At 59.2% G+C, this 264,691-nt stretch overlaps 10 protein-coding genes, 3 long non-coding RNA genes and 1 other non-coding gene across 32 annotated transcripts; 6 read left to right on the top strand and 8 right to left on the bottom strand.

The window, feature by feature from the left end:
* Nucleotides 1-5,987: 5,987 nt before the first annotated feature.
* On the bottom strand, nucleotides 5,988-25,619 carry MORF4L1 (mortality factor 4 like 1). Of its 3 annotated transcripts, none has more exons than XM_047735909.1 (13): nucleotides 25,402-25,619; nucleotides 21,198-21,244; nucleotides 19,532-19,599; nucleotides 16,132-16,248; nucleotides 14,583-14,669; nucleotides 14,081-14,161; nucleotides 12,495-12,520; nucleotides 11,929-12,017; nucleotides 11,144-11,245; nucleotides 9,919-10,007; nucleotides 8,846-9,018; nucleotides 8,260-8,344; nucleotides 5,988-6,728 (listed from the first exon to the last, which is right to left on the bottom strand). In XM_047735909.1, the coding sequence occupies exons 1-13, from the start codon at nucleotides 25,439-25,441 to the stop codon at nucleotides 6,644-6,646; spliced, it is 1,089 nt and encodes a 362-aa protein (XP_047591865.1). In that variant the 5' UTR covers nucleotides 25,442-25,619; the 3' UTR covers nucleotides 5,988-6,643. The 3 variants fall into 3 exon arrangements, with proteins under 3 accessions (XP_047591865.1, XP_047591866.1, XP_047591867.1); XM_047735910.1 differs by having other exon boundaries at nucleotides 16,132-16,245; XM_047735911.1 differs by lacking the exon at nucleotides 16,132-16,248 and having other exon boundaries at nucleotides 25,402-25,614.
* Nucleotides 25,620-31,301: 5,682 nt separating this feature from the next.
* Nucleotides 31,302-31,374, bottom strand: TRNAK-CUU (transfer RNA lysine (anticodon CUU)). The gene has a single exon. It is a non-coding gene; the product is annotated as a tRNA-Lys (tRNA).
* Nucleotides 31,375-36,235: 4,861 nt separating this feature from the next.
* LOC125105643 (uncharacterized) lies at nucleotides 36,236-37,046 on the bottom strand. The gene is made up of 2 exons (XR_007128972.1): nucleotides 36,999-37,046; nucleotides 36,236-36,319 (listed from the first exon to the last, which is right to left on the bottom strand). It is a non-coding gene; the product is annotated as an uncharacterized LOC125105643 (long non-coding RNA).
* Nucleotides 37,047-48,519: 11,473 nt separating this feature from the next.
* LOC125104775 (uncharacterized) lies at nucleotides 48,520-50,914 on the top strand. 2 transcript variants are annotated; one of them, XR_007128733.1, is made up of 3 exons: nucleotides 48,520-48,622; nucleotides 49,179-49,299; nucleotides 49,816-50,914. It is a non-coding gene; the product is annotated as an uncharacterized LOC125104775 (long non-coding RNA). The 2 variants fall into 2 exon arrangements; XR_007128732.1 differs by having other exon boundaries at nucleotides 48,520-48,749.
* Nucleotides 50,915-58,199: 7,285 nt separating this feature from the next.
* ADAMTS7 (ADAM metallopeptidase with thrombospondin type 1 motif 7) lies at nucleotides 58,200-101,144 on the top strand. Of its 3 annotated transcripts, XM_047735693.1 has the most exons (25): nucleotides 58,200-58,550; nucleotides 65,270-65,625; nucleotides 67,121-67,286; nucleotides 68,244-68,443; nucleotides 72,360-72,443; nucleotides 72,737-72,861; nucleotides 73,544-73,693; nucleotides 74,879-75,022; nucleotides 86,957-87,101; nucleotides 87,890-87,982; nucleotides 88,189-88,334; nucleotides 89,468-89,637; nucleotides 89,819-89,952; nucleotides 90,822-90,942; nucleotides 91,941-92,185; nucleotides 92,384-92,525; nucleotides 94,116-94,242; nucleotides 94,504-94,717; nucleotides 95,041-95,872; nucleotides 95,999-96,402; nucleotides 97,261-97,413; nucleotides 97,715-97,888; nucleotides 97,979-98,125; nucleotides 98,619-98,781; nucleotides 100,786-101,144. In XM_047735693.1, the coding sequence occupies exons 1-25, from the start codon at nucleotides 58,415-58,417 to the stop codon at nucleotides 100,941-100,943; spliced, it is 4,929 nt and encodes a 1,642-aa protein (XP_047591649.1). In that variant the 5' UTR covers nucleotides 58,200-58,414; the 3' UTR covers nucleotides 100,944-101,144. The 3 variants fall into 3 exon arrangements, with proteins under 3 accessions (XP_047591649.1, XP_047591648.1, XP_047591650.1); XM_047735692.1 differs by having other exon boundaries at nucleotides 95,041-96,402; XM_047735694.1 differs by lacking the exon at nucleotides 97,261-97,413 and having other exon boundaries at nucleotides 95,041-96,402.
* LOC125103744 (P2R1A-PPP2R2A-interacting phosphatase regulator 1-like) lies at nucleotides 77,114-78,416 on the bottom strand. Its single transcript, XM_047735583.1, has one exon. The coding sequence runs from the start codon at nucleotides 78,414-78,416 to the stop codon at nucleotides 77,514-77,516; it is 903 nt and encodes a 300-aa protein (XP_047591539.1). The 3' UTR covers nucleotides 77,114-77,513.
* Nucleotides 95,266-162,265, bottom strand: TBC1D2B (TBC1 domain family member 2B). Of its 6 annotated transcripts, none has more exons than XR_007128505.1 (14): nucleotides 161,921-162,265; nucleotides 147,875-148,028; nucleotides 141,435-141,600; nucleotides 126,249-126,412; nucleotides 123,527-123,756; nucleotides 122,646-123,035; nucleotides 119,023-119,133; nucleotides 117,972-118,165; nucleotides 115,308-115,802; nucleotides 114,669-114,786; nucleotides 108,998-109,183; nucleotides 108,696-108,817; nucleotides 103,077-105,415; nucleotides 95,266-95,276 (listed from the first exon to the last, which is right to left on the bottom strand). XR_007128505.1 is itself a non-coding variant. In XM_047735700.1 (14 exons), exons 1-14 carry the CDS (start codon nucleotides 162,242-162,244, stop codon nucleotides 105,220-105,222), a joined length of 2,769 nt encoding a protein of 922 aa, XP_047591656.1. In that variant the 5' UTR covers nucleotides 162,245-162,265; the 3' UTR covers nucleotides 102,978-105,219. The 6 variants fall into 6 exon arrangements, 5 of the variants coding, with proteins under 5 accessions (XP_047591656.1, XP_047591651.1, XP_047591655.1 ...); XM_047735700.1 differs by lacking the exon at nucleotides 95,266-95,276 and having other exon boundaries at nucleotides 102,978-105,415; nucleotides 123,527-123,578; nucleotides 123,609-123,705; XM_047735695.1 differs by lacking the exon at nucleotides 95,266-95,276 and having other exon boundaries at nucleotides 102,978-105,415.
* LOC125103817 (uncharacterized) lies at nucleotides 150,147-151,573 on the top strand. The gene is made up of 2 exons (XM_047735702.1): nucleotides 150,147-151,312; nucleotides 151,517-151,573. Exon 1 carries the CDS (start codon nucleotides 150,167-150,169, stop codon nucleotides 151,196-151,198), a length of 1,032 nt encoding a protein of 343 aa, XP_047591658.1. The 5' UTR covers nucleotides 150,147-150,166; the 3' UTR covers nucleotides 151,199-151,312; nucleotides 151,517-151,573.
* A 461-nt stretch (nucleotides 162,266-162,726) lies between the features above and the next one.
* Nucleotides 162,727-167,982, top strand: LOC125103818 (uncharacterized). Its single transcript, XR_007128506.1, has 3 exons — nucleotides 162,727-162,791; nucleotides 162,897-166,554; nucleotides 166,643-167,982. It is a non-coding gene; the product is annotated as an uncharacterized LOC125103818 (long non-coding RNA).
* A 2,978-nt stretch (nucleotides 167,983-170,960) lies between these two features.
* On the top strand, nucleotides 170,961-178,541 carry SH2D7 (SH2 domain containing 7). Its single transcript, XM_047735628.1, has 6 exons — nucleotides 170,961-171,136; nucleotides 172,329-172,418; nucleotides 174,946-175,111; nucleotides 175,324-175,533; nucleotides 176,651-177,319; nucleotides 178,359-178,541. The coding sequence occupies exons 1-6, from the start codon at nucleotides 170,961-170,963 to the stop codon at nucleotides 178,407-178,409; spliced, it is 1,362 nt and encodes a 453-aa protein (XP_047591584.1). The 3' UTR covers nucleotides 178,410-178,541.
* A 1,075-nt stretch (nucleotides 178,542-179,616) lies between these two features.
* CIB2 (calcium and integrin binding family member 2) lies at nucleotides 179,617-194,763 on the bottom strand. Of its 3 annotated transcripts, XM_047737801.1 has the most exons (6): nucleotides 194,482-194,762; nucleotides 190,084-190,118; nucleotides 184,078-184,189; nucleotides 182,487-182,634; nucleotides 180,392-180,587; nucleotides 179,617-180,229 (listed from the first exon to the last, which is right to left on the bottom strand). In XM_047737801.1, the coding sequence occupies exons 1-6, from the start codon at nucleotides 194,530-194,532 to the stop codon at nucleotides 180,208-180,210; spliced, it is 564 nt and encodes a 187-aa protein (XP_047593757.1). In that variant the 5' UTR covers nucleotides 194,533-194,762; the 3' UTR covers nucleotides 179,617-180,207. The 3 variants fall into 3 exon arrangements, with proteins under 3 accessions (XP_047593757.1, XP_047593758.1, XP_047593759.1); XM_047737802.1 differs by lacking the exon at nucleotides 190,084-190,118 and having other exon boundaries at nucleotides 194,482-194,760; XM_047737803.1 differs by lacking the exons at nucleotides 184,078-184,189; nucleotides 190,084-190,118 and having other exon boundaries at nucleotides 194,482-194,763.
* LOC125104897 (uncharacterized) lies at nucleotides 181,143-182,387 on the bottom strand. The gene is made up of 2 exons (XM_047737800.1): nucleotides 182,254-182,387; nucleotides 181,143-182,183 (listed from the first exon to the last, which is right to left on the bottom strand). The coding sequence occupies exons 1-2, from the start codon at nucleotides 182,385-182,387 to the stop codon at nucleotides 181,490-181,492; spliced, it is 828 nt and encodes a 275-aa protein (XP_047593756.1). The 3' UTR covers nucleotides 181,143-181,489.
* A 9,044-nt stretch (nucleotides 194,764-203,807) lies between the features above and the next one.
* Nucleotides 203,808-217,956, top strand: IDH3A (isocitrate dehydrogenase (NAD(+)) 3 catalytic subunit alpha). Of its 2 annotated transcripts, XM_047735874.1 has the most exons (11): nucleotides 203,808-203,903; nucleotides 207,677-207,742; nucleotides 209,745-209,828; nucleotides 211,252-211,366; nucleotides 212,511-212,698; nucleotides 213,044-213,177; nucleotides 213,847-213,949; nucleotides 214,044-214,108; nucleotides 215,368-215,452; nucleotides 215,867-216,019; nucleotides 217,307-217,956. In XM_047735874.1, exons 1-11 carry the CDS (start codon nucleotides 203,877-203,879, stop codon nucleotides 217,388-217,390), a joined length of 1,104 nt encoding a protein of 367 aa, XP_047591830.1. In that variant the 5' UTR covers nucleotides 203,808-203,876; the 3' UTR covers nucleotides 217,391-217,956. The 2 variants fall into 2 exon arrangements, with proteins under 2 accessions (XP_047591830.1, XP_047591831.1); XM_047735875.1 differs by lacking the exon at nucleotides 203,808-203,903 and having other exon boundaries at nucleotides 209,770-209,828.
* Nucleotides 217,957-218,783: 827 nt separating this feature from the next.
* ACSBG1 (acyl-CoA synthetase bubblegum family member 1) lies at nucleotides 218,784-262,605 on the bottom strand. 6 transcript variants are annotated; one of them, XM_047735869.1, is made up of 16 exons: nucleotides 249,615-249,730; nucleotides 248,787-248,937; nucleotides 246,258-246,356; nucleotides 245,198-245,295; nucleotides 235,248-235,468; nucleotides 234,787-234,875; nucleotides 234,401-234,521; nucleotides 227,991-228,071; nucleotides 227,756-227,905; nucleotides 227,269-227,445; nucleotides 226,441-226,622; nucleotides 225,432-225,662; nucleotides 224,668-224,885; nucleotides 221,265-221,404; nucleotides 220,549-220,859; nucleotides 219,452-220,507 (listed from the first exon to the last, which is right to left on the bottom strand). In XM_047735869.1, exons 2-16 carry the CDS (start codon nucleotides 248,825-248,827, stop codon nucleotides 220,351-220,353), a joined length of 2,316 nt encoding a protein of 771 aa, XP_047591825.1. In that variant the 5' UTR covers nucleotides 248,828-248,937; nucleotides 249,615-249,730; the 3' UTR covers nucleotides 219,452-220,350. The 6 variants fall into 6 exon arrangements, with proteins under 6 accessions (XP_047591829.1, XP_047591825.1, XP_047591824.1 ...); XM_047735868.1 differs by having other exon boundaries at nucleotides 249,515-249,702; XM_047735873.1 differs by lacking the exons at nucleotides 219,452-220,507; nucleotides 248,787-248,937; nucleotides 249,615-249,730 and adding exons at nucleotides 218,784-219,403; nucleotides 262,442-262,591 and having other exon boundaries at nucleotides 220,613-220,859.
* Nucleotides 262,606-264,691: the final 2,086 nt, after the last annotated feature.

Genomic DNA, 264,691 nt, shown 5'->3' with positions numbered 1-264,691 from the left:
CCAACAAGGCAGGAAAGGACATGCACCGGGGAAAAGACCGTCTCTTCGACAGATGGGGCTGGGAAAACGGGACAGCCGCGTGCACAGCCACGAAACTGGGTTTCTTACACAGAAATAGATTCAAAATGGGTTAAAGACCTACGTGTGAGGCCTGAAACCACGAAGTCCTAGAAGAGAACACGGGCAGCAACCTCTCAGACACTGGCCTTAGCAACATATTTATAAACAGGTCTCCTCAGGTAAGAGGAACACATGCGAAACAAAGTACTGGGACTGCACCAGACTACCAAGCTTTTGCACAGTGAAGGGAGCCGCTAACAAAATGATCAGGTGACCTACACGCGGAAGGTACTTAGCAGTGACGCACCAGGAGTTAACACCCGGAACTATCCAGAACGAGACAACTCAACACCAAAACCGTCATCTCTTTAAAAAACAGACATAGGACCTGAAGAGACCCTTCTCGAAAGCAGACATCCAGACGGCCAAACGACCTGTGAAAAGATGCTCGACATCGCTCCTAGGGAAACGCCCACCAAACCCAGGAGCAGCTGTCAGGATGGCTACGGTCAGAAGTCGAGGGCCGACCGGCGCGTTCAGGATGCAGAGAAAGGGCAGCCTCGTGCACCGCTGGCAGGCACGCAAGCGGGGGCAGACGCTCTGGAGCGCAGTCTGGGGAGTCCTCTGGAGCTTGAAAATAGAGCTGCCCTATCCAGCAACTGCACTACGGGGTATTTACCCCCAATAATGAGAACACTAATTAAAAAAAAAGATACATGCCCCCGGTGTTTGCAGCAGCAACGTCCACAACAGCCAAACTATGCAGAGCCCAGAGGCCCACGGACAGACGACTGGATGGAGAGTCCGTGGGGGCCCCGCATACGTACTACTACTCAGCCGTAAAAAAGAATGGATCTTGCCATTTGTGATGTGGACGGAGCTGGAGGCCGTTATGCTGAGTGAGGTAAGGCAGGGAAAGACAAATACCGCAGGACCCCACTCACGTGTGCAGCCTGAAACACAGGAGCCACGAGCACAGACCCGCATCAACAGAAAAGGGCCCGGAGCCGGCCAAGGAGGGCGCGGCGGGGGGGTGCGGGCGGGGACAGACAAAATAGGGGGAGGGGACTAAGACGTTACAAAATATGAGCGTCCCGGGATGAACAGTACAGCCCAGGGAACAGTCAACCCCACTGCAGGGACGTGCTCTGGTGGCAGATGCAGCATCACGTCTGCAACGGTCCCTTCGCTCCGCATGGGCCTAAAGCTACCACATGACACGTTAGCCACGCTTCAATAATAAAGTTCTTTCAAGAAAAAAATTCAAGTGGCCAATTAAGAACCAAACCAAACGACACATGCAGCTGTGGTGCAGACTCCAAGGATGTCCTCCGCCGCCAGAGATGAGAATCAACACGACCGCCCCCCCCCCACCTGCGCGAGACGATGTCCTCACACGCCTCGGCCCAACCGAGGGACCACAGCCGGCTGTGTGCGGGACAACAGGGGCAGCTGGTGTTTACAATCTGCAGGACGAGGCCGATTGTCCTCACCGAGTTTCCTTTGGGGAATGATCATTTTAATTACGCTGCTGACAGTGACGTCTTTTCGTGAACACTTCTACAAGTTCTCGGTTCGATTTCGAAGTCAGTAACACCCGCGCAGAGTCCAGGCCCGCGAGCTTGCAGCGATCCTCCACGGCAGCCTGCCACCCCCGGCTTCTGGGTTCGCGAGTACAGGCGTCCGAGCCGGTCGGGGCCTCACTCGGTGCGGGCAGCCCCCCCCACCCCCCACCTCCCCACCTCCCCACCCCCATGCCGGGCTTCCTGCTCCAGATGCTCCACGTGGGCCTTCATCAGGACGGCGACATCGGGACACCCCACCGAGGCGGCACCTCCCATCTGGCTCGCGACCCCGGCAGGGCCGGCGGCACCATCCAGCTGAGCCCCGCGAGCCCCCCAAGCACGAGAGAAAAGCCTTCTGGCTTGGGCAGAGGCAGCGCTGACTCGGGCTCCCACCACCCCGCCCGTCGCCGTCAGCCTGGACGTCCGCGGCGTCTCTCGTAGCAGCGAACGTCGGCTTTTAGCGCATGTGGTACGATCACCAGTGCGAGTGGTTCTGGGCAGACCACCTATCTCCTCTTACTCCACCTTCCCTCTTGTGCCCTGATCAATCCGCTTTCCTGGCACCCTGGATCCCACGACCTGCCCTCCTGACCCCCGCCCTCTCAGAACCTCCAGGGGGCGGTCGTCGTGGGGCTGGACAGGCGGTGATGGTGCAGCTCCGCTCGGCGGAGTGACCGTGCCTGCCCCTCGCCACTTCACGCCACGTCCAACTTCCGCTACTGGAAGACGCTGGGGTTCTCCCGACCCTATTTGGGTGCTGCGGGTTTTCCAGCACGGTCTTCTGGCTTCGTCTGAAAGCTTCTGCTTAAGGACGTTGCCGGGTCGAGGCCTTCTGCCGTCACCGGGAGCACCCCACGGTCTCCTGGCTTCCGCTGCCTGCGCCCATCAGCGGTCATCGAGACGCTCTCCACGTCGACTATAGGTGTTAAGGACAGAGGTTCAAACGGGTTTTCTTCATTGTGCTTGAGGCTCAGAGGGCTGCTTCAACCTTCAGACGCTCCTCCTTCAGCAGCCCCGTGCCACCACGCCCACCATCACGCGGTGTACCCAGCGGCACCCCCCAGCACCCCGGCCCTCACTCATTGCCCGGCTCTCCCAGTGCACATTGTCTCCCATCTCCCCACCCACTCCCGTCATCACTGGTGTCCGATCTGCTACGCCCGCTCACTGAGTTCCTGCCGTAGCTCCTGGCAGTCCTGGTTCCAGACCTGGTTCCCGCTGGAATTCTCCACAGCTCTTCTCTCTCCGGAAGAGCAAACTGTCGTGGAAGTGTCTCAGTCCCTCCCACTTCCCCACGACTCTTCTCGGGCGGCTCAGGATGCTCGATCTGTGGGGGAAAGAAGTAAACCGAATCCCACAGCCTCTGCCCCGAGGCTGCTTCTCACGTCCTCTTGATGTTTTCCTCGTGGTCTCACGACGAGGTGCGGGACGCTTTATTTACAACACGTACTGCAGAAACAGTGACGTGTCCTGCACTCGCGACCTCAAGTGAAGGGGGGTCCTAAGTTCTCCGCAGCCCCAGACTTGAAGTCACATCCCCCTGCCCAACTGGAGATCACCAAAAGCACAGCCCCTTGTGCCCTGACTGGGCAAACACGGGGCAGGACCCAAGCAGCACTGCATACGGGCTCGCGCACCCCAGGCCTGTCCTCCCGCAGCCCCGGGCCCCCCAGGACCTCCTGGCAGAGGCTCGCGTGCCCGCTCGTGCTCTCAGCAGCCCAGCGGGAGGCTGGCTCAGTCACCAGGCTCCTTCTCTCCTGCGTACAAATCTTCTTCTCTCTGGCGGTCACTGAGGGTGTCCTCCACGTCCGGGGGTCAACGACACCCTGGGAAGACACCCTGACACACAGCGCGGCGGGGCAGGGGCTGTCGCTTCCAGAGCCGGGTCTGAACCGCCAAGTGCAGTCAGGCTGGGTTACAAACTCGCTCAAACAGGAAACCCTTCCCTTGAAGCAGGGAAGCAGCAGGACCGTCTTAAATACTGGCGGCGGGGGGACAAGGAACCCATGAGGGGGCAGGCTCGCCAGCAGCTGAGGGCAGGGACGCTCCCCGGCCAACCCCCGAGAGGCTGGTAACCGCCAACAGTCACGGAGCGGGGTCAGTGTGGCCAAGGGCGGCACAGGGCCGGGGCTGTGCCATGCAGAGCTGAACTGCACACCCAGGGACAGACACTACAGACACCAGGCGCTACTGTGAACCAGTGCGCGTGGACGGGGGCGACAGAGCTGCATGAGCAGTGCGCTCGGGGCCGGCGACCAGCAGCAGGGCCGGGGGGCTGAGGAGGAGCCGGCCATCCCCAAACTGGAGAAGCAGCTCGACGGATGGAGCAGGAGCACCATGGACACGAGGCGCCGGCACACGGGTGCACTGGGGGCTGGGGACACGGGCACGGCGCCCCGGTGCAAGCCCATCACCCCGCCAGCTGGGTCTCCACGGGCATCGCCGGCAGCTCTGGAGACCACGCTACAGGAGGACGCACACCGTGCCACTCACCAATGGTCCGCAAACGGAGCACTTCGCGAAGGGATGCGCTACCTTTCACCAGTCCTGCGGTAACGCAACAGCTACCCGAACGGTGGCAGGAAGCAGGGAGGGAGGTGGGTGGGGTGCGCCAGGCAGGGCACCCCTGGAAGGAACAGAGCTCCTTCCTGCCCTTCCAGCCCTGCCTTTCAGGTGCTTCAATTGCTGGTTCAAGGAATAAACTTAAGACTAAAAATTCTAGATCGCACGCCTGTGGCCCGCGACAGGACCTCCTCGGGTCTGCAATATCACCACCTGCAGGTATCTGGAAACAAAGACCCAGATTAAAACAACGCATCACTGGGCCACCTGGGGGCTCAGTCCGTTAAGTGTCCAACCCTTGGTTTCAGCTCAGGCCCTGATCTCGGAGTCGTGAGAGCAAGCCCGGCATCAGGCTCCCCGCACAGCAGGGAGTTCGCTTGGGGTCCTCCCTCCACTTCCCTCTCTGCTCCTCACACAGCTCACACTCCCTGAAAGATCTTCAAAAACAAATACCAAAACAAAATGTTGTTAAAAGTTGACATGGGGCGCCTGGGTGGCTCAGTGGGTTAAGCCTCTGTCTTCGGCTCAGGTCATGATCCCGGGGTCCTGGGGTCGAGCCCCGCATCGGGCTCTCTGCTCAGCGGGGGGCCTGCTTTCCCCTCTCTCTCCGTCTGCCTCTCTGCCTACTTGAGATCTCGGTCAAGTAAATGAATAAAATCTTAAAAAAAAAATTCTTTTTTTTTTTTTTAAAGATTTTATTTATTTATTTGACAGAGAGAAATCACAAGTAAGCAGAGAGGCAGGCAGAGAGAGAGGAGGAAGCAGGCTCCCCGCTGAGCAGAGAGCCCGATGCGGGGCTCGAACCCAGGACCCCGGGATCATGACCTGAGCCGAAGACAGAGGCTTAACCCACTGAGCCACCCAGGCGCCCCTAAAAGAAAATTCTAAATAAATAAAATCTTTAAAAAAAAAAAGAAGTCGATATAACCTCCCATCATGATGGATGGTCATTGTGTAATAAACACAAATACAGAATCATTATGTTGCACGTGTAAAACTAATGTTTTATGCCAATTATACTTCGAATAAAGACTTTAACATTAATCCAATTTCATTTTTTGGTAAACATCAGTGCAGTAGAAGCGTCCGCTCAGGACCACCCCGACTACGTCCTACTCCAGCTCCCCTCACTCCTGCGCGTCCCGCTCCAGAGCCGCACCAAGAACACTACTGGACGCAAACCTACTCACGGACACTGAATACACCTACCATCCAGAAAAGATTACTGCCTCAGTATCATCGAGCAAACCTGTCAATGCTCTCTTACACACGGGAGGGGACAGGTTAATGAATAGTTAAGAAAACCCTGGGGGCGCCTGGGTGGCTCGGTGGGTTAAGCCTCTGCCTTCGGCTCAGGTCATGATCTCAGGGTCCTGGGATCGAGCCCCACATCGGGCTCTCTGCTCAGCAGGGAGCCTGCTTCCTCCTCTCTCTCTGCCTCTCTGCCTACTTGTGATCTCTGTCAGATAAATAAATAAAATCTTTAAAAAAAGGAAAAAGAAAAGGAAAACCCTGGATTTCAGGCACTGTGTTGATGTAAACATGTTAAAATAATGAGACAACCAGGGGTCACAGCAGTATAGGAACCGTCTGGGAAAAGTAGAGAAACAGTCCTGTGGGTCTCTGAGTACTCGGCCACGACTCGGGAGCCAGCTGCCAAGGATGAGAGGATGAGGGGCTGATGCTGAAGACACCCACCTCCTTCCATAAAGGCCAAACCAGAAGATGACACATCTACCTGAAAAATCATTGTCTAGACACGAAAAGGTTTCAAAATGCATCCACACAAGCACATTGCTCTTTGAAATTTAAAGAAAAAATTTATTGAGGATCTGAAAAACAATTCCTAAAAGATTGACTTTTCCAGAAAACTGTAGCTACACAATGCATTGCGTCTATTATGTTAAAACGTGCATCAGACACAAATACAAAAACCATGAAACAAGCCACCATTCTTCAACAATCTGAGCGAAGATAAAATGCCTAAGAACAACATGGATGGCCTGCGAAGGACGGGCTCTTTACTTGAAGCACCATAAAAAAAAAGCACAAACGGACGAGCGCGTTCAGTTATATACACTGAAGTGAACCTTTGGCACTAGGAATCGGAGCATCTGTCATAGAGCATCAACACATATTACAAAAGTGCGTAGTGTCAAAGGAAGAGAACCACCAGCATTCGAAGCAGCTTTGTCGACTAGGCAATAGAACAGGCTACAGTATGTCTCTCCGTTGTCCGTCACTGAATACACTGGTAGCAACTTTGAAATGAAAAAAAAAAAAAAGAAAAGAAAAAAGGAGCTATAACCCCTTTTATTTTTCTCTGTTTAAGGTCAAACAGAAAACAAACATCAACTCTGTTGTACACTAACATTTTCAAAGTACATCATTTGTACAAGAGAAGGACTAAACAAACTGTGTTTACAGAGATCCAGACGAAGCGCGGGCCGCCGGCCTCACACGGCCTTCCGGTGGTACTCGGGGGGCGCCACTTCGTAATCGCTGGCACTAAACAAGGCGGCCGAATTCTTTGCCAGGTATCTAAAAACAAAACAGGAGTCATTACAGAAACGAAGGAGAAGCCTACCTCGATCTAAATCACGGCACAGACGCGGCACCGAACCGTTTCTCTGAAGAGACTAAAATAAAGGCAGCCTGGCGGTAAAGCAGCGGTCACCCCAACTCAGACACACGGGGTCACACCCACCGGACAGTGGGGAGTGAGGACGAGAAGCCCAGTCACTGCCCTTCGGGACAGTCAAGAGCAGCTGTCTTCACAAGACGCCCTGAGAGCTGGGGCTGTGTCCAGGGCGCAGACGCTGCACCCTGAAGGAACCGGCAGTGTTTTCTTTAGCTCTTTCAAACTCATTGTATGAAATACAGATTCAGAAACTGCAACCGCCACAAAAACCGAAACGGGCCCTGCGCTGAGGGTCGGTGGCGTGACACTGTAGGAGCTCACAGCCAGTCCGGGCAGCGGGGACCCTCCTCATCAGAAGGGTGAGGACTCGAACGCCACATCCCTCTCCAGGCACGTGCCGCAGTCTTGAGATCAGAAAACACGGGGTTATCACTCTAAGAAAATTCAAATACGGAAACAAAAGCAGAAACCGACCACTGCAACCTTTCCTCCCAGAATGGTGCCCAGGAACAAATCCAACATTTGGTAGGATCCACACTTTTCTAGATCTTTTCCAAAGAGTACAAATGCTTCTCCGCAAAGAGGGGACTCACACCCCCACTGTTCCCGCAGCGTGGCTGTTTTCAGCTGCCACAGCGTGGACAGCGTCCCCACTGGGACACTTAGAGCTGCAGCCTTTAGCAGCGGCCTGGCTGTGGAGAACACACTGCTGTACACGTGTGTCTCACAGCTGCATGCGTCGGGAAATCTGTCTGCTTTCACGTACCTACGGCGTCAGCTCTGGCCCGAGGGAGGCACGTGAGAACTTTTAACAGGCACTGCTGAGACGCCCTCCAGAAAGCCGCTGGGAGCAGAACTGCCCTCTTGCCCAGCTCTGCGGTCCGGTTCATGTCAGCCAGCACGACAGAGACCCCGACCGTGGAGCCTGCACACACTTTCGGGAGGCCACCAAGCGGCCACTGCTTTGGGAGCCCACTGTACCGGCTGTCCCTGCTTTACTCACTGTCATCACAACTCTTCCGTGTTACTACTTCTTTCTGTATCACTACTTTTAATCACAGTCAAAATGTTTATTCCCTCTATTGTTTATTTAGAAAGCACTTTCTCACTCTAAAAATAATGAAAATATTATCATTTTTCCCATCATTATCTTAATAGTTTCCATTTTAGATTTATGCTTCCGACTCATCTAGAATTCTGGTCTGTGACTTAAGTGTGCATCCCATTTTGTCTCCTTCCAGAAGCCTCCTAGCGAGCCGTTCCCGTCAGACGCCACTGCAGCACCCGCGGCGGTCCGCAGCGGCACTCTCCTCCCGCTCCCGCGCTGCACACGCGGTCCTCGCTCGTCCCATCTACAGTGCCGACAGACCAGTGATCTCCGGTGCGCTGCGCTAACTCTGTTTTTAATTTCAAGCATGTCCTCACACTTACTTTAGGAAATCATGAAGATAATTTAGCAACAATGCAAGGCTCTTCTCATCCAGAGGAGTATAGGCCAACATCGCTCCGATCCGTACTGGGTAAACAAGATAACGTAGTCAAGGTTACACAAGAGACAGCACTAGCAGCACCGTTTTTATGATGTGGGCAACAACTGCCATCACTGATTCCTTTAAAATACGTGATTTTAGAAACTCTTCACTTTTAAACAAATTAGGTAACGTTTTAGATAAAAAGTTCGACTGAAATGGAATGTTCTATGTTATTTTCTGTTACCCCTTGATGTCAATTACAAAAGACAAAAATATTAAAAACCCCAAGGACAGGGGCGCCTGGGTGGCTCATTGGGTTAAAGCCTCTGCCTTCAGCTCAGGTCTCGATCCCAGGGTCCTGGGATCGAGCCCCGCATCGGGCTCTCTGCTTGGCAGGGAGTCTGCTTCTCTCTTGTGCTCTCTTCCTTCCTTCTGCCCCTCCCCACCACTTGTTACTCTCAAATAAAAACTTTAGAAAAAAAAGATAAAAAAATAAAAAACCAAAGTATAAAAAGTAAATTTTTTTTTCCTCAACAGGACCTTACCAAATAATCTCAGTAGATGCGGTGCCCCATACACCTGGGACATGGGCGCGTCCGGGTGGTCGGCAAGGATCTCGGCGTACTGTGGTCTCTCAAATTTGTACAGGAGCTGAGTGCCCAGCATCACGTTGAAATATTCCTTTATCCCGGCCACAACCTCATTAACCGCATACTCCCTGACACAGGATAAAAATGTTTACTTTCAAAGTAGGTCATTGTGGGGCGTCTGGGTGGCGCCTGAGCCTCTGCCTTCGCCTCAGGTCATGATTTCGGAGTCCTGGGATCGAGGCCCGCGTCAGGCTCTCTGCTCAGCGGGGAGCCTGCTTCCTGCCCGCGCCACCCCCCCTCGGGCCTACTTGTGATCTCTGTCAAATAAATAGATAAAATCTTTAAAAAAGTCACTGAAAAGAATTGAAAAATGGGGATTAATTCAACCAGTGTTAAGAGCAAGGGACTAGAACTGAAGGTTGAACTAACGACAATGAACTTTTTTTTTTTTTAAAGATTTTATGTATTTATTTGACAGAGAGATCACAAGCAGGCAGAGAGGCAGGCAGAGACAGAGGAAGGGAAGCAGGCTCCCCGCTGAGCAGAGAGCCCGATGCGGGGCTCGATCCCAGGACTCTGAGATCATGACCTGAGCCAAAGGCAGCGGCTTAACCCACTAAGCCACCCAGGCGCCCCGGCAATGAACTTTTAACTAACAAAATTTTTTAAAGGGATTTAAACAAAAGAACAAGAAAAATCAATTCCCAAAATAAACCAGTGGTAAGCAAACTACAGCCCTCGAGTAAAGAACGGTTTTTAAAAAACATTCTCAAGCAACTGTATTTTACATGGTTATGTATGTGCTCATACATAACGGCTTCAATTTTACCTGAAACATTTACTGTCTGGCCCATACAGAAAGTATTTGCCAACCAAACTCCACATCAAAGCAATGAAATGCTACTTTGCTGGTTTCTGATGGCACTGTTTCTAAGAATAAGTGGCCATTTCAGAGGATTTATTTGGAAATAAAAATACTTAAAAGGAAAATATCTCTGTGTATACTTAAAAAATTTATGTATTCTTACTTATTATCTGTGTTTCCTCGAGATTTCTTGTAATTTGCATAATCCTCTAGAATAGAATCCACATTCTTCTTGGCGGGAAGATAAAAGAGCTACGAAAACAAAACAACACTTGAATAACACAGTGGCTTTTTTTTTTTTTTTTTTAAAGAAAAATTACACTGAAAAGCTTTGATGCAACAAAAGACCACCTAACAGTTATGAAATAGGAAATGGCACTGTTCGGCACTTACAACATGGGCTAATGTGGCTGAGGAACTAATAAAAATCTTGTTTTAGTCCTTTCAAGTACGTAGCCAAGTGGGACCAGCGGCTGCCGTACGAGCTATCATGGCTCTAAAGGCCGGTCATCTGCTGGACACACTTTCCTGCCATTCAGTCCATGGAATGTGCCACAGAGAAATGCAGAAACGCACCTCCCTGACACTGACATGATTTACTCTGTGGGTGACGCACCAGACCCCGCTGGAAGCACACGCGAAATCGCTTTTCATCCTCATCACGTCAGTCGTGGGAGGTGGAGCACAGAGCACAGAAGGGCTGAGGAACCCGTCCGAGCTAGGTAACTGGTGAGGCCAAGGTTTGAATCTAACGGTTCAGCTCAAGAACCAAACCAAGTCCATCCGTTGTCGTCTAACCTGAGCCCCAAGCAGTCACACTTCTCGCCCCATCCCTGCCCACGCCATCTGTTCTAAGAACATGGCTCCTCGTTCTGGATTTGATGGTTACAGCAGCTGTCTAGGTCACACCCGTACACCCTAATGCCCCTATTTCCTTCACACTAGTCCTCAGACCTGGAGCTGGAGGAGAGTCGGGTTCCTTGAACTGAAGGGAGCCATGAACACCTCGCAGGAGGCATTACGCGCTTCCTGGTACGTGCCGCTAGGAGCAACACCATGCGACGGAATCCCATCTTCAATGACAGAACAGGAAACATGGGCTTCTTCTTTATCAATTTTCAGAATGATTTCCGACCCCAGCAACCACCAAAATGGAGCTCTGGCCGCCCTTTCTCATTGCACACTCATGGGACTTCTACGCATGTACTCGGTTTTACTCCTTTGCAAGTGATGGCTTCTGGTCATCACACCGTTCAGTCTCGGAATTACGGTAATGCTCATCGGACACATCCCCTCAACAGTCAAGTCTGTACAATTTTTTTCTCAAAACTGTTTTCCACACTGTCAAGGACATCTACAGATGACAATCTGAGTCGCTTTCAAGGTACCTGTTTTTGTCGGGTAATTAAGTCCCAGTCATCGACAAGCCACGGTTTGAGCTCCTCGGGAATCTTCACTTTCACTTCGACTCTGTTCATGAAGGTTTCCTCCTGGACAGAAAAGGGAACGGCATTATATATTTACTTTTTCCCATGAACACAAACTACAATTCAGGGCTTTTTTCCACCTTTAGAGGCCCCACTAAGGTACCCAGACGGACTGCGGAGCTGCCGTTCAGAAATTCATAAATGAAAAGCCCGACCGCTAAGCCGCTGGGAGGAAAGCATCTCGCCCTCACAGGTAAATGGGTCTACTCGGTGCCTCTTCGTGCGAAGGCACCACTTCGTCAGAGCACTTTCTCTTCTGCAAGTGCGCGCTCGCACTTGGCGCACTCTCGCATGGTACTTTCGTATTTGTGTTCCAAGCCATATATACATTCACAAGTATTTCCCATCTATTGTCGATATCCAAGGACTGCTCCAAATATGACCACCTTCAACTTCATACATAAAATTAAACGTACTGACTCCTAATGATGTCTTTAATAACCGCCATGAAGGTGTCTATTCTGAGAACGCGCCACTCTAAGTACATCCGTTTCCTAACCTCGACGTCAGAAATGTAAAACTGTTACATTAAAATTAAAGCCCTACTTCCAAATTCATAACTTTGGAAATCAGGAATGATTTTATCACTCACAGGAATTCTAAACTCATGAAAACTCAAGCTCTGCTCGTTTACTGCACAAAGTACTACACTAACACGCGACTTACGAAGGTAAGGCACTACTCACGCTCTCCACAGTGGGGTCCACGCGGGCCCTCTTCTTGCGAGGTGGCGGCGGGGTCTCACTGGTGCTGCCGCCATCCCCATTTCCAGGTGCTGCACAGGTTTGGGAGAAGGGGGGAGATTTTTAGCTTAATAGAGGAGAAACTCGTAAGGAAAACAGTCTGAACCCCCAGGGTTCCCTCCTGCCCATTACACAGGAGTTACTCAGATCTGCCGCAGAGAACTACAGTCCCACCACAAACAGCTCACAAACAGTTCTACCAAACATCTAGCGTAAGGCCACTTGTCACAATATCTTACATTTATTAAAAAAAAATTATCTTCTCAATCAAGACTAAACATGCCACAGGTTCCTCCATGGTAAAAACAGTATCAGAGCTGGGTCTCTAGTCCCTTAGGACCACACTACGATGTACGGACTCGAGAATGCTGCTGTGACTCAGCTTTGACATGACCAACAAACACACGCTTACTCTGAAAACTCTGTAAACTTTAACATTTAACACTAATTTCAAACTGCAAATGTTATAAAGATAAAATAATGAATTTTAACAAATTTAATATTCTTACCTTTCTGTTTGTTCTTTTTGGTTTTCCTAAAAGGAGAATGGGAGAAAAGAGAAAGAAAAAAAAAGTGATTACTGCTAGTAGAAGTTCCCTTTGACCAGGTTTAAGTTCACAGAGAAATACCACCTTGGAGGGTGAGACCAGGCTGTGAACCGCTCCCTGCTCAGACGACAACTTTCACGGAGGGCTGGCTACATGCACACCTCCCTCCACAGAGTACAAAAATAAACCAAACCATGCTGGCAGACTCCAAGGATAGTATTAATTTACAAATCCACTGCATATGTTATGTAGTTTATAAGAACAAGTTCTACCCACAGTTCCGCAAGTTCAAGTATCCCCGTGAGCTCTGTGACACACGTGTGCGTCCCGGCCTCACCAGCCCGTCGCCCTGTCCTCCTCTCAACCGGATATTCCCTCCTCCGCTCTTCCCCTGCACAGAATGAAGCTTCTCTCCTTCCTCTTGGTCATCATCTCAAATTGCAACTTAACTCCTACCCATTTACAAACTAGCAAACAGCAAATTACTCATTTTAATTTCATACATGACTATTTATAATAGAGTATAAGGAAACCAGGAACCAAACCAGAACACTACAGGATGCTGACTCTTCCGCTTTAAAAAACATTTATAAATGTTACTAACTGTACTGATCTAATTTAGAGCATGGGGTTCACTTAACAACTCAAATTCACTTTATGTTCACGTGTAAGCACAAAAGTCTGGCCATCCAAAAGTACAGGGTTTTTTTTCCTGTTTCCCCAAGTTTAATTTCTGGAACACAAGTACTTGTTGGGACAGTATTTCTGGGTCAGATTAAACCATGAACTTTTACGGATATGTGTCAAGAACATGGAGGGACCAAAAGAAACCTAGAGCTCTGACAGGTTCATTCCTTACCCACTCGTTCTATACCACAAAATTAAAGAAAAAACACTGACAACTAACCCTAACTCTGAAATCTATAAACTACACTTCAGTGAATCACAGCAATAAAGACTCAGAGACATTCTTGCTTCAACCTTCTTGCTTACGTTAATTAAACAAGCCAGTTTCTCCAACTATGGAACCCATTTCCTACAGCAAACTGCTGGTGTTGTTTGTGGTCCTTTCTCTAACCCATGACTATGTACTATAGAGTCAAAATACTAGCTGTTAGATTCAATTTAAAGAGTAACTGGGGGGGCGTCTGGGTGGCTCAGTGGTTAAAGAGTAACTGGGGGCGCCTGGGTGGCTCAGTGGGTTGGGCATCTGCCTTCAGCTCGGGTCATGATCCCGGCGTCCTGGGATCGAGCCCCGCATTGGGCTCTCTGCTCAGCAGGGAGCCTGCTTCCTCCTCTCTCTCTGCCTGCCTCCCTGCCTGCTTGTGATCTCTGTCAAATAAATAAATAAAATCTTTAAAAAAAAATAAAAAGGTAACTTCCTATCTTCTATGTCTAAAATGAGGTTCATCCAGCATATCCTGGCGTTTTCAAGTTAAAATGTTCCAGTTTCCACGTTCAATAAACCCTAACACATGGTAAGTACCGAGTCTGAATTTCACTTGTAGAATTATACGCAAAATTGAAACAAAGACAGAGCTTCTTACACTTCAACATTCTTCTGTTGCAGACCAGATGTCTTCTTTCCCGGGGCAGCCCCTCTCATCTTCCCCTCTGCATACTGCTCCCTTCAAAAATAATTTCAACGGTTGTCATTAAGTGAGAACTTATGTGGAAAATAAATTGTCCCAGCTTGATTCCATTTGAAATTTATATGCAAACTGAGGTCCCACGCCCCCTTCCCAAGTGTAACTCCCACATAGCCCAAGAGCTAAGATCACGTGAGTTTGCAACCACAGGAATTCCCAACAACATCCTGCTGTTTTCTATCGACCACTATGGACAGACTCAAGAAATGACGGGTATCGACTTCCTTTCTCTAGGAAAGGCTTCTGATCGCTTGAAGTTTAAAGCCCCAACACAGCAGCTGACAGGTACCAACAATCATTTTGTAGGCAAGAGGCCAACATAATTTCTACTGTTCATTCCATTTTCCAAAATTAACTTATAGACATTTCTCCTCATTCTCATGCTACAAAACAAACTTACTGGTTGGCTTTTTGGAGTTCCCGCTGTTTCTGCAGGTTGGTATCCACATACTTGAGCACTCTGCTTTCTGGAACCCATTCATCCCAACTGAAATAGACAAAAGTGAGGTTACCATTCCCAGTTATTTTTACCGCTATTCAGACTTTGTCCTCCAATTGCTTTTTAGAGATCCAAGGGGTAAGACTTTGGATTTCTCTGATGACATTTAATTTACTAAGACTACAAATCCATTCTCAAATGAGTATCTGTTCTGTAAAGGAAGGAAACATTTCATACCCTCAAAGCCGCATTCCAAACCGTAGCTGCCAGATGAATTACAAAAACACATTATTCAAACCCTTCTTCAAATGACTTAGGAGCATGGAACTTAACAGGAGAGTCCCTAAGCAACTACCTGTACAGAGTAAAGAGATCCTGAAGAATTTTAACTCCCAAAAAAGAGAAAGAGTCTGTCAAAAGCTAGTAATATGGAACATAACAGCAAAGTTACAAAACTAGCTATGCATTCCTTTCATCACCTGTAAAATGGGTGTAACTGTACCGACCTTTATGGAACGGTTATAAAAATTAAACAGGACATGTAACACGGGAGTCTGACATGTGAGACACACTCAAGGCTGGTCAGGAACATGATCAGGTCTAGCGCACTCAAACACCATCCGGACCAGCTCCGCCAAGTCCGAAGATTAAACCATTACCCAACAGTTTATCAGACTACACCATCCTCAACCTTCACTCACAAATGCAGGCACTAACTTCCAAGACCTAACCAGAAAGATAGCTTCCAACATCAAAAGGGAGAACCAACCACTCTTTAAAAGTATCTAGTTGTGGGCATCTGGGTGATTCAGTCAGTGAAGCATCTACCTTCGGCTCAGGTCATGATCCCAGGGACCTGGGATTGAGTCCCGCATCGGTGTTCAGTGGGGGTCTGCTTCTCCATCTCCCTCTGCCTGCCGCTCCCCCTGCTTGTGATCCCTCTCAAATAAATAAAATCTTAAAAAAAAAAAAAAAAATCTAGGGGCGCCTGGGTGGCTCAATGGGTTAAGCCTCTGCCTTCTGCTCAGATTCCCCGGGGTCCTGAGATCAAGCCCCGCACCTGGCTCTCTGCTCAGCAGGGAGCCTGCCTGCCTCCCTCCCGCATCCCCTACCCCATCCCACCCACCTCCCTGCCTGCCTCTCTGCCTACTTGTGATATTTTTCTGTCAAATAAATAAATAAAATCCTTCAAAGAAAAAAAAAATCTAGTTGCTTCAGCATTCTGGCACTTAGAAAAACTCCTTCAAGATTTCTGATGCAGTTTTCCTCCAAGGGGGAAATCAGAAACAAGGCATTTCGTAGGGAACGCTGAACTAGTCATGCAAAGTGATTCTTTCCTCCTGCCGAGGGAGCTCCTTTAGTGACACAATCAGATGTATTTCAAAGCAGAATCTTGTACTGAATCATTTCCCCCCCTGACCTCTTACATAAGATAGCCAAAGGAGAATAAGTAATTAAAGTGCAATCCTCAACATGATTTCCTAGAGAAAACTTTAAAACATGCATTTACCTAGAGGTCAGGAGGGGGTGGTGTACTGAGGGAGCTCCTTCAGGAACAGGAAAAAGGGCTACAATATCCTCACGTGTCTTCAAAGCTTTCTCAGAGCGCCTGGGCCTCACAGCACTTCTGATACAGACAGCACAGTACAAAGTAATCTCAGTAACTAGGTGCAGAATTTAGCTTAAGCTTTATTAAGATTTATTTACAAATGGAATATTTAAATGTCTGTGTCAACAAGTTCCAATAAGGTCTTTGAAAATTTAGAAATATATTATTTCTGTAATATATTGTGCTTCTGAAAATATGTATATAGTTACTAAAGTTTAAAAAACTCCAATCTGGAGACTGGGTTTCTGCTGCATGACTTTCTGAAGTAAGGTATTTGACAAACCATTTTCAAAATGAGAATCTTACTTTTACTTACACATCTACTTTTCTCCATTTCCACTCTCTCTAAATTAAGGGGAGCTGTCAATCTTTATTTACCACAAAGTTCCATTTTAGACCACTGAAAATCCCTTCCCACTGTAATACAAAATAGATCTAAATAAACACTTGGATCTAAAAACCAAATCAAGGAGGGCCTGGCTGGCTCAGTCAGCAGAGCATGCAACTCTTGATCTCCAGGTCCTGAGTTCAAGCCCCATACTGGGCACAGTATTTACTTAAAAAAAAAAAAAGTTTAAAAATTAAAAAATAACAAAAAACAAATCAATTCCTGAGTTTCCTTTATGTGTCAGAAGCTGAAAACCCTTGCTGAACCACAGGAAGATGAAATCCCTTTTGCTCTGAGGAACATCACTACTAGGGCAGTAACTGAAGGCCAGACGTTCAAAATTTTCCTAAGTCACAAGCCTAAGTTCAGAATTTTCTAAAGGTAGCTTGTCACTAATTCCCACAATTCCAGTGATCTGGGGCATTACTCACACAGTACTAAATAGAAACCTAACACACTTGTTGGGCATTTGCGTAACTCTTCCCCATTTCAGAATGGGCTTATTTAAAGGCTTCTCTAAATACTGAGATCAGATTTCCACAATTATGCACACTGACCTATATTCCAAATCACCTACAAAAAAATACACCTTTGTTCATTAATATCCTCAATACACCTAAGAGATACTAGAGATCTCCGATGTTTAGTGCCATTTTTAAGTTCTTCTTCCAAGGAATCAGCATACAAAATTAGCTGAAAACAAATCTACACGGCCTATCATTTACTTGTGTTACTGAATTCTAACAAAGGAAAAAACATTATCTTGAAACTGCAGAATCAGGAAATACAAGCACTGGGCACTTTCAAAATTTCTTATAAACTACAAATGCCACTCAAAACACCAGTCTTTAAGCTATACAAATCTACCTGTAATTTTTACACAAAATATTGTACATAAAAGAGTTAAGCACAAGGGCGCCTGGGTGGCTCAGTGGGTTGGGGCCTCTGCCTTCGGCTCGGGTCATGATCCCAGGGTCTTGGGATCGAGCCCCACATCGGGCTCTCTGCTCAGCGGGAAGCCTGCTTCCTCCTCTCTCTCCGCCTGCCTCTCTGCCTGCTTGTGATCTCTGTCGGTCAAATAAATAAATAAAATCTTTAAAAAAAAAAAAAAAAAAGAGTTAAGCACAAAACCTGTGTGTTCACAGCTATTCAGGTGAAATCTTAAAACAATTATTTACAAGTGTAAATAGATAGGGAGCAAATCTGTGCCATGAATTTGCGGTTTTTCTTTGATTTTCTGGATAGACTTTAATTTTCCCACATGACAGGCAGGAATGAGATATTCTACTGTGTGGAGAGGACGGAGAGTCTTTCTGTACTGTAACGCTCTCAGCTGTACCCGACACTGACAGAGCGCCCGCCTGTATAATGAATCTAATACAAGACTGAAGCACAGTTTAAATATTTTCTCAATACGGAAAGCTACAATACGCACCAGGAGCCATACGATGAACTTCCTGCATATTAGAAATAATTCAGATATTAGGAATCACACTTAAAATCATAGTTTACGGGGCGCCTGGGTGGCTCAGTCCTTAAGGGTCTGTCTTCGGCTCAGGTCATGATCCCAGAGTCCTGGGATCGAGTCCCGCACTGGGCTCCCTGCTCAGCGGGAAGCCTGCTTCTCCCTCTCCCTACCGCTTATCTTCCCTCTCTTGCTGTGTCTGTCAGTTAAAATCTCTTAAAAAATTAAAAAATAAAAAAAAATTTTTTTGATAAAACCAGTTTACTTCTACAAAACAGAAGGGTAATTTTTTCCATGGTTTTCCCAATTTATTATTTAAAATCCTATCTGTCATTATTAGAAATAGCTTGATTTCTAAGTGGGGGGAAAAATCACAAGGAATGGGCTTTCACACATTTTAGATTTCTACGTTTCTACAACTGTACTAATGGAAGAAAAGTGAAGGGTCTGGTATTTCTTCTTGGCTAAAAGCATTCTGTGAAAAATTTTCCTAAGAAATAAAAACTGGGCTGGGTCACCTAAACAAGACCAAAGTCACAGGGCCGGTGAGAGTCAGAGAGAAGCTCTGTCCACAGCAGCAAGCGCTCACGGCGTCCGACAGCTCAGGCAGGGGACCAGGCGCCAGGACGCGGCTACGCGATACAGAACCTTCAGAGCTGCTGGGAAACAACCCCCAGGAGAACTACTTTCTGGCAATCTTTGAAGGACAAAACACCACCAATAAAAGTAATTTAAAACCTCTCATAGTAAAAATTACAGACTTCAATGTCGAAAACCAAAAATGAGTAAATTATTAGATGTGAGACTTGTGGGTCCCCAGGAGAAAGAGTCATCGCTGAAAAAGAGAGCACCGCTGGCTAGACATTCTAGAACACGTTCAGTCTACTTTCCGCTCCTGGTAGCGAATCCATATGCCACTCCTTAAAAAAAAAGAAAGTCTCACTCTTCAAGGTGAAAAATTAGGTTCTGTAATTAAATTTCTGTATCTTTATTAAACCATATTCTAGAAAGTAAACACATGAAATCCTTCTCTGCCAACATTTATGTTGTCAAAGTTCAGAACATAGATTGGTCATTACTTCCTCATCAATCAACCTTATCCTTTTTCCTTTTTTAAGCAAAAAAATCCAACTAGGTCGGAGTTAACGGTCTGCAATTAGTAAATGAGTTTATGTGAAGGCAAAAAACACAAACTGTCCTAAAATGTACCAAAACCAGGGAAAAAAGTAGTTGGTTGACTATTACTAGACATTATACTACAGCACGAGACATAATCCGAAGAACTTAAAATGGCTCTGCAGCCTAAAATCCATTACTGTCTTCATCCTCACACACGGGTCACGCTAAAACCATACGAGAATTGAGGGCTTGGGTTCGTGGCGCACACGACACAAGCTACCTTGTTAGGAGGAAAACATTGCTTTTAAAGGTCTAATGCTAATACTCACTTTTTATTCCAACCACTGTAATGTATAAAGTATTTCACTTGTTTGTCCTTTATGGCAACCTTTACACACTGAAATAAAAAAGAAAGAATTCACTCAGAAATAGGTTTTGAAGAAGATGACGACCATCTGGTGCGCTTTTCGGGTTATGTAATCTTTCAGACACGCCACTCAAGCTCCGTGGCCAAGAACGAGGACACGATGTGCCGGTCACGACCAGTGTTGGAGCGTCTCATGCACAGACGAGTCATACAACCGCCTCACAGCCACCAGCTGCCGGAGCCGGTCCAGCAGCGCAGAGAACCCGTCAGAAGGGGCCACCCTGACCCTCACATCAGTGGCTCGATTCGCTCTCCCAGAACAGCTCACGGAAGCCGTGTCTGCACTTTCTCCACGGACACCAGTCAGAAGCGTCCCGCGTGTCAAAAACAAATCCAGCTCAAGCACGTCAGGCACCCCGTACTGTTAAAGGTGTCATTAACTTACGAGACAACGAACTGTTTCACGGCAGGGTATGAGCAACCAGCGAGGTGACAGATGAAAACCATTTCATGTTCTTAAAAGCACCAAGCCACCAGCATGCACGAGAGCGAAGTTATTAACCCGGACGAGCAATCCCTACCCGCTCGGGACGGAGTCTCTATCTTGGGCAAACCAAGAGAACGGGGACAGCTAAGCTAGTCCTACAGCCATTTAGACATTGTTCACTGGAGTTTCTGCTGCCAGAGGGAAAAACTGGCCGGGTCAGTGGAGCTAACACAACAAAAGTGATACTCAGGGACAGAAATGACCAACAGAGCTCACAACGTACTTACAAACGGTCAGTGTGACATCACTGAGATGCTCACGCACATAAAGTTACCAGATTCTCCATGAATCCAAATTCCGCCATTTCAGAACTTTAAAAACACACATCTCATCTACATATTCGAAACGGAGGAAAAACAGTGCAAGTGGTTATCATCCGGTCCCAAGGGCCCTTCGAGACTGTTAGGGCCACTTTCACGCCCACATGCTCAGCACGGATGCTGGGAAACCGCGCTGAACTCAATGCTGCGCATCCTGTACACCGTTCTTAAAAACAAGCGTTACCAACCGTCACACCCCACGTATAAGTTACCGGAATAGAACACTAGCAACGCTTTTCACTGGGGAAGGTCTCATCTCGTTGACCTCCGGGGGAACGTAAAACCGGTTTCGACAAGAGGAGCGCACCACTGGCACAGAGGAAAGGAAACCCCTGGGATTCACACTCTGACAGACACCCCAACCAGGAAGTCAGGCGTTCTCACACGCGGAACGTCTACACTGATCCTGGCATGGGCAACCAGCTCAGGCTCACTCTGTGTTCCACACCTCCACCCTATGCCAACCGCGCAGCACTTTCTCACGAGTCACTACCTACACGGTGCAACCCGCTCCCACAAAAAACCAGTCTTTTACCTTTTCCCTCAAATGCTCCTGCAGCTGCTGGGCCTTCAGCGGGCCGCAAGACGGCAGTGCCGCGTCTGACCCACTCAGCGAGCGAGAGAAGATGCCAGACTCTAGGAACTACTCATCTGTGAAAACGGCCACTACCTGTCTTCCCACGGAACCCTGCAATCTGAGGCTCGAGAGTCAGGTCATCAGTCAGCTCAGCCAACTTCTCAAAGGAAAACAGGCGTCATACCTTCGCTTCATAAAGAAGAGGCCCATGAAAGCACAGCACTCGCTCACCTGGAAAAGTGAAGAAAAAAATGCTGAGTTAATTGTAATTTCTCTTCGTAGCTAAGGGTCACGCATGAGAGCCATCACACCCGTACTCGCACATACTGCTCACAAAACCGGGAGCACGGCCACGTACAGACGAACACTTCAGCTCCGACCTCAGCCGTGCCCCACGAAACAAGCACCTTAGCACGCACTGTAAAGAGCAAAAAACGACCGGAATGTCAATCGTCTTAGATCATCAAATCATCTATCTCCCGGCTAAGCCAATAAAATTCTATAATATCTACCTTTCGGCAGGGTTTGAGTTTGGTTTTTTGTTTTGTTTTTAAAGATTATATTTATTTATTTGACAGACAGAAACCACAAGTAGGCAGAGGCAGGCGGAGAGAGAGGAGAAAGCAGATGCCCCGCTGAGCAGAGAGCCTGATGCGGGCTCGATCCCAGGACCCTAAGATCATGACCTGAGCTGAAGGCAGAGGCTTTAACCCACTGAGCCACCCAGGCGCCCCCCCCACTTTTTTTTAAAAGATTTTGTTTTTATTTAAGAGAACAAGCAGGAGTGAGAGGGAAGGGCAGAGGGAGAGGAAGAAGCAGACTCCCTGCTGAATGATGAGTGAGGAGCCTGACAGGGGCTGATCCCAGAAACCTGACATCATGACCTGAGCCAAAATCAGATGCTTAGCCCACTGAAGCCACCCAGGTGCTCCTAGCTCAACTCTTAAGAAATCACAGGGCAATAAAGTTTTCACCATTTTAAAAGATTACTGCTACTTTTTAAAAAGACTGACAACTGGGGCACCTGGGTGGCTCAAGTCATGATCCCGGGGTCCTAGGATCCAGCCCTACATGAGGCTCCCTGCTCAGCAGGAGGCCTGCTTCTCCCTCTCCCACTCCCCCTGAGTGTAGTTCTCTCTCTCACTCTGCCAAAAAAATTTTTTAAATCTTAAAAAAAATCTCTAGGGGTGCCTGGGTGGCTCAGTGGTTAAGCCACTGCCTTCAGCTCAGGTCATGATCTCAGGGTCCTGGGATCGAGCCCCACATCGGGCTCTCTGCTCAGCGGGGAGCCTGCTTCTCCCTCTCTGCCTCTGTCTGCACCTCTGCCGGCTTGTGTGTGCGCATGCTCTCTCTCGACAAATAATAAATCAAATCTTTTTAAAAAAAGAATTTAAAAAAACCTTTTTATATAAATAAACTGGCAACTTACAAACCTCCAACCTAAGTTCTCCTAAAGCAAATCGGTATGTTCACTTTGGACATACGGCGCGCGGTCTCTCACATTCCTACCGAGGCACTGCTGGAACAGGGTCTGTAAGTGGAGAGCAACGGTCTGCACGCTCTGCGCCATTTCCTTTCACCCTCACAGGCAACAGGAGCTAGAGAGGAGCTGCCACAGAAACAGCTGATGCAAAAGCAGAGACGGGACAAGGCAACACCCCACTGGGGCACAGAGCGCACGCAGAAGAGTAGAAATCAGATCGCCGAGCGCCTTACGCGCCGCCGCGTCATGAAATCGGGACTTGATCCTGTCAGAAGGATTCCCCAATCTGCCCAACACTCTCTTGGGATTTTTAAAGCTGCAGATGCTCCAGCTTTCCCAGAGGCCTATCACCGGAGCCAGCACCCAGGAAGGCTCATCAAAGCTCCCCACGTCACTCTTGCGCAGTGATCCCCTTGAAGACCCCGCCAGAGGCTGCTGGGCCTATGCAGAGCCTCCCGTGGAGACCCCAGGCAGGGAGACCCGTCAAGGACCCCTCCCCAGACTCCGTGGTGAGAGAGATGGTCTGAACCAAAAGCAGTGAGGAGTGAGGACAAGCAAGCAAACGCAACAGGTTCCAACTGGCATCCAGGCGGCTGGGGGCACTAACCTGAACAGGAAATGAAGGTAGGCGGCTTACACCCGTTTCGGTTTCGGACTCCGTGACGACGGCTGCAGCCGTCCAAAACGGAGCCCTCCAGTAAGCAGCTGGGGACCAAGTCCAGAGCTCAGGAGAGTGTCCGGCTGGAGCCATCCCTGGACACTTCCGGCTGCTGCCGGGAGTGAGACCCTGGGATATAGACAAGGTGCAGCGCCAACGGCAGCACCAGAGAGCAGGACTCCGTCCCCTAACCTCCCCGCCCCGCTGCAGTTCAGACACTGGTGAAGGGCACCGGGGTGCCGGCTGGTCAAGCACCCAGCTCTTGATCTCAGCTCAGCTCATGACTTCAGCGCCGCGGGATCGAGGCCCACCGTGGGCTCCACGCTGGACATGGAGCCTGCTTAAAAACAAATACTAGAGACCCCTGAAAACTGCCTTCTGCCAAAGACAACTGCACGGAGGCCAAGGCCCTTCCGACCTCCATTCTAGCTACCAGACCCGCTCCTCCTGACCCACGCGCAGCGATCAGGAGGCCGGTGAGCCAGGAGAACAGACGCCCACAGCCCGCGCTCGGTAAAGGGGACAGAACTGCAGCGGGGCAGAAAAGTGGACCATGGGGTCAGATGCGGCCTGGAAAGCCCTGCTCCGCTCCCAAGACCAAGGTCCTCTGTCCAGGCTCCCCCCCGGCAGGGCCGACGAGGTTCCCATGCCCCCTTGCTCCCACTGGTCTGGGCTACCACCAGCAGGCCAGCCCGCCGGTCACTCCCCGCCGTCACAGAACTCCCAGGCGAGGATGCGGCCCGGTGCACACCGGCGGCCCTCGGGGCCTGCTCACAGCGGAGCCGTCACCGCAGGAGGAAAACGTCCAAGTGCCCCGGCCGGGAAAGAGCGTCCGACCACGCTGCCACCATCACAGAAGCGCAGGCGTTGCGCAGCGTCCAAGGCCCTCCTGCCCGCGTCCCTGCAGGCACCCGCGCTCCGAGCCCGGCCGCGGACACACGGCAGGAGCGGCCGAGCGCCAACGCCAGCGGCTTCCGGCCCGCGCAGTCCCGGCTCCCGCAGCACTCGGGCCCTGCGCCGTCGCCCCCTACTACGTCCCCACCACCCCTCTCGTTGACGACTAAAGCGCTTCCTCCAGAAAGCCCTCTGGGACTGCTCCGGACCCGGCCACCCGCTTCGAGCGCCCCCTTCCGCGCCGTGGCCCCCGACGGGCTGGCGAGCCCGGAGCACACGGGTCAGCGAGGGAGCAGACGCCGAGACCGCGGTGCGGACACGCGGGCGATGACGTCATGCCCCGGGGGTGGGGGCTCCGCACCTGCCGTTCCACCCGAGCCAATCCCACTGCCGCCGCGACGCCGAGGTCACCGGGAGCGGGACCCACACCGCGGCGCGGGGCTACGAGAGCGCGCGCGGGGCTTGCGGGGATCGTACCCGAAATACTCAGTTTCGTCTGTTCTCAGAAAACCTCCCTTCCGAGCCTCCCGACCCGAACCGTGCGCACCGCCCGCGCCGTCCGGCTGACAGGGCAGGCGGACCCACGGGGGCGGCGGCGGGCCTTCCAGGTGGGAGCGAGGGCACCGCGCCCCCCGGGCCCCCGGCGCCGCCGCTCGCTCTACGGAAAGCCGGACACACGGCGAGGGGAGGACCGCTCGGCTACACACTCTCGGTCCCTGCCCGCCCGCGACACCTCCGAGGCCGCGCCGCCCGGGCGCGTGCCCGCGCCGAGGACGCCCGCCGATGCCCGCCGCACAAAGCCCCCGCGCGGCCGCCGGGAGGGGGCGCTGCGCGCGCGAACGCCGGGCGCCGGCGGCCATGATGGCGCGACATCCTCGCAGCGGCCATTTCGCAGCAGCGCGCTCCTCCCGCGCGGGGGCCCCGCCAGGCGCCCCCACCCCGGCCAGGCCGCCGCCCCCCAATCCCGGGCGCCCCCAGTCCCCTCAGGCCGAGGCGGGCGGGGGCGCCGGCCGGGGGGCCGTCCCGGGCCTGGCGGGTACCCCACCCGCCGCGCGCGGCCGCCCCTCCCCCACGCCACATCAGCTCCCCGCCGCCGCCATGGCGCGACCGCCGCCTCCCCACAATGGGCGGCCCCCGCGCCCGCTTTCCCCGAGGCGCCCGGCGCTCCCCGGCCTCCCCGCCCGCGCCGCGCCCGCGCCCTCGCCCGCCGCAGCCGCAATGCGCCTTCCGCACAAAGCCCCTGCCCGCGCCCCCCGGCCGCGGCCCGCGTGGCTCCCCGGCCCCACCGCCCCCCGGCCGCCCCCTGCCCGCTCCCGCGCCGCCCGCCGCCTCTCCCCGACCGCCCGGACTCACCCTCCTGGAATTTGGGCTTCGGGTCCTGCTTCGGCGCCATTTATAAGTGATTCGCCGCCGCCTCCTCCTTCTCCCACCACCCCCGACTACCGCCCCCTACTCTCTACCCCACCCAGCGCCGCGTCAGACGCGCCGTCAGGCTCCGCCAGCTCTACATCCTGGGCCCGATTTGCCAGCGCCCGCAGACCTCACCGCGCCGCGACCGCGCAGCCGCCGCCCCAGCCAACGGCCGCCCGCCGCGCACGCGCCGCTGCGCCGCGCCGCCCCGGGGCACGCCGGGACCAGTAGTTCGGCCGAGCGCGGGACGGGGCGGGGGAGCTGGGGGGCAGCAGAGGGGCGGGGGGCGCCGAGAGCGCGGGGGCCCGGCCCGGCCCCCACCCCTGCAGCACCCCGCTCCTCGGGGCCGCCCGCGTCCGGGTCACCCGGGGGTGGGTGTGCAGCCGTCGGCGGTGGGCGCCCCGCTCCCGCCGCAGCCCCTCAGCCGCCCCCACGACCCCGGGGGCCGCGGACCCAGCCGTGCCCGCGCCCCGCGCTGCCCGCCCCCGGCACCCCGCCCCTGCCTTCCGTGCTCGCGGGGAACTCGGGGTGGGGATTCTGCAGCCCCCTCGCTCGTTCCTGAGGCCGCCGCGCAGCAGCGTCAAACGCTGGGCGCAAGTGTGGGGGGGGACCCCGTCCTGTCCCTCGTGTCCCTCGTGCCCCTCCCCGGCCTGCTCCTGCCGTGACACAGCGGAGCCGATGCCGTGTGTCTTCTGCCCACACCGGCAGTCACGTCTGCGTCCGCCTCCCGCGTCCGGGGGCTCACCGCCTCCCCCACGATTCGCCGATTAACCGAGAGGACCTGGGGTCTCCTGCAGGGCCCTGGGGCTGCTTCCAGGGCCCCACTGTCGGGAACCCACCGCTTCAACCTAAACCACTGTGCACGTGGTGGTGTTATTTTGGGGCCCCGTATGGGGCATTACTGAGTCAGAGGCTGTGGGCCTGTTCGACGGCCTCCACCCGACAGTCTCCAAGAGCCTGTGTTCCCCGTCGGTGCCCACCGTGCTGTCCGGTCCCTACACCCTGTTGTCAGAGGAAGGCGAGCTGCGGCCCGGGAAACCGGACCTGGAGCGGAACCTCCTCCAGAAATGGGGGGAGGGCGAACCTGAGGTGGGAGGGGGGCCTGGCTGGGGGTGGGGGGCGACGTGTGCTCTGTCCTTCTCTGCTGTGGTTCCGTGGTGCCTGCATATGTAGAAATTCATCAAACCCTATGGTTGTGAGTAATGCACTCGTAAAAATTCATCACAGTACACAGTTTTGAGTAGTGCACATTAACAAAAATCTCTCTTAAAACTCACTTTATTTGGGGATGCCTGGGTGGGGCAGTCAAGCATCTGGCTCTTGATTTTTGGCTGAAGTCATAATCTCAGGGTCCTGGGGTGGACGCCCCAATCCTGCTGTGGGTGCTGGTGTGGAGCCTTAGGATTCTTGACATTCTCTCCCTCTATCTCCACGCTGCCCCCCCCCCCGCCTCTTTCTCTCTCTCTCTCTCTCTAAAAAACAAACAAACCAAACCAAAACCGTACAGAAAATTAGAAAGAAAAATACATTCCAGATCATGCCTGATTTCCTCGGTATGGCCCACCAACACAGAAAGTCATTCTCTTACAGACCACAATACCATTATCACGCACAATTACCTGTGAGTCCCTAAAATCATATCATTCCCTTTCCAGATTTCCTCACTGGCCCCCAAAATATTTTTATTTTTGTTGCTTTTTTTTTTCCAAAACTGAATCCATTAAATGACATTTTTTTAAAAGATTTTATTCATTTATTTGACAGACAGAGATCACAAGTAGGCAGAGAGGCAGGCAGAGGGGTGGGGGGAAGCAGGCTACCTGCTGAGCAGAGAGCCGGATGAGGGGCTCAATCCCATGACCCTGAGACCACCACCCGAGTTGAAGGCAGAGGCCTAACCCACTGAGCCACCCAGGCGCCCCCATTAAATGACATTTTGCTTTTGGTCATTAAATCTCTTAAACCTATTTTAAATCTATATCAGAAGCACTTACGGTAGGAATCCATGGATGCAATTCCAAGGGTCCATGAACCCTTTGGTTCATAGATAGGTAGAAAATTACATCTTTATTATCACCACATTCAAAGTGAAATCTAGCATTTTCCTTCATCAGAAATGAAGGAAACGAGCTACAGCAACCCCTTGGCTTTGCCATACTGCAAATGAGGTGCTTTCATGTCGCGTTACAGTTCTCGTGTGTATCTCAAGGCTGTCATTTACATTTCATCATGATCTTGAAATCACTGTACTTCTTAGACCTGCTGCTAGATCTTGTTATTTAATGCATTAGAAATGGGGCATGTACATCGCCATATTTTAAGATATTTTGATAACTCTATTTCAATAGAACTGTTTTCCTTTATCAACCTGTGTGTTTGTTTCGCACATTTGAAATCATTCTGAAAAGAGCTAATGACAGGGCATGGGTGGCTCAGTCATTGAGCATCTGCCTTTGGCTCCAGTCGTGATCCCAGAAGGCTGATTCTCCCTCTCCTACTGCCCCTGCTTGTGTGCCCTCACTGTCTCTCTGTCAAATAAATAAAATTAAAAAAAAAAAAAAGAGCTAATAACTTCACCAGCCTGCTGCAGGGTGGGGGTGGGCTCTGGGCAGAAAACGGTCCATCCACGCACACACTTCATTTCTACTAGTATTAGTGTGTGCTCATGACCATGACCCTTGCTTTCTGAAGAACTGAGCCTCAACTTTTTTTTTTTAATATTTTATTTATTTATTTGACAGAGAGATCACAGGCAGGCAAAGAGGCGGGGGTCGGGGTGGGGGGGAGGAAGCAGGCTCCCTGCTCGATCCCAGGACCTTGAGACCATGAGCTGAGCCGAAGGCAGAGGCTTAACCCACTGAGTCCCCCAGGTGCCCACTGAGCCTCAATTTTTGAATGTCTGGCATTCTAGATTTGTCTGATGGCTTGCTCATGGTGTTAATTCCCTTCTCTTCTCCTTGTACTTTCCAGAAGCTTAAAGTTAGGTCTAAAGCCTTGATGAGATCTAAGTTGAGTATTTTGGACAAGAATTATCTTAAGCGATGCTATGCACTTCTCAACAGGGACCCATGAAGACCCTGAAGTCTGGCTGTCTTGTCAGTGACGCTAGATCTGTTCACTGGGCTGGGGAGGTTAAGGCCATTTTGTTTTTCATAATCAAATAGTATTTAAATTTATGGAGATTTAAGCACATATACAAAAGTAGAGGGGATGGTATGATCACGTATGCATCACTCAGACTCTATGATCATTAACGCATTAACGTGTTAATAACCCCCCCCCCCGCCTACCGACCATTCCTCTTAGCCAAAATCCCTAACACGAATCCCGAACGTCATATCTATTTCCGTCATAAACAATTCAGTACAAATCTCTTTTTCATTTTTTTCTCTTTCTCCAAATTTTTTTTAAAGATTTTATTTATTTATTTGACAGACAGAGATCACAAGTAGGCAGAGAGGCAGGCAGAGAGAGGGGGTAGCAGGCTCCCTGCTGAGCAGAGAGCCCAATGCGGGGCTCGATCCCAGGACCCCGGGACCACGACCTGAGCCGAAGGCAGAGGCTTTAATCCACTGAGCCACCCAGGCGCCCCTTTCTCCAAATTTTTAACGCCACTTAGTTGACACACAGTGTAATATTAGTTTCCGGAATAGAATTCAGTAATTCATCACTTACAACACCTGGTGCTCATCCCAGGTGAAGGGCTCTTTTTTAAATACAGTACTGTTATTACACTTAAAAATAAATAACTTCTTAGTATCTTCAAGTATCCAGTCAGCAAATAGATTCCCCAGATTGTGTCATACATGTGTTTTTATGAGTGGTTGGTTCAAATCAGGATCCAAACACAGTTCACACATTTCTTTGCATTTCATTTGTAAGATATCTCCCTTTTTCTTGCCCTCTGCTTGTCAGAGACACTGAATCACAGAGAACTAGCGCGCTTTCATAAAATAAATCCTTTACAGAACAACTGAATGTCAAGTGTGCTAATATGAGTTTCAGGGGACAGTCAGGTGTGTTTGATTTGGCATATCTTTGAATACATTCTTTTAGCAAAAATAGTAATCAGTCATCAGTCGGTATATTAAATCACCAGCCAGCAATAAGAAAAAAATTTTTTTTTCTTTGAGACCATGCTCCTTTTTAAATGTTACTTCTGACGGAACTGTGACCCTGACTCCCTCCCTGGAGCTCAACGTTTGCCTCCAATCAAGCCCTCGCTTTTCCTAACGCTTTTAAAATGAAATAAAATGAGATGAATGGTACTTACTGAATATAGAGCATTAAAAAATAAATTTAAATCAAAAACCCCTCCTACCAGAACACTGATTAAATTAGTGTCCTGGGGCTACCACCACAAGATGCCACAAGTGGGTGCCTTAACATCAGACGTTTGCTGTCTGCGGGTTCTGGAAGCCAGAAGTTGGACATCAGGGCGTGGGCCTGACTGCGCCCCCAGGCTGGGAGGAGAGCCTGCCCTGTGACTCTCCTGGAGCTCTAGTGGTGATGCTTGGCCGCCCAGCTTGGGGGAACTCTCTGGCCTCTGCCTGCCCCCTCACGTGGCCTTCTGCCTTGTGTCCAAATGTGCACTTCTGGGTGTGTGCCTGTGTCCAAATTCCCTCTTTTTATAAAGACACCCGTCGTACTGGGTTAAGAGCCCTTTTGACTCCAGTGTGAACTCATTTTGACTAATGACATCAACAAAAACTCTATTTCCAAATAAGGCAGCCTTCTGGGAGACTAGGGGTTAGGGCCTCAACAGATGCATCCTATGGGAGCTCAATTCGACCCCTACGTAGCCCGTGTTCGATTTCCAATGGATGCAGGACGAAGGCTTCTGGGAGAGAGAGTGTGCTTAGGGCGGTGAGCACTGGGTGGTGTCCAGCAGAGCTGACTGGACGCCTGGAACTCATGTGACACTGTACGTTCATTGCACTGGAATTAAAAATCAGTAAATCAATACATGGGTGATACCCTCATTGACTTCCTGTCCATCTACCAGTTTGCCTCTTCTCCGATGGGGTTTTTGCCTTTGACAAATCCTGCATCCCCCGCACCCCCTCAATAGAGATTGTTTAACTAGTGTCATACCGAGGCATTTAGGGGTCTTCATTTCCGAAGCGGAGATTTTCCGCGTGTCTTCGGAGCCCGACACCGCGTCCCGCCCAGGCGCCAGCAGCCTCCCGGGGCTGCGGGGGTGCTGGGGGCCGCGAGGGAGGGCGGGGAGTGTCCAGGACGAGGGGCCCTGTCGCGGCTGCCAGCAGAAACGCCAAGCTTTGGCGCTACGACACCGGATTTGGGGAAACCTCGGCAGCAGAAGGTCTTCGGAGACCCCCGGAGGGCCGGCGGGAGACCCTCCGTTTGGGCCGCTGACTTCGGGGGAAAAGGTTGGAGTAGTCCGGCCGGCCCGTTGCCTGAAGCGGTCCCGGGGGCTCCCAGCAGCCCCGGGCACCGCAAGCCCTTCCCGGGCAGAAGGCCAGTGCGTCTGAGGGCGGGAGACCGCGAGCACCGGACGCCCCGGGCGCCCCTGAGCTGCGGGCTCGTCGGCGCCGCCGAGCGCCCGGACATCAGCCGAATGACCACGGTTACGTGTGAGTCAAAAACACACAGTTCGGCATCTGGGGAAACCCCTCGGCCTCATTCCTGTAGAGCCCTCGAGCCCAGACGTCGTGCCCGGCCCCGGCCCAGGGCGCGCGGCCGCCGGCGTCCCCCTGCCCACGGCGGCCCCGGCCGCAGGGACCGCGCCCCTGCCCTGTCGCCGCGGGCCCCGCGAAGGCCGATACGCCGGCGCCCCGCGGCTGGACCGGCCCGCGGCGAGCCCGAAAGGAAAAAAGACGCGCCGCCCAACGTGGGGCTCGAACCCACGACCCTGGGATTAAGAGTCCCATGCTCTACCGACTGAGCTAGCCGGGCAGGCGGACGCTGGTTGCTTCCCGGAGCTTTTCAGCGGAACCCGACTCCTCCGACCTGCAGCGGGACTTGGGCTTCTCGTTGGTTTCATTTCTCCGATTTCGGGAACGAAGTTGTTCTCTCGGCACCGCAGCCCGTTTCTGAGTCTGCGCGCGCCTGCGGCCCCACAGGCTGCGCGCGCGGCCCACGGCGGCCGGGGGAGGCGGGCGCGCGGGCGGGGTGTGGGGGGCGCGGGGGTGCGCGGGCGGCCACGGCGGCCGGAGACGCGAGCGGGAGCGGGGCCGGGGGCGCGGGCCACCTGCTGGCATCCATCGGAGACCCCGGGGCGGGCGCTCGCCCCCCTTGAACAGGGGCCTAGGGAGGGTCCGACACCTGCTCCAGTCCATCCTAGAGCCCGCCCCCTCCGGGCAGGTGTTCGGCCAGATGCAAGGGGCGGGGGGGGGGGGGTGCCGGATACCTGCGGGACGCGGACCCTGCAGAAAACCTCAGAGCTCAAGGCACCATAGTAGAGCTCTCTGGCCTCCGCGGGCCCGTGTGCGCTTGAGTTTTCTGGAATTTTTCTGACGTTTTAGGGGATTTTGCAACCAAAGCACGGCATATTCTTCACACAGTAGGCGGTATGGAAAAACGAAGCAGTCTCAGAAATTAACTGAAAATACCCTATAGTGTTGCCTCTCCCACAGATCTAAAGGGGTGAGGACCTTTATCTCCTAGACTCAGTGTGGGAAGGAACACTACTTCAAGGCTCTCCTCCTGAAACTGAAAAAGTAAAGACTTGTTTTGCTTTTCTAGCAGGAACTGTAATTATCACCCCTAGTTCCCCTTGATGAAGGAGTCCTCTGCTTCATGGGAAGGAAAAATCCCACAAACGTGTCGGATCAGAAAAAGCAAAATTTCGCAAACCCTTAGAAACAAGGGTTATCAAACTGTAATTAAACCATTCGGTTAATAGTTGGTGGGGAACTGGACACCCACACGGATCAGAGTGACCGGCCCCATGTGCCTCACACGCAGGAGGGGCGGTGGGATGGGAGAACGCACAGACGGGTGGTCACCACCCTGGAAAAGTCATCTGAGTTTCGCTAGTGGCTTCACTAATTAATCCTCAACAGGGGAGTGTGTTTTTAGCAGTGATGTGGTGTGAAGGTCGCCGGACCAGTGGCCTTTATTTATTCTACCCAAAAGTGTTCTGTGTGTATCTGCCAGCCCTGAGTAACTCCCGCTCACAGGAAGTGGAGAGGCCTGAGCAACCAGCCAGATGACACCACTCGGAAGCAGTAACACAAAATCGGAAGGTGGAAATGCTTTTGTGTTTTTTTAAGGTTTTATTTAAAGATTTCTTTAAAATTTACTTGTCAGAATGAGAGAGAGAGAGCACAAGCAGAGTGAGCCGCAGGCAGAGGGGGAAGCGGGCTCTCCCAATAGGGGAATCGTTCCCAGGACAGCAGGATCATGACCTGAGCAGAAGGTGGGTCCTTAACCAACTGAGCCACCCAGGCATCCCTGGGGGGGGGGGGTGAGGAATCTGCAGGACAACTGGCCCAGCGTCTTCAATGAGAACTGTGTTTCCAGAAAGGACTTCTGCTCGATGAAGAGGCCCAGGCAGATGGGATGGGCAATCCTGGATTGGACACTGTTCTGGGTAAGCCAGCTGTCCAACAGATTTGGGGATCAATGGGGGGAAAATGAATATAGTTGGACTATCAGGTGAGCTGAAAATTCCCTATAGGAGAAAAATGGAGGGGGCTGATTGGAAGAAGGGGACTGCAAGCAAAATGTAATCTCTCCTCTTAGGAAAAAGAAGGCCACGTAGTAAATTATTAATGGTGACACTTGGGGCCAGGAATCCCAAGTTTTGCTTTTCGAATTTTTGTTTGCCTTTATTCCCTAGCTTCCTAAAATGCATATAAACCCTTCCAAAACCGTTTTTTTAAAAAGGTTATTTAAAAAAAATAGATGAGGGATGCCTGGGTCGCTCAGTCAACTGGGCGTCTGCAGTCTGTTCGTGTCTTGATCCTAGCGTCTTGGTATTGGGTCCCGCGTTGGGCTCCTTGTTCAGCGGGGAGCCTCCATCTCCCTCTGCCTGCTGTTCCTCTGCTTGTGCGCTCTCTGACAAGTAAATAAAATCTTTAAAAATTTTAAAAAATAAAAAATAAATTTTAAAAAATAGATAAGAAAAAAGAAAGTAAAACAAAGGTAGGACTGGAGAATGAGACCATGACCCATTTTCCATGTTCATAGGTTGCCTTAAATTAGGCTGACAGAGATGAGAACCCAGAAGTCCCAAGTTCCTCTCCTGTGTAGGAGGATTGCCAATCTGGTCCACACCTTTCTAGCTGTCCAGGCGAAGGAGGAAAGCTGATCATCGTGGGGCTCATGGTACCTCCGATTTTAAGCCATTTAAACCAAACTAATTCCTGGGGTACCAGGACCAAAATGATACAGCTCCACAGAGCCTGTCACTCAGAAAGAATGGCTGCGGACCAAAGATATTTGGGTCCTTGCTCCTTTAGAAGTGTGTGTGCACGCGCGTGCGTGTGCGCGTGCGCGTGTGTGTTTCTCTTTTTCAAAATGGTGGTGGAATAACTCATGATGTAAAATTCCCTTTTTCAACCATTTTGAACCCTGTGGCTCTGGGGTATTAAGTGCCTTCATGTTGTCGTGTAATCATCATCCGTCTCCCGAACTCTTTCATTGTCCCAAACTGACGCTCTGGCCCCATTAGACTCTAGTTCCCCGTGCACCTCCCGCGGCCCCTGGGACTCATGATTTGACCCCTCCCGGAGCCTCACACTGGTAGAATTATCCAGTCCTTGTCTCTTTGTGATGGCGTGTTTCACCAAGCCTATTATCTTCAAGGTTCATCCTTCATCCACGTTCTAGCAGGTGTCGGAAAGGCCTTCCCTTTCAAGGCTGAGCCGTATTCTGGTGCCTCCTCGTGTTTATCTCTTTGTCTGTCAAAGGACATCTGCCTTCCTTCACCTTCTCCCTGAATGGTGGTGTGCAAATATCTGTTTGAACCCCTGCCTTCCTCCTTTGGGCATACATCCCAAAATAGAATTTCTGTGTCCTTGGGTAATTCTAAGTTTAATTTTTTGAGGCTGTTCTGCAATTTTTAGCCTTTGTGCAGACCGTTTTCCTAATGTGGGCCTCTATTTCTTCAGATGCAAAATATGAGGGTGGGGGAGTGAGGGTGGGCTTCAGGAGGCCCTAAGGAGCTCATGACCAAGTGCCCGCCCAGGCCCCTGGATGAAAGCCCTGGTCTCCATAGAATCTCCCCGAGGACAAGGAGGAGGAAAGCTCTTCTTCCCAAGACACATGACCTGACTGCCATTAGGTGTCTGTCCTGGGAGGCCTGCAGGAGAGGGTGGATGGATGGAGGATGCGGGGCTAAGGTTGCACAGGCTGGCAGCGTGGCAGGGCCCCTCTGTCTCACACCACCTGACCCGCACGTCTCCTGCCGCTCCTGCTCTCCATTCACTTTCTCTGTTCCGAGGCCAGGGGGCAAAGCCAGGGGCCTGAGACACAAAGACACTTGAAATGTCTTGTAGGGATTTTTCATTCCAAGGACCTGTAGCATCTTCCAGAGTCACCATGGAGATGGCTGAGCTGAGAACCAGTCCCCTTCCCTCTGCCCTCTGGGTACCAGACTCCTCAATGATCTGGGGAGACCTCTGAAACCAGCGCCATCTCTCAGATATTTCCCCTAAAACTCTCTAGGCTTGTCCACTGCCGGGATGAAGTCCGAGGTCGGACCCGTCATCAGACCTGCCTGGCGTTGAGGAGTCTTGCTTCACCTCTGGGCCTTGATTCCCGACTCCCCCCACCCAGTCCCATCCCTGCTGCTCCAGCCACACTGAGCTGGGAAGAGAAGAACCTTGCATCCGCAAGCCTCCAGGAGGCCAGTGTCCTTCTCCTGGGCCCTGTGTCTCGCTCCTCACTCTCCTTTCCCAGCTCCATCCCAGAAGAGCCCCATCAGGAGACCCCTTCCCCAGGAAGGCCTTGCTGCTTCCCAGATGGTGAGCACGCTCTTCTTTGCACACACATGGTCAAGTACACTCCCTTCTGCCTCAGCGCTGTTTCTCGGCCAAGTGTGCAGGAAGTAAGGTCTGAGACCAGCTGGGTCCGGATGCCCACTGGGAACCCATATAGCCTTGCTGTTCGCAAACTGCCTCCCGGACCCCGGAGAAGCCAGTATGCATGGCTTCTGTCTGGCACGCAGAGCACTGGACTTCCTCACTAGCCTGTGGGTCTGGCAGGAGGAGGGCCTGGTTTAAGTGAGGAGAATCCTGCCATGTGCTCTCTGCCGGGGATCTCGTTCATATCCAGGACACAGGCTTGATGTAGGGAAGGAGTAGCCCCGGCCAGCGCTGGGCATCGTGGGGATGGGGTGAGGCAGCCTGGCGGTTCAGCAGAGGCCACACCCCGCTGCCAAGTTCACCCAAGGCTGTCAGGAAGCCGACAGGTGACAAGAGCACAGGTGAGAAAGAAGAGGAACCACAACCCTCCTGTGCTCTCGGCAGGCATGGAACACAGCCCAGCCTCGAAAAGGGCAGGCGGGTCCTCCGAAGCTCTCGCCCAGAGCTACCCTCCAGCCCGGCAGGGCCACCACCTAGCACAGACCCATGAGAAATGAGAAGTGGAAACACGGCCCCACAAGACCCATAGCCAGCGCTCGCAGCAGCGCCGTCCCCGACAGCCACAACGTGGAAACCGCCACACATCTGCCATCCGCTGAGCCAGTAATCTCACGATCTACCCGGATCCCGACACAGCCTTCAGCCAGAAGTGCAGGACGGCTCAGACGGCAGCGGAGATGTTCCTGAGGACATTATGCTCAGGGATAGAAGCGAACCGAAAAGACCAGGTATTATAGGATTCCATTCATGAGAATTGTCCAGAAGAGGCAGATCCGAGGAGATGAGACCCAGCGGAGGCAGGTTAATGGCTGGGGGGGGGGGAGGGTGTGGACGACAAAATGTTCTAAATTGCATGGTCATAATTCTCCATCCATACATGGAAAACTCTCTGACGGTGCGGTTTAAAAGCTGATCTTAGAGCTCCAGGGTGGCTCAGCCCGTGGGGCATCTGACTCGATTTCAGCCCAGATCAGGGTCTCAGGGTGGCGAGATGGAGCCTGGGGTCTGCTCTGCGCTGGGTCTGGGGCCGCTGGGGGTTTTCTCTCCCTCTTTCCCTTTGACCCTCCCCTCTCTCTGTCCCTCTAAGGAAAAAAAACCATGAATTTTATAGTATGTAAATTATATCTCAATAAGCTATTGTTTTAAAAAGAAGGGGGGGGGGATGCCAAAACAGGATAGGAGTTTAGATATATTCTAAATACTTAAGTTGCAAGATTAATGTTTACTTTTTTGTATCTCGTCAGTGCGGTTAGTGACAACACACAACCTCATTCTGACAAAAGGTCAAATGTCTAAAATCTGAGTCTCTAAAGCCCGGGGGAGGTAGGGCCTGGAGCCAGGGGCCTCCCGCTTCCCAAACCACCCCCCAGTTTGGTCTGTGACGTCAGGAAGTGTCTCTCCCACCCCGGGCGCCAGATTCTTCATCTCCACCCGGGGGAGAACCGCCCCCCCACGTCAGGGTCCTGATGGCGGTGCCTCCCCTCTGACCTTCTGGGGAGAGCTGGCAGAGCTCCGGGAGGGCTCCCACGTCCTCCCCCCCTCCCCGGCCCCTCCGGGCGCCGGCGCAGGTTGAGGACAGAAGGGGAACTGGGAGCCCCGAGGGCTCACAATGGTGCCATTGTGAGCCCGGCACAGCCTCTTTGTTCTCTTCCGCGCCATCCCCCGGCCGTCGCCCAGCCCCGGAGCTGCGCGCGCCCGCCGGCTCTGCAACCGGCGGGCCGCAGGGCTGGGGAGCGGTCGGCGGGACGGCGCGGGGTGTCCGGCCGCCAGGTGTCCCCGGGGCCGGAAGCTCGGTCATTCTGCCGGGATGCGGGCCTGGCCGCGGCCGCCGGCTCACAGCGGCGGGGTTGGGCCTCCGCGCACCGGTGCTGGCTCCGCGCCGTCGCGACCCCGGGACGCCGCCCTCGGCCCTTGCTCTCGCGCCCCTCCTCCGTGCCCACGACCCGGCGCTGGCCAGCGCGCTGTGTGGGTGCGCGAACCCCCGAGGCCGCGCGGGCGTCGGGAAGGACGACGTTGTGCCTGCAGGGGCCTGGGGCGCAGAGTGGCCGAGGCGCCGCTCACGGGCACTGATGGACGACGGCGCTCGGCCCGAACCTCCCCTCCGCAGGCGCGCCCCGGCTCGCGAGTCCCTCGCCGGGACCAAGCCCCTCCCCGAGCCCGGGCCGCGTTTTCGGGGGAGTCGAACCGGGTCGGCGCGGCGGATGCACGAGGCGGGGCACGGACGCGGGGAGGCCGGATCCAAGGACCCGCCGGCCAGCCCCAGCGGCTCTTCCGACGGTGTTTAGAAAGGAATCAGAAATCTGGTTTTAACTAAAAACTCCTGATTTTTAAATGTTGGCAACTAAGTTGTTGTTCTTTTTTAAAAAAGATTTATTTTAGCAAGGGAGCGCCCGAGCGCATGTGCAAGGGGGAGGGGCAGTGGGAGGCGGAGGCCCTCGGACTCCCATCTGCTCACCCAGCGGGACCCCAGGACCGGGATGTGGACCTGAACAGAAATCAAGAATCCAGCCCTCAACCCGCCGAGCCCCCCAGGCTCCCGGGAGCGCCAAGTGTTTTTAATGCCAACACCAAGCCCGCTGAACAAACCTGGCCCCTGGGCCTGGGGATTTGCCCGATTGTGGGGTAGCTCTAGTTTTCAGTTTTCAAGGAACCTTCCTCCAGTGACTGCGCCACTTTGCATTCCCAGTACCAATGCACTGGGGTTCCCTCTTCTCCCCAAGGAGCCAAAGCAATCTTGGAAAAGAAACACAAATATTTAACAGCAGAGCTGAGCTGTGGGCTGCTGGGGCCCAGGAAGCAGAAATCTCAAGTTTCCTTCCCTGGGGAGTCCCTGTGTCTGCACTAAACCATGGCTGACTTCCCCAAACCCTGGAGGAAAGCGTTGCCTGGCCTCTGAGCCGTCAGGGGTCAGAGATAAGAGCGGGGACCTCCGCGGGGACCTCCAGCTGAGGGCCTTCTGTGTGCAGGGCGGGTGTCTCTCCCTTACTTCACAGAGCAGCTCAGTGTGGTAGAGGTGAGCGTCTCCGTCTCCCCGTTGCACTCAGGGAGCTCAAGGCTCAGCGAGGTGCGGGCCTGGTGAGCGCGGAGTCACACTTGGACGTGTCGGGTCACTGTATGGCCCTTGTGAAGTGAACACAACACTGTACAGGAACTCCACAGCACTTAACATTTTTAAAATAACTTTTTTTAAAAAGGTGTGCAGATTTGCTCGAGGTGACACGGAGAGTCAGGGACAGAGCTGTGTGGGTCTCCCTAAATTGCAGAGTAATAGAAAGACAAGCCACCCCGTGGCTAAACTGTCCCCAAACACCCACCTTGTGGATCCCGGCATTTATCAGAAGAGATGTTGATGGAGACTGAGGTTCAGCCGTTCCGAGAGCGCTTTTAAATTGTCTTTCGTACAAGAGAGCAAGTCAGTGGGAGACCAGCGGCGCAAGAGATCCAGGGCTCGTGCGCCCCACAGGGCAGGGCCTGGGCAACGTCAGAGCCCTGAGCAGCTCCGTCCCCCCCATCCCCCGCCTGCCGGAGGGGACAGTCTGGGCCTCAGCTATGTCTGCCTGTTTCATTGCCCCTCTAGAACTTGCCTGGGAGACCTTAGAGACAGGGAAGAGAGAGAAACCGTGACCCGGGGGGGGGGGGGCAGGGTGACCCCCACCTGGGTTGGCACACGTGTAGCACGGCGGGTCCCAGGTGCCAGAAAACCAGCCCAGGCAAACCGAGGTCCTCCTGGGACCTCGTCAGACTGAGGGAGAGAGGCCGTGCTGTGGGTTTCCGTCCTGGGAAAGGTCCTGTGGGACCAGTCTCCCCATCTCTAAGGCAGCGGCTTGGCTAGAACCTGGGAGGCTGCCTCTCCCCCGTTCCTTGAGTTATGAACCTGGGTCTTGCTGACTGAACTACTGCCCTGTCTTGGTTTCCAGCTGGCTGTCTCCCTGGGGTGTCTGGGAGCAACCGCTGGAATTACCCACGGAGGCAGCTGGACCCCCGCAGGGGCAGCACCCCCTCCCCCACATCTGCCCAGCGTGGCGGCTGGGGATTATTCATTCTCGGCACAACGCAGCAACGGAGCCCATCCACTCCCAGGCTGCTGAAAGTGGCTTCACAGATCCCTGTTTACTTGGCATTTTAACCAGTGACTTGAGAGCCGAGAAGCATCTGGTGGAAAGGTCAGGGCCCGGGCCTTGCTCATGTGCTGTTCAGCCAGAGTCTCCACACCCCTCCAGGCACGACAAGCAGATCAGGGAGGCCTGTCCCCGCTGCTGCGGGAGGAGGCTCCTGCTCAGCCCAAGGAGGGGTTCAGGCCAGAAGGGACCAAACTATGGGCACCCTGTGGCAGGTGCCCTGCACACCCCCAGGAAGTGGGGGAAGCCAAAACAAGGGGTGGCTGGAGTGCGTGACTTATCAGTGCACAAAGCGGGGACGTGCGTGCCATTTGTCAGGCCCAGCCCACTGCCCGTGGTCCCTGACGATGCGCTGACAGGTGGGGGGCAGCAAGGGAAAGGGGGTTCAGACCAGGAGGCTGAGAGTCCAGGGGCCGGAGAGCCAGGACGACGAGCGCCACGGCCCAGAACAAGCAAGGGCTGTGGGCGCACAGACAGACCCCATCTTGCGGGGCCGGCCCCCCAGGCAGAGGGAACAGCAGGAGCGGGTCAGTGCGAGGTCCGGGTCCAGAGGAGGCTGGCCGGGGAGCCTGCGCGAGTGCCCGCTTCGCCGCTGTGCTGCACGGAGGCTGCTCGGAGCATTTCTAAGTCTGCCACGTGAGGATTTTTATAAAATCAACATGGAGCCAACTGCAAACTGGATGAATTTTGAAGATAAAACTCAAGGCTGTAGGGAAGTTTCACTTCCAGCTGAATGCAGAGCCCTTCAGGGCCAGGCACAGGGACCCAGAGGGACAGCAAGATCAGCTCTGCAGTTCATGGCCCCCGGGCACCCCACGTGGGTGGAAGGGCTCCAGAAAGGGCCCTTTGAGTTGGGCCTTGATGTGGGCTGGGGTTTCAGCAGGGAAGGCTGGGGCTGGGAAGGGGGTCAGGAGGCCCCGAGGGAGCGAGGGAGGAGAGGTGGAAAAGGCCAGGCAGGGCCTAGTGTGCGGCAGGACATCCAGACCAAGGTCCGACTCAGAAGCTTCAGGGGAGGGTGGGGTGAGGCCCCTGAGTCGGAATGAGGTGCCTGACGGGGCACCTGCCACCTGCTCGCCCGTCCCACGTGAAGGACCGGCCACGAGCCACTTCCTTCCAAGAGTTGAAGCTGAGAGCACGTCAGCTGCTCCTGTGGGTTTGGACACGTAGCTCTAAACTCGACCTCCAGGCTGGCTCTGGTTCCCGCCTCTGCCCTTCCGCCGCCCTGGAACCGTGCGGTTTTGTCAGCCACGCCGTGCCTTGTTTTCCTCCCCTGGGAAACGGGATGCGGAGGTAGGAAGCGTCTGGAGCAGGTCTGACTCCCTGCGCACACGGAGGACCTGTTCCCGGTCAGCGCTCTCACTATTCGGTTTTGAATGTGTCCTAATTTCCACTGTGCTTTATTTTTTGCGTCATTTATAAGCTTTTTCTGCAGCATGCAGGATTTTGTTTTGTTGTTACCGGATTGTGACCAGAGGCTGGTGGTCTGCCCGGCAGGACTGCATGCCGCCTGCCATAGATGGTTCCGCAGCCGCTCACGGTCCATCTTTACGAAGTCACTTCCCCGAACATGAATGTACTTTCTCTGTCAGCTGCGGGGCTTTGAACTTACCCCGTTGATGGGGCTTGTTAATGGCATCGTTGAGGTTTTCTGTCCCTGACCTTTCATCCGCTGAGCTCCCGCTTCCCGAGAGCCGTGTCAAGCACCTGCCACCGCCGTCACGGGTTTGCCCCGGTGACTCTGTTGGCTTTTGCAGTAGGTAATTTGAGGCTCTTCCATTTTGTGAATAGAAGCTGAACGTTTCCAAGCATCTTGCTGGAGAATTGTTACTTCGTATTGTCATACCGTGAGCTGCTGTCGCCCTCACGATGCCTTCCTGCCCCTGGACACCTTCCTCTGCCGTTAGCAGCGCCCAGCATCCCTGTCCGCTCCCCCCCGCCAGCTCAGATCTCCCAGTCCCCACCCTCTCAGCTTGCGGGCTGTCTGCACCCTTGTGTTTAGGTGAGTCCGTGCAAACAGAATAGAGGGAGACTGTGAGGTGGTTTTCAAAGCCTGTCTGACAACCGCTGGGCATAAACAGCACGTGCGTGTGCGTACATGTGTGCATGTGTGTGCGTGCATGTGTATGGTCCATATGTGCATGTGTGTGTATGTGCGCAAGTGTGTGCATACGTGTAGGTCCGTATGTGCATTGTGCACATGCATGCGTATGCGTGCGTGCACACATGTGTCTGTATGTGTGTCCATGTGTGTGCGCGTGTGTACGTGTGCACGTGCGTGTGTGTGCGTGTGCCTGTCCTCGCCCCCCTCCCCCCGGCCGGCGCAGGGCCTGACGCAGAGCCAGCCTGCCGCAAACGTATACTGGGTGTGAGCTGGCCCGCGCGCGGACAGTGAAAGCGGTAGTAGGTGGACGGCTGGGTCCGGCTTACAGGTGAGGGAGATGGAGGCTCCCGGGGGCCCCTGACCCCGCTCCAGGCTCAGAGCCTCCGTGCCCTGCGGCCTCGATGGTACCCGTGTGTGCACCCGGGCGCTGGGTTCCTGAGCCCGAACCTCCCGTATGTGGCTCTTGGTTTGCCCCGTGGCTCAGGCCCACACACCCGAGCTACCCTTCCACTGGGCCACAGGGGGCTGGCGGGAAGGCCTGGGGGCTGTGGACATCGCCAGGAGGCTGCCCGCTGGACATCTGGGGTAGCTCCTGCGCGGTCGCCAGCACAAACCAGCACCGGTGGGCACCTCAGAACAGCAGCGCTCTCTTCTCTCAGGTCCGGGCCGCAGGTCAGAGAGCGGGGTGCTGGCGGGCGCAGTCCCAGCCTCCAGCTCCCCGGGATGTCCACGGGGCCTGGCGGATGTCCCATCTCCGGTTCCACTCTCACTGCTCCTCTCTGCCCCACGCATCTCTCTGTCTTCACGGGGGCTTCTCATGAGGACATGAGCGGCTGGAATTAGGACCAACCCCAGTCTTAACCTGGCCAACCTGCAGGCACTCTGTTTCCCAGTGAGGCTGCAGCCCCAGAGTCTGGGGGTGGGTGGCCTCACTGGGGTGCGGCTCAGTCCTCAAAGTAATGCTGTCATGCTGGACCCGAGCCCCAGGGGGTTGGCTGCTTCCTCCCTCTCCTCTCCCCCTCCTCCTCACTCCCAGGCCCCACCCTCCTGTTCTTGGGCTCCTTCCCCGCCAGCACCTGGGGGGGGAGCCACCCCCTCCCTCACCGTCCTCACAGCTTCCTCTGCCCACCCGCCACGGCCATTTGGCCAGAGCTGTCCACATGGGCAGCCTCTCGCTTCTCACCTCCCATCTTCTCCCCATCCAGCTCTTCCCAGGATGTAGGGATGCAGTCTGGGCCAGCCTCTTTGGGATCCATGCTCAGACCCAGTTTTCAGCGTCTGGAAGCCACCCGCCCCCAGCAGCCTCCATGTCTGCAAGGGCCTCTGGGTCCTCTTAGGAGAAATCTGCTGTGGAAGGGAGCGGGCGGTCAGCCACCCCACACACCCCCACCTCGTACCCCCGCACGTGGGCCAGATGACCACCGCTTTAGCCCTGCAGCCTGAGCCAACCCCTCCTTGCAGGAGGCCCCGTGCCATCTGGTTCCCAAGGGTGCTGATAGCGCGGGGGAGGTGTGGGGCACATGACAGCTGGATGGAGCTGCGCCCCTGCGAAGGCCCCGGCCAGTTGGCCCATCCCCCAGCAGTCTGTATCTCCCCCAGCAGCCCTCTGGGACTTGGGCAGGGAGGGGGTCCAGGGAACACCCTGCTCGGGCAAAGAGAAGGGGGAGACCCGCGACCCCATGATAGGCAGGCACAGTGACCGTCACAGGGCAGTGAGGACCCACACGGCAGTGTCCAGTCATCCGTCAGATGCATAACAACAACCTACTGTATACGAGACCCAAGCGAGACTCAGACACAGATGTTCACGGTTTATAGTTCCGGAGAAGAAACACCCACACAGCCTGTGCCCTGGGGGGGGGGGGGGGCATGGAGACCTCCTCCCCCAGGCAGGCCAGGTGCACTGCAGGGGTGCCGCAGCGCACAGAGGCAAAGAGAGAGCCCCAGACACAGGAGCGAGGAGCCCCAGAAGCTGCCGTAGGGAGCGGGCACGCAGGTGTCGAGGCAAGTTCTAGAACACTCTTGCTGGGGTCCCAGCACCTGGAGTCCCCCGCTGCCCCCCTCCCACCCTGAGCGGCAAAGGCAAAGTGTGGGGACCCCTGGGTGGGGTGGCTCAGGGCCAGGGTGCAGGGAAGCGTTCTGCCACGTCGGGTGGGGGCTGAGGAGGGATTCAGCGGAGGCCCCCCCGGGGCCTGCTGAACGTGCGCTTCCAGCCACCCACTGTCCTCACTCCCGGCACAGGGCACACAGCTTCACACCTTCCTTCACCTGGAGGGGCTTCCGGAGCCTGAGGGTTTCCTCACGCCTCTCCCTGGAATGCCACTGAGGGGACCAGCTCGCAGCAGGAGGAACGACAGTATGGGATGTGCCGGGGCCACTCAGACCATCACTCCCGCGGCCCTGCAGCTCCTGACGCCCGTCAGCCTGGCCTCTCCAGGCTTCTGCATCCGGGAGGTGAGTTCTCACGGATGGATCCTCTCCCAGCGTTTCCTCTGCGTCCCAGCTCTGGGCAGATGAGTCAATGGCCGTTAAGGGTTTGGGCTTTGGGATGGGAATCTGCGCTGTGAAATTCTTGCTGGGCCGCCATCTGGGCTGGGTGACGCTGGGCAATTCCCGAGCCTCTCCCCAGCCCACATGAGTCACGCTGGGCCCCTCTAAGCCCTTCGTGAGGCTCAACCGCACGCAAGGCACCCTGTCTGCCTCTTTGCCAAAGGTCGGTCAACACCAGCTCGCCGCTCTCCCTGCTTTGCACACTCTGGGCTTCAATGTTCCGCTCAGAAATCTCATCTACGCTGCACTTCCGTGCGTGGACCTGCTCGTGTCCCTTTCGTCCACAGCTGCCGACGGTTCACTTCTCAGGGTGCGTGGGAGCCGTGGACCCACGCCTCCCTCCTCACTGTCCCCTCCGCTCCGGAGGCAGGACCGGGCTGTCCCTCGAGGCCACACCTGGGTCCTGTTCCCACACTCAGGGCAGTCCCCAGAGAAGCCTCACGAGGGCCGGCTCCAAGCTGGGCTCGGGCTGTGACCGCCAACACCTCCTTGAGATCCGCAGTCCTCCTCTGGGTGAGCACACTCCGATGGCAAGAGCCAGCGAGAAGCGCCCTGACCTCCATCAAGGAAACAATTCACAAGAACGAAGAGTCAAAGGAACTGTGATGCTTATAGGATCTCCGCTTTGTGGCAAGAAGTGGCCCTGAAAACAGTTTGCACGGGAAGAGCCCCGAGAAAAGAACACAGAGGTGTAAAAATGAATCCCTGAATCATGGACCCCCTCATTTTATGGGGGAAGAAACCGGAGCTCAGATAGGCAACGTGACTTGCTCAGGCTCACACAGCAAGACAGACCAGGGTCTTCTGACCAAGCAGACTCCAGGCTGAATGTCTTCGCCTCCCACACCTTGGCTGGTGTCCATGATGCGGTATATACGGACTGATTAGTGTAACTTTCTACAATAGTCTTTAAACAGGATGATATTAGGGGCACCTGGGTGGCTCAGTCGGTTGAGTGTCTGTCTGCCTTCTGCTCAGGTAGTGATCCTGGGGTCCTGGAATGGAGCCCCATGTCGGGCTCCCTGCTCAGCAGGGAGTCTGCTCCTCCCTCTCCCTCTGCCCAGCCCCCCTGCTCATGCTTTCTCTCTCTTTCTCAAATGAATAAATGAAATCTTCAAGGAAAAAGAAATAGGATGATTTTTAATATTTTATTTATTTGACAGAAAGATCACAAGTAGACGGGGTGGATGGGAAGCAGGCCCCCTGCTAAGCAGAGAGCCCAATGCGCGACTCGATCCCAAAACCCTAAGATCATGATCTGAGCTGAAGGTAGAGGTTTAACCCATTGAGCCACCCAGGCACCCTGATAGGATAATTTTAGAACAGGCTGCCTGGGTGGCTCAGTCATTTTAGCATCTGCCTTTGTCTCAGGTCATCTCAGGGTCCTGGGATTGAATCCCACGTCGAGCTCCCTGCTCATGGGGGCGTCTGCTTCTCACTCCCTCTGTCATTCCCCCCATTTATGCTCTCTGGCTCTGTTTCTGTGAAATAAATAAAGTCTTTAAAAAAATAACCATGTAAGAAGCTATTATGTCTAATTCAGAGTGCTCATGGCTCCTGGACAGTCTCATGGTCTCTCAGGAGAGCACCCTGTGTCGCACTGCTGGTTCCTAGGGCCAGCCCTTCGGACGGCTGGGGCCTGGGTGGCAGGAAGACAGGTAGGAACTACAGCAGGGGTCCTTCTCCCTGCTGTTGCTCCCACAAAACACAATCCCCTGCGCATGAGCGAGAAAGGAGCAGCACGCGGCTTTTAAAATGAACACCAAGAAAAATAGTCACGATTTGGTGCTACAGATGAAGGCACTGTGGTTCTCTACTTTCCAAACAAGTATCTTCTTTGTAAGCAGACACGCCCTCCAAGATGCTAAGATTCTTCCCGATGGCCCTGCTTCAAAAAAGAGTTGTTGGGCTGCTCACACCAGGAGCCGCTGGGGCCTTCCTTCCCTCGGGTGCAGCGCTGGCCCTGAGATAACACACGTGCCGACATTCAGGTCGACCCAAGGTCCCGCCTGGCCTCCTGGCCTGGACACCACGTGGGGCAAATGGGCTCTTCCTTTACATTCAAGCTCAAGTCTTCCTCCAGAGAACTGTCAGCCGTGAAATTTAGGTGCAGATGGTTGCGTGGATAGAGTCTGGCTCTGACTCTGACCCCTCCTCCGCAGCCCTGCTGCTGGCCATGCTTTACCGTGGCTCGGTGTCAGCACGAGCATCAACTGCCATCGACCAGGGAAGGCATTTCAATCACGTGCCTTTTGATTTAGCTTCTGGGGCGCACGTGGGAGCAAGGGGCGAAGGTGCTTCCAGCCACATGACATGCATACTGAAGATATGCCCCCCCCAGTCCAGGCTCACGGGACTGCAGAAATCACCTAGCATCTCCACACCCCTGTGGGTTGCATCTGTCTGTCTCTCTCATTCTTTGTGACCAACCGGCATCTACTGGAATACCTCCAAGGACAGGGAGCTTACTACCTCATGATACTAAGGTGCTCAAAAATGGGAAAGGTCTGTCATAATCAGGGATCAAAATCTGCTCCCCATGACTTCTCTCCCCTGGGTGGCAGGTACACCCTCTGTGGCCACCCAGGCCAGTGCTGCACCCCTCCAGCACCCCCACTCCATCATGCAAATCTCAGGCCTTCGGGTTGCTCCCTGCAGCCTGATTAGTCAGAGAAGCCCCAGACTCTGGAGAAGCCCGGAGGCAGGCAGGCCTCCTGGATGAGAGCTCAGAAGTCCCCAGCAACGGGGGGCTACCTTCCTGCCTTCTGCTTCTCCCCCGAGGACTTCACAGATGCTTACAGCTTCCTTACAAGCACAAAGTGGGACCTAGTGGGAGTCGGAGTAAGTCCTTAGAGGGTGAGGTGTGGACCACATGGGGTTGGCAGGCTGGGGTGGGCAGAGGCTGCCACAGGACATCCACGCCCTGGACCTGGTAGGGTCCCCAGCATTCAGGTAGGACAGGAAACAGAGGCTGGGCGGGAAGGAATTCATCACCTTGGGTGGCCCAGAAGGCTGGTGCGGCGCTCCCAGCTTAAGTAACCTCCACGGCCCAGACACTGCTTCTTGACGTCATCAACCCCCACCCGGACCCCTGCAAGAGACCCACTCTGCCCGGTGGCTCCCAGTACTGACATGGAGGGAGCTGTCCTTACTGAGAACCCCGCTTCCTGGGTTCAGCCTGGCTGGCCGTGCAGCTGCTGGGGCCGCTGGGCTCCCCGCCCTGGCCGAATTCCGGGCACCGCACGCGGCAAGGAGCGAGCTGGGGCTGCTGTTGGAGTGGGCGAGGCAGACGGAGCTGGCTCCGCGGTCGGCTAGCTCAGCATCCCCAGAACGCGGGGGCTCTGCCAGGCCGTCAGCAGGGCTGAGCGCCCGCAGCACACAGGCCGGGCAGGGGCAGCAGCAGCAGCAGGTGCCCAGCATGGCCTGCGACGAACTCCCGCGGACGGCGGAGGGCGGGCGAGCAGGCCCGGCGGGGGTGAAGCGCAGCGGGCACAGGCGTCCGCCACCGCGCCCCCCTCCCCATGCTGTCGGGGCGGCCGGCAACCCCCAAAAACTTGGCCGTCGGGCGTGGAGGGTGTGTGAGCGTCCGCGACCCCCCGCGCCCACCCTGCAGGCTCAGCTGCGGTCGCGCACCACGCTCCCGGTGTGGACGGGCGACGGCCGCGAGGCTTCGGGCACGCCGTCGGGTAGCGCGCGGCTGGAGCGGCGCCGGGACCCGCCCCGCGGTGCGCTCGGCCCGGACGGTGGAGGGTGGGCCCGGGCACAGCACGCCGCACCCGCGTCGCGCCCGCCTCGCCACCCGCGGGCCGCCCGTGCGAGCGCTCTGCAGCCCTCAGTCCCGGAGCTGTCCGCGCGCGGCCGTCGTGCGGGAGTCAGCCTTGACAGCGCGGACCCCCAGCCGGCCGCACCCGCCTCGCCCTCTCCAGGGTCCGCCCCGCCCCGCCCGCTCCAGGGCTCGCTCCTCCCGCTCCGTCCACTCCGCTCCCTCCGCGCTCCACCGCGCCCCCTCCGGCCTCCGCCCCTCCGTCAGCTCCGCCCCCTCCGTCAGCTCCGCCCCTCCGCGCTCCGCCCCGCCCCCTCCGGGCTTCGCTCCGCCCCCATTCTGGGGTCCGCCGCGGGCTTGCTGCGCAGCGCGGCCGCACGTCGGAGAGGGGACTGGTCGGCCGCAGGCGAGTCCCGCCCCACGGCCTCCGGGCAGTGTCTCTAGGGCCGCCTTTCTGCGATTCCTCGTGACCGAAGCCCCGGGGCAGGGGAGCCGTCACGAGGGTGCTCCGCGTCCAGCCGCGCAAGCCGGACCCTCCGCCCCCCGCCCCGCGCCCTTGGACCCCCCTCGCCTGAAGAAGGTGCTTCCCCCGCGCGGCAGCCGTGGGCCCCGCTCGCCCCAACCCCATTTTGGTCTGTTCACGTGTCCGGGCCCTCATTCGTTCCCAAGGCCGGCAGGGCTGCCGCACGGGGCCTGGACACTGAGAGGTGACTCGGGCAGCCCGGGGAGCAGAAGCCGACGGGGGGCCGCGCCCTGCTGAGCGTACTCAGAGTAGGGGCCCCAGACCAGGGAAAGCCGGGAAGTCTTCCCGGAGGAGGCAGCTTTGCGCTGCTCACAAGACTCTCTTGGCTTGACCCATTCCAGTGGCTTCCTCTCCAAGCTGGAACGAAGTTACATTTCCTGCTTTGGCCTATGAGGCCTCGTGGCAGAGACAGACCCTCAGCGGGGGCTTCAAAGCAAATCCGGAAAAGAACCCCAGACCCTGGAGGTCTGGGCTGGAATCTAAGGCCTGGTATTTGTGAAGGCGCCCAGGCAGAGCCAGTGTGCGCCGCCCTCCTCTCTGATCTGCCCGCCTAGACCTGGCCTCTGACCTCGGGGAGCCTGAGTGGCTCTCCTGCAGGCCGAGCCTGTCGCAGATCTTCCCGTGGCCTGGCCGACTCCTCAGTGCTCACCTCGACCCCAATGCCACCCCTCAGAAACGCCTTCCCTCCACAACCCCCTTCCTCACGTCCCCAGACAGTGCACACCGTGTGCGTGGTGGGCACTCTGCTGAACACTAGGGGTGCAGCCGCCCTGGGGAGCCCGTCTTGTGCTGGGACTTAGGGTTGGGGTCCTGCTGAGGGGTGCAGACAGACAGGAGATGAGCTGCTACAGGGAACGAGCAGCAAATAGAACAGGGAAATAAGACAGATGGTTAGTAACTGAGCAGGAAGTTCCAGGAACGTGGGGTGGCTGGGCTGAAGGACAGGAGGGCCCCCAGGGGAGAAGAGGAGACCATAGTCCCCTTTATGTCACTAACCAGCCATGTGTCCTGGGGCTGACCCATTACCCTTGCCTATCTGTAAAGGAGGAGAGAGATAACCCCTGGCCAGGGTCATGGGAGAATTAGCCCAGCGAATGGGGGAAAGGTCTTAGCCCCGGCCACTGTGGACCCTTGCTCCTTCTTCCCTTCTTCCTCCTTCTCCCCTCCCTCTCTGTCCTCTTCCCCCTCCTCCTCCTCTTCTCCCTCTTCATTCTCTCGCCCCCCGCCGCCCTTCTTCCCATCCTTCCCAGGTTCCTCTCTGGAAGACAGGCCTTAGCTCTTTCCTTCTTTCCTGCCCTCATCAGGAACAATGGCAAGGCATGCCACCAGGAGCTGGGAGGTGGTCCCCAGAGGCCAGATCTTCCCTATGTCTTCTGTCCGCCATCAGTCCCCACAACCAGACCTGCTCCCAGGCCTCTGCCTCCCTTGCCCAGGAGGAGAATCAGCAAGAAGTAGGATTCGCAGTCCAGTTATCAGAAAGGGGGAAATTAACCTGATTACCCAGCTCCAGTCTGGGCCGGACGCTGAATGAACTAGTAATCTGATAGAAAGTTTGCAAAATTAGGGGTATTTCTTCTTCTGGTGGGAGATATCACTGTGTATCAGGTGGCTGGGGTTTTAGTCTCTGTGCTCTAGCCATTAACGTGCTGTGTGATTTGGGGCAAGTGACTTGCCTTCTCTGGTCCCTGCTTCCTCCTCTGTAAAATGGTCTGTAAGTCCCCTTGTGTTCTCATACCCTAAGAGCTCTCTGGGTACCTGTTGTCTTCGTTCATTCATGTAGGACTTGTGGGGTGTTTGAGCCCAGGTCCTTTTTTCTCCTCTGGAGTCAGAGGGAAAGTCACACCACAGCATGCCCCCAACCAAAACCCTCCACGACCTCCTGTCCCATTTAGAGTAATATCCTCACTCCTCACTGGGGTATAGGCCCTGCCTGATCTGGTGCCTGCACTCTGACCTGTTAGAGTCCTCTAACACCACACTCTGTGCTGGGACCCACCTACATCTGTCGTGGCCTCCCGCCAGAGCCCAAACCTCTGCTCACCTCGGGGGCCTTTGCACTTGCTAGAACCTCTGCTTGGCGCTTTTCCCAGTTTCCTCCAAGACTGGCTTCTTCTTACCCAACAGGTCTCAGATCAAATGTTGCCTCCTCCAAGAAGTCCTCCCTGACTACCTATAATCCCCAACCCCACTCCACTTCAAGTCTCCTTGTCATCACCCTAGGATTAAAAAAAAAAAAAAGACTTTAAGTAACTTTTTTTAAAGTAAACTTTTAAGTAAAATGTAATATCCACAGACCACACGCATGCCTATGTGTCATAAGAGTACGGATGTTGGGTTTTCACAAACCAAACACACCCATATAACCAGCACCCACATCAAGAAGCAGAGCATGACGCATGGTGGGGGGGCAGTTGGTGAAGGACTGTCATGTGAAAGCCTGTGGGACATCAGTCATTCTGGGCCCAGCATTCAGGGACTCCGTTTGTCTCTGATGGAGACAGAGCTGGACCAGCATCCACGCTTACCCCAGGAGCTCTGGGGGCATCGGGGAGCACAGAGAGGGAGGAACTGAGTGGGGACACACCGTGCTGGGGGCAGAGGATGTAGGCCAGAGAGGGAGGGCTGAGATCTGACTGGGGCCTGCAGGACTTGTTCCTGAGCACCTGTGAGCACACCTTGTGTGGTGGGCCCTGTGAGGAGACCCCCTCTGGGCCCTGGGCTGGCAGAGCTGGAGGGGCCGTGGAGGACATGGGTTGGAAAGTGCCTCCACCAGGATGGTGGGGGGAGTGTCCCAGAGAGGGCCGGAGGGTGAATGGAGCCAGGGGAGGGGGCGATGCTGAGGCCGAGGTGGGGGGAGGGGACACTGGGCACCTCCTGTGTCCAGGCCCAGGGCCAGGATCGTCACAAGAATCAGCTCCTCCAGCCCTTACGGCGCCCTGTGAGGTGGGGGATGGGGCCCCATTCCCACCGGAGGGAACTGGGGTGCCTCGGCTCTGCCCTGTGATGCTCTGATGGCATCTCCAAGGACCCGCACTCGGGATCCCCAAGTCGAAGCAGTCACGGCAGGAAGAGGGTCGCAGGTTGGGGACGTTTCATTTTCTTTTGTAAAAGCCGTCTCTTGGCTATTGTTACAACAGTGGAAACAGAGCACTTCCACAGATCATGTTTCACCAGTGATGTGGTCAGTGTTTTTCCCTTTGGATGAATTCCCCCGCAGAGAGATTACAGGTGGCTGAGTCACTGGGCACACTGCTCCTGGGCTCCTGCCGCTCGGTCCCTGCCAAGGCCCCCCTCGGCCTCCCGGAGCGCCAGGCTGTGTGCGTGGGGAATTCTCTGAGACCATGTGCCCAGCGGTCCTGGACGGTCTCCAGGACACACAGGGCTGGGAAGCAGGGGACAGCGGGTGGCGGTGGGGATAGGCCTGGCTCAGGAGCCCCTTTAGAGCTTCACCCCCTCCCTGCCACAGATCGTGTGTGTGTGTGTGTGTGTGTGTGTGTGTGTGTCTCAGGGAGGTCGGAGCAGGGTTGGTGGCCGTCCAGCTTCCGTGGAGAAACGTTTGCCTCTTTAAGTCTTGAACGCATGTTACTTGGATACATATGCAAACTAAACACCAAAAGACAGATACTTTTGCAAATTTGACAGGTGCCAAGCGCTTCACGGGTGCCTGGTCCAACATGCCCCTGAGGACGAGCATCACCAGGGCTGTGTTCTCGGAACTCAGCCCGAGCGGCCGGGGAGGTGGGACGGCGTGAGCCTGGGGCCGGGCGCATGCAGACCTGCTCTGGGTCCTGCACTGTCAGTTACTGTGTGATGTCATGGCAGTGACGTAAGCTCCGTTTTTCTTGCCTGCGAACGGGACAGTGATGCTCACCTTGCAGGGCTGCTGGAGGGTCAACTAGAAGATTCCGGTAAAGTGTCCGCCGTGTACAAGAGCCAGTGTTAGCTCAGGGATCAGAGGCTCGGACTCTGCCAGGAGCAAGCGGCTGTAAGCGGGTGGTGGGTCGGGGGGCGGTGCAGGGCCCACACTGGGTACATGGGACCTGCTGTCCGTAGGCCCAGTGGCCAGGGCACCCCGCGGCCAGAGCCTGGGTGTCCGCCGTCCTGGATCCTCCCGTGTCACCCACTCCAGTCCCAGACAGCTCCCCACAGCCTCCCCAGAACATTTGCCCACTGTTCATAGAGGCGACACCATCACCCCCCAGCCTTGCACTCGGACTTGGGCTTATCTCTTTCATGGGGTTTCACGCCCAAGTCACAGGGGCGAGAGTGCGAGACCTGAGCTCTAGGTCAGAAACCATGTTCCTGGGGACTGGCAGGCCGCCGCTGGCCTCTTGCTCGTGGAGTTACTGGAGAGAATTCCCGCGCATTTCCGACCACGGTCTTCGACACCGTTTTCCCCGCTCTGGAAACTCCGGATGGGACTTTTCTCGAGTCCCCAAGAGCTGGCTCGTGAGGAGGCCGAGAGGCTGTGTTCCGGGGTGGATCGTTCTGCTTTTTCTCCATTGTGCTGGATGCCAGCAAACCCTTCCAGTCCAGACGTTTCGGTCCCTCTGTCGGAGAGGCACCCTCTTTGCTTGAAGGTCTCCTCTCTGGTCCCTCTGAGCTCTCCGGGTCTCCTGGTGTTTGGATGTTGGATTTTCGGAGCTTTAGAATAGGGAGAAGTTTTCCTTTTGATGTAGGCACATCTTTTAGCTTTCTTTCCCCTACAGATTTTGCTGTTGATTTCATCTTTAAAGTATTCTTCCCAACGCCCAAATTATATAACCAGCTCCATTTTTAATGTTGGCGAGAGCAACTTTGTAATAAGACTCGTGCTGTTTTCCTTCAACTGACTCCGCTCCACTGCGGGCAGCACACGTGAGTTTTCGTCCGGTGAATCAAGGAGAGAAACAATGTATTGGTTACAAAAAGAAGAAAGACAACCCACATAATCTATTTTATCCAGAATTTTATTACCAGCAAGATTCTGTTTTCCTTCCTTCCTTCCTTCCTTCCTTCCTTTTTAAAAGATTTTATTGTTACATAATCTTTACACCCAGCGTGGGACTCGAACTCATGACCCCAAGATCCAGAGTCCCCTGCTCCCTCAGCTGAGCTGGCCAGGAGCTCCGAGATTCTGGTTTTTAAATGTCGAAACAAGTATTTTCTTTTCAAAAGTTAATAAAACCCGTAAGAAAAAATGTTAAAGGATAAGCAAGCAAAAAGGGCTCCCAGGCCCTCAGTAAATGCAACGGAAAAGCCAAAGAAGTTTTCAGATTATTTCCAGACACAGGGATGTGGGACCCCGTTGCTGAAGGGGTGGCAGGTAGGAGAAGGAGGGCGGCGGAGGTGATGAGCCCTGGAGCCTGCGGGTTGGAGTGGGGGGAGCGGGACCCAACTGTGCTGGGCTGGGGCTGGGGGCACGGCTCACGGGGAGAGCTGCTTGGATTCCCAGGCAGCAGTTTCCTCCCGGGGGCCTGGTGGGCGCTGGCCCGGGAGACCAGGCCTGGCCCCTGGGGGCTGCTGGGCTCTCGGTGGAGGCCAGAGCTGACTGCAGGGAACAGCGATGCCATCACCAGGGTCCCCCTGGACTTAGACTGGCTCCCGGCTCCTGGCACTGGAGAGGCGCTGGGAACAGAAGCCTTTGTGAATCCTCATGAAGGGGAAGGGGCCTGTTTCCCGAGCACCTGGCTGCCTGAGGAAACAGCTCCAGGGAGAGGCGCTGCAACACAGCGGGCCCCATGATGACCACAGCCCACACTGGCCATCTGGGGAGTCAGAGCGTGCAGCGGCCAGGGACCCGAGTGCCACAGGCAGGCCTGGCCAGGCCCTGACACCTGCATGTGTGGGGCCCTCAGCAGAGGACGTGGGCTGTGTGCTCTGCACTTCTCCACCTGCACGCCCAGGAGAGTGGTGACCTCTACTTCACCTTGGGAGCAAGACGTCTCGAGACATCGCATGTAGGGCGTGGGGCACGCACAGGGACTTGGGTTCGGTGTTCCACTTGGGCCTCTGTCTGTTTACTGTTCTCACTGCCCAATGGGCTGCTGGCGAGGCGGTGGACAGCGATGGCTCAGGACTCCCCAGGGGGATGGCTGCTGGGCCCCCCACACTGCTGTCCCTTTCCGTGGGGCGGACCACCCTCCCAAGCTCGGGCAGCTGGTGCTGTGCATCAGAGATGGGGACAAACTGGCCCGAGTCTCCAGGCTTCTGCAACAACGCCAGTCAGGCCTGGGCCGGCGGCTCAGCGACCCTTCCAAGGCAGGCGTCCCTTGTGTCTCCCAGCGGGCACTTAGTCCTGTCCCACGGGGGGTGGGGGGTGGGGCAACCTTGCTCAGCAGTCTGGCCCCTACACCAGAATTTAGGATGACTTTTGCAACTCTGGTGATGTACTGGAGTGGAAGGGACCTGCCAAAAAAGTTCCTTTAATCTGGGGAGACCTACCTCCCTGTCAAGGTCACAAACATGCAGGCCCGGGACAGTAAGCCCAGAGCCGGGCCTGACCCACAGATGAGCTCCCCCTCATGCACAGGGGAGGGTCCCCGCCAGAGACTGCCGCTTAGAATGCATCAGTGGGTAGAACACAGATTTCCTGCCCATGCAGTTCACAGTCTGGTGTGTGCTCAGCCCCACACTAACCAGGGCTGAGAAGCATCTCCAGGCTAGGCCGCTCACTGAGAAAAAGCCAGGGGCCGTTAGAGCAGAGCGTGCTGCCCCAAGCGTCCACACTCGTTTCCTGGGAGGATTCGTGGGAAACTGAGGCAGAAATGGCCCCCGGGAAGGAGCACCGAGGGGCTGGGGATGACCCACTTTGGGAGGAGGGGTTCTTTTCACTGTGTGTAAAGGCTGAACGTTTACACTGTGCTTGCCTGACCCCAAGAACACAAAGCACAACGAAGACACTAGAACATAAGCTCTTTGGTTTGCCACACAGGCCTTCAAACGACTTTGTCCTCTTGCCAGAGACTGGCAACCTGGACACTAGTGACATTCGCGCTGGACAACCCCTTGCGGTGGGGGCTGCCCCAGGCACCGTGGGAGGGTCGGCGGCATCCCCGGCCTCTACCCACTGGGTGCCCGTGGCACCTCCCCCTTGGCTGTGACGACCAAAAATGTCTCCAGACATTGCAAAATTCCACGGAAGTGAAATCACCACTGGCTGAGAACGTCCGTCCTAGAAAGCCTGTGAAACGGGGAGTGGGGACCCGCGTCTGCGTTAGCCGGATACGACAGTCGAGGCCCACAGTTTTCATTAAATTAAAAAAAATTGTGTGCCTCATTTTACCATTGTTACCTATTCGTTTATAACCGTAAACAGACCAGGCTCTGCTCTGCTCGCTACCTTTTAAGCAACCTGTCAATATATACATGGAAACATAGAAGCAGAACACTGCCAGCTTCTCCTTCAATTGGGTGAGTTTCTGGTCACCTTTTAGCGAAGTTAAATCTCCCTGGGGGTGTTGGGCCGCCTCGCACAGTGATCCCTGAAACTTAAACTACCAAGGTTGGGGTGGGGGAGTCTGTAATTGGACCTTCTGGACAATTACATCAAACATGCTGAAATATCATCTCTCTTGTTTGGTTCAAAACATACTCTTTGCTCCCCGAATTTGGAGTTGGCCTTGTCTTTCTGTGTGATGGGTGCCATGACTGGCGGCGCAGTGGGGGCTCTCGGAGTGCGGAGAAGGGGGAAGGGGAGACTGCCCGTGAGCGTTGACGTGGTCAGCATCTGCAAGGATGAATCTCGGGTGTACCAGGTCTATGCCCACCTTTTCCCTTCACTGCACGTGGCTGGCTCGCATCACTCCGGCATCACTCCGGTTGCTCCGCTCAACCGGCCCGTCCTCAGGTACCCTCCCCGACCGTCCTCCCGTCTCCCAGCTTGACCCCCCCCAACCCCCATCACCCCCGCAGCCCCTCTCAGCAGGGGTCCTTGTGTCCATGTCTGTCTGCTATGCCCGTGGTCTGGGCGCCTCTTTTGGAGCAAGGCTCTTGACAATAGATACTGTGTCTGTGTTGTTCACTGACTTCCCCACATCTGCAGGGTGAGGAGGAGACGGGGCCTGGCCGATGAGTGTGGAGTGGAGGAGTGAGGTGGGGGGCATCTCTAGAAGGCTCAGGGCAGGCCAAGATGAGGACTGAGCAGGGTCTAGGGGCTCGTGGACCAAACGGAGGCTGGAGGAAGCGTGAGCCTGGGGAACCGACGGGAGGGGAGAGGTTCACATACCCCCTGGAGAAGAGGGACTGAGGAGAGAAGCAGAGCGGGTCCTGGAGGGGTGTCCCGTCCACAGGGGAGCAGTATCAGTGTCTTTCAAAGGAGGGAGGCCAGAATGCTTTCAGATGGAGGGTCAGCAGCGTGGGGACCAAGGAAGGAGGGGGCCCCGGAGCACGGTCCCTGGGGAAGAAGGAGGGAACGGTAGAAGCATTTGTCTCCAACCGCTGGAGGGTCCAGATGAGGGGAAGCTCATGGGTGCCAGGCACAGGCTTAGTGCACGGGGTGAGATGTGTGTGTGGCTGGATGCGGCGGCCTGAATTGTCCCTGTCATGGGAGTGAGGGGGATAGAAGGGGGTTGGGTGGGAGCCAGAGGTCAAGCAGTGGATGTAGCTAGGAAGGCAAGTGGGTGAAGCCAGGAGGGGGTGATGGGGGGGGGAGAGGAAGAAGGTGACTCGGGACCAGAGGAAGAACCCATAGAATGTGATGAAGAGGGTGGTCTGGGGAGGGTGGGAAAGTAGCAGGGTCAGGTGTGGAAAGTCTGGCCCCCGCCCTCAGGTTTCCAATGTGGGACAGTTGGGGATGACAGCCTAGGCTGTGGGCCTGGGGGCTGGTGGCAGAAGTGGATGAAAGGTCCCTGGGAAATGAGGGCATCAAGGAACTGAGCAGCCACGAACTCCCTGTGTCCTGGAAGGACAGTAGGGCTAAGGGTGCAGGAGCTGGGAGTGAGCTTCCAGGAACGAGGGAACGTTCCTGGAAGGGGAGGATGACAGCGAGGAGTGTGGGTCTCCAGGCCAGGGGCGGGAGGCTACCCCCGCCCAGCCCGGGGAACTCCAGGAGGTCCCTGTGTAGGGGACAGGGTGAGTGAAGGCTGGAGTGTCCTAGGACCAGGCTCCCGCGAGCACAGGAGGAAGGGCTGCGGCCACTGAGGACAGATGGCGGGGCCCGCGCCCACGGGACCCCGCTTTGGCCAGAGCTAACCCAACGGCCGCGCAGGAGAATGGACACTGTGGCTGCGGGACTGGCCTCACGTGGGAGCCGCCGCCCACCGGCCAGGCCACTCTCCTGAGCCGGCTTTGGAGTAGGGTCCACTAGGGAGTCCCCCGGGGGACCTCCGGACCCCTTTTCCCAGGGGGTCCAGCCTGTTCTGGGAAGAGCGACATTCCGGAAATTCCGGCTCGTAGTGGGGCTTGGAGGATCGCGGCCCGGAGGCCCGGCTCGGCTCTGCCGCCAGAGGGCGCCTGCGGCCGGGAGGGCGGTCACGGCCGTCGGGGGGCGCCGCGCGCGCCCAGCCGGGACCCGCCCCCAAACCGCGGCCGGCGGGGCCCGCCGGGCGGGGGGGCGGGGCCGGGCCGGGGGGGGCGGGGCGGCGGGAGGGGCGGGGCGGCCCGGCCGCGCGGCCCCCTCCCGCCCTCCCTCGCTCCTCTCTTCTCCTCTCTCTCTTTCTTTCTTTCTCGCCGTCGGGCTCTCGGTCCCTGGAGGCTCCTGCGCCGCCGAGGGGGCGGGCCCTGCAGTCTTTGTTGCCGCAGGCCGGGTCCTGACGCGGGAGCTGCGCGCGGGCCGGGCATGTCCTGAGCCAGACCCGGACCGGGCAGCGAGCGGACGGGACGGACGAGAGCGCGCGCGCGGGGTACCCCCCGGCGCCGCCCGCCCCGGCCATGCCCGGCCGCCCGAGCGCCCGCAGCGCCCGCAGCGCCCGCAGCGCCCGCAGCCCCTACAGCCCCGCGCCGCGGCTGCGCCCCCTGATCCTGCTGCTCTGCGCCCTGGCGCCCGGCGACCCCGGACCCGCACCAGGTGGGTGGCCGCCTTTCCCCGCCGGCCGGCCCCGCGCGCCCCCCGCGCACCCCGGGGGCTCTAGACCGGGCGGGGCCGGGGGACAAAGCCGCGCACCCGGCGGCCCCCTGCCCGTGCCTGGAGGCAGCCCCTCCGTCCTCGGGCGTACTTTTAGCCCAGTGCGCGGGGCCCCTCCGGGGATGGTCCGCGGGGCTGCACGGAGCGCGGTCTGCGCGCGGAGGGCTCCGTGTCGAGCCTCGTCGGCGCCCGGTCCGAGAGCAGCCCGCCGGGACGCCGCGGGCCGGGGCGCGGGGTCACAGCTCCGGGCTGCAGCGGGCGGTCCGCGGCGCGGGGGCCTGGCTCGCGCGCCCCCAGCACTTCCTGCCTCCCCTCCCCGGAGTGTGCAGACGCCCGAGCGCAGCGGAGGGGAGCTTCTCTCCCGGCCCTGGGCTCGGCTCTCCCTGCCCCGCCCGGCCGGCCTCCGACGAGCCTCTGGCCGGCGTCCAGGCCTTCCTCGGCCGCGGAACTCCAGGCGCGTCCGAGGCAGCCGGCCTGGGATTTTAGGAGCCAAGGGTCTAGGAGACCCCGGACCCCGCGCCCAGGGAGCCCCTGGTCTGATGGGGGTTGGTCGGATAGCTTTGAGAGCCATGCTGGCCAAGCGGTCGGGAAGGCTTTGTAGGGGAGGAGAGGCCAGAGCCAGGAGGGACGGGAGATGGATGAGCTCGGGGTGGGCTGGAGGGAGTGGGGACGTCCCTGCCACGGGGCGTGGGCCGCATTAGGTCTGCGTGCTGGGGATGGGGGACTCTTGCCTCTCCAGCACAGAGACTGAAGGGAAAAGCGTCTGGGGCCGGAGTCTAAGGAGGCATTTAAACCAGATCTTAGAGGTTTTGGGGAGCCCTTGAGGCGAGTAGCTCATGGGTGTGGGGGTTTTAGGGAGGTTTCCTCTAGCAGCAGGGTATGGGGGTGGAGAGGAAGCAAATATTTAATGCACTCTTATTTCTCACCCTCTCTACAACAGGCCTGCAAGGCAGGTGATAGAAAGTTCTTTCAGGATCCAGGGGAGAGGCTCGGAGAGCGTGCCCTGCCAGGTTGGGCTCCTTAGCTACTGTGTGAATCCTGTTTTCCACCTGCCCAGAGCCGGGTCGTGAGGACCGACTAGGTGCTAGGGATGAGGCAGCAGGAAATGGTTGCTCCAGGGAACAGTCCCTGAGCCCTTACTGGGGTCCAGGCCCCCTGGCAGTGGTGGGAGGAGTGGGGGGGGGGGGTCAGGACCCTCTCCACTTCCACTGCAGGCCAGCCAGTGTATGAGCTTGGCAGAGCTCCTGCCGCTCCAGGACCGTAGTTAAGTGGGGAGAACGGTGTTTTCCCCAGCAGGGTTCTTGGGAGGATCCAGATGCTGTTATCAGTTCTTAGCCCAGGGTAGAGTGACCGCCACTGAGACCCACCTAGACCAGGGAGACCCTGCGGAGTCCTGTGGTTCTGGCCTGCTGTTTGAGCTTACCTGACAGAGCCGGTACCTTCTCTTGTCTGATCGGCCCCCCGCACTCCTGGGGGAATGTCTGTTCCGCTAACTCCTAGGTATACAGCATGGGGACCCCCAGCTGCCCCCACTCAGGATGCCTGAGCTGTGTGTCATTTTCTTTGGAGCTGACCCAGGAGTCCTAGACCAGGGGCCCTACCCTCTCAGCACTATCTTCTTTGAGACCAAAAGGGCCTATCTTGGACTCACTTTTAGGAAGTGTATCCTGACTTTTTCTTCTGTGACAAATCAAGGAGCTTGTGGCGGTTGATGGGACTGGGGCCGGTAATGTCCCCATCCTCATTGCTGAACGGCACGCATGAGCCCAGTGTGCATGCTGGGCACGCGCAGGCCGGCTGGGGGACGCGCGCGCGCACCCTGGTTATTTTTTCCTTTGACATGAGCATGGGGTCAGGTCGTTTGAAGGGCTGGACTGTGACTCAGGTTTTTGATAGAGAGGGGAGGGTAAACACGTTGGCATTCTCTGGTAGAAGCTGCAAAGTGACAGTTCTGTCACCGAGGGATGATACTCCAAGTACTTAACGCCCGCTGTGGCAGGGGCTCCGTCCGTTGGGCACAGGGCTCCTACCCAGCAGGCTCGCTGCCCAGTGCCCGCAGCCGTGCTCTCGCTCAGCCCTGCGCACTCACGGAGCCTGGAGCCACAGGTAGGCCCTGCCAGCCCTGGGGGGCTCAGAGTGTCAGCCAGTCTCTGCTGGGGGTCGGCTGTAGACAGTGGACAGGCTGTCTGCTTCGTAACTCGCCTGCCCCCCTTTATAAACCATTTTAATGGCAAAACAACATAAGTTACAAAAAAGATGAGAGCAGAGCAAAACCAGAAAATAAAAGTTATTGTGGAGTGATAACTTCCTGTAAGTCTTTCTTTTTCTTTTTTTGATTAAAAAGCTCTTTCTTAAGCCATTAAGCAAAGAGAGAAAACAGGCTTTTAGGAAATCGCGGAGAACCCTTTAGAAGCTCGCGTGCTAATTCTGGGTTATAGCTTCGCTCCCGATGGCTTAGTGCCGTCTCTGGTTCCCAGCACCTGCGTGGGAGCTCGTTCCACTCACAGCCCAGGGGAGCAGGTGCGGTGGTGGTGGCCCCCATCCGACAGGTGGAGAAGCAGGTGGGGCGGTTGAGTTACTCAACGGGGGGCTCACCGCTGCAGTGGCCGAGCTGAGATTCAGACCCGCTGTCTGGAGGGTGCGCGAGCCTCATGCCTTTGACCTGCCTTTTGGTCACCTTTCTGAACCGAATAGGCTGCTTCTTTATAAGTCACCTTGAATTTCTGTCTTGCGCGGTTTGCCCAAGGTGGAGAGCAGGGATTCCCGTCAGGGCCGGGCAAGGTTCCCTCCCCAGGGACACTTGCTTGGAGTTCTTGGGGTCACTTCTCCGCCGCCGTTCAGAATCCCCCCTGTCATTCGCGCCCATGACCCCCTGATGCCCCCAACACGCTGCTCTTGCCAGGAGTGAGCCACACGGCAGCCATTCCTCGGGGACCTGAGCGCTTCGGGCCGGCCCCCACGCCCCCTTACCTTTGGCTGGCTTTAGCGGCCTGGGCGGGGGTGGCCCATGCCCGGGGCGCCGCTGGGAATGATACTGAAAATAGAGTTTTGGGACACAGCCGCTGTGTCATCCCGCTACCTTTGTCCTTCTGCTCACGGCCCTGGGTTCTCTGGGCAGGCGGGCTGGTGGAGACTCAGCCCGATGACGGAGTGACGTCCCCGGGCCACACAGCTGTGGAGTGGCCGAGCCGGAGGAACCTTCCTGTGTTCCAAGCCCACGTGCCCGGCAGTGCCGTATCTTGTCAGCCCACTGTCTCATTTTACAAGACAATTATGGGGGGGCCCAAGCTGGCCGCCTCTCTTGCCCGCACCTGTGGCATTTCCCGGGCCCGCTCCGGGACGCTCCAGGTTCAGAGGACCTCATGCCACCCTGTCCAATGAGGCTTCTCCTCACTTCTGTCCGTCGGGGCTGTGTCCCCTCCCCTCGCTGGGCCACTCAGCGCTGGGCCTTACACCTCTTTCTCGATGTTGAGGGGAGGTACAGGGTCTCCCACGTTTTTCCCGGACTTTGGCTCACCTAACCGTCCCTCGCAGTTAGTAGCCAGGGGTGACGCAGCAAAGGCCACGCACCAGGGCGGCCTGACGTGGGAACAAACCCGGCGGGCGGCCTGTCTCTTGTACCCCCGTTTCTGTGAGAAGTGCTGTGCTTTAGTCCTTGAAAGACCGCGCAGCCAGGAGGCCAAAGGGCAGCCTGCATTTGAGGGGAACACACTAGGGGGTAGTGGGGTTGGCCGGGGGTGCAGGTCCTCTCCAGCGGGGCTCCCTGCTCCACGCCAGCCACTTCTGCGAGGTGGGAATGGAGGCCTGACGTGGATGGCTAAGACTTCTCAAAGCTGAAAGTGGAGATTTTTGGACAAGATCATGTCCTTTTTAAGCATAGGCAACGGATTAAATATTTTTCAATATTGGTGCAAGCCAAAATGAGGAAACAGGATCAACTCAGGGACAAGACGGAGCCCGCGGGCAGCCCTGGACCCCGAGTGCCCCGGCGAGGGTGTCGGAGTGCGGAGTCTCATCCAACAAGCCGGCCCACTGGCTTCCAGAGCTCAGCCTTGGGGACTGTCACGTCACAGGCCCTGCATGGCCAAGGGACATACAGACTCTGGGGCCCCAGAGTCCTGGGTCTATGGAATCCATCTCTGGGCCCCCATGGCCTTTAGAGCTTGGCAGGTACTGCTGATGTCCGGCCAAGGTCACTCCCCGCCGAGGATTTCCGGACTTCCCTGATGATCATAGTCCCCTGAGGCTCTTGGTAAAAAAACGCAGCTTCCCAGTCCCATTTCCTGGAGACATTGATTCAGCGGGTCTGGGACAGGGCCTGGGAACTTGGTTTAATTTGGTTTTCACAAATTCTTACCCAAGAAGTCTGGGAAACCCTTGCGTTCGTGTCCTCCAGAGACTCGGAGAGGGAAGCTTTGCCCGGAGCCTCACAGAGTGACCCCACCCGTCCGCCTCGGACTGAACTTGCTCTTGGATAGCACCCCATGGGCTGCCCCCCAGGCGGCTGTGGATGCTGGGGCGCGGCCTCGGCAGGGGCACAGCACTGGCCTGTGCAGGGCCGTCTGCAGGAGCCCGGCGAGGTGGTTTCTGCAGCCTGGCCCGGATGGAGCTTTGGCTGGGCTTGGCTGCCCCCGTGGCCCCAGCAGGCGGCTACAGAGAGGTCCCTGGCGGGACTTTGCCGGGCGCCCAGGCATTCCTACGGCCTGAGGGGTCATTGTCCTGGGCGGCCAGGATTCCGGAGAGCTGGGCATACACCCAGTTGGGCAGGGCAGGACCTCGGGCTGAGAGAAACATTGGACGGGCCAGTTTCCTAACTGTTCCTCAGAGCCTAGGGACACGAGCTTCAGCGCCAGGACCCCTGACCCCCACAGCGGCACTGCTCTGATGTGTCTGTGTGTCTACACGAGATTCCTTTTGAAGACCAGGTCTGGTAGCTACACAAGTTTGCAAAATTGCTCTAGGGCACGTCCTTTATGTTAGCGACTGGGAGACAGGCTCAGCGAGGCACGGACTGCTGTGAGCACACAGCCGTGTTCCTGCAGAGACTGAAGCCATGTGGGGGACCTGGAGTGGGGTCTCGGCTCTGTCCCTCTCGCTCTGTGGCTCTGGGCCAGTGTGGACATCCCCAAAGCCCCTGTGCTTTCTCCAGAAGCAGCCTGCAGCCTTCACCGCGGGGGTCCTCGCCTGGAATCCGCAGCCCCAGGGACACGGGCAAGATGTAAAGGACCATGAACTCTGATGGGAAGATAGAACGTCTCTAAGTTTTTTACCTCTAAGCGTTTTCTTCAGTTATGCGTGGTCGCACCCAACTACGGTAGCATTAGCAGCCCCTGTGACTTTGTTTCCAACCCAGAAAACGTGTTTTTCTGTCTCAAATACGGTTGTAGCTCATCACTACTGCACGGTTACCATAGCTGTTGAATTTGCCCTTAGGTCCTGCTTTGTGCGTTCGTGAAGCAGCGCCGACGTCGGTAGCCCACTCCCAAAATTGTGCTGATGGCTGTATTTCAGTATAATCTGCTTCCTTGGCACTCACTTGCATTGTATCCTATGCATTCGAGAATGTTATTCTGACAAGGGGTCCATGGCAAAAAAGGTTAAGAGAAGGTGTGACAGGGAACTCCATGAGGACGGTGACGGGGATTCCGCCAACTGCAGGGGCCTGAGTGCAGGTCTACAAATTTTTTCCCAGTCCTGGAACCTTCTCTCCAAATGAACTCTTGTGTGTAAAAGAAATACAGCAGAGCCGCTCTGCGGGTGTGTGTGTGGGGGGCATGCATCTGGGTGGTCCTCCTCTGTCTCCCCATGCCAGGGGGCCTGGAGGCACATGCAGAACCCTCTGGCCCTGAGAGCCATTTATAAACCCCCCAGGCTATACAGTCAACGTAGTAATCCTGATCGCGGCAGGTGCAGTCAGCCCGCCAGGCCCCCGAGGGTTGGGGGGGTCAGTTCATTGATTCCCACAAGAGCCCCCAGAGTACAAGCGGTGATTACCCCCATTGCACACAGTCACTCAGCGTTTACTGAGCAACTACTTCTTTTTAACAACCCCAAGCAATAAGACACTGGCTGGTAAAGTTCCAGCAAAGACTAAGGATTCTCGCCCTCCTGGGGTTTACCCCAGGAGAAAATTGACAAACAGAAACATAGTTGAAATGTGAAGCCACATGGTGTGTCGGAGGTGCTCTGGGGAAAAATACAGCCGGGAAGGGGCACAGGGAGCCATGCTGTGAAGATAAAGTGCTCAGGGGAGGGCTCAGTGAGCCCCGGGAGCAGGACGTGACCGGGTGAAAGTTCTGGCCCGCGGAGCCCCACCGGCAGGGCAGCAGGTGTGAGGCCGGTGGGCCGAGTCGCAGGCGCTCGAGCAGGTGCAGGGAGGTGGGATGGAGCAACAGCCTTGCCCGGGGCCGCCTCGGCCGCTGCCAGAGCTTTGCCTTTTCCTGACATGCGGCCAGGTCAGGGTGGGGACCACGGCAGGGTGGGGGGCTCGATCCATCGGTTTGGCCGCCTGTGGAGGGGCGGGGGCCCGTGGGGGGTTAGCGGGTAACCCGGGCAGAGAATTGGGCTGGGGAGGCAAGGTTCCGCCCGCGGCGGTGGCACCCTGGCCTCTGCCTCCTCCGCGGCCCCTTCACGCCGGGTCTCCGCCGGCTTTCTCCCCGCAGGACATGGCGCAGACGGCCGCGCGGCGCTGGACATCGTACACCCCGTGCGCGTGGACGCAGGGGGCTCCTTCCTGTCCTACGAGCTGTGGCCGCGCGCGCTGCGCAAGCGGGACGTGTCCACGCACCGCGCCGCGCCCGCCTTCTACGAGCTGCAGTACCGGGGGCGCGAGCTGCGCTTCAACCTGACCACGAACCCGCACCTGCTGGCGCCCAGCTTCGTGAGCGAGACTCGGCGGCGCGGCGGCCTGGGGCGCACGCACATCCGCGCCCGCGCGCCCGCCTGCCACCTGCTGGGCGAGGTGCAGGACCCCGAGCTGGAGGGCGGCCTGGCGGCCATCAGCGCCTGCGACGGGCTGGTGAGTGCGCACCCCCCACCCCCAGGTCAGGCCTGGACCTTGGCGGGTGTTGTCCCCCAGCTTGGCGGTCCTCCCTCCTCCAGCCTGACTGCGAGCCGGAAGCACCCGCTGGCCTCCTTAACACGGCCTGCTGCGGTGGGTCGGGGTGGGTCTCCCAAGCCCACGTTTCCGACCCTTCCCCAGTGTGGAAGCTGCAGGGGCAGAGAGCCCCCTTTGAGAATCACTCACTGTGTAGACCCAGGAACTCTTCAAACTTCAAACAGCGCAGCCCTCCTTCCCCGGGAGCCTCTGTTATTACTCTTTTCCCCCTCAGATCCCTTTAGGGTGTTCTCCCGGTCAGACAGCCCCCGGCTCCCTTTCCTCTGGGGAGACGGGGCCCCAGCCAGCCCCTCCCCGTGGAGCTGGCTAGGGCTGGGGGCCGCTGTTACCTCACGCTGCCACTCTGGGCAGCACAGGGACCCCTTCTGCTCCTGGCTGGGTGACCGGGCCAGCCCTCTGAGGGAGGTGGGGGGGTGTGGGGGGGGACGTGTGTGCACTGTCAGCCGTCCACCATTCCCTCAGCTCCGAGGGCTCAGGGAAGCCATGGGCTGGAGGACAGGGCCTAATGATGGACAGCCTGCAGCACAGCTGCAGGTCTCGGGGACCTCGGGGAGCCTGGGCCGGTCTTCCTTCATCTCGTTAATCTCGTAGAAGCTGCCCCCGCTGAGCCTGTGGTGCTGTTTCTGCTGGCGGGCGAGGAGACTGGCTTGGAGGGCACTGCCCACAGCTGCCCGGTTACGCACTCAAACCCAGTCTCCGGGGTGCGCTTTCTGGCCCTCGGGGCTCTCGGCCCTGCCCAGCCTGAGGGGGGCAGATTTGGGGCCAAGGAGGGAGCTGTAGAGGTGAGAAAATCCTTCTCCCTGCTGGAGGCCTGGGCTTCCTCTGGAGGTGGTGGGCTGCCCGGACACCTCCCAACACCCCCCTCCCCGGCCTCTCTGAATGCTGGCAGATGGGCACCCGGAGACACCCCCGCCTGCCTCCCTGCTCTGGCAGGCCCTGGGACCGGGGGCCAGGATGTCCTGGTGACAGTGGGCATCCCCGCGGCTGGGGCGTGGGCAGAGCTGCCGTGTGAGTGATTCACTGCCTCGGGGAGACGGGGATGCAGGCAGCCGGGCGAGGACACAATGGCTGGCAGCCGACAAGAGTGGTCTGGGGGCCTGGCCGCTGACTCAAGAGGGCCCTCTGGGCCTGTGTGGAAGATGCTGTCTTAGATGCACCATGGCCCCGTTTCCTGCCCCTGACGGGTGAGGGGGGAGCGTCCTCCTGAGACTTGCGGCTTCCGAGCTCCACCTTGGGCTGAGGGTTCAAGGCCCAGAGGGAGGAAAGCGTGTGCATTTGGGGTCAGTCAGGAGTGTTGGGAGCAGTGTGGCCTCAGCTGACAGGACGGGCCTCGGGGACGGGTGGGCAGAGTGCCCAGTGCCAGCCCTCTCCTGTGACCCTGGCCCTTCTTTCCCAGAAAGGTGTGTTCCAGCTCTCCAACGAGGACTACTTCATCGAGCCCCTCGACGGCGTCCCGCCCCAGCCCGGCCACGCCCAGCCCCACGTGGTCTACAAGCGCCAGGCACCGGAGAGGGAAACCGCGCCGGGCAACCCCGCAGCTGCAGGCACCTGTGGGGTACAAGGTATGCGCCTCTGCTGCCGGCTCTGGGGAAGGCCACGGGCCTGGAGGCCTGGAGCGCTTTTCTGGAAGGCTCCCTTGTCCACACGTCCATGCTCAGCTCCCCTGAACCAAAAGGATGCAGACAGGCCAGCGGACATCACCGTAGCCTCCGCCTTCTGAAAGGCCCACAGGCCTGGGGCCTCTGCTGCCAGGCCTGCCCTTGCCCTGGGCTCCTCCCTCCGGTGCCTCCCCTCCTCACTCACTGAAGCGCTGTTGGTTCCTCCCTGAGCCCAGCCCAGCAGCGCAGCCATCAGCCTCCCTCCTGTCCCCACTCCGCCCAGCCCACCATAGCCAACCTCGGTTCCTGGGTAGCTCCTTCTCTGCCCAGCGGCCACATCACTGGCCAGTCCAGGTACGGAGCCACCCAGCAAGCGCTGCTGGGCTGTGGGGACTGCTCGGCTGGCATGCTGGCCCCGGAGGCTGCCTCAGCTCAGGGCCTCTGCTCAGCGGAACGGGTACCCAGACTCACAGTCTTCCCAGCTTCACAGATGTGCGTCCTCCTCTCTGGGGCAGACTGGGACAGGCGAGCAGGTCTCTAGTGGGGATGGCCTCCCGGGTGGGTGTTGGGCCCGGGGGACCCTGCGCTGGGATCCACCCGGCCCCACAGACAGGGAGTGCCTGGGGACCGGGAGGGGGGGAGATGGGGACCCATATCTATCCTACCATTGTGCCCCGAGGGCACCTTCTGAGGGTCTGCGGCTGATTCCTCTTTACTCCTCTGGGGAGCTCGGGGTCAGGGTTGGGAAGTGACCGGCGCAGGGTCACACGGCACAGGCCCGTGCAGAGCCACAGTGGGAGTCCAGGCCGCTAGCTCTGGGCCCAGTGCCGTTCCTGCGGCCCTGGGGCGAGCTGTGGAGCAGAGGCCTTTGTGATGCACACCCTGGGCCAGCCGCTGACCCCCAGCCCCTGGGGCCCACAGCATCGGTGGAGCTGGAGGCGCGGCGGGAGCGCTGGGAGCAGCGGCAGCAGGGGCGGCGGCGGACGGGGCCGAGGCGGCTCCATCAGCGCTCAGTCAGCAGAGAGAAGTGGGTGGAGACCTTGGTGGTGGCCGACGCCAAAATGGTGGAGTACCACGGGCAGCCGCAAGTCGAGAGCTACGTGCTGACCATCATGAATATGGTGAGCCTGCGCGGTGCGTGGTGCGCGGTGTTGGAGGTGCAGGACAGCTGGCAGGCTGGACCCCGGGTCTGGGCAGGAGGAGCGGCGTTCAGGCTCTGGAGTCCAGGCGGGCTGGGCTAGGTGTGGGGTGTCACCAGGAGAGAGCGGGGCCCACTCTGGGCTTTTGCGAGGGGCTGCTGCGCAGAGCAGGGGAGTGGAGACCGGCGGTGGTTACAGCCGCTGTCCATGACTACCTGGGGAGCCCGTAGTCGTGTTGGTTCATTCACGCTGGTCTAAGCAGACCTTCCCCCTTTGTGCCACGATCCCTGGGCTCTGGGGACATGGAAGCACCTAGCCAGGGCGGCCCCTGCCTGTGATACCAGCATTCATGAGCGTTTGAAGGGTCTGTCCACTGTTAGAGTCCGCCAGCTGCTGACCTCAGGCGACACCTGGCCTGCCTGAGCCTCAATTTGCTCATCTGTGGCCTGGGCATGATGATGGGAGCTGGGGCTGTCCCTGCTGATCTGGGCTCCACAAGCCGGTTGGGAAAAGTAGGCCGTGAGAGGGTGAGTGACCTGCTCAGGTCACACTGCACATGAGGCAGGGCAGACCTGGATGGGAGCGGAGGTGTCCTGTCCCCGCCCCGCCCGGTGCCCGGTGGCTGGAGCCGGTGATTCCTGGAACTGCAGGGTGCTAGCCTCCCCCTCCCTGTGGCCTCCCTGTGACAGGAAAGATCGGTGCCCCAGCCCTAGCAGGCCACCCAGGGGGCAGACGCCACGTGGCCCCCTCTCCCGGGTGAGCACAGTGTGCGATCCACGTGCCGGGGCCATAGTCGGCTGCGTCCTCTGCACCAGCCCCTTACCTTCAGCAGCCCGGAGACATCCAGTGTCTGGCCGCCACCTTCTAGAGGTGAGGCGGGGGTTCCAGGACAGGAGGGGCCTCTGGCCGTGGTCTCTGCGCCCCCACGGCTCCAGCCTCACCAGCAAGCTCAGCTCTGGGCCAGTTCCAGCCTGACGTGGCGGTCCTCAGGCTCCCTGCTCCTCATGCGGTGAGAGCCGCTGCCTTCCGCCTGGCCCAGGAGACCTCAGAGCCTAGCCAAGCCTCCTTGCGGCCTCGTCTGCCCAGCACGGGGATGCCCTACAGGCCAGGGGGCGGGGACTGAACCCCAGGGGGAGGATAAGCAAGGCCACGTTCTAAGGCCACAGGGTCTTCATCCCGTCTTGGGGCTCAGCCCAACAGAGGCCCAGGAGCTGGGCTGGAGCCCCTGGCTGTTCATTTCCCCTCATCCTTCCTGGGTGTTCCCCATAGGCCAGGTGCTGGGCCCTCCAGGCTCCCCCGTGGCGTCCCCTGGGGGATGGGTCAGCCATTTGGCCTGGGACCTGGCCCCTTCCTGCCTCCCTGTCCAGGGGCACAGGACTCGTGCCTTCACTTTAGGAACCCCGTCCTGGAGGAGGGGTTGGGGCTCTCATTCACGTACTTTGGACCATATCAGGCTTTCCTGAGCCGGCAAGCCCGGCATGGGTCAGGATAGAGTGGGGCTGCCTAGGAGCCTCACAGTGCTGCGTACCTGGGACATGGGGGGGTGAGGACAGCCTCTGAGAAGGGACGCGGCCTCGTGAGTACCTGCTCGTCCAGTGTCCCATGGTCACTGCCTTGCCTCAGGCTCACTCCCACTTTACGGGGGAGGGAACAAAGGTTCAGAGAGGTCTAGGGACGTGTTCACTGTCACATAGCTGATTACTGGCCGAGCCAGGGCTGGAGCTCAGATCTGTCTGCCTCCAAAGCCCCACTCTGTCCTCTGCCCAGGGACAGGCAGCTGTGAGGCTGTGGTGGCCAGAGCCTGCTAGAAGGATGGGGGAACAAAGTGGTCGAGATGGGGAGAGCTCACCCTTTTTGTCCCTCTGGAGGACACGCTCATTCACTGAATGCAGGATCCCACGCTTGGGAAACTGCTTCATTGTAATGTTTCTCAAAGAATGTTCCAGGGAGGACTTACTCCAAGAGATGATAATGGGTATTTTGTGAAAAAAGGTGGCACAGCTGGAGAAGTTTGGCAATAGAGGTTAACAAAAAGGAACACAGACTCGTTTGCTGCAGACCTTCTCAGAGCCTTCAGAGCTAAAGTGCACTGAGAATCTCTAAAACCAGACAAATGGGATTTCCCAAAGCTAAGAAGTAAGAGCAGGGGCTCTGGGTCAAACCTGGTTGTGATCCCAGATTTTTTTTTAAGATTTTATTTATTTATTTGACAAAAAGAGATCACAAGCAGGCAGAGAGGCAGGGGTGGGGGGAAGCAGGCTTCCTGCTGAGCAGAGAGCCCGGTGCAGGGCTCTATCCCAGGACTCGATCCCAGGACTCTGGGACCATGACCCGAGCCGAAGGTAGAGGCTTTAACCCACTGAGCCACCCAGGCGCCCCAACATTCAGCAGATATTTCTTGAGTGCTCATCGTGGGTCAGGCCCTGGATGGGTCGCTGGGATGTCAGAGGGGGCCCACGCAGACATGGCCTGCGTGGGGCTCGGGTCTGGCCAGGGAGCGTGATGTTAGTGAAACCGTCATCCTGAGGAACATGCAGGTCAGCAGAGGGGCTGCTAGGAAGGACGAGTTCACGAGGCTTTGGGAGCGTTAGGTGGAAGGAAGGCTCCTGGCAGATGTGCTGGAGGGTGAGAGCTGGAGAGGAGATGAGAGGACGGGTGTTCCAGGTGAGGGCACAGCATGTGTAAATGCCCTGTGGTCGGGACGCTCACAGGATTCTGAGAATGAGCCAGATTGGTCGGAACCAGGCAGTGGGGACAAGAGAGGTGGTGAGCGAGTGGGTCAGGACTGGGACTTGGTCCTTGCCCAGTGGACGGGAAGCCCCACTTACTGCTTTAAGCAAAGGCACGAGGTGGTTGGGCTTGAGTTTTGGCGGCAGCGGGCTGCGAGGCTGTAGGTGGGCGGGGTGCGTGGGGACACTGCTGAGAGGCCTCCACAGCCAGCCAGGCAGGAGGTGCTGGCCCCTTGGCCTGGGCAGTGGCCTTGAGGGTGGATGCAGGGCAGCTGGAGGGGGCAGAAGGGGTTGCCTTGGCGGGGGGTGGTACACAGGGCTCCCAGGCTTGCAGCCCGCGTGCCGAGGTGCACATGTGGTGCTGCTTGTCCAACCCGTCCCTAACCTTGGGCTCTCAAAGTGCAACTTGTCCCCATTATCAGGGCCTACAGCACCCTTCTGAAGCGTGTGTTTTGTCCATTCCTGTCTGAATGTTATGTCTCTGGATGGACTTACTAGAAGCCCCCCATAACCACCTGTCCTGCCATCTCCGCCACCAGGAACCTGACGCCCGCCCGGTCCTGGCCCAGCCCCTTCCTCGTGCTGAGGGAGCCTCACAGAGAAGCTAGCTTTCCCTGGCCCTTTCCCTGCCCCTCGATGCACCTGCTGTCTTTGGGGTGGCCTTCTCTCCCAGGACTGAGTGGGGAGCTCCGTGTAGCCACAGGGCCTCAGACACATGTGCACGCCTGCCCCACGGGATGGCAGGCCAGTGGGGAGACTCCGGGGGCTGTGCCCGCCCCATCCCTTCTGTCAGCTCTGCCCAGTTCTCCTGTCTCATGGGAGGGCTCAGTCCTGGGATGCTGGTCTGATGTCCCCCGGGGCAGGAGGAGGCGACCTAGCTGTCCCAGCCCAAGAGATCAGGCAAGCCAGGACCCTGGGATGGGCTGAGAAGCCCATATTTGAGCTGTGAGGCAGGGAAGCCAATCCCATGCCAGTGCTCAGGGCCGGCCTGGGCCTGGGAGGGGGTTACACGTGGACTCTGCTGGTGCTCGGTTGGGGACATGCGGGGACACGGTGTGCTGCGTGTGCGGCCTGTGTGTGGGTGGGGCTGTGCACAGCTTGGGGTGGGTCGGTGGTGGCTGTCTACACCTTCCATCCAGGGTGCCAGCCCAACCCCATCTCTCGGGCAGGTGGCCGGCTTGTTCCGCGACCCCAGCATCGGGAACCCCATCCACATCACCCTCGTGCGCCTGGTCCTGCTGGAGGATGAGGAGGTGAGAGGTCGCGGGCCCTGGGCTGCCCAGTCCCCTGAGCCGCCCTGTGCGGAAGGGCACCGGGAGCCAGCTCAGCCCGGGCGGGGGCCCCCTTCACCCCCCAGTCCCTGGCCGGCCCTCTCCCCGGTCCCCGGGATGTGCCTGCGGGAGGGGTGGTCACACTGGAGCTGGGACAGTCCACAGGCCAGGCTGTTGTGCCCCGTCCTGCCCTCTGTCCTGCGTCCCCACGGGGGAGCATGGGGCCTGGCCCTCTGGGCTCGGGGAGGCACCAGTTGCCGCTCTCTGTGCCCCAGGAAGACCTGAAGGTCACACACCACGCAGACAACACCCTGAGGAGCTTCTGCCGGTGGCAAAAGAGCATCAACATGAGGGGGGACGCGCACCCGTTGCACCACGACACGGCCGTCCTGCTGACCAGGTGCCGGGGGCGGGGGCTGCTCCGGAGCCTCGGAGGGCGGCTGGAGACGGATTCCGTCACTGTTCGGCGAGATCTTTCTATACTGAGAGGATGTGGGACACCCTACACCGGCGCCCCTTCCCTGGGGCTCGCGTCTACGCCCCTGCCCCTTCCCCGGTGCTCCCAGCGCAAGCCCACGACCAGGGCACGGACCCTGGTTCTGTCCACAGACCCGTTCACACGTCCCCAGCCAGTCATCACGTGCACGTGTGCTTTACACACTTTGATCACACACGGTTCCTGTGTCCACCCCTGAAGTCTATGGACAGGGCGGTTCTGTTGGAAGGAGCCCCCTGCCCCTGTTGGACAGCCAAGGCTGCCCTGGCTGCCAGCCCCCCCGCCCCGACCTTGGACAAATGCAAAGGGGTCGGAGGTGGTTGTCCAGGGTCTCCCTCTGCTGGGTCCCAGCAGTGCCTTGGCACCCCCCCGGGGATAGGAACCAAAATCCTGCTGGGCTGCTCCCCAGGTGCCAACAGGTGTCCCGTGTGCCTGAGGGCCCTGCCCCGGGCATGGCTGCGGTGCTAGTGGGCTGTCTGGGCGGGAGGGGACAGCCGCCCTCCTTGCTCACTCACTCACTCTAGGCTCAGGTGGGCCTGGTGCAGGGCCAGGTCAGCCTGAGGGCGGCTTCTCTCTGCACCCGCAGGAAGGACCTGTGTGCAGCCATGAACCAGCCCTGTGAGACGCTGGGCCTGTCCCACGTGGCGGGCATGTGCCAGCCGCACCGCAGCTGTAATATCAACGAGGACACAGGGCTGCCGCTGGCCTTCACCGTGGCCCACGAGCTCGGACACAGGTACTCGGCCTGCTCAGCCCACCCAGCTTCCCCTCCCTGCCCCTGGGGCACCGGGTCCCAGCTAGGGGGGCCTGCCCTGGCCTGGCCATGCACCGTCTCTGCCCCATCCCCACAGCCAGGCTGCTTCCCTGTCCGGTGGGGAGAGGCCCGTCCAGGTACCCCGGGGGCCAACTCGGAGAGTCCTGTGTGAGGTGGGGTTGACGTGGCCGGGACGTTAGCCCGGGTCTGGGGTGGTCCCTCCGCGGTGCTCTCCGTGCTCACATTCTGACTTGGTCCCACTACATGTGTATTCCTGGTTGCCCTGTGACCCCGGGCAAGTGCTCGGCCCTCTCTGGGCCTTTGTGCGTGCCCTGCTGGTCAAGCGGGTCAGATCCAGCGATGCTCACGGTTCCGGCCAGCTGGCCTGTCCACATGAGGCTCTAGGGTTAAGGGTGGTCCACGCGCTCAGCCGGCCGTGCGAGGGGGTCCCGGCTGTTCCATGGGGCCGCGCCTCAGGCCGCTGCTCCGATGATGGTGGCCCACAGCCAGGTCTGCCACTCAGAGGTTTGGGGGTTCATGGTTTACCTGCTCAGGCTCCTTGAGGGGCAGCGTGCAGGGTCTCGAAGATGCTCGTGGTGCTAGAAAGAGCACGGTGCCCTGGACCTGCCGTTCCCTGGCTGCGTTCCCTTGGCCGGGCCCCAAGCCTCTCTGAGCCCCCCCAGGCCGCTCTGAGGGCTGAGCAAGATGGGGTCTCTGCCAGGGCATAGCATGTCCTAAGTGCCAAGCCAACATAATCTTTCTTGGCTCTGTCTCAAGGATGGCGTCCTGAGAACCTTTCTGTGGTAGGGCAGCTCAGACGCCCCTCCTCCGGCTCACAGCCGCAGGCCGAGGACGAGGTCCGGGGGTGCTGGGCGCCAGGGAGCAGGCGCTGCCCTCCAGGCCGTGCCCCCCACTGGCCGGTCCCCGCAGGTGCTGTCAGGCTTAGGCAGGTAGCCCTGGAGGAAGGCTCAGGGAGCATAGCTGTCCCACCCCCATCGTAGGTCAGGGAGGCAGAGGCTCCCAGAGGGGTTGACCTTCCGGAGGCCGCACAGCAGTCTGATGGGTTTGCCCCGTGCAGGCGGGTGGGAAGGGGCAGGAGGCATCGGGAAGGGTCGGGCAGGTGCTCTTCCATGGCTCACCTGCCCCGCGGCCTCTGCTCTCACACAGCTTTGGCATTCAGCATGATGGAAACGGCAATGACTGCGAGCCTGTTGGGAAACGGCCTTTCATCATGTCTCCACAGCTCCTGTACGACACCGTCCCCCTCACCTGGTCCCACTGCAGCCGCGAGTACATCACCAGATTCCTGGAGTAAGCCCCGCTCGGGGTGGGAGGGGGGCGGCCTGGGCAGGGTTCCGGTGCCAGATGGAGGGTGGCAGAGAAAGGCAGCCAGTGGAGCTGGGGGCCAGCAGGTGGAGCTGGGGGCGGGTCTCCCCCTCCCCCTGGGCTGGAAGGAGAGGCCATCTGAACTGGGTCTGACAGGAACAGCTGACACACATGTAGAAGGGAGAGCAGTGGTATTTGCATGGGGTGGGGGGGCTGAGATACAAGGGACCTGAGGGCTGTCGGGAAGGCAGGGGGCGAGTACGGACTTGGGGACCATGGGTCCAGGATGGGGATGCGATCCTTGGGTTTGGGATGGGAAGGAAACCAGACAGGGCACAGGCCTGGCCACGTGGCCAATGGAGTCCAGGGAAAAGTGCCATTTACAGTGCCAAAACTTAAAGTTTTTCCTTTCTTTCATGTCCTCTAAATTTTGTTTATTTGCTATTTAGTGTTCTAAACAAAGAAAAACTTAAAAATTTAAATTATTAGCACACATCTTACTGTTGACCTTTATTTTGTGTAGCACTAGCTATAAGTGCAAGCGTAAGAGCCTCGACCTCCTATGTGAGTCACCGAAACGCCACAGTGCGCATAACCTGGCAGGATTTGTTCTGCTTCCTAATATGTGTGCGTTCTGCCCACACTCCCTGCCTTTCGCTTGCTAGCCAATAAGCAAAGTCTGAAGGGAGAAGGGTCTAGGGGCTGCCCCTGTCCCCTTCTGCCTCCTCGCTTCCAGTGCGCGCTTGGCTGAGACAGGGAATTAGGACCAGTAACAAAGGACAGCACAGCTCTGGTGGTTCATGTTTCTTGACACATCACTGCCTTCTTTCTGCATTTGGAGCAAGTTCTGGTTCCAGGGGACAGTGTGGCCTCTGGCCCCTGTTCCAGTGTAGACCGGGTGCTTTCTGGGCCCGTCCTAACATTGTCCTGTGGGGTCATCCTGCTACCGACTTTAGAGGGGATGCTTCTTTGTTCTGCTGGAGCACATTGCCAAGTAGCTTTCTGAGAAAAGGAGCATGGAGGTGAGGGGTTTGCTTGTTTGGAGGAGTTCCTTCTCTCCTCATCCCTGATTGGTAGTTGGATTTGATATCAGCCTCGAGCCGGAAGTCACCCGCCCTCAGCCTTTCAAAGACTTTTTCCCATCATCCTCTGGCTCCTAACGTTGCTGCTGAGAAGGCTCTTTCCAGTCTTATTCCCAGGCCTCTGTCGTGACCTCCTAAAATATCTGGAAGCTTTTCTTTCTCTCTTTCTCTCACGATGATTGGAAGTTTTGCAGTTGTGCCTTGATCTGTTCTGTTTTGGAGGGTTCTTGCTAGACGCTTTTTTTGTTTGTTTGTTTTAATTCCAGTGTGGTTGATGCGCAGCGTAATACTAATTTCAGGTATACAATTCAGTGATTCAACACTTGCATCCACCACCGGGTGCTCATCACGACAAGTGCCCTCCTTAATCCCCATCACCTGTCTCCCCCGTGACCCCCATCTCCCCTCTGGTGACCAGCAGCGTTTCCTCTAGAGTTGAGTCTGTTTCTTGGTTTGCCTCCTTCTCTTTCTTTACCCTTTTTGTTCATCTGTTTTGTTTCTTAAATTCCACATGTGAGTGAAATCACATGTTGTTTTGTCTTTCTTTCATTCTGCTTAGCATACTATCCTCCAGTCCCATCCACGTCATTGCAAATGGCAAGATTTTGTTCTTGTTGATGGCTGCGTAATATTCCATTGTGCGCGCGCGCGTGTGTGTGTGTACATGTGTACGCACCACATCTTCTTTTTTTTTTTTTTTTTTTTTAGTTTTTAAAAGAGTTTATTTATTTATTTATTTATTTATTTTACAGAGAGAGAGAGACAGCGAGAGCAGGAATACAAGCAGGGGGAGTGGGAGAGGGAAAGCAGCCTTCCCGCCAAGCAGGGAGCCCAATGCGGGGCTCAATCCCATGACCCGGGGATCATGACCTGAGCCGAAGGCAGATGCTTAACAACTGAGCCACCCAGGTGCCCCTAAATTTTTAAAAAAAATTTATTTGTCAGAGAGAGAGAGAACAAGTAGGGAGAGCAGCAGGCAGAGAGAGAAGCAGGCTCCCCATGAGCAGGGAGCCCAATGTGGGCCTCGATCCCAGGACCCCAGGATTGTGACCTGAGCTGAAGGCAGACGCTTAACCGCTTAACCCACTGAGCCACCCAGGTGTCCCTCAGACATTTCTTTTAAGTGACCACAAAGCTTTTAATTTATCCCATTTTTCTTTTTCAGAGAACCCTCCCCACATGTTCCCACCCCCAAACACTGTAACTATTGAGAATTAGAACTACAGACTTAAGGAGAAACTTTTCCTTTTCATCACTGGCGGAAAACAACGTCAGAGAATGAAGGTGCCCTCTTTTTTATTTTATAGATCTGATGTGTCAGATGGAGGCTCTTTGGTTGGCAAAGCCTTGAGCAGACTGGGAAGATTCTATATCTGACTAGGCCAAATCTTCTCCTACTCATTCGTATCAGACTGTTGAGCAGTATCGGAAGAAATCATGCTGGTAGTGCCTTGGAAAAGTTTCTTTGGCTGATCTTCAAATATCATTTCACCTTTTCTTTTTAATGGTCCACAGATACTTGGTCTAATAATGTTGGTGGGGTTTTGACTTCCTATTGGAAATTGTTGAGTGGGACTAGGAACGGGACTTGGAGGCAAAGTGGTGTAATTCACACAAGTTTGTAACGATGGAGGAAAACATTGCTTCCCAATCCCCTGGGTGGGAGGAGCTGCTGGGGATACTGGAATTAAATCGATGCTTTTTGAAGATGGTTTCTCTAAATTACTGTCACTCAGGCTCAAACTCTCTTCCCAAGACCGACTTATCCGTAGTGCGGTTTGTACCTCCCATTCATGCATTGCTTCTCTAGTCATTAAGTTCATGCCTTCCTCCTGTTTGATTTGATGAAGGCGACCAAAGGAAGCACGGATGGGGATGGGAGAAGGTGGTAAAAACCCTTTGCAGCCAGGATAATCTTTTGAAGATGAAAATGTGGTCATGTCAATCACAGACCTGGAACTCTTCAATGGCACTGTATTGACCAGACAATGTTGTGCCATAAGAGTTGGGTCATTTCTTGGAGTTACCATGTCAGCTTGGAACACCTGTGAGTTATCACCAAGCCCACTGATCAAAGGGGCGCTGTTGGATCTTCTCAGCATGTCATCTTTGGTGGTTGAACTCGACAGCAGCTCCAAGTCTAGTTCCATTTTCTCTTGTGCCATGTCCGCGTCGAGGAAGAAACCACTGCTTGGTTGGAAGTTCTCAAGGTTTTCTGGCTCCCATTCACACAAGGACAAATCAGCTGTCGCCTTCGAGAATCCGTAGGGTGCCCGCACCACATCTTCTTTACCCATTCATCTATCGAGCAGCTCTGGGGCTGCTCCCATATCTTGGCCATTGTAAGATAACGCTACAATAAACAGGGGTGCACATATCCCTTCAAATTAGTATTTTTGTATCTTTGGTTAAATACTTCAGTGCAATTGCTGGGTCGTAGGGTAGCTCTATATTTAACTTTTTGAGGAACCTCCATCTGTTTTCCAGAGTGGCTGCCCCAGCTTGCATTCCCACCAACAGTGTAGGAGGGCTCCCCTTTCTCTGCATCCTCGCCAACTCCTGTTGTTTCCTGGCGTGTTCATTTTAGCCATTCTGACTGGTGTGAGGTGGGACCTCCCTGTGGCTGTAAATTGCATTTCCCTGAGGATGAGTGAGGCTGAGTGTCTTTCATGTGTCTGTTGGCCATCTGTGTGTCTTCTTTGGACAAATGTCTTTGGAGAAATGTCTGTTTGTCTCCCGCCCATTTTTAGCTGGATTATTTGTTTTGCGTGTTGGGTTGTATCAGTTCTTTATATATTTTGGATACTAATCCTTTATTAGATATGTTGTTTGTAAATACCTTCTCCTGTTCCATAGGTTGCCTTTTAGTTTTGTTGATTGTTTCCTTCACTGTGCAGAAACTTTTTATCTTGATGTAATCCCAATAGTTTACTTTTGCTTTTGTTTCCCTTCCCGGAGACATAGCTAGAAAAAAAAAGTTGCTACGGCCAACGTCTGAGAAATTACTGCCTGTGCTCTCTTCTAGGATTTTTATCATTTCATGTCTCATGTTTAGGTCCTTAATCCTTTTTCAGTTTATTTTCATGTATGGTGTAAGAAAGTGGTCTCGTTTCATTGTTCTGCATGTGGCTGTGCTGTGTTCCCAGCACCATTTGTTGAAGAGACTGTCTTTTTTCCATTGGACATTCTTTTCTGTTTTGTCGAGGATTAACTGACCATGTGACTGTGGGTTTGTTTCTAGGCTTTCTGTCCTGTTCTATTGATCTATGTGTCTCTTTTTATGCCAGGATCATAGTGTTTTGATTCCTACAGCTTTGTAGTATATCTTGAAGCCCGGAATTGGGATGCCTCCAGTTTGGCTTTTCTTTTTTAAGCTCGCTTTGGCTATTTGAGGTCTTTTTTGGTTCCAACCAAATTGTTTGTTCTAATGCTGTGGAAAATGCTGTTGGGTGTTTTGATCAGGGTTGCATTAGATCTGTAGATTGCTTTGGGAAGTGTGGACATTGCAATAATTTTTGTTCTTCTAACCCATGAGCATGGAATGTTTTTCCATTTCTTTGTGTCGTCGTCAATATTTTGTAGTTCTCACAGTACAGATCTTTTTCCTCTTCAGTTAAGTTTATTCCTAGGTACTTTATTATTTTCGGTGCAATTATAAATGGGATTTTTTTCTTAGTTTCTCTTTTACTGCTTCACTGTTAGTGTGGAAAGACGCAATCGATTTCTGTATGTTGAGTTTGTATCCTGGGATTTAGTTTTTTGGTTGAGTCTTGAGGGTTTTCTATACATAGTATCATATTCTACTTCCTTACCAATTTGGATGGCATTTATTTATTTGTTTATTTATTTAGAATGACTGCTGTGGCTAGGACTTCCAGTACTATGCTTTGTAAACGTGGTGAGTGTGGACATTTTTGTCTTCTTCCTGATCTTAGAGGAAAAGCTCTCAGTGTTTTATCATTGAGTGTGATGTTGGCTATGGATTTCTCATATGTGGCCTTTATCATGTTGAGGTTCATTCCCTCTCAACTGAATCTACATTGTTGAGGGGTTTTATCATGAATGGATGTTGTACTTTGTCAGATGGGTTTTCTGTGTCTTTTGAAAGGACCACATGGTTTTTATCCTTTCTCTTACTCATGCATCGCATTGATCGATGTGTGAACCTTGCACACATCGGAATAAATCCCACTTGATCAGGGTGAGTGATTTTTTAAGTGTATTATTGGATCCAGATTGCTGGTGTTTTATTTACTTTATTTTATTTACTTCATTTTATTTTTTTAAAGATTTTTATTTTATTTATTGGACAGACAGAGATCACAGTCAGGCAGAGAGCGGGAGAAGCTGACTCCCTGCTGAGCAGAGAGCCCAATGCAAGGCTCCATCCCAGCACCCTGAGATCATGACCTGAGCTGAAGGCAGAGGCTTAACCCACTGAGCCCCCCAGGCGCCCCGGGATTGCTGGTATTTTATTGAGAATTTTTGCATCTATGTTCATCAGGGATCTTGGCCTGTAATTCTCTATTTTAGTGGGGTCTTTGTCTGGTTTTGGCCAGGTAATGCTGGCCTCAAAATGAATTTGGAAGTTTCCTTTCTTTTCTGTTTTTTAGAATCGTTTGAGAAGAACAGGTATTAACTCTTCTTTAAGCGTTGGCATAATTCATCTGGGAAGCCATCTGGTCCTGGACTGTGGTTTGTCAGGAGTTTTTTGTTTTTTGTTTTTTAAAGATTTTATTTACTTATTAGTCAGAGCGAGCGAGCGAGCACAGGCAGACAGAGTGGCAGGCAGAGGCAGAGGGCAAAGCAGGCTCCCCTCCGAGCAAGGAGCCCGATGTGGGACTCGAACCCAGGTTGCTGGGATCATGACCTGAGCCGAAGTCAGCTGCTTAACCAACTGAGCCACCAGGGGCCCCTGTCGGGAGTTTTGGATGACTTATTCGGTTTCATGGCTGGGATTGGTCTGTTTAAATTTTCTGTTTCTTTCTCATTTCTTTTTGGGAAGTTTTACATTTCCAGGAATTTATCCGTCTCTTCCATGTTGTTCTGTGTATCGAATCATAGTTTTTCTGAATTACAGCCCTTTGTATTTCTGTGCTGCCCATTGCTACTTCTCATCTTTCATCTCTGGTTTTGAGTCCTCTCTCTCCTTCCTCTCCTGTCTCCTCTCTCTGTCTCTCTCTCCTTCCTCTCCTGTCTCCTCTCTCTGTCTCTCTCCTTCCTCTCCTGTCTCCTCTCTCTGTCTCTCTCCTTCCTCTCCTGTCTCCTCTCTCTGTCTCTCTCTCCTTCCTCTCCTGTCTCCTCTCTCTGTCTCTCTCTCCTTCCTCTCCTGTCTCCTCTCTCTGTCTCTCTCTCCTTCCTCTCCTGTCTCCTCTCTCTGTCTCTCTCTCCTTCCTCTCCTGTCTCCTCTCTCTGTCTCTCTCTCCTTCCTCTCCTGTCTCCTCTCTCTGTCTCTCTCCTTCCTCTCCTGTCTCCTCTCTCTGTCTCTCTCTCCTTCCTCTCCTGTCTCCTCTCTCTGTCTCTCTCCTTCCTCTCCTGTCTCCTCTCTCTGTCTCTCTCCTTCCTCTCCTGTCTCCTCTCTCTGTCTCTCTCTCCTTCCTCTCCTGTCTCCTCTCTCTGTCTCTCTCTCCTTCCTCTCCTGTCTCCTCTCTCTGTCTCTCTCTCCTTCCTCTCCTGTCTCCTCTCTCTGTCTCTCTCCTTCCTCTCCTGTCTCCTCTCTCTGTCTCTCTCTCCTTTCTCTCCTGTCTCCTCTCTCTGTCTCTCTCTCTCTTTTCTCTCCTATCTCCTCTCTCTGTCTCTCTCTCTTTGTTTTGAAGAGTCCAGCTAAATATTCACCAATTTTGTTGATCTTTTCAGAGAACCAGCTCCTGGTTCCATTGCTCTGCTCTTGTTAGTTTCTATCTCATTCACTTCCGCTCCGATCACTTCCTTCCTTCCTTCCTTCCTTCCTTCCTTCCTTCCTTCCTCCTTCCTGCCAGTTTGGGGTCTTCTTTGTTCTTCTTTTCCTGGCTCCCTCACGGGTAAGGTGGTTGGGTCACCTCCGTGAGACTTTTCTTGCTTCTTTAGACCTGGTGGATGCCTTTTCCTTAAAACTCCTGTCTTTTCTGAAAAGGTTCCTGTGTTATTTGATCATTTGTATTTTCCCCTTTGGGAACCCTCAACTTTCAGCTGCTCTCACATTCCTTACAGTTTTTCTACTGGTTTTTCTCTCTGTTTTCTGGAGGACATCCTGTGTTCACCTTCTGTTAAGTTTTCTCCACTATACTTTGAACTTGTAGTTCCTTATTCGCTAAATCATATCGTTCTATGCCAAGCGTCCGCAGTCGCGGCTGCCTCGCTTCTCTCTGAGCTCATTCCTTACATGGGTTAAACTCTTCTCTTCCGTGGCCTGCAATATCTTTCTTTCCTTAATTTAGTTTTATTGATTTATTTAATAAATTTTGTTTTGTTTTATTTATTTATTTGAGTGAGAGAGGACACAGCGAGAGAGGGAGCACACGCAGGGGGAGCGGGGGAGGGAGAAGCAGTCTCCCTGAAGAGCAGGGAGCCTGATGCGGGGCTCGATCCCAGGACTGTGGGATCATGACCTGAGCCGAAGGCAGATGCCGAATGACTGAGCCACCCAGGCATCCCCTTTCCTTAATTTTAAAAACCATTTCATGGGGCGCCTGGGTGGCTCAGTGGGTTGGAGCCGCTGCCTTCGGCTCAGGTCATGATCTCAGAGTCCTGGGATCGAGCCCCATATCGGGCTCTCTGCTCAGCAGGGAGCCTGCTTCCTCCTCTCTCTCTGTCTGCCTCTCTGCCTACTTGTAATCTCTGTCTGTCAAATAAATAAATAAAATCTTAAAAATAAATAAATAAATAAATAAAAACCATTTCATGTTAAAGGGTTTTTTTTTTTTAATTAATTCATTTATTTGACAGACAGAGATCACAAGTAGGCAGAGAGGCAGGCAGAGAGAGAGGAAGGGAAGCAGGCTGCCTGCAGAGCAGACAGCCCGATGCGGGCGGGGCTCGATCCCAGAACCCTGGGATCACGACCTGAGCCGAAGGCTTTAACCCACTGAGCCACCCAGGCGCCCCTCATGTTAAAGGGTTTAAGCCAGTTCAGCTTCTTCTCGTGCCCAGGAGGCGGCCCTGGGATACCAGCTGGGAGGCCTCCAGGACCAGCAGGCTTCTGGAGTCAGTGCGGAGGGAGCTGCCAGGGTGGGGCTGTGTCTTCGGGAGGAGCACCGAGGGCCCTTTCTGGAGTGGTTCTGTTTCCCCAGAGATACTCTCCTCTTGTCCTGGGAGCTGCGAGTCCGGCCCTAGCATTCTGGCACCAGGTGGGGAAGGGCTTTGGCAGTTTCCTGTCCTTCCCTGTGTGGACTCACACATGTCCCCTTCTCTGTAGGTCTGTCTGTAGGTGTCCCAGGGCCAGATCCCCCGGGTCAGCCTCTTCAGAGAGTGACCCCGGCGCTCTGCAGGCAGGGAGGTAGCCATCACCTGGCCACAGGGTTGCGGGACTGAAGGTGGGGTCTGATGTCTCCTATCCCCAGCCCGGGCCTCCATGGCTCCTTGGGCCCTAAGCCTGAGCCCGTGTCGGGTTCTGCTCCTGGCTGGTGTCTCCAGCAGGCCTCGGCCTCCGACTCTCAACCACCCCCAGCTCTGCCCTCACTCACTTCGGCTTTCCGGCGTCCAGAATTTCGCTGACATTTGTCCTGCGTCCTTGTCACCACCCCCTTGCCTTGTGCCCTTGTTTATTCTTTTGCTGTCATCCTGGGGGGGCGCGTGGAGCTCCATCTGCCGTGTTTTTCTAGAAGTCCCTCACTGTGGGTTTATGTGGGGACAAGAGCGTGTTCCCTGTGGGTGTGAGCAGGGACTCTGGCCTCTGCGGCGGAGGGATGGCTGCGGGGCGGCTGGGGTGATGGTTAGGGCCTGGACTCTGGCCTTGGCTCTTGCCCGTGTTGGCAGACATGTCCCATGGGGCTCCTGACCGGCCTGCCTCGAGGCGGCTGCTAGTATCCGGCCTGTTGCCAACCCCGTGGTTCCTGCTCGGTGCTGGTGCCTCTCACCACGACTTCTAAGCAGCCCGATAAGACAGGTCTGAACCAGCGTGGTAGCCCGTGCAAGGAGAGCAGGCCTGGAAAAAGTCCCAAGGGCGTGTCTCCTGTCCCCCCTCCCCGTGCGAGGGGAGTCTCCCCCACAACACCCCCAGGGCCTGTTCCCAGCTGTCCCCACCCAGGGAGCCGCCCAGCACCCTGCCTGCAGGACACACACGCACACACAGGCACACACGGGGTCTCTGTGCTCTTTGCTGGAATGTATGAGGGCCTTGGCTTGGGGCCTGGGGCGAGGGCGGGAAGATGGGGCCAGAGCCTGAGCCTGCTGGGGCCTTTGGGAGGTTGGTGGTGGTGGGGGGGGAGCACCGAGAGGAGGGGCACCAAGAGGGGCCTTGTGAGGGCGAAGGCGGGAGAGAGGCAGGCCTGTGTGGAGGGTGCTTTCCCTTCCCTCCACCCTGGAGGGCCAGGAAAGGGCTAAGGAAAGGGGGTCCCAGGAGGGAGGCGTGGTGCCAGCCCGTCTTCCATCTCCCTGCTGGGGCTGGATGGGCTTCACCCAGTAGGGTCTGGACGGGTGAGAGCCACATGCACTCTGGGGCCAGGCAGCGTTCCCTGAGCCTGGGGGAGGCTCAGAGGCCCTCGCAGGCCGCCTGGCTTTCCCTAGCGGACCAGAGCTCCCCGGCCCCCCTGCAGACAGCTCTGGGCATGTGTTCGCGTGAGGGGCCTGGCGGGGAGCCGGCTGGAGGAAGGAAGGGCTGGCGGCCGCTGCCCCTGTGACTTTCCCGGGTAGATGGGGCTATTTATACCTCTGTAGCTCTGGCTCCCTTGGGCAGCCTCGGCCTCCGGAGATGAGGTCCCCCAGGGAGCGGGACGGGTGGCCCAAAGCTGCACGGCGGGGCGTGGAACGGGGGGTGCCGACTCCCCATCCGCACTTGGGCCTGAATATGGCCCTGATTTTGGTGGTGGGTCCCGCGTGGGTCCCCAGGGCTCCGACCCCTCACACACGTAGGATGGCTACTCCAGCCGCCCGGCCCACAGGACATGACACATGGCAAGTTCCAGCCAGGAGACAAAGACCAGACTGGGGCTGTTGCGGAGGCCTGTCGGACCCCGAGCTGGAGGAGCCCCCAGCCTGGGTCTGAGTCAGAGGGGTGGGCCGGCCCTCCTAGCCGAGTGTCTTGAATTGCAGGAAAGAAGGAGCCCCAGGGCCAAGCTGAACCTGCCCCCCACACCCCCAGCTGACACTTTGCCCCAAAGGCCAGGCCAGTGGTCAGAACGGGCCTTTCTCAGCCGGGGCTCCGCTGCCATGGTTTCGAACTTACACTGGGGTGAAGCATTTGAGGTCAGGCGTGTGGGTGGAGGGGAGGAGGCCTGCCCTGGGGCCGCCCAGCGAGTGGGTGTGTGTGGCCACTGGCAGCTTGGGCCAGCATCGGAGCCTGACCTCTAGGGCCTTGGGGTGACACAGGACGCTGTGCTTCGGGCCCTGCGTGTGTGTGGAGAGGGAACAGGTGTTTGAGGAGCGACCAAGGAGCTGGCCGGTGATCACTGGGGGGCAGAGGCCTGGGGCCCCTTGCTACTCATTTGCCAACACTCAGTCTGGTTTCCACTAGCACGGGTGGTCCAGGGGGTCTGGGGAGGGGTCCCCAGGGTCCTCCACAGGGTCTAATCTCAGAGGCTGGGTTCTTGGCCGCTCCAGTTGGAGCTCGGGCCTCAGGAAACCCCACAGACACCCACACTGCCCTAGCCCCCACAGCTTCCCTCCGAAACTTGGAGGAACTCCGGGATCCCAGAGGCTCCCTGCCCCGGCTTCCCCGTATCTTTCACCGGCCCTGCTGTCCTGTGGTGTCTCCTCTGTGCCTGTCAGACCCCAATACCTGTCACCTCTGCCCTTCTGACCCTAACCAGGATCCTCTGCTTATCTGGTCCCCCGCCTGCTACCAGGCACCCTAAGCACCCCAGACTGGAAAACTGGAGGGTCTCTGCTGACCGTCCCCTGCCTGGCTGGGGTGTCCTTGCTGCCTGGGCCAGCTAGCTACCCATCGCCCCCAACCTCAGCTCTCACCAGCCGCTGCTGCCCCAAGGGAGGTCCGGGTCACTTCCCTGACTCCTGCAGGACAGCAGTGAGCCCTGGGCTGGGTGCTCAACCTTAGGGGTGTGGCCAGGGCAGCGGGTTGGACACTGGCCCCCAGAGCCAACAGCTTTGCCCAAGGGGCCCAGGGAGAGACGCGCTGGCAGAGGTGGGTCCGAGCCGGCCTGGGATGCCCTCTGCAGGCCCCTTCTGCCTCCGTGCGCCCTGCCTGCTGGTGTGGGTCCCCTGCTGGGGAGGGCTGGAAGAGGGCAGACAGGGCTTTCCCTGGCCCCGTGGGCCGCCATCCCCCACAGAGACCCGAGACCTCAGCCCCGGGTGGGACGGACAGGGGTGGCTGCTGTATCAGCTGCCAGCTGATGCTCTCCAGATCCCAGAGTGAGGGGGCCCTGGCCCCAGGCTGCGGGGTGGCGGCTACGGGAGCTCCGGGCAGGGCCAAGGGCCACCTGGGCTGGACAGTTTCTGCAGGAGGGCGTGCAAAGCAGCTCGTGCAAATGTGTGACCTGGGGAGTGGGGCTCGTTGTTCAGCGGCCAGAGGACCTGGAGGTCAAGGGGAGGGAGTGGGAGCACCCTGAATGCTAGCTTGGGGATCAGAGGGTGGGCTGTGGTGAGCAAGGACGGTTGGTGCTCTGTGCCCTCCCCTCCCCTCAGAGGCCTCCCCCATGGGTCTCTCAGGCTGCCCCCCTTGCCCTGTCCTGTGCCCTCTCTGCAGCCGAGGGTGGGGCCTGTGCTTGGACGACTCCCCCAGCAAGGATGTCATCGACTTCCCTTCCGTGCCACCCGGGGTCCTCTACGATGTGGGCCACCAGTGCCGCCTCCAGTACGGGGCCTACTCTGCTTTCTGTGACGACATGGATGTGAGTGTGGGGTGCACACAGGGCGGGGGGCTGCCTCCCCAGCCTGCAGTGTGTGCTGGTTTGGGTTCGTCCCCTTATGGGGTATCTGGGAGACACCACGGGCTGTGGGATCCACTGCAGCTTGTGAGGCACAGACCCGGGTGCGATTTCTGGGTGGACCCTTGGCGGACTGTGGATTCGGGCAAGCCCCTCACCTCCCAGGGCTGTGTTATAAAGGGCAAAACAAAAGCTCCGCTGCGTGGCCCCTGGGAAGATCGCCTGAAGTGAAGGCCATCACCCTATAAAAGAGTACCCAGGCTTATGGGGGGGGGGGGGGCGGGGCGGGTGTCTTTCTGGTGAGTGGGCGGGGCCGGAAGAGGTGTGGGTGGAGCTGGTATGAGTGGGTGGGGCTGGTTATGAGTGGGCGGGGCCGGGAGAGGCATGGGTGGAGTTTGTATGCGTGGGCGGGGCTGTGAATGGTGTGGGTGGAGCTGGTGTGAGTGGGCGGGGCTGGGAGGTGAAGCCCTGGGGTGAGTGGGTGGGGTTAATTGTGAGTGGGCGGGGCTGGAAGGGCTGTGGGTGGAGTTATAAGTGGGTGGGGCTGGGAGGTGTATGGGTGGAGCTGGTATGAGTGGGCGGGGCTGGAGATGCTCTGAGCAGCAAACCCCAGGGCTGGGCACCCCAGCACCGCATAGTTGGGGGAAGATGGGAGGGGCCCACTGGGAGTCCCATCTGCAGCCCCACCCCCTTGCCACCCCCAGAGGCCCCAGGCAGGGGTGAGAGTATGGCCTGTGTTGTCCTCCTTGCAGAATGTGTGCCACACTCTGTGGTGCTCTGTGGGGACCACCTGTCACTCCAAGCTGGACGCGGCCGTGGATGGTACCAGGTGTGGGGAGAACAAGGTAGGGGTGCTGCAGCCCCCGCTGTAGGGGTGGGTGCATGGGGAGAGGCCTGGCTCCTGTCAGTTGCTCCATCCCGTTTTACTCCTGCTTTGCTCCAGGGAGGGCCTGGGTGCTGGGGGACTGGGAGGGGGCCCCTGACTCCTCCATCCCGCCGGGGTGGGGATGACTGGCGGCCCTGGTGGTGTTTCCATCCCCATCTGTCTCAGTGGTGTCTGAATGGGGAGTGCGTGCCCGTCAGCTTCCGGCCCGAGGCTGTGGATGGCGGCTGGTCTGGCTGGAGCGCCTGGTCAGTCTGCTCGCGGAGCTGCGGCGTGGGTGTGCAGAGTGCTGAGCGGCAGTGCACGCAGCCCGTGTGAGTGCGGGGCTGGGGACACCAGGGGCAGGTAGGATGGGGCGCCCTGAGCAGAGTCAGCCCCAGCCTCCTGTGCTCCGGAGTGTCCCCATAGAGACCACGTCTAGAGTATCCAGAGCCACCTTGGGTCAGTCAGAGGGCATCCCGGAGGCAGCAGAGTCCCAGTGCTGGCCGCAGTGCAGAGAGGGGAATGTCAAGGCCCAGCAGCTCAGGAACTGACTGGAGGGAGGTTAGACCCTGGACCTTAGAGGGATCAGGGTTAAAATCCCCTGTCTACTCCTCCTCTGGGTCTCAGTTTCCAGGGAAACCGTACTCTGGGGTGACTGCAGTGGGCAGCCCCCAGCAGAGCTAAAGCATGAAAACCCCAACTGGTCAGTGGGAAGGGCATAGTAAGGACTCACATCGGAAGTGCCTGTGGGTCTGAGACCAGAGGGGACAGCTGTGTGCCCTGGGACAAGTGACTTCATCTCTCTGGGCCTCAGTTTCCCCACCTATAAAGGGTGATCTGAAGAATCAGGAGAGGCTGAGCCAGCGGTAGTGCGGATCGAGGAGCTCCCTGGCTCCTTCGGACGAGCCCTCTTGGCAAGGCTGCCCTTCTTGGTGCGGGACTCAGAGCCGGCCCGGTCTAGGGCCCGGTGCTCGGCATCCTGGCCTGGGCTGGGTTGGGGGCAGCCACCCTGGCCCAGATAAGGGTGGGGTTCAGGTGCTGTGCTTGCGGGTGCCACCAGGAATGAGTCTGCAGACACGGGGTATCCTTGGGGCCCTAGGTCTCCTGGGCCAGAGATGGGGTGCTGGCCCCTTCCCCAGCTCGTCCCAGGCTCCCGACAGTGCTCTGCATGGGCAGCACCGTCCCCGTTTGATAGGCAGGCGAGCAGACTGGAGCCCAGACAGGGCCGAAGACATGCCCGGGGCACACTGCAGGGTGGGGGCAGAGCCAGCTTCCGGCAGCCCCGGTTCCCCCCACAATCCCGTAGGTCCTCATACACAGGGAGAGGGTCTAGGCCAGAGCCGGGGGTGGCGGCCGTTGGAGTCCCCAGAGTCCCCAGAGTCAGCCCGAGGGCTTGCTCCGGGACCCAGGTACACCGTCGGCGCTCACTGTGTGCTCTCCCGGCCCTACCCGGCTCTCCCCACAGGCCCAAATACAAGGGCAAGTACTGCGTGGGCGAGCGGAAGCGCTTCCGCCTGTGCAGCCTGCAGGCCTGCCCGCCCGGCCGCCCCTCCTTCCGCCACGTGCAGTGCAGCCGCTTTGACGCCGTGCTCTACAAGGGCCGGCTGCACACGTGGGTGCCCGTGGTCAATGACGGTGAGTCCTGCCGCCCACAGGCCACGGCAGCCCCGGGGCCGGGTCCTGGGGGCCCAAGGTCACCCGCCGCAACGCGGGGGCCCACTCCCCTGCGATCAGTCTGGCTGAGAGCCAGCCACCCTGGGGCCTCCCTGACTCCTGCCTTGGTTGTCCCTCATGTGTCTTCTGCTTGGGGCCCCAGTGAACCCCTGTGAGCTGCACTGCCGCCCGTCCAACGAGTACTTTGCTGAGAAGCTGCGGGACGCCGTGGTCGACGGCACCCCCTGCTACCCAGGCCAGCCCGGCCACGACCTCTGCATCAATGGCATCTGCAAGGTGTGCCTGAGCCGGAAGAGCGTTTCCCCCGCTAGCCCCCAGTGGGTTCCCCCACAACCTCCCCCGCGCCAGGTTCCCTGCCAGCCCCGCCCCTCCCCAGACTGTGCAGTGGGCTTCCCGGCTCTGCCATCCCATCAGCAGAGACCCCCACCCCTACCGGCGCCGGGGCCCCAGACTCTGCACCATGGACCTTCTCACCCCCTCCGTGCGCACCGTCCACGGCCTGCACTGCGCAGCCCCCGCCGGGAAGCTGGTCCCCAGCCATAGCCCCATGCCCTTCTGCATCCATGACCCCAGGCAGCGGGTCTCTCTGTCCTAGAAATGCAGCCCATTCCTGCCTCCGTATCACGGGGTTCAGTGAGGCCTCTGCAGGGACCCGCGGGGCTTGGGCTGGCCGAGTGCGTCAGTGTTTGCTGGCGACACGTCCTCTTTCCAGCGCCAGCGGTGGCCTGTCCTCCTCGCCCGTGTCCCTCTCCCCCTGCTGTCCCCGCCTTGCAGCCCCTGGGGTTGGGGAGCAACAGGGAGGTGCTCGCCCAGGGCCTTTGACATTGATCCCTGCTTCTGGGAGACTTGGTCCACCCTGGGTGGGCATCCCTGGGGTGCCCGTGCCCCGCCTGCTCGGTTCACAAAACGTGCCCTCTTGTGCCTCATGCCCCTCAGCATGGCTTTATGGCCCCGACGGACCTCCCCGTTTCTCACTGGGGAAGCGCGCTCAGGGAGGCAGAGGGTCCCGCCTGAGGCCAGAGGGCACGACTGGTGGGCAGGCCTTGAGCGAGGAGGCCCTCCTCCTCGCTCTGGCAGACCCGGCAGCTGGGGCCGGGGCTGGGGGCTGGCGGCTGGCACGAGGGCCTCCCTCCCGTGTATTCCAGAATGTGGGCTGTGACTTCAGGATCGACTCTGGGGCCGTGGAGGACCGCTGTGGCGTGTGTCACGGCAATGGCTCCACCTGCCACACCGTGAGCGGGACCTTCGAGGAGTCTGAGGGCCTGGGTATGGGCTGGCGTCCCTGGTGGGGGGAGCTCCTAGGTCGGTGTCCCCTCCTTGGTCCCCGGGGTTCCCACCCAGCCTAGAGACGGAAGCAGGGAAGCCGCCCAGACTGGTCCTGGCCATTGTTGGGGCGCCTTGGCCCAGATGCAGAACTGTCTTCAGAGGGCACCCTCCTGCCTGGGGACCCCGGGTAGGCTGATTGGGGTGATGATGGGTGGCCCCAGACCTTTCAGAGGTCTCCTCCCTTCTGGGGAGGCTTCAGAGACCCCCAGCACCACTCCCACACCCCCAGGTCTGTTTCACAGACATTGCTTGAGCGCCTACTGTGTGCTAGGTGAGGAGGGCACAGAGGCGAGGAGCTCACAGTCTGATGAGTGGCCGAAACGTTTAGTGTGCAGTGTCTAGTTTAGGCTGAGAGCGCTGTGGAAGGAGGTCCTGACCAGGGGCATCCGCGGGGACTTCCGGGAGGAGGTGGCAGGTTAGCTGAATCACAAAAGGGTCAGGGGAGGTGGGAGAGGTGTTGCACTGGGAAGAAAGATACGGAGGCGCATCTCTGTCCAGGACTGAGGGTTGGGGTGCCATGGGCTCTGAGTGCCGGGCCAGGACACCCAGCTGCAGCCCACAGAGCCCAAGGCACGTTCCTTGGGCCTCAGTGTCCCCATCTGTCAGACGGGGGTGACGGCGGTACCTGTGCCCTAGGGGGAAGCACATGGAGTCTGTGAAAGGACAGTGAGGCTGGCAGTGAGGACAGTGTCCAGGGGAAGGGCCAGGCTGGTGGCACGGACTGCAGCCCAGTGTCCAGGAGGGGGTGAAGACAGTGGGTCCTGGTGGCAGGACTTCAGGGGCCTTCGGAGGTTTGCTCGGTGACCCAGGACAGAGGGATGCCTCTGCCTTTTGCAGAGCTCAGAATCTTGAGCTCTTGGTGGGATCAGCCGCCAGGGGGACCAGGAGGAGAGGGGACGACCACGCCCCTTACCCTTGGCACCATGCCTGGCCCACAGGCTACGTGGATGTGGGGCTGATCCCGGCCGGTGCCCGTGAGATCCGCATCGAGGAGGTGGCGGAGGCCGCCAACTTCCTGGCCCTGCGCAGCGAGGACCCCGAGAAGTACTTCCTGAACGGGGGCTGGACCATCCAGTGGAGCGGTGACTATCGGGCGGCGGGCACCACCTTCACATACACACGCACCGGCGGCCGGGAGAGCCTCACGTCCCCTGGCCCCACCCACGAGCCCATCTGGATCCAGGTGCCTGCCCCCCTGCAGGACTCGGATGGGGGAGCAGGGTGGGGCCCGAGGGACTCAGCCCGCGCCCTGCCCTCCTCTCCCCGCCTGTCCTGCGGCCGCCCTGGGGCCCAGAATGGTCAGGCTTGGCTCCTTGGGGGTGGCTGTATGGGTGGGTGGAGGGGACACCTGGTGCTCACAGCCCTTGCCCGCCGCCCCCAGCTGCTGTTCCAGGAGAGCAACCCCGGGGTGCGCTATGAGTACACCATCCACAGGGAGGTAGACAGTCCTGGCGAGGTCGAGCCGCCCGAGTTCTCCTGGAGCTATGGGCCCTGGACCAAGTGCACGGTCACCTGCGGCACAGGTGAGGACGGGTCGGCCCAGGGTCTCTGAGCAGCGGGGCCGGCTTCTGCCTCCAGCTCAGTGCTGGTTGGCGAGCGCCCACAGACTGGAGCGCTGGCCCCTGGACCCCCGCAGCCCTGCGTCTGGAGTGGGGCTGCTGAGAGCCACGTCATACGGGTCTGCTGGGATGGGGCAAGGCCGGCACCATGCTGCATGTGGCCCCCAGAGAGGACGCAGCCATCCCACCCTTTGCTCACATGGCTCACCCCGACTGGCCTCCCGCCTGTGTCTCTGCCCCGTGCCGGAGACCTGACCCAAGGTCCCTGTGAGTGTGGGCCCCGTGCCTCCCCCAGCTCCTGCTGCAGAGGCACGCCCACTGCCCCTCAGTGTCCGGGGAGCTTGGCATCGGGAATCCGGGACACACATCTGAGCGTTCCCAAAAGTGCTCGTTTGATGATAAGATGAACACCGGCCCCCGAACCTTGGCACAAATCTTCAAAAGTTGTTAGAAGGCTCTTGCGCCACGTAAGCGTCCCTAAACTTACAACCATGAAAGCAAATCCATTGGACAGACTAGACAACGGGGCCTTGTTCGGTGGAGTGGTGGCGGCCGTCGGGGGTGCGTGCTGAGCTGTGGGTGCGGTCCCTGGCCCCGGCTGGCTGGAGTGGCTCAGGCCCCGGGGGGTGGTCCAGGCTGGAAGGATGGCCTGGGGTGCCCTTAAGGACCCAGGAGCTTCCTCCTGTCAGTGAGTCCCCGTCACACCTGTGAGATGGCTCTCTCCTGGCCTCTTTACAGTCCAGGCAGGAAGGAGGGGCCTGGGGCTGACCCCCACGGGGGACTTGTGCCCTCTTCTCCCTGGAAGGACTGTGCCCCAGACCTCCCTCAGTGCACAGGCACTACAGCAAGGGCCCACGGTTACCTTGCACAGCAGAATTCTGTTAGGGAGGGAGGGAGTGGGTAGGAGGTGGGAGACTCAGGCTGAGGAGATCCACTCTCCTGGTCTGTGAGGGAAGCAGGGACAAAGGCAGAGCCTGCTAGAGGGGGTCCTGCTGCTGGAAACGGGGGGGGGGGGCGTGGTGAAGGTGAGTGGCACAGCTGTGCAAAGACCCAGAGGCAGGTGGTGGCAGGACAGGAACATGGACAAAGGTGGCAGGGACTGTGGGGCTGGAGAGGAATGTCTGTCTGCTGGGGGGGAGGAGAGGTCTGATGAGTTTCCTCGCTGCTCCCCCTTTTCTGAGCACGGACCCTGCTAGGAGGGAGGCGCTCAGGCCGGGGTTGGGTTTGCAGGACTCCATGATGTCCTCACTCACTGGCGGCTTCGAGGCAGGTATTACTGCTACAGACAAAGATGCTGAGGTTCAGAGAGGCCCAGTGAGCTGCCCAAGGCCTCCCAGCTAGGAAGCCAGAGGGCTGGCCACCGGCCCCCGAGCCTGCACACTCTGCTCCCCTCCAGGGCCAGAGGAGTAGGCCGGGAGGACAGTGAGGAGGAGGAGGGAGGACTTGCTCTGGGAGCGACTAGCAGAGTGGATGTGGGTTTGTGTTGGGGTGCAGGGCAGCTCAGGTGGGGGCACCCTTGGTGCCAGGCTGAGGCTGAGCCCCCGCGGCCCCCAGGGGTGCAGAGGCAAAGCACGCGCTGCAGCGAGCGACAGGCGGGGCCCGTGGACGAGAGACACTGTGACCCCCTGAGCCGGCCCGATGACAGGCAGCGGAAGTGCAGCGAGGAGCCCTGCCCAGCCCGGTGAGCCGGCCCCCCACTGCCCCCTCTTCTGGGGACCCCAGCGGAGCAGAAGGAGCAGGGCAAGGCCTCTCTTTCCAAGCCCCAGGGGCTGGCTGCCCCCGCCCCACCCGGCCTGCCCGGGACATCCCAGGTGTTGTGTGTTCGGGGGCTCAGATGGGCTCGGGACTTGCCTGGCTCCCCCAGGGGTGAGGGGGGAGGAACACGGGGGGCTGCGCCCTGAGCCGTGGGGACCCCGACGCTGACAGCCCGGGTGCCCGGCAGGTGGTGGGCGGGGGAGTGGCAGCAGTGCTCCAGCTCCTGCGGCCCCGGGGGCCTCTCCCGCCGCACCGTGCTCTGCATCCGGAGTGTGGGGCTGGACGAGCAGAGCGCCCTGGAGCCGCCCGCCTGCGCCCACCTCCCCCGGCCCCCTGCTGAGACCCCTTGCAACCGCCACGTGCCCTGTCCAGCCACCTGGGCCGTGGGGGACTGGTCTCAGGTGAGCATCAGCACGGGAGGGCCCGGCCCCAGCTCAGCCATCGGGCTTGGGCTCTGGGCAGGTGGAGGCCGTCTTCAGGGGTCCCTGACTGCCCCACGGCGGGAGGGAGGGAGGTGGGGGCATTCCCCGGCTGGCCCGTGTCCCCACAGCCCCGGGGACAAGGGTGCCCCGGCAAGCCGCTGCCACCACCGGCCATGGTCTCGAGTTGGACAGGGCCGGATAGAGCGGGCCTACACCTCTCATCTGACCTCGAGCAGGAGCAGGTACCCCACTGGACCCCAGCTTCCCCTGGTCTGTGCCCCTCAGCCTGGTTTCCTCTGCAGTGCTCGGCGACGTGTGGGGAGGCCACTCAGCACCGAATTGTCCTCTGTACCAACAACACCGGCGTCCCCTGTGATGAGGCCCAGCGGCCAGCCACTGTGGCCCCCTGCTCCCTGCTGCCCTGTCCTCGGGGCCCGGACCTCGAAGGCTCAGGCAGCGGCTCCTCCAGCCGCGAGCTCTTCAATGAGATCGACTTCATCCCCCCACGCCTGGCCCCACGCCCTCTGCTCCCCTCATCCTTTGAGCCAGCTGGCATGGGCAATGCCATCGAGGAGGACCCGGAGCTGGGCCCGCCGGGGCCTGTGTTTGTTGACGATTTCTACTATGACTACAACTTCATTAACTTCCACGAGGACCTGTCCTATGGGCCCTTCAACGAGCCAGACCCAGACCTGGCAGGGGCAGGGGACTGGACACCCCCACCGCTGAGCAGTCCTGCCGAGTCCCCCACAGGCACCCCCCTGCCAGCCTCAGAGCCTCCTGGGACCGAAAAGGAGGGGGCACTGGGAGACGGGACCCCTGCCCCTTGGCCCAGCCAGGCTGGCCGCTCTCTGGCCCCACCCTCAGAGCAGGCCCCTGGGAACCCCCTAGTCAATTTCTTACCTGAGGAGGACACCCCCACCGGGGCCCCAGACTTGGGGTTCCCTAGCTGGCCCTGGCCCCCCACTTCAGTCGGTGGCATGGAGACACCTGCTGCCCCTGGGGGCCAAAACAGGCTCCCGGGAGGGGAAGACAGCCGGAGCCAGCCGTACCCCCCACGCTGGCAGGGGGCCAACGAGCTCTATGAGGACGAGGAGGAAGACTTAGACCCCCGAACAACAAGCCTGCCCCAAGGACCCCACCCCACGTCTCCCCCTTTGCCCTCCTTTAGCACCAGCCGTGCTTCCCCCAGTCCTGACATAGGAGATCCATGGACGGTGGGGACCGTGGCCTGGGAACCAGTTCTGGGCGGTGGCCAAGGCCCTGTGGACACCAAGCTGTGGCCCCCCATCGGGGGAGATCCTTCCCCTCCTCCCCCAGCCACTCTGCCAGCCACCTGGGCCGGGGCCAGCCCCCTGGAACCGGGCACTCCCACCCCTTCAGCCCCGTGGGACCTGCAGACCGAGGCTGTGCCAGGAACCTTCCTTCCGATGCCCACCCCTGGCCTTGAGCACACATTTTGGGGGCTGGCCCCAGGACCTGTGGGCCAGCCTGAAGGCCCTGGCTCTGAGGTGCCCCGGAGCCCCGTGCTGCTGCCTGTACCAGCTCAGGACAGTTCGGCCAATAGCAGCAGAGTCCCCGAGGCCAAGCCCCTGGACCCCGGCCTGGCCGAGGACTGGCCACCGGCCGGGAATGCCAGCTGGGAGGTTGGAAGCTGGAGCGAGGTAAGGCGCTGGGGTCGAGTAGGCCCTGCTGACCGCGCACTCGTCGGGAAACGGGCCCTGCGTCTCAGATGTGTGGGGATGCCGGGATCTGGGGACTGGCAGCCCGTGACCCCAGATCATCCTGTTGCCCTCTGTGTGCCCCCGGGGGCAGTCTGTCCTGTCAGCCTCAGGTTTCCATGTGAGCAGGGGGGGCAAGGGGCCCATCTTCCAGTCTCCGGGTCTCTTGAGGTCCGTGCCGGAGCAGCACAGGGGGCCACAGTGTAGGGAAGGCGGAGTCGCACACGGAGCGCGGCAGCCAGGAGCCCCGACCCTCAGACTCCAGCTTGCTTGCTCCCGGCACTGTCCGGGACAGCTGTGCTGGTGTGGAAGCCCTTCTGGGGCTCCCAGGCCCAGTGGAAACCCACTGGGGTCAGTGGGCCTCAGCCCTTCTTCTCCAGGGGCTGCTCAGACCCTTGCCACCTGGAACGCCCTCGGGGCCCCACCCTGCTCGGTCAGGGGCCTCGAGGTCTGAACTTGATAGACAGAGGCTGAAGGGCGCCCGCACATCATCCCTGTGGAAGTTGTGTCCAGACGCCTCATTTTGGGGTGGGGAGGGACAGGCAGGGACTCCACGAAGGATCCAGATTCACTTCCTAGGGGATTTTGGGGAGTAGTGAACCTGGTCGTGACCACGAGGCCCCCTCCTCTGTCCCCTGTGAGTGGGGACAGTTGTGTCTCCTTGGAGGCGGGTGGAAGAGTTCATTTTGCAGATGGGGAAGGCGAGGCGCTGGCTCCCCCGCCCCCCCGATGGGTGGCCCCGGCTGGGATGGCATGAGGTGGTTCCCGCCCTCACGCCTGTGCCCTGGCCCCGGTCCCTAGTGCTCCACCACCTGTGGCCTGGGCGCCGTCTGGAGGTCCGTGCGCTGTAGCTCCGGCCGCGAGGACGACTGCCCTCCCGCTGGCCGGCCCCAGCCCGCCCGCCGCTGCCACCTGAGGCCCTGTGCCGCCTGGCACACGGGGAACTGGAGTAAGGTGTGTGGGCCTCGGGGTGCATGCCAGGTCCGCCCAGCCCCCTGTGCAGGCTGGGGCGGGGGGGGCTCTGCGCCTCCGTCCTTGGGCTCGTGTGGCTGCCTCCTCCCCTTTCCCTGGGTTGCCCGGACCTGCTGTGAGCCTGTTGGCTGCCGGCTGCCCTCCCCCTCAGGGTTTCATTGTCCCCGCCGCTCCCTTGTTCGTCCCCGTCCACCTGGCCCCTGGGCAGCTGCCCTGGCTCCTGGCCAGATCTCTCGGTGTTGTGGGGGCACGGGGTCCGCTCACCCCACACCCCGGCCTGCAGTGCTCCCGCAGCTGTGGCGGGGGGTCCTCTGTGCGGGACGTGCAGTGCATGGACACGCGGGACCTGCGGCCGCTGCGGCCCTTCCACTGCCAGCCGGGGCCGGCCATGCCGCCTGCGCGCCGTGCCTGCGGGCTGCAGCCCTGCCTCAGCTGGTACACCTCTTCCTGGAGGGAGGTGAGGCTGGGAGAGCCCAGGGCGGGGCGGGGGGTGTCCTCAGACTCTGGCTGCACCCCAGCCCTCTCCCTGCCTGTCCCACCCTTCCAGTGCTCGGAGGCCTGTGGCGGTGGCGAGCAGCAGCGTCTGGTGACCTGCCCGGAGCCGGGCCTCTGTGAGGAGACGCTGAGACCCAACAGCACGCGGGCCTGCAACACGCACCCCTGCACGCAATGGGTGGTGGGGCCCTGGGGCCAGGTGAGCCAGCCCACGGGCGAGGTTAGGGTCCCGCAACCCAGGCCTCCTTGTCTCAGGAAGGAATCGCCCCGTGCTGTGCACCAGGCGCTCTGGTCACCACACACGGTGTTGGCAGCCAGGCGAGGGCCTGTGATATCATGGCAGGTGCTAGGATGGGGGGGCCAGGGTGAGGCCTGCGGGGCTCAGTGGTTGGAAGCCTGACAGGATGGAGGGCCCTGGTGGAGGCACTTGCCACCACCTCCTCTTGGCTGCCCATGGCTGTGGCCGGCCCTGCCGACCTGTGTCAGGGTTTGCCCCCTACCCTCCGGGGGCTCCTGGGCTCCTCCCTGGCCCTGCAGGGCTCTGAGGGGCTGGGGTGGGGCGGGGCGATGGGGTGGGAGCCGTTGGTTGCAGGGACTCGCCTAGGGAAGGTACTGGCAGTGCCTCAGGGGTGCCCTGCCCCCCAGGTCCCAGCCTGGCCCAGGGGGACCCTGACCTCCCCCGCTTTGCGCAGTGCTCAGCGCCCTGTGGCGGTGGCGTGCAGCGGCGTCTGGTCCGGTGTATCAATACCCAGACGGGGCTGCCCGAGGAAGACAGTGAGCAGTGCAGCCACGAGGCCTGGCCCGAGAGCTCCCGGCCGTGCGGCGCCCAGGACTGCGAGCTCGCCGAGGCACCCCGTGAGTCAGTGGCGCCGTGCGCGGGGTTGGGGTGGGGAGGACCAGGAGACGGGATCCTCGGTGGCCCACAGAGGACTGTGAGGCTGCGGGCCAGAGCTAAGGGGGTCCAGCCTGATGGGCGCCCCGCGGGCACCCCGCTCTAGGGCAGGAAGGGGGGTGGCAGCAGACACGGCCCCCAAGTCGCTGTGTGACCTCCAGCAAGCTCCCTTTCCCCCTGGTGTCCATGGCCCACTGAGTGAGGCCAGGGGTGGGTGAGCCGCCGGCCCCCACTCTGGCTGGGGGAGGGGTGCCCAGAGCATGCACCGTGGCCGCAGAAGGTGGTCTCCCTGCCAGGGTCTGGCTGGCCGCTGGCAGCTGGCTCCTTCCCGGCCAGCTGTGTCCTCCTGGAAGAAGGACCCGAGCCAGAGGTGGCCAGGGACCCGGCACACGTGCCTTCCGGCAGCCCAGCCTCCCTGGCACTGCTAAGTGCAGGAAGCTGGCCCTGGACTCACACCTGGGCCCCTTCCCAGCTCTGTGGCCTTAGGCTCCACTTCCTGGGCAGCCCCCAGGCCTGGGCAGGGTGAGCACCTGAGCAGAAATAAGGTGCTGAGGGGAGGGCCCAGGAGGTGCTCGGGGAAGGTGGTCACTGTCTGTGCGGGTAGCCGCCGTGAGGTCAGGAAGAGAGCTCAGGGCCCCTCTGTCAGTGGGGGGACCCTGGTGGCTTCTGTGCCTCTCAGCCGCTGCCCCCCCCCCGCCCCAACAACAGTCTGCAGCCGTCAGGGTGGCCGTCAGTGCCTCAGGGACTTGCCCCGACCTGCCGTCTCGATGCCATGGGCTCCTGGTGGCCCTGGTCCAGGCCCAGAGGAGAAGTGGCCTTGCCACGCTGCCCTGGCCTCCTCCCATCCCAGGGCCCCAGACCCCTGCAGGGGTGCCGCTTGCCCTGCCCCGACGCTGGCCCCCGTGGGACTTCCCAGCAGCGGCTACAGCACCTGTCTCCACATGGGAGCCGCCCACAGCTCCTTGCGGCCCTTCACACTGGGCTCCGGGCCATGGGAGCTTGGGTGGCTGGGCTGTCTGCTGGGAACTGAGGCCAGGGGTCTGGTGGACTGCAGGCAGGGGGCTGGGGAGCTGGTTAGGTGGCTGAACCGCCAGGTGTCCCCCATGAGGCATTCAGGGCGGAGGCTGGTGCGGGGAGGGCACTGGGACGCCAGGATCCTGGAGCCCCAGGATGTTTTGATGGTTTGGGGAATGTGTGACAAGACATTTAGAAAGCCTGGAAACTCCAGGGTGTGTGGTCACCACGGTGAGCAGCTGACTTAGCGTGACCCACATCCGTTTGTGGGGAGGAGGGTCACTGGCAGAGGAGGGAACTGTCCCCCCACCCCCCGAGGTTAAGCAGCTTGCGTGAGGTCACACAGTGAGAACAGGACGCAGGTCTGCGGCCAACAGCTGCTACCTCCTGCCCAATGCCAAGCCCACGGCTGTGCATGGTCGTTCCTTCCCTCCTCCCCCGGGACGTCTGCGGGTGCGAGCTGGGCAGCTGGGGGCCGTCCGCGGCAGCGGGAGCAAGGCCAGGAGGCTGGAAGTGAAGTGCTTCCCAAAATAGCTCCGATAAGCACAGGGTGGGAGGGCCAGCCAGCTGCAGCCTTCCTCCGTCCCTGCTCCGGAGGCCCGGCTTGTACGGGGAGAGCCCAGGCCCACCCCTTCTCCCCAGGCCTCCGGCCTGGAAGCTGAGGCTGAGGCCAACCTGGGGGGTTGCAGGGGGTCAGGAGGGATGGAGAGGGGCGGCAGCAGGCTGGCTGGCTTCTCAGGAGCACTTGAGTTGGTCGGGGGTGGGGGTCCCAGGGCCTTTCCTCTGGAAAGCGGGGTGTAGCCGGGTCAGTTCCCCAGAGACCTGGGGGTACAGGTGGGACAAGGCCAGCAACAGTTGGAGCCCAGAGACCCTGGGAGTGGCAGGCGGCCCGCCACGGCGTCCAGGCTCCAGCCTGAGGGGCCTCCCTGCCCTGCCTCCCCCTGTCTTCACAGGCTGTGAGCGGGACCGTCTGTCGTTCGGCTTCTGTGAGACCCTGCGCCTGCTGGGCCGATGCCAGCTGCCCGCTGTCCGCACCCAGTGCTGCCGCTCCTGCCCCACTCCGGGCCACGGAGCCCCCTCCCGCGGCCATCAGCGGGTCGCCCGCCGCTGACCACCCCCGTCCGGGACGCACGGATCCGCCGACCCCTCACCCAGACGCACGGACCTCATGCCCCACTGGGGGCTGCACCCCGAAGGTGCTAACCCGGCCTGCTGGTGGTGGGCTGGGGACCCCTCCCCCAAGAAAAAGTATTTTTTTAACGGTTTGCATAACCTTTATTATTATTATACATAAACAAGCACCCAGTTCTAATCTGCCGCGTGGCTTCCTCTCACACTGGGAGAGTTTCAGGGCCCGTCTCCTGCTCTCCGTCCTCCTCATGTGACCCTGAGGTATATGGTGGCCTCCATGGGTGTGGGGAGCAGTGGTCCTGGCCACGCTCGTTCTGTGCCCCCAGCTCAGGCCCTTCCCCTGCATCCCCACCCCAGGGCCTCAGACCGCGGTCTCACGGCGACCGGCTCACGGCCCACCTCGGGCAGTAGGAACTGCCCCCTGGGGATGGCCTTGAGGGCTCTGGGACCCCCATGTTAACTCACCTGCACCAAAGGAGGAGGCGGCAGCTCTGTGGAGCCTGGTGACCTCCTAGGGGTGACAGGGCTGCTGGCAGGAGCAGATGGACAGCCCCCATTTGTCCCTTTCTGCCATGGGCCCCGTGTTCAGAGATGACTGGGCGGGTCGTAGCTGGTTCTGTCCCCCCGCCAGACCTCCACCCACGGATCCGGACCCCTGAATGCGGCAGCAGGGGGTGGAGGTGTTGCAAGGGGCTTCTGGGCTTCAGCCCGGCCCTGCCAGCCCTGGCCCCTCCTCTGGAAGTGGCCGTGTCGTTTGGAGCCTGCTCCCCAGTCCTGCTCCTGGGGCCTGGAATGCCCCTTCTCCAAATGGGGGACAGTGAAGTTCAGGGACGTCCAGACCCCCAGATGCCTGCAAGGGACACGTCCTGTGACGTGCATGGTGGTTTCTGAGCTGTGTGTGGTGGGGTGAGGGCCATGTGGCCCCTTATGGCTGGCTGGGGACAGGAGGAGGCCATGGAAAATCACTCCCCAGGGACCGAGAGCGAGAGACCCAGCAGCCGCTAAAGCCAGTCACAAGTGCCAGCCAGTTCCTCTGAGGAAGGGACGGAGGGCAGAGCTACTCTCCGGCTTCCCACTCTCCGCTCACACACCAGAGCCCTTCCAGGAACACGCCCCACGGGGCCCAAGAAGCCCCTGGCTTGGTGTGGGTCTGGCCAGGCCCTCCTGGAGCCCCCCTCCCGCTAGCCGCTGTCCCTGCAGGCCCCAGGGTGGCTGCATGCAGGGACAAGGTGGGCTGAAGTCACTCCGGAAAGCAAGTGTCCCTGGCCTTTGCGTCCCAGCATCGCCGCTCAGTTGGGGAGGAAGGGGTACCAGACTTCCTTCCTGTGTTTGCGACAGCCCTGCAGCCCCAGGAGGCCCTGGGGACCCACACTCTGTAACGGCTTCCCGGGGCCAGTGTGGTGCATGGCGGCAACCCTTCTGAGGACGGGGCCTCTGCCTCTGGGCTCCTGCCCCATGCCGAGCATGGGGGTCCCTGTCCCAGTGCTGTGACCTCAGGTGCCCCAGGCCTCGCTGAGTCTGTCCCAGGAGGAGACAGTTCAGCCCATCCTTATCCGCTCGCTCTGGAAATCCCCCCGGCGCCCCTCCCCCACACTGTGGAAACACATTTGGTCTCAATCATGCTTGCGTGTGTTTCCGACGGTGGGGACGAGGGGGATGGCGTCCCCCGCAGCAGCTGGGCCGGAACGGTCAGCCCAGACAGGAGGCAAACAGCCTGTGACTCAGGCGGGCACGACGCAGCTGTGGCGGGGGCCTGGGGGGCTGCTCCGGCTCCTGACTGAAGCCCAGGACCCCGAAGCGCTCCCCTCGGTGCCCCCAGTTCCCCTGCGGCTTGACTGCGGCTCCCAGGGCTGCACGGCTGACCGAGAGCCCCGACCCACGCACCCCGGGGCAGACCGAGAGCGTGGACCTAGAAACAGCCAGCTGGCGGGTCAGAGTCCGTCCCCTCCCAGCCAGGTCCTGTCCCCTCTGAGCCCCATCATGACGGACTGCAACTGCATCTCAAACCAGAACATTGTACAAATTAGTAGTTTATTTGGTTTTTTAGTATGACTGTTCCAAAATCTAACTCCGAGAAGCCACAGTGACAGCGAGGGAGGCCACCTGCCCCCACCCCCCTCGGGGCTGCCCCAGGCGGGCCCAGCTGCCCAGGGCACGTGCCGGAAGACGGCCCCGTACAAAGCCGGAGAGGGGTCTGTGCACAAGTACGAACGCTGCGCTGGCGATTTGCCTAGAACGCTTCCTATATGGACACGATGGGCGGAAAGCCGACTCGGTCCAGCCCTGGGCGCCCTGGGGGCCGTGGGAGGGCGGGATGCGCAGGGACGCGCTACCTGGAGAAGCCGCCACACAGCAGCGAGGGGTCGTGCCGGCCACGGGGGCGCAACCCCGGCTGCTCTGTTCCTCCCTCTCTCTCACACACACGCGCGCGCACACGTGCACACAGAGCTATTCACAAGGGAGAACACGTCATATAAAATAGGTGTATGTGATCTAGAAAAACCTTGATAAAAATTGTCTATAAAAATATAAACTGTAGTGAAAAATATACAAAAGTATAAACAGATATTCAGCCTGTGAAACACCCAAGCAGTCCCCGTGCACGCCAGCAGCTGCCCTGCGCTGTGGGCAGTGGAGCCGCGGGCACACGGCCTGCTGCCCTCCACCCCGCCCCCTGTCTGGGCCAGGCCGAGCGCCCCCGCCCTCCGGACACCCAGGGATGGGGCGGCCCCGGCAAAGTGTCCCCCATATGCTCCCCCCACGACCGCACCGCTCTCATGGCCACCACCCGGCCACGGACAGCTCCCTGGTGACACTAGCATGGCCCTGCCAGCCGCGCCCGAAACCACAGCTCCAGCCACACACAGGCACCTGCGCCCACCTCCGGTGCTTCGAAGAGGGGCCCTTCTGGGGCAGAACAGACACAAGCAGCCCAGCCCGAAAGGCAGCATCTTCCCCCAGGATATGGCCGTACAGGGAAGTCAGCTTGGAAACCAGACCCAACCCTGCGGGGCCTCCTCACTGCTGTGCCCCCGCCAGTCAGCTGCCTGGGGCTGCGACGGGCACAGTCTGCGGATGGCAGTGAGGCCACGGCCCGAGCCGACCTTCAGCAGCCAGCCTGTCCCCTGCCCCAGAGTGCTGGTGCGGCGGGATCGGGGACAGTCCGCTGACCAATAAAGCGAGAACCGCCTTCCTGGGTAAGGCCTCCTTGCAGAGCCTCAGAAAGACGGCCCCCCAGTCTGCAGAATAGCGTGGGCAGCCCGATCTGCTGGAGGCAGTGGGGACCCCGCAGCCAGGACCACGCAGGCCCCAGGGAGGGGCGAGGTTGCCTGCAAGGACGCGCATGCCTCTGGGCAGCATGGCGGGGGGACCGCTCACCTAAGCTGCGCCCCAAGCGATGGCACTGGCCCAGCAGGTGGAGACCCCCAGCACCGGTGGACAATGTCACCCCCCGCCACACCGCTGCCCTGTAGGGCATCCCCAGAAGCTTCCTGTGTCCCCTCCAGTAGGGCATGCCCCAGCAGTGGGCCTGCTGTGCAGAGTGGACTGTCGTCCCCACACGGTGACTCCACGAGTCACTCCGCAGACGGAAGGTCTTCCCCAGAACCTCCCGGAGCCGAGCTGGGCAGAGCGCAGGGTGGGATAGCCCAGCCACCCGCCGACAGCTGACGGGGCCGGGGACAGCGTGGGGTGTCTGGAGGGCCACGGGGCACCGTGGGCGGCTCGCCCCGCACAGAAGGCGGCGGGTTTCCACAGACCACTTCTGAACGTGGATGCGCTCGCTCCGCTCACCTCACGGCCCCTGAAGAAGCCGCGCTCCAGCCTGGGGTGGGGTGGGGGGGGGACGCGCAGCGCAGCGGTGGAGTGGGGGGGGATGCGCAGTGCAGTGGTGGAGTGGGGGGGACGCGCAGCGCAGCGGGCCCGTGTACGGGGGCAACCCAGGAGATGGCCCACGGCAGGTTCCCGGGGTGCGAGCCATGCACAAAGCCCAGATGGTGCTGTCAATGGGCTCTGGAAAGCGACCCGCGGGTCCCCCGGGGTGCACCGGGCAGCGCCTGCCCCGCAAAGGAAGGTTGGACGCAGAACAGACCCGCCCGCGAGTAAGAAAGGGCAGCGTGGCCGCGGACGTCTGCCCAGCAGACTTCCAGAAGCCACGGGCACCGCCTTCCGGCTTCCCGAGAGCAGAGACCCCCACCGGGACCCTCTGGTACACTTTGGTTGTGAAGGCAAGAGCAGCGTCCTGGGGTGGGGGGCGCTCAGGTGTCCTCCTCCTCGTCACTGACCAGCTCACCCTTGTCGGGGCTGGCGTCCCGCTCACGCAGGAAGTCCTCTCGGATAGCCTCCAGCTCCGTGAGCTCGAGCCGCACCTTCTCCAAGTGGTAGGAGCGCCGGTTCCGGATCTGGCGCAGGGGGAACGGGTTCAGGTCCCCGAAGGAGATACTGATCAGTTTCCTGGCGGAACATAGACGGGGACAGAGATCAGCAGGGCGGGACACGGGTCAGGAACAGAGGTCATCAGGGCAGGACACGGGACAGGGACAGAGGTCATCAGGGCAGAACACGGGATGGGGAGAGAGGTCAGCAGGGCAGAGCACGGGACAGAGACAGGCCAGCAGGGCAGGACACGGGACAGGCCCTGGGGCAGGTGTGTCTGTCACCTAGAGGCCAGCCCTTCGTGCACAGAGGTTACGGGGCTGGCCCTGAGCCCCTGCCTGGGTGGAGGCCCACGCTGGCTGTGTCACAGGGCGGGTAAGGGTCCTTCCCTTTCTGGCTTCTGACTCCCTGTCTGCTGGGAGCACTGTAATGCCACCTCCTGGGGTGTGGGGTTATCAGTGCGGCCACTGATGGCATGGGACCATCCGGCACATGCTGGACAGCTGAGGACCAGCGTGCCTGAGCGGGACCAGCAGGAGGCTGGTTTGGGCTTTCCTGGGACTGCCCGGGAATACTCGGACTGCGCCAGCGCCCACCAGGGCTCGGACACGGTCTGCACACTGGCGGGCTGTCGACGGGCTTCACATCAACCGCAGGTCCAGGCACCAATCCTGCTAATGTGCCCCTGGCCGCCGGCCTGAGGTTTAACAAAAGCAGAACAGAGCCCCCGGCTAGGGGCTCCAGCACTGACTGGGTCGGCTGCGGCCGCCCGCAAGTGAAGACAAAAACCAGTCCCTCTGGCACCGAGGGGCCCACGCTCCAGCCCCAGCCTCGGGTGCAGCCGGCGAGCTCTCAGACGCCCACACCTCAGAGAGCCTGGCTCCAAACAGCTCTGGCAGGAGGTCCCAGGTCAGGGAGCCCAGCTTCGAAGGCCAAGTTCCCGCAGTGTTCGAGAACACAGGCGTGCGGGACAACGGAGCCGGCCTGAGGGCAGCGGGGCTGTAGGAGGCGTCTCCGGCAACAGACGTGCCGGCCAAGACCGGGGACCCAGGGCCCAAGCATTCAGAGCTGCTTCCCAGTTAGCCTGACACTCCCCGCCTCTGAGACCGGGCGTCCAGCTGACCCCAACTGGGCGTCCAGCCTCTCCCCTGAGATAGGGCGTCTAGCCCCCGCTTTGCCACAGAAGGCAGACCCAGAAGGCACCGAAGTTGTTGGTCGGCCTGTGCTGCTGCGGCTGTCAGCCCCACGGACACAGCAGGACACGGCCCTGCAGGCCCAGCCGGGGACCGCAAGTGTCCCGTGGTCAGTCGAGGCTGAATCCCCCAGAAGCCCCGATCTGAGACTGGCCTAACCCCATTAGCCCGACAGCCCCAAACACGCGCAGCCCAGAAGCCTGTCCCTCGTTCCTCAGGGAACCGCTCAGGTTTGCAGAACTGCGGGTCTGGGGTCTGGCCGTCACGGCGTCTGCGAATCTGAGTCCCGCGGACCCTGACTTCCCGAAGCCAGCGGCTTCCACTGACAAGGAGGCACGGCCACCAAGGCCGCGGGCGCTGGTGGCCCCACAGCCTGCACTCATTCTCAACCCTGACCTCCCTGAACCTCCTGGAGGTTCACCCTGGACTTGGTGTCACTGGCCGTCACCCTCCGGCAGCACATGGCAAAGCTGAGGTCACTGCTGCACGCACGTCGGCGTGCCCGACGATACCCTCAGAACCTGCTTCCCGAGCGGGAGGCTCTACAAACAGCAATGGCTTCCGGAGTCAGACGCGGCCTCCACCAGCCCCTTTCCGCTCTCAGTGTCCCTTCCCCACACTGGCGCCCAGTGGCACTGGGGCCTGGAGGCTGTCCCACTGTGTCTCATGGGCTGGCCAAGGAGGGGGTGCCTGCCGGTTTCCCGGGGGCTTTGGGGGGTTCTGAAGCCCGTTGTGACACATCAGTGGACAGTGGAGGCCATGTGGGGAATCGCGACCCGCATTTTATAACAGGGAATAAAATCCCTCAGTATCCGACACAGACCTTTAGCAAGAACCAAACATTTCAACAAACTGTTTCGTTTCTACACACTCTGGAATGGGCATCCCAGGTCCTCAGACAAAGCACCCATCTTGGGAGCTACAGTCCCAAGAGACTGAAATGGGGGCACCCGGGGGGCTCTGTCGGCGGGGCACCTGCCTTCGGCTCAGGTCATGACCCCAGAGTCCTGGGATCGAGTCTCACATCGGGCTTCCTGCTCAGTGTGAAGCCTGCTTCTCCCTCTGCCTGCCGCTCCCCCTGCTTGTGCTCTCTCTCTTATGCTTTTTTCTCAAATAAATAAAATCCTAAAAGAAGTTTGAAATCACAAGCCACAGATACTTCTCAGCGTTAGGACCTGTCGCTCTCACAGGGCTGCATGAGCCTGACACGGGAGTGCACATGTGGGTGGGGACGGTGGCTCACGCTGGGCACTGTCTAGCAGAGGACTGTGACCCGTCCCCAGTGGCCCAGAGCCACACTTCCTCCCCGGCCTGACCAGCGGCAGGTATGTGGGAGTCCCCGTGGGAGCCCTGGGGAGCGTGGCCAGAGCAGCCACCAGCCGTGGTTGGGGCACATGCAGGACAATCGCCCCAAATGGGTGATGCCGTGTGGCAAGGGGGACAGGGGAGGGATGGGGAGATGCTCCCGACACGGGTGCCCAGCCAGAAGTCCCAGGGTCCTTAGGTCCACGTCCTCTCCCACCTTCCAGTTCACGCCTCGTCCATCTCTTGGGGCACCTCCAGCTTCACCCCAGGCCACCCGGATGCCCCGGCCTCCCCTCCCCCTGCTGCCAGTTCTCTTCTCGTCTTTCCAACACCCCAGGGACAAAGCCTGGTCCCGCTCTGCTCCCACCTGGCCACCCTGGCCTGCCCAGACCGACCCACTCCCACGTCCCCAGACACGCTGCCTCTCACGTCCCTGCTGCTGCTCCCACTCCCCGGACCCAGGACACCCTGTCCTGGGTGCCCCTGCCCAGCCCTGCTCACCCCGCCTTGCCCCCCGCCCGGCTCTGTCCCGGCCCTGGTCTCCCCCCCAGCAGCCCCCAGCCCCTCAGACGGCACGTCTCCCCTCAGGTTATCGGGGGCTGTCCCCCGCCCCCGTCACCCTCAGCGCCCGGCGGCCTGTCCTGCTGTGAAGACTCAGCAAGTGCTTGCCGTGCCCACGGGACACGTGTCGGCTGCATCCAGAACGAGCCGTCCTCCCTCCTCGATCCCCCGGTCGGTGGGGGCAGCGGTGTCCACAACTGCTCCCGCTCCCTGCTCTCGCACGGCAGGCCGGCAAGGCTGCTCTCCGCGGGGCAGGGCCGCCGCCGCCTGCCGCTCCCAGGGCCCCAGCCCGCGCTCACCGGGCGTCCAGGATGGTGCGCGTGAAGTAGCGCAGGTATTTGAACATGGACATTGGGTCCTGCAGTTTCAGGATCTCCTCCTCCTTGTACTTGAAAAGCGCCAGCGCAAACCGGAAAATGACCTGCGGGGAGCACGGGGACGTCCGTCGGCAGAACGTCCTTCCCCCCCTGGGCGGCCGCCTCCCGCACCCATGCCCGCCCGTGGCCCAGCAAAGGGTCCCTCCGTCTCAGGGACCCTCCCGCATCCCCGGCGAGCCGGCCACTCTGCCGGCACTGCCCGGTCGCCCAGCGAGCACACCCACCTTCGGGCCCTCGTAAAGGAAAGAGTCCCAGATCTTGAAGAGGACGTCGCTGACGACGCTGTCCACGAACACCACCAGGAACCAGTTGAACGTGATGAGGGTGTAGTCGACACCGTGCTGCTCTAGGTGCGCGTGCACCCGCGGCAGCTTCTCGCTCATGAGGTCCCGGAACACGCGCTGGTCCACCTGCAGGGAGGGGCTGGTGCTCAGCGCACTCCGCCTGGGCCGCCGCTGTCTCACACGCCCAGCCTTGCGCCCGCCCGCCGTCCACCAACTGTCACCAGGGCGCCGTGGCCCAGAAGCCACCCAGACAGGCTGCTATAGGGCACTGGGGGTTAGCTTCGCCGCCTGCCCGTGATCCGGAGCTCCGGGGCTGGAGGCCGAGTCCTGGGCCCAAGAGGAGCAGTGACAGCAGCCCATCTGTCCCACAGACGCCCCCTGGATGTGGGGGTGGCATGGGGCATGGGGGTGTGGCTTCCAGGGTCCATGGGGTGGCCTGGGGCCCATCTCACCTACTCTCACAGGGCTGCGAAGGGTACCACAGGCCATGTGCAAACCACCATGGGACTCAGAGCTCTCGTCCTCCCCCCATGTTGGGCACAGTGCTCTGCTGGGCATAGGGGTCCACCCCCACCCTGGCCCCCGAGGAGCGAGACACAGTGTGGGGCGCCAAAGGCCGGGCCTGCTGGGTCAGCGTTGGCCGGGCCCCGGTGAGGGGTGCTTGCAGGACTCCCAGACCGTGCAGGTGCCATCCAGGGTCGCTGGAGAAGCATGGGTGGCCCAGGCTGGAAGCCAGGGATCCACGCAGGGGGCAGGTGTCCCCCACGGGCTCTCCTGGCCTCCGGCGGGGACCCACACAGACAGGCTAAAGTCACAGCCACCCCCAGCAGGGGCCCAATGGGGGCTCGAACTCACTGGTCAGGTCATGATCCCAGAGTTCTGGGATCGGGCCCCACATTGGGCTCTGTGCTCAGGAGGGAGTCTGCTTCTCCCTCTCCCACTGCCCCTGTTTGTGCTCTCTCTCTCTGTCAAATAATAAATAAAATCTTAAAAAAAAAAAAAAAAAAGAGTCACAGTCTCAAGCAACGGAGCCACCCAGATGCCCCTAAAATGACATTTTAAAAGGTTCTTCTTGGGGAGCCTGGGGGGCTCAGTGGTTAAGCATCTGACTTCCACTGTGCTCATGACCCCAGGGCCCTGGGATCGAGCCCCACATCAGGCTCCCTGCTCTGTGGGACTCCTGCTTCTCCCTCTCCCACTCGCCCTGCTTGTGTTCTCTCTCTTGCTGTGTTTCTGTCAAATAAAACTTTTTAAAAAATAGCATATAGTAGATTTTTTAAAAGGCTCTTTTTTAGGAGAATCTGAAACTTTAAACAGGCCCATGTTTCCTCCTTTTTAGAAGTTTTGCTTTTTCTTTAACGTAGAGGCTTTAACAATCAAAAAGACTTTTTTTTTTTAAGGGCGTGGTTAGAGTCAAGTAAGCATTACTAGTTGATATTGTAAAATTTAAAAGGCAACTAACTTAAAATGCTAAAAACACTGTTACAAAATGATTATGTTACTGTTACAAAAATGATTCCAAAGCGTTGTAAATCCCCCTCAGTACTTAAAAGACAACACAATACAGGAATCCTGCTGGAAACAAACATTTTGGCCAATCTGCCTTCTGACTAGAGCAAGAGACTAAGTCTCAGAGATGAGAACCGGGGGGTAAGCTATAACGGATACTCCTTAAAGCCCGCACAGAGTGTGTAAACTGCTGTTGGAACGTCCCGCGGCGTGCGAACCGGCTGCCGGCCCCCCGCACTGTGCCCCCTAAGAAAGCAGCCCGGAGTCTCACAGGGCAAGCTGGACGGCCGTCCCGCTGGGTGATACACCCCTGGGGACCGTCCCCGGGAAGCCCGCCCGTCACCCCGCAGGGTCAGTGTCACCCACAAGACGCAGTGCCTGGACATTCCAACAACGGCCCTGGAACCACACATAGGCAAGAGAGACGGACAGGTGGCCGCGGGGCGAGGGACAGCCGTGAGACTCCTTCTGCAGAGGAAGGGCAAGCAGGCGGTCCCCAGAGTGGGAGCGAGGCCACGCCCCAGCCCTCCCAGGCAGGTGGCAGGTGGTGCCTGGCTTGGGAGGCCGCGTGCGGAGCCGCCCGCTGGGTCGACTCCAGCACCCTGCGCTCAGGAGGACGTGGGAGGACACTGTCCTCAGTGCCCACCAAGGTCCTGGCGCCCAGTGTGCACTCAACTGACAGGATGGACAGAGGCTGCAAACTCTGGCCCGTGGCAGTGGTCTGATGGGGACTTGTGAATCTCGGCACCGGGGCTGGCCACACTCCCTGCCCCGCGGCACGGCCTGACCCGGAGCCTGCCATCGCAGAGTACACGGGTTACGTGGATTTGCCTGGTGGAGGGCGACCACCACCAAACACGGCTGTGACAAAGCACAGAACGACATGGGAGAGCCCTCATGCTATCGTGTGAGCTGGCTGGGACGTGTCCTGCCCCCAGCACGAGTACCTGAAGTACATTTGGAGGAGAAAAAGCAAAAAGGAAATACATGAGAAGGCCAACTGTGGCCCCTAGCGGGTCGGGTAACACAGGTTTTCGTTTCCTTCTGAACATCTGGATCCCCAGCCACCGCTTCTTTGAGGGCACCCACGACTTTCACTGTCGGGGAGGAAACAGGCTCTTTGGACTTGACAATTGCGTTTACGTGACAACATGATACATGTTTTATCTTAAATCCACATAATTAAAACAGGTTTTCACTTCCTGCCTATAAGGATAATCTATGAGTTTTTATGCTCCAAGTGTTAGCACAGCTCATAACGCACCATCTGAGTTCAGCCTGGAGCAGTCTGCACGGGCGGGGGCGCTGCTCACATCCCAGCAGGGCAGCCGAGGCGCCCGGGTGTGGATGGAGGTGGCCAGGCTCCATGGCACACAGGCGGGAGGGCCTGGCTCAGAGGATTTAAGACAGACGAAGGTCTCACCCTTCTTATTTTGAAACAGTCATCTGACATCTCCGCAGCTATTAGCACCCAGGCATCCGTGACGCACGGAGTTTAATTTACTGACCTCTTCGCTCCCATCAGACAGTGACGACTGCCTCTTCCTACGGCTCATTTCCTAGTTTACAAAATATTCTGGCAAGAAGAGCCTCCAGGTGATTTAGCAAAGTGACACGCTCACGGGGAGACTGGCTGAGCCTCTCCCCGGATCGGTTGGCCCCTGTGGCACCGGGGCCACTCAGAAGAGCTGCTTTGTGTCTCTGACCTCCAGTTTTCTCCCAAGTACAGTGGGGACAACAATGCCTCCACCAGGATGGTTTTGGCGCTGAGTGCCAGCTCCCTGTCCCCAGTCGGGGCGTGCATGCACACTCAGCCACTGGCCATACGGGGGAGCCGGCGATTCTGGAATGAGCATCAGGGCCGTGGCGGGCCGCAGGACAAGCAGGCCCACAGGAAGGTTCCCGTCAGATGGCCACGGTCCCCGAGGCGCGCACCAGAGCTGTGGGAAGAGCAGTGGCCTCGGGTCAGTGGGCAACACAGTTGCACCCAGAGCCCAGGCTGAACGGGAGGTGTGTGGGGAGGCAAGAGGGGACAGTGACCCGGGGGGGGGTGTCAGCTGCACATGGAAAATAGGGCGTTTCTGGGAGCAAGGGTTCCATTGTAGGGCACCATGTGGTTCCTGTGACACGGGGTGGGAAATGGGGAGGCGACGCAGAGATGCAGGAACGGGGGTCCCGGGCGGGGGTCAGGGGTCAGGGGTCAGAGGGGAGCAGGCAAGAGCCGCCAGGCAGGTGGCAGCCGCAAGAAGCCTAACAACAGGGCCGCAAAGCGGCAGGAATGAGGCTGCATCCAGCTGGGGGGCAGGGGCCGGGCAGGTGGTCACGGAGGCCATGACGAGAGGCACATATAGAACTCGGGGCCCAGGGCCCCTGGGTGGCTCAGTGGGTTAAGCCGCTGCCTTCGGCTCAGGTCATGATCCCAGGTCCTGGGTTCGAGCCCCGCATCGGGCTCTCTGCTCAGCGGGGAGCCTGCTTCCCTCTCTCTCTCTGCCTGCCTCTCTGCCTGCTTGTGATCTCTCTCTGTCAAATAAATAAATAAAATCTTTAAAAAAAAACAAAAACAAAGAACTCGGGGCCCAGCCAGGCAAACGGACACCACCCTCACTGTCTACGACAGAAGGATCCTACACGGGGACACGGCCACGGGTGAGAGAAAAGCCGAGAAGCCACGTGGCTGATGCAGCGGCCCAGAGGCAAGGGCAGGAAGCCGCCTGTGGCTGGAGCACGGAGATGCCAGGGGCCTAGGGGCCTGCCAGACAGGAGCGGGCACCACGGAGTTGTCCAGGCCACAGGAAGCCAGCGTCCACGATGGTGGGGCGAGAATGGCCTGCCCTCCCCTCCAGCCCCTGCTGGTCCCCTGCCTGGGCCTCCTCTGGCCGCTGCAGGGCCGGGAAGTTCAGGCCCATGAGCAGGGCTGTCAGCTGTACAGCGGCCCCAGACTGGCCCAGGGGAGCTCTGGCCTGGGCCCCAGGGGCTGCTCCCAAGCCAGAACTGCCCAAGTGGGGATGGCCCTGGGCTCTCGCCACCCACATCGCCCTGCCTGCCCTGGCTTCAGGCTCCAGGCGTGGCAGGCCATGAGCTGTGCCCTCATATCTCCTGCCAGGAAGGGGACAGCAGCCCACAGGCCGCCGCTCTGTGTCCAGCACTGCCTCCACTGCTCGCAGCCAGGGAGCGACCCCAGCAGGCCCCAGTGCAGCCTGTTCCCATGAGACCCACACCCGGAACAGGGGGCCCCAGCGTGTGCACTCCCCACTGGCCTGGCCAAACTTCCTCTCTCTGAGGTCCGTCCCACCCGTGCCTCCTTCCTTTTCCTGGTCTGGGGGTTCCCCAGCCTCCCCACTCCCACCCCCAGTTCTTCGCAGGTGCCTCCCCTCAGAAATTTTGGGCTTATCCACTCCTGCCTTGGCCTCAGCTTCTCGGGAGAACCTGAAGTGACACATCAGGTTTCCAAGTACTCCTGGACCGCAGCTTAGCTGCCCAGACAGACAGCAGTGTCTGGGGACGGTGGAGCCCAGGGGGCAGCAGAGCCAGGAGACAGAGGAGCCCGGGGGATAGCAGAACCATGAGGACAATGGAGCCCAGGAGGCAGCTGAGCTCCAGAGGACAGCAGAGGGGCACCTGGGTGGCTCAGTGGGTCAAGCCTCAGCCTTAGGCTCAGGTCATGATCCTAGGGTCCTGGGATCGAGCCCCGCATCGGGCTCTCAGCTCAGCAGGGAGCCTGCCTCCCCCTCTCTCTCTGCCTGTGTCTCTGCCTACTTGTGATCTCTGTCTGTCAAATAAATAAATAAAAATTAAAAAAAAAAAAAAAAAGAGGACAGCAGAGCCATGGGGGCAGTGGAGCTGTGGGGGCAGTGGAGCCCAGGGGGATAGTGGAGCTTGAGGGACAGCAGGGCTGGTCCACTTCTCATGGTGTGTAACGGCCAGCCCACCCCGCCAGGTGACGCCAGCCCGGCCCACGGTCTGTGGCGTGCCCTGCCTTGTGCGCCTGGCGCGGGGGTTGGGGTTGAAGCCGCGAGCAGGAACCCCCCACCAGGGATCAGGTCGGCCCCATCTCAGCTCACGCTCCACGCTGCTGACCGAGGTGCAGGACAAGGGCACGTACCTGGGACCCCAGCAGCGTCTTCGTGTAATAGTCTCGCGGCATGAACACCTCCACTATGGTGACGAGACACCAGAAAGCGTCTTCCTGCTCCAGATACAGAAGGGCCACTGCCACCAACCTGCAAGCAAATGACAGTGCGGTGAGCGCCAGCCCCTGCAGCCCAGGCCACACGGCCCGTCGGACCCCGGTACCCCTGGGTTCTCGTGGCCACAGCTCCTCCAGCCCCAGGAAACAACGAGCCAGCGCTCCTAAGCTGGTGAGCCGTTTTCCTTCTCTCTTTCTCTCCTCCTTCTTATAGTAGTCTCTGCACCCAACATGCAGCTCAACTCATGACCCCAGGGTCAAGTGTCACAGGCTCCACCGATAGCCAGCCAGGCACCCCACATCTGATGTTCCTGATACTTTCCGAAAAGTACGCTTGCTTCTCTTAATTACTGCAGAACTGGGGACGCCACATCATTAAGCCTAGCTGACGGCAAACCTGCTTTATGAGGCGAACCTTCCTCGGCTAGCCAGGAGGGGAGGGGACAGGCCGAGCGCCCCCCTGCTCAGACCCAGGAGGGGAAGGGAAGGCCGGGCCGAGCACCCTCCTGCCCAGACCCTGCAGGGGAGGGGAGGGGACGGACGGGCCGAGCGCACCTGTTCAGACCCTGGCAGTAGCCGATATCAGGGTTCCGCCAGGAGAAGGCGAGCAGCACGTTGCGCAGCTTCTGGACGCCCTCTGACGTGGGGCCGGAGTAGTGCCTGTTGTTGGGCAGGGTCCGCAGCAGGTCCAGCTCGATCTGCTTGGAGGCCGGGTTCTGTTTCTCCAGCGCCTTCTGCAGCAGCGTCTGGAAGTACCCGGGCTCGGTGCTGTCCTTGAACTTCCTGGCGTGCAGGTCCACACACCACTTCCACACCTTGGAACGGTGCTCGTGTGGGATGCCGGCCCGGATCAGGTTCTTCAGCTCCGGGGAGCACGCCATCTCCCTGTTCATCGTGCTCGCAAAGTAGTTCTCCCACTTGACCCCGGTGGACACCTCCTGGTTCTCCGTGAGATGCAAGGTCTTCAGGTCCAGCGCTCGGACCTTGGCCACCAGCTTCTCCTCCTCGTCGTCCTCTGGGACGGTCCTAAACCCGTAGATGTCGTACTCACTGTCGAGAGATACAGAAGGGAAACTGAGTGATGGGATTCTGATGAAGACCCCAACCAAAGAGAAAGAGGATCGGCCCCTCCGCGCACGTGGCCCTTGGGCCTGGGACCAGCCACCGGAAATCGGCAAGCAAAGCAGCAGGTTCTTGTGGCAAGGGCGGGACGCGCGGCTCGCTCTGTGGGAAGACGTGAAATTAGATCTCTTCGTACTACAATAAAGATCCATTCCAGGTGGTTTAAAGCTCTTCGTGTGAAAAGCACAGAAAAAAAAATGTGCCCAGTAGCCTGGCCACGTGGACATGGGTTTCCATGTCACGCACGTCCATGTATAACTCCTGTGCTTGGAAAATGCCATTTCAGAAGGAGAAAGACGAGGCAGAAAGCACCTGCGTAGATATCAGGGATGAAGACAGTGTAGGCGTCAGAAGCAGAACCACGGCCCCTCACCTGCGGCCGGCCATGCCATATGGCTGAGGTGCATGGCGTCCCTGGACAGGGCCGAGGGCAGGGCAGTCCCCCTGGGCTACCCTGGGCCAGCATACGTGCAGGAGCCCTTCACAGCGGGCGAGCAGGGCAGGACCGGGGCGTGCAGGCCACTGCTGCTGCCAGAGGAAGGGAGAAGGGGGCCGGAGCCCACCGATGCCCGTGGCCTCCAGAAGCAAGAGAGGCTGCGCCCAGTAGCCTCCATGGGAACAAAGCCCTTGGTCTGCGAGCCCAGGGAGGGCGCGAGCGCGTGAGGACACCCACTGAGCCCCGCAGCCTCCGGGAAGGAACAGCGGCTGTGATGCCGCGAACACCCAGGAAGGCCCAGACGGACAGCCCGCACTAGCTGAGCCGGCACATGGGCGGTGTGCAAGCTGCCACGTCGGGGACGATCCGCGAGGAGCCGCAGAAGACGGACACAGGGCCTCTTGCGCCTGCCGCCGCCCGCGTGGCCCGTGCGAACATGGCAGAGCTGAAGAGACATGTTCCCTGCGTGTCGCGATCCCGCTGTGCATCCGCACTAGAGGAGCCGCACACGGGCGCTGGAAACACAAACCCCGACGCTGGCCGCCTCTCATCTGTCATGAGGGAACGTGGAAGGACCCCACGTGTCTGCCACGAGGGAAGCAGGAGCGACACCGGGGTTTGGGCTCCACCTGCATCTCCCACAGCGAAAGGGCACGAGGCCCGTGAAACACAGCTCGGAGGCCGCGTGCGTCCCCCTGGAGCACCGGGTACGGTGGGATTCGTGTATCAGGACGTGATCAGCGAGGAGCTAGAGATTCACGCAGAAGCTCGGCAGGGGAGAACGCCTGGATGGGCCGACGGTACCCCAGGAACAACCCTGGGGCGGGGGGGCCCAACCAGACGGACGGGAATTCCAGAGGGGGCACGGGGGGCGGGGGGCTGGGGTCCCGGGACTCGACTCTGTGGGTCTGGAAGCTTCTGTAATGATGAGCCAGACAGACATCAACGTGACAAACAGTAGGAGCCCACAAGTGCACGAGGGGGACACAGGCGGCCTGAGCCCCACAGACCCGGCGAGGAACGTGGAAGCCGGCTGCTCAGGCTGGCGTCCTGTTCCCACCACGGTCACTCAGGGGCAATGGCTGCGAAGATGCGAGGATGAAAAACCACCTCACCCTGTGAGAACGCACATGGTTGGGGGACCTTCCCCCTCCCCCCCCTCCCCCCCCCAGGGCAGCTCAGGGCACGTGGCACAGGGAGTCCTGTGCAGCAGGGGTGAGGCCCCAGGCTGTAAGCCAGATCTGTCGCAGCAGGTCTTGCTGGAGCGAGGCTTCCCCTGGGGCAGGACCCTCAGTGGGCACCGAGCCACCGTGCCGGGCTGGCCGAGCCCTCTCCCCACGTGGGGTCCCCTCGGCTCTCCAGCCGTGTATGGGAGCAGCTGTGTCTCAGGACGGGACCCCCACTCCTGCGGGGATGGCCACGCAGTGGGACCGGAGCCACGCGGGAGCCCGCGGGAGCCGCAGACACCGATGTGCTCCGGAGAGAGGGCCTGAGTCCGGCCCCACCACGCACCGGCTGCGGCAAGAACGCAGAGATCACCCGCTCTGGGGGCGGACGGTGCGGGTTGTGAAGGAGTAGCGGGACGCACACACGCATCCATCCCCAGGACGGTGCTCCCACCCCACCCCACCCCCCGCCCCCGCAGCCGCCCGCGCCCCCACCTGACGAGACGAGGCTTCACGAGCGCCTGCCCTGGCTGCTCCGGGCCGTCGGCCTGCAGGGCGTCCTCCAGCAGCTGCGCGATGACGCCACGTGCTGGGCCCGGTTCCTCGGAGCACACGGGCGTCTTGACCTCCTGCAGCAGGATCAGGTACTTGCTCTCCATCTGACACAGCTTGGCTTCCAGGCTGGAATACTGCAGAGAATGGGGTTCACCGCTGCCCCAATCACGACCAGGACGCAGGAGGGGCCACCCGGGGCTGTAAGCAGCCAGTGGGTGGTGAGCCCCAGCCACAGGGCGGTGAGCCAGGACCGCGTGGAGGACAGGAGAGTTCTGTCGCCTCGGGCCACCTGTCACGTCTGCACGGGCCACCCCGGCCCCCTCCTCCCAGGGCGCTGCCCAGAGGATGCACTGCCAGCGAGACCCCAGATGCCGACACTGGCGTCTGTCCCGCACAGCAAAGGGAGCGGCAGGAACCAACCACATGGCGGTCCCTATGGTCATGCTGAGTGTCATGCGGCACGTGGGCTGTGAGAAGGGGCCCATGCGGCGCTGACATGTCCCGGGACACTGTGTTCCCAACCAGCTTGTCTGCTGTGTCATCAGACACACCCCAGGACCACGTGGACGTAGGTCTGGGGAGACGCGACCCACGGAGTGCAAAGCAAGGGCTACGAGGGCCACTGAAAGCCACCGCGTGCCGGCTGCTGTGCAGGCGCTACCCTTCCAGCCACAGCGCCGACAGACACGCACAGCAACGGGTTCCCACCGTCCTCGTTTACAGACGGAAACCAGGCCACACGACTCAACGGACAAAATCACAATCCAAACGCCTCCGTTCGGGGAACCTGGGAGTCGGAGTCAACGGGTCTGTCGGCCCCATGACGCAGGCAGACGAGGACACGTCAGGGTGCCTCTCGGAACACAGCGCTCTACGGCCTGTATTTTGGGTTCTTGTGCCCCAGCACAGGAGTAGGACTGGTTCAGGGTGTGCCCGCTTCTAGAGGCTTCCGCGTCCCCAGCCACCAGGAAACAGCCGCGACCCAACCCACCTTGGCCATCAGATCCCGCTCCCTCCTCTCCGCATTTCTCCGCAGCGCCGAGAGCTCCAGGATTTCCTTGTTGAGGAACTTGTTCTGGGTTTTGTACCCCTGTAGATTATCCTGTGGGCAGAAAACCGCCGTCAGTCCAGCCCACTCTCCCATATGGTTAACGTACTGCCGTGTCCCCTGAGGGCCCCACCGAGTCAGCGCGAGACGACCGCCGGGCACATCCTCATGGCCTCTGCAGCCACCCTTGGGGCAACAGAGGAAGGAGTAGGACTACGTCCGCAGGCTGTGAATGCCACCTCCTGCACGCACTGACTGTCACGAGGCCAATCCTCGTGACCATTTCCTCTGTAACTCAAGGAACAACACGTTTTCTGTGGCTCTCGCTGTCACTCAGGGGACAGAGAAAAGGCCACGCGAACACCCGGCACACTCGACTACGGAATCACGCCCACCCCCTGCAGCGGACGACGCGCTCCGGGGGCACGTTCCTCCCGCGTGTACATGCAAACATTTCCAGCTCTGGAGACACCAATGGCGAAGGGCGAGGAACCGGACACACCTTCGCCTAGAAGTCCCCAGCTGTTACCGTCTGCTGCGCCAGCTGTTGGCTGAGCCTCGCAGGTGGTGACAGGTTCTGCCAAGTGCGGCAACGTGCTCGCTGGAGGAGGGGAGCGTCTGGGAGGAATGAGCTCCGCCCAGCTCAGTCCTCTGCCCGCGTGCCCACCCCCCCCCACTCTGCGGGGCTCCCAGGGCTGCGCTGGGCCCCGGGTCGCTGGGCTATTCCTGGACCGGCCGGGAGTGTCCGCCCCTCACGGGACGGAGGCCCTGCCTGCTCCTTGAGTCGTGTCCCATCTCCGGGCTGGACGCCACCGTGGGAGTGGGGCTGTAATCACCCCACGACGTACAGAGGAGCAGTAACGTCTCGACGGCCCCCTTGATCCCTAACGCTTGTGGGTCCGCATGAGACTCCTGGCAGCTCCGTGAGTGAAAGCCCTGGGGCCGCTGTCTCCATGTCTCCGCTGAGAGCCAGGCCACAGGGCTCCGGGTGGCACCTGACAGGATCACAGCTCCTGCGTCAGCAGGACCGCACGTCTTGACAGGCTTCCGAGATGCTGAAGGCCAGCTCCACATGAGGCCTGGATGCCCCAGGGCCCGTCCTCCCCTCTCCTGTGACTGACAGCTCTCCGGCCACAGCCGACACACACAGAAAGCAAAGCAGGCCAATGAAGGAGGAAGAGGGACGCGGGCAGGTGAGGACGGCGGGAAGGCCGAGTACGTGGGCCTTCCGGTCACATCCCGTGTGACTTCATTGTGAAGACTCTCCCTACACCAATGCCAATGACCATACAAGTGAAGCCCCTACCTATGACTGCCAGGCCCCGAGTCCCCGCCGGACCCCGCAGGACCCCACCGGACCTGGCAGGACCTCCACCAGACCCCACAGGACCCCGTAGGACCCCAAGAGACCCCGTCAGGGGAAGCCTGGTTCACAGGTGAACATGCCGGGGCAGGAGGGGACCCGACACCCAGGCAGGGTGCAGCAAAGCTGAGCAGCTCTGAGCTCCTCCCGTGCTCTCTACAACCATGCTGTGTCTGTTCTGTACTTTCTGACTATTGTGGGTGCCCCAGGACAGGCCGCGCACTCCCAGCACAGTCCCCGGTGTGCGGCTGAACTAACGCCCGTGAGAGTCCCGACAAGGAAAAGTGGCCGGCCAAACAGCAGGTCACAGGAAGACTGGCCGCACAGGCAGGGGTGGTGATGCAGACGGCAGCCCCGACTGTGCCCGACGAAGCCATGGGGTCCCCACACCAAGTGAGAAGAAACACAGAAAAGCCTGGCAGGAAGTCCAGAAACAGTCATGTACTTAGACTGGTAAAATCCTATGACCCATGTGCGTTCCTTCCTCAAAATACCCAGAAACAGAAAGTGACCGCGTCCCAGAGCCAACGAGAAGCGTCAGCAGATTCCGAACAGGCAGAGTCGGAGAAAGTGGGTCGTGACCGTGACGGACGAGTGCTCCCCGAGAAACACAGGCCATGCCTCCCCATGGAGGCGTTCTGAGTTCAGGGTCGAGGCAGGAAGTCAGTCTGGAAACCGTGCCACCGTGAGAAGCGGGGACAGCAGGAACGCATGGCAGAACCCCAGTTGCGTCCGCAGCCCCCCCGCCAGACCTGTTTCAATTCCCGCAGAGCCGCCGCAGGGGCCAGCGGAGGGAGCAGGCGGCGGCAGAAAGCTCGGGGCAGCCGCCGGCCCACTTAGAGCCCAAGGCCTCGCACCCACCCCTGAACAGCCAGCCGCACCCTCCCGCCCCATGGCCTCTGTCCCAAGTCACCTCATCACGGTGGGGTCTTAGAAACCGTGGAGAAACATTGGAGGAAAAAGTCATAAAATCACCAAATGCATCAAAACCACCCCGCCCGGCACGCCACAGAACCTATAGCGTGAATAAGGGGGACGCCTGCTCCCGATCAAGTCTGTCTGCCATGTCCACAGGGTGCTGAGTCCCCGGCCCACGCGAGCCACTCAGCCAGAGACAAGCCTCTTGCTCCCGCGCATCCCCGCCCAGTGTGCCCACGCGGCCCGACTGCCGTCCGGGGTGGGCGTGTTCGCTCTCGGAACTCGGCAGAGTCGCGTTGTTCCGGCCACACCGACCACGGTGGTGTGTGTGGTCCAGTCACAGAGGAAGGGGCTGGAGCTCTGCGGCTGACCTTCCAGCCTCACACGTTTCACTGAGCAGTGGTCACTCTGGGAGACCACGTGCTTGTCCCCACGACACTCCCATCAGCCCAGGATTCACTTCTCTTCTAGAATTCTCGGAAAGACCCCTGCACATCTACCACCCAGCTCTGTGCTGATGAGCCAGCGAACTACTGCTAGGCACGTGGTAGGTGCCCACTGATAACCTCGACATGCACATCTTCGCCTTCAAGGAGAACCTGTCCTCGGGGGGCCAAACACCCCTGGTGCACAGTATTTACAGAAAGAGGATACCCAGGTGAGTAGCACGTTATAGCTGGGTGGGGACTGGGGCTACAGACCTACTTGGGCTGAGCCGGGCCACACTCAGGGCCTCTCTGTGGCCTGATGGCCGGGGGCACAGCCCTTGCCCACCTCAGCTCCGACCTGGACAGTCACAGTTCAGGAAGCAGCCTCCCCACCCAGGCCAGCCCCCGGCCCTCAGCGCCAGGACCCTCCCAGCCTAGGTGCAGGGACTCCGACTTAAGCAGGCCTGCCTGGGAGCCAACCCCGCACCAGCTTTTGGGAACAACGTACCCTCGGCTCCCGCACCCCTGGGGCTGAGGCAGGCCGTGTGCGGTGCTGGCCTGGGCGCTCATGTGCAGCGGCTGACAGGCCCCTGGGGCTACGTGGGGTAATGAAACTCTAGGGGTACAGAGCAGAAAGGGGGAGTATCGGCTGCGACAGCAAAGGAGGAAAAGATCCAGGAGCACCCCGGGCAACGGCATGGTCAGACTCGGGACTTTCCACGGAGGCTTCTCAGAGAACACCCATCACCTGCTGGCAGGTGCTCCATCCGCCCCCAAGAGGCACCGCGGCTCTGCGGAGGCCCGCAGCCCTGGACGCTGTCTGACCCGCCCCACAGCCGAGCCCGCGCCCCACTCACTTTCAGCCTGTCCAGCTCCAGCTGCTCCCTGCTGGCAGGGGCCGGGGAGCCGGGCGCCCCCGCGGTGGGGGCCGAGCCGTCCGCGCCCTCGCTGAGCCGCCGCGAGAGCTTCATGATGACCTCGTCCTTGGCCTGGATGGTCTCCAGCAGCATGCCCAGCTGCTCGCTGAGCTCGCCCACCTTGCCCTTGAGTGTGCGGGCCTCCTGCTGCAGACTCTCCCTCTCCAGGGAGAGCCGCTCCAGCTGGCTGCTGAGGCCCAGGATCTGGTCGTCCTTGCGGTGCAGAAGCTCAAGCGCGTCCTTCGGGACCCCCTCAGAGAGCCGGCTGCTGGCAAAGTACTTGTCGTACTGGGAGGACCGGACCGTCTGCTGCAGTAGCCGTACGAGCTCCTGGAGCCAGAGGGGAGGGAGCAGACGCGGTGACCACGTGAGCCGGCACCGAGGAGGCTGCGCATGGCGACCTTCCTCTTGGGGGCGCTCAGAAACGCTGGCCCCTGGGCAGAGAACAATACTAGGAAATGGGAGACGCGGGCACGCGCGCCATCCCCCCACGGCCCCCAGCACACATGCATCCAGGAGCGTGACCAGCAGCTCCGAGCTGCCCAACGAGGCGTCCTCGGTCTCAGAGGGCCACAGACACCACGTGGGAATGCTTCTCCCTCCTGTTACGGGAGCAGCCGGCGCTGCGCTAGGGTGGGAGAGGGCCTGGCAGCGGGAGACACACTCCCCCTAGGCCCCCGGAAACCCACGTGTCTCTGATGCCGACATCAAACTTCCGGGGGAGAAGGCCCATCTGGGGACGGAGACCCTCGGGGATCCGGGCTGCAGCCCCGCAGCATAGCCAGCGGCGGGGGGCACACACGGGGAAGGAGGACGGCTACCTTCTGGCTGGACAGGTCCTTCCGCAGCCGCTCCAGCTCCTCCTGCTGACTCTGGACCTGTAGCTGCACCCCGGCCAGCGGCCTGACCCCAGCCGCGCCCTGCGCCCCATCTGCTGACAGCTCGCCGCTGACGTGCCGGTTCCTGTATGATCCGATCATGTCTTTCAAAGGGCGCTTTCCTTTGTAGGGAATACGTCCAAAATCAAAGGGAAATCCTGAGCCAGTGACTCCTACAGAAAAACAAAACTTGTTTTCTATGTGCAGGACAAGCCGTCCTTCTGCAAACCCAGGAAAATGCATCGACCTCCCACCAGCCATCCCCCAGGAACTTCCACGTCCGCGTGCAGCAAGCACAGGCGGGGCCGCCTCTGGGCCCCGACTCGCTCTGGACAACCAAGCCCAGACCCTGAGACGGTCGCCCACCCTGGGTCCTTCCTCAGGAGACTCGCCTTAGGGTCCTTTCCCAAGAGCGTGTCCTGGCTGTGACTGCACACCTGCCTGAGCACGCGTGCAAACGGGCACAGAGCCCTGGCCCCGACGAGGGATTTAGGACAAGGCCGCGGGACACCTCGCTCAAGACTCGTCTGTGACACCCGCTCTCCTGCAGATGCTCGGGTCTCATCAACAGTCTCCCGAAGGGAACAGAGACACAGCCTGGGGAGGAGCATGGTGGCTCCGAGTTCCCGCAGCGTCCCGGAAACACGGAGTCCAGCCCCCACCACCCCCGCCATCAGATAGCAGGCTCCACGGCAGGACTCACAGACACGGGCCTCTGGGCTCCCTTTGCTCACCTGTTCTCAGGAAGAAAGCAAAAGAAAACCCCCAACACATGTTCTTCATCGTGAACATGTGTTTTAAAGGGTGACTATGTTCTCTTCCTTAGAAAGGGGCCTTTAAAATTCTGACAGATCCAAATAAATATCAGCATGAACGAAATCACATTCATGTTCTAACCATGGGAGAAAACACGCACTGGGAACACGTGTTGGGATTCTGTGAAGCTGGAAAACAGACGACTCCCGGCTCCTAAGTCCGGATAGTGGCTGCCCTGGGAGATGTAGGTGACTGGCAGGGCTGGTGGAGAGGGGACAGAGACTGGGGGATGAGGGCTGCAGACGGGGGACCAGCGAGGGGCAGGGGCATGGGGGACAGCGTGAGGGGCCAGGGCTGGTGTACAGGGCTGGCCCCATCCTATTTCAGAATGTGCTGCCCACGTGGGTGCACTCACTATGAAAACCCACGGACATCACATTTCCGACAAGAGGGACTTTGTGCACTTGAACGCAGAGGAACAGATATAAGGGAGAACAGTTTGTGCTCCACACCGTGCAACATAGACACGCCGCAGGGCTGATGCTCGTGGCTGGTACAGGAAGGGTCCACGAGCCCGTACGATCAGTCACAGACCCCGTGTGGCTGCATGTGTGGCCCGGGGAGTTTCCAGCCCACGCGAGCCACTCAGCCTCGCAGGCCTTCCTTCCTGACCATGCTCGCAGGTCATTCCCAGAACCCCAGCCCCCGGCTCGGGAGGTGCTGGCGTGGGCCCTTGGCAGGAAGCACAGCACGCCTGGCCTGCCCGGCCCACCACCTTCACACCGCATCCCACGGGACTGGGCCCCACGCCACGACCCTGCGAACACAGGCAAGCCCCCGGCACAGCGGGCCAGGACTACCCTCCGGGGGACAGGAGACGTACTTCCTTGAAATACTTGTGCTCCCGGTAAAGATTTCGTAAGATCCTGCTCCTCCTCCAGCCCCCGCTACAATTGAGCACGAGGTAGAATTTCCAAATTACTGTTGTTCTACATGGAAACATCAACGTTCCCTCGTGGATCGCTGGACGGGCACAGAAGTGGCCGCAGAGACAGTCCGGATGATGACTCCCGAACCCCGACCTCCCCAAAACCAGCGGGTCCACACGCGACGTGGTTCCCACCGTGGGGCCGGAGGACATGTGGCCCCAGAGACCCACCACAGTGTGTCCTCATCCGAGGAGGTCAGCCCCGTGACCTCATACAGGGCACACGAGGAGCAAGGAGGGACCTGCCGTCCGGAATATGGGACGTCCTTGGCCCAGAGACCGTCTCGGCCACACGGATGCCGAGGCCAACGGAAGATGGGGACGGGGAGCTGCTCAGACTCAATGAGGCCATCGCACATCAGCGAGGAAACCGCCTGCAGGACTCGTCAGTGCCTCTCGTGATTGGAGACATGAGCGTGCAGCCATGGAACCAGGGCAGGCGTGACAACTGGATTTACGGCTGCTGTTTCTCGGTACAATAATGAGGCATCATAAGTTTTAAATTTAGACACAGTGGATTAATGTCTAGAATTTACGTTAAACCCGCCCCGCCCAGGGTGAACGTGGGACAGGTGGGGGCTTGGAGGGAGTGGCCCTAAGTTCAAAACCGTGGGGGCCACACAGGGCTACAGTGGAATCCATGACCCTGTATGTTCTACCTTTGTGTAGACACGTGTTCTGTAAAAAAGGGTTTAAAAAAAAACAAAAACGGTATATCCGTGAAGAGCGCTGCCAGTTCTGGATGCCCCACCTCCCAAGAAACCTCACGAGTCACGGGCTGGGGTTCTTCCCTGTGACACCTCAACCTGCAGGCCCGCAGGGCTGCTCATCCCCCCACAGACGCGGCTCCTGCTTCCAGAAAGGCTGGGACCGCAGAGGCTCCCCCGCAGAGAGGATGGGCGACCAGAACCACGTCCGTACCTTTGTTTCCTTCCAGGGCCGGCTTCTTCCTCTCTTCCTGTGCCATGGACTCCTCTAGCTCCTTGGGGTTCGGGTCTAAGAGCTCCCACTCTTCGTTGGTATAAAACACACTCTTCCGACTGTCGCCCTGTCCTCTGCCAGGACGGAGAGACGACATGGAGTTTCTGTTGGGAGAAATAAGGTGAGGTATGTGAGACGCTGCAGAGAAAACTAACTTCACGCCTACAGGGACGGCAAGTACCAGCAGCTATGACATCACGAGTCAGGAGGGAGTGCAGAGAGGGACGGCTGGTGGATGCTGCAGGCGGGGGTCTGAGTCATGGGAGTCACACAGGGGTGCCGTTGGCAAGACCCAGTTAAGGGGAAGGGATCCACCCCAAGACCCCACGTGTCCCAGATTCCCGGGCGTGGTCATGAGACACGGAGGACTGCTGCACCGTTGCGTGGACCCAGGTGAACGTGGCAGTCAAACACCTGTCCACAGGAGAACAGATGCGGTGGGCCGAGTGCCAAGGCACCATGGAAGGGAAACTGTCCATTCCTACGTCACTAGCGCCCGCCGTGTGCCAGCCACGACTCCAGCTCGGGAGCCACTGAGCCCGGGACACGGTCCTGCCCTGGTAAACACGTCAGCCACAGGCCCTTGTTGGGAGAGAAGGGTCTTTAGATGCCGAACAGAAGGAAATGGGACAGTGACGTGTGCAGTGATGGTGATGGTGTTTCCGATCCTCGCGGGAACAGGGGTCACAGACGCTGTGCCTATATGTGTGGCAAGACCACGAATGCCGGGACGCAGGGCCCCACTGCCTCCGTGAAGGGCTGGTCGCAGACTGCAGCCGGAGCACAGGACACACAGACAGCAGGGCGGCCTGCACAGTGGGACCCGGCCGGCCGGGGGCACCGCCGAGGATCCCCGGTGAGGGGTTTACCCACAGACTGAGAACACGTGTGCGTATACAGGGTCCGCACGTGGACAGCCACAGCTGCCTGATTCCTCACACAAACGTGTCCCCGTAGGCGGGTGGCCCCAGTGGGACACGTCCACACACACCACACACTGTGCAGCAGAGAAGGGGAACCACGAAACACTCGTCAGCGCAGAGCAGTCCACAGAGGACAACCACGAAGGACCACGCACAGCCCGGCCATGTTCACAAGGCAACAGCGACAGAGGGCAGAGCAGCGGCTGCGGTGATGAAGTGCCCAGCGTCGGTCATAGCGGCGTCTACACGACCACGCACGGTGTTGCACATTCACCAGACTGGACAAGGATCAGGTGGAGTTTCCCGCAGGTCAGTCACACCTCGGGGCCGCGGATGAAGGGTAGAGCAGGGAGGAGCATGCGCCGCGTGGGGCTCTCCAAGGGGACGTGGCGCGGGTGCTGGAGCGGGGCTGTGGGCCCGCGGGGGGCAGACTGACCGCACCTACACGGACCACGGCCGTCTGTCAACGTGCTGTTTGTGATCAAGACTGGTTTTGGCTGATTCCACCGCATTGAGCTGCTCTAGATGTAAGAGCCCAGGGGACCAGTGACGGCGACATTCCCGCTGCCGCCTCCCAACAGGCACGCACGGCCTTCTGCTCCGGCGCGAGTGCCCAGCAGACACCCGCCGCGTGTGGCCTCAGCGTTTCCTCCGGGCCTCGAGGGAGCCGCTGCCCACGTGCTGCTTGTCCCCTAGGCTCTCCCTCCGGCGGCCGAAGCGCATCCGCGCCGATGCCCGCGACCGCCCACAAGGACACGCACAAGATCCCACAGTGCTGCGGGATGCCGCAGAGAAGAGCAGCTCAGGACGGAAAGCGCACGCCCACGCACGCCCACGCACGCCCACGCACGCCCACGCACGCCCACGCCCACCCGACACACTCTACTCCTTTCCGCGACAGGCCAGAGGCCGCTGTGCACAGGCCCACAGCTCTCACGGCGACTTCGGTGGCCGTCAGTCGCCCACGTCACCATGGACCAGAGCGGTTACCAGCTCTCGGCGCAGGTCCTTCCCCCAGGAAGGAAGGAAGCAGGAAGGAAGGGCTCGCAGGAAGGAGCCCCGGGCAGGAGGGACGGACATGGACGCTGCCAGGAAAGAACAGCTCTTTACCCAACTTAGGCCGTCCCCGCACAGCCCCGCATGCCCCTGCCCTGCGGGGAGGCCCCCACACCAAGCCCCGGGGGAAGAGGAAACAGGATCAGACTCAAAGCTCGAAGTCCTTGACCCGAAGCACCAAAGAGCCTGTCCCCCGCTTGGACCTTCCGTGCCTGCGCCTGGGGGGCCGCAGAGCACGCTGTCCTCAAACCACATCCCCCCGCTCCGGCGGCAGACAACCCCCCACCTGCGCCACCCCACGGGGCTCACGGCCGCGGAGACGGGGCCCTCCCGTCGGAGACTTGGGGCCCTTGTCGGAGAGAGCCCGCTCTTCACAAGACCTCAGAGCTGCGCCCTGTGTCCCCTGGGACCACGCCGGGTGCAGCTCTGGTGTGATAATCGGCGGAAACGCACAGTGAGGCCCGCCAGCGATGGCAGCGCCGGGATCCCCAGCAGTGGCTGTTCCCACACGGACACGTTTCAGATCAATTTCTCCCCTGTCCAGCAAACACAGGCCACGTCGGGGACGCCGACACAGGGACCTCCCCCAGGAACAGGTCCCTTCTTCGGACAGGTTCTCACAGAGACACAGACACGCACGAGCCCGTCAGAAAACACTGTCTGAAGTGATGAAAGTCAGAAACAGCCAGAAGGGGCCTGCGGAGGAGACGGAGGCCCGGAAACACGGCCCCAGGCGTCCTCCCGAGAGGGTGGCGTGGGCGCCGTGACACAGCCATACCAGGACAGCCGCCCCGGGGACTGATTTCGGACTTGGGGCTCCCGGTGTGGGAGAAAGGGCCGCTGCTGCTTCCGTCTGGGGCTCTCGTCTGGGGCGATGTGCTCCAGTAGCCACACACCCTTCCTCGTCCCCGTGCGAACCCTGGCCGGCTCGCAAGTCTGGAACCACACATGTACGGTTCAAGTAGCTGCACTGCCACCAGAGTGACGTGGGAACGTGGTCACAGGGGCCCCTGCCAGTGCCCGTCTACCACACGTGCACAATCGAGCACGCAGTCCTTCACTTTGGGGCACATCACGTCTACAATAGTGTGCCTGCCCCAAAACCCCACCTGAGCAGGAGTCATCACACCGGCGAGCCCCCAGGCAGGGGCAGCGGGTTGGGTCCCCCCGCCCGACGCACAGACCTGGCATCCAGCCCCCGTCTGGGCCCCACCCCTGCACCACCTCCACTCAGCACCTGAACTCCCGACATGCGGACCTGGGGACTCAGGAAACCTGCTCTCATGGCCGCTGCGTCGCACACAAACCCCTCGTGCAGGTCCCCCGCATGCTCCAAGACCTGAGTCAAAACCCATGTCCTGCAGAGTGACCCCCCCAACACCTCCAAGTACACAGGTCAGGGGGCAGTGACCGCGGGGTCAGCCCTCAACGGCTCCCCACGGCCTCGTGCGTGAGGCCCCACCCACCGCCACCCTCCCCGATGGCAGCGAGCGGCCAGCTCGGACCTGTGGACACCCTCATCCCCACCCTGTGCGGAGATCACGGGAGATCACAGGGGACGAAGGGGACTAGGATGACGGCAGGCTGCCTGGCCAGGGCGGGCCTTCAGAGCCTGCTTCTCAGGTGTGAGTGGTGGCCCCGTCAGGCCACGCAGCTGGATCAAGGAGTCACGAGGTCAGCTCCAAGGGCCATGCCGGGCATGCTGTCACGCACCCGAAAACACCATTTGATTAACACCGACACTCCGTGACATTCTGTCTGGGTTTCACGCGCTTCCCAGCAGCACACGTTACACACGAGAGGTGACTCTTCGCTGTGGATTTCTGGGCAAAGAGGGGACGGGACGCTGCATGGGAAGCAAATGTCGTCCCAGGCGGCCGAGTGGGACGGTGGCCCCACAAGCACTGGCCAGCCCGGCAGGACTGCACGGCACAGGTGCAGATAGATGGGCGCTGAGGGCCGCTACCCCGGGGCACGGCAGGAGCTGGGCCCTCCCCTCGTCAGTCCTTCCCAGCACGTGCCCGGTGGTGCGTGATGTGCTGGGGACACACGGGCTCACACGGGACATGGGCTACGGGCCAGAACGCAGAGAGATGTGGCGACCACCAGTGTCAGGACAGCTGTGGGGGAATGTGTGGGCTGACACACGGGGTGGGGGGCAGAGCATGGCCAGGACTCCCCAGGAGGGAGACTCACCCGGCAGAGGGAGGGCAAGGCAGGGCCTGGGGGAGACAATGTTTGAACAACTAAGGGAGCCAAGCAGGCCGGCGACACGGCTGAGCCCACGGGACCTCAACGGCCAGGTCCAGAGCACGGCCTTCTGCCAACGGCAAGGAGGAGCCTCTGAAAGGCCTGTGGCAGTGGGAAGGATGGATCCTGAAACAGGAGGGTCCGCGACAGGCACATGGTGCACACGGGGTCCCCTGCCAGCCCCCAACTCCAGACACAACAGGAGGCATGGCCCGTCACGCCCTTGGCGGCCCAGACAAGGCCGTGGTGTCCTCAGGTCGTGTCCCACGTGCGCTGGGTGACTGAGCACACTCTCCGGTCAGGTCTAATGGTCTGCGGCTCCTCTCGGGGCCACGGTGGTCTCCGCGGTGTGGCCTCATAGGGTGGCGGGACCTCCGGGGGCAGCACGGCCTCCCGGGGTTCCCGCCCTGGCAGCGTGGGGCCAGCCGAGGTCGGGAGACAGCTGTGCTGAGCAGGCCCTCACACGCCCCGGGGCTGCCGGCCCCCACCCTGCAAACACCACACCCCACACCACGCTCATCGCACACGAAGGGTTTGTAGGTTATTTTTCCAAGGCCTGTGCTGAGGCTGTGGCACATCTTTCCTGCACAGACCGAGCTGTGCCTGCAAGGAAGACCCCAGATACACACGTCACAGCTCTGGCGCGGCCTCCCCACATTCACCAAACATCTGGGGGCGTGGTCCCAGCCAGGGAGACTGTGACGGCGCCCAGGATGGCCAGCCGCGCACACAACTCACTATGACCACGGCCTGTGGGGCAAGAGACCAAAGGGCCCATAGTGGGGCGGGGGGACACCTGTCAGAGGCAGGCCGGCAGGACGGGCAGGCACTCCCGGCCAGCTTGGTCTCCGCTGCCGCCAGCTCCCCGATGGGAAGCTCTGCTGCGCCCACGGTCTCTACAGACATGGTCACATCCACGGCAGCTATGTCCGCGGGACCGGCTCACGAGGAGCCGGCACCGAGCTGGGCAGCTCCTGGTCACGACCTCAGCCCTCACACCCAGCGCGTGGAAGTCATTTACACACGTGTGCACACAGCCTGGTTTACTAACGGAGAACATAAAGCTCAGAGAGGTTCAGTCACTGGCTCAGCACCACACAGCTCCTGACCAGCAGGGCTGGCTGCATAGAGCAGCGGCCGGGGCGGGACCAGCCCTGCACGGAGGGATAGCCGGGCCCTGTGGTCACGCAGCAGGCCGAGCTTGGCACCCATCAGCGGGCCCAGACTCCAGGCCCACAGAGTCAGAGGGCACAGCTCATGGGGGCTGCCACACCCCTCCCATGCACACCCTTGCCACCCATGCCCTTCACGAGCTCTGGGGCACATGCCTCCCCTGCCTTGCCCACGCACACCAGCCTCCAGCCCCGAGCCCGCCCCCACAGGCGGACCAGGCTGAGCTTCCCGGGAGCACCGGTCTCTCTCACCTGAGGGGCCCGGATGCCGGTAGGTTAGCAGAAAGGCTGGTAAAGGCAGGAAACCACACACTGCTCACGAGCGTGGGCGCCTCTGCAGTTACCCGAGCAGGCCACAGCCCCGTCCCCGAATCTGGCTGCTGACCCCTCCCGGGCCAGCCGTACCCGCAGGACATCACCTCATTTGTCCAAACCTGTTTGGCTTCTTTTAAAAGTGGACCCTGGACTTAGGGTTGGGAAATAATCCCCATACAGAGTCTGTAGGTCGCTCACAACTTCTCCCTGCGCGTGTTGCCCACATCCTGGGGGCAATTTTTTTGAGTCGCCCCCTTTTACCAAATTTCCCCCAAGTGTTCAACTAATTTTTCACGGGAAAGGTAACTCCACGTCATCCATACGGGCTTACCGTTTTGCTGACAGAATGACATGAAAGTCCGGCAAATCAATAGTTTCCCAATTAAGTTCTTAGATGGACGGCACGGGGGATGCTGGGCTCCAGCCAAGGGACCCCAGGTGTCTTGTCGCTCTACCGCACGCCTGCCAGGGCCCCGAGCACGTCGCCTTCCCACTCTAAGCCTCCGCTACATAGTCTGTCACAGGGAGAGACAGTGTCCCAGCGGCTCCCTACAATCTCCAGAGTCCGTGCTCCGCACCTGCCCGTAAGCGGTATGAGCAGGACGTGCCAGTGGCCAGGGGCCCTGAGGAGCGAGGGTCCTGTGGCCGCACAAGGGCCTCCGGGGTCAGAATATGGGGACAGACTGTCGTCAGACGAGGAGACGCCTACAGGCGGAGGGGACCAGTGATGCTTCCGACGTGGGGGGGGCACCGGCAGAGAAGAACAGGACGTGGAGAGTGGACGGCCGGACAAGCAGGGGCGGGTCTGCAGTGGGCGGGGTGCCCCCCACACCCCACTCGGCTTTCCTGCACACGGCGGCCGTGTTTTTATCACCGACAAGAGTGAGTTTCTTTGTTTACTGAACCAGACCATAAAGTAAAGGGAGAACGGGGCTGCCGTGGGAAAGAATGTGTCCCCGCACACGCGCAGTTCCCATGGCCGCCCCCACCCCAAAACCCCGTGGGAGCGGCTGGCCCACTGTACCCAGCTGGTGGCCCGCGGCGAAGCAAGGAGCCCCAGCCGCGCCCCCACAGCACCCACCACGCCGAGCCGAGTGCCCAGGGCTCCGCAGCCGCCACCATGGTTGTCTCGAGCAGAAACACGGCGACTCGGAGAACTACCCAGCTCAGCTGTGAGAAGCCAGCAGGGTGCTCCAGTTCCCGTCCCGCGTGAGGGGCGTGGGAGTGGCCGCTGCAGCCCAGCGGCAAGCAGCGAGCTGAACTGCAAAGCCAACACCTCCCCTCGGATCTACAGCGGACAGGGACATGGGGCAAACTGCTGTCCCAGGACGGGAGAGCCAGGCGGGACAGTGCGGGGGCCGGGCTTCCTGCAGGGGACTCGGAAGCACGCCAGTGTGGGCTGGGATCCCAAGCTGTAATAGGCGGTCACCAGAGCCTCGGGTAGAGCCCTCCTGAGGGCAGCAGCCCCGGGGCACCAGATCCCAGAGGCCCCCAAGGTGCTGTGAGGTTAACCTCCAGGAGCTCAACCAGGTTCTCCCCGAGAACGTGGGAAAAAGTCCCCTTGGGATTCCGGCAAGGAGACGGGAAGGAAGTAGCTGTAAATTCTCCAGCGCCCCCTGCTCTTAACAAGTCCTGCCCTTGGGGGACCCTGTTGGTCAGAGCTTCACTGACCTGGGCCCAGAGGCCCCCAGATCCGGCCCCTCTTCCATCCTGGCGGCCTATGAGGGAGGGAAAAGACAGAGAAACCCTTGTGGGGGCACAGACAGCAGCTGGGGCTCACCTGTCACAGAAGAAAGCACCCCTCCCTCCCCACCTCCCCACCCCTGCTCCGGAGGCCGGTCTGCGGCCTTTCCTTCTCCCAGTGCGTCCTGTCCAGCCCTTGAGGAAAGAGACGACGCAAACCAACATGACGTGGAGAGAGCACGAGCGGCGGCAGAACCAGACGAGGCGGGGATGCGGGAACCTCAGGACAGGAACGTCAAACAATCCCGACTCGCGTGCTCCAGGCCCTAAGGGGTCAAGCGTTAGCTCGCAAAGTCAGATGCGCGACATAAACAGAGACGGAGACCCCAAGAAAGAACCGGAAAAAAATGACAGATTTAAAAAAAAAACACCGCAAGACAAATGAGAAGCATCTGCTGGGCCTGCCGGTGACCGGACAGGCTGAGGAACGACTCTGGAGAGCTCAGACCTGACAGTCCTCCAGAGGCAGCACGATAAATACTTGAATCTCGGGGTTATTTCCCCAAATGACTGTCAGGCACCAACCACAGCTCCACGAAGCTCGGGGAACACCAAGCGAAAACAGAGTTTGTCAAAACCCCCTCACCCTGGCACGCCCTGCCCAAATGAGAGAAGATCACAGATTTAGAAGAAATCCGGCGAGAAGGCCAAGAAAACACGTGACCGGCAGAGGTAAGACCGTCATCCTCCTCTCCGCAGGCAGGCGAGTAAGATGTGAGCGGAGGGAGAGAAAAACCGCCGTGCTCCACCGTGCTCCACCGTGCTCCACCATGCTCCACCGTGCTAGAACTCCTTACTCCGTGAAACCGACCTCCGAGAGCCCAGGAGAAATGGGCTTCCTCGGAGAAACAGGGAGGGAGCTTGTGGCCAGCGGACCTGCCGATACCCGCTGCCCTCCGAACAGAGAAAGACGCCATACAGACGAGAGAGTCGGACCGAGCAAGAAAGAGGAGAGGAGGAGCCGGGAAGATGGGACGGGGAGAGTAAAACACAGACCTTCTCTCTTCCGTTCCAACTGCTCTAACCGGCAACAGCTTGTTCCAGATAATAACGCCATAGATGTGCTGGCTTCTGTGTGTGCGTGCGCCCCCGCGCCCCCCGCGCCCACGACACACACCACGGCAGCGACCCCGGGACGGGGGCAGTGGCTGGGACCGCCGTGCTATTACGAGGCACCCACCTGTGGAGCAGCACAGGGTGATTTTAAAGTGAATTGGATTAGCAGGAAATGTGTGTTGCAAACTCCAGAGCAACCACTTAAAAAAAAACAAAAAACAAAAATGAAACAGCTAAAAAGGAAGTATAAGGGACATGCTAAGGAAGGAGAGAAAACGAAACCATATAAAATGCCCGATGAAAACCTCAAAAGGCAAGGACGCCCCGCGGCTCTGATGCTCAGCACGTGACTCTCAATCACATGGTCTAGCTTCGAGCCCTGTGCTGCGCGTGGAGGTTACTTAAAAATAAAATAAAACCACAAGAGGCAGGACGAGTGGGAGACATAAACCAGGAACAAAGAAAAGGGCAACAAACAGAAAACAGTGACACATTAATCTAACCGCTCCAAGAATCACCCGCACGTCAGAGGCCCACGTGCACCAGTTAAGAGAGGTGGTCGGGACCAGGGGGTGTGCCGTCTCCAGGAACCACTTCACATACGCGCACGGAGGGATGAGACGCAAAGGGAGAGAAACATGGCATCCTAATGACGAGGATCAAACGAAAGCAGGAGCAGCTGTACACGTCCTAGGGCAGACTTCAAAGTGAGGGAAGTCGGGAGGGATGAAGAAGGCATTTCACAATGAGCAAAGGTCAGCCCTCCAAGGATACCGCGCCTCTCGGTGCACACACCCTACCAGCACAGTGCTGGTAAAACCGCAGGACCAAGAGAACCATAGTTTGAGCCTTCAACACCCTCATTCAGAAAGGAAAGGACCCAGCAGGCAGAAAATCAGTACAGCCCTCGCGGACGCCAACAGCCATCCACCAGCTGGATATCACTGACATGCAGCCAACTTTGTGCGACGACGGAATGCACACTCCTCTTGAGCTCATGGGGAACGCTCACCACGAGAGACCACATTCTGAGCCACAAAACACAGCCCAACAAATTTCACAGAACAGAAATCCTATGCCTGTCTTCCGACCACAGTGGGACTGAACTAGAAATCAGTAACAGAAACATTAATGAAAATCCCAAAATACATGAATAAACAACATACTTCTAAAAAAAACCCACACAGGTCAAAGAAGAAATCTCAAGATACATTTTTAAATGTTTTAAACTAAATGAAACCGAGAATGCAATTTATCAGAGGTGGTGGGACACAGCCAAAGCAGTGCTCAGAGGGATGTGTGTAGCCCTGAGTGCACACAGTGGAAAGGAAGAAAGATCTGAAAGCAATATATTTTTTTTAAAGATTTTGTTTATTTTTGACGGAGAGAGACAGCGAAAGAGGGAACACAAGCAGGGGGAGCTGGAGAGGAGGAAGCAGGCTCCCCATTGAGCAGAGAGCCCGATGCAGGGCTCAATCCCGGGACCCTGTGATCACGACCTGAGCTGAAGGCAGACATTTAATGACTGAGCCACCCCGGTGCCCCTAAAGTCAATAATCTATGTTTCTACCTCAAGAAACTTTTTTTAAGAGGGCAAATCAAATCGAAAAATAAGAAGGAAAAGAAATAATAATTAGAGCAGAAACCAATGAAATTGTCAACACGAAATAGAAAAAAAAAAATCAATGAAACGAAAGCTGGTCCTTTGAAAATATGCATCAGTTCAAGAAGCCTCTCGTCAGGCTGGGAAAAGAGAAAGAAAACACAAAGTACCAAGATCAGATATAACACGGGGAACTTGGTTACAGATCCCACAGAAACATAAAAACAAATTCTATAACACGAATGTATAACTTAGATGAAATGGACCAGTTTCTTGAAAGACACAATCTGCCAAAATTCACACAAGGAAAAAACGATCTGAGTGGTCCTGTATCTGTTACAAATACGGACTCAATGATAACCTTCCAACAGGAGACACCAGGCCCAGATGGGTCCGCGGGTGAGTTCTACCCACCATTTAAGGAAGAAATTACACCCATGCTGTCCACTCCTGGCCAGAGGACGGAAGCAGAGAGGATACCTCCTAACTCACTGTGCGAGGCCAGGATTCCCCGGATACCAAAATCACAAGAAGACATTAAAAGAAAACCACAGGCTAATGCCTGTCATGAACACAGATGCAAAAATCCTCCACGAAACATGAGCAAATCAAATCCAACAACATATAAAAAGGATGACACCCACACCCGGGCAGACTCATCCCAGCCATGCAGACTTGCTCAACATTTGAGAACTCATTAATGTAACTAAGGACTAAAAATAAATCACAGAATAGGTTCATACCAATAGATGCAGAAAAAGCGTGACAAAACGCAGCTCCCGCCCATGATAAAAACTCCCGTTAAACCAGGAATAGCGGGAACTTTGTCCATGTGATAAGGACTATCTACAAAAACCCTACAGCCAACATTTCATGGTGAGAAACTCAATGCTGTCCCATGAAGACGAGCTCCAGTGCCAGGACGTCCCCTCTTACCGCTCCTACCCAACACTGTGCCGGAAACCCATGCTCACGTAACAAGGCAAGAAGAAAAAATTAAAGGTATACAAATAGGAAAGAAGGACACAACTGTCTTTGTTTAAGATGACATGGTCATCTATATAAAAACTTTGAAAGAATAAACAAAAACTCCTGAATTAGGGATGCCTGGGTGGCTCAGTTGGTTAAGCAGCTGCCTTCGGCTCAGGTCATGATCCCAGCGTCCTGGGATCGAGTCCCACATCGGGCTCCTTGCTCGTCAGGGAGCCTGCTTCTCCCTCTGCCTCTGCCTGCCATTCTGTCTGCCTGTGCTCGCTCTCTCTCCCTCTCTCTCTCTGACAAATAAATAAATAAAATCTTTAAAAAAAAAAAAAACTCCTGAATTAATAAGCAATTACAGCAACGTGGTAGGATACGACGTTCATACACAAAGCCTACGTTCTCCTACAGACCAACAGCAAACAGGTGGAATTTGAAATTAAAAACAGTATGACTTACCTGAGCACGCCTGAGCAGAACACTCGGGAGTATCGGGGTGTGTGTGTGTGTGTGTGCGCGTGTGTGCACGCATGTATGAGATCCACGTGAGGAATGCCATGAAACTGATGACTGGACTCAAAGAACAACAAAGTAATGGACAGACACTCCACGTTCGTGGGTAGGAAGACTTAACATCATCAAGATAACAGTTCTTCCAAAACAGATCCCAGATTCCACACCATCGCAGTCGGAATCCCAGCTGGGTGTCCTGTGCATGTCGACAAACCGATTCTAGAGTGTACACAGGGAGGCAGAAGACCCCGGACAGCCAACACGATGTTGACGGAGAGGAGCAAAGCCAGAGGGCGACGCTGCGGACCTCAAGACTGAGGGTAAACCTACCGTCCTCGAGACAGCGTGACGGCAGAGAAACAGCTAATACACGCATGGGACGGAAGAGAGAGCTCAGAGACACAGCCCGGTCAGCACGGTCCACTGATCCTGGACAAAGGGGCAGAGGCAGCCTCTTCCGCAGATGTCGCTAGAACAGCCAGACGCGCACACGCCACGTCGCAGTCGAGACCCAGGCCTTCCACTCTTCTCAACGACCCCCTCAAATGCGTCACAGACCGAAATGTAAAATGCGAAACTGTGAAACTCCAGAAGGTCACACAGGAGAAGACCTAGACGGTCTTGAGCGTCGTGATGCCTTTTTAGATCTGACACTGAAGACACAGTTAATGGAAGAAATAACGATCAACAGGACTTCACGGTAACTAAAACATTCTGCTCTGGAAAGACAGTATCGAGAGAATTGGATGACAAGCCACAGACTGGGAGCAAATATTTGCAGAAGGCACACCTGACAAAGGACCATCGTCCAAAATATACGAAGAGCTCTTACAACTCGGTGAGAACTCAACCCAGTCACCACGCGGGCCGCAGACTGGTGTTCCACCGGACAGAGGAGTCACGGACTTCCCTCTCTGAAACTCTAACTGTAAATTATTTGAATATATAGGCAAATTAACTTAATTTATAAGTAAATTCACTGAATTTAAAGAAAGAAATTAAAAAGAAAAAAAAAGGTGGTCCAAAGACCTTAACAGGCACCCCCCAGAGAAGACACAGGATGTCAGTAAGAGAAAGACGCTCATGTCACAGGCCCTCGGGAAAACGCGGATGAAGACATCAGTGACCCCTGCCACACGCCTTGCAGAACAGCCAGACCTGGAATGCCAGGAACCACGTGCGGGCAAGGAAACAGGGCGCTGAGACCCTCCCCCACGGACGGTGGGAATGCAACCCCGCCGGGCACTCTGCCAGACAGCCGGGCGGTTTCTGACAGCATCTCACACGCTCTCACATGCCACCCAGCAGCCACGCTCCTTGGCATCTACCCGAGGAGCCGAGGACTTCTGCCACATGAAAACCCGCATGTGGACGTCCCCGGTGGCCCTGTAACTGCTAAACTTGGGAGCACCAAGGACGCCCTTCGGGGGGTGACTGGACTAATGGGCCCCCACATCTCGACGATGAACCATTCAGCACGAAAGACAGATGAGCTCTCGCGCCGGAAAGACAGGGAGGAACCTCGAGTGCGTATCACCAAGTGGAAGAAACGGATGCGGAAAGGCCAGCGTTCTAGCATTCCAACAAAACGGACCTTCTGGAAAAAGCAAACCTATGGAGACAATGAACCGATGAGCAATGGGCCGCGGCGCGGCCGGGGTGGGAGGGAGACGAGCCGAGCGTGGAGGGGTTCTGAGGCCGAGAAAATCCTCCGTGTGATACTGTGACAGACAGACACACGTCGGCACACCCGTGTCCGGATCCACGGGGCGCAGGACAGCAAGCGTGACCCTGACGTGCGCGACGGACGCTGGGTCAGTACGACGCATCAGCGCAGGCTCGTCCTCGTAAAACATATGTACTCCGGTAACCACAGGCGTGAGGACACACGTGTGGGGAGAGGGATGTGTGAAAACGCTCTATCACCCCCTCAACTCAGCATAACCCTGAAACTGCTCTAAAAAAGGGAGTATTAGGAAAAAAAAATTTGGGGGCGCCTGGGTGGCTTGGCCAGTTAAGCATCCGACTCGACTTTGGCTCAAGTCGTGATCTCGGGGTCGTGGGATCAAGCCCTGTGTGAGACTCTGCACTGGGCATGGAGTCTGCTTGACAGTCTCTCTCTCCCTCTGCCGCTCCCCGCCGGCGCCCCTCTCTCCCCCACAAAGAATAAAAATTAAAAAATTAAAGAACAAGGTAGTTCCACACATGTCAGCATGTGAATACCTTCAAGATATTAAGAAGCAGACAAAGGATCTAAGGGAGGGTCTCCCCAAGGATCTACAAATGGCCGTCCGCACATGAGAAGTCACTCAGGATTGTGAGTCACCGGGGAATGCAAATCCCAACCGCGAGAGTCCTGTTCCCCAGTGCGGATGGCGAAGGCCAGGAAGACGGGGGACTGCCAGCCCCAGGGAGGGCGTGGGGGGGCCCTTAACCTCCAGCCATGCTGGTGGGGACGCCTCATGCGCTGCCTCCAGAATGGCAGGCAGGTCCCCGAACGTCACGCAGACTCACTGCCCAGCCCGGTAGGGCCACCCTGAGCCCAGGCCCAGGAGAAACGGAAACACGTCCCCACAGACCCCGTCCCAGCGTTGGCAGCCGCGCCATTCCCGACAGCCACGATGTGGAAGCCACAGTACACCCATCCACGGCAGGACACACACACACAGTGTGCTCTGCGCAGAGAACGGAGTCTCACTCCGCCGTACTGGCCCCGGAGCGCATGCAGCCGCCGGCGCAGGGTCAGGCCCACGAGCACAGGGTTGGGGGATGGAGCCAGGCACCTGTCTGCGAGGGGATGCATAGGACGGGCAGACCCGCGGAGACAGAGGCCATCGAGGTGGTCACCGAGGGCAGCTGGGAAGTGGAAAGAGGTTGCTAGCGGGTATGAGGATTTCTGTTGGGGTCAGGTCGGGATGAAAGTGTCCTAAAATTGGTGGCAGTGATGGCCATTCTGCCACGAGTACTAAAAAGCACCGAACCGCACATTTTAAATGGGCGAACGGCATGTACATGAATTTTATCTCAACAAAGTCTTACACGCTCACACGCACACACACACCAGCCCTTGCCCCACCTCCCCACCTCCCCAACCCCCCCCCCCACTCGCACCCCCCTCTCCCCCACCCACCCAGGGCGGATGTCTGCAGCGCAGGCCGGAGCAGCCCCAGGGCCGGGGAAGAGGGCTGGCCCCCGGGGAAGACACGCCAACTCAGTGGCCTTGGGGCCTCGTCACCTCTGATAAGCTCTTCCCGGCCGGTTTCTGTTTCTGCAGCCTGTGGACCGCGCGACCCGGCTCACAGAGCCCAGCGAGCGAAAACCAACCCCACGTAAGCTCGTCTGGCACAGGGCGAGCCGGGCAGCACACCCTCTGCACACGCTGAGAAAACGACCCCGTGCCCGAGGGGACCAGGCCGGCGGAAGGTGCACGGCGCTTTCACAATCTACGTGCAGGATCATGACATGTTATCAGACACAACCCATGTTCAGTTTCAGACGCCGCTTTCCAAAGACTCACTTGAGCTCAGTGCCCCACTGTTTGAAAGAGAAATTAATGGAATTTGGGTGCCCGGGGGCCGGCTGGTGAGCTGCTGCTTCTCCTACCAGCTCTCCAGGGGTGGCTTCCACAGCGAGGACGTTTCTGGCTTTCTCTGCAGAAGCATCCGGATGTGTGCAAATGACATCTGAAAGACAGGCAAACAGAGGTCAGTCCTCCACCCTTCCACGCGGAACTCCACGTCCCTCGTGAGACACGGACCCGTGCGCCATCGGCCACGGGACAGAAACTGTGGTGGCTTCAGTCACCTAAGGCCCTTCCATGTCTGTGACGGGGTTGGGAGGGACCAGGTCCCCTGTGCGGTCTCACAGATAAGCACAGCGGCAGGAAACTGTGACCAAGGTCCACTCGCCTGAGCCGATGAGGGCCGACTCCCCGGATCCGCTGTTACGCAGAAACGCAAAGTGCCTCTAAGAAAACAGGCGGAGGGGAGTGTCCTGCACACACTTGCTAATACTGGCGGTGGCGACCGGAGGAAGCAAGCTGGCACGTCCCAGAGCAATGGCTCAGAAAGGTCACAGGAACACGGGCTCTAAGGGGCGATCAAATCTCAGAAGAGCTTTAAACGTAAGCTTCTGAAATACCGAAGATTGAAACGGCTGGTGTGTAGGATTTGCTTCAAAATACCAGAAAGTGGGTCGGGGTGTCCAGGGAAACCAGAAGGGCCCATGAAGCAGGAATTCTGGGAGTCACCCAGGAAATGTTGGGCAATGTTACAGGTTCTCTTTGCATAAAACTCCCGGTAGTAGAACTTCTTTTAATGTTTTGAAAAACGTCCCCAACTGTAAATACTGGGTGTTCTCCTTGGTGGTGTCCTCCTCTCCCCGAGGGCACGGATGTCTGTAGAAAGAGGACAGCCTGCGCTCCCTGTCCCCGACCCATCCCCCTCCCCGTCACAAAGAGCCTCTACTCCAGCAGCAGCGACCCTCACTCGCTCGGAGGCAAAACCAGGGGCGGCCTGAGCACAGACACCGAGTTAGACGCCGCTTCTCGCGGCAGGAGCCGGATCTGAGCGCTCAGGAGGGCGTCCGCGGAGGGCCCTGGGCGCTGGCAGGGAGACCGACCCCAACCCCAGGCGCCCGCCGCACAGGTACGACACTAAGTGACCGGGTAGTGTGGGAAGGGCTCAGAGAACCCGCGGGAAAGCACAGGGCGGGAGGACGTGGGGGCTGTGTTTCCGTCAGGAGGACTCGGCTGCAGCCCCAGAGCAGGCTCCTGAGGGGGACAAGCAGGAGGGGCGCTGGGGACAGAAGAACGGGGGATGGGCAGCGGGTTGTAAGACTCAGTGACAGAGGCCTGAATCACGCCTCAGCACGGTTTCCCGATTCTCGGTTCGAGTCACCACCGCCAGTGAGCACGACATGCTCGGTGAACGGCCAACAAGAACACGTCTGGGAAGGACACACGAGAGAACAGAAGGTCACGCAGGAGCAGGGACCCCCTGGCACCCGGAGCCTGGGGTTCTGGAAGGCGCCGCAGGGACGCCTGGGGTTCTGGAAGGCGCCGCAGGGACCTCGAGGGAGCGGAGGGGGGACCCTGCCCACGCCTCCAACCACAGCAGCTTCTCTTCCCTCCTTTAGGCGGGAACCCCCGAGGTCTCACCTGCGAAGAGTTCCAGTACACACAAAACGATGAGGTCAAACACTGTGAACCAGGTCCAGCCCCCTGGCCCTCAGGAGACAAACCCTGCACGGCAGGTGCCATGACCGTACTGCCCAGGGTAGGGGACTGCACCAGGTGGTGGCCCACAAGGGGCACCCCCGTTCAGCCGAGCTCAGGAGGCTGAGGGCTGGTCTTCGCAGAGCTCGCAGCGAAGACCCACAGGCCGGGCCGGGATGTGGACGCGGCGCCCGGGCTCCCGTCGGCAGCCGGGCCAGCCTTTCCTTCTGCGTGGCCGGGGGTGTGGTAAGCAGCGGCCCTGCTGTGGGCGCAGGCTCCCAGCCTTCCTGGAAAGCACCTCCTGCCCAGAGAACCCCAGGCCCTGGGACCCTCTCCCCCCCACACACAGCGGAAACGCTTCCGAAGGAGCACGAGCCACAGGGGCCAGCTGCAGACAAGGGCCGGGGGGAGGCCCGGGACGATGCCGGCGGAACACACCGTCTCTGAGAGTAATTATTCCACGTGAAAAAGAAGCAATTTTCCAGTTTTGGTACGACTGTCATTTGCCTCATCTTCGGTTTTGCATGAGTGTGTGAGATTTCCTTAATTAAGGACAGCGGCGGGCTTGCCCTCCACCCACAGCGTCCGCGCACCAGCATTCAGGAGCCGCCAGGAGGGGATGTAAACTAGGTCACGGCGTGGTTTCCCCGGAGTCCGGCTGGCAGCCACCGGATCCCCCAGCTCTGGTCGCGGGAGCTGCGCTGAAGGCTTCCGGCCTCTGTTCTCTGCTCTTTTCCAACATCTGCAAACCTGGCAACTCGGACACGTCCTGACGGCAGGGCTCCCCCTCCTCACCACTGCTTCGACGCAGCCAGGACGCCGGGTCGTCCACACAAGGGGAAGGCCCCGGGAGAAGGCCACTCCCACAGGTGGCACAGAACACGGCAGAAGAGGGGTCTCTCTGGGAGCTGGAGGACAGCGCGGGCTGGACAGGAAAATGCTTCTTTCCCCTTTATCAGAGTGAATTTTAACCCGGATCGCGAAGCAGTGGTCAGAGCTGTGGTCAGAGGCAGAAGAGATATCTAAGTGAGGGCAGTGTGCGTCCTCAAGCGCCAAAAAGGAGGGGCTCCCTGGGCCCCCAGCGGGCTAGTCCATGCATCCGACCTGGCTGGTTCCACCCCGGGCATAAGCCTCGTGACCAGCAGAAAACAGGGGCTCCCACGCGCTGGGGACCTGGACCACAGATGAATACAAGACGGAGTGACGAGGGACCAGGGTGGGAGGCCCTGTACCTCCCCAGAAAGCCCACGTGTCTCCCTCCTGACCTGCCTCTCCTGTCACCTCCCTTTGAGAGACCCCAGAATCGAGGTGGGGACCACATCTGGCAGACAACTTCCCTCTCCTGCCTGCGCCACTCCCCACCTTGTGCTCAGACCCCAGCCTCGGCACCAGACCAACCCAGCTGGTCCGTACCCCTCTGCCCACGGCACCCCCGACCCAGCTCACTCGCACCCCTGCCCCCTCTGTCCATCACCAGGCTCCAAGGAGGCCCCTTCCAGGTACAACTGGAAGCCATTCCCCTACACATGCACTCCCTTTCCCGGCCTGATGTGAGGCCAGACGACATCTGTTCACAGATGGGCTACGTGCCCACATCCTGTGAGCCCTCCCCACTGGGATCGGCTGCCTCTTGGGCACCACGCAAGAGTCACCGCGACTTACACTTCCAAGCAGGTCACAGAGAGGACAGCCTCTCTGATCAGCTCACGGGGTGACAGGTCTGCATCCCGCCCCACGTGGGCCTTCCCTCTGTCCCCGCAGTCCCTGCACAGACTGCCCCTGGCCCCGCCGGCCCCGAGAAGGAAGTGTGTGGCCTCCCCTCAAACCGTCTGTGCTGTCGTTTTCTTCAGGAAGCACGCCGCGCTCAGCCAGGTGTCTGGGCGCTGGTGTGCCCCCGTGGGCCCAGACTTGCCGGAGCCTTAAGTGACAAGGTGTTGTCACCCCTGCAGTTCGCCATCAGTCTACGTGGGAAGTGAGCGCGACAGAAGGAGCTCTGTGCAGCTCCTGGAACCGGGCCCTCGGCCTCCTGCGCTGGCTTCCTACGGGTCTGGCTGTCTCGTGCCCAGCAGCTGGGAAGGGCTTTGAACGCTGCCTTTCGTCCTTGCCAAGTACTCCTTTGTGTGGAAACTAGGTCTTCACCACCCCAATGCCCAGACGCGCGGAGTCCGTGTGTGCAGCGTGGCGATCCCGCAGGGGCCGGGCTGCGGGCAGGTGGAGGAGACGGACACAGCCAAGCCACCCCTCCTGTGCAACCTTGCGAACGTCAGCTGCAGGCACAAGACACAGAACACTGAACTCTGGAGAAGGAATGTTCTGGAGGCCAGTGGGTGACGTGCTGCTCAGGGCTCCCCACAGCCCTTCCTTCCTCACAGACGCTGATGGGGACGTGGCCATGGGCTCAGCTCAGAGCCCGGATCTCCCTCTCCCTCCAGGCTGGGGACAGCCATGCCGCACTGGCCAGTGAGGAGGAGGAGGCCAGGGACCCCGGCAGAGCCGCCTCCTGTCCACCCCTGCGGCACTGCAGCAGGCACAGAGAGCTGCCCCATGAGGCCCGCAAACAGAAACGGCTCGGCCAGCCACGGACAGCGCTTCCCGAGACAGACACAGCCCTGTGAGTGAGGCTCCCCACACACGACCCCAAGATAACCCTCGCCGACTCAGAATGACACTTCCACAGGTAACGGGTCTGCCCTCCGCCCATCACGGCACCAGCGTGAGGGGTGGACAGCTCGTTCCCATTCCATCCCCTGCCCTGGGCCTCCTCCCTCCCTTCTGACCCACCTCCAAACCCGCCAACCCTTCCAGCACCCCCGGCCCCGCCCCCTGCCAGGGCTGCAGCCACCATGGCTTCAAGCTGGACCCCAGCCCCGTTCTGCCCATCCCCCGCACTCGGCACGTCCGACCCGTCGCTCACCCTGCTCTCGCTCATCTGTGATGCCCCTCCGGGTCTGGGCCCTGACCACCTACCCAGCTTCGCTGGCCTCTCACAGAGCCAGACACCCGAATCGGCTGCTCCTTCTGCATCCCGAGGCCGCCCCGGGCTTACCGCCTCTCACGGCAGTCCGACCGGCCCAGGCCCCTCACCCGGCCACACAGTCCTCAAGGACACGGACTGTGACTTCTCGGTCCTTAGAGCCCAGACGCGCAGCACACTGGCCAGACCGTCCCCACCGATGAGCAAACAGGCTCAGACAGAAACGCTGGGCGTGGTACGGTGGGGCTCAGCACCGCTCCCGAGGGCCTGGTGGTGTGAAGCACCTTTAGCTCGTGGGCCCCGGCCTCCAGAGACGCACAGCCGCCTGCCCCTGGAGCTGTCATTCCCGCGAGCCTCCCCCACAGCGACATCGGGGCCGTGGGCACTGGTGGGACCGCATGGGGTGAAAATGAGAATGTCCCAAACCAGCAGGCGGTGAGGACAGAGGGCGGGAAGATTATTTTTAATGCAAATCAGAGTTCTAAACACATTTGGTCTAGCGCCCTGGGTCTGCCAGATGCACCCCGTCCTCCGAGTAAAGGAGCCAGGGTGGCGCGCTGGCTCGGTCGCTACAGCCAGGACCTCTGCCCTCGAGGTCGTGAGTCCAGGCCCCACGCTGGGCGTGGAGATTATAAATACCTACAACTGAAGAACAAAGGAAGGGGACCGATGGGTGCCCCCAACCCCGAGGGACCAGGGGCGTCACGAATGTGCTCGGTCAGTCTCAAGGTAGAGACCAAGTCACAGGCTGCTTCTGGTCCGAACCCCTAGGACAGCGGCTTTCAAACCCACAGTGGAACCGTGATGGAGCACTGAGGGCCCCTCAGCTCCATGTCGTCAGCGTGGACGCCCCCGAGAATGAGCTAAAGGCCTCACGGGACCACGTAGGGACAGGCGTGACGCGCGTCCAGCACCACATCACTGTGCGTGGGGACAGGCGTGACGTGCATTCAGTACCATGTCACTGACCACGGGGTCAGGCCACAGGACCTGGCAAACACTTGGGGGCGGCAGGGCAGCAGGGGCCCGTGGGCGAGGGGGCCTGCAGGGGAGGGGTTCTGCAGGCAGCTGTCCCCAGGCTTGCGGGGAACTCGATGGAGACCGTGCTCCGTGGAGCAGAGGGCCGCGCGGGCGTCAGGAAGGGCAGACCTCAGCCCTCCCTCGGACTCTGGCTTGCGCGCCCCCCACGCCTGGCTTCAGGCCTCCTCGGCCTGCCCTCTCCCTGAGGAACCCAGGAGCCCCGCGCCCGGCCCGCCCCGGCCCCCGCCCGATGGTCAGCAGGCACATGCTGCTCCACAGTCACGAGGACGTCAGGGCGTGTCACTGTCGATCCTGGAGTAAGAAGCCCCTCATCTCCACACTGAGACCGTCTGCGAGTTACCAAGAGTCGTGCACAAGCCACAAATCTAGACTGAAATGGAATCGATTAAAATCTCCCTTGGGCGGACGACGGGAGCACAGGCTTTGAGGACGAAGCGCGTACAAGTGACCGTGAACACATGAGGGGGCGTCTCACCTTAGTGGGCACACGCAGGCAGGACCGGGGTCACCCGCACCTCTCGACTGCATGGGGAGTCAGGCATGGCTTCGGCCGACCCCCAAGGCTGTCCTCAGGCTGGAGTAGGACTCCATCCGGGGAAGCACCCAGAAGCCACGGAACGCCGCCGTGGGAAAGGGACGGTCGCTACTTTGGGTGGGAACTTGCATCAAGCCGCACGGCCAACGGCTGGACGCGGGGAACAGATGCGGATCCCCTCCCGTGACTTACCTGGGTTATCTCTGGCTACGAGACCCTTAGAGAAATCCCCGGGGGTCGGGGAGGCCCTGCTGTCCCCCTTCACCATGTCCAGACCGCTGCAGTACTCCCACCGCTTCTGCTGGAGCTCCTGCAGCCAGTAGGTCATGAGCTGACGGTTAGGAGCCTGCAAAGACGGGAGGGGAGAGCGTTACAGCGGGACGGGCGGACGCGCTCTGCCCGTGGACTGCGGTGGTGGGAAGCACAGGTCAGAGAATCCGCGGTCGGGAGGAGCCGGCGGAGCACCCAGTATGGACAGTGGGAGCTCGGTCCCGGGGAGAGATCCTCCCATGTGCAGGACCTGGAAGTCTAGGACCATGAAACACCGTCCACAGGCGGTTTCAGGATGGCTGGCCAGCCTCGCAGCCCTTGCACGTGACACAGGCATAAAGCCCGTCAAGAGCTCACACCTCGTGTAGTCTGGGGAGCCGTCCTGGGTGCACCACGTCGAATAACCCTATTTCCACCCATGAGCCTCTGGGAGGGTGTCCACGGGCACTGCAGGCTGGACTCGGGCGAGTTCAATGGCCACAACTTTTCCCATTGATGAGATCAAGTGGCGGGAGGGGTGCCAGGCCACGGGCCCGTTCACGACCGCCCCCACGGGCCCTGCACAGCGGGCACCAGGGCAGATGTGCTTGTAGGAGAATCCTTGGTTGAAAGGGGAAAACCAGGCTGGGGAACAGTTAGAGACCTCGTGATGCTCTCTCACCAAATTCCCCAGGGCAGAAACAAACATGAATGTCATATGCTTTCAAGATCTGACCCATTGTTCGTGTTACAGAAGTCTGGTCAGTACGGCAGGGAAAACCGCCTCGAGGCGATGATTAACTGGGGTTCCTTCCCTTTTTAAAATCTGGAAAGCTCTGAGGGCATCTCGACCTCGATCCCGAGCAGGGGGCGGAAGGCTCCGGGGCTGGCATGGTCTGTGGGGAGGTGGGAGGGCCAGGGAGACCCTGCCAGCAGGTGCCCAGAACCCTGGACAGACCGGCAGAGGCTGCAAGGCTGGGCGGCACCCACCGCACCAGGCAGCCTGTCCGCGGAAGTCCGGCCGCCGGCACCGTGTGTCCACTCGGCGTCTGCACGGAGGGAGGGCGGAGTGGAGGGCCGACCTTGCCCCGACCTGATTTCATCACGATCACTAACAAGCTCTCGGTCACCCCGGGTTCAGTGTGGGTTCACCACGGAAAGTTCATCTCCAGACCCGCCGAGCGCAGCGGCCCCCGGACACATGTGGCCACAGAGCACGGGAAACGCGGCGGGTGCCACAGGACGGAACCCTCTGGAGGCCTCAGACTGTGTCACCCGTACTTGAAAACCGAAAGCCTGCCTGTCACGCTCCCACTGTGTGCTGCTCACTCCAGCTGCGCGGGACCATGATGGGAAACGCAGTCCACTCTGGGAGCAAGGCTGGTGGGAAGGCCAGGGGGCGGGACGCAGCCTTAGGGACTGAAATGAAGGCCAAGGGCATCAGTTTCCTGGAGCGACCCCACTGCGCCCCTGCACAGGGCTGTAGAATTCCAGATGTCGTCTCCGATCTTTAACCACGGAGATGCCAACACTGTTTAGGGACCAACAATGGGTCTGGCTCGTCCGGCTGATGGCTCACGTTTCTGTGCCTCCTCTGCCCTTCTCCAGTGGGGTAAGTAGGACCCTCAACGATCTGACATCACAAACACCTCCACAAGCCCATCACCAGGAGTGCCCCCCAGTGAGGCCCAGCTCAGCTGGGGACACAAGCCAGTCCGTGCTAAAGCCTATCACCACCACACTATCTGCCCAGCACCCACCTGCCACAGGGATGGGGAGCAGGACTGGGAGAGGGGATCTGCCCCCGGGCCCCCATTTACAGGGCTCCAATCCCAAATTCTGGACAGCCAGATGGGCCTCCCAGTCATGCTGGAAGGGGAAGAGCCAAAGCTCAGCTGAGACACAGTAGGTGCCCGTGGGACACAAGCGTCCAGCAGGAGGCCAGGTGCCAGCGTCTGCCATCTGAAGACTCACCAGGGCCGTATCCTAAGTCTCTCAGAATACCAGTCTGCCCAACTCCTATACATCCCGCAAAGCCCAATGCAAATGTTACCTCCAGAGGACGTTTTCCTGAGCTGAGCCTGCATGTTCTCTCCATCCTCTCAACGGAATCTCACCACACCACGTAACCCAGATAACCTTCCCACAGACATAGGCGCACTCCTCGTGTGTCCCTCATCGGCCTGAGTTCCCTGAAGCCGGAGGTCAGACCTGCTGCTCTCAACATGGTCCACGATGCCTGAGGCACTCAGACATCCGACTTTCTCATGTCCAACTGCTCCTAACGCGTCAAGGCTGCTAATCCCAGCCAGACAGGGCACCAGTCCCGGCACGAACCACACAGGACACCTTGGACAGCTGTACATGCGAGCGTCTCAGGGGCCAGGGGCCAGACTTGGACTGGGCAGGTGCAGCCCTGATCTGAGGCACCTGCGGCATGGAGGAGCTATGTGCGGCATGGAGGAGCTATGTCACATCAGGTCAGAAGATGAAAACCAGGCCACCCACATCCAGCCTGACGTGGCCGAGAACCACACGGTGCTCCAGCTGCTCCCACAGACTCCGTCCCCAGGCCTCCAAACCCAGAAGCCCACATGTGGGAGCAGGCCCCAGCCCCCTGTCCCTTCCCCTGGACACTCCCCCCAAGCCTGGCTCTCTCCCCAGGGCGCAGAGAAGTCCTATCATAAGGTCATCTGGTCACCACTCCAGGCAGGCGTGTTCCCACAGGAGGGGCTGGTGCAGCGACCCGGCAGTCACGGGAGCAGGGTGCCCCGCACCCACACCGCCAGCGCACGACCTCTGGGCCGAGCTCTGCACCCCGGGGTCTCCAGCCCTGTGGGAAAGAACTCAGCCACACAAAGCTCGTCCCCTTTGACCCGCATCATTCTTGGGCCTCTATCGAAAGGATCCAAAAGAGGGAAAAGGGAAAGATGCCATGTACACAAAAACGTCGGTTCATCTGCTCAGCAAATATGTACCGAGTGCCTGACTTGGACCGAGTGCCGTCCCAGCCGGGGACGCAGAACTGGGTGGGACTGGCGGATTCCTGCCTCAGCCACACCCAGGGAGCCACGGCTTCCTTCACAACAGAGATCAACAGCTAGAGGCGGACTCCCCATCACAGCCGGAACACGAAAGGCCTGGCCTCGGAGACAGAAACCCTCGTATGGGACGGAAACTTCCCCAAATCCCGGTCCGCGTTCTAGAGGAGCTCATCAAGACACAGCAAGGAGACCACAAACTCATCTGAAGTTCACCCCTAAGTGATCCTGGACAAAACCAGGGGGGCGTGGGGCTCTGCCCTTCTTGGCACGGAAGCCTGTGAGGAATGCGCCGCAGGGCCCAGCGGGCGAGCCCCGAGTCCGACGCAGAGCTGAGCTGGTACAGAACACAGGGTTCCAAACAAAATCAGGAGAAAGACTCACGATTCGACGATGGCAATCAGGACAGCTGGTTAGAAATTTGCAAAGAAAGAAAACGAAGTCAAATTTGGTTCCAGGTTTGAATGTACAGTAAAAGTCATTAAATCACGCAAAGAAAATGCCTACATGATCAGTTTCTGTCTCTTTTGGCATCCCGCGACAGTAGCCAAGCAGATTTCTGCAGAATTTCGAAGGTGGCCTGGGGGTCTGACTCTGGCCCACCGTAATCCACGCGAAAGCTCCCAGCAGAGCGGAGGGCGGCTTCAGTCAGGGACCGCATGCACCTGGGAGGGACCACCGCTCCCCGAGGCTGAGCCCCAGACAGAAGGCCCAGGGACAGGCCTTTGAGGGCTGCTTCCTGCACGCGGCCCAGCCCAGGGGTCGGCTCCAGGCAGGAGGCGCGGGTCCCACCGGGCTGATTATTTTCCCCAGAAACAAAGGGGAGTTACTACTGCAACAATCTTAGTCTCTTGGAATGTAAAGATCTTTCTACCCCCAGAAAGGAAGGCACAGAGAAAACTGTCTGTCCCAAACAACACATCCAGAAGTAGAAGACAAACGACAAATGGAGACAGACAGCCAACAGCCTGCAGGAGCCAGAGGTGGGGGCGGCTGCCCTTGAGGGAGCCGACCTCCAGGATTCCTGTCTGCCTGGGAGCTCCCGCTCGCTCTCGTTAACAAACATAACAGAGGGCCGGGGGGCTCCGTCGGTTGGGCGTCTGCCTTCCGCTCAGGTCATCATCCTGGAGTCCTGGGACCGAATCCCGCGTCGGCTCCCTGCTCAGCGGGGAGTCTGCCTCTCCCTCTGCCACTCCCCCTGCTTGTGCTCTCTCTCTGTCTCTCAAATAAATAAATAAAAACCTTAAAAAAAAAAAACCTACAGCACATCGTAGACTTTTATTTCAAACAACAGTAACGACCCAGGTTTGCTGTGCAACTCTGGGGACGCAGGAGAAAGAGCACCGGACGCCAGCCCTTCACCAGACGGGACGGCATCCGCCCTTTGCCCTGACTCCTTCCTGATGCCCTCCTGTCCCCCAGCCCGGTTTCCTTCACCGAGCACGACAGACTGATGTGTGTCCCACACTGGCGACAGCATCAGACACCATCAAGGACGCCATCGCCACGGGCCAGACGTCGGACTGAACGCGGCACACGCGGTCATGTGATGCACACAGCCGTCAGGCAGCACTGTCCACGAACCCCAGTGTCAGTACCAGGGCCAGGCACCTGACGTCTGGGCTCACAGCCCGCGTGCCGAGAGCGGCGGGGCCCAGATGCCCCCTGGGGCAGACGCAAGTGACGGCAGGAACATACTCGCCCCCCAGTGGCTCCGAGGGCCACACAGCCCATGTGTGGCCAGCCGGGACCGGCGACAGCACGCCAGCCACACCTGCTCTCCCATCTCCACCGTCCCCCACAACCTCCCGGTGGGTGGGTGGCTCCGTGAACATCCAGCCGGGGTCTGGGGTCCTTGCGGTCTCATGAGGAAGAAGACGGAGTACACGCCCAAGACTGCACCCATCTTCCCGGCACCCCAGCAGGACCCACAGCTGCACAGCTGTCCTCGAGGGCCGAGCATGCTGGGCTCTGGGCAAGGACGCTGGCTCTGCCCGGACACGGACCGGGATCGGCACGGCCGCACAGGGTCAAAACGAATGCGGCCATGGGTCCCCACGGTCCCACGATCCTGCACCGAAGACATTTGTCACACACAGACTGCAGGGGGTGACAGGAACACCTTGTACCGCGTGCAGAAGCCATGCTCCTGCCCAGAGACCCTGCAGGGTGACGACCGTCCATCCCACCACGCCCGCTCCCTGCGCTCTCCTGATGGTCCACCTCACCCCGCAGCAGTGAGCTGTCCTCAGCGTCCCCCCCAGACCTGGCGAAGTCACATGGGCCCCATGCTTCCAGACTCCCTGACGGTGTCCGTGTGCCACGCCCCACCCCGCACCCCTCTCCGCTGACAGTGGCCTGCCCCTATCCCCCCCAAAAGCTGGCTCAGCTCCCACAGCCCAGGCTCCTGCTGCACCAGCGACGGCCTGCAAGCTCCTACTTGCTCCTCAACACCCGGCCCAAACGAACCCCAGAACCAGCCCTGCAGAGTGTGAGGACACAGCACCCCTGTCATCCACGTGGGGTGCAGACTCTGGGCTCCCGGCAGAGCCACGGAGAGGAGGGTGCGCACGGGGTGGGCTCCCATGCCCACCTCATTCAGCGTGTCGCATAAGAGGACACGGTGGCTGCTTGTAGGGAGGGAATTCTGTTTCCTAACCCTGAAGACGGATGCCTGCGCCCCAGGACACGTGTAAGCCACGAGAAACCGTCAGCAGCCCGATGACGCGCAACACAGACTATAGCCGCGTTTGGTTAATAACTTCAGGCTCTAAACTTTCATTTGAACGTTTCAGTCACGGGCCTGGAAAGATTTCAAACGAAACGGACGCGAAGACTTGCACGTGAGCCGGTGGCAGACGCCAGGAAGGGGACCCAGCTGGGACCTCTGGGCCCCGGACAGTGGAGAGCGGCGGCTGCTGCGCACGCGTCCACACGCCCCTCCGTTCCTCCAGCGGCCGCGCACTCGTACCTCTTACCTCGTCACACGACCTTCACATCGGCATTTTCACATTCTCTACCAAAGCGGTTACATGACTGGGACCTCGACCCATCTCAAAGGCTGAGCAAGAAGCCAGACCCCTGGAGTGGTGCCCCCTGCCACCCACTTGGGAGGCGGAAGTCAGCGGACTCCCCGTTACCACTCCGGCCCCTTCTTTGGACAAACAAATCCGCCGACACAGCTCTCCGTCCTGGCGCCTTCCCGGCGTCCGGGGGCCTCACAGAGATGAGCAAGCAGAGGCAAGGACAGGGACAGGGAGCAGGGGACCCAGACACGGAACAAGGTGAAGCACGTTTGCAGGAAAGGGGCCCCAAAGACAAGGGCCGGGGATAGGGGCTGGGCCAGGTGACAGACTCAAGCCGCTCCGCTCTCCCAGCAGCAGGACAGGGGCACGTGGCCCCCCACAGACCACAGGGCTGCATCCCCATGGCCCCGACAGCTCTGCTGTCACAGCTGGGGACAGCCAGGGCTCTGCGAGCTCAGAGAATGAAAAAAGCCAGCAGCCTGCTGGACCACCCGCAGCACCCCTGCCTGGGACGGTTTCCACGCACCATGAAGATTTAGGAAGTGGGGTGCCAAGCTCCACCCGCCAGAGACCTGGGGAGCAGGAGAGCGTGGCAGCCGAGATCCACAGCCCTTCAGGCTAGTCTACGGGGTGTCTGGGAGGCATGCTGGTCTTTAACGGTCTTTCGGGCTGAGCCGTGTCTCAGGAAAGGGTTGGGTGGCTCTGCGATGTCATCCTGTCTCTCTCCCTTCGCTGGGTGAAGCCTGGGGGCTCTGGCAGTCCTCACCAGCTACGTGGGGTAACACTCTCCAAATACCCCCGGAGGAGCGCCCACACTCGGGGCAGCCCAGGCCCCTAGCGGCCGGCGCAGGGACCCAGACCTCAGGGCCTCGGGGGATTGGGGGCCCCAAACCACTGCTGGTAGAAACTCGGAATGCAAAGTAGACGCGCAGACAGAAACCACAGAGCGTTCACCCGAGCATATGGGCTCACGCCTCACCGGCCTTGCCCACGCGGCCTCACCAGCTCCAGTCTGCACGGGGAACCGTGACCACACGGGGCCGCTCGGTTCTTGGAGGGGGAGGGCGCGGCCACCCGTGGTCCAGGACGGCAGCCGTCCCCAGAGACAGGCGCGCATGTTGGCGGGAGGGTCGGGCATCCTAAGCTGTGGGTTCCCGGGGCACACCCTGGCCCAACAGCCGCACCGGGGTCTCTGGGGTGAGCCCGCCGTGTGCGTTCTCCGCAGGCCTCTCCCTGTTTGAGAACCGCGGTTCTGAGCAACGTGCTTCCTGCAGATGCCAGCCGCGAGAGCGCTCGCCAGCACGCCGCCCACGGGCCAGGAAGCGCGGGGCGCGGTGCGAACCCTGTGGCCAGGCAGGTGGGCACGGCTCACAGGCAGCCACAGGAGAGCCCAGCTGCTGGGGCCTGTCCCCGCCAACACGAGCCGCCCGAGGGAGGGCTCCCGACGTGACCCGCACTTCCCGCTAAGTCGATGCCTCCCGGAAGCGCTCCGCCTGCACCGCGGCGTCCGGCCCCCACGGGACTCCGCGTCTTGAAGCCACGCAGCAGGAGGAGACGGGCGGACGGTCAGTCTGGGGGCCAGTCCACCCCTGCCCTGCATGAGCCCGCCAATCACGGCCAAGGGCGGAAATATGACGTGGACTAGGTTCGCGCGTCCTGGGACGGCCCCAGTGTCAGAGCTGCCACCACCCCGCTGAGGGCCTGCTCCCTTGTGCTGGCGCCTCGGGTCACAGCCCCTTCAGCTCCAACTCGGGGACAGTGACCCCAGAGCTAGAGTGTGCACAGACTTCCTCCAAGTCACCGAGCCACTTAACAACACCACCCCGGTCACAGCCCAGAGCAGTCCAGGCACACCCCCCGAGGCCAGAGGCCACAGCTGACTCCTGCCAGGGCCTTGCACCGCAGACCCCACCAGGCGCCACGCTGACTGGCCACAGTGCCCCGGGACAGTCAGGCCAGCTTGTCAGCCACACACAGAGCTGGACATCACAGAGCTGGAAGGGAAACGAAATAATCCCTCTAATCCAAGATCGATACCTCCGAGGGCAGGGCCCCCCCCTCCCCCCTCCCCGTCCACTGCCAGGCCTGCCATCCGACACTCAGACAAGTTCTCCACCGAAGGGCACGAGGACTCGGGGAATGGTCCCAAGGACGCAGCTCTGGACCCCTCCCCACCAGGCTCCAGTTCCCCATGCGGTCAACCTGAGAAAGGCCAGCGAATGACGACACAGACTCCCACCGGGCTGGGGATACGTCTGTGGACGCGAGAGGCTCTAAGTGTTCGAGTTCTACCCAAACCTCCCGGCTCCCAGCCCCCTTCTCCAGGGAACACCCCCGACAGCCACTGCCCAGGCCTCCCCAGCTCTGCGGTGCCCACAGAAATGCTCACAGAGACCACAGCCGTCTGGCCCTGGGCCATATCCAAGCCGGTCCCTGACATATGGGACTCCCTCCTCTTCATCCCTCTGGGAAGACACCACACGCCCCCCCCGGGTCAGGACGCGGGGAGCCTCGGACTGTCACACCCCACGCGAACGAGGACGACCAATATACTCTCCCCGCAAGGCCGTCTGATGCCGGCGTGTGTGCAAAGTCCCCTCACTGTCGTGTCTGCGGCGCACGGGAAGATGGCTGCTCTGTCTGCGGGAAGAGCGAAAGGCTTTCCACTTACCTGGTGGCAGGAGCGAACGGACAGACCCCGTGAACCTCTCAGGATCGTGGGAACCCGCTCAGCTGGCCGGAGTGGCCTGAGTGCCGACGACCTGCCTGACCTCCCCCTACACGCCCGGGACACAGTGCGGAGCTGCAGACAATCCCTGTCCTGGGGCGGCATCGGTGCCCAGATACCTGGACAGGACTGGACCCACCTCGGGGCAGCGTGTGCCCCTGGGGTTTCCTAGCAGCCTGATAAGCCGAGTCTTATGGGGCAACTGTGGGGTCCACAGGCTCCCCGGGGGCGTCTCCTGCGCTGCCGGAGTGTCCCAGTCACGGGGTTCTGAGGGTAAGTAGGTGTGCGGCGGGTGGGCCATCAGGAGTCCCGCGGCCCCCAAACTTATGACCTCCCACGGCGCTCACTCCGGGCCGGTGGCCAAGCCCCACGAAAGCCCGGGCCGACAGCAGGCAGGCAAACGGCCTCTCCGCCGTCGTTCATACCCGACTACACAGCTCTCCGTGACATGACTACCCCCACCCAGAGAGTCATCTCTACACTAACGGGGTCTTTCCTGTTCTTGGGGGGAGGCTAACGTCTGAATGCCGTGCTGACCACACAGGAAGGCTGTGGGTAAAGCGCCCGGGAGAGGACACCTGTCCAGCCCTCTGGAACCTCAGGGCGGTGGCAGCTGGTGTCTAGGCCTCAAGCCCGAACGTGCGGGGCCCCTCCCTGTTTCTCAAGAAACAGCTGCCCCCACACGGGAAGGAAGCTGGCGCCGTGCACAAGTGCGACGTGGGTGGGGGCGGCGGGCATTTGCTGAGGGTGGTCACGAGGGCCGCTCTGGGGTGGGCAGTCCACCCTGCAGGGCAGGCCCAGGGCACGCGAGCCCCCTGAGCGGCCCCCCAGACCCCACTCCCCCTGCAGTGCCTAAGGAGCGAGGGGCCACGGCAGTTCCACTCTCACATCCAAGTCCTTTGGGGCCTTTCTGCCAGTCTGTCATCCGCGCGGCAACCCTTCCCACCCAGACTCGATGGTGCTCCGCGGTGACATGAGTGTGCCGGGCGGGACCTGCCTTGGTTTGGGAAAAACCTCTCAACCCCCGCTTAGAACTCTTTGCTGATTCCTGCAGCTCTGGCCCCAAACACCTCCCTCTAAAGGCTGTGCCCCCTTGTCCCCGGCCGCCCCCCCAAATCCCTGAGCCCCGCCATCAGCACTCCTACCTACGCACCTCTGGTCCTGCCATGCCCCCTCCCCCTCCCCCCTGCGGTCCACACCAGCCCAGCCTTCACACCTCAGCAAGTCTGTCCCACCCTCCCTGTGAAGGATCCGGTCCCGTCACACACGCTCCACCTCGTTCCTCCCACGCTGCAAGGCGTCCGTCACTGTGACCCACACCTGTCTCCCCATGCGGCAGAGAGCCCCGCCAGGCAGGAACTGGCTCACGTCGGTCCGCCTGTAGGCCCAGGGCCTCAGCTCAGGCTGAGAGTGAGAAGGGCCGCAGGCCCCCCCCAAAACATGCGGGTCCGTGACCCACCGCCCGGGGTCACACCCAGCCCACTGCCCGGCAACATGCCCACAGGCCAGGAACGGTTTTTACACTGTTAAGTGGTTGGAAAAAAATGGAAAGAACAGTGTTTTGCGCCGTGTGAAAATCACGTGAAATTCCAGCTTCGGAAACACTGCTACGCTCACCGCGCGGGAGATTCTGCACTGTGACAGCAGAGCAGTCGGAGGCGGTGCGATGGCGAGACCCGAAGTACCTCCCGCAGGGCCCTGACGTCCAACAGTCACCGCAGCTACACCAGGGTCCTCGGCGTCCAGCCAGGGTACGACCCAGCACAGCCGGAAGATCAGGACCCTCTGTGCTCCGGGTGGGCCGCGCTGGGCTCAGTGGACACTCGTGCGCGCCCCAAGGGGAAAGGGTCCCCAGATACACTGGAGGGTCTGGCTCACCGTCCCAGAGGGTCAAAGCCCGTGCTTACTGGGCGGCCCCTGTCTGGGCCCTCCAGACTGTGCAGAAGCCGCTTGGAAGCTGGGGATCGAACTCCAGGAAGTGGGGTGCAGGCCTCGGCGAAAGGCGCTCCGGGCCAGGCAGCAGGACCGGGCAAGCCGCTGGGAGTGCGCATGAAGGACACTGCGCGGCCTTTCGGGACAGCCCCGGCTGGGACGCCCAAGAGACCCACGAGGAGCAGAGTCAGGACAACGGACGGGAGGACTTCTCAGAGGACCGAAGTGGGAGCCTTCGGGCGGGAGCGCTGGGCAGGACCCCAGCACTGGCAGGCAGAGCTCCCCGCCCTCTTCTGTGGGGGACACGCGACGATTACCCAAGCTAAGAAATGTTTGTCATTAAGCTGGGAGCAGTTTCAACAGCAGAGAATGTGCACCCTTCCCACAGAAGTGGGCCCAGACTCCCCGCGTGACTGGGTAGTTACGGCTGAGCCGCCCCACGTCCATCTGAGCACCAAACGGCCCCAGGGAAGGGGTGGAGGGCGGGGAGTTCATCAGCTGGCTGTCCCGGGGCTGCAGAGGCCCAGCAGGGGAGGCGGGTTCCCGCTCACGCTCCCCCCCTACCCCAGCAGTCACGTGCCAGCCTCACTCCAGAACCGTCCCCTGCTCCTCACACCCCTGGATCGCCCAGTGGGCCACCTCCCCACCCCCGTTCGGGCGGCGCTGGCCTCGGCCTGACCACCCTGGTGGCTTCTGAGTGTTCTGATGCTTGTTTACTGCGTGGAAAGGACAGAAATCAAATGCAGTGAAGGGAAAAGCACCAAACCTTCTCTCATCCCAAACCACGGATGTTCCCACGCCGGTACCTACCCCGCACCTCGGGCACTCGCTATGCCCGGAGTCCCAACCTTCAGAGGGGGTCTTGTTCTGGCTTCCCGACCTCAGGCACATCCCAGCCCCTCTCTGGCCTCCGTCCCCTCGCCTGCAAAACACGGCGCTGGACCAGATCCCCGAGCTCAGCAACAGAGAAGCTTAGCAAGAAATTCCAATATCAGCTTTCATTAAGACTCAAGTCGTAAAACGTTTCGAAAAAGCCCAGCGAAACCACAGCTGTGCCAGAGGCAGCCGGGAGACGCTTCAAAACAAGAAACACATGATAACGCAAGAAGGAAACGGCTGGTTTTTCTTTTCTTTATAAGTCATCTGCCCAGGGATGTGGTATCTGTAAAATGCTGTGCGACCAGCTGAAGCCTGAGCTGGGCCTAGTCCCTCGCTACGCTAAGACCCTGCTGCAAATCAGGAGCTCCCCTGGCCGAGGAGCCCTTGAGCCAAGCATTAACGCTTACAGGACCTGACAGGCGACAAGGAAGGTAAACAGCTGACCCCCACCTCTACCACCACACAAGTCTTACTCCCGCGGCTCAAAAGGGACGCCCTACACCAAAATGCATCCTCTCAGAGTGTGCCCCTGCTCTGGACCCCGCCATCTCCTCAGCTCCCTTCTTCTGAAAAGCTCTGCCGGTGCTCCCATTCCCAGTGTTTCTGCAAAGCAGACCCTCAGCCTCGGGCATCCCGTGTTACCCTGTGACACTCAACTTCCCGTGTTCGTCACTCAGGACTCCACATGAACACGGATTTCCTTTTTAAAAAATATTCTGAACCTACAAGTAGATGGACAGAATGCTAGAAAGCGCCCTGGGGCACCCACCACCCAGTCCTAGAAATAAACACTTGCAAACACACAGGACACCCGCAGGACCCACTCCTGCTGCCCGTCTTCCTAAGCAGCAAGTCCATCCTAAATCCAGGGCTCATCACTCCACGCGACTCCCCACTCACCACACAGCACAGACCATGGCGGGACCTTCTCGACACTTCCATCCTTGGTGCCGTCCACAGGCAATCCCCCTGTCCCGTCTCCTTGCCCCGTTTTATGCGCGTCTGCCGTGTGGACAGCGCCAGCTGTCATCCCTTCAGGCTCTCGGCTGTATAGACACTCCGTTACTCGGCTGTGCCACGTACTGGGCCACAGATGCTCCTGGTCATTTCGCACAAGGGCCTACGCCGTGCCAGACAGTCCCGCACTTCCAGACTGCTCACAACCCCCTAACAAGGAAGGCGAGAGTCCCCCTAGACCAGAGGGCGCTGGGACACACAGGGGTGGGAGCTGGTAGACCCAGGCGAGCTCAGGCCCACGGGGCTCTCCCACCACCGTCCCTGCCCGATCCTCCAGGCCCCATGTGGGGTCATGCCTCCACAACTCACATTTCTACCCATGAGACGACGGACAGATGACTCCAAAGTCGGCTGAGAGAACCTGAAACAGGACGCTCCATTTTCTCTTTTAACAAACAATTCCACAGGAAATCCATCTGACACACAGGGCCTGCACGCACAGTGAGGACAAGCCTTTCTCTGGCAGGAGTCCCTGTGCGCTCCCTGGAGTCATTCCCAAGTTTACACCAACTGTTTCCAAGTCAGCCGGAGTCCTAGTGCACCCTGCAGAAGCAAGCTGTCTGCACCCACCCAGAGAGAGCACGGAGGGGCCGGAAAGACCCGGGAATCACAGTGGGCCTGAGTGGCAGCGGCTGAGCTGGCCAGGCTATAAGAGTGACCGCGCTCGGGGAGGTCCGGGAGACTGTGCAGGGCTCAGAGGACTGAGGGAAGTAGGCGCACCCACTGTGCTCCGCACTTGGCCTGGAGCACCCGCAGCCCAGCCCAGCCCTGCCACTGGGGAGAGAGCCCAGCAGCCAGGCAGGGAGCGAGGCCAGAAGAGAGGTGTGAGCTCCAGCGCCAGGGGGGCCCCAAGGCCAGGGGAGGCGCGGGGCACCGGACCACGACTGGTGACTCTAGCCCCAGCCCCTCCGCCGGATGTCCCACACGGGGTTTCTGTGCGACAGGACGGAGGACGCCTCGCAAGGGCCAGGCAGACCTGGCGAGAGCAGCCCCCTCCCACGTCCCCCAGCAAAGCAAGGAGCAGGAGAACAGGCTCGGCCGCTTCCAGGCTGCGCGACCGTCGCCGACGCCCCTGCCCCGCGGGGCGCGCACTGCAGGCGACCACCGGTGGGAACCATGAAGCTCACCCCGCCACCGGTCCAGGGTCAGCCCGCCCCTCCCCCGGCCCGAAGCGGCAGCGGAAGCACCAAGGGGCCGGGCGCTCGGCAGGGCCAGAAGCCCCCGGGCGCGAGGGGTCGCGCGGGGCGTCTGCGTCGCGCATTGGGGAGCCCAGGTGAGGGGCGGGCGCGGGGGCCGGAACGCGCCGGGGAGAAGCGGGGAGGGGGGCGCCGGGGCGAGGGGCGCCGGGCGCGGGCTCCGCTCCCACCTTGAGCACCGTGACGGCGCCCGCGCTGTGCACCTGGAAGTGCGCGGGCGGCTCGGCGCCGGGCTCGGCCGCCTCGTCGGGGCCCTGGTAACTGAAGCAGGCGTCCGCGATGTCCAGGTGGCCGAGCGGCAGCGCGTCCTGCGGGCTCTTGAAGTAGTAGAGGTAGCAGCGGCGCGCGTCGAACACGAACCAGCGGCTGCGGTAGCCGCGCAGCGGGCCCTTACCCGACAGCTTCTGCAGGTACCCGCACAGCCGCGCCGGCTCCCGCGCCCCCGCCGCGCCCTCTCGCTCCTCCTCGTCGGCCCGCGCCCCGGGCCCCGGCATCGCCGCCGCCGCCGCCCCGGCCCTGCGCGCCCCCGCGCCGCCCGCGCCCCCGCGCCACCCCCGCGCGCCCCGCCCCGCCCCGCGCCGCCCCGCCCCGCCGCTGCGCACGGCCCGCGGCCGCGCAAGGCAGCCTGGGACTTGTAGTCCCGCCGTCACGGCGCGACCCTCGGGGCTCTCGGGCTCCCCGCACCTGCCACCCGAGGCCTGCAGCACCTGTGCCGCGCGCCCTCCGGGAGGGACGCGAAGGACGCGCCGCGGACGGCCCGGCAGCGGCTACGACCGCGCGAAACTGGCCGTAGTCCGAGGAAGCGCGAGGAAGGACGGGCCGAGCCCGCCGCAACCACGTGGGCCCAGGGCCGCGGCGCAGAGAGGAACGCGCGGGGCGACCCGGACCGCGCACGGTTTCACCGGTGCGGGGAATCGGGAAGGCAGACTCAGCAACACAGCACAGCGGAAGCCGGAGCTTCGGGGCGGGGAAGAGGCGCGCCCTGGCCGACCGCGGGAGGTCCGGGCCTGCAGGGGCGCGGCGCGGGGGTCCGCGGAGCAGGTGTAGCTCCTAGCGGGACCTGCCGGGCAGCCGCCCCGCCGACCCCTGCGTCCGGCCCCTGGACCTGATGGGACGCCGAGTGCGGACTGGGGGTCCGCCGAGCAGTTGTAGCTCCGAGCGGGACCTGCCGGGCAGCCGCCCCGCCAACCCCTGCGTCCGGCCCCTGGACCTGATGGGACGCCGAGTGCGGACTGCGGCTCCGCGGAAGGACGGAGAGAAGGTTCTGGCTTCGCTTCAAGGGCCAGATCAAAGCAAACACCCCTCTTCCTTCTGCGTGTCCTCACCGGACGCGTGACAGGACACCAGGGAAGCTGGAAGGCCTCGTTTTCTGAGACGGACAGGGCACCGAACGAGTCGCCCACTCAGACACGCGGGCCGAGTGAACCCCCCCGGCCCAGCCAGCCACACATGAGCGCGGGGTCCGCTGACCCTCGGACACCCCTTGCCTGGGGCCACCAGCAGTCTCGCAGGTGGCCACAGCGCAGCTACCCCACTTTCATGTCCCGGGTGCTCTTTGAGCACCAAACACACGGTGTGGAGGGTGGGCTCCGGAGTCAGGCAGATGGGATTCGTCTGGGAGCTCTGCCACTCTCTAGAGCTGTGACCTTGGGTAGGTCATTTGACCTCCCTGAGCCTCAGCCTCTTCATCTGTAGAATAAGATCATACAGCTCGTACTTTTGTTCCTGTGAGGTTTACAGGTGCAGTGCTCGGCACTCCGACCAGTCCTGTACAGTTAACACAGATGTCCTCAGCCGGTAGCTTTGGGGGGGGGCGCTGAATCCAGCAGTGGCCCAGCCCCCACACGGGGAGGACCGAGAGCTCCCTGCAGGAGTGGGGCGGGCTGCCCTCCAGAGAGAGGAAACCAAGCTGGATCTGCGTCTTGCCCTGTGGGTGAGAGGGGCAGTGACTAACTAGCTTGCAGGGTGAGGCAGCCGGGGTGGGATGTGACCGGGAAATCCCACGGAAAGGGGACCGGCTGGGAGCACTGGATCTGTGTAGCCGCAGCTCTGTGCACAGGAGGCCAGGGAGGAGGGGGGACAGCCACAGTCCTCAGCTCTGTGAGCCAGGTGTGCAAAAGTGGGGGTGGCCATGGCCTGTGGTCCCAGAGGACAGAACTGAGCCCGGATACACCTTGCAGAGACTGAGGGCTGCTAAGTGTCAGGAAGACACAGGGCTGAGCCCCCAGCCTGGGCAGATGGGACTGGACAAGGGACCGCTACCGTTCCTCAGCAGCTGCTGTCTGTGCTTCTCAGCGGAAAGCTGGGCCCCCAGCCTGACCATCCTGCACCAGAGCCCGCTGTCCCTTCCGGCCACCCCTGGCAAGGGAGGAGGCTGCCTCTGTCCCCGGCTTCCTTGGGCCAGGCCACTTCCCAAATCATATCCAACGCATTAAAATGCCCCACATTCTACGGTAAACATTGCTCTAAAAATGTTTGAAGGCATTTGTATAATCATGATGCTAGTATTTTCTGACTGTGAGGAATTCATTTTAATTTATGTCTGGTTGACAGTTTCTTGGCAATCATCATGTCTGTGTGGGCACCCTGGCCGAGTGAGAGAAATCCAGCCCACACATTGTTTTCAAAGGGAGTGACATTTCTTATTGAAGTTTATTTCTGAGTGACCTGTACACCCCACGTGGGGCTCCAATTCACGACCCCAAGGTCAGGAGTCGCACACTCTGCTGACCGAGCCAGCCGCGTCCCCTAACAGGACTGACGTTTTTAGGATTACTGTGACATTGACATGACGGTACCTCTTGTAGACATTTGATTCAATGGGTATTAATGTGGATTTTGCTTTTCTCTTGGAGCCCCAGTTTATCTGTTTTAGGCTACAGACATTTTGTCGGCCCCTTGAGAGCTGGCCGAGGCACCGGGCCTGCAGAGTCTACAGAACAGACCATCCTGACCAGGCCGGGAATGTGGCCCCCACCGTCCTGGGACCCCAGCAAGCCGGACAAAGTGGCCACAACATCTCAGCAAAGTCCCTGTCCCTGCAGCCCAGCCAAGTAGAAGTGGCCGAGAATTCAGGACCCACCCGACCCCCTCCTGACCCCCCAGACCTCTCCCAGGCCACCAGCCCTGTCCATTCCCTCAACCAAGACGCTTTTTTCCTGAAACAAACCCTGCATTGTGTCACACCGGGGTCGCCATGCCCGAAGGGGCTACAGGACAGCCCTTATCTCAGCTCCTGCTGCCCTTCCCCCACCCTCTGTTTGGGCAAGTTCAGTCAGTTTATGTAAAATGCTGAACAAACGCAACTTCAGTTCCCGTCCTTTCCAGGCAGGTCCCCTGCTCAAGGCCGTCGTACACGGGAACTCTGCCGGCTCCTGGGTCCTCCCTCGTGGCCCTTCCTCCGTGGCTCAGGTCCCCAAGTCTCCTAGCTGAATGTCCGCGTCCTGTGGCCAGGGTCCAGCCTGTGTAGTCCCCCCTCCCCATGTCTAGGACAGGCCTGCTTGGGGCCGCAGGGTCTGCCCCCTCTAGCCTCTTGGAGCCCAGTGACCAGAAGGAAGTGGCCAACCCAGGAGGAAGTGGCTGCTGTTTACCCAAAAGGGGAAATTTGGGCAGTGAGGGTGCTCCCACATGGCCAACCTCTGGGCAAGCCCCAGGGACACAGAGCCAGTGACTCATCCCGGGCCAGTTTCCCTCAAGAGGAATGGGGTGAGAAGCCTGGCCACGCGCAGCCCCTGTGCCTCTCAGACCCCGGGGGACAAGCCTGCCAGGTCACTGTTAGTGACACAGCAGGAGCCCCGCAGTTCTGCGGGGAGTGCAGAGAGGAGAGACCTCACTGCCTGCTGTGCTGTGTGTTCTCAGACTTGTCTGTGCCCTCTCTGGGCTGCCGTTTCCCACCTGTACTGCCAGGGGCTGGGTGGCCAGCTGAGCCCAGTGGGCCCGTGGGCTTTCGTCCTGCAGCTCCTGGGACCAGTGGACACTCCTCTTTCCAGCTTCTTGAGTGTTTCAGGCATCACAGCCAACCGATCCCTCCCTTCTGGGCTCTCTTCCATCCTGCCCTGTGGTCAGTATAAGCATTACCCCGGGGGGTCATAGGTCTGCGTGTTCCCTGGGCCCTAACCACAGCTCCCCCTCCCCCCCGCCGCCCGGAGAGATGGCGGGGATGGAGCCCTCCTGTGCCTGAAGCAGAGAGCATGGGATCCTGAGGTGAGGCACAGGGGGATCTCAGGAGGACCTTGCTGACCCCAGAGCATGTGTGGAGGAAGCTGGCCTGGGAGGGAGGGGATTGCAGTTCAGGGCACAGTGCTGGAAAGGGAACCGAGGGAGCAGGGCCGGCGGCAGGGCCCAGGGAGCAGCCCCATGGGGAGGCCTCACCACGGGCTCTGGGGAGACGGCCGTCCACGTGCACGTCCACACAGCCCCGCACCATGCCTCCTGCCCTGCAGGGTGGTGGGAGGGAAGGAAGAGGGGCTGTGTGACTCTGGCTGTGCCGCCTGTGCAGGAAGCGTGCTCGGCAGGCAGGGGCGGCTGCGGAGAGGAACCCAAAACCCCTCCCCCACCCTGGCCCCACGGACCCTCTCTCGGCCTGGATGTGCGGACTCTGGCTTCCAGAAAGCCTAGTTTCCCTACCAAATGGGCAGGCAAATCTCCACACCTTGTGATTGCCTTTCCTAGAGGGAGGTCCCCGAGATGCTGGCCACTTTCCCAGCCCCAGGGGCCAGGGCTCCAAGGCTCCAACCGGCAGAGGCCTGGCTGCCCCAGGGAGCTGATGGAGGGCAGAGGGTGGGCAGAGGAGGCCTGCACCGGAGTGAGGGGAGCCCCGCAGCCCAGGAGCAGTGGAGGCCCCAGGTCCTCTCTGTTCCCTGTCCTGTTTCTCAGCCTGGCTCTGTGCCCAGGACAGCAGCCCACCTGCCTTCAGGGTTCCCCCCACCCCGGGCCCCCTGTCCGCAGGCTTCCCCCTTCGCAGCCCCCCTGCGAGGCCCATGAGGGAGGTGGGGGGAGAGGGCCTCCTGGTTGGGCGAAGGGGTCTCCAAAAGGGGTAAGAGGTGCTGACTTAGGCCGAGCAATGAGGGGAGCAGGGCTGGGGGGTTCCTGAGGGAGGGGTAGGGACAGAAGGACACCCAGCAAGGGCCCACTTGGGGTCTGTTTTGGAGTGCGTTTGGAAGATAAGGTACAGAACTGGCGTGGCAGGGAAAGGCGCCCCCCCGGGGGGAAGGGCAGAGGCAAAGCTTCGGTTCCGCTGATGGGGGGGGGGTGGGCAGGGGAGGCCTGGCACTGTGTCCTGCTCAGTCCAGACCAGGCCAGGCCTTCCCGGTCCTGGGTCTGTTTCACACCTCTGCGGTCACCCAGCCTGGGACAGGGAGGGGAGGAAACGGGGTGTATTTGAAGTGCCTGGTGCATCATCGTGGACCTGCCATGGTGGGGCTCCATGCTCCCAGCTGTCAGGGGTGGGGGGGATCCCCCAGGGCCACAGGGCAGGCTGTCGGAGGGGGGGATCCCAGGGCCATGGGGCAGGCTGCGGGGGGCGCCAGGGCCGCAGCTGCCACCTGGCCTCTGAGAAGCTGTAGAACAGGGTTCTTAACATTCGGTCTTTGACCCCGATCTTCCCAGTGCACTGAGACGGACCTCCACTTGGCTGCCCCTGCTCCTGGCCTCACAGTCTACAGGGTTTCCGCTTTGCCTGGACTCAGACCTCACTGCTGAGACAGATCATCTGCGGAGAAAGTTCACTTATTCTTGACACTAAGACCGAGAGGTGGCGCATGGGGAGGCCACTGGCGCAAGGGGACGGTCTCCCTTTCTTCCATGGCACGCCCGAAGGCCAGAGCAGGGGTGCTCGGTCCAAGACAGTCTGTGGAGACTCTGTTTCACTTCCTAGCAGATAGAGACATATGATTCTGAAATGACAGTCCCATTTTACATTATTTTAAAAATGTGTGTGTGTGTGTGTGTGTGTGTGTGTATTTTTGCTTTGAACTTTTGGGAAAATACTATTTTCATGATTTTGTTCTGGAATGATTTGGCTTTGAGAATTCATTTAACTGGTGGCTGGTGATCACTTCTTGGCAGTTTTCCTGCACACTTGGGGGCTCTGGGGGGGGACCATCTGACCTCCAAACCGTTTCGGGTGGGATGACTCCTTTATGAACCCTTAATAAAGCTGATGCAATTCTGCACTGTACAGACATTTGTGTACACACTTATTCATTGTAATTTTAAGGTTTTCTCTTTCTGGATTTTGGAGCCAACACTGGTGCGGGCTGGGGGGTGTTTCCTCGCTCGGGTCCCAGACATTTTTACTGGCCCTTGTTGCGTTCCTAGGGCCTGGCCATCCTCCTATGGCTGCAAAGTGCATTGGGTGGGAGGGGGGGCCCCAAGGGCATCGCTCGGGCCCCTCCACACCTGCGGCTGTGCAGAAACAAAGCTGCTCAGCGGCATCAAGGGGCCAAACGGTCCTAGTGAAACTGGGGACCTCTCCGACCAGCATCAGCCCCGCCCCTGGTGTTCCTTGCAAGCGGGAGGCCCAAAATGACAGAGCTTGAAAATATTATCCACGCATCTGCCCGCTCCTCCAACTTCTACGGAGCACAGGTGGATACGACCCCGAAAGAAGGCAATTTGGCAACATCTGTCAAAACCACAGAGCAAGCCCCCTTTGAGTGGAGGGGCCCCCCGGGAGACTGTGTTCTGTGGGTGTTCTCACGCTTGTGCACGTCGAGTGTGCATGAGGCCTTCCACTGCCGCGACGTTGGAAATAGAGGAACGTTAGAAGCGATCAAGTGAGAAGCGTATGGTGCAGCCGCAGCAGGAATGTCCCACGGCCGAGGCCCGCATGGCACCCAGGCATCCCCCTATGGGCAGGGCTCCAGGACGGGGCCCGGATTATTTCATAAAGCGAAATACCATGTGTGCACAGAACACCGCCTGGCACTCTGCCCTTCGAATAAGAATGTGCGGATCGAGGCGGCTTTGCACAGGGAAACCCAGGAAAGACGTTGGCGGGGGGCGGCCCTGGGTCCCCGTGGGAGGGAGAAGGACCTGGGAGCATGGATTTTAATGCTTGGGCAGAAAGCGCCGGTACAGATACCTTCTTATATTTTCTTATTTTTAAATGCCATGTGCCTGGAGAATCATTTAAAACATGCCTATTGGATGAGCATTGGGTGTTACACGCGAGTGATGTCGCTAAATTCTACCCCCACAGCTAATGACCCCCTGTATCTTAACTAACTAGAATTTAAGTGAAACCTAAGTGAAGAATTTAAGTTAAATGAAATGTGCCTGTTGGGTATGCAACTGTGCTAAGCCCTGTCCTAGGCACAGAACAGACTAGAGAATGGAGCAGACGATGGAGAGAAGAGAATCACTCGCTCGTGCTCCACGCCCTCGTGTCAGGGAGCAAATCCACGCCCACTAACGGAATAACTAAGGGCATGAAGACGTTATGTCCACAATGAACGCTGGAACTCACTCAGGAGGCCATGCTGGGCTCCCGCCACCACCGCATGGGCTCAGGAAAGGAGGTGTGCGGGGCTGGAGCTGGGTGTCCAGTCAGGACAGCTGGACAGACCTCGGGGGTGGCCTCTAGTAGGGCAGGCCAGACTGGGCGCCTTCAGGCAGGATCCCCTTTGGGGTGGACTGCTGCCCGGTATGGGTCCCCCAGGAGGAGCGTGACCTTGGGAGGAGAACCCAGCACCAGGAGGTGTCAATCCGACAGACACCTGGAGCAGGGGCTGACGTTTCTGGTCCACATGTGTCCCTTCCAGCCACCAGCCTGCATGCACAGGCTTCTGACACCCCAAACCCTACCAGGGCGTTTTCTCCCCTCCATTTATATACACCGAGAGGTGGTGAGGTTTAGGACTGACCTCAGAGCTGCAGAGCCAGCCAGCGGGGACCAGGGTCCCAGGCCAAGCCCCTCCTGGCACCCCAGGGAGTAGAATTAAAGGGGCACGGCCACACCCGTGTCCCCCCAGGTGACCATGGTGGGGACTGAGCAGCAGGGTCTGCAGCGCTGTCAGAGACCACCCTCCCACAGTCCTTCACAGAGCCCCCGATGGCCCCAGACTTGGGCCTTGCCTGTCATCTGAGCACAGATATAGACTTTGGCCTGTTGGCCCCACTGGGGATCCTCACCCTGGTCAGTAGGGCACAAAACGCCTTTGTCTTCCTATGCAAATGACCAGGTTCTGCCCAGGACAGCAGCTCCTGAAAGGCAGGTGGGGAGAGACTGCTTTATGGAAAATCTAAAAGCGCATTTCTTTGCATTTGAATGTGTGCCGGAGGTCGGACCTCCATTTAGCAGCAGACCGCCTCTGCGTCAGACCCCGGCTCCCCCAGCTTCCCCTTCAGGGTGTGGCGACGCCCCTGGACTTCTCAGAATTGCGTTTTTAAATGTACATAACAGAACACACGGTGTCCCGGCGGAAATCAGCCACACTGGAACAGGGCTCTCTCAAAATGCTTGTGACGCGAGGTCTGTCTCCGTCAGCTCCACCAGATCTGGGCTGTTCTCCCAGACCTCCAGCAAAGGCCCCCCCATCCCCCGCAGGTGAGCAGCCTCTCTTCCCCTCTCCCCAGGCACCTGCCTGCTCCTGGCCAGACCCCCACTTGACCCCTGACCCAACCCCTTAGGGACGGGAGCCACGCCCTCTCCCCCCCTTCTGTTGGGGTGTCCATCACACTGGACACCGTGTTCTGTACATGGACTTATCAACGGTCTGTGTTCATGCCACAAGGGAGAGATGCTCTCCACTGTATGACCCGATTCCCACGGCAGGCACTCGATGCATCTTGAGAGGAAAGAGAGCCATCAGCACAGAACTTCGCCAAAGTACAAGTGGCATTCACGAGGACAGAGGGAATCGAAGGCCCTGCTTTACTAAGAGCTGCTAGGCTGAGGACCTTAGCCAAGGCCTGGCTTCGGCAAAGGCAGAGGCTGGGGGCTGGGGAGGGGGAGGGGTCAAGAAGTCCGAGGTCTCCTCTGCAATCCAGACACCCCAACCTCACTGCTCATAGGACGCCCCCCCACCAGTGTCTCCAGCCACACAAGGTGTCCGCCCCAGAGTCAGGAAGGAGCAGTGACAATAGGGTTCCTGTGTGTGGGGGTGGCTGGGCGTTGGGGCGGGCAAGGACTCAGGCAAATGAGCGGGGCACCCACAGATATAGAGGCCTGTGGGTGGTCTGCCCGCTGCTTCCACTTAGCTGGCCAGAATGGAGGGCAGCCCGAAGCAGCCGTGCCTGCGGAGGGGGCCCCGGGAGGTGGGGGACAGCCAGGCCCTCGCCAAGCTGCAGGAACTGGCCCTGACATGGTTCACGGAGACACAGGCACCCTCCATCCTGCAGGACGGAGCCCTGCCCCCCTGGTTTCACGGATTCATCACCCGCAAGTAAGGCTGCCCCGTCCCCCGCCATGAGAGAGCTGCTTGGGCCCCCCACCCCGGGACAAGACGGGCCTCTGCTGCCTCCCTGGGCCAGGCAGGGAGCAGACTGAGGGGCGCCATGTGGGCAGGGCAGGCGAGTGCTGGGCCACTCTGAGTGCTGGTCTAGCAGAGGGACGGGGGCAGGGGCAGGGTGCGTTGAGACGGGCCCCGGAGAACCAAGGACTGGAGGGCTGTCATCTCTTCTGTCATGCAAGCCGGACACTTGTCAGGGAGGGTGAGCGCTGTCTTGAGTGGGGGCCGACCTGGGCCAGCCTGGACGTGCACTGCCCCACTGTGGAGGAGGCGACGTGGGGCCGGCGTTCGGGTTGCGCGGCCCCTGCCAGCGGCCTGAGCATGAGACAGAGGAGTGGCAGGTTCCCCCCCGGCGCTCCCGGCTCAGCGCCGGCCGTCAACCAGAACTGGCCACGCTTGGTGTGCAGCTCTGCTGTCCCCGTCTCGAGAGGATCGATGTTTGAGTGAGGGGCTCGGCACTTTCATTTAGTGCTGGGCTTGCAAACTCTGGTGTGGGCCCTGCATGGAGCCAGCACTTGGTAAGCACTGAGTGAGCAGGTGGTCCGTGGACTGCCAAACCAGAAGAAAGCTGAAACTTTCCACCACCTCTCCAGAATACTTGGCGCCATTCAGAAATGGCTGTGGCTGCCTCGGGCTGGAAGGACCATGTAGGGAGATGAGAGTCTAGTAATTGCCCTTGCGATCAAGCTCTGGGCATAACAGCACCTTCTCCTGGTAGAAACATGTGTTGTGCACAGCCTGCACAACCGTACGGTGGTCCTGAGGCAGGGAGCCCCCCAGACCTAAAAATCTCTGATGATAGAGATTCATTCTTACTACAGAGACATTCAGGTGGAGAGTGGGCTGCCAGGGTCAGTGGCTGTTGTACCTGCCGGTGAGGCTGCAGGGGAGGGTGGCACACGGGGGCCTCAGCACTCGGGCCCAGCCCAACCCTGAGTCTTGAGTTTGCCGGACGCTCAAGCGCACACAGACCACAGTAGCAGCTGCAGGTCTGAGAGTCCCCTGTGGAGAGCTGGAGATCTGTACCCAAGGGAGCGGCCAGCAGGGACTCTGGGGCAGGCTGAGTCCGACCACTCCTGCTGCCACACGGGCACGGGCCCCTGTTAATTGCACATCCTCTGCCCAGGCAGACGGAGCAGCTGCTTGGGGACAAAGCTCTCGGCTCCTTCCTCATCCGCCTCAGCGACCGGGCCACTGGCTACATCTTGTCCTACAGGTAGGAGAGGGAGCTGTCTGCGAAGCCCCTGAGCCCGCCTTGCCCCCACAGCCTGCACTGCCTGGCTTTCCCTGGGCCCTGGCTCCCCCACCCCCCACTGCCTCCGTCACTGAGCAGCACTGGCCACGGGATGGGAGGCAGCAGCCTTTGGAGGAAGTGGGCAGGGGGCATTGGGGGAGCCACAAGGGGCTGGGGGCAGCGGGTTCCTGGGGAGGAGGGCTTGCGCAGGAGGGCAGGGCCGTTTGGTCAGGGTCCTGCTGTGGACGGAGGACCTAAAGACAGAGCCTGGACGGGTGAGGTCCGTGGGAACCCTTGAAAGGATGAGGCTACGATACAGAACAGAGGGCAGGACGACCAGCACGAAGCTGAGGGAGGTGGTGACATCAGGCCTGGGTTGGAGAGGAGTTTGGGTATGGGAAGGCAGAGCTGGAGAAAGGAAGAAGCCTCCCTCCCATGAGGAAGCGAGGCCAGGGTTCCCGTGCACCTCAAAGGCCTCAGATCAGATTCAAAGTTACCTCCTGCTCAGACCGCCCCAATCCTGACCTTGCGCGTAGGCATCCCTGTGCCTCTGTCTCTCCATCTGTAGGGTAGGAACATTGTAGTACGGACATTGCAGGATAGCTGAATGGGTAGGACGGGTTTACACATTGAAACATGCTTGGCATAGGGGCTGAACGTCCTAATGACCAAACAAACGTCAGTCACTACCCAAATGGGAATTGTTATTCTGTGTGCCAGGTACCAAGCTAAGCACTTTGAAATACGTGAGCTCGGCTGCTTCCTAATGTCTTTCCAGCATCAGGGCTCCTTTTCCCGAACATGGCTTGGGTGGGATGCCAATTTATACAATTGTTCAGAGGTCCAGGATGGGTAGATGGACCCGTGGGCACCCTGGGGTCCAGAAACAGTCCAGCGCTTGTGGTCACCTGCTTCCCAGCAGTTCTGTGGGGAAAGGCAGGTCTTTCCAGCAAGGAGCTCGGGAGCAGTCAGATATCCAGATGGAAAACAATGACCCCCACCTCACGCCATGCACAGAAGTCAACTAATTCTAGCAGGATCACAGCCCTGAGTGAGAAAAACAAAGCAAGACTTTTTTTTTTTTTTTTTTAACTAACAGGTTGGGTTTTTTAAGATTTTTTAAAATTTATTTGACAGATCACAAGTAGGCAGAGAGGCAGGCAGAGAGAGAGAGAAGGAAGCAGGCTCCCCACTGAGCAGAGAGCCCGATGCAGGGCTTGATCTCAGGACCCTGGATCATGACGTGAGCCAAAGGCAGAGGCTTTAATCCACTGAGCCACCCAGGCGCCCCAGAGCAAGGCATTTCTAAAAGAAGACAGGAAAAATTTTCAAGACTTCGAGAAAGACAAAGATTCCTTAAGACCACACCTCCTAACCATGAAAGAGAAGGTGGACACGGGGGTTTCTTTAAAATTAAAACTTTCTGCTCTTCAGAAGATGCCAAGTGAGTAAAAGGACAAACCAAAGTCTCGGGAGAAGTTACATATCGTAGTGCGCGTGTCTATCGAGGGCAGAACACGCAAGGAGATGCGGAGAACCACTGGGACAGAGACGACGCGGTACACAAGGGGGAAAGGCTGGAATGGCGCTTCGCAGACAGGGCTGTCCGGAGGGCAACGGGCCTGTCGACCTGCAGCGTCCCTCTCCGGGGAAATACAAACGCAGCCCAAGCGAGCGCACGGCGGGAGGAGGAGCCGCGAGGGTCTGGCGAGGGTGCGCTCCGCCGCTCGGCTCCCGCAGGGCTCGCAGGGGCTACGGAGAACATCCGCCCCAAGCCGCCGAGCGGCACAGCGGCGCCCCCCCAGCCCCCGCTCCCCCGCTGCAGTCTGCTCGGGAGCCGCCCCTGCGCGCCCAGAGGCGCGCACGAGGATGCCCGCGGCGGCTGCGCTCCTAGCTCAGCCGAGTCTGCAAACGAGCGGACGCGCGTGTTTGCCCGCAGGGGACCTCGCGGCATCGGGGCGGGGCGCTCACTGGGCGCGGACCCGGTCGGTCTAAGACGGAGGGTTGGGGCAAGGAGCCGGGTGGGAGAGCGAGGTCCCGGGACTTCAGGAGGGGACGGGCGGGGGCGCTCCCATGCGGGAACCGTCGCTGTGCGCACTGAGGACACGGGCGCCTAGCGGCAGCAGCGGTCGGTCCCGCCGGAAGGACGTGCCCCGGGGAGGGCGGCCGTGGACCCGCGCCTGGGGGCGGGGCCAGGAGTCCAGGGGTTTGGGGCGCGCGGAGGAAGCGCAGGGCCGGACCTCGTCTTGGTCGAAGATTTCGGTGTTTTGTTCATCATGGACTTTGATTCTCTAAAACATCGCCTTGCCGGGCATTGTGGCGCCCCGCTGGGTGCCGCCCTCACCCCACCAGGCGGGCCTGGGGGCTTCCCTGCCACCTGGGGCCTGTGGTTTGAAAGCCACTCCCCGGCTCCCAACCCCGCTACGGAGGGACACACGGAGGGCTGTGCGGCCAGCGGGTGCTGGCGCCGAGGCTGGACCACTCTTGGCCACACCTGCTTGCCTTACAGGGGCAGCGACCGCTGTCGGCACTTCGTCATCAACCAGCTTCAGGACCGGCGCTACCTGGTCTCAGGGGACACGCACAGCCACAGCACCCTGGCCGACCTCGTACGCCATTACCAGGAGGTGCAGCTGGAGCCCTTTGGGGAGACCCTGTCTGCTGCCTGCCCGCGGGTAGGCACCCCTACCCAGGGTGTGCACGGGTGGGACGGGGTGCCCCCAGGCACTCAGTGCAGAGTCGTGGTCGCGTTTGAGGAGGGCGGGCTGAGGCAGCACCTTCCCTGAGGTCAGGGCCCTGGGGAGCCTGTGCCGGTCCCTCTGTGGCAGGCGGTGGGAGGTCAGCAGGGAGTGCGTGACCACGCTCCCGCTGTGCCCCCACTGCCCAGCCGGAGGACAATGATCTATATGATGCTATCACCCTGGGCCTCCACCACACCCATCTGGGCCCGGACAACCCAGCTGTCACAGCTTCGCCGGCAGCGGTCCTGGATGAGGCTGCCAGCCCCTGCCCCTGCCCCAAGCCACAGGTCTCCTTCCTCCAAACCAAGAGCCGGGATGCCAGTTCCTGCAGCTTCTCGGAGCAGGGGGGCGTGGCGGTAAGCAGCATAGGGAGCCCAGCGGTCCGGCATGCACCAGGCCCACAGGTCTGGCCTAGAGCTTTGGGGCTTGAGCTCCAGGCTCAGAGGTGTGGGCTCACCCACCCCTGGGCCGTCTCTGGCCTGCTGGGGCTGCCTGAGGCTTGAATGAGAAAATGGGCAGGAAATGGCCTGAAATTCCTCTAAACTATAGGGGAGCGAGGTGGGAGGTGGTGTCTATGAGGACATTTTCCCCCAAGGCACCCCTGGGAAGAGCTCAGAGAGCTTTTCCTCCTATGCAGCAGACCACAGCATGCCCCAGGCCTCTCCTAACGTTTGGAAACAAGATGAGGCCTTTCCCAGGGTCCACGGGGGGCCTCACCAGGGGTCCTGCTACCTCCCCTCTGCACCCTCTTCTCCGACCTCTCTGGCACCTTCCCAGAACACGCCAATCTTACTCCCACCCCACGGCCTTTGCACTTGCTGTACTTTTGCTGCAATGCTCTCCCTCCCAGATAGCTGCTTGCCCTCCTTTCTCTGCTTGCATGTCATCTCTCCAGAAGGGCCAAGACTGCAGCAAAGGCCCCTTCCCACCTGTCATTCTGTCTATCCCATTCATGGGACCAATCGCGACCGGAGAGCTTACCATCTTGTGACATGCTATCCTATGTGTCAGGTACATGAAACCATGTAACAGACTGGTCTGCTGTCCTTCTCCCAGCGTAGAAGGCAGACTTCAGAGTTGGCCTTGCTGCCCATCGACTCCTTGGCACCTGGAACTGTGTCTGGCACAGAGCTGGTGCCCAGCGGGCATTTAGGGAATAAACACACAAATGACAGCCTTGGGGGTGACAGTCTATTCTGAAGGAGGGGGGAGCAGTGAGTGGAGGGGCTCAGGGGCTCTGAGGGGCCAGTGGAGCACTTGGGAGGGAGGACAGGGCAGGATGAGCTTGGATGGTGCCTGCTGGCTTCCAATGCCAAGGAAAGACTAGACTCGGGAGTGTGGGGGTTGACAGGGACAGGACAGTGAGGTAAACTGAGCCAGGACAGGGGCTGCGGCTGGCCGAGAGCTCCCGTTCACCTGAGGGCATCTTAGCGATGGGAGAGCATTCCAGGGGTTCTGTTTCTGTCTCCCCAGGTCCCCGGGAGGGTGCCTCCCCTCCCTGAGAGGAGTGCCTCCCTTCTAGATGAGTCCTTTGGAAGCCCTAACAACAGTATCTACTCAGACCTGAGGAAGATGAACCAGGCACAGCTAGGCCTGGGCCCAGAGGCATCCGGCAGACCCAGGCCAGCTCCAGGGGGCAGCCAGCCCAGCTCCCCAGGCAAGGAGTCCCTGAAGAGACTCTCGGCTGGAGGTCAGAACAGGCCTGCCTTCTCTGGGGTGAGCCCTGAGCAGGGTCCCACAGGGCCTCCCGCAGCCCGGGGCCACCTGCCCCCCGCTTCTGAGGCCCTGGGATCCTCCGCCACCCCCTGGAGCCAGGCATCTCCAAAGCTGAGCCACAGGGCTCAGCCCGGCTCCCAGGGCACTTCTGCAGACACTTACCAGCTCCTGCAGACAGAAGGTCCCCTGTCAGAGCCCGGGGACAAGCCAGACCAAGAAGGCAGTGCCTATGCGCAGGTCCCAGTGCGCTGGGGGGGCTCACCCAGACCCCCGTGTCCCAGGACCAGTCCTCCAATGAGCAGGCCACCAGGATCCACAGACCATGGCTACAAGAGGCTCTCAGGGGCCTCAGAGCTCCCTGAGTCCGGGAACACCTATGAACAAATCCCAGCAGCCAGGAGCAAGGAGACTGGACAGACACACAAGGTGGGCTCCACAGGGGCATGGGGTGGCTGCCAGCCCCTGCTGGTAAGAGGGATCCGTGGCCTTCATGCCCGAGCAGGTCGGGTCACTGCTACTGCTCCGAGGGGCCCAGGATTTTCTAGAAGTAACATATGCTTGGAGGTGGTGGGAGGGGCTGTTGCTCAGCTTGAATGCAAGGTGTGGTCTTCTAGGCCCTTCAGAGGGCTTTCTCTGCAGCCCAAGTTTCCCGGTGCCCTCCAAGCCATTTGTGCTCTCACCGTGGCTCAGCCGCCCCCAGGCACGTGGCTCCCGGCGAGGCAACTTCCCTGGCGGACCTTCCTAAGACTGTGTCCCAAACACTGCAATTACTGCTCGTTTTCCTTCAGCAACCCGACCCAGGACCTCCCTCTCTTCCTTTGTACAACTGTCTGCCCCAGGGCAAGGCTAGACATACTCGCCTGCTCAGGACACAGCCCAGAGACAGCCGGGCAGAGCTGTCAAATGCAGGGTTTCTAATCTGAGGGCCAGCAGGGGAAGTAGAGGGCAGGGGCTCCCACGGGGCCCGGGCACCCTCGGCCCCAGCACATTCTACCTGCACCCCGAGCCAGTGGGCAGGGAGGGTCCACTCTTCAGGGGGACGGCTTTGGACCTCGGCTCACGCAGACCCTCGAGGTCTGGGCAGTGAAACCTGAGGTCCTTGCTGAAAGGCCTTCTCACACATCCCTGGGCAGGGTGTTCACCCAGTGCGGTACGGGGCACCACGGAGGTCCTGACTCTGCTGGGACCACAGGCCCTGCCTGCAGGCAGGCGCTCGAGGAACCCTGAAGCCACATCCCATGGCAATCCCCACCTCCCCACCCCGTCACTGCAAAACCCACCCCCCCCAGCCTTCTCAGAAGACATAGGTCCTTCACCCAGAACGGGGCGGGGGGCGGGCTGGCTGTGCAATTTCTGGCAATCCTCCCAGCAGGCCTTTCTTGGGCTTGGGCCCCAGCGACTGACCGGTGCCGCGCCTCCCTCCACCCAGGGCCTCCAGGCCCCAGTGTCTGCTCCCTCTTTGCAGCCCGACAAGCTCCGGAGGCTCTTCTTCACCGACAAGAAGCACAAGTCCTGAGCACCGAGCTTCCTTCTAGCAGCTCACCAGTGGGCTTCCCCGGCCCCTCACTCTCCGCCGAGAGGAGTGGGGGGTGGTCAGGGCCGGAGAGGCAGGGGCACTGACCACAGGCAGGGGCAGCACCCCCATCTCCAAGATGAACTGAGGCCTGGGCTCCCTGACCACTTACTGAGCCCAGGCCGGCCCTGGGCTGGGGTGGCCGTTCTGAGACCCAAGCCAGATCCCGTGCTGGGGGCCCTCCCAGCAGCAGGGTTCAGAGGCCACTGAGGCAAGAGTTCTGGCCCGAAGGCGCTGGGCTCCCAGCAGCGGCTCCCTTGGCCCTTCTCTGCCCCCTGCCTTATTGTAGCCCTGCCACACGGTCCCACCAGGCCCTCACCCAACCCCTCTGTGCTGCAGACGGAGAAACCAAGGCCTACAGAGGGGGAGTAAGCTGCCTGAGGTTCTGGTTAGCCCCTCAGCACACACCCCAAGTCTGCCTGCCCAGGGTCCGCCTGAGACAAGGTCCTGTGCATTTCTGGAGCCAGTCAGGTGTGGACTGCCCATCTGTTCGACAAGGTCACCCTCCCCTGCCCTCTGGCTCCCACCAGTCCTGGCCCCGAGGGGTGGCTCTCATACCAGGAGGCCCACACAACAGCTCTGGATACAGGCACTCCCGGATCCCCATCCCCCAGGGTCCTTCCTGCTTTGTCCCACTTGCCCTTGTCCCCCACGTCCCCACTGTGTAAGGGTGAGTAGCTTGTCTTCTGCTCCCCGCCCACAGCCCCCAGAGGTAGAAAACAAACTGACCGTCCCCAGAAGGAGCACTGTGGCCCCCACCCTGCCTACCCATGTCCCTCAGTGGCCTTGGCCCGCCTCACACCTGTGGGGGAATCTCCCCTTAGCCGCCTCTCCCCATGAAGAGCGAGCCCGCGAGAGCCCCTGGCAAGCAGCCCCGTGTCTGACTCGTGGTCAGCGTTCCGTCAGTTCTCACCACGAGCTCTACTGTCACACGGGAAACGGACACGGTTCTCACCTAATGTCTCCTGTGGGGCTCACCTGGGGGTTCGGGGCAATGTGTTTCCCTCTCAAAAATACAAGCACTGAAATAAACTTGAGTGCCCAAAGCAGGAAGGCAACGCTGGGCCGAGGTGACCCACTCACTGTGGGATTTTAAGGAGCAGGAGAAAGGGACCGCTGAGCCCGTCTTAACGTCGGCAGAGAGAGCACAGGGACGTCAAATTGCTTTACTACCAGGAATTCACAAATGTGTGGACAGCACGCACCAGTGAGAATTCCACATCTTGGGGGGGTGGCACAGAACATGGGATGCCCAGGCCTCAGAGCCAGGGACAGGGACAGAGCCCTTGGCCCACTGTCCACACAATTTCACATTGGGGGGGCCGGGGGGGCAGCCCAGCCGTGAGTTTTGGAGAAAGACTGCATAGCTCATGAAACCTTGTCCTCTTTTCCCTTTTCACTTTGCCCTGGGTGACCGGAACACCCGCCCAGGACTTGGGACACATCTGGAGCCCTTGCCCTGTGAGGTCTTGCTGTCCCCTCCTAGTGGGGCCACTTCTGACGTGGAGAGGATGGGGGTCTGGAGGGCTTGGGGGCCCAGATGGATGGCCTGTGGCAGGGCCCTGCTCCCCACACCCCCCTTCCCTGGTTAAGGATTTTTTTGCTGAAAGGGCCGAGGAAATGTTGGTGGGTCTAACCCCAGAGGCCACCGCCTCCATTCCGGGCAGCTTGGAGGTCGCGCTCATGTAGACAGGACAGCCAGAGGGTCAGCTTCAGGGCCCCTGCACCCTCACCAGTGTTCTCAGATCCGGATGTGAAAGGTGCTAGAAAGAGAGGAAGGGTCCCTCAGCAAAAATCCCACTGGCCCCCAGCCCAGGGCACGGTCCCATAGGAGGATGTGAAGGACACAGCCAACCTCCGGGGAGGGCGGGTGGGCGGGGGCCCAGCTGTTGCCGGAATCCCTAGCCCCAGCCGCCCATCCTCACCTGAGGAAGTCAGGAGCCTTGGCAATCATGTCCTCAAAGTCCGCAAAGCCCAGCTTGCCGTCGCCGTCCAGGTCGGCCTCCTCAATGACCTTGTCACACACGAGCACCACCTCGTCCTCATCCAGCTCTGACTTGGTGAGCCGCGCCAGCGTGCGCTCCAGGTCCTCCTTACAGATGAAGTTGTCCGTGTTGAAGTCTGCAGGCGGGGGCAGGGGTGCTCAGGCCGGGGCTCCCCACGATGTCCCGCCCCCAGTGCCCAGGCCCAGGCCGAACAGCACATCCGAGGAGTTGACACTCATGACCCCGTAAGACCCCGTGATGGTCCTAGGTCCAAACCTGGCCCAAGACCCTTCCAAGTCTGAGTCTGAGGCTTGGGAAACTGGGCCCTTCTGGCTCCACCCGCAGTGGGCCCTGTGCTCCCGCTGGAGCAGAGGAAATTGAGGCCCAGGAGGCCAAGCCACCGAGCCAAGGGCAGAGGGCTGCACAGAGGGGAGTCAGGACAGGTGTGTTTGCCGCTAAGTGCTCACCCACTGTGGCCACGTTCTCCCAACGGCACCATGTGGCCTCCTGCAGGCCCCCTGCCAGGCGTGGCGGTGGTCAGGAGACTTGGGAGCCTTCAGAGGGAGGCCCAGGCTGGTCACCGTGCACAGAGGGGGGCGCATGGCTCCAATCTACTTGGCTGACGGCACTACCGCTGCCCCAAGTACAGCCACCTGGCTCGCAGCAGTGACCCCGACACCCTGCACACCGCGTCCAGCAGGGCTCCCAGATCTCCACCCCTCCCACTCATCTGTCCAGCAAATTCCCATTTGTCCTTAGGTTTCAGATCAAACACCACCTCTCGGGGACTTTCTAGGTTGCAGGGACCCCGCCACTGGCCGCACCCTGACACGAATGGCAGGGATGAGGAGTGCGGCGGCCCGTGGGAATGGCAGGGGCTCTGCCTCCTGCCACCACCCATGCAGCGGATTGGTGGGGTCCAGGTCATGAACATGTGAAGAAACAGGGTCTTGCAGAGGGCACATGACCCAAAGGGATACCCCTGGTCAGGGCTGGACCCTGAGCCCAGCCCCTAAACAGGTACCTGCACGGCCCATCTCAGGACTGGTGGGCAGGCACTGGTGGGCTTTCCCTCGGCTCCCGCAGGGGCGTCCAGAAAGCTCTGCAGAGATGAGCCGCCTGCCCGGCCGGCTGGATGCCTGTGCCCCTTTGATGGGAAGGAGCCGAGGCCCAGGAAGGGGGGTGACCGTTGACGTGACTCTCCCCAACACCAAAGCCCGTGTCCCAGTTGGCCTTTCCACTCTGTCCCACAGCTGGGGCAGCAGAGTCTGGATCCCCCCGAATCTGTCCGCACCTGCCCCTAGGACCCTCACTGGCAGACAGCAGCATGCCCCACGCGCAGTGCCAGGGGTCCAAGGCTAGAGCGTGGCGGGTGCAGCGGGGCGTGGTGGGGGGAGGGTGGGCCGTGCTTTGACACACACACAGGGGGTGCTGCGTGCGCCAAGACCAGGCCTCTGAGAGCAGCACGGTGGCTACAAAAGGAAAAAGTCCGAGAGGCCGGGAGCCACAGGCGGTCAAAGGTGCTGGGACACACAAGGTCTCTTGTAGCTCAGGCCCAGCCCCGCCCTGGAACTGGGTGTCCCCATGGGGGTACGGGCCAGCTGTGCTAAGTTCTCTCCTCTGGGGCCTGGTGTGACCGTGGCCCCGGGAGCCCCGCTGCCTGGCCCAGGTGCCCTCTCCAGCCCCTGGCCTCTGGCGCATACGTCCACCACCCAAAGCCTGCAGCGGCCCCGAAGCCTGCAGCGGCCCCAGAGCCCCAGGTACCCCGAAGCCCACAGCGGCCCCAGAACCCCAGGTGCCCCAGAGCCCCAGGTGCCTGGTCCAAGCTCCCTGGCCGGCTCCTTGCAGCCTGACCTGCAGCCTCCCTGGGCTCACACCGCCCGGGTCTCTGCTCCTGGAGGCCTGGCACCTCCTTGCTGCTCCGTCTGTTGGGCATGCCTGCCTCCACTGTGGTGTCCACTGACAGCCCCCAGGACCCCACATCCCCAAACACCACCCCCGCCCCCAGGACTCCCCCGGCACCCCAGGCCCCCACCGTAGATCTTAAAGGCGTAGTTAGCCTTGAGCTCCCGTGGAGCCGACTCGCACAGCACAGAGAACATGTCCACAAAGTCGTTGAAGGTGAGGTTCCCCTCGCCGTCCTCAGAAAAAGCCTCCACGATCCTTTCCTTGAAGGGGTTCTCCTACAGGAAACAGCCACAGCAGTCGTGTGGGCGCAGGGTACTGGACGGACTCCAGGGAGACCGCTAGGCCTGTGTGGCCTCGGACGAGTGAACCCCCACGGCCGCCCGCACAGCTCAGCCAGTGTGTGAGGGGATGAATAAAGCGTGATGGGGGTTGGGGGGGGTTGTATGTGGCCAGGCGCCTGGGTTCCTCGGGTCATGTTTCTCAGACGAGCATGGAGCTGGTGAGGCCAAGCTGTGCTCACCAGACACCCTCTTGTCTCAGACAGCCCTGGGCTACGCCAGGTCAGGCCAAGGTCATGGGAGGCAGAAGTGGGGCCCCCAAGGCTCAGAGAAAGAGGCGGACAAACGGCAAGACTCGGGGGGCTAGTCAGAGCCCAGGCCACTGTCAGCCTGCTCGGGGGCCTCCCACTCTGGGAGCCACACCCCAACTCCGTCCTCTGGTCCCAGGTCTCCGGGGTTCCCTCTTCCTGAAGTCCCCACTCTGTGCCGGGCCAAGGAGACCCAGAAACCACCTGCGTGGCGGCCAGAGTGCCCCATGCCCCTGCAGTGACCTCCGGGCCGGCGCTCAGGCCATTCTCTAGGCTGGCAGGCACATGCCAGGGCCAAGCCTGGGCCTCACTGCCCCTCGGGATAGAGGTCACAACTGGAACACAGACCAGAAAGGACGCCACATGGTGCCCTGACCCTGAGTCACACATCTAGGGCCTGGCCAGGGGCTCCTGGCCACATCCCACAGCGGGATGCAGCTGTGCCCTGAACACCAGTCTCCCTTCCCCTGGCGGGCACTGGTTGCATTACAGGCCAGGAACTCATGAAATTGAAACTTTCCCGTCAAACATACATGTGGTCTGAGGTCCAGCAGCGTCCGCGGGCGAACGGAATCTCGCCCCCTCCACCCAGACCTGCTGACCCTAAGCGGCCTTCTGACAAGATCGGCAGGTCTGAGAAGGGGTGGTGGGGGGTGACCTGAGGCGAGAGGCCAAAGCCAGACGAGGCGGAGACAGAAGAGCCGTCTACAAGGGCAGACACAAGCAGGCACCTGGGGACTCTGTCAGTTAAGCGTGGGACAGTTGGACTGGGCTTGGGTCACGATCTCAGGGCTACGAGATGGAGCCCCGTACCAGGCTCTGCGCTCAGCGTCTGCTCGTCCCTCTCCCCCTGCTCGCTCACTCCCTCTCAAGAAAATAAATAAAATCTTACAAAAGAAGAAAGCAGACGAGCTCTGCCTTGAAGAGCCGCCCGGCCATCGCACAAGGGGCAGGCGAGTGAGCGCAGCCCCCGCGCCACCCCCGCACGCGAGCCCGTGCATTCAGAGTGCAGGGGAGCGGGCAGGCACGGAGCAGGCGAGCCCCGGAGGGCAGAGCAGCCTCAGCCGGGGTCTGGGGGCGTGTGCTGCCTGCGCCCCGGCCCCCCTCCCAGCGGCAGCAGCCTGGCTCGTACCCGGAGCTCCGGCATCTGGATGATGAGGCTCATGGGCACGTGGACAACCGGGCTCTTCCTGTAGTCCATGGGGACGAGGTTGGGGGCCAGCTCGTAGAACCGCGCGTGGAGCCTGCGAGGGAGGCAGAGGGGAGGAGCTGGAGGGGTGCACCCCGGAGCCCCCAGTGGCCGGTGCTGCCCACCCTGTACCCCAGTCTTGTGCATGACACACTCCCCCACCCCGGCCCTTGCTCTGCCCACAGGGCTGGGACCTGTGAGGGAGGCCACTTCTGCCCAGACCCCAGTGCCAATAACCAGGTCGTGTCCTGGCCCCTTGCACCGTCCCCCACAGGCCGGGCCCCACTTGCGGGGTCCACAACCAGACCTTTGTGCTCCCCTTTTGGGCTCCCATAAGGGCCTTCTGTGTGCTAGGCACGTCCCCTCGTTTAATTCTCCCCTGGGCCATGCAGGTACACTGCAGGCCCAGCTCACAGCTCAGCAAACCGAGGCCTGAGGAGGTTAGAAGCCATCTGTCTAGGACCCCCCCAACTACAACTCTCAGGGTCCATAGCAGGAACAAAGACCAGGAGCTCTTCACAGTTCTGCCCCCGCCCCAAAGCTGCTAAGGCCTGGGCTGTTGGCTGCCCCAGCCTCAAGCCAGGCTGCGAGGCCCGGTCTCTGGAAGAGCTGCCAGCCTCCCCCACCCCCACCCCCATCCACAGAAGCCCCTGTGGACCCTGGGCCGTGTGGGACCTCCTCGCACCTCCCTGGGCGGCCTAGCACTCAGGTGGAGGCCCTTCCCTGGCTCTTTGGGCCTCTTCTGCCCTATGTTTCTGTGTCTACGCCCCTAACGTTGCAGATAATAGCCCCCAACTCCCAGGCCCAGACAAGTACAACTTATGGGGGACAAGTGTCGGGGCACTGAGCAGGGACTGAGGCAGGTCCCTTGCCCAAGGTGAGGCCCAGGACTGTTGGGAGTGGCATCAAAGTGGCCCCAGAGCTCCTGGCCACACCTGCCCTGCTCCCCCAAAGCCAGGACTGCTTGTAAGTGGTGGACCCTGTGGCAGGCCTGTCAGCACAGCCACCCAGACCTCTCCAGCAGAGCGTGGAAAGTGTGCGTCTGCCTCCCCCAGGTGACGACAGCTCTGTCTAGCAAGCGCTCACTCCGTGCCCTGCGGCGGGTCAGTGCCCCGTGTGGACGACTCAATGTCACTCTCACACCACCCCAAGACGCAGGTGTCACCCTCTCCATAGTTTCCGGGGAGGAAACTGAGGCTTCGAGGGTTAAGTTTCCACCCAGCACACCAGCCAGTGAGTGGTGGGGCCCAGACTTGAACCCAAGGCCCTCCGGATTCCAACCATAGGGTTCCTCCCAGCCCATCAGCACCTGGCTCAGAGTCCGCGCAGGGCATGGGCAGAGCAAAGGGCCACGAGCCTGCCCTGCCAGCCACAGGTTCCCATAAACATCCCGAAATCACAACGAGGCTCTGTGGCTTAGGGACACAGCGCTGGAGGGAGACAAGCTGAGGCCCATCCCCTGGCTGGGGGTGCGCGAGCAGACAGTGGGGTGACTGGACCAAGCCGAACTCCCCACCGGGTGCACTCAAGGGCTTTCTTTGCTCTTGCTTTCGGAATTACTGTCCCCAAACACGGAGCCAGGACTTCCATACCCCAATTGAGGCAGCTGGGGTGGAGTACTCGACAGTGTGTTCAACTTCCAACTGTCACATTATGCCCCGCACCCTGGCCCTCGACCCTTGACATGCTGGGGCCTGATGCTGTGTCCTCCTGGGCATCACCTGACCTTTCCAAGGTCACATGGGGTCAAGTCAGGTGGTGGCTGGAGCCCGCACCTCGCTGGCTGGTGGTCTGACCCCGGGGTGAGTCAACTTCCCTAACAGAAAATGGGGACTGTCCTACTGTCCTCACATGTGGGGCTCAAAAAGGATGGCGCTACAGAAGCCAGCGGGCCCTCAGCTGCCCCCCACCAGGGGGAACTGGGGAGAGGGGCGCAGGGCTGGCAGGTGCCGTGTCCCCCTGTGGGGGGGGCAACTTCCACCCTGACTCTAGGACAAAGTGACATGGCCATTTTTCTCTTTCTTTTTAGGAAAACTTGAAGAGAACTGGGAAGGCTGAATCACTGTGGGAGAAACTCGGAACAAGGAAGTGCATCCCTGCTACCCTGTCCCAATGTAGGGCCTGCTGAGCTCCTGGAGACTTCGGCACGATGGACCCCTGCCCCGTGGGGTGTGCTTCAGCATGCAGGGCAAACAGGAAGAGCCTCCCCACTTATCTCAGAAAGCAAGAACCCTGTCCTCTGAACCCCACGGGCAGCATCCAGGACAGGCCGACAAGCATGCACACACAGGTGCTAGAATCTTACAAGATGCGCCTACATCAAGTCCAACGGAGTTGGAAGCTTCAAGCACTCGGACCACGGAGGATTCCTGCCAGGAATGCATGGGTGTCCGAAAATCTGGGACCCCACGTCATAGCAATAGGTTAAAAAACATTCTTATTGGGACGCCTGGGTAGCTCAGTTGGTTAAGCAGCTGCCTTTGGCTCAGGTCATGATCCCAGCGTCCTGGGATCGAGTCCCACATCGGGCTCCTTGCTTGGCGGGGAGCCTGCTTCTCCCTCTGCCTCTGCCTGCCATTCTGTCTCCCTGTGCTTGCTCTCTCTCCCTCTCTCTCTGACAAATAAATAAAAAAAAAAAATCTTAAAAAAAAAAAAACATTTTTATTAACTTGGCAGCTGCATTTACGAATGGATGGTTGTAAGAACACGGGAAAGACCCCCAGACGTACGCATGCCGTGTTCACACTGACGGTGCCTGCACGATGGAGGCACACGGGAACGAGAAGATGGGGCGGGCTGCCACTTCCTACCAAACCCACTGCCCTACGGCTTTAAGTTGTAGAGTGTTTATGAACACAAGTATTTATGAAGTATTAATTTTTATCAATAATAAAGCTTCCTATGCTTAGTAAAACAGAAATAAAGGGTTGCTTCACACCAGTGCCCAGCCCCATACTTAAACAGTGACCTAGCAGAGACCCCAGGAGTGTGGGACGCCCACTGTCACTGTCGTCACACAGCATCTGCCTGAGAGCAGTGGGTTCCGCGACCAGTCAGGGAAATAGGCGGAGTATGGAAGTACTGGAAAGGAAGAGGCAAATTATTTGCCAAAACCAAAAATCGTCAGTTTAAAAGCTACCAATGAGAAATGGCTCAGCAGCCATCCAGTGCCAAATAATTTTCTACGTTCCGTCATCTGCCTATTCAAAAATTAGATATAAAAGACCTAATTCACAATTAGGGGGAAAACCGCCACCAAAACAACGAAGTATGAAATAAACTCAAAGTGTGTAAAAAGATAGGACACGTTCAAGGGCGCCTGGGAGGCTCACTGGGTTAAAGCCTCTGCCGTCGGCTCAGGTCGTGATCTCAGGGTCCTGGGATTGAGCCCCGCATCGGGCTCTCTGCTCAGCGGGGAGCCTGCTTCCCCCTCTCTCTCTCTGCCTGCCTCTCTGCCTACTTGTGATCTCTGTTAAATAAATAAATAAAATATTAAGAAAAAAAATTAAAAAAAAAAAAAGAAAACATTCAGGTGGTGGGGTAAGTGCCGCTTTCCCACACAGCGACCACAACCTTAACCGGTCTGCAACAGGGTCATGCAAGAGTGTGCCGACCGGACTCAGAAGTCCGCCGGGCAGGATGAAGGCAGGAGAGTGGGTGCGGGCCTGGAGCAGAGGCCTCTGCGGCTGTCTGCCCCCCGTGTGTGAGACAGCTGACAAGAACAGCAGGTCACCCGGGGGCGCAGACAGCGCCCATCTACAGAAGGGCAGTCCACGACAGATGGCACTGGAAAGCACCGGGAGGGATGGATTCTTCTGGAAGTTGTGGACTGGCCGGAGGTCCACATTTGGGGCTAGCTCGCCAGGAACAGTAAGTAAATTAAGACAATACCCAAACCATAGCTGCCAAACATACAAATTAGAACATGGCTTGAAGAGCCTGGATCCGCGGCAAGGCAACGAGTGACAGGCCCAAAGAAAGGGAAGAGTCCCAGGTGGGCAGCTCAGGGGTGGTGCGGAGATGCAGGCCATGGCCTTGACTTCTGGACCTCCCAGGAGCAGGAGGCCATCAGAGCCAGAGCCAGAGGGCCGTCAGGGGCCGCTAGTCTACTAGACAGATGCCAGTGACAGGTGCCATGATTTACAGGACTTGTGGCCCGACTGGGGCCATCAGTGCATGACTGAGACTGGGGGGGGGGTCTCCTCTGGCAGGCATAGTGGGGCCTTGGTATGTCCCGCCAGCCCGGGCTGGGGCCCAGCAAAGGCACCAAAACTGGGACGGAGCTATCTGCACGGTGATCTCCACTCCCTAGCAGACCCCGGGGTTTCTGCACCTGTGCCGTCTGGGCCATCTTCCTGCTGGCAAGACCACCCCGCAGAAGCATCTGGCCCCTCGGGTCCCCAGGGGGTGAGACCACTGTGGGAAAGCTGGATGAACCAGAGCAAGCAGTCAGGACCAGGGAGGGCACCCAGCTGCCAAGGGTGGGGGGTGGGGTCCTTTTCCTGTCTGGACCCCAGGCCTTGCTGGTGACTAACATGTGCCCAACAAGAGCAGGGGGGACCTGGGTCCTGGCCCACTGCAGCCTCGCAGGGGCCCGACCACCTGAGCCATGGAGCCCCCAGAGGCCCCAGGACACTGAAAGGGCAGTGGCAGGGGTGCGGCAGCAGGGGGCGCTCATGGAGCAGCTGACCGTGGCGCTGGGTGTGAAGGGTGCACAGGACCGTGGTGAGCAGAGAACGTGGAGAAGCAGCGGCCAGTGGCGGGGACAAGCGCCTGCTGCTGGAGCAGAGATGGCCATGGGCCTCAGACGCCGAGCGGCTGCATGTGAACGCCGTGGATGTGGGTCCCCTGCAGAGAACAGACGTGGCCAGGCTTCCACGAGGGTCTGGGCTGAGAGCTCTGAAAGGGGAGAAGTGCCCCCGGTGACCTCACCCCATACATCACTCAGGCCACAGACCAAATCCCATGTTCTGAACACCATGCCCTGCTGCTCCTGCCTGTCAGCCCGCAGAGAGGCACGCCCTGCGGTCCCCACTTTACGGGAGGGATGGAGACTCGGTGAGGCTCACGGCTTGCCCAAGACCACAGAGCCAGCAAGCGGGAGCAGCCCCGGTCTGCTGATGCCACAGCCTGGGGCCTGTCCCCCTCACCCTGCCTCTCCACGGTGGTGGACGTGGGTGTCCCTGTCTAGCCAGAGGACAGGCTGGAAGAGCAGCCTGGGCAGAGGAGAAAGGACACTGCCTGTCCGAGCAGAGTGGTCAGGACAGTGACAAAGCACAGCTCGCTGTTCCAGGCTCTATACCAGCCTGCCCATCGATGCCCAGGGAAAGCAGCCCTGCCACCCTGCTGGCTTTTAATGCCGCCTGGAAGCTGCTGTCTGGCCTTGGGGCTCTCAGCTGCCGAACCCTTCATCTCTCCCATCAAAGCCCAAAGAAAGGGAAGAGCCCTGGGAGGGCAGCTCAGGGGTGGTGCGGGGATGCAGGCCATGGCCTTGACTTCTGGACCTCCCAGGAGCAGGAGGCCGTCAGAGCCGGAGCCAGAGGGCCGTCGGGGCGGCAAGCCTACTAGACAGATGCCAGGCCACGGGGACAGAGCAAGGGGCCTGCGGGAGGAGGCCGGGTCTTCAGTGCCTGGCTCTGTGACTCTGGCCGACGGCTGAGCCGCACCTGCCAAGTGGCAATAAAAGCGTTCTCCTCTTACAAGGTCACGGTGAGGATTAAGTGAAAGAGCCTGGAACCACCCACCATGGCGCCTAGTGTGCAGGACCAGAGCGGCGGAGAGGCTCGCTTCCCGGCAGGGGGTGTGGGTGCAGGCGGGGCAAGCTCCCGAGTTCACCGCAGCCTGAGTTCACCACGCTCCTCCTCAGGTCCAGCTAGCACAGCCAGCCCACGCGAGGGCCCCAGCCCTGCCCCGGTCCCCGTGCCTGGGGCGAACGGAAGCCGCACTTACTTGAGGATGTCCTTCTTATTGAAGAAGGTGCAGTCCTGCAAAGGGAAAACACACACACAGTCCCTTGCAAGTCCCAGGTTCTTTTCTCCCTCGGGATCTCACAGACTCATACCGCTCCTCCCCGCCTGCTCCGCCCCTGGCCAAGAGCCGCTGCTTCCCGAAGCTTCTGTCCTGGCCGGGGGAACTGTGTACATGGTGTTGAGGAGCATTCATGGGCAGATGGAAAGGTCACCGAGGTGCAGACTGCCCGGCGGGACAGCAAGGAGAGGGGCTGGGAGACAAGCTCGGAGCAAGGGCCACAGGGCCTCAGCTGTAGCGGCACGCCATCCTTAGCCTTAGCGCAGAGAGGGGAGTCCGAGGGCCACAGGCTGGGGAAACCCCAGCATCTCCCTGACCTCTGAAGCCACCAGAAGAGCTGGGGTCACACAGGGAGGCTGGGGTGTGGGGTAGTACGGGCGAGGAGGCAGGCGGGCAGGGAGGGGCTGGTGGCACCTGGGCAGAATCAAGGGCGGAGGCCGAGAGGGACCCTCAGACAGGTGTTTCTCAGGGTGGGGGTAGCACATGGGTCCTAAGGTCTCCTGGTCATAAACTCCGCTCAGCCGTCTCCCCCTTGCTCTGGCTGTCCTGCCCCGTGACGCGGTCGGTTACCAGGCCAGGCCATGGTGGGAAGTACAGCGGCGCAGAGATCCCAGCAGCAGAAGGCTCCTGTGCTCACCCCTGCGGTCCGGACCCTCTGCCCTTGCCCGCTGTTGCCCATGGGGGCAGGCGGCCCCTGAGGCTCTTTAGAGCCCGGACACCCCGAGGCAGTAGGTTGTGCAGAGCGGGCCGACGAGGGGCTTGCGGCTGCTGCCTCAGATGGGACCTGAAAGCACCGAAGCAGCTGGACCGCACACTGAGGACAGTCCCACTGGGCACCTCTGGGAGAGCTGAGGAGGGGGAGCTGGCGGGCATCTCCAGGCCACACGTAGTCAGTCTGTCCTTCTGAGCCACACGCTGCTACCCAAGAGTTGGACTAAGAGCCCTCATGCTGCGCTGGCCTTCTAGGAGCTTCTCCTGGAGGGCTAGGCTTTGCTGTAGGCCCTAGCTCATCTGTCTGCCCCCCACCCCAACAAGCATGCAGAGGGAATGCCCTGTCCTGCAGGCCCCAGACACAGGCGGTGACTGTGTGGACAGATTTCCTCAAGCCCCCAGATCTCAGGAGCAGGTCCCAAAGGCCGCCCAGCTGAGTCGTCCAGATACAGACCCCCCTCAGCCCCAGGGCTGGCTCTGCGGCCTGAAGGTGCCCAGTGAGAAGGGCCAAGGCTCTCCCAACCAGCCTGGTGGGTGTGTCAGCATCACCACCCATGGGGAGACGCCCTGGCTTCTGGACTCTGTGCCCTGGCCTAGCCTCTCTTCCTCTCCTCGCTCCTCCGCCCTGGGCTGAAGAGTATGTGGGTCCTGACCCAGGGCCCTACAGGCAAAGATGCAAAAGTTTCTCACATGATCCTGGTCCCTTATCAAACCACTTACATCCGTCCCCCTCAATGGTCCTCAAGGTATGGTGCCTGGACGGGCAGCACCCGCCTCTGAGGCTCCACTCCAGACCTACTGAGTCACAAACTCGATGGGGGGGAGAGGAATCTGCATTTTTAGATCCTCCAGCTTCAGTGGTGCTGATGCTTGCTAACTCCAGGGCCTCAGCTCTAGAGCAGAGTCAGCTGGGGAGCTGTTTAACCTCCTGTGCCCTCTCCCAGCAGCCCCGTCCTGGCCCCACCACTAGCTCTAGCCCCAGCAGCAGCCCCAGCAGCAGCAAGGAACAGAACATTAAAGCAGAATCCCCAGGGCTAGAGCCAGGCATCCGTTTCAAAGCTACTCTGATGCCTGCATGCACATCCCAGGCTGAGCCACACCTCGACTGGGCCTGGTCCGTGGGGCTCCGATTATCCAATTCTGTTCAGTCCTCACCACTAGCCGATGGGGGGCCAGGGGGAGAGGCATTACCACCTCCCCATTCTATAGATGGGAAAACTGAGGTTCTGTGAAGTTGATGATGTGCTCTTAGCTGTACATGCAGCCCAGAAGGGCTGACTGCAGCTCGGGCCTCTGTGCTTCCTGACCGTGGCCTGCTGCTGTAGGGTCCACCCAGGACCACTGTCCGTGACCACGTCCTGCTCCTGCTGTGCGTGCTGATGCCCTGCGCACCACAGGTGCTGAATACGTGCAGATGGGATGAGGAACCAGGCCTCTGCACGTAACCCTCCCGCTGGCTGCAGAAGGTGTCCGTGAAGAAGCTGACCCTGCCTCCCCTAACCGCGCCTGCCTCTGAGCACCAGCACAGCTGCCGTGAAGCCACACACCCCCGACCGTCTGCTGCTGCTCCTGCAGACTTATCTGCCTGAAGCCTGTGGCAGGAAGCAGTCCCCAGGGGGTGAATGTGGCAGGAACCTTAAAAGCTTCTCAGGGTTCTGAGTAGGCTGGTGGTGTCGCAAAGGAAAGGTTTTGTAACAACATTCAAATTCTGGTCTTGCTTTGGATCCTTAGGCGGAGACAGAGGAGGGTTCCCAGGAGAGTTACAGGACTTGCTCAGGGCTGAAATGGTGGGCAGCCTGAGTGCAAGCAGAGAGCCAGGACGGAGCGGCAGTGGTGGGTTCTGGGGAAGGCAGGGAGCCCTGCTTTGGTGAGGGAGAGGCCTGGGGGAGGGATCGATTGATCAAGAAGGCAGAGAAGACTGGAGAGAAACCTGAACTTGGGCATCACTGGCACCTGCAGAGGGGGAGGGCGAAGGTGGAAAAGGCTGTAACTGGGGCCCTGGCCGGCGAGGGGCTGCTGGACAGCTGAGGGAGAGGGCTGGGGCTCTCAGGTTTCTGCAGATGGAGAGGGGCGGGTGGGTGGCTGCAACTGGGGCCCTGACTGGCTGGACAGCCGAGGGAGGGGGCTGGGGGCTCTCAGGTCCCTCCGGCTCTCATTTCGCCCAGGCTGCCTGGCTGTGGCGGGATCACAACCCAGCCCTGGGCCTGGCTCAGAAGCGTAACCCAATACCTGCCGGTCTGCACGGAAACCCAGGCTCCCAGCCACACCGGGCCACTCTTCACTCCTGGGCACAGTGTAGCTACTAATCGCCGGTGACCACGTGGCCCCCTGCCCCTGGAATGCCCCCTGCACAAGTGAGGCACTCGCTGAATCCTGCAAAGCGAAAGCCCCTCTTCCCCGGTGTTCCGCCACCACCAGGGCCCTCCCCAGGAGCCGGCCACATTCAGGGCCTCTCAGGAGGCTGGGCAGCCTGCGAGACCAAGAGCACACACAGTCCGTGCCCCCAAACAAATGCAGAGAGCCGTGGGCTAGAGCCCTGACCGGTGCCTCAGCCTCTGTTTACTCTTTTGTGAAACGGGGCTGAAAAGCACCCGCTGTGAGGGACCCGTTCCAGTGCCCGGTACCGGCAGCCGGGCCATGACTGCGGCTCCCTGCGCCTGCTCAGGGCCTCACGTGCAGCCGACAACCATCACTGGAGGTCGGGGCCTTTGTTTTCCCTCCGCCCACATCACAGGGCTCCCAGGCCCAGCCCACCACCAAACTAACTGCTGGGGAAGGCGGCAGCGGCCTCATGGCTCCCACAGCACAACCAGGGCCCCCTGCCCGGGGGGATGGGGTAAGAGGCACTGCTTGGGCCTTGGAGGAGGAAGAACGCGGGCAAAGGGAGGGAGAGAGAGCTGGCGTGTCACGGCTGCTGTGCAGAGTCTGGGGTGGCTGAAGTGGGCAGAGCAGGGAAGGGGCCTGGGAGGCTGGCCAGGGCCCCCACGGCTCAGGGCTGGGCCTTCCTCTGGAACCCCATTCTGCGCCGGCGTCTTGCGCCCCCGGTGGGAGGGCTCTGGACACCTGGTCTGGACAGTTCCGTGACTCTGTAGGCAGGAGGTCCTGGAAGGGTCTTAGGGGTAGCTGCTGGGGGCTGGGGACCACGAGATGTGGACTGGTACCCGCCCACCTTCCTGCAGCAACTACCTCCACGCTGGACCAGCGGGAAGGACCCCTACGGATAAACAAGACGCCCCCAACTCAGAACTGCATTCGCGGGCAGCTGCACCTCACTCCCGACCCGGACAGGACCCCACTCTCCTGGGCTGCTTCCTGGGATGGGGACCCTCCCTCCAGCCCGCGTTTGATGACCCGCCAGCTCCGTGCCAAGGTGGGCGCCGGGCAGGCGGCTGGGGCAGGGGTCGCGCCAGGCTGGGGCCCAGAGCAAGGCGGCTGAAGGCGGGCGAGCGCGCCGACGAGCATCCCCCCACGGGAAAGCGCTCTCAACGCGAGGGTGGGGAAACTGAGGCTCGAGGTCACGGCCCAAGGTCACGCTTGGAGCTGAAGCAGAGGCAGGGTCTCCAGCCCGCACGCGGCGCGGAGAGCAGAGGAGGGCGGGCGCCGGCTCACCTGGTAGTTGTCCAGCTGCTCCTCCGTGAAGATGGTCTGCTTGTTCCCCATGGCGGCCGCCGCACCGTCGCCCGGGCGCCGGAGCCCGAGCTCGCGGCCACCGCGACCCTCCCCGCAGCCCCGCAGCCCCGCGGCCAGCCGGAGGCGGGAGCGCGACCGCGAGCGGTGCCGAGGGGGCCGGGCGACTCCGCCCCGTCTTGCGGCCGCCGGCCCACCCCGTCAGGGGCCGCCTCCTCCGGCCGCGGGAGACGCTCTCCGGCCTCTTCCCGCCTCCGGCCGGGCGTGGCCAAGACTTCCGGCGGGCGTGGCCTGGACTTCCGGCCAGGTGGGGCCGAGACTTCCGGCAAGGCGGGGGGACTTCCGGGCGAGGGGGGGCAGGACCACCGGCTGGGCGGGGTCAAGGTTTGTGGTGGGCGGGGACGAGACTTCCGGCCAGGAGGGGCCTGGACCACTAGCGGGGCGGGGCCAGGACATCCGACTGGGCGGGGCCGGGCCCTCCCTCCCGGCGAGACGTGGGACTGGAGGCCGCCGGGACCTGGACGTCGGGCCGGGCGGGGCCAAGGCTAAAGACGCGCGGGGCCGGGGCGCTGGGCTGCGGAAGACTTCGTGACGCGGGGATGCGGTGCGGTGGGCCTGGCGCCCATTCACCGGGGCTGGGCGCACCCGCGAGGCGAGCCCTGCACTGGGTACTCGCATCCCGGCCTCGCGGCGCGGGGCGGGCCCTCAGGCGCTCGGGGGGTCGGTGAGCCGGAGGCCCGCGCGGCCCAGGGCCACTGCCCGGGCATGGCCTCTCCGGCCCTCCGGTCTCTTACGCGGGCGGGCAGGGTCCGCTGGTCTGTCTTTGCAGCCCCGGGTGCCCACGTGGGACCGCGGAGGATTTACCGTGTCCGGAGAAGTGGGGCAAAGGCCGGGAAGCTTTCTGGGACGTTTAGCAAATGCCAAAGACCTTAGGCAACAGACTCCCCGCTGAGTCCTTTCAGGGCTCCGGCCCATACCTGTTACTGCTGACCCCAGGGCAGCTAGTGCTGCCGGCGTCACCTGCGGCGCACAGGCGGGGACACGCGCTGAGAGCCCTTCAGTCACTCGCCCGGGCCCCCTCGCCCTGGCCCCACGGCTGGGCGGTAGCAGGACCTGGGCTTGACGCGGGTGCTGACTCGGCCGCTGTTCCGCACCTGGACTTCATGAGCTCAGGACGTTTTGCTTTAAAATAGGTGGTTTGTTCTTTAACCGCTTGGGAGGCTCCACTCCCAGGGTTGTTCTTTTTTCTTTTTTTAAATTTTATTTATGTATTTGACAGAGATCACAAGTAGGCAGAGAGAGAGGAGGAAGCAGGCTCCCTGCCCAGCAGAGAGCCCGATGTGGGGCTCGATCCCAGGACCCTGAGATCATGACCTGAGGGGAAGGGAAGGCAAAGGCTTAACCCACTGAGCCACCCAGGCGCCCCTAGGGTTTCTGGTTTAATAGGTCTGGGGCGGCCCATAATGTGGGGGTCTAACAAGGTCCCAAGTGATGCTAGTGCTGCTGGCTCCGTACCCCACTTTGAGAATCACTGCTGGAGGTTAGGGGTTCCGATGGGAACAGGGGTCCCTCCCTCTTGGACAGATCATCCCTGGGGTTTTTATGTTTTCCTTTTCTGCTGGAGGTTCCTGTTGGAGTTTCTCAACATTTCGCCACTTTCAGATGAGAACAGCAGCCGCCAGCGAAGCGGACGAGCCGCCCTGTTCAAATCCCAAGAGTCACCAGAGGAATAATCTGTGGCTTTGAGATGGGTGGGAGGACTTCAGAAGCCCAGGGGATTGCTGACCAGTCTTCATCTGTAGTGGGCCCGTGTGAGGGGGGCCCCGGCTGCAGGAAAGGCGGTGGGGTATGTGAGCAGCGGTTCAGAGAATGTGGTATTGTAGAGCCGAGAGCCCGTGTGAGAGTCTCCCCCGTGTCAGAGCCGGGGAGACCGCAGCCCTCTCAGAGCAATCGCCGGTGTGGTTTTTCTCCTTGCTCTCGCGTTACACACTGCCCAGCAGTGGCCAGAGTCCTGTCTTTACATTCTGCTCCTACTCTGCGTTCCAGGTAGAGGGGCGAGCACCTCGGCACGGAGGCCTGTGTGTTTAGTTCTGGGATTCTGACCTCGGGAGATCAACAGAAGCAACCCCCTCCCCGCCCCAGGAAAAATTCCCTTCAGACCCTTGTGATCTCTATCCCGCTGCCCTAGAGGAGGCCCTCCCTCCTGAATTCTCCCCATAGTGCCGTGAAGAGGGGCCAGTGACATCCCAGGTTACAGTCACAGGACCCTGGGCTGGAAAGGCACAGTGACCTGCCTGATGCCACCCAGCTAGGAAGGGGTAACAGGAAGCTCTCACCTCATGCTGGGGTTCCAAGCCAAGTGCTTCCACCGCTCCCGTGTGTGTGTTTGAAGGGAGGGTGGAGAGAGGGGGACGTAATAAACGTTGGTCACCTACTCTGTGCTGGATGCTGTACATTTGCTGAATATGACTCCATGGACGCCTCCCAAGTCTGCAGAGTTGGCATTATTACCCGTTTCATGTCTCTGAGAAGAGTGGCCAACGGTCACTCTGCTGGTAGTGGCTAGATTTAAATCTTGATCCCACTAAGATGGGAACACGAGGTTTCCACTCCTTAAAGCAGGCCAGCTCCTCATCTCCCACAGTCTCATAAACGGTTCAGCACGGGAGGGTGGTGCCAAGAGGTCGTCGAGGAGCCCACCGGAGCGCCGGGCACTCTGCGAGCACTCATCAAACTCGACCTTTCTCGTTTCTGACTCACTCCACGAAGTTTGTTTTAAAATTTGGAAGGAAAACAGGAGGCAGCAATGGTACGAAGCCGAAGCAGTGTTTGATAGGAGGTAAAGGGTCTGAGTGGCCGCAGCGAAACGTTCATCTCGTCCCTTCTTTCCCGTCCTTCCTCCTCGACCAGGTGTGACTCTTCGCGATGAAATGTCCTTCCTCTGCAAGCAGCTGCTCTAAGACTTAGGGTCTGAGGGGATCTTAATGGTGGAGATGGAGTGTCCTGAGCCCGAGGCTGGTCGGGACATCTTCTAAAGTGAAGACGTTCCCTGTAGACCGGTCCTTCGTCCTTTGCTGTCCCATCTCTAGTCACTGTTAGCAGCTTCAGGGTCCCTCCGGGGATGCCCTGCCTTCTCTGACTCTTCTCTACCTCACGGGCTATCCGAACCTCATTCCTTCCCGAAGTCTTATCGCAGGGCACTGGTCATCTTGGCCTCTCCCCGAAGAGCTGTGTGTCATCTGTGAGCAGTTACTGGGTCCACCTCAATCCCTCACACGTGCCCTGCAACTGCCCATTACCTCTCCATCCCGAGCACTGGACAGTGCTCACTTCTCGTCATCTCCAGCGTTTGACACACACATCTTCGTACTTGTGGGTGAAGGAATACGGTCTGGGGCTGTATTTCCCTTCCAACGCTAGGGCTCAGGAGGGCAACACCACATCCTATGGGGCTCTATCCCCAGGGTCTGGGGCAAGGTCTTAGTGAACACTGAATCCACATTCTTTAAAAGAATCCATTTCCTGGAGTTGTTCACACATTCAGTCAAGTCACTGCTCCTGGAGGGTCCAGTGACCAAGGCCTTCAGTACAGAGCAAGCAAGATGAGCTCGCTTTCTCCATGCATGGCCCCTGTGGTCCTGCTCCGGACCCTCTGCCAGAAGCCATTCTGGATGTGGACTATTCCTGGGTGGCCTAGAATGGGCCCAAGCCAATGGTGACCGTCCTGCTGTTGAGGGATGAGGGTCAGCCTCCCCTGCAAACTGTCCTGTCCCTCCTTTCAGGTGCTTTTAAAATCCTCAGAGGCGTGACCCCCTCCTTCCCTCGCCCCATATTCTCCTGTCAGCAGAGTCCCACTGCCGCGAGCTCTGGGTCCCCATCACTTTGGTCCCAGCCCCCTCACCTCTCCTGGAGCACTGTAGGATGCCTGTCATAAAATGACCCAGGTAGGTTATTCACCACTGGGCTCAGTTTTGCTGTAGATCTGTGTCATCTCTAGCAGGGAGCGCCCAAATCTTGCTATGGGGAGGGGGGTGCGAGGCCGTGCAAGCAGGCTGGATGGTGGGGCCACAGACCATCCCTCATTAGCAAGGAGACCCCCCCTCAGTCACAGACGTGCTCTGTGAGCACACAGAAGGCTAAAGAGCGTGCTTTCAGGTGTTGCCACAGGTTTCCTTGTTCAAGGATTTAGTCCAAAGCAGCAGCAACAATATTTGAGGAACGAGATGCAGACAGCTTCCAGTTCAGGACCAGATGATGGTGTCCTCACTCAGCAGTGTGAACCTGAGGCCAGACAGACATCTAAGACCCGGATTCCATTGAGCCTTGTGCTCTGAGTGAGAGCAGAAGCTCTTGACCAGCACCTTGCAGACGGGAACCCTGCCGTCTGAGCGTCTGAGTGCTCACCAGCGGATCCTCCACCGCCAGGATGCTCTCGGAGTGTGGGCTTCTGGGGGAAGTCCCCGCGCCCTAGCAGCCCTTCTCCAAGCACGGTCCCTGGGACCTTCTTGGAGGGTCTGCGAGGTCCGCGGTGTTATCATCTCTGCTACAGAAAACATAAGTCGATGTTCCCACCCTCATCTTCTCACGGGTGCAGGGGGGGCTCTCCAGGACTCAGCTCTATGACAGCAGGTGCACAGATGCAGCTGGCAGGACAGTCCAGTGGTCTGCCAGCAGATTAAGCCACCATTTAAAGACTTCTGCAAACATGTGGAACGATGCCACTCTTCTCACTAAATGTTTATTGTCTTCGAAAATACTCTTTTTCATAAAAATACTTGAGCTAAGCTAACATATAGCTGGGTTCTTGTTATAGTTATTTAAAACACACTTGAAGGGGGCACCTGGGTGGCTCAGTGGGTTAAAGCCTCTGCCTTCAGCTCAGGTCATGATCTCAAGGTCCTGGGATGGAGTCCCGTGTCGGGCTCTCTGCTCGGTGGGGAGCCTGCTTCCCCCTCGCTCTGCCTGCCTTTCTGCCTATTTGTGATCTCTCTGTCTCTGTGAAATAAATTAAATTTTAATAAAATTTATTTAAAAAAAAACACACTTGAGGGATGCCTGGGTGGCTCAGTGGCTGGCTCTGTCTGTCAAATAAATAAATAAAATCTTAAAACACACACACACACACACGAATACAGCCGTAGGGGTCATTTGCTATTTTAACTTAGGTTAAATATTAATAATCTGTATTAACAGAGTTCGGGGCCTCAAATTTTAAGAGTGAGAAGTAGTGTTGAGGCCAAAATGTCTGGACACCATGGCTCTGGGGTTCAGCATGTTTTCTCCATTTGGACCAGACAGGAGAGTTTCAGCTCTGCAGGATCTGCAGTCCAGGGCTATGCCCCGTCTCCTCGCTGTGGCTCTGACTGCTGTCATACCGGGCGCGTGGGTGGGCTGTGTTCCAGCTACACGTTACTTATCAGCACTGCAATCTGAATTTTACGTAATTGAAGTCCCTCAAAGCATTATCTTTTAATTTTTATGAGACACTTATAAAAGTGTAAATGTCAAAACAATTCTTAGCTGTCCAAAAGGAGGCACTGGGCCAAAGCTTGCCTGTAGGAGGTGATTTTCTGTAGTTATGGGTTCAAACCCATACCACACACATACATCACATTATTTAAACGGAAATATTTATTTATTTATTATTTTTAAAGATTTTATTTATTTGACAGAGATCACAAATAGGCAGAGAGGCAGGCAGAGAGAGAGAGGGAAGCAGGCTCCCCACTGAGTGGAGAGCCTGATGCGGGGCTTGATCCCAGGACCCTGAGATCATGACCTGAGCCGAAGGCAGAGGCTTAACCCACTGAGCCACCCAGGAGCCCCTTTCTCAACTGTCTTAATGCCTTGCTAGAGGGGAAAGCGACCTTAATTTGACAATGGCAAGGCGTCCGGTATCTTGTAGGTCCTCTTTTGAAACCTCACTTTTCCTTACCTCCCCCAACCCCTTCAGCCAGCCCTTACCATCCCTCACAACCCCGGGGCTGTAGCTCTTCCTGCCCGTGGGTCCTACCCTTGCTTTAATAAACCACCATTATGTACCAAAGATGTCTCAAGAATTCTTTCTTGTGGGCACCTGGGTGGCTCAGTGGTTAAGCCTCTGCCTTCAGCTCAGGTCATGATCCCGGGGTCCTGGGATCGAGCCCCGCATCGGGCTCTCTGCTCTGCAGGGAGCCTGCTTCCTCCTCTCTCTCTCTGCCTGCCTCTCTGCCCACTTGTGATCTCTCTCTGTCAAATAAATAAAATCTTAAAAAAAAAAAAAGAATTCTTTCTTGCCATTGGCTTTGAATCCTAATGTCCTCTCTCCTACATTAGATAAATGTTAAATTCTGATACATTTTTTTCTGACCATAAATAATTACCAAGATACCAAAAAAGTTTCCATAACAATCACTTTTGAGGGCTGTGTGGTGTCCCATTCAATTCCTTTGCTGTAATTACATGACCACTTCCTGTTAATCATCTAGACTGCTTTTCTTTCAATTAATAAAATTACAGACAATCCTATAATGAGTGTCTTTGTGCTGATGGATTTGTCTTTGTGGGTTTTCTCAAGGGATTCTCAGGAATGGATCTATGCAGGAGATGAGGGTAAGAACACAGAAGCTGGAGACACAGTGGCTACAATGTTTTCCAGAAAGGGCCTGGCGGAGGTATCAATGGGAGGCAGCCAGCTGGAACCACCATCCATTACATAGTAGAGGGTATTAGCATGTTCATACTTCCTAACAAAGGAGGTAAAAAGATTTCTAACTTTTAAATTTTTGCATGTACTCGATTATGGCTAAGGGTAGACATTTTATTTTGTTTTCTTAAGCAGGCCCCCTACCCAGAGTGGAGCCCAATGCAGGCCTGAGCTTACCACCCTGATATCAAGACATGAACTGAGATCAAGAGTTGGATGTTTGGGGCGCCTGGGTGGCTCAGTGGGTTGAGCCGCTGCCTTCGGCTCAGGTCATGATCTCAGGGTCCCGGGATCGAGCCCCACATTGGGCTCTCTGCTCAGCAGGGAGACTGCTTCTCCCTCTCTCTCTGCCCACTTGAGATCTATCAAATAAATAAATAAAATTAAAAAAAAAAAAAAGAGTTGGACGTTTAACTGACTGGAGTCCCCAGGAGCCCCTACATTAAATATTTTAAGGACTTTGTTTGTTTGTTTTTTTGGCTGTGAACTGATCATTCACATGGGTCCCTTGCCCATTTATTTACTAAAGTTCTAATGTTTAGGAAACCCTATTGAAATAAATTTGTGCTCCCTTTATAAAAAGTAAAAAGAAGCCCTTGGTATGTGAATAAATAGAACATATTTTGCTGATTTATTAAAGGTTGCTGTCTCGATTAAAAACATTGTCTTGGATTGGTGGCGCTGTAATCCCAAGGGCACACCTTCTAGATCCTTCTCTTGAGGGGCAAATAGACACTGCTGATGGCACGTCCGGATGCTACAAAGTGTAAGGACAGGACACAGGGGCTTGTCCAGAGGAGAGTGACGTGCATGTTGGAGGCGCTCCAGAATGGCTGAGGGGTTCTGGATCCTGTGGCCTGGTCCAGAGAGCGGCTCCCAGCTGGGCTTGAGGCAGCGGTTGTCTCCTCGATGTCCCTCCAGCTGCTCAGGAGGCAGGGAGCACCTCGTTGTGGGAATTGGCTGGGAAACCTCCAAGGTCCATTTCAGTCCAAGCACCCGAGCTTCTGAGAATTTGATGCTTTCCTGCCTCCAAGGCTTTGCTGGCACCGGTCCCTTCTCCTGGCCCCATCTCAGGCTGCTGACATCTCAGCTCTGCAAGGACCACTTTAAGTTCCATCTTCACAGTGGGATCTTCCCCTACCAACCCCACCCTGTTCAAAACCCTTCAAGCACCTGTCCCTGTCTCAGTGTCTGGGTGTCTCCCAGTGACTCGGCGCCCGGGGGGGGCGGGGCTCATTTCTCGTTCTCACAGTGCACCTGACCAGACTCCTCTTGGGAGGCCGTGTTGAACCGATGACCCCTCAGGAATTATGTTACCCAGTGTAACACGGCATCACTGCAGCCCGCTGTACCTCAGTTTCCTTGTGGGGCTGATGTGGGGATTCAACAGAGACTGGAGCAAGTCCCTTGGTCTTTTATAGTAACTGAGGAGAAAATGTGCTGATTCTGTTCCCAAAGCAAAGGCTGCTGGAGGGAGATCTTCTCAAACATACACAGCAGAAAAGAATGGGATAAGGCTCCCCAGGGGCGGTGGGAATCCAGGGCTACGGAGCTCTGAGTAGGGAGAGGGACAGGTGGGCAGGTGGTGGGGGTTTCCTCAAGGAACCAACGTCCCAGCTGTCTCAACAGGTGGGAAGGGGACGAAAGGGCCGCCAGGCAGCGGCAACAGCACGAGCGTGGGACCAGTCAAGCACAGGAAGCATCTGGGGGCTGGCCAGCAGGCCTGCTTGGCGGGCACTCCGGGACTGTGCGGCGGGAAGGAGGGGCGGGAATTCGGCTGAAAATAGACACTGTGAGAGGCGAGCGAGGGAGAGCCGGGAGCTGGCAAGCCAGGCTGGTCCAGCGAGAGGGGAGGAGGGCTGGCCGGGGCAGGGCAGGCCTGGAGGCGACGGAGGGAGAGAGTCTGCGGACCCTTCAGGGCCGGATCGCCAGGTCCCAAGACCGCCAGAGCCAGGGGGAGGCTGGCGAGGTCCCCCGGCCCTGCCCAGGCCGCAGGCGTAGCTGTGGTTGATTGTTTTATCTCACGGAGGCCCTGGGCGTCATCTCTCACCTAAGCACCACCTTGCAGGGCGGGCGGGGGCGTTCCTAGTGTGAGTCGCCGCGGCGCCCCGGGTCCCCGGGACGAGGCTCCCCGGCCAGCCCCGTCCCCCGGGAGGAGGCCTCCCTGGCCAGCCCCCCGCTCCGGGACTAGGTGCCCCAGCGCGTCCCCGCACCGCCTGCAGCCTCACCCGCGCGGCCGTGACGCCCGACGCCGGGGTCCGCGGGCCCGCGCCGGACAGGACCCAGCGCTCACGGCAGGCCGCCGGACTCCCGCAACCACTCGTCGGTGACACTGTCACACAACAAGAAGCGTCTGTGACGGTGCGAGCCGTCCCCAGTACCCGCACGAAGTTGCAAACTGCGGTGAGCAGCCGCGTCTCGCCTGGCCCGGCGCAGCGGCTGCCCCCGGGAGGAGGGGGCGGGCCTTCCCGATGCTTCCGGGTCGCGTCTTTCTACGTTACTGCGAGGGGAGGCAGGCGATTGGTCAACAGAGACGGCGCCCGTCCAGGGCCGGACCAGACAGGGGCGGGACCGAGACTCGGGGGAGGGGCCTGAGTGGGGGCGTGGCCCCCGCAGGGGGCGGGGCTCCAGCCCGGACTGCGCGACTGCGCAGTGCTGCCGCTGCTGTTGTCGCGGCGCCAGGAGGGACGCGATGGCGGGCCCCGCGTGGATCTCCAAGGTGAGAGTCCGGCGGGCGGGTGAGCGGCGCGCGGGCTGCGCGGGCAGAGCGGCGGCGGCGCTGTGCGCGGGCCTCGACGGGCGCGGACGGTGCGGGCGGCCGTGCTCCCGGACAGGCGCGCCGGAGGCGGGCCAAGGTCAGGGCCCGGCCAGCGTATGCCGGCAAGCGCCGCGCGGCGGCCGGGGTGGGGGTGGCCCGGGTGGCCCGGGGGTCCGAGCGCGGCCGGCGGGGGGATGGTGTCCCGGGCGCAGGCCGCGCCGCTCGCCGGGACACCCGGGCCCGCCACACACGGCGCGGCCCTCCCCCACCCCCCCACCCCCGGCCCCGGGACATCCTACCCCGGGCCCCCGCCCTGTCCCTGCGGAGAGCCCCGCGACCTCGAGGAGACTTGTCGCTGCCCTTGACAGCTCGGGGCAAGGGCCGAACCCGGAAGGGGCGTCAGGGCCCCCCGCGGTTCCTGGGCTCGTTTCTGCAGACGCCGCCGCTCAAGGTCATGCGGGGAGTCGGGGTCGGAACTGGGGGCGGCCCCGGGCGTCCCACTTCCTAGTTGTCGGTCCCATTCTCCCTATTCGTGGCCAAGGTCACCCACGTGACAGGCACAGGGAAGAGTAGGCCCTGGGTCTCCTGTTGCGCTTCAAGCATGGCCCCTGGAAATCTGCCGCAAGAAATGCCCCTTTTTTTTGGTAAAACTTAGTGCTATTTTTCTCCTTTGCTTTGAGCTTAAAGAGCATCCCAGGTCACTGTGATTTAGGGACCAGAGCTCTCCTCTGGAAGTCTGCACCCCCGTCCGACCTAGGTTTGCATCTGGGGCAGCCCTGCTTGTGGCTGTGTGACCTTGAGCGGCTGCTTTACATCTCTGAGCTCACTTGGCCCGTCTGTGGGGGGTTGTTTGAGCGCTGGCCGTGGTCCTGGGAGGGCAGGAGTTCACCAGAAGGCGCAGCCCCGAAGCTTCCCCAGCATTCGGCCTCCATCTTGCACTCCCCCGCCGGCGGCGTTCCTGGGCCTCAGGAAGCGGGGTCTGCTTTGCCAGCCTCTCCGGCCCGGCTTCGTGCGTGATGGTCACTGTTCTGCCCCATTTGCTCCTGAAGGTGAAGTGATTTCTGGTCACGGTCTCAGCAGAAATCAAACCTTTCGTCACGGAGGTCGCCCCCACTTACTGCCTCATCTTCGGTGGGTGCCTTGCGCTTGGGAGGTGGGCTCAGGCGGCTGCCGGTGATGATGTGCCGGTCAGCCTGCTTTGCCTGCGGCGCCTACTACAAGGAAAAACCACACCGCGGGGGTTCAGAAGCTGCTGGGCTGTGGGTTCCGATGAGGTTCTCCCCTGACGTGGTCGCCCGTCTGGCCCTTGGCCAGCATTGGACCTCTGTGGGGCCCGTTTCTCCGTTTAGGGGTTGGAGCGAGAAGGTGCTGCAGAGCCCCATGCCCCAGGATGCTGGGGATGCTGGCCTCATGCTTCCAGCAGAGCGGTTCCTCTCTTGGGGGTACCTTCAGGGTTTAATCTGAAAAAGTGGTCTGCAGCTTAATCTTTCCTAAAAAAAGCTTTATTTAGAGAAAATACTAGGTTTCTAAAGACCTTTCTGGTTCTGAAATGCCATAATTACAACGAGCAGGTTCCCCAGCAGCAAACATGTAGTGAGTGAGTACCAGCCATACATCCAACACTGTGTATATTTTTAAGTTGGATTGTGAAACTGTAAAGGGAACAAGGAGCTGTGGATTGAGACGGCCCAGCACCTGAAGTCAGCCCAGTTCACGCGCTGTGAGCCTGGCCCTAGTCTCCTTACCTGAAACAGGCCACTGATTCCTGCCTCTCCAGGTTTTACAGCGGTAGCATAACGTAATGTGTGTACAGATGCAGCGTGAAGTACAAGACAGTCTCTGCCTTAAAAAAAATCTCATTTTACTTACAGTTCTGGGTCATTTTAGTGACTTAGGTGTATACTGCCTTATTCCAAGATCACATGGGAGAGATGACAAACGTGGACCACCTGAGAGAAAATCGTCCCAAGTATTAAGATGTTTGCTGGGATGGGGACTTGTCAGATAAAAGAGATGGTCGAGGCTGGCCTGTGTCTCTCCAGAATGCATTCATTGAGCACCTCCTGTGAGCCCCGTGCTGTCGGCGGCACTGGAGGTCCGACAATGAAGACATAAAAATCTTTGTGCTTGTAGATTGGCATTTTAAATCACGGGTTGGTTAGGTCTTTTGTCACAGAACATGGGCCCGTTTTGTATGACTGTCTTCCCCCTCTTTCTCGCTGGGCTGGGCTGGGCTGGGCAGACGCGCGCGTCACATTTTATCGTGTTCCTGTCACCGAGTGCTGTTACACAGCCTCTCTTCCAGGGCCCCGTCTGTCCGTGGATGAATCATGTTCTGGGATTAAGATTTTTGCCACCGGTTTTGGCACAGAGTGTTCTTTTGGGTCCAGATGACTGTACATGCCAGGTTAGAGAACACCAGTTCTTCCTACCTGCTGGGCTCTTGCTCGGTGTCTCGTTAGTGGACGCCAGGCTGACTGCAAAGGGTTGGGCCTTACGAGAACCGTCCCCAGGAGGGTAGACCAAGCCAGGGTGTAACAAATGGCTTATGTATCTAGCGTGAAAAAAAGTTACCTTTATAACATGTAATGAATTTCAGTACCTGTGGTCTATGGACCCAGTTTCTTAATAGGACTTTGTACCAGTTTCCAATGACTTCAGTTATTAAAGTTCAAAGTAACCTTTTAAAATGTGTTTCTAGGGGCGCCTGGGTGGCTCAGTGGGTTAAGCCGCTGCCTTCGGCTCAGGTCATGATCTCAGAGTCCTGGGATCGAGCCCCGCATCGGGCTCTCTGCTCGGCGGGGAGCCTGCTTCCTCCTCTCTCTCTGCCTGCCTCTCTGCCTGCTTGTGATCTATCTCTGTCAAATAAATAAATAAAATCTTAAAAAAAAATAATAAAATGTGTTTCTAGTGTCTGGTAGCGTTGAGCAGAAGCCAATATACCAGTGGTAACATCTTGCACTAGTGGGGTTAGGGGGTCACTTTGCTTTTTTCTGTATCCTCTTTCCTGACAATTAATAATAACGATCACATTACTTGTATTACTAGAAAAATAAGTAAAATCTTCATTCGTATGACATAGGTGTCAAATGGTATTAAATAAACTTTATTATATTTTGTTTTTATAAAGTGTAATTACTAATACTCATGGGAGAAGAACAGGCACTTCCACTGGTTCCGTCAGTAGTTCCTTCCACCGAAGGAGCACTGGACTGGGAGTCGGGAGACTTGCAGTCTGGTCTCTGCAGCTGTAGGCAAATCCTGACCCTTGAGATAGCAATGCCTCCACCTGTGTAATGAGTGAGTTGGGCTCTGGAATTTTTAAGGATGCTTCCAGCTTAAAATTTGTGATAGTTTTCTTTGAATATGTCCCCCCTCCCCAAAATGACCCGGTAGTCAAGAATGTTGACCTAAAACCTTCCAGATCATCTGAGAAAATTTCTGTGTTTGAGTTCAAAGGGATAGTTTCATTTGACCCTCAGCATTTTTTGGCAACTTAAATTCATCAAGTGAAATGTAAAAGTACATAGTACTGAAATTTTCAAGGCAAAGGTAAGCCAAAAACTGAGGTTTTCAAATCTGAGATAGCTCGTCACATCGAGCTAATATAGAAGTTCCTGAATTACGTGTGCAGACTTGCCGCGTCCTCAGCCATCAGAAACAGCCTCATCTCTACTCCTCACTGTACGTGGTTTACTTCTGTGCGTGACATTTCTTTGTTGGTATTGATGTAGGTCTCTCTGCTGCTGGGGACGCTCCGCCGCAACCAAAAACAGTTGACCAGAGGTCTTGCTGGTGGTGTGAGTATAATTATATCTTTTATTTTTTCCTTTTAGAAGTTTCTCAAGAAGGATGCTCTAACACATTTATGATACAGTTTTTTGTTGCCATTTACTTAAAATTCGGGAAAACCGTGTCCCACTTAGACTGGATATTTAGATTCTTGGCTGACATGCATAAATTCGTCGGATCACTTGCACTTTTAAGAATTTCCTCACAGCTGGCTCTGTTAAGCCTGTCACATTGATGTCTTAAAGGAGCCTGGTTAAAAATAGAAATCACCCTTGAGCCTGTCACCTCCCTTCGCAATCTCACTTTGGTAAGACGGTTTTTTTTGAAACTAGTACAAGTTGAGAGAAAATTGTTGAGAAGCTTCAAAGCCTGCTTTGCATTTTTATTTTGTGAGCTTCCCTAAAAACCGTAGAGGGACCGCTGTTAGGAGGCCCCGACTTGTCTGAGCCTCTCACAGTCTTTGTAGACATGTTAGTGGATCTCCCATTTCTCATTAAATCTGCTGCCTTTAGAACCCCCAGCCTGGAATTCTGTGCTTCAAGAGCTGACACCACACTGTTAGCGCGTTCTAAGACTGTGGGTCAGCGACTTCCTGCGGGTTTTGTTTACCCCCTTCTTACAGAATCAGATTGGATTCCATAATTCTCTGCTCCCGTACAGCGTCTTACTCTGGGAGGGGTTTGTAAGACCTTCGAACCTCTTTTCTTCCATTGACTTTCTGGACTGTGGAAGAAAAGTGGATTCTTCTGGTGGCCTGATGACGTTTGTTTTACGTGGTGGGAGAACAGGAAGAAGAAGCCAAAGGGTTCTTTGGGCTCCTGCTTATGCAAAAGACGCAGAACGAGGCTTGCATTTCAAGCGTCAGGCTGGCCGCGCTAGCGTTTCAGAGGCGCTCAGAGCTGACCGCACGAACTGCGCTCTCTGCTGTGATTTAAGCTGTCCGTTTCGTAAAGATATTTGCCTGGTGGGATGGGGTTATATTTGAAAGAAATAAGAAGAGGAACTAAATTTTTAAAAGATGTCTTCGGTAATAACAGAGAAATTCAGAAATAGTCCACCTGCTCAGTGAGTATCAGCGGAAGGCAAACGACCAGTGACCCTTGAGTCTGTGGTCTAGAACAGTGTAGCGCAGGCAGCTACTCAGGAAAAGACCAGGGACTGCAGTCTGGGCCAGAGTTCCCGCTGAGAGCAAGTCCCCGTGAGACCTGTTATCTCCGAATGGGGAGAGGCTGTGTGAATATGGTCTTACCTCACTGAGGTCCCGTCGTCACGTCCCTTTATACATTTTTATTTCTACGTTTGAAATGCCAGCTTGATTGTTTGAGTCTTTGTCCTAAAGCTCTGGTGTTGCGTTATAAACAACACCCTTGTCATTCTGTGGCTAACTCAGACTCTCAGGTGTGACCATACTTGCTGCTCTTGTAGGCCCCACAGAAACTCCGCCGGGCTCCCTAGGTGACACTTGTCACTGAGGCGCTGGTGTCACAGAGGGACTCAGGAAAGTGGGGACCCCCTTGTGATTGGAAGTCCGATGTTCTCTGAGTTCTAGAACAGACCGCAGCAGTCCTCTGGGAACATGTTTGAAAGTGTTTTTAAGCCTGAGCAGCTGGGGGAGGACAGACCTCCCCAGAGTCCCCGAGGCAGAGGATCAGTCGCCTGCATGGGAAGCCCTCCGGGTTCCAGTGACGGAGCACGGTGGGGACTCTGTTCTCCTCGGTTGCCCAGGCGTGAATTAATTGGCCTCTTTGTAGCTTGTCTGAAAAGAATATCATTTGGGAAGTCTGCTTAGTAGTTGGTTTTGTGTTATCTGAAGAGCATCACGTAAGCCTTATGAAGGCCTCGGAACTCAGGTGGAGAGTAGAGTCTCTTCTCTTGAGGGACGTCTCTCTTCCTGAAGGCCTTCCGGTCTTCCCGAGCAGCCCCCCGGGAGCTGGATTTCTCTGAGTGATGTTCTTTCCGGACCTTCCAGCGTTAACCCTGACTGTCCTCTTTGGTGATTCTCACGCTCAGGTTCAGACAGTCACTCTAATTCCAGGCGACGGCATCGGCCCCGAGATTTCAGCTGCCGTGATGAAGATTTTTGATGCCGCCAAAGTAAGTGCCGGGAAAATGCCCGCGGTGATCATTTCTAGAGAACTTTCCTTGGGCAGTTGGAGTGTGTGAGCTCTTGGGATAACTTGTGGGAGGTGGGGCGGTGTCGCCCGTTGCCGAGACCCTGGCTCAGAGTGGCTCGCTGCAGCTGCGGGGACAGGAGCGTGGGCTGGCTTCGTCGTGCGCAGTCGCGCGAGTCGTGCCGCTGGGCCGTGGGCTCAGCCCTGCCAGTCCCCCGTCCGCCCTGTCCCTGCCTTCCTGCCAACCCGACTGGAGCTGCTGTTTCAAAAAACCGCTAGGAGATTTTGAAAGATGAAACCACATTCCCGCTGTGGGGTCACCCCGAAGCGTGGGAACGATTATCGTGGCGGCCCAGCCTTCCGCGCAGGGCTCACTTCGCAGCGTGTCTCCGTGAGCAACAGCCCCGCGGAGGGGCAGGTGGTGCGGAGAGCCGGGGGGCTGCTCCCCCGCTGAGCGCCCTGTGGAGAAGGACCCCCCCACACCAGGGGCATCTCCTGTGCCGGCTGCCGGGGCGCATCCGGGGAAGGAGGGGACCCTGATGGGCACCTGTGTGCATTATGGACCATATCTGGGGTTTCCCCACAGCTGTACGTGGTGTAGCCGACATGCCACACGCTTGCTGGTTTGCAACGTGAGGTCCAAGTCCGTGGTATTCAGTCCATGCTCTGAGCTGTGCAGCCGGCACTACGGTCTAGTTTTAGACTGTTCTCACCCCCCAAACAGAAATCTTAACCCTCCTTAGCACTGGCTGCCCGTCCCCCAGCCCTCCCAGCCCGCCCCTCCCTCCGCCGGCCCCAGGTCACCACTTGGCTACTTTCTGTCCATACACTGGCCTCTTCTGGACACTTCTTTTTTTTTAAAGATTTTTATTTATTTGACAGACAGATCACAAGTAGGCAGAGAGGCAGGCAGAGAGAGAGAGGAGGAGGAGGCAGGCTCCCTGCTGAGCAGAGAGCCCGATGTGAGGCTTAATCCCAGGACCCTGGGATCATGACCTGAGCCGAAGGCAGAGGCTTTAACCACTGAGCCACCCAGGCGCCCCTTCTGGACACTTATGCATAGTTTTCTACTGTGTGGTCTTCGATGATTGGATGATTTCTACTTCACGCCCGTGTCGTAGGCGGCCGTGTATCACCTCTCGCCGCGATGCTCTGACTCTAGCCGCGGTAGGAGTTGCGAGAAAAATAAGGGGGCAGGTAGCAGCTTGGTGCAGACTGGACGGGCTGGCGCGCAGAGGCCCTCCGGTCACAGTAGGGAATGACATCTCTTCTCGCGTGCCAGGAACTTTCTGGACCTTTATTGTGCGTTTTCACCAGTCCCCCTGACGTGGAAGACGGGTCCTCGGAGTGGGTGCCGGTCACCCCCGAGGCCTGCAGCTCACTGTGCTCTGTGTCGCCGCATCTAGGCGCCCATTCAGTGGGAGGAGCGGAATGTCACGGCCATCCAAGGACCCGGAGGAAAGTGGATGATCCCTCCCGAAGCCAAAGAGTCCATGGATAAGAACAAGATGGGCTTGAAAGGTAGTGGCCGTGCGGGCTCGGGCACGTCTCTGCGCCACGTGCTGTGCTCTCGCAGGGCTGCGCCGTCGGAGCGAGGGCTGACCGCGCTGCTGTGCGACCGTCCCTGTGGGGCAGCCTCTGCTTTCTCCGGCGAGTCTGTACTGGCGTGCGGCTGACGTACGCACGTGGTTGTGGGTGCGCAGCGCGGAGGGTCACCTTCCTGCCCTCCCGCCGGCCTGCACGAAGCCGCCTGGTCACGGCGAGGTGGTTTCTCACCTGGGCGTGTTTTCCCCCAGTGAGAACAGTACAGGCTTGCCAGCCAGTGTCAGACAGAAGTGTGTGTTTTGGCTCACCCAGATTTACCTTTGCACAGTTTCCACGTTTTTATTATTATTTTAATTAATACGTGCTTCAGGTCATGATTGAAAACACAAGCACATGCCTGGGTCCCGTGGAGCACAGGCTGCGGGTGCAGACACGTGCGAGTCCAAATGCCCTCTCCGCCCCTCAGCGCCGGGGGCTCTGTGGGTTTCTTACTTTTGCTTTTGTTGTTTTCCCTTCACTTTTAGTTTATTTATTTTTTTTTAGTTTTCAATATATTTATTTTTTTGACAGAGAGAGCACAAGCAGGGGGAGGGAAGCAGGCTCCCTGCTGAGCAGAGAGCCCGATGCGGGGCTCAATCCCAAGACCCTGAGATCATGACCTGAGCCGAAGGCAGAGGCTTAACCCACTGAGCCACCCAGGCGCCCCTTCCCCTAAATGATAGCGGGAATGTTGTCACCTTGTAGGTGGTGGGGAGGGTCAGATATTGCCACGCCCAGTCCTCCCCCGGGAGGTGTGTGGTGTTTTTGAGTGCAGTAATGTTCCAGAAGGCTTCCAGGCAACTCTTCCTCCTTTGTTTGAGTCAGGGAGCGGTTACAGTCAGAGACAGGCCTTCTGCAGTAGCCCGGGTGGGTTAGTGGGTGGCCTGGGTGTGCCCGCCAGAAGCACGCCCGGTGCACGTGTCACCCGGCGCTTCTCATCCTGACTATGCCCCAGTGGGAAAGTGAAGCAAGGGAAAACTGGAACTTCAAGTCAACGTTCTGTACTTGTGTCCATAAAGAAGAAGAAAAGGCAGCCCCAGAACGTACCCCGTTGTCATCTGGGTGTCCTTCTTTATCACAGGACCTTTAAAGACCCCAATAGCAGCTGGTCACCCATCTATGAATTTATTGCTGCGGAAAACGTTCGACCTTTATGCGAACGTCCGTCCGTGTGTCTCGATCGAGGGCTATAAGACCCCTTACACCGATGTGAACATCGTCACCATCCGGGAGAACACGGAAGGCGAGTACAGCGGCATCGAGCATGTGGTACGTTCGTCTCACGCACTTTCTCACTCGCGTCGCCTTCTGTTCACTTGGGACTGTCACTCGGGTTCCCGGGTGTCGGGAGCCCCTTGCAGGGACAGCTCACCATGACCCCTGTGAGCTGGGGGCTCAGACCCCGGCCTGGGGCGGGCGTCTGCTGGGAGTCCCGATTCCCCTCACGGGTGTGTTCTGGGGCAGGTGGCCTCTGCACCTCAGTTGTCCCCATCCGTTCCGTGGGCCCCGTGACACCTGCCTCCCGGGGCCGGGGCTGCTGTGAGCCCCGCGTGTCCCCCGTCGTGGGGCGCCCAGCGCCAGCCGCGCAGTGAGGCCGGACCCGCTCCCCCTCAGATCGTGGACGGGGTTGTGCAGAGTATCAAACTCATTACCGAGGAGGCCAGCAGGCGCATCGCGGAGTTTGCCTTTGAGTACGCCCGCAGCAACCACCGGAGCAACGTCACGGCCGTGCACAAAGCCAACATCATGTGAGTCCCTGCTGGCCGGGGCCGCTTGCCGTCGGGGGCTCAGCGACTGGCGCCCTTCCTTCTCCCCAGCCAGTGGGCCGGGCAGCTCTGTCTGTGAGCGGACTGGGGGGAGGAGGGACTGGGCATCATTGGAGCAAGACACTGGAGACCGCATCCCCAGCTGGTATGGCCGCCTAGCCGAGGCCACACAGGTTGAAGAGCAGGCGTGTGTGCCATCCCGAGTGGGCTGGGGCTGTCCAGCCAGCGCCGTCTGATGGGTCCTCGGTGGTCACCCTCTGCTCGCCCCAGGCGGCTGAAGGCAGCTCTGGACGGGCGCAGACATGGTTCCCTGACCCGCCAGAGGGCTGGAGTGTGTCCAGTGGTACAGCCATTTAAAAGAGTCAGTCTTAATGCTTATATTTCTTCATTTTTGCTGGACAGAACTATTAAAAATAATAGTTTTTATTATGATCAGACTATTTTACATTTTTATGCCCTTTTGTACTTCCAGAAAAATCCCCATTTTCAGTTTGCTTTTTATTAACTGCCTAAAAAATAATTTTACTATGATTGAAATCAGATGTCTGGGCTTCTGGTACTAACATTTCTTGAACTTAACTTTGCTCTCTGACCTGACCCTTTTCTTTCTGCAAACCTTTCTTTCAACCATTTTTATTTGATTAAATACAGGCGAATGTCAGATGGGCTTTTTCTGCAAAAATGCAGGGAAGTTGCTGAAAACTGTAAAGATATTAAGTTTAATGAGATGTACCTTGATACAGTGTGTCTGAATGTAAGTATAAGTGCTTGCTCGCCTGCCTTCTGTGACTGTCGTGGGCGCAGCAGCCCAGCTGCTGGTCGCTGAACACGCTGTGCGTCCCTCACAGATGGTCCAGGACCCGTCGCAGTTCGACGTTCTCGTTATGCCGAATCTGTACGGAGACATCCTCAGGTGAGCCCAGCTCTGCGTCGTCGTGCCTGTAGTTCATTTGTGCGTGCCCTGAAGTGCATGCGGCTTAAGGAGTTCATTCAAGGGGCGCCTGGGTGGCTCAGTGGGTTAAAGCCTCTGCCTTCGGCTCAGGTCATGATCCCGGGGTCCTGGGATCGAGCCCCGCGTCGGGCTTTCTCCTCAGCGGGGAGCCTGCTTCCTCCTCTCTCTCTCTCTGCCTGCCTCTCTGCCTGCTTGTGATCTCTGTCTGTCAAATAAATAAATAAAATCTTTAAAAAAAAAAAAAAAAAAAAAAAAAAAAAAAAAAAAAAAAAAAAAAAGGAGTTCATTCAAATACAAAAAGTACAGCGTGTGTCTGATGAGTTGTGTCGTGGCGCGTTGTGGGGATGTCAGTGATCACGTGTTGGATGGCTGATTCGTTTAATTTGCCACATTGGCTCTGGGCTGTGCTTTGATGATCCGCCCCTCTTCCCCGTCTGAGAGGTTTTGTTGGTTGGTCGGTTGGTTGCTGTGTGTCTAGCCAGGAGGCAGTCCTTTTCACAAAATTGTTGTGACATCATTTCAGACTTACAGAAAAGTAACAAGATGGACAAGGAACTCGTGTGTCCCCTGTCCCCCCAGCGCACCCCTGCTAACGTCACTTCTCCCTCTCGAGCTCAGCCTGCCTTCCCCCTCCTGGTGGGCCCCTCCCCTACACGCGCAGAGGTGGCTGTTACCGCTCCGTCTGTTAGTCGGCATTCTGCCGCGACGGTCTGCTTCCCTTCTCTCATAGTTACTTGTGTCCTTCTGTCCGTTTGACTCACGGGTATAACCGTCACAACCATTATCTGTATTAGTCAGTGCATGTCCCTTTGAGCTGTCGTGTCTTCTGGACACAGCCCACCATCTGCTTTCTGGAACAGTCAGCTGCCTCCGGCCCATCCTGGTTTTCTACCTGTGGTCCCAGATCAGCTGTTTCTCCAAGGAGCTCTGGTTCCCTTTGGCAGAGAATGGAGTCTGGGGCACCTGGGGGGTGCAGTGGGTTGAGTGTCTGCCTTCAGCTCAGGTCATGATCTCAGGGTCATGGGATCGAGTCCCACGTCGGGACTCAGTGGGAAGCCTGCTTCTCCCTCTGCCTCTTCTGCTCCCCCTGCTTGTGCTCTCTCTCTCTCTCTCTGTCAAATAAATAAATAAAATCCTTAAAAAATATTAGATAAAATCCAGAGTCTGGGCGAGGTGTGTAATTTTTCAGAACACCCTTTGAAATGTTTTTCTGTCCCCAGTGACCTGTGTGCAGGACTGATTGGAGGTCTTGGTGTGACACCAAGTGGCAACATTGGAGCCAATGGGGTTGCGATCTTCGAGTCGGTAAGGACCCGGGTGACACGGGAAAAGCAGCGTTCACTTAGGAATGGCCCGAGGGTCCGGGACGGGTTATCTGCACAAATACGGTTCAAGTGTTGAGTTTTCCCAGGAGTCATAAGAAAACAGTGCTTTCGTTGGGTTGTTTGTATAAGCATGGTTCATTCATTCATCTCCCCCTTCTTTGTTTTGTGTCCTTGTTACTATGTGTCCTTCCTCGGTTATAGCACCTGGGTTGGAAGTTGGAGAGGGTCGTCAGTCTGCATTGTTGCACTTTACCCATTATTCTGGCTCTTGATTTTTCTGAGGCTTTCTGTCCTGGCCCCGTGGCTGATAAGGGACGTGATGGGGCGCAGCCCCACGTGACTGGGAGGGGACTGTTGCTGTCCCCCTGACCGTGTTTGCATTTCTCGCCGGTAGGTTCACGGCACTGCCCCAGACATCGCGGGCAAGGACATGGCCAACCCCACAGCCCTCCTGCTCAGTGCCGTCATGATGCTGCGGCACATGGGCCTTTTCGACCACGCGGCGAGGGTGGAGGCCGCGTGCTTTGCCACGATTAAGGACGGGAAGGTACGGGTTGCCCTTTTGTGCACGCTGGGTCCGGGTGGAGGAAGCAGGTATCGGTACCTGAGCACACGCGGTGTGTGCTCTGGGGAGAGGAGCTGCGGGTTTCTCCAGGGAGGCCTGGGAAGCACTGGCACAGAGACACCCGTGTGCTGCGGGAGGAGCCATGGTTCGGGGCCTGGAGCCTGCGAGGCCTCGATGTCCTGTCTTGGGCGCACGATCTGGGCCAGGTCCCTGCCCCTTCCCCCGCAAACCCGGGTGATGCTCCTGATAAGGTCTGCGTGGTCTTCCACAGCCAGGGGAGTGGAGGTCCCGGCCGTGGGGGCGGGGGGGGTCGAGCGGTTTGTGCAAATCGGGCATGTAGAGACGGAGCATTCCATGTGAGTTGTGAGAGTAAGACAGCTTTCGTAAAAGCAGCCATCGTGGCTATCAGGACTGTGTGACTGTGTGTTCCCCACACACGGCGTCTCCGTCTGGCTCCACCCCTTTGGGAGGTCTGGGATGGGAGCATCCCTCTCCCCCGGTGAGGGAACCTGCCTTGTCCAAGGTCCCACCGCTGCTCCAGGGCGGCCAGGCTGGCGCGCAGTCAGGCTGGAGCCCGGCCTGGTGGTTCTGCGCATGGGCAGGGAGGAGGCTGGGCCTCGAAGGCACAGGCTCTGTTCCGAGTGGCCATACCAGCCCTGCAGGGTTCCACAGTGGCCCTTGGAGCTGTGTGGGAGGCGGTGGGACGTGGCCGGATGGGAGAACTAAGTGTCTCGGTCCCTTTGTGAGCGAAGGGAGGACAGGCTGGTGGACGACTGGGCTGCAGGGGGGATTCCCTCCTCAGAGGAGAGTCAGGGAGCCAGCAGTCTGGAGTGCCCGGCGGGCTGTCTCCGCGGACTGGGAGCCGCCCAGTCTCTGGCTCATGAGTCAGACACCGCGGTATTCACGCTGTCCCTTCAGTTCGTTTCTCAGCTTCCCCAAACGGGTCAACTCTGTTTTTTAAACTTTGAAACTTCCCCAAGGGATTTGTGCTTTGTTTAAAGGTCCACCATCCACTGTTTTCTTAGGGTCTGCTGTACTGACAGGCACAGTTCTGGAGAGCCTCCCTCCTCCCCTGTTGCGAGTGTGTCCTGGCCTCGCCAGGTGTTCCGTGTGCGCGAACGGGGCCCGTCAGCCCGGGTGGGGGCCTTGCTCTCTGCGGGGACGGCCGGACCAGCTCGGCCGGCGTCTCCCCCGGGGCGCTCCGGGAAGCCGGCCTGGCTTTGCTCTAGTGCGTGGCTGCCTTTTATCTTCATTCTTTTCTTCTCCCAGAGCTTGACAAAAGATTTAGGAGGCAACGCAAAGTGCTCCGACTTCACGGACGAGATCTGTCGTCGAGTACGAGATCTGGATTGAGGCCCCGCGAGCGGTGTCTGTGGCCGTCAGTCTCACCGGCCACGCAGGTCCCGCCCGTCGTGCCCATGTTCGCTCCGCTTCTTTCCTGATGGGCCCCTTAGATGTTGCCTTTTCTGAACAAAGTCTGTGCAGAGGCTGCTGGTGACGCCCCCAGGCCTGCTCTCCGAGGACTTCCCCAAGTGCTTGTTTTATTTATTCGGTGTCTATCTGGTATATGTTTTTTGTAAATTCTGAGTGGACTGTATCGTTTGCCATGTTAATCATTTTACATTTCGGTTAAAACGGTTTTTCCTCAACTGTAAATACGATACAGAATTAATAAGAGAAAACAACTTTTTAAAGAAAATCTGTTTTCCTTGGTTTATGAAGAATGTAATAGAAACAAAATAGATTATCGACATGTTAGTAAAGGTGATATTCTTATAAAGCTACATGGGCATGGGAGAGGTCTCCTGGAAAGTTCAGGTCAAAACCAGTGGACACGGCATATTTCTTAGCGATGTGGGGAGTAGACAGGTGCCTCCTTCAACGTGAACTACTGACATGAATAAAGACTTTAAGAACTACGTAATGGGCGATGTAATTTTTGTTAATAACGTTTGTGGGTTCGGTTACTTTGTTACTGGAGACGCACCCTTCTCGGGGAGAGCTTTAGCAGAGTGGAGGGGCGGCCGCAGGACCCTACAGCACATGTCCCTCTGCCCGTAGCAGCCCAAGGCCCCTACTGCCTCGATTGCGGCTGCAGTTAAACTGGGGGTGCTGGCCGGCCTGCCCTGTCCCCAGGGCACCGAGTCACTGCCTGCTGTCCTGCCTCAGCGGCGCCAGTGAGAGATGAGCCCGTGGTCCAGCCTGGGCTCCACCACTGACCCCCCTCCCCATGCCCCCCCCACCCCTTTCCCCACCTAGCACCTTTGTCCTTTATGTCAGACGCTAAGTCACTCTTGTTAGCGACTCCCGTCCTCTCTTACATCCCACGTGACATTGTGGACCCACGGGCTTCGCATACCGTGCCCTGAGCATGCGGGATTCCTTAGCAAGGGTCCCCGTCTGGGTGCTGCCTCAGGCTGGTCCCCACACTCTAACGTGTGTCTCGGTCTGTTCTGGCCGTGGCTTCCTCTGCTCAGCTGGATGGTGCCAATGGTCGTGGCTCTTGGGTCTGCTGTAATAGAGAATTCCAGAACGGACTGAGGGGTATCCTTTCACCACCCGTCTCCTGGCGGGGTTCCGTGTGTTTGGGGTGTGGGGCTGGTGCAGGCCGCCAGCCTTTATAGTGTGCACCCCTCGGCGCCGTCCTGTGCCCTGCGGGCTCCGGGGCGCGATGGTCCCATGGGTGAAACACCCACGACTCCGACCCGGCCCGCCTGCTCAACGGACAAGAAAAACCAGGTCCTTGTTGGCGATTCTGTTAAACGGTTTAATACTCAAGTCACAGCCGCACAGTCAGATAGACAGCAGTGGTTTTATTAAGCGCCAGATCAGCTGGCAAGTGTGAGGTGTCCTGGTGCCGGGACAGGCACAGAAGCGGCCACGGTTCCAGGCAGGTCAGCTCGGAGGTGAGTTCTAAGTACTGGCTCTCCTGCAGTGTGCAAAGGAGCTCCAGCCGTCCTCCCCACTGTCCTCCTCGCCATCCTCCCCAGCGCGAGCTAGCGACCTGCCTGCTACTTCTGGGGGGAGAGCTGAGCTCATGCGTCACCTGAACAAAAAGCAATGCTTAAAATTAAAACTACCCACATGGGAAGCTTCTGGGAGTCGTCAGTTGCTGCTGGCACTGGACCGGGCAAATGTAGATGCCAGTGTCGTGGCCAGACACGGAGACCTCACAGCCCTGCCAGGTGTCCGTGCACCCAGACCGAAGGCGGCCCGGAGCTCAGGCCGGCCCTCCGAAAGGCCTGCCGTCTTCAGCGGAAGCTGGGAGGATGGCCCCTGATTACTTCTTTTGCTCTTGGTAAAAAGAGTCGATGATGTCTTTGTACTTGTCTAGAACCGTGAGCCGTTTCAGCTTCATCGTCGGACCTAAACGAGCAATTGGAAAGAGGGAGTGAGGCCTGGATGCCGCGAAGCCTGGGAAGGTGTGTGTAAGCATCTGAGTGCGGCCAGCCCGCAGGGTGGCGCCCAGTGACCCAGCCCCTGCGACTACACCCCCGCGCCCCCCTCCACTGCCCCAGCATCGTCCCCGCAGCCTAAGGGCCACCAGGCATCACAAAAGACCAGGAGGTGCCGCCTGCCTTATCCTGCACCCATTTCTGGTCCCCCCCTAATCGTTTCCTATTCTGTCTCTCGGGTGAATCGATGACAGAGACCTGCACAACTATGGTTTCTGTCCGGGGCTCTCGGCGAGCCACCATGCCGGGAACACACGGGCAACCTCGGGACAAGGCTGCGGCCAACAGCCGCAGGCGAGCAGGCAAGCGGCTGACGTTCTGACGAGTTGCTGGGGACCCTGCACATGACGGCACGGAGTGCTGCGCTTTGTTTGCCCGATGGGCAGGGGAGACTGGGAGCGCCACCTCCGCCGACCGCGGTCCTTCCCAAATCCCTGTCCGTGCTCCGCTAAAGCACAGTCACAAGGGCTGCGACGTAGCTTGGGGGCAGCTTAGAGGCCGAACGTGCTCTGGGCTGTGACACCGGACACTTCAAAATGAAAGGCCTTTCCGGAGGCTGGTTAGAGAGGACACCTGCCTTCCCCCTGTTCATGCCAGCCAGCCAGATGCGCTCCAAGCTCTGAGGGCCTCTCAGTGTCCTACTGCCTCACGGGCCAGAGGCTGTTCTAGAAACCATCCCGCCTCCCCCTGCCGCGAACCACGTGCCACAGCCAAGAGCGACTTCTCTGTCCGGCTGGGGTTGTACCGCAGCTTCCCCGGTTTTGTGGACCACAGTCCGGAAAGTCTTCCTTTACCTGTACATGAGCTGAGCCCCCAGAGCCAGGGCCTTGGGGTCTGTCTGCTGCTCCCACTGTGATTTCAGGGGAGAACGGCCCCCCCAGCCAAAGCAAAGTTAAAGGTTGTACGTTCGAATTCATAGGCTCCAGCACACACGTAGTGCACGTGGCAGACTCTCCCCGGGCGCAAGCCGGCGCCGCAGAACTGTGTCCTGCCAGGAGGAGGGGCCGTCCGTGGCTCTCTGCTTGCCCTGGCTGCTTCCCTCCAGCCTGCCGTGGCCCCTGCCTGCCCACACGGCCCCTGCGATAGTGAGAACAGACAAGCAGGAAAAACAAAGCCCTACCCAGCTCTCCACCCGAAATGGAGAAGTCCCGCTGGAGAACGGCCCACTTCTGGATGCAGTAGGGTCGGGCGGTGGCCTTGCTGTTGACCCTCTGGATCCCCTGCTCGATGGCCTGGTACACGGCCTCGTCCTTGGTGCCCACGATCTCAGACACGGTGGTGGCTTTGCTGCCCACCCGCTGGCAGAAGGCCACAGCTGGCTCGGTCAGGCTGTCCGTTGGCTCGGACGTGTCTGCGTCCAGCACGCACTGAAAAGCCAGAGGTCAGACCGGGCCCAGGCCTCGGCCCACAAGACTCAAGCCCCGGTCTTGGAGGGTGTGGGTCACCGCAAGCTGCCCCAGAGACAGCCCGTGGTGGCACGACAGCCAGACGGACCTCAGCCGGGAAAACCATGGGCTTTTTCCCCACTCAGCAGCCTGGGCTTGGAGCATCTGGGCAGGGAGAGCCAGGGCAGGAGCCCTGGGGAGCCAGGCTGAGCTGGACTATAACGGGTCATCACAGCAGCTTGTGATCACTTGTGTTTCCCGCCCCCACTGCAGGCGGCCAGCAGGTTAGCCCAGAACAAAGTCTGAGATGTAGATGTGTTCTGGCCGAGCATGGCTTCTGCCTGGGCCAGACCCTCACCCCCCCAGAGCCGGCCCCCCCCAACACACCTTCAAGGTGAGCAGCATGGACAGGAACTTCCTCTGGTCCCCGATCAGCATGGCATTGCTGATGATGGGCAACTCCATCTTCACGGCCTCCTCGATGGGCACAGGAGGCACGTTCTCTCCGCCCGCTGTGATGATTAATTCTGGGGAGGCAGGGCCAGGCCCCCGGCATAGGCTTCAGTCCAGGTGCCCCAGCAGGACCAGGACCCCAGCCTTGCCCCCAGCCTCTGGAGGCAGGAGCGCCTGGCAGCACTGGGGACACTCAGGGTGGGGGGCAGTGCCACGCCCTCAGAGGCTCCTCACACCTGCTGGGGGACACCCGCTGGGGGGACACCTGCTGGGATATACACCTACCAGGAGATACACCTGCCAGGGGGACACCTACTGAGGGACGGTGGCAGTTCCTAGAGCAATGTCTGGTTGGGGCTCCCACTCCTTTGCTCATTGTCCAAGACTTTGTCGGCTCAGACCTCACCCGGCGCCCCGGACGTGCCGCTGTCGCCCCACAGTTGAACTGCCACTCCCTGGCAGGCACCCGGCGCGCACCGTGGGCCAGGCGCTGTGCTACGTCCTACATGTGCGGTGCTTCACTGAACCCTCACAACCGGCCTAGAAAGCAGCTCATTTTATAGATGGGGAAACTGAGGCCCGGGGCGGTTAGGTGTTTTGTCCAAGGTCAAGTAGCGTCTGGGAACGCGGTACAGCCCAGTTCCCGAGCTCCTACCGTGAGCCTCTCCCCTTGCCTGCACCTTCCCAACACGCCCTCCCGACTCCCATCTAACACACCACGTGCTCTTCTCAGGGAGCCCTCGCCCCTCCGGGGACGCCGGCTCCCCCCTCAGAGCTGCACTTATCCACCACCTCGCTCGCTCAGGGTTCCACCGTGGGCACGTGTGCAAGACCAGCGTTTGCACTTAGCACTCCGGGCTCCTCCCTGGAGGGTTGTTTACGGCCAGGCCAGATGGTGGTAAGTGGACATTTGCTCAACACACCTGGCCTGCTTTTGCTGGATTGAGGCCCCCAGTTCTAGTTCAACAAGGAGGAGTTGGTCCCCTTGTGTGCAGGTCCCGTGCGGACATTGAGACGGGCCCTGGCCGCAGGGAGCTCCCAGGGTGGTAGCACAGGGAGGCTCGTGGCCCGGCCGCACGTTGAGCGTGAACTGGGTATCATGGGCAGAGGGCACACATGTGTGGGCCAGTGAGGCAGGGAGGCAAACGCGGGGCAGCGGGGCCCCTCCAGAGCCTGGTGGGTGCCGGCCGCTGAGCAGCTGGGGCTCGGAGTTTCAGGACACTGGTGAGCGGGGTGAATGAGGAGTGGTTCCCGAGGCTGGCCAGAGAGGAGGCGTTCAGACCGGGGTCTGTCAGCGGCAACAGGGGTGGGGCGGCGAGAGCACCATGGCCAGGCAGAGCCCAGCAGCCGTCAGCACCCCGGCCTTCCTCTTTCTGGGGCTTTCTCTAGCCCCCTCCCCCTACCTCCTACCAGTGTTTTTCACCCATTAGTGTGCAGAGAAGCCCTCAGCAGACTGGGCACGGAAAGGAGCACCTTTCCAAAAATCCCCACTCAGGGATTAAAATGCTGAAAGCGTTCCCTCACGATCAGGAACGGTACACGGAAGACTACTGTCCCCACGTCTATCCACCACTGCTCTGCCCGTCCTATCAGTGCAGGAGGCAAGAGAAACATCCAGAAGCAACGGAAAGGAAGGAACAAAACTGTCAGCATTTGAGACGATCAGGTGTTGTGCACAGAGAGCTGGAGAGATGTCTACAAGCCACCACCTTCTAACAGGCGCCCCCGGGTCACATGACCCCAGCCCGCAGGACAAGGCCCCTCTGCCAACAGCAAGTAAGTAGAAAGCACATTTTAAATGATGCTCTGTACAGCAGCACCCCAAAAATAAGATACGCGGGAGCAGATCTAAGGAGAAAGGTGCAGAAACCTCCATACCGCACAGTAGGAAACGCAGCTGGGAGACACGAAGCCGAAGGTTTGAAACCCAGGGACAGGCGGTTTCGCTTCCGCCCGTCGATGACCACGTCAGGAGCTACAGGTACATCTCCCTGGCTGTGACACCTGTCTTTACTCCTGGCGGTTTGACCGCGTGGAGGTTTTTTTGTTTGTTTATACCAAAGTCAAAATCTTGTAGGCAACTGGCATGATTCCAGCCAAGGTCGGCTGAAAGATGAAAACCGAGGCTGTGGGCCTCTCTCAGCCAGATAACAGGCCGTATCACAACAAGATCCTCGGGTGCGAGGACAGGTGGACGAGCAGGCTCCCATATGGCCCCCTGCGGTGACACCCTGAGCACGGTCTCCTCCGCACAGAGGCTGGGCCGGTAGATGCAGAAAAGTCAGCTGGGCTCCAGCCTCTAGCCATACTATTTTAAATATTTTATTTATTTACTTGACAGAGAGAGAGAGTGAGAACAAGCATGGGGAGCAGCAGAGGGAGAGGCAGAAGCAGACTTCCTGCTGAGCAGGGAGCCTGATGCGGGACTCGATTCCCGGACCCTGGGATCTTGACCTGAGCCCAAGGCAGATGCCTCACCGACGGAGCTCCCCCTGCCTGACCCCAGCGCCCCTAACCATACTATGTTGAAAGGAGGGCCAACTCAGGTTGGATGTTTCTGGTTACTCTCCCGGCCAGCGTGCCGGCCCTCAGCCCCCATCACCAAGCCGGGCCCTAGGCGGCGCTCTCAGCCGGCGCTGGTCATGGCAGAACTGTGCCTCCAGGGATCTCACAGCCCCGGGTTGCGGGCTGGCAGCCAGGATGGTCCTGGCTCCTCCCAAGGCTCAAGCCAGGCCTGCCCAGACTCTGCCCAAAGGGCCAGCCCTCTGTGACACTCAGAGCCCGGGCTGAATGGCACTCCTGCCTTTGAGATTTCCAGAGTTGTTCCCCCACTCACTGGGAAGCAGGCAGAGATCTCCCCTCAGGGATGTGCTTGGGCTTACATCCCCCTTGGGCAGTGAGCAAAACACTTTTACCTTTCAAGTCCCCAGCTGTCCCCCCTGCCAGGGCCACATCCCTCATGGGAAATTTCTCTGAAGTCTCCTGCTTTATTCTAAATTTTATATCCAATCTGTGTTCTCAATATCATGCCCATTTTGCATGTAAAAATACATGATATTTATGCCCCAGAATCTTCTGGAAAGACTTGCCTTGTTTCTCTAGGGAGTTGGAACACAACCCCACCATTTACTAGCTGGGTGACCTTGGGCAAGTCCCTTACCCTCTCTGGGTGTCCTCCTTAGGAAGTCGGGGTGACAGTGTCTGCCCCGCAACAGAGACAGGGAAGTAAGATGCTGTCAGTCCAAGTGCACAAGCTCCATACGGGCTCATGACTCGGGGCACACAGGCCACGGCACGTCCCCCGCAAGCCTGCAGCCATGGAGTCGGCTGCACTCACCTTTGAGTCGCCCGGTGATGTAGAGGAAGCCGTCTGTGTCCAGGCGCCCCATGTCACCCGTGTGCAGCCAGCCGTCATCGTCGATGGCCTCCCGCGTCTTGTCCTCCATGTTGAGGTAGCCCATGAAGATGGTGCGGCCCCACAGACAGATCTCCCCGACGCCCTCAGCATCCTCGTTCACCAGCTTTGCCAGGCAGCCTGGCACCACCTTGCCGGAGCTGGGGGCGGCCGAGGGGGCTGGTCGGGCCTCAGTCTAGGGTCAGACTCTGCCAGGAGCATCCCCTCCAACCTCTCCCTCTTAGCCTCCAGAGCTTTTGTATTTTAATAGGGACTTAGAGTGAGAGGCTTTAAGGAGAAAGGAGGAAGGGCGCGGGGAGAGAAAAGAAGGAAGAAAGGAAGGAAGGGCCGGCACAACTTCAAGCTCAGTGATGGGCTGACCGGAAGGGGTCTTTTAAGCATGACAGAGGGTCCCTGCACTCACCCCAGAGCTGACTGCCCTGCCCTCCCCACTACCCACCCCCAGTGGAGCAGGGACAGCCTGTGACAACACCCTGCCCTACAGGAGGGAGGGGATGGAGCCAGAACCCATGGGGGGGGGGGGAAGGGGCGGAGTGGGGAGCTTGCGACCTCAGGCCCCCCGGGGACAGCATGGCTGAGACCACGTGCATGGCCCCAGGGGCCCAGCCCAGGATGGAAGTGATGGCTCAGGACAGCCACACTGCGGTGGCCCCGGGGTCCAGCAAGGGCAGGAGGCTTATGGGTACCTGTAGAGCCGGTAGTTGTTGGGGCTGGACATGAAGTGGGGGCCCGAGGTCTCGCTGAGGCCGTAGCCCGCATACAAGCGGATGTTGAGGCCCAGGAAGAAGTGCTGCGTCTCGGCCGTCATGGGAGCCGCGCCATAGAAGCTCTTCTGACACTTGGCAAAGCCCAGCGCCTGCCGGACCCTGCCGAGCACGAGGTAATCCGCCAGTCGGGCTGAGAAGGGCTTCAGGTCGCTGCGGGGAGTGGGGAGTGGTTGGCGGAGGAACACATGTGCTCACAGGGGCAAGGGGGGCATCGGGCAGCTGCTCGCTGGCCAGGCCATCCGTGAGCGGGCCGCACGCCCGGGTGTGTGTGCCCCGTGTGCACCGCGCCCCGAGCCTGGAGGTCAGCCCAGCTGGGCCGTGTGTGTGTGCGGAATCTTGCGGTCTGTTTGCACGGACATGCAGGGCCGATGGGCGTGATCCCTGCTGAAGCCCACAGACGAGTCGCCCATGTGTGTCCACTGTCCCCGTCTGTGCACACGAGGCCATATTTGTAGACATGCATGTGCTTCTCACGAGACCTGATGCCGGTTCACAGACTCACTAGTGATGGAAAACACCTCTGCCGGGGGGTGGCCAGGGCTATGCCACAGACCGTCCCCAGGGCTGTGTGGGCATTGGACAAGCGGTCAGACAGCCGTGGGGTCCCTTGGGGGGCTGGAAAGGCTGGAAGAGGACACATCACTGTGCCCCGTTCCTGGCCCCCTACAGAGTCCGGAAACCCCCCAGGAGACTGCAAGGAACCACTCCCGGGAGGTGAATGCCACCCAGAGGGAGGGAAGCCCGTCCTGCCAGCCCAAACCTAGAGGTGGGGGACCATCTCCTGGACCGTCTGGGAAGGGGTCTCCAGCCCGGCGCATGCTGGGGCCTCCGCACAGGGGTCCCCAGAACAAGCCCAGCTCAGCAGATCCCCGGGTGCCTGCTGGCCCTGTGCCCCCACGCTGCTGCCCCACCCCCCGGCCCCCCGTACCTGCCCGGGCAGGTGAGGTTCTGCTCCAAGGCCACCGACATGGCCCAGAGCAGCATCTTGCGCCGGATGAAGCCAGACTGGGCTGCTGCCTCCTGGATCCGCTCCATGAACTTCTCCCACACCCGGGGCACCCCCATGTGCGACGTGGGCTCCACCTCCCGCAGCGTGTTCACCAGGCTCCCCTGTCCGGCGCCAGGGAGGGAGGCCCGCCAACTCAGTGCCAGGAGGCCCCCACACCAGTGTCAGGGGCACACCCCCACAGCGTCCCGCGCCCGGGTGCCCACACAGGTGCACATGCACACTTGCACATGCCATGTTCCACGTGGTCGGCTGCTGCTGGGCAGCCGTCCCCACTGTTTGTGTGGCCTGACGCTTTAGCGCTGCTCAGCCCCCTCCCAGCCCTCTTTCCTCTCTAACCTGACCTCTCCCCTCAGCAGTGACTGGTGCGGGAATGGACGAGAGGACCTGTGGGCCCGGAGGTGTGGGGGGTGTTGGGCAGAGCGCCGGCTGGGGGCGGGGGGTCCGGGAGAGCTCTCCGCCTACTTAAAATCAGTTTCCAGAGAATGGGGTAGCTGATGAGCCTGGGAAGCAGGGGGGCTGTGCACCCACAGCCTTCCTCTGAGGACGCCCTATCCTTGATGGAACGTGGCCCCTTTCCTCCATGTACCGGCATCAGCCCCTTGTCGCTGGGTCACATGGGCCGTGCTGGCTGCAGCAGAGAGAGTTCTGGCTGACAAATGTGTGGGGGACCCACTCGCTCCCACACCCCCAGGTGCATACACGAGTGCGCATGTCCACGGACCCCTGCCCGGGCCGAGGCAGACTGACCTTGAGGGCGTCAGGCTCGGCAAAGCAGACCTGGGCTCCCCACTGGATGCCCGTCCACAGGTCATAGATCTGCGCAGCGATGTGGCTGAGGGGCAGGTAGCTGACCACCACCTCCTGCTGGACTTCTGCTGGCTGGATGTCGCCGGCCTGGCTGCCGTACCGTGCTGTCCACGTGATCTAGGGGACAGGTACACGGGCCTGGCAGGGTCTCACAGCCCGTCCTGGAAGTGCTCACCCCGGGGGGCTTGGGCGACCTCTTCAGGCACCCCCCAACCCTGGGCATCTCTGCAGGAGCTCCCAGGGTAGGTCTCCCCTCTCCTCCCCATCCCCTTCCGTGGACTTGGTCTGGACCACAGACCCAGGGGCCGTCCCACGTGTCCTGCCCCCCTCAGCTGAGGGGCCAAAGGAGCATCCCCAGGGGCTGTAAGGGGAGGTCCCGCGCCCAGATCCACCTGTGGCCGAGCCCACCCATCTGGGACCCACGTACATTGTCCTGACTCAGCATCACGCCCTTGGGGCTGCCAGTGGTGCCGGAGGTGTAGACCAGTACGCAGCACTGGTTGGGCCGCTGGGTGGCGATGACCGCGTCCAGGGTCTCCTCGGGCAGCCCGTCCCCCAGCTGCATGAGTTCGTCCATCTGCAGCAGGAGGGAGAGCGCGGGCGCCCAGTCAGTGGGGCGGCCAGACGGGCGGGCCCACCTGCCCCTCGCGCCCTCCACGCACCGTGTACACGTTGGCCATCTTCTTTGGCGGGGCGTCTCTATATATCACCACTGCCCTCAGGTGTGGCAGGTGTTTCCAGGTCTGGGTTGGCAGGAAAAATAATGGGGTTTCATTGAAAAAGAGAAGTTACCTGCTGAGAAAAGCCCCATCTCCAGGTGTTCTGACTGATGGGCACTTTGGTCACTGGGTTCCTAAGGTCTGACCTGCAACTCAGTGGGACACTCACCCCTCTTGGTGCAGAGCTGTCCCCTCATGAGAAAACCGAGCATCCCAGGGCCTGGTTGAATGAAGTATGGCTTATCCCATATCAGAGAACTTTGTGAAAGAGAGAGGGACAGAGAAGGGGAGGAGGAGAGGGAGAGAGGGGGAGGGGAGTGGAGGGGGGAGGGAAGGGGACAGGGGAGGGGACAGAAAGAGGGGAGGGGGACAGAGAGAGGGATGGGACAGAGGGGGGAGGGGGAGAGGTGCAGGGTGGGGGGGGGACAGAAGAGGGAGGAGGACAGAGAGAGGGAGAGGGACAGAGAGAGGGGGAGGGGACAGAGACAGGGAGTGGGGAGGGAGAACAGAATTCGGTTGTCTTGCTGAGCGGAGGTGACAGAACGCAGAGTTCAGGAAAGCCAAAGCCATGGTGGCTAGAGTCTGTGGGACTGGACGCTAGTGAGGAGAAACTAGGAAGAGAAAGTTTTAGAACTCTCTCATCAGATGTCCAGGGCTTCAGGGTCTTTGGCTGAGTACCAGTGTGCATGGCAGCCTCCGGGCCTGGAGGACAGAGCTCATAAAGGGCCAGAACTATCTGTGTGTCCATCAGGCGGCACGCAGGGGCTCCCGGAGATGTTCAGGGGAGACCCAAAAAGGTCAGATCTGAGCACTGGTGCGAAACCTGGTAAACCTGCCCCAAATGGCCAAACCCAAGTCTCAAAGTTCAGAGAGAGAGAGAACAGGAAGGACAGGGCCCGTGGGAGGACACCAAGACACCCAGCACACATGGAATCGGAGTCACAGGAAGTATTTTTTAAAAAATTGAAAAGCAGTCTGAGAAATTTCTACATTTGATTATAAATCCACCAATATCAGATTCACAATGAACCCCAGGCAGGATGAGCACAAAGAAAAACCACAGCGAGTCACAACAGAACAGGTTGCTAAACATCAGTGAGGAAGAGAAAAACCTTAAAAGCAACCAGAGAGGAAAAAGGAGCACTCGTACGCTGTTGGCTGGGATGCCGGCTGGCGCAGCCGCTCTGGCAAATGGTATAGAGGGTCCCTGAGATGTCAGACACAGAGCCACCCTTACCGAAAGACCCCAGACGTCCACCGACAGATGAACGGGCAAAGAAGATGCGGTATATTACAATGCCCTGTTACTCAGCCGTCAAAAAAAAAAAGGAAATCCTGCCATTTGCAACGACGTGGACAGAACTGGAGGGCATTATGCCAAGCGGAAGATGTCTGTCAGAGAAAGACGATTGTCCTGTGACCTCACTCATGTAGAACTGAAGACACAGAGCAAACGAGCAAACGGGAAAGAGAGAGGGGTAACATTTTTTTTTTTAAGATTTTATTTATTTTAGAGAGAGAGAGCAAACGGGAAGGGAGAGGGACAAGCCGACTCCCCACTGAGCACAGAGCCCGAGGCAGGGCTGGATCCCAGGACCCTGAGGTCATGACCTGAGCCGAAACCAAGACTCAGATGGCCTCAACCCACGGAGCCACCCAGGTGCCCCCAAGAAAGAGACTCTTAACTCTAGAGAACCTAGTGCTGGTGACCCGAGGGGAGCTGGGTGGGGGATGGGGAGACAGATGATGGGTGAGCCCCGGGGGGTGTGGGGTGTGTCGGGTCTCTGGACTGTACCTCTGAAAGTAGTATCTCCGAAAACTGAAACTATGTATCAACTACGCTGGAATGAAAATAAAACGTCAGAAAATAAAAATACATAAAAGCCAGAGAACCAAGATACCCTACCTACACGGAGAAGAACAAAGACAAAACAAGAGATTTCCCATCAGAAACGACACAGAGTTGAAAACATTGGAACGGGGTCTTCAAAGGCTGAAAGGAAAAAAATCCTATCAATGCAGATTTTTTTTTAAAGATTTTATTTATTTATTTGACAGAGAGAAATCACAAGTAGGCAGAGAGGCAAGCAGAGAGAGAGGAGGAAGCAGGCTCCCCGCTGAGCGGAAAGCCCGATGTGGGGCTTGAACCCAGGACCTGGGATCATGACCTGAGCCGAAGGCAGCAGCTTAACCTACTGAGCCACCCAGGCGCCCCTCAATGCGGATTTTTAAACCACATGAAAATATCTTTCAGAAAATGAAAATAAACATGTTTTCAGATGAGTATTACAAGAAATGTTGAAGAAAATCTGTAAGGCAGGAAGATGACTCCGGAGCCAGACTTCTGTCTGCGGGAGGGAAGGAGGAGCCTCAGAGGCGGCCAGCGGGAGGCGAGTGGGAGAGACGTCCTCTCTGCATTTAAAACGCCTTCCAGGGGTGCCTGGGTGGCTCAGTGGGTTAAAGCCTCTGCCTTTGGCTCAGGTCATGATCCCACGGTCCTGGGATCGAGCCCCGCATCGGGCTCTCTGCTCAGCAGGGAGCCTGCTTCCTCCTCTCTCTCTCTCTGCCTGCCTCTCTGCCTACTTGTGATCTCTGTCTGTCAAATAAATAAATAAAATCTAAAAAATAAAAAAAATAAAAAATAAAAAAAAAATACCTTCCAGCAGTACCACCGGTGGAAACAATGCTGTGTAGGGTCTGTAACCTGTATGGAGGCGGACTGGAGGCGGGGACCCCAGCAGAGCGGCGAGACCAGACCATGACTAGCTCAGCTACTCATGGCGGGTGGCGGGGGGTAGACACGCTAAGTCAGAAATGCTGTGGCTCGGGGCACCTGCATGGCTCAGTGGGTTAAGCCTCTGCCTTCAGCTCAGGTCATGATCCCAGGGTCCTGGGATGGACCTTGCTCAGCAGGGAGCCTGTTTCTTCCTCTGCCTGCCTCTCTGCCTACTTGTGATCTCTCTCTCTGACAAATAAATAAAATCTTTTTAAAAATGCAAATGATAAAAAAAAATGCAAATGGTAAACCAGAGCGCAAACACTAGCTAGCCACGGGAGATGAACCGGATGCCACAGGACAGACACCCCAGGACGAGCCGAAATGCAAATAAAGAACCGAGTGCAGTGGAGCGCAGGGAGGAGGGGAAGGAACAAGGAGCAGATGTGGCCTCCAGGAGCAGCCGTGCTGCTGGGTAGGACAGAGAGGCCACGAGACACCTGCTGTGAGCAGAAGGACACGGGCTGCTGGGACAGTGCAAGTGTCAGTCGGGAGTCTGGAGTCTGAACCGGAGACGGTTGCTCCGGAACGAGGACTCTCCTCCATCTTCCGGACAGTCCTCAAGGAGAAGGTTGTGTGTCGCCAGAGGGCGCGGGAACCTGGACGTGCGCGCACGCGACGGACCTTCCAAGGACACGGAGCAACACCTCATAGAGGGGAAGGAGAAACGGACAAACCCACAATAATAATAACGGGCGACTCGCTGCTCCGTTTCTCAGTCCTGGACGGACCAAGGAGGCAGGGGATCAAGGAGACCGACCTGAACGCTGTGACTCCGCCCGCTGCGGAGACGGCGTAGCACTCAGCGGCCGCCCACCCAGCGGCTGCACGACGCCCCTCCCTTCGGACGTGCCAGGACATTCACCAGCACGGGCCGCCGTCCCGCCCAGCGCGAGTACCAGCAGGTGCCCCAGGTGGCAGAGAGCCCCAGTTCGGCAGGGAGGGAAAGTTCCCAGAACAGTCCCGAGGGTGAAACAGAAAACCAGCGCTCATTTGCCGCCACTCGCCACTCGCGAGGTAAACATTCAGGCCACGACCTCCACGGAGAAAGGTTGAAGGGGAACATCCCCGTGCACAGAGCCCCCCCCACATGCTGATGGAGCCCAGCTCCCTGCGAGGGTCCCCCCACCCTGCCATGCCCCCCCGCCCAGGCCGTGGCATGGAATCCGCCTGTGGGGTGTGTGCGGGGCAGGGTGCCATTGGAACGCGGCCGCCTTTCCATCTAAGAGCAGGGACAGGGGTTAGAGAACCAGGGGAGCAGCAGGGAGGGAAGCGGGCGGGTAAACCCCCACCGGACACTGCTTAGGGCAGCTGACCTCGTTTCTGCTGCGTGCTTGTGGCAGCGGTTCTCACTGTCCGTCCCTCCGAGGCACCTGCAGGTGGGCTCCCCTCCCCACAGGGTGCCCGGGCCGCACCCATCAGCGTCTGAGGGCAGGAGGCCTGGGGTGGGGCCTGAGGATTTGCGTTTCTAACAAATTCTGGGTCAGGCTGCCGCAGTCCCCGCAAGGTGGGGCTTTGCTCTGGGTCAAAGACACTCCTGGACCATCACCAGCAGCTGCGGGGCCATTAGGTCCTGATTCAAAGAAACCTACTGTCCAACAGCATTATTCTGAATGGTGACCTGCGGGGAGCATTTCCTCACTCTGGGCCTCAGCCTCTTCAGATGCAAAACGGGGCCGGGAGGACAGCAATGGGCTTAAATCTGGGGTCTGTGCCAGGGCTGCAGAATCCAGGGGAGGGGGCCTTCCTGCCCTCCGACTCTGTGGTGCCCGCATGGAAGCTGGAGAGAAGGCTCCCGCCTCATTGGCTCTCGGGGAAACCTTAGAGACTGAGCCCCGGCAAAGCTGGCCTGGGGGCTCCGGGTCCGCTCCTGGCTGGGCGTGGGGCAGGGGGTCCTTCGCCTCAGAGAACTCTTGGGGCTCCGAAGCCCCCAAGTCCGAGGAAGTCACGGAGTCCCGGGGTAGCTGGGTGGGCCCGTGACGGGACATCCCTGCTGGTCACCATTCTCCAAGTACTTGTCCCCCTTCTGTTTCATGAAGGGCCTGAGTGCTTAGGGTGGGGGCGGGGGCGTGAGGAGGGGCGACCAGGACGGCTCGGGCGGGGCGGCGCGCTGTGGCCCCAGCAGTCCGCACCCCTACCTCCTCCCCAGTCCCAGCAGGATGAAGACATTCCTGACATGGTCCTGCAAACACATTGCCGAGGACCCCCGGGGAGGTGAGCCCACCGGCAAATCTTTAATCCTCAAACAAAGAAGGTCCAAAGTGCCTTGAGAAAGTGGGTTTTCAGAAGAATCCAAAACCGTAGGGACGGGGCGCCTGCTTCCCCCACCCCCTCCCTCTCCGCCTGCCTCTCTGCCTACTTGTGATCTCTGTCAAATAAATAAATAAAATCTTTAAAAAAAAAAAAAAAGCACTCACATAGGTTGAATTGTGTCCCCAAAAAAGATATGTTGAACTCTTAAGCTCCAGTCCCCTAGAATGTGCTCTTCCTGGGAAATCCGGTCTTTACAGAGGGAATCCGGCTTAAATGATCGACCCTGACACGGCCGCTGTCCTCACGGAAAGGGATGTGGATGCAGAGACGCAGACAGGGAGCGTGGGTCACGCCAGCGGGGAGGCAGAGACGACAGGCTGCCGTGTCCGCGCACCAGCCTTCGCAAACGGAAGTGGGGGACCCACAGCCTCACCGGGAGAGCAATTTCAAAACTCACTCTGAATTGGGGTCGCCTGCCAGTGAATCTGGCTCAGGGGCCTGGCGGCCACCGGGGCTGGCCCAGGATTCTGACGGGAGCCAATGTCCAAGCTGGCTTCTTTCTTTAGGCTTGAGAGGGGGGAGACCTCCTCACTGGTGACGGAGGGAGATGCTTGCTCCAGTCTCCTCTCTGTGCCTCCAGACCCACCATCCCCCCAGCAGGGGCAGGTCAGGAGCTGGGGCCAGGCAGACATCTCCAGAACCAGCGCCAAGCCACCAAGTCCACCCCAGAGGCCTCCGGGATGCAAGGAGCCCCTGAGGGCCTCTCAGGTGGCAGGTGGCAGGGCAGCGGGGGCTCAGGGCTGTCCCTGGGCTGCCACGCCCTGGCCGTGGTTCACGTGGGCCGCAGCCGATCAGGGAGGGCTCTTAAGTGAGTCCCCGGCCGCAGGGGAGGCTCAGCTGGCTCAGGGGCTGATTTCAAGCCCTTGCTCTGCCCCCACTGTCTTTAGAAGACCTGACAAGACCTACGGCAGGCCCCTATGTCCCGCACCAAGGGTCAGGGTTGAGTGCTCAAGGTGCCCGGGCCCTGGGTCACTGTCACACAAGCCTGAGGATCCTGGTGCCCACAGGAGGCAGTGGGCCAGCTGGCGGCCCTAGCCCGAGGCTGTCAGCCCATCCGGGGCTTCCTGGTCCTCAGTGTTCTGAGCAGGGCAGTGGGTAAGTTCCCATTGCCTGGCTTTGTTCTGTTTGTATCTGTGTGGCATGGGGTTGCCGCAGAGAATGAGGGCAACCCCAGAAGGGAGAGTGGAAAAGTCCTTTTGTAGCCGGAGCTCCCCCAGGACACCTGGCCTCTGGCCCCCAGGCCCACCTCCCCTCTGCTCCAAACCTTCAGGATCTTTTCCAGCTGCTTCTGTGTGTCGACCACGATGATGTTGGCGCGGCTGTCATGGGCGATGTACTGGCAGGCCTCTGGGGAGCTGGTGGTGTAGATGCCGGTGACAATGCCGCTGTGGGGGACCCAGGGTTCACATGTGAGCCAGTGCAGACGGCCACGCCCTCCGCCCGCAACCCTGCCCCAGGGAGCTGCCACACGGTGGGGGGGCGGGGGAGTGGGGGGTGGAGGGGGATGCAGAGGGGTCCTCAGAGGGCCCCTGGGGGAAGATGGGGGCTGGGGAGGGCATGGGGGAGCTCTGAAAAGAGAGATCGACCCTCTTTCCCCTCTCTGCCCTCCTCCGACCCACCGGATACCGCGCCCCACCTCCAGCCACTCACCCTGCAAACACCGCGCCCACTGCCGAGAAGAACCACTCCGGGGAGTTGAAGCCCAGGATGGCCACGCTGTGCGCCTGCTCCAGGCCAAGCTCCAGGACCGAGGCAGACAGGCCGGGTCAGCGGGCATGGAAGGGGTCTCTCCTTCCCAACCAGGCTGCCTTCCAGACCGCAGGGACCACCCTCCCGGCACACGGAGTGGGAGAATGCCGTGGGGCCCTTGCCGCCCCCCACCCGGCACAGCAGGCAGCCCGGCCCGTCTCGAATGCGACCACAGAGGAAAACCAGCGGCTGAGTAGCTGGCCCGAGGGGAGGGCCCCGCACATCCCAGCCAATACATGGGAGCGGTTTCACGGTTATTCTCCCTAAAGTCTCGCCAGGTTGGCGGTCAGGGAGGAGGCCTACAGGGGTCCAGAGCCGAAAGGCGGGGCTGGGGAGGGAGGCTGCGTCTCAAGAGGCCTCACCTTCAGGAAGCCTTTGGCGGCCTTTCGGGCGAGCTGGTAGTACTGGGAGTAGGAGATGCGCTCCCATGTGCCCTGGCGCTTGAAGCCCAAAGCATGGAGGTCCCCATACTTTTCCAGGGCCTCGGAGAACATCCGGTGCACGGTGTAGGGGGGCTGTGGGCAGGCAGGGTGGAGGCGTGGGCGCACGTGCCCATCGGCCCGCGTTGTCCACAGCTTCTCCTCTGCAGGGGAGGGGAGACCACAGCTGGGATCATGCTGGCCTAGAGTCACCTCCCTACCCTGCCGGGGCCCCAGCCCTCCCAGGGGCAGAGCCCCCAGGCTGCCGGTCCCAATGGTGCCTCCGGGCTGACTGGTGGCAGACCAGCAAGGGACTGGGGTAGTTGGGGGGCTGCCTGGAGGAGGAGGTCTGATGGTTCTGAGGATGGGCCAGGCTTAGGGAGGCAGCAAGGAGGTGGAGGCCATGCAGACGCTGAGGGCATAGACCTTTTCCTGTCTTCTTGCCAGTGAACCTGTCCGCTGAGGCTGGGTGGTCAGCGGCGTTTGGGCCACCTCAGGAGAGGGGCCCATCAGACCTCCCGGTGCTCCAGACTTCCCACCCTTCCTCTGCGTCCTGAGAACTGGGGACAGACCCAGCTGGACAGAAGGTCAAAGCAGCAGAAAGTGCAGCCTTCCCGAGGGGGAGACTGGAGGCCGGAGACCAGAGACCAGAGGCCAGAGACCGGGGACCGGAGGCTCCGATGGCCCGAGAAGTGGCCCCGCAGTGGGGACCAACTTCAGGCCTTCTCGCCGGACGCCAGGCACCGTGCCGATTCCCTCCTGCGGGCGGCCAGTCTGCTCCAGGGGGTTGGCCCCTTGGTTTGCAGACGGAGCCGCGGAGTTCCTGGAGGCCCAAGTATTTCCCCGAGGTCACAGTGCTGGCCCTGTAGGCCCAATGCCACAGCTCACTCTCGGGGCACCACCCCGCCTCAAAGCGTCAGGTGGCCGTTCCCTGCATGGCAGGTGGGACAGCCTGACCACTGCGTACCAGAGCCTTCGGCGCACCGTGCGGTCTCTGAGTCGGCTTCCTCGGAGGAGAGGCAAGGATGTAGACCTTAGGGACCATCGGGGGTCAACAGAAACCGTGTCCACGAAGAACCCTGACACACAGGTGGTCTGCAGCAAATGCACGTTTCCGATTTCCCAAGTTCCCCAAATTCCCGGAAGGCTTGGCGGGAAGTCTAGACCCTTCTGTCCTCTGGGCTTCCTTTCCCCGGGGCCCGAGACAGTCCTTTGGAGCAGACGACCCACCAGGAGGCGGGGCAGCTCTGCCACCTGCTGGCTGGACCGCATGGGTGGCCCCAGCCTCTGGATGTCCTCTTGAGGCAGCATCGACCTCAATACCGTCCTGTGGGGCGACCTCGTCCCTGTCCTCCAGATACTCTTGGGTGGCACATGGACCCTCGAGGTTGACAGGAGACCCCAGGCTGGGACAGGACAGCCGGTTCCTCTTTCCAACGAGTCCACGGAATTTGCCACGCAAAGACGTGGATGTGGACGCCATCAGCATCATTTATAGGATAGTCAAACATGCAAACCGGCAAGCGCCCGTCTGCTGGTGAACAGAGTCGAGCGTGGCCCCCGCCGCCCACCATCCCCAGACGCAGGTCCGCTCAGAAACGGCCGTCGCAACCGCTGCGGGCACGGCGCCGTGTGTCTCTGAACCGTGTTCACGGGAAGAAGCCACGAGTGTGGGAACCGTCCAGAAAAGGTGGGTTCGTGGTTGCCTGGTGGTGGGGAGTCCCCGCAAACGGGCACCAAGGCGGAAAGGTTCTAAAGTCAGATGGCAGTGATATTGGCGCAACCATATTCGCTACAAATAACTGACAAAATTATTTTTTTTTTTCAGTGAAAAATAATCACACGTAAAATGGGTCAGTTCGAGGCCGTGCAATTACCTCAGTGAACCTGCTCTAATGCCTGGGCAGCCAGAGGCCCTCTTCCCTTCCCTGGTCCCTAAACCAGAACAGGTGGATTCTCCCGTGGGCGCTTCCCCCGGAGGGAACGAGACAGAGGAGGCGGCAGACCAAGAGGGAGACGCAGGCCCCTGCTGCGTGCAGAGCCCGCCGCGGGGCTCGATCCCCGACCCTGACATCAGGACCCCATGAAGGCAGGTGCTTCCCTGAGCCAGCTTCTCCCTCAGCCCCTCCCTGCTGGTATTCTCTCCGTCTCAAATGAATACTTAAAATCTTCAAACCTGACGTGCGAAGACAATACCACGGGAGTGGAGAGCTCCAGGGCCGGCCGGCGTCCAGGCTCCTCCTCACCTCCCGGAAGCCCCCGCTCTGGGGTCCTCCTCCTGCTTCTCTGTTCTTCAGCAGGAATGGCACTCGTGAAGGGGGCCGCAGTCCAGGGGGACGGTAACTACCCTGAGCCCCGTACCTGCGCCGGGGCGGCCGCAGGGCGGGGCGGGGCGGGAGCGGCGGGCACAGCTCCTCTGCGGGGTGGCCGCCCTGGGCACCGCGAGCTGGTGCCCAGCAGGAATGAAAACCGAGGGTCCCATGATGTCTGGGTGTCTGTGCGCAATCACCCTGTTTTCAAATGTTGGCTCACACTTTGAAAGAAACATTATACGGACCAAATCCCACAGAGCTGTCGAAAATACCCCCTCCTCAATTCTATGAGCCCAGCGAGTCTCCCTGGCAGTGTCCGCAGCAGGACGCGAGCGCCCCTCCCAGACACCTCCCCCATCACCCGTGCTCCCATGGCCCCCAGCTTTGGCCCTCATTCCAGGCTTTCCAAAGGACACGTCTCTAGACATGGGTCCATTGGCTCTGAAGGACAAAGCATATAGGTTCCCACGGAGTTCCTTCATCTGACCTCTGCTCTCCCATGGACGGCGGGGCCCTGCCTGGTGGTGCCTGCGCTCGGCACGCAGGGGCACGGAGGGGACGGCGAGGAGAGGGAATGTGGTAGGCCCTTGAGCCCGGCTGCTCTGCTCTGACAGGAGAGCCACCCCGGAGGATTACCAGCTCCCCGTGCCGAGCCAAGCCAGCTGGGCCCCCGAGCCCCCAGACCCACCAGAGGAAGGGCTCTGGTGGGCAAGGGGCCTGCCGTGGTCCCAGAAGCCCAGCCGCCTCCCTGCCCACGGACGGTTGCCGTGGTCCTGGGTCGCAGTCTGAGCGCCCTCCTTGCAGCAGGTGGGCTGTGTATACCTTCTCCACGGCCACGGACGGCACAGCTGACCTTGGAGAAACAGGGAGGCAGGCAGGTCACCTGTGCGTTGTAGCTGCGATTCCCACCTGCAGGCCGGCTCCCAGCCCCACGCTGACCCCAGCGCCCGCGTGTCCTTTGGGAAAGGACTGTTCTACCTCCTGCCAGGGCCTGGGGGGGTAGCCCAGGAGCGATGACCTTGGGCAGCGGCCACCACTGCCCCTTCCCACATTCCGCGCCTCCCGGAGCGACCTTCTGGATTCCCAGGTCTGACCTAGATCACAGGGCAGTTTCCACACTGCGGCCTCTGCGAAAGGCCCTCTGTGACCTCAGCTCACATCCCCCTTCTGGTCAGCCAGAGCAACTCTTGGTCCCTGATCCCCCCACCCATGCCTGGGCCCGAGCTGCGAGCTGCGTCTCTGCCTGGGACTCGCCCTGGGGCACGCAGCTGCGTCTCTGCCTGGGACTAGCCCTGGGGCACGAGGCTCTCCTGCATTTCCCTGAATGGGGGCGGGGGGCGCGGCTGGGCCTCGCTGAGGGTCCCGCCTCTCCCACAGCTGGAGGCCTCGAAAGCAGGTGTGACTCCTCCCTGGGGCCTGCATGTGGAAGCCAGACCCAGAGCAGAGGTCAGGGTGCCTTCAGGGAAGACGGAGCTCGCTTCTGTCCCATCCCCGTCCCAGGGAGGCCAGACCGAATCACCATGTGTCTAGGGGACCCAGGCCTCCTATCCTCCATCCTCCCGGTCATTGGCCTGGCCTGACGGTGATGCAAGTCACCTTCCTGCCCAAGTACCCAGAGAGGCCGGCCCACAGAGTGGGGGCTGGCCTACGCGGCCCCGTGAGCCTCTGTCCTGCATGCCCGGGAACCTGCCACAGCTCAGGGGCCATGGCCTCTGGTGCCCACCGCTGAGAGCCCATGGGCTTGGGGACTGAATGAAGGAAGACATGGGAATCTCCAAGCCTGGGAGGGCCTCACGCTCCCCTTTGTCTTCTCATGTGCACGCAGGCCCATCTTTGGGCCTCTGCTCACACCGCTCCCTCTCCAGACCCCACCTCTGTCCAAAGAGGACACACCTCTGGACGAAGAGTTTTCGCTACCACAAGGTGGGCAGAGCCATCGGGGGGGCTGGTGGGCCCGCAGAGCAATGAGCCTTGGACCCCAGCCCTGCACCCTGGCCGCAGGAACTCCGAAGCCTCATGCCCTGGACCAGGCCCATGGGGTCCCCGTGCCGTGGGAGCCTCTCTCGCGCAGAGCACGTGTGTCAGGCCTGGGCCACCCGGGTGGGGAGCCTAGAGAGGCAGGTGGCGGGCGGAGAGTGCGCGCAGTGGCGGCCATGGGCACCGGGAGCCACAGCATCTATTACTTCCCATCCCTCAGCCCACCTTCACCTCCTCCCACCCGGCCTGTCGTCGTGACGACCCCCCTGGTGGAGCCGTGTCCACTCACTGGCCCACCAGCCTCCTGCCCGGGGCCTCTCCCAGTGTGAGGCAGCAGCAAAGACAGCGCCAGCCCCGCCGACCCTGCTCAGGACCAGCCCGGGCTCTGGGCCGTGTGGGAGTGGGAGTCGGGGACAGTCCTCCCTGTCTCAGGACAGTCAGCCAGATACACCAAAGGGCTTCGGAAAGGAGTCCCTTCGGAGCAGCAGCCACACTTGCAGGACGGGCCCGTGTGACCGGAGCAGGGTCCAGAGCCTGCGAGCCCAGAGACCCATCTGTCCGTGGCTCTGCTCTGAGCACGGTCCCTGGGACTGACCCCGTGTCCCAGCAGGGACTGGCGCATGCGTCAGGGGAGCCACACCGCAGATGCCGAGCAGTCACAAGAACAAGGCATCTGAAGAGTTTAATGACACGGAAATGCCCGCGGACGACACCCAGGGGAAGGTGGGGTCAGCTCGCAGGTGGGGGGGAAGCGGGCTGCCTCTCGGATCCACACCCGGAGCTGACACAGCGGGCACCTCTGGAACCTTCCCTCCTTCTCTCCAGACAGACCTGAGCCCGTGCAACCACCGTGCTCGCTGCAAACGTTCGCCAACAATGAGGTAACGCTAATCCTGTGGCGTCCATCGTGGATGGGGACAGAGCCTCCGTGGAGAAGTGGCCGGGATTCCCACACACAGCACACTGGCGGCCTGAGAGGGCTTCCTTACAGGGAGCCGGGGTGGCCAGGGTCACAGCAGCTCAGGACAACAGTAGGGCCAGACCGCAGTCAGTCCTGGCAGCTGAAGGGGGTGTAGGCGTGGGGGTCCACAGTCCATTCCCTTGGGGATGGTGTTGGGGGAGGAGCAGGACACCCTACCAGACCAGAGCAGGGAGGAGGGCCCGTGAGCTGGGGGCTGCTCAGCCCGCCGCTCCAGGGGCAGTGTCCACAGTGACTGCGGAGACAGAAATCAGGACGGGTTGCCAGCCCCCTCTAGCCCTTTCTTTTCTGTTTATTATTTTTTGTTTTAAGTAGGCTCCATGCCCAATGTGGGGCTTGAACTCACGACCCTGAGATCAAGAGTGCCATGCTCCACCAAGGGAGCCAGCCCAAATCCCCGAGTTGCCTGCCCTGTAAAAAGTGTCCTCGCCCCCCAACCCGGACGTTGGGCAGGGACGCAGATCCGCCATGCCCCACCAAGCTCACGGCTCCAGGAGAAGCCGAGAATACAGCCGCAACCCAGCCAAGGTGCCTGGCATCCAGGAAGGCCCCCTCAATCCCAGCCCAGCTAGCAGACAGTCTGCGGCCGGCAGCCAACCCCCCAGTGCACAGGAGAGAATGCCAGCTGAGTGCCCGCGATGGGCTTTCCCAAGGCCCAGTCCCCCTCTCCTCGCCTCCTCTTGCTCATGTGGTCACTGGTCTTGGCCTGACCCAGCCTGTGTCTTATCAATCACCCATTATGCTGGGGGTGGCCAGGGGGCTGGGAGCTGCTGTCCTTGAGGCTCTGGGATAAAGGCTTCTGAGTAGCAGAGGAAATCACTCTGAACTGGCTGGGAAGGAGAAAAAACTGGGTGAGGGCGAGGGCGGTAGGGGGAGGAGAAGCCCGGGGCTGTTTACCACAGTCTGTGGGGATGACTGAGAAGGAGCCTATTGTACAGTTGGAGGGATATGTGGGCCTGGGGTGGGGAGGTGGGGCTTCAGGCCTGGGACAGATCTGCCTCCGAGCTGCTCCTTCCAGCTCTCGGTCTGCTGTCGATGTCAGCCAGCCGGGGGTGGGAGTTGGACAGGGCCTGAACGCGGGCCTGGATGGGGGTCTGGACAGGGGCCTGGACTCGGGCCTGGATGGGGGCTGGATGGGGGCTGGACTGGGCCATGGACGCTCCCTCTGCACACAGGGACCCTTTGCTTCAGCCCTTGGACCCTGCTCAGACCCATGCCAGGCCCTCATGGGGATATTTAAGGGAAAGAGGTCATGGTGGCCTCAGAACACAACTCAAGATAAGGACAAGGCCTGCCTGGGACAGAACAGCTTGTCCAGACCTTGTACAGAATGTACTAGAATGTGATTTTGGCTCCTCTGTGTCTGAGGTGGGAGAGACCCCCTCCACCTGCTGGCCACTCACCAGCCTTCTTGCCCAAAGGGTATGAGCTCGGGCTTGTGGCCACTCAGCAGGGAGAGCCTGGGCAGACCCCCATCCTCCCTGGGCCTCAGTTGCCCCACCTGAATTACAATCGGGACGGACAAGATGGTCTCTGTGGGCCCCTCTGGGGTCACCGTTTCTGCCTTTATGTTCTACCCCCCAGGATTCCACTTGTCCAGGCCTGGACCACTCAGTGGGGTTGCTGAGACGGGCTTTGCCCGCCTTGTGGTGGGCGTGTGCTGGAGACGCTCCGAAGCCCGGAGCCAGTGTCTACCTGCCCCGCGGAGCCTGGCTTCCCTCTGCCGGCACCCTCTTCAGGGGCAACCCTGTGGCTGGCCCCCAGGGGCCCAAGGCAGTTTTCCTGTCGATTCGGGCAGGAGCCCAGCCTCCCAGCCCCTCCTTTGAACACGGCCTGCTCAGTCGGGGTGGGGTGAGGGTGGCAGGACAGGCAGGAGCAGCTCTGGGCCACGGCACAAACGGACCATCAGCCTCTCAGCCCTGGGGCAGCTCTTTCTGCCCACAGGGCCTGTCGCTGAGCTTTAATAAGACCACATTTTGCATCAAAGAGATTCCGAGGGCTCTTTCTTGACCCCGTCAACCTCCCGTATACTCCGAAACAACATCAGACACGACAGCTCTGGGCCCAGACAAAACGTCTACTACACCCTCCACAGAACTGGACCTGTGATCAGGGGAAGTTCGCACAAGGGTCCCCTCTCTTCCAGGCTGGTGCAGCCGAGGTTCCCACTGGTAAGGCGCTGCCTGCACGCATCCGCTCTGTTCTCGGACGTCTGTCCTTACCCACCCCTCCCCCGCCAGAGGCAGAAGTGACTGTGGGGGCGCTCCCTTCCCACTGTCCCCACCCTGCCCCCTGCCTCAGGCTGTGAGCGTCCCAGGACAAGGGTGGTATCTGCCTCCTCCCATCCAAGAGCAGCCCTGTCCTTGAGGCATCTGGGAGGGTGGGAGTACAGGACAAGGAGGCCCCGTGCAGCCCTTGACCCAACCACAGGCCTCATGGGGCTCAGGGCTCCCTGGGGGTGTGGGAGTCCGCTAGAAGAGCGGCCGTGGGGACTGGGCTCTGGCCAGCCCCTCTGCCGGTCCCATCCCGAGCAGCTGCTCTCCCTGGACCCCCTCCCTTTCCCGTGGTCTTGGCCTTGCCCTGCTCCAGCTGGGGTTCATGCTCCGCTGGAAAGAACTAGAAAGAAATGCATCTCCAGGGCCTGGCACAAGGCTGCCTTTGTGTGGAGGTCAGACTCCAGCAGCTCACAGGCCCGACTCAGTGGGCCTGCCTCCCAGCTCGGAGCCTGGGCACAGGGGCTCGAGGGCCCTCCGGCTTCTGGGAACTCCCAGAGGCCCCGGTGGTAGGTGATGTGAAAATAAGACTCCCCTGAACTCCCCAGGGGGGCCGCGGCTCAGAGGTGAACTGGAGGGGAGGCGGGGGCTGGTGGGCCCGGAGGGGGCCATGCTCCCCGGGGCCCCAAGACGCAGCGTGACCTGTGAAGACTTCCACGTCCTACTAGCAGTGTGACTGAGACCGTCATAGAACCTCTCTGAGCCTGGTTTCCTCCGTCACGTGGGAATGAACTTAGGCCCACCCCACGCTGCTCTCTGAAGGTAACATACGGGATGGCGAACCCCTCGGCACAAAGCTGAGCACGAGCCCCGTGTTCTCCAGGGGCAGGCGGGTGGAGAAGGAGGACTGAACCCCCCACCGCCCTCCAGCCCCTCCCCACGACCGTCTTCCAGTCCTATGGAGAGCGTTTTTGGACAGGCAGCTGCAAGGCTCCTTCCTTCCTCCTTCCCTGGGTTTCTGGACTTGCTGGGCAGTCCCGAGAGCAAGAGGGCCCAGCCCCGGCACCAGGCGGGCATGTGGCGGGCACTCGGTCCCTGCGGGACTCGGATCCCACTGCGGCCATGCCCCAGAGGCCCTGAGGCTGCACAGGACAGGCTGGCAGAGCACAACCCACATGCCGGGCCTGTGGGGCTCCCCACGGGCCGGACATCGCCCCTGGCAGTGCTAACATCCCTGGGAGCAGCTCTGCCCTGAGGCGTATGCCCTCCTTACGCCTCTTGGCATCTCTTCTAGCGCACATGGTGACCTTTGCCTTGACGCTCCTCGGTCCACCGACCCAGAAAGCCCGATCGGAAGAAATCTGGGGGAGGAGGCCCGGGCTTCCCCTCCACCTGTTGCTGGCTCTGCCCTCCCCTCGGTCCTATGCGCAGACCAGAAGAAATGGCCTCCCAGGGGCACCTGGGGGCTCAGTGGGTTAAAGCCTCTGCCTTCGGCTCAGGTCATGATCCAGGGTCCTGGGATCAAGCCCCGCATCGGGCTCTCTGCTCAGCGGGGAGCCTGCTTCTCCCTCTCTCTCTCTACCTGCTGCTCTGCCTACTTGTGATCTCTCTCCAACTCTCTAATAAATAAATAAAATCTTAAAAAAAAAAGAAAGAAATGGCCTCCCCAGCTAGTTCCACTTGCTCCCCAAATCCCAGATCTAGTTTGAGCACGAGGAAGACACCAGGCAGACCCAAATTTAAGAACATTCTGCAAAACATGCCCCAAGTTCAAACACCTGCACCCCAACACCCGAGCGAGGGGACAGCCTCGGGGTCGTGCCTGGCTGCTCCCAGGAGCGCAGGGGCAGGTGACACAGGACGGCACTGCCCCAGGGACTGCGCAGGACCTGGAGACGGCCATCTGCGCACCAGACGCTTCCTGTTTCTGTTTACCTCTGACCTGCGCTTTTGCTACAATGTTGTCACACAGCCAATAAACACCAGCGAAGCTATGTGGCTACTGTCATTGTGATGACTCTTCAGGGTAAATGACGGCTCTGCGCCCTCCCTGGGCAGCTGTGGGAGAAGGTCTTTGAGAGCCTCCCACAGACTCGGCCCCCTTCCAGGCCCCGGCGGCCCCACACCCCAGGCAACCAGGCTGCTCCCTGGGACCTCCAACCGTCCAGAGGCCCCGGCCGCCTCCCTGCCTCTGTCCTCCCCACCAGTCACTGCCTTCTCTCATGCTGGGCCCTGACATGGCCATAAGGAAAGGGGTGTGATGGGGTTCCTGGGGACGTGGCGACCAGCAGGATTTCCACCAGATCCGGTTACCGAAGTCTTGTCCTGTGGCTCCCCGAGCTCGCCTCTGCCCGGGCTCTGCTGCAGCCCCCCAGCACCCCGGCACAGCCTGCAGTCCCCTGGCCGGCTCACCTGAGCCATCCAGCTGGGCGTCCTTCTCCTCCGGGGATGAGAGCGTGAGAGCACGGCTTAGGGACTCCTTGGAGAGCTTCTGCGCATTAGTCAGGGAGCTGGCGGGGAGGGGAGAAACAATGTGAGACCCTTGGGCCCGGCCTGGCTTCCCGGTGCTTGCCTGGCACACATCTGGGCACCGGGGGTGACATGGGCATCCCTGCCTGCCGGTGAGGGTCAGGGACAAGAACATAGCAGCTGCAGGGCTAACCTCGCCCTCCCAGCCCCCCACCGTGGTTTCTCAGTGGTCAGCCCTGCTCTGCTCTGGATTGTGTGACTCTGGGCAAGGGCACAGCTCTGTCTGGACTCAGTGTCCCCATCTGGACAAGGAGAGGCTGGGTGGGGGTCCAGCACTGGCTGATTCTGGACATGACTTCATGAGAGCCCCTCCTGCTCACTCCCAGACCCCTGGGCCTCAGGCGTCGGACGCACTCATGCTTACAAGCTCAGACTGGAGCTGAGGACATTCCTAGGGCTCCCACGCGTCCCGTGTGGGCCCCAGCAAGGACCTCCCCACTCCCGGGGCACCTGTGGGGAGGCCCTAGCCTATTCCCCCAGGGAGAGGACAGGTGTGGGGCCAGAGAGATCTTGGGCTCAGGCCATTTGTTTTCACCCCGGCCCAGATCCTCCTCACTTCCCAGGCATGGTGGCGTGGACAATGGATCTCCTGTTCCAGCTGGATGGCCTAAGGGGTTATGGGGTCTCTATTGTCAACCGACTGAACCTCAGCACCATTCCTCCTCAGGGTTCAACTGGCCAGACCTCAGCGTCCTGGGTGATGAGTGGATGGAGTTCAGTATACGCACCAGGGTCAAGCAGGGCTATTACCTCACTCAACTCCAGGGGCATATTTTACGCATCAATAAGTAAACAGAGCCTACTGAAGTTGTGCAGTGTGCAACCTGTGTAGCTGGTCATGGCAGCCCTGAGGGCAGGACCCCGGCTCCAGGGAGTCTCGTCTGTCTGTCAGGGTGGGGCCGGTCCCATCCTTGCCCATTTCCCAGGCTGTTACGCCGGTTACCTGCTTGTCACGTTCGGCCTTACTCCTTGCTGGTTCTGCAGGTTCAAACTAAGTTTCCGAACGCACCCAGGCCCACCTGGCAGCAGTCTGCTTAAGAACCTGGGATAGGTTTTAAAGTGAAAGACATCAGGAGGTTATGAAGGGAGGGGCCTGGGGAGAGGGGGCTGGGTGGGGGCCAAGGTGGTCCCCTTCCTGGGAACTTTGTGAGCAAGCCCCTTTGTCTGGGGCCAGAAGCCCCTGTGCTAGGTGGAGGGTCTGAGCACGTGGGACTTGTCCTGCTGACTTTGGGTCACTGGCCACCACCATTACCCTCTCAGGTCACAGAGTGGATGCTGCGTCTGCTCAGAGACAGCCATGCTGGTACCAAACGGCCCCCGAGCTCTGGGCACAGACACCGCAGTTAGTGGGTGGATGCGGGACATGCACACGCAGGGGCCGAGGGTCCCCCATGGGGAGCCCCTGAGCAGGCACGGCGAACTTGGTACAGGGCCCACACTCTCCTGGCCGTGTCCTCAAAGGACGGGTGAGGCCACCCTAGGGGCAAACCCGGAGCCTCTGGACTCCCCATGCCCAGATTAGCAGAGGCCGCCCACCACCAGCACAGTCTGCTTTAAATGCCCACCCCTGGGGCGCCTGGGTGGCTCAGTGGGTTAAAGCCTCTGCCTTTGGCTTAGGTGGTGATCCCAGTGTCCTGGGATCGAGCCCTGTATCGGGCTCTCTGATCAGCGGGGAGCCTGCTTCCTTTCCTCTCTCTCAGCCTGCCTGTGATCTCTGTCAAATAAATAAATAAAATCTTAAAAAAAATGCCCACCACTGAGGGTACGGGCAGCCTGTCCTGCACCTGGTGGAGCTTCTGGTTTCTGCTTCTGTGTGGGGCCCTTTCCCAAGCGCCTGGCAGCCCCACGCACGGGCCGGGCTCTGGCGGCTCAGACGTGCTGCCGTCCACCCCCCATCCTGGGGGACTGTGACGGGGACACCTCGCTCACCCTGCACATGGCTCGTTAGGAGAGGGCAGCATCCCGTCTCCCGGGTGAGGAAGGCGTGGCCTTGCCCTTGTCGGAGCTTGGCCCCTGGAAGGGGGTGGCACCCTCGCCCACCATCGGAAACAGATTTTGCAGGACCTCCCTGACGTCCTGTCCCCGCTCAAAGCATGGAAGGGAAGGGAGCCATGCTGTGTGGTACAGGGACCAAGCCCTCCCTGTGTGGCCGCTGCCCCGTGTCCAGGCGGGGGTGCCGCAGCGGCCGCTCCAGTGGTCCTCCTCGCCCCCAAGTTGCTGGCTTGTCTGCAGCCGCCTGGGGGCTGGGAGAGCCAAGCCCGCCAAACCAGCCTCTTCTGCCTGGGGAGTGAGCCCGTGGACCTGGCTTCCACAGCGTCATCCGAGGGCAGCCACCCCGATGACTCTGACCCTCCCACACACGGGGCCCTTGGACTCCTGCTGCAGCTCTGGGCAGCCCTGGGTTCCCGCGAGGGACCAGCAGGCGAGGTGGGTCCACCGTGATCATGACCAGAACCCGTCCAAGGGGATGAGCACAGTATTCCTGTCCCTCTGGCAAGCTAGACCCCCTCTTGCGCGCATGTACCCCACTAAAACCTGGCCTCACGCCGCTTGCACAGAAACCAAATGTCCTTAGCAGCAGCCCAGTCGCCCTGGGGCGAGGAAGCTCTTGAAGGGCTTGTGTGCAGTAATATACTGAAGGTATATTCGAGGTTTGTGGGACCGGCGGAGGGGGCGGTGAGAGCCTGCACTTCCTCTCTTGACCGTCTCTGGTCAACTCTCCTCTGTCCTCCTGTCCTGCTCCAGCAGCTGAAGCGAACCATATGAAGACAGAGCTTACTGGGCCTCATTCAGCTCCTCCTTCAGGAAGCCCTCAGGGATTGTCCCCAACACCTTCTCACTCTCACAGCCTTTGGACACTCCGGTTTGGGCCTTGAAGGCCACACGCGACTTGGTAAGCTCCATGAGTCTGTCTGTCCTCTGGCCTTGAGAGGGCCTGAGGTGCACAGTTGGAGCTCAGTAAGCATCCTCAAGTTGTCACCATGTGTGTGACCCACAAGCCAAGAGGAACCCTCGTTTTCCATGGGAGCCCCTCCTGGATGGGGGTCCACCTCCTCGTTACTCGTTCTTTCTTCCCTTTTCACTTTCAACAGCCAAGCCACTGTGCCTTATGCAACATGTGTTCAAGAAATGCTTTCTAAGGTTCATCAGAACCGGCCTGTCTGGGGTCAGCTCCGTTGGCTGTGTGACCCTGGGCAAGTCACCGTTCCTCTCTGAGCCTCGGGGCCCTGGGCCAGCCCTGCATCTGTGGTGAAGCTATGGGACCCTGCAAAGTGCCTCGTGCACTCAGCGGCTCTCCCGTGTTGCTGGGGGTTGTCAGGGGTCTTCCCGGGAGAAAAGAGGAGAAAGTTCTTTGATGGGATTGGGAGGGTGACTCAGGGGAAAGAAAGCCACCTAGCCCAGGCCTGGGAGTCCAGGCGCCGTGCCATGCGGAGACTGTCTCTGGGAGGAGGGTGGGGTCCTACTTCCTTACACGGTCCTCAGGACGGAGCTGGCAGACCTGAGCAGGAGCATCTCTGGCGTGGTCCCCGTGGGGCGGCTGTGCCCCTTGAGCTCACCCAGGAGAGAGTGGGGACCGCAGGGGATGCATCAGCCCCAGAGAGGCCCCGCTCCACCAAACCGCCCTGCAACAGAGACACAGCGTGCGTCACGGCCCGCGGCCCGGCTGGGTGAGGATGCGGGTGCCCTCCCTGCTGGGCAGGACTCACCGGCTCCTGGGGCCGGGCACCTGACTGTAGTCTGCCGCCTGCTGAGCCCACACACCTGATCGTATTGAGAACAGCGCCGATTGGCCTTCGGGCTCCAGTTTCTCTTCCCAGGGCCAGGCGGCGCTGACCAGGATGAGCAAACCCACCGGGTCCCCGGGACTCCTGTGCCTCACCCCCACCCGCCCTGGCTGCCTTCCCCATTCTTCTTCCCCTTCCCACCTCTCTCCGCCCGGAGTGCAAAGGGGAGACCTTATCTCTGGAAACTCAGCAGAGGATTTCCAGTTCAGGGCCTTGCTCAGACATTCCCCGAATCCTAAAAGGCCCGGGCTGGGAGAGGAGCAGTTCCTCCTCCAGATCCCACTGTCCCCGCCGCAGCGGCGGAAGTCAGGCTCGCCAGCAGGCCAGCAGAGAGCTGCTTCCTCGGGGCCTCTCTGATCCCCCCACACGGTGGTCCACGCCCCTGCTTCTCCTTAGTCCATATGGCCTGTCTCACCTCGAAGGTTGGTTGGACCCCCGCAGCTCTCTCAGGATCCTGGGTTCCGGGCCAAAAGCCCCGTGGAGGCAGCCCTAGGTCTGGACCCACGGGGGCTCACCTGCCTCCCCGAGGCAGAGGCAGGGACGGGGCTCGGCGTTCCCTGCGCGCCGCCGGCTAAGGCTCCCAGTGTGGGAGCTGGTGCTGCCTGAGCTCCAGGTAATGAGGCAGGGGGGCCGGGCATGCGTGGGGACCCGCCCCAGCCTGCCCCGGGGCTGTGGGTGAGGTGTGTCCCCAGACACCTCTGACCCACCTGGCGCAGGCCCAGCTGCCCACCTGCGAGCCTTACACAAGAGGACGGGGAACAGCGAGGGAGAGAGCCGAGGGTGTGGGTGGGGGAGCCGTCTGCTGGTGCCGCCCTCGGCTGGGCTCCGTCCTGAAGCCGGCCCAGGCCCCAGCGGCAGGGCGCAAGCTTGACTTTTGGTTTGGTTTTGACATTTTAACTTTTCTGTACTAAATGCACGCCCAGCGTCAAGCAGCCCAGGTGTGCCTTCCCCTTGCAGTCTCCCAGCCCTGCAGCGGAGGCTTCGTGGAGAGCTCTGAGCTCTGGGCGAGGCAGCACAGAGGTCTGGAGAGCCTGGGACGGGGTCGACGTCGTGTGCCCAGCCAGAGGCAGAACAGGGATCGGGTCCCGGGTCTCCGTGAACCAGGACACAATGGGTGCTAGATTTACCCATCATCTGCATCATGAAACAGTCCCCTGCTCCCTCACCTCTGCCTCGGGAGGGTCCCTGTCCCGTGGCAGCCAGCGTCCTGCCCTGTGCCCTTTTGCCCTCTTGTGCCCCCTCTGATTCTTCCCCCCCAGGACTTGGCAGGATTGTCGCATCAAGCCCAAACCTTCGAACACCAGGACCCCTGCTCCTTGGAAACCCCCTCCCAGCTGCCCTTCCAGCACGGGAGGTCCCTACCTTTACTGATCACTTGCAAGCTACAGCTTCAGGATCTGGACTGCCTCTGGGGGAGGTGAAGACACGCAGAGCCCCGCTGGGCGTTCAGGGCATTGTAAGTCCCGTCTGAGGGTCCAGGGACAGGACACTGGTTGTTCCAAGGCCCTGAACCCAGTCAGATGGCAGATACCCCCCAGACGGCCCCAGGAAGCTGGTATGCCAATGCCAGTGGACCAACTTCAAGAAAATTCTGCCTTTCACCAAATTCCAGAACCTTCAAGTTCCCTTTTCCTGGCCATGCACACCCACAGCCGCCTCAGGACACCCTGACAGTTTGGGTCTAGGACACTAGCCCTGAGCCTCCCATGAGTTATGTGCTCCTTTGAGAACCTGCCAGAAGCCCCCTCCTCACCCCCCATCCGTGCTTTGGGAGGGTTCCCAGCCCCAGCGAACCCCAGGAAGGAATGCAGGCCTCCTCTGTCCCCAGGACATGGATGATGCCCGCTGAGGGCCGAGGGCTCCGTGGTGGTGGTGTTAATGATTCGAGTTGGCGCTGGGCATGGCTGTGGGTGGGGTGGGGGTTGGCATCAGAAATGGCCTCCGTTCAAGGGCTGGCAGCTACCCCATGCCCAGGCCTTAGCACCCCTGGGCAGCTGGATCTACAGCAGTTCCTAAACAGACGAGGAGGCTGAGAGGCTCCTTCTGGGATCAGGGTGGCTTGGGAAATATATCATCTTCACTTTCTATCCCCTTGCAAAATCCACAAGCTGGCCAGCCTCCTGTTCTCCAGACCCCTCCTCCTCCAGGAAGCCCTCTGGGAGGGACCCTCTGGAGCTGCCCTAGCTGACCCCCTCCCAGAGCACGCAGTCTAGAGGCTGGGTGTTATTTTGTTAAGCATAACTGTCTACCATGAAGTAAAAATTCTAACGAAGCCCATATTCCCTGGAAATGATCTGATCCTTCCCCAGGACCGACAGCACCAGGAGGATCCCCCTTCTACCACGGGGAGTGTTTCAGTACCTCCCCTGTGCAGGGGGTGTGGGGGCCGAGGGAGCCAGCCAGCCTGGCTCATGCCTCGAAGGCTGAGAGGTGACAGTAGTCCGGGGACTGTCCATGAATGGAGAAGCACTCAGGGTCACTGGGGCACCAAACCCAGGCTCGGGTGGGGGGCGCAGCGAAATTAAAGGAGACAGCTGGCAGGGAGTGAGGGTGTGTCTGTTTGGCCCGAGACGAAGGATGTGTTCCGAGGGAGGCAGCTGAGGCCCTGTGACAGACCAGCTCCTGGGGGACCCATGGTCTCTCCGAAAGGGTGGGGACAGGGCACGAGTGGTCTAAGCCAAGTTCGCCACACCCACTAGAAGGAACATTTTTGTGGCAGGCACCTGGGGACTGAGCCCCCACAGAGATGTGTTTGGGGAGTGGCGTGCTTGGCTTCTGCCGTGTTGGGTGAGGCCGGCCAGCTCGATTCTAACCCAGCTGGCCACACCCAGAGTCTCCAGCCCTGTCGGGACAAAGCTCACAGGCCTGCATGGGGATGAACTCGTCCATGGTCAGGCTCTCTTGCAAAACCCAGACTGAGCCAGGAGGCAGTCCCGTCCTGCCCAAGACAAAGTGTTCTGGACACTGAGCCCTGTGGCTTCTAGCTTGGGGCCTGCCCCGGACAGGTGATTGTGGGTGAGTCCTTGGTCCTCTCTGGGACCGCCTTGCACTGGTGAAGGGTGATTTTGGCATCTGGGCCGGAATTCAGCTGCCTCGGGCTGGGACAAGGCTACCAGATGGGGTGTTACCAGGCCCCTAGATCAGAGGGGGCAGAGGGAAAGCCGGCAGAAATAATAACTTTATGTAAACAGCCAGTAGCTAGCATTTATGTGGCTCCATGTGTCAGGCCATTGCCTCTACACCTCGTACAGATGTGAACAGAGGCAGCCCTCAGACGGCTGATGAGGGCACTTCCTGTCGCTGTCGCTAGTGTCCACTGCTTTTCTTCTTCTTCTTCTTTTTTTAAGATTTTATTTATTTATTTGACAAAGACAGAGCAAGGGAGGGAACACAGGCAGGGGGTGTGGGAGGGGGGAGCAGGCTTCCCACCAAGCAGAGAGCCCAATGCGGGGCTCAATCCCAGGACCCTGAGATCATGACCTGAGCCGAAGGCAGAGGCTTCACTGACTGTGCCACCCAAGTGCCCCTCATTTCACTTTTTTAAAAGTTCAAACTAACATCTCCTGAGACCTTAGCATATGGCAGGTGCTGCTCCAGTTGTTTTACATGTGCAAACTCACTCAGTTATACCCATAGTCCTGTGAAGTAGGTACCGAATTCTAATCCACATCATACGGGCTATGGAAGCACAGAGAGCTGAAGTGCTGAAGCTGACACAGCTGGTGATCAGAATATTTGGGATTCAAAGCCAGGTAGTCTGACTCCCGACTTCAAACTTGCAAGCACTGTACACACTGCCTGAAGGTGGCTGGGTGTCTGCCAAGCTCCGGGGCTGCTGCACACAGCCAGCAACATGGGAACTCTTAGGAGTGACTGACTCAGAAAGGCAGAGCCCTGTGGCTGAGACACCAGCTGACGCACGTGCAGTTAAACCCTTTGAGTCAACGTACTCCCAACCTATCATAACAATATCTAGCATATAACAAAAAATGACCAGACATCCAAAAAAGCAAGAAATTTGAGCCAAAATTGAGGAAAAAAGGCAGTCAACAGAAACAAAGTTGGATCTGACACAGATGTTGAGATGAGTGTGCCAGGACTTTAACGTGCCAGGACTTTAATGCCAAGACTTTAGTTCCTAACTCATGTTTGATGATTAGAAGAAAAAATAACGACATGATTGATGAATAACGGAGGGTTGCCCATGAAAATGGAAAGTATAAGGGAAGTACAATCTCTAAATGAAAAGCCCACCAGATGAGCTTAACAGCAGATTTGAGACAATCAGAAAAACGTTGTGAACTTGAAGACAGAACAGTAGAAATTATTCAATCAAAAGAATAGGGAGAAAAAAAAAAGGTTTTTAAAAATTAAACATAACAAAACACTGTTGAAAGAAATTAAGATCTAAACAAATGGAAAGTCATCTTAAGATCAAGAGATTTAATATTAAGATGACAATTACCCCCCCACCAAACTGATTTATAGGTCAACATAATCCCTATCAAAACCCCAGCTGACTTAGTTTTCAGAAATCAACAAGCTGGTCTAAAGTTTATATGAAAATTCAAAAGCCCCAGAATAGCCAAAACAATGTTGAAAAAGAACAAAGCTGAAGGATTCACACCTCTTGATTTCAAACCACACTGCACATCTATAGTCATTTAGACAACGCAGTGCAATGCAAGAATACATGTGTGGATAAAGGGAGCAGAACATGGAGTCCAGAACTCAAGTTCACATATACTGTCTACTGGTTTCTAACAAGGTCACCAAGACCATTCAGTAGGGGAAAAACAGTCTTTTCAACAAATAGCTCTGGGACAGCTGGATATCCACATGCAGAAGAATGAAGTTGGACCCCACCATACTCACAAAAAATTAAAGTCAGTCTTAACGGTAAAAGCTAAAACTTTAACCATTAGAAGAAAATCGAAGTCTGTGAGGCCTGGGGTTAGGCACAGCCTTCTGAGACACGATGTCAAGAGCAGAAGAAGCAAGAGAAAAACACATAAATTGGACTATGTCAAAATTAAGCCTTCTTGTGCTTCAAGGACAGCATAAATAAAGCAAAGAGAAAACTTGCAAAACGGGAGAGAACATTTGCAAATTATATTTCTGCTAAGAGAATTACATGTAGAATATACAAAGAACCCTTACAACTCAACAAGATAACAAGTAACCTGATTAAAACCAGGCAAAGTGTTTCAGTGGACATTTCTGCAAGATGCACGAGTGGACAACAGCCACACGCAGGGGCGCTCAGCACAGCCAGCCATCAGGAAATCAAAACCATGGAGACACTCAACCCTTCTCCTAGACTGCTGTAGTCTGAGAGATGAGGAGGAGTGTTGGGTGGGTGGGAGGCATCAGAGCCCCCGCACACGGCTGTTGGGGGTGTAGCCACCATAGGGAACAGTCTGGCGGGTCCTCAAAAGGTGACGCACAGAGTTATCCTATGACCCAGCGGCTCTACCCCCACATAGACACCTGAGGGAAATGCAAACATGTCCAGATAAACCCCTGTGCATGTGTTCCTGGTAGTGTCATGAACTGTGGCCATCAAGTGAAAATGACCCAAATGTCCTCCAGCTGATGAGAGGGTGAGCAGAATGGGGCGCTTCCCTGCACTGGAATGTGAGCTGGCCGTCCACTGAATGAGCACGGCCTCATACCATGACGTGGCTGAATCACGAAAGCAGGATTAGTGAAAGAAGCCGTTCACGGTAGATGATACACGAGTTCACTGACATGAAATGTCCAGAAGAAGCAACCATTTGAACTGTAAAATTCAATAATTTTTAGTATTTTCACAGTTGTGCCGTCATCATCATGGTCACTTTGAGAACATTTTTGTCATCTCCAGAAAAAACCCTAAACCTCTTAGCAGTTACCTTCCATTTCCTCTCAAGGCCCCCAACTCTAGGCAACTGCTAACCTACTTTTCCTCTATAGATTTGCTTCTTCTGGGCGTTATCTCTCAAGAAGCCGACAGAGAGGTCCACTGGCATAATTAAAGTCTTTGGCCAACAACCAATGTGGTAAATTGAAAACTGTCCCCCCAAAATATCCATCTCTTAGTCTCTGGAACCTGTGACTATTACCTTCTATGACAAAAGGGAATTTTGCGGACGTGATTAAATTAAGGATCTTAAGACAGGGAGATTGACCTGGACCCTCCAGGTGGGCCCTAACCGTAGTCCCCTGTATGCTTACAAGAGCCAGGCAGAGGGAGACACACACAGGAGAGAGGCCGTGTGACCACAGAGGCAGAGATTGGAGTGGTGAAGCCGCAGGTCAAGGACGAATGCTGGACGATGGATAGGCGAGGGACAGAGTCTCTCTGAGACCCTCTGGAGGGGGGCACAGTCCTGCTGACACCTTGCCTGGAGCCCCATGAAAGTGTGACTTCCAGAACTTCAGAATAAATATCTGCTGTCTGAAGCCACCAGGTTTGTGGTGACCTGTCACAGTGTCCACAGGAAACAAATACAGTTTTCAGCAGGTCCTCCAAGTCCAGATGTCTGGCACCTGACTGACTGATGCCTTGACTATGACCTCCAGAGACTCTGAGTCAGAGCCCCTCTGTTAAGCTGCTTGTGACCCATGGAAACCATGAAAAATAATAAATAATCATTATTGGTTTGAGGCTGACGGGGATTGCACCAGAAGGACCACAAATCTCCAGAAAGGAATGAAGGTCACTGGAAATGCCAATGATGTCAGGAGCAGGGAAGGATGTCCCCTCTACATAAGTTCCATTGGAGGTTCTAGCCAGTGCGATAAGACAAGAAAACTTAAAGACAAAATGACCGGAAAGGAAGAAATACAGCTATCTTTATTAACAGATAATAAAACTATGCAAATAAAAAATCCTAGGGAGGGCCTCCCCTAAAAGTTACTAGAATAAAAGAATTTAGTAAGATCACAGAATACAAGGTCAATAATTTTAAAAATCAATTGTATTACTATCTACCAACAATAAATGTTGGACAATTAAGTGTGAAATACATTTACATAGCATCAAGACCCATACAATTCTTAGGAACAAATGGAAGAAAAGGTGTGCAAGAAATCTACACTGAAAATTACAAATCACAGATAAGAGGAATCAAAGACCTAAATAAATGAAAATACAGACTATGTTCATGGATCAGAAGAGTCTCCCTCATTCCCTATCAAAGTTCCAACAGCTTTTTTTGGCAGAGACTGACAAGATGATTCTAAATTTCGTGTGGGGACACAAAGGAGTGAGTGTGTTAGTCATTTATCGTTACATAACAAGCATCCTAAAATGCAGTCACTTAAGCATTGATAACCTCAGAGCTGCCGTGGGTCAGGAGTCTGGTGTGGCTTTGCTGGTGCCTCTGGCTCGAAGCCTCGCACAGGCCACAGTCACACTGTCCTCCAGGCTGCATCTCGTCTGGAGGTTCGACTGGGGGAGGACCGGCTTCCAAGCTCACTCCTGTCTCTGCTCATGTTCGGTCCCTGGCAGATCATTGGGCCGAGGGCCTCAGCTCTCTGGTTCTCGGCCAGAGGTCTCCCTCAGCCCTTGCCACAGGGGCCTCTCCCTCAGAACGAGCAAGAGAATGAAGGTGAAAGCATGAGCCTTTTGTGACCCAACTTCTGAAGCGAAATCCCACAGCTTCTGCGATTCTCCACTTGTTAAGAGATGAGTCACTAGCTCAGCGCACACCCAGAGGTGGCCATTGTACAGAATCCGGAGGCAAGAGTCCTAGAACAACTGAGCAGCCGCCAATGGCACTGGCCATTGCCCAAGCAGGAGGAAAGAACCACACGGGGGACCAAGACTGCCTGGTTTCAAGACTTACGATGCAGCCAGGGCAAAGGAGACAGTACGGGAGGAACATCAGGATGGAAGACAGGCTACGGAAGAAAGTCCAGAAAAAGGCCCACATGCGTATGGTGAAATGATTTTTTTCTTTTTCTTTTCTTTTCTTTCTTTCTTTTCTTTTTTTTTTTTTTAACAAAGGAGACTTGGCAGCTTAATAGTGAAAAAAATTATTTTCAACAAATGGCACTTGAATCAATGTGTGGAAAAATATTAATTTGACATAGATCATGCACATCAATGTAAAAGCTAAAATTATCAAGCTTCTGGGAGAACACCTAAAAAAGTATCTTCTAACCTCGGCAGAAGCAGATGTCTTAGAGAAGACACAGTGTCTCCAACCATAAAAGAAAAAAGGAGATTGGATTAAAAAAAAAAAAGATATTATTTATTTATTTGACAGACAGAGACCACAAGCAGGCAGAGAGGCAGGCAGAGAGAAGGGGAAGCAGGCTCCCCGCTGAGCAGAGAGCCCGATGCGGGGCTCGATCCCAGGACCGTGAGATCGTGACCTGAGCCGAAGGCAGCGGCTTAACCCACTGAGCCACCCAGGCGCCCCAAGGAGACTGTATTTTATCAAATAGAAGATGTTTGTTCATCAAGACAGCATTGCAAAAGGGAAAATAAGCCACAAGGTGGGAGAAAATATTGGCACGCCCTGTATCTATTGAGGGACTGATGTCCAGAACGTAGGAAGAATCTCAACAAACAAGAACAAAAGGGCTAAATGCAGTTACGAAACTGGCTGGGGATCTGAGCAGACCTCACAACAGAATGTGTAGAAACAGCCTGTCAGCTCTTGGAAGCAGGCTCAGCACCGTTAGAGGGCAACGAACACCGAACCCACAGGGAGACTCCACCACTCACCCCGCAGAGTGGCTCGCAGAGAACAGTGCTCCCAGCGCCGGCAGAGATGCGGGACGGCGGAGAACGCCAGCGCAGAAGGCACGACCCATGGGGACGCATCTGGTGGCTTCTTCAAACATCCCCCCGCCCTCCACTGGAGCCGGCAGTAGGATCCCAGGGGTTGAGCCAAGAAAACAAATACGCCCGTTACAAAACACGCTCGGCAAGAATGTTCCTTAGCTCAGTTCATAAAATCCTCAATCTGGAAACAGCCCAAATGTCCGGAAGAATGGATAATTCAAGTGTGGAAGAGCCTGGAGCAGAGTTCACCTCGCAGGGCAGAAGGGTGAGCGGCAGAAACACTTACCCACAAGGGTGGGTCTCACAGGGAGGAGGGAACGGGCACCTGCCGTGTGACCCATTGACAGGACGTCCAGAAATTGCCAGAGCAGGGTCTGTTCCCACGGGCTACTTATGTAAGAGGGGGCGAGGGCGGACTGTCGGGGATTATAAGAACGTTCTGGGATGATGAAACCTCTACCGTGTTGCCCCGAGCCTCCTCATCAAGTTCTACTCACCTTTGTGCGTCGCACTCTATGAACAACTTCCTTCCATTAATACAGGACGCAACCTATTAGGTTCTGCATATGTAAAAAGTCTAGTTTACAGCTGCTTGGGGCTAGAGCCTGAGCTTGGTCCCAGACGTCCCTCCCATGGCCATGACCTTCACAGTTTTCAAAGCACCATCCCAGCCCTGACCTCAAGCGTCCCTCACCGGGTCCCTTGTAAGGGGCCAGGACTGCCTGGGAGGAGAGAGTGATGTAGGGATTTCTCTAAATGAAACCACATCTTTTGCAGGGACAAAGAAGTAAGTAGTGAGTTCCCCATCACTGGAGTTTTCAAGTCAGGGTAGGTTGATAATATATGACCATTGTGATGGAGCAGGTTAGACTCAGTGACCTAAAAAAGACCCACGGACCTGAGGGTCTACCATTCGAGGGCTTGCGTGGGGACAGAGTAAGTCAGCTTTGGGCCCAGCGTCCCGACTCCAGGCCAGCTTAGGCTCTGGTGTCCCCAGCCAACAGCTTGGCATCCCCTGCAAGGACCCAGGGCTGGCCTGGGCTGACCTGCATCCCGAAGGCATCCGGATCTGTATTCAGATGTCCGGGACCGGGGACTCTGACTCTACTGATGTGCCCTTTGCCCAGGGAGTGTTGGCATCTGCACCAGCCTTCCTGGGGCACACAGACTCCCAAGCTCTCTGCCTGTGCCCACTGGCCTGGCACATTCTCAAACACTCCGAGCTCCTTCCCGTCTCAGGGCCTTTGCATGTGTTGCGACTTTTTCCTAGAAAGCTCCCCTAATCACCCCTTCCTCGACACCTAAAATCTCAGCTTAGGTGTTGCTTCTCCTAAGGTGTTGTCAAACCTAGGCTGGACATCTCTTACGTGCTGTCCATAATTTCCTTAAAAATATTACCAACATTTTAAAGATAATTTTTATTGCGATAAAACATTTGTAACATAAATGTGCCAGTTTAGCCATTTTCGAGTAGTGTTTGGTGTCATTGCTCACATCCCCTCCCCCTTTCCCTGAGTCCCTCCATGGCACGTTCGCAATGACAAGTCCATAGGTCATTGCACAATTACAGTGTGATGTGGGTCTTTGTGGCACGGATGTAAACTCGCTCCTCAGGTCAGGAGCCTGCCTGGTTTTCCGTGATGACTCTGTTGGGCTCAGCACAGGGCCTGACGTAGTCAATGACGAATGATTTTGCATAAGTGAGCGTGTGTTTGGGAAAGCAGAGAAAAACAATGAAGATGGCCCAACAACAAACCAAACCCCCGCCCTAGCCGTGTTTCGTAGATGGGGAGCAGGGAGGATGCTGGGGAGAACCTGGAGGTACTGGGTAGCCCCCCTTCTTTCGAAGGCCTGTATCCTTCCCCTAGTATTTGCATTTTAACTGTTCCTCCTAAGCTTACCCAGCGTAGAGACGGGGAGCTCACCCCTTGTCCTACTTGGGAAGCTCCATCAGGGAGAACAGCCTCCTTCCCCAGGCTTGCTGGGCCCCCGCCTGCCTCACGTCCCTGGCTCCCGCGGCCATCTCTCTGCACCCAGTCTTTGGGTGGGCCCTGCCGGGAGGGGCAGTTGGAAGCCCAGGGCAAGTGTGGTCTGCTCACTGTCCTTCCCTGGACCAGACTCGGCCCTGCAGGCTCCCATCTCCTGGCCTCCAGCCTCCAGCCCACCCCTCCAGCTTCCTCTCCCCCCGTACTGGGCTTTCCTCCGCTTCTGTGCTCTCGGGGCTCCTCAGGGCCAGCTGCTCCGGCCGCAGCCTCCCCTCATCTGGCAACACCAGCCCGTCCAGACCTAGAAGTTAGCTTGGCCTGTCCTGACCGGTCTAACGAGGCCCTTGACTCCCCCTCACCCACACCTTCAGTCCTGGTGGTGCCCTTGCTTGCCCCCTGGGCATCCACGACCTCCCAGCCCCAGAACAACTGCTTTCCCTGGTTCCTTTGAATGTCTTCCTCCAAGCTGGGCTTCATCAGCCTTGGACAGCTGCTCTCTGTACCAGACAGACTCGAACAGGGCCTCTGTACACACCCAGTAGTGCCCCCGACTTCCGGCATGGCCTCCAACCTCAGTCTCAAGGGGACCCTGCTCCAGCCCCGCGGCTTCTAGCTCTGCCGGCCTGGGTCTGGCTCCTTCTCCTCAACCCTGACCAAAAGGCACAGCGCCAGCCCTGCCATCAGCTTGGCACAGAAGGGAGTTCTCGTCGGTCTGGCTGGTGTTCCAGCCCTCCTCCGGCTCTCAGTTCCTTTCCCCCACCGACCTCCAGTCGTCCCCTCTGCAGTCCTGGGAGCGGGGTGGGCAGATAAGGCCCCTCTCGGGCTACTGGAGGAGAGCTGGCCCGCGGTCTCGCGGTCTCACAGCCGCTGGACGGACGGGGGAACGGAGGCTCTGCCAGCCAGACTTGCCCAGGGTCAGAGTAGGTCCGGAGCAGAGCGTGGTGGGAACCCAAGATCCCCTGCCACCAGCATCCCCCCGTGCCACTAAGAGAGTTCCCCGCATTGCCAGGACGTCCCCTGTGCCAGGGAGATGGCCTTCTGCTTCTGGAACCCAGCCATCCTCTCCAGCCTACGGGATCTGCCCGACTTCTCCGCAAGGCCAGCAGGGGTCAGGGTCCATCTTCGTGGGCACGGAAGGTGGGATTCAGGCTCAGAGAGGCCAGACGACTTACCCAGAGCCTCTAAGCAAGAAGGCAGAGGGGCAGGTCCTGTAACTGCGCTTTTTCCCATAACCCTCTTTCCCCGACGGGAGCTCTGTCCCTGTCTGACGGCCTCCCTTTCCTGGTGTCTACAAAACAGGCTCAGCCTCTGAGGACCCTGCTGCCCAGCCCTTCCAGAGCTGCTGGACCCCAGTGAGTGCACAGGACCCTTGGCCACCCCTGTCCCCATGGACCTTCTCGGTGAACCTGAACCTCAGGAAACCCTGGGCTCCTGACACTCCCCTCTACCCCAACTGCTTGTCTGCGGGCACGGGGAACCCAGAGAACCAGCAGAGCCTGGTGCTTCCTGTCAAAGGGTGAGCTTTTGAGGCAGGCCTATGAGCGCATCGCCCCCAGGATGGAGGCGGGTGCCGAGACGACCTGTGTGCAGAGCCATCCAGAAGCTACCCCTGGGTGAGGACACTCCGCCAGCCACCTCAAGGGGTCTGCTGATCCTTGGGGTACGGCCTATGTCCAGGGAGGGAGGCTGGACCACCTGCACTCGTGGCCTTGCAGGCAAGGACCCCCTGCTTCTGGAGATTTCCCTAGAGACCCAGGGCCCAGCCCTTGTAGGGGCCTCTGTCTCTGAGGCTCGTTAACATTCATCCTGTCCTCCTACCCTCTCTTGTTAGAACAGGGGCCGGGCGCTCTGGAGCTCAGACCTGGCAGCTCCCCCTCATTCCCCTCGGATCCTACACAGCGAGCGCCCGGACCTCTCCCATCCCCGAAGTCCCCAACTTTCTGCGCGTCTTTTCACCATGGCTGTCGCCCCCACAGTTAGAAGTCTTTCCCTCCCCAGTGGCCGGCGCCCCTTCTGGGCACCGAGCACAATGTCTGGACTCTGGAGATGTCTGCCCTCTCCTGCCTCCTGGCTGAATGCTCTGTGGCCGGGACTGGGTCCCTTCTTCTCAGGAGCCCCCGCTCCTTGGGCGGACAGGGCCTGGGTCTGCGTGGGTGCCAGCAAATGTCTGATTTCTCCGAATCGCGGGTTGGTAGAATACACAGCGCGAGGGCTTCAGGGAGCCCGCAACCCAGAGAGGGTCAGGAACCTGCCAAGGTCACACAGCTAGCCCGAGCTCTCCCTGTCCTTGCCTCTTATCGACTCCATGTGCCAAGGGCCCTGGGGGAGATAGGGAAGGTTCTTAAGGACTGAGGGGTCCTTCCCGCATCCCACTGTAGCCCCTGGCTCACACCCCTGGGGGGCACAAGTAACAGTCAAAGGACTCACGTCCCAGCCAGCGCTCATTCCACGGACCATCCGGACCCTTCCTTCCATTTCCCAGATGGGGAGGCCGAGGGTCACAGAGCAGAGCTGCCCCAGGACCCCAGGGCAGAGCCCCCAGTCCAGAGCGCGGACACCGGCCTGATGGCGGGCTCACCTGGCGGCCGAGCTTTCCCGGGCAGGCCCGCTGGCCTGCGGGGCTCCCGCGCTGTCCGGCATGCTGGGCTTCTCCGGGGTGGCCGCGTCCAGCTCCAGAGCTGCGTGGCCTCTGCGGCGGGTGTCCCACGGGGCGGGAGGCTGCCCTTGAGTGGGCAGTGGGGGCGGGCCCCAGGCTGGGAGGCGGCGACCGGAGTGGCCCAAAGAGGCCCATTTCCTCTCTATTTTTAGAAGCTCAGAACGCGCCTGCTCCTGGTGGTGAAGTTGCTCTGGATGAAAACTTCACTTTTCTTTGCAGTTTTGTTTCACTGGAGGCGAGGAGAATTTCAATGGAGCAGCGTTCTTTGTGATGCAAATCTGCCGGAAGCCTGGCCTGTGGGCTCGGCTTCTGCCCCCGCAACCGTCCTCGCTGGCCTTCCAGGCGGCGGTGCTGGAGCAGAAGGGATCCCAGCCGCAGGTGCGCCCAGACCCCACCATGGCTGCTGCCGCCAGGGCCCACAGCCTGCAGCCTTGCCCAGCTCACCGTCTGCCCCACGAGCCCCGGCTGGCAGTCTCCCCCCTGACCTTCCTGCCCAGGCCCTGCCCAGATGAGGGCCAGCTGAGGGGGCCCCTGACTCCTGTCCTCCAGAAGCCCAGTCTCGGGGCAGGAGAGACATTTCCGCCCTGAGGACTGTCCTGTCGTTGTCACAGGCAACTGAGCCAAAGCAGACATGGGAGAGGGACCAAGTACCAAGACCATCCAGGACACCAAAATACAAGCACGGATCTCCCCTTCGGCGGAAGGCAAGCAGGGCGCCGATGGGCTTGCGGCGCGGAGGACTGCTGGACGCGGGGCAGGGAGAACGGAGGGCTTCCTCTGGACCCCAGAAAGCCCCCTCCCACTGTGTAGAGGTCCCTGAAACAGGCTGGAGCAAAGCGCCACAGAATGGGGGGCGTTTCACGCCCAAGGTCATCATCTCACATTCTGGAGGTCGGCCGCGGGAGGTCGGGCATCAGCAGCGCCGCGCCCCCTCCGGGACTCCAGGAGAGCCTTTCCCTGGCCTCTCCCCGCCCTGCTGGTGCCCTCGGCAGCCCAGGCTTGGAGGTGCCACACCCCAGTCTGTGCCTACGCCCCTCACCCTGTCCTTGCCGTGAGGTCGGCCGTCCCGGGACTGGGGCCCACCTGACCCCATACCACGTCGTCCTCATGGGCCCGTCCGCAAAGGCCGTCCTTCTAAGTGAGGACACATTCCAGGGCTCTGAGTGGGCGTGAGCTCTGGGGTCACGAGTGGGAATTCCAGGCAGGAGCTGTTGGTGGCTATCCCTGGAAGGGGCGGTGGGGTCCGCCGGGTCGCTGGGATGCTTCCTGGCAGGTGGCGGCAGCAGGACGAGGAGGAGCTGGGCAGTCTGCGGGGAAACTCGGACATCGGCCTCCGGCCTCAGGGTGCTGCCACCCGGTGCTGTTTGCCGTACACAGGTCAGGGCCCCAGAGCCTGGCTTTGAGGCCGGAACCCTCACTCCTGCCCCCTCCCCTGGGACCTTGCATGGGTCACCGTCCCTCTCTGGGCCTCCGCTGGACTGACTGAATCATGTGGGTAAAGGCCTGAAACTGGCCACCTGGACAGGAATGGTGACCGGGTGGGGGACCCTGTTTCTGAGCTCGGGTGTGCCATGGGACCGCGCCTGGAGTGGTGGGTCAGGGAGCCTGCAGCTATGCGCAGCCAAGTCAGAGAATGATGTCCCGTTCTTGGCTAAGATGAAGGCCTAGAAGGGTTTGGAAGGAGGTGTGCACGGGCCTAGCCAGGACACCCTGCCCCTCCCCCTCTCCTCCAGATTTTCAGGGGTCCTAGGAAGGGAGCCGCGCTAGGGAGGGGTGTGGGGAGGGGCTTCCTTGGGCCATTTCTGAGGTGGAGATGACAAGGCCCCTGAGGGGGGGTCAGGGCCCCAGAGACGGGAGGGTCTGGGCGGCCCCCTCCTCAGAGCAGGCAACGGACCAGAGGCCCCCCTGGGGAGATGGCAGAGCTGGGGGCTGGCACGAAAGGCTGCTGGCCCCTGTGCTGGGCCCCAGGACCAAGGGCACAGGCCGTGCAGAGGGTCGGTGCTGGGCTCAGGGCTGATGGGAAGGACAGGGAGCAGCCAAGCCTGGTTTAGCTGAGCTGTGTGGACGTCCGCAAGATTGAGTTAGGCCCATGCAGGGGGACACGGGGTGAGGGAGAGGCTGGGGGCTGCGTCCTCTCACCCACCGGTGGCCGGCGTGGTCTGCAGCAGTGTC

The sequence above is a fragment of the Lutra lutra genome, chromosome 7, assembly GCF_902655055.1.
Source record: "Lutra lutra chromosome 7, mLutLut1.2, whole genome shotgun sequence".
NCBI lineage: Eukaryota > Metazoa > Chordata > Mammalia > Carnivora > Mustelidae > Lutra > Lutra lutra.
This window is presented reverse-complemented; position numbering and strand designations above follow the sequence as displayed.

Coding starts and splice junctions, on each gene's coding strand:
- MORF4L1 (XM_047735909.1), bottom strand. CDS start 25,441: ATGGCGCCGAAGCAGGACCCGAAGCCCAAATTCCAGGAGG. Junction 21,245..25,401: donor GAAGCCCAAATTCCAGGAGG/GTGAGTCCGGGC, acceptor TCACTTTTCCAG/GTGAGCGAGTGCTGTGCTTT. Junction 9,019..9,918: donor CGAGGAAACACAGATAATAA/GTAAGAATACAT, acceptor ATCCTGTGTCAG/GGAGTATGCGGTTAATGAGG.
- ADAMTS7 (XM_047735692.1), top strand. CDS start 58,415: ATGCCCGGCCGCCCGAGCGCCCGCAGCGCCCGCAGCGCCCGCAGCGCC. Junction 72,444..72,736: donor TCCTGCTGGAGGATGAGGAG/GTGAGAGGTCGC, acceptor TCTGTGCCCCAG/GAAGACCTGAAGGTCACACA. Junction 94,718..95,040: donor CCGTGGGGGACTGGTCTCAG/GTGAGCATCAGC, acceptor TTTCCTCTGCAG/TGCTCGGCGACGTGTGGGGA.
- LOC125103744 (XM_047735583.1), bottom strand. CDS start 78,416: ATGGGTAAAGAAGATGTGGTGCGGGCACCCTACGGATTCTCGAAGGCG.
- LOC125103817 (XM_047735702.1), top strand. CDS start 150,167: ATGCCTGAGGCACTCAGACATCCGACTTTCTCATGTCCAACTGCTCCT.
- TBC1D2B (XM_047735695.1), bottom strand. CDS start 162,244: ATGCCGGGGCCCGGGGCGCGGGCCGACGAGGAGGAGCGAGAGGGCGCG. Junction 126,413..141,434: donor CAGTGGGGCACTGAGCTCAA/GTGAGTCTTTGG, acceptor TTCTCCCAACAG/AAACTCCATGTCGTCTCTCC. Junction 109,184..114,668: donor AGACGCTGCTGGGGTCCCAG/GTACGTGCCCTT, acceptor CCCTCCCTGCAG/GTGGACCAGCGCGTGTTCCG.
- SH2D7 (XM_047735628.1), top strand. CDS start 170,961: ATGGAGGGCAGCCCGAAGCAGCCGTGCCTGCGGAGGGGGCCCCGGGAG. Junction 175,534..176,650: donor CGGAGCAGGGGGGCGTGGCG/GTAAGCAGCATA, acceptor CTGTCTCCCCAG/GTCCCCGGGAGGGTGCCTCC. Junction 177,320..178,358: donor AGACTGGACAGACACACAAG/GTGGGCTCCACA, acceptor CCCTCTTTGCAG/CCCGACAAGCTCCGGAGGCT.
- LOC125104897 (XM_047737800.1), bottom strand. CDS start 182,387: ATGCCCAACAGACGGAGCAGCAAGGAGGTGCCAGGCCTCCAGGAGCAG. Junction 182,184..182,253: donor GACCAGGCACCTGGGGCTCT/GGGGCACCTGGG, acceptor GCTGCAGGCTTC/GGGGCCGCTGCAGGCTTTGG.
- CIB2 (XM_047737801.1), bottom strand. CDS start 194,532: ATGGGGAACAAGCAGACCATCTTCACGGAGGAGCAGCTGGACAACTAC. Junction 190,119..194,481: donor AGCAGCTGGACAACTACCAG/GTGAGCCGGCGC, acceptor TTCCCTTTGCAG/GACTGCACCTTCTTCAATAA. Junction 180,588..182,486: donor CTACGCCTTTAAGATCTACG/GTGGGGGCCTGG, acceptor CCCCGCCTGCAG/ACTTCAACACGGACAACTTC.
- IDH3A (XM_047735874.1), top strand. CDS start 203,877: ATGGCGGGCCCCGCGTGGATCTCCAAG. Junction 207,743..209,744: donor CCAGAGGTCTTGCTGGTGGT/GTGAGTATAATT, acceptor TCTCACGCTCAG/GTTCAGACAGTCACTCTAAT. Junction 214,109..215,367: donor CTGTACGGAGACATCCTCAG/GTGAGCCCAGCT, acceptor TTCTGTCCCCAG/TGACCTGTGTGCAGGACTGA.
- ACSBG1 (XM_047735869.1), bottom strand. CDS start 248,827: ATGCTCCTGCTCAGGTCTGCCAGCTCCGTCCTGAGGACCGT. Junction 234,522..234,786: donor GTGGGCGCGGTGTTTGCAGG/GTGAGTGGCTGG, acceptor GGTCCCCCACAG/CGGCATTGTCACCGGCATCT. Junction 221,405..224,667: donor CATCACCGGGCGACTCAAAG/GTGAGTGCAGCC, acceptor CTGCCTCCCCAG/AATTAATCATCACAGCGGGC.